This window comes from Thalassophryne amazonica, chromosome 5 (assembly GCF_902500255.1).
Source record: "Thalassophryne amazonica chromosome 5, fThaAma1.1, whole genome shotgun sequence".
In the NCBI taxonomy this organism is placed as follows: Eukaryota; Metazoa; Chordata; class Actinopteri; order Batrachoidiformes; family Batrachoididae; genus Thalassophryne; species Thalassophryne amazonica.
The window spans coordinates 33875347-34163704 of record NC_047107.1 but is presented as its reverse complement, the minus strand read 5'-3'; the positions used below and the strand labels follow the sequence as shown (position 1 = coordinate 34163704).

Here is a 288358-nt window from a genome sequence, read left to right as displayed (position 1 = left end):
GGATGACGAACAAACCACAGATACAGACAGGGGACTGGACACCAAGAGCACAAACACAGGACGCAGACATGGACACAGGACACACCACAACACTGCCCCTTATTCTACGACTGCTGGGATAGGCTCCAGCCTCCTGTGACCCTTGATGGGAGTAAGTGGGCATAGAAAATGAATCAATATAATGAGGATTATTACTTTTGCATTTGGTGAACTTTGATGCACCAGATCAACTGAAAATACTTTTTTTTTTTCCTTTGTAATATCCCATAGATGTGTCTACCACCTGTTGGATGGTTAGTGGCTGCTGGATTGATGATGGATTATAATCAACTGTGCCTGTCAGTGAGTAAGTATAGTTACTTTTTGATTGTTTAACAATAATTATAACCTGAATTCAAATAACAATGCCATACTTTTATACACTCTTGACCAAAGCATTTTGTTGGAATTTAGCCACAAAACAAATTAAAAAACTGAAGGGAATGAGTGATCGTGTAACATACAGAGTGAATGGGTGAGTAACAGCAGGGACGTCATACAAGCCAGTATTTGGGGTGCTGAATTAGAACAGAGGGAAAGGAGATCTTTCTTCTGGCTGTCCTACATTGTTCAGTGCTTGTATTGACTGGGTGTTGGGTAGTGTTGTGGAAACCAGTGGATTAGGTACTTTTATTCCTTATAGGGCACTGCAGTCTCGTTTGAACCCTGCATGATATCGCAGGATTTGACCACTTATGGGGATAGCCAGTCCCATTGTGCAATATATACACAACATAACTTCACCTGGATGTTGGCGGAAAAATAGTGTACCGTTTTGTTTTCGGCTGCAATCACCAAAGCAGTCACACCACAGTCTCACCACAACACGTCCACTTTCACACCACATCGTCACTTTTTCTTTGCATTTCCACTTTGTTTGCATGTAATGTGCCCAAAAACTCAGAGAAAATGCCATGTTTTTTTTCCTGGGAAGTAGATGAGAAATTACGACATATGCATCATTCGTATTTTACCCCTTTAGCACCCACCCTCAAACAAGACTGCGGTGCCCCATTGCATTTGTCTCTCATGATTGCTTTTGCATTTCCCGTATGTTTTGTTATTTCCCTACTGCCATCCCCCGTCCATGACTTTTACTGTTCCCTGAAGGGCCAAGACGTCAGTCAAGTGGCTTTATGCAGGGCTCCCTGTCCAGGCAGTGAAATCCATTCCTGCACACTTGAATCCCAGCATGCATTGAGTTCTGACAAAATGCTGTAAAATGGAAACAGTGATGCATCAAATGCTCTGTTGTGAGGGTAGCTGGAATTACAGGATGTACAGTGGAGGACTTCATTGTAATGCAGCTCACCAGATGTGCCTCGTCACTTGGGGAGCCTTGCCTTTTAAGGGACATCCCACAATGAAGGGACCTGAGGCCCTGCAGAGACCATCCACAATTGCCACTGTCATTTCTTGGGAGAGAGCCTAGGAACATCTGACCTGCAAGGGTTCCTCATGGGCACAGAAGAAGGCAAAGACAAATGCTGCCAGCATCCAGGTGCAGCTCTGAGCTATTCTATGTTCCTCTCTTTTAAGTGTTGATCTGTTTTGGTGGCCAGAGACACCATGTCTTCAAAATCTTCAGGAAGATCTAATAGAGCAAGTTGAGCCTTAACGTGATCTGACCGTCCATATAGGATGGTGTCACGGAGAGCAGCCATGTTCCACCGACTGCCTGCTGCTAGGGTGCGGAACTTGATGGCGTAGTCCAGGTCTCTGCTGGAACTTTGGTGCAGGGACAGAAGATCCTGCACTATGTCTTTTCGAGGATCACCAAATTCAAGCACCTTCTCCATTCCCTGTGAGAAGGATTGTACCATATAAGAGATTGAGGAATGCCGGTCCCACTCCCCCACCATCCACTCCCGAGGTCACTATTAGCCACTTTACTTGAGTAAGGTCACCTAGGAGGCATCTGTAGGAGAAGAACTGGCCTGGAGGGAAATTATGGTACTGTCACTGTGAATGCAAGATTGAACGCTAAAATGCAGACATGAGCACACTGAAATAGATTGAAACAATGTAATTTAATTAAATGGCAAAAACACAAAACTTGTTGAACAGAAAGGAAAATCAAATCAGTCCATTGTGCAAAGTCCAAAACCCAACATGGGTGGGAGTGGTTGCAGGGAAGTTGGGGATGAGGAGCAGAGAAACCAGGGCACAGAAGACCAACAACATAACATTAACTTTGAATCTGGCATGCAGTGACTGGAAAACAGGACAAATATAGTGCATCCAGAAACAATTCACAGCGCTGCACTTTTTCCACATTTCTTTATGTTACAGCCTTATTCCAAAATGGATGAAATTCATGTTTTCCTCAAAATTCTACACATAATAACAACCCATAATGACCATGTGAAAAACGTTTTATGAGATTTTTGCCATTTTAAAAAAAATAAAAAAAAACCCTAAGAAATCATGTGTGATTTCTAAGTGGCTCTACTCTACTCTTCTTTTTTTTTCTTTTTTTTTTAGATATTTAGATATAGTATACACTAGTAGAGTTCTACCTTAGAATTGGAATGTATTATAGAAGACATACCTTACTGAATTTTCATGTACGTAAGTATTCACAGCCTTTGCCATGAAGCTCAAAACTGAGCTCAGCTGCCTCCTGTTTCCACTGATCATCCTTGAGATGTTTCTACAGCTTAATTGGAGTCCACCTGGGATAAATTCAGTTGATTGGATGTGATTTGGAAAGACACAAGCCTGTATACATATAAGGTTCCACAGTTGACAGTGCATGTCAGAGCACAAACTAAGCATGAAGTCAAAGGAATTGTCTGTAGACCCCTGAGGCGGGTTTGTCTCAAAGGACAAATATGGGAAAGGGTATATTTCTACTGCTTTGAAGGTCTCAATGAGCACAGTGGCCTCCATCATCTGTAAATGGAAGACGTTTGGATTCACAAGGACTCTTCCTAGAGCTGGCCACCCGTCTAAACTCAGTGAATGGGGGAGAAGGGCCTTAGTCAGGGAGGTGACCAAGAACCTGATGGTTACTCTGTCAAAGCTCCAGCATTCCTCTGTGGTGAGAGGAGAACCTTCCAGAAGGACAGCCAGCTCTGCAGCAATCCACCAATCAGGCCTATATGGTAGAGTGACCAGACAGAAGCCACTCCTTAGTAAAAGACACATGGCAGCCTGCTTGGAGTTTGCCACAAGGCACCTGAAGGACTCTCAGACCATGAGAAACAAAATTCTCTGCTCTGATGAGACAAAGATTGAACTCTTTGCCAGGCATCATGTTTGGAGGAAACCAGGCAACGCTCATCACTTAGACAATACCATCCCTACAATGAAGCATGGTGGTGGCAGCATCATGCTGTGGGGATGTTTTTCAGCACCAGGAACTGGGAGACTAGTCAGGACTGAGGGAAAGATGAATGCAGAAACATACAGAGGCATCCTGGATGTAAACCTGCTCCAGAGCACTGTTGACCTCAGCCTGGGGTGATGGTTCATCTTTCAGCAGGACAATGACCCTAAACACACAGCCAAGATATCAAAGGAGTGGCTTCAGGACAACTCTGTGAATGTCCTTGAGTGGCCCAGCCAAAGCCCAGACCTGGAGATTGAGGTGTGCTGCAAAGAGGAATGAAGAAAACTGTCCACAGATAGGTGCACCAAGCTTGTGGCATCATATTCAAGAAGACTTGAAGCTGTAACTGCTGCAGAAGGTATATCAACAAAGTACTGAGCAAACATGTGATTTCTTAGTGTGTATATATATACGAGGTCTGTGATTAAAAAAGCAATCCTTTTTATTTTTTCAAAAAATAAATGGATTTGATTCATATGTTTATACGTCAGACAAGCTTGAACCCTCATGCGCATGCGTGAGTTTTGTCATGCCTGTCGGTGACGTCATTCGCCTGTGGGCAGGCTTTGAGTGAGGTGTGGACTCCCCCTCCCTTCAGAATCTCTTTGAGAAGCTGCAGGGAGACGGCGCGCGTTGCTTTATCAAATTTTTTCAGGACCGGTGAGGGATATCCGTGTGGACACTATTCGAGAAATTCAGCTGGTTTTCGGTGTAAAGTTTAACGCCTGATGAGAGATTGTGGAGTTTCTGTCGCTTTAAGGACAGCCCACAAAGCGGATTGGCGCGGCGCGGTCGGAGGTGGCATCCGTCTGGCTGTTTCGAGCTGAAAACATCCTAATTTAAAACTCTGTTCACCCAGGACGTCGTCAGAGAACAGAGAAGTTTCAGAAGAAGCCGGCATCAGGAGTTTACCCGGACATTCCACTGTTAAAGGAGATTTTGTAATGAAAGAACGTGCGGACGAATTTGCCGAGTCGGAACCGTGACGACGTGGCAAATCCGTCTGCGCCGCGACATGAAAAACACCTCCGTGTTGAAAACCATTTGTAAAATTCAGGCGGCTTTTGATGGCTTTCAACAAGTGAGTATCTGAGAAATTGTTTAACAGCTTGGGCATGTTCCAACTTGTCCGTTAAGGTTTCCAACTGAGGTCTTTTTCCTGTGGCGACCCCCCGCGGTCGGGTCCGGCCCGACATGCGACTCTGCCCACACGTTCTTTCATTACAAAATCTCCTTTAACAGTGGAATGTCTGGATAAACTCCTGATCCCGAATTCTTCTGAAAGTTCTCTGTTATCTCACGACGTCTTGGGTCCACAGAGCCTGAAATTAGGAAGTTTTCAGCTTGAAACAGCGAGACGACGCCACCTCGGAGCGCAGATCGCCGTCAGGCGCCGTGGGCCGTCCTTAAAGCGACAGTAAAACTCCAAAATCTCTCATCAGCCGTTAAAATTTTCACCGAAAACCAGCTGAATTTATCGAATGGTGTCCACTCAGTTGTGCCTTACAGGTTTTGAAAAAATTTTGATCAAACAAAGCAGCAGTCTCTGAGCAATTCCTAAACAATGAAAAAAACGAGAGGGTGGGCCACTCCTCACTCAAAGACTGCCCACAGGCGAATGACGTAACCGACAGGTGTGAAAAAACTCTCGCATGCCCACGAGGGTTCAAGCATGTTTGATGTAATCACACGTGATTCAAATCCATATAGTTTTTGAAAAAAATAATAAGGTCCGTTACTTTTCTCACAGACCTTGTATATATATATATATATATATATATATAAAATAAATTTGCAAAAAAAAAAAATACTCTTTGCGTGTTGTCATTGTGGGGTGTTGAGAGTAGAATTTTTAGGGGGAAAATGAATTTACTCCATTTTGGAATCAGGCTTTAACAACAAAATGTGGAAAAAATGAAGTGCTGTGAATACTTTATGGATGCACTGGAAGCGATCTTAGTCTGTCTAAGTAACCACTTGTTTGACACAAAGTTATTCCAGTGGTACACAAAGATCTTCCGAAAGAGACCTAGTACCCAAGGTGTCAAGTCGTTACTTTAGGTCACCAGGCTGATACGCTGACCTTTATGACTCACTGCATGTGGACATTTTCAAACTGGCACATAATTGAGATTTTACTGGAAGACCATTGACTGTGTATTATAATCTAAACATTTCCTCAGATGTGTTTAGCACTTGGAGCGCTGAATAAGCTCTGAATTTCCTGAAAAGCTTATCTTAGTCACAGCATAATGATGCGCTCACATACGTGCGTGATAGTTATACTGCTTTGTTTACAGCAGCATAAATAGAACCCACTGGGCTCAGTAGACATCCTGTCTTAAATTCTGTTCCCAGACAGCAGTCAGATAAGATAGACCGTCAAAACAACTACTGATGTGAAAAATCTTGAAATATTTTTGTTGTGGACTCGCTCACCTTACATTTACACATAATAACAAAGATTGGATAAGAAAATAACAGGTCTCATTGAGCCAATATCAAAGGGAGGCTGCGGCACAATGTTTCAGGAGGCTAAATTCTCCATTCCACACATAAAAACGAAGACAATGTATATAACAAATATGAAATCAACTATATGACCTTTTCTCTATTTGATACTGCTGATTCATTATATTCATTACCATTAAACTAAAATAAATTAAAGTCTATGTGTGATGGGGCAGCAGGACTCACTGTGCAGTTAAAGTCAGTAAACTTTACTCGCCAATAACAAAAGATGATCTGGTGACCAGACGCTAGAGGTCACGGGTTTTAGCCTCGTGGTTAGAGCACCTGCCTCCCATGCCGGAGATTGTGTGCCCATGCCCCGAGGGGGAAACACAATGCAGAGGTCAAATATACACACTTTTATAATATTATACATGTAAATGCCATGGATGTATTATTGCTTTTCAAACATAACCTCATACCACAAATACATAGAGACTTCTTAGTATTAAAAGTACCAAAAACAGGGTAAAGAGTTCAGCATTAGTTAAACTAATATATGTAATAGTTTTGGCAGAAGACCCCAGGGCAGAGAACCATAACAGAAGGCAGGTAAAGCTGGTTTATTGTCCCACTTAGAAAACAGGCACAGTTCTACAGCAGGCAACATGCTTGGTCATGAAACAGGCATTGTTCTGGAACATGGGTGATCACATTCAAGCAACACTCAAGCAATAGAGCAGTACACAGAGACTTTTGATCAGTCTAATAAATTATTCTTTCTGAGGGAAATGTGCAGAGTTGTCCAACACACAAGCAAGAGGTCAGTGTACAGAGTATTATGACACCAGGCAAAACAAATCCAAGACATCAGGCTTTCTTTCTTCTTCTTCTTCTTTTGGCTGATCCCCATAAGGGTCGCTACAGCAGATCAGTTGTTTCCATCTCACCCTGTCCTCGGCATCTTCCTCTGTCACACCAACCACCTACATATCCTCCATCAGCACATCCATAAACCTTCTTTTTGGTCTCCCTCTTCTCCTCCTGCCCGGTGGCTCCATCCTCAGCATCCTTCTCCCTATGTACCCTGGGTTCCTCCTCTGCACATGTCCAAACCATCTCAATCTCTCCTCTCTGACGAGCTGTCCCTCTGATATGTTCCTTCCTAATCCTGTCCAGTCTCGTCACCCCCAAATCACAACACCTCCAGCTCTGCCTCCTGTCTTTTTGTTAGTGCCACCGTCTCTAAGCCGTACAACATACCTGGTCACACTACTGTCTTGTAAACTTTCCCCTTTACTCTTGCAGGTATTCTTCAGTCACAGTTTACTCCTGCCACCTTTCTCCCCCAGCCCACCCTGACTGCACTCTCTTCTGGGGGAGATGATGGTCTAGTGGTTAAGCTGTTGGGCTTGAGACCAGAGAATCCTCGGTTCAAATCCCAGACTGACTGGAAAATTACTAAGGGCCCTTGAGCAAGGTCCCTAATCCCCGAGTTGCTCCTGGTATGTAGTGAGTGCCTTGTGTGGCAGCACCCTGACAATGGGGTGAATGTGAGGCATTATTGTAAAGCGCTTTGAGCGTCTGATGCAGATGGAAAAGCGCTATATAAATGCAGTCCATTTACCATTTTTATTTATTTCTTCTTCACCTCTCTACCACACTCTCCATTACTTTGGATAGTTGACTCCAAGTATTTAAACTCATATACTTTTAAAACCTCTTCTCCTTGTAACCGCACTATTCAACTCAGCTCCCCCTCATTCACACACATGTACTCAGTCTTGCTCCTACTGTCTTTCATTCCCTTTCTCTCCACAGCATATCTCAATATTTCCAGACTAATCAAACTGCTCTCTACTCTCATTATAGATCACGTCATCTGCAAACATCATAGTCCATGGAGACTCCTGTGTGATCTCATCTGTCAACCTGTCCAACACCATTGTGAATAAAAGCACTTAGAGCTGATCCTGATTGTGTAATCCCACCTCCACCTTGAATGAATCTGTCATTCCTACGTACGCACATCTCACTGCTGTCACACTATCCATGTACATGTCCTGCACTACCCTCACATACTTCTCTGCCACTCCAAACTTCCTCATACAATACCACAACTCTCCTCTTGGCACTCTGTCATAAGCTTTCTCTAAATCCACAAACACACAATGTAACTCCTTCTGGCCTTCTCTGTACTTTGCCATCAGCACTCTCAGAGCAGGCAAAACCCAGTAATTCATTTGGTGCAGCAAAAGGAGGAAAAAACACTGGAAAACACTGGTAATTACAATGCGAGAAAGCAGGAGGAATGTTACAATCTGGTGACAAAGAAATGTTCAACCAGCTGCCACAAAGACCAGCAAACAACCAAATGTGCAAGTGCAGAGAACTATGGATCTGGAAGGCCAGAAAGCAGAAGCCAAACCACACAAAACAAACATGTTTGAAAGTCAAAATAAAAGTGCCAGAGAATACACACTATAGAGGAGAATCAGCCAAATAACATGCGTGCAACAACACTAGAAACATAACAACACAGAGATCAAACCTAAACACCAATACATGACCGATGACAACACCATTAAAGACTAGAGAATAACTATCTCAATATAATTGACATATCAAGCCATTGCTCATCAACTACTCTTTTATAATATAAAGTTTTAGTAAGATTTTTAATGAAAAATATACATTTTGTTCCAATATGATGGTGGTCATATAAATGCTCCACTGGCATTGTGTGGCATGCTTGTGGCGGATAGTGGCAAGCGCTATGCATGTACATAGACACGCAACAAATGCGCTATCTGTATGAGATCAGGGGTATGACACCATTCCGTAAAGGTTTTCCATTCTGGTAGGGTGAATGCTTGTGTCATTTTATAACAGAAGAGCTCACTATTCTGATGAGATTTTAACATCCACAATTTAACTTGCAAACCCAGCAGCAACGTCGGTCTCCGTCAACTTCTAATGCAACTTGCACTTTAGTGAATAAAAGGCCCCTGATAAATAGTGCTGCTGATGTCACAATCCCCTTCTCAATTTCTACTGAGGTGATCGAGCAAGGGGACTGCCTGCGTGTAGATACAGGCCTGTAATAGAGTATCTGTTCCGTCTTATATAAGGCAGGCTTTGTATTTAATAAGCAGTCAGCCAGAGAACAACAGAAGTGCTGGCATCCCATCATGAGCAGTCATATTAGGTATCGCCATCCAGTTTTCAGTGCCAACCGAAGCACCGCAGGAGAGGTTTTCTTATTGTCTTCACATTACCAGTTTGATATGTGTGGGATTGGAGGTGGGAAAAAATGAGAAGAAACTGCAGCTGAAGCATTGCCTGCTTTTATACATTTTGTTTCTGAATAAAGGCACAATACTAAAATGAATAAAACCATATAAAGTTTGCTTCACTTTGTGCATTTGTCACATCTTTTTTTTACATTTGTCACATCTACATTTGATTTACAGTCTGCTGTCATCATTCTGTATATTTGGCAGCAGGTGGTGCTCTAACAGTTTAATCATTTGGCAATGGGAATGAAGTGTGGTCCAAAAAGGAAAGGTTATTCTGAATATACAGTAAATAGACTGCATTTATATAGTGCTTTTCCATCTATATCAGACATTCAAAGCACTTTACAGTAATGCCTCACATTCACCCATTCACACACCAATGTCAGGGTGCTGCCATGCAAGGTACTCACAACACACCGGGAAAAACGTGGGAATTAAAGACCTTGCCCCTAGGGCCCTTAGTGATTTTCCATCCAGATGGCGGTTTGAACAGAGGATCTCAAGCCCAACCACTAGACTATATATATATATATATATATATATATATATATTTTTTTTTTTTTTTTTTTTTCACAAGGTAAATCATTTGGCTTAGTGGTTTGTTGGTTTACACGGGTTCAAGTTGGGTTAAGAGGTTTAAGCATATAGTGTATTTTCTGCAGAGAAGCAAATGTTACTGAAGTGTACTCCAAAGTGACAAAAGCGGTGTGTGTGTGTGTGTGTGTGTGTATACGCGCACACGCACACACGCGGCCGCATGATAACAACCCTCAAATGTGATGCATAAGTGCACTTTGAATTGCGTTCACCCCACTAAACTGAAACAATACAAATAGAATTCCACTGGTGCCCATGTAAAAGGTTTTCCCAGGAAGAACACCATAATGTTATCTATGGTCCACTTTATTTAGTATTCATTTACAGTCCTACAACTGTAAAGCAATGTTCTCCATGTAATGTTGCATTAGCAAGGGCATCCGGGGTAAAACGTGTGCCAAATCAGCATGCAGACCAACCTTGGTTCTGCTGTGACGACCCCGAGTGAAAACAAGGGAGCAGCCGAAGGGTCTTACAACTGTACAGTAATGGAGGACAGTCTATGAATAAAAGAATATACCAATTATGCTTGTAAAATATGCACTTGACACCTTATTTTTAGGGCACGTTGCTACATTAGTCAGACTATGAGGTGCCATATGTACAAAAGTAATTACAACACATTTGTTAAATGTATTACAAATAAACATAATAATGTACGATTACTGACAACTGTGACAAATGTGTTGAATGAGCTCTGGTCATTTTAGATGCTGAAGTTTGAATTGGATTATATAATAATATAATACATGTAAATGAAGTGGACAAAATTAGAGGTAGAGCCGGGGAGGGGGGGCACCCTTTTCATGACCCAATACCCACTGAATGCTGTTTCTGAACACCCAATAAGTGACTCAGTCAGATAAATGTGTACCAGACCATGATTCAGCAAGGTATAGCATGATTGTTCACCTTTAAAGCCAGACATTTCAATTGTTTTCTGTTACTTGTCATCATAACTTCATAACATCACATTCAAGATTGTACAAGTTCAGATTATTATAAAATAGGTTGATAAAGTATGTGATTGCATTTTGTGGTGAAATATGCACCAAAATGCAGGAAATGGGCACCTCAAAATTCTAAATTTTCTGGGGGACATGCCCTAAGATCCCCTTAGGGAAGAGGGATGGAGACACATTAACGAATACACCCCCCACCACATTTCAGGCTCTATTGATCCAGGACGTCGTGAGAGAACAGAGAAGTTTCAGAAGAAGTCGGTTTCAGCATTTTATCCGGATATTCCACTGTTAAAGGAGATTTTTTTAATGAAAGACGTGCGGACGGATTGCAGCGTCGGCTCGCAGCCGCCGCGACGCTCCGCCACAGGAAAAACACCTCTGTTGGAAGCCTTAAGGACAAGTTGGAACATGTCCTGCTGTTAAACAATTTCTCATATACTCACTCCACTGAAAGCCATCAAAAGCCGCCTGGATTTTACAAATGGTTATCAACACGGAGGTGTTTTTCCTGTGCCGCCGCACCGCGTCGGGACGCAGCCGGTGGACCCGTCCGCACGTCTTTCATTAAAAAAATCTCCTTTAACAGTGGAATATCCGGATAAAATGCTGAAACCGACTTCTTCTGAAACTTCTCTGTTCTCTCACGACGTCCTGGATCAATAGAGCCTGAAATGTGGAGGTTTTCAGCTTGAAACAGGCTGACGACGGCGCCTGAGAGCGCTGCGCGACGTCTCGCACCGTGGGAAGTCCTTAAAGCGACAGTATCACCTCAAAATCTCTCATCAGCCGTTAAAATTTTCACTGAAAACCAGCTTAGGTTTTCGAACCGTGTCCACTTCGATGTGTCTCACAGGTTTAGAAAAAATTTTGATCAAACAAAGCACCAGTCTCTCAGCAACTTCTCAGACAAAGGAATTCCGACGAGGGGCTGGACGACTCCTCCCACAAGGAGTGCTCACAGGCGAATGACGTCACCGACAGGCGTGGAAAAACTCACGCATGCGCACAAGGGTTCAAGCATGTCTGACGTAAAAACATATGAATGAAATCTATATAGTTTTTGAAAAAAATAAAAAGGACCTATACTTTATTGACAGCCCTCGTACTTTAAGCATAGGAGAGGGATATACCAAGTACATTGATAGTATGTAGATGAGTGTACTTATACTGAAGCATACTTAATAAAATGAACTTTAAGTATACTACTTTTTGCTAAGGGATTACAGAGGTCAAACATTTCCTGTAGTTTATCACCAGGTTGGCACACACTGCAGCAGAGATTTTGGCCCATTCCTCCACACAGATCTTCTCTAGATCAGCCACGTTACTGCGCTGTCACTGAGAAACAGGGAGTTTGAGCTCCCTCCAAAGATTTTCTATTGGGTTTAGGTCTGGAGACTGGCTAGGCCACTCCAGAATCCTTGATATGCTTCTCACGGAGCCACTCCTTGGTTATCCTGGCTGTGTGCTTTGGGTCATTGTCATGTTGGAAGACCCATCCACGACCCATCTTCAATGCTCTAACTGAGGGAAGTAAGTAAGTAAGTAAGGTTTATTTATATAGCACCTTTCAAGATAGAAATCACAAAGTGCTTCACATAAGAACAGAGAAATTAAAAACAGCAGAAACATAAAACCATAAAAACTAGGTAAAAGCCAGCCTATACAAAAGGGTCTTTAGCTTCACTTTAAATGTTTCAACACCACGGAGCGTAGGTCCAAAGGCAATGCATTCCACATTTTAGGTGCCACCACCTCGAAAGCACAGTCTCCCCTGGTCTTCAGTCTTGTCCTAGGCACAACCAATAGGCCCAGGTCCGAAGACCTCAGAGACCTACTTGTCACATATGGATGTAATAGCTTGGTGATATAAGATGGCATTTGACCATTCAGAGCTCTAAAAGTCAGTACTAGAATTTTAAATTGGAGTCTGAAATGGATGGGGAGCCAGTGCAAGGAGGAGAGGATTGGGGTTATATGTGACCTCTTTGATGACCTCGTCAGCAGCCTCGCAGCCGCATTCTGAACCGTTTGTAAGCGGTCCAAAGAGGACTTGCTAAGGCTAAAAAATAGAGACTTACAGTAATCCAAACATGATGACACAAATGCATGAATGATCATCTCCATCTCCGCCCGAGACACAATGCTGCACAGACGGGCAATATTGAGCAAATGGAAAAAACAAGACTGTGCCAGGCGGGTAACATACGCGTCAAAATTGAGGGAGTGATCGAACGTAACACCCAAGTTCCTCACTGCTGAGTGAACAAAAGGGGCCAGAGAACCAAGATTCCCAACCACAGTGGGAACAAACTCGTCAGGGGCACAAACAAGGACCTCAGTCTTTGCTATATTTAAGGACAAATAGTTGGCCGCCATCCAGTCACCAATAACCTCAACACAATTCTGAAGAGCAGATACACTAGAGACCGTTTGAGGAGTGAATGAGATGTACAGCTGGATGTCATCCGCATAACAGTGGTAGGAGCAGTGGTGTCAAAAGTACACACATTTGTTACTTAAGTAGAAGTATAGATACTGCAGTTTAAAAACACTCTGGTAAAAGTTGAAGTATCAACTTGACCTCTTTACTCAAGTAAAAGTGAAAAAGTATGTGCTCCAAAACCTACTTAAAGTATAAAAGTATAAAGTATTGAAAGCTTAATTTAAAAACTGATTCATTCTACATGTGGCCCAAGACCCAAAACCCAAAATTACCCCCCAACACCACCTGCACGAAAATGTTTCAATTCTAGAAGCTCTGAAATGCAATCTGGGACTATTCCAGACAATAAACTGCAGCGAGAGCAGCATCCATTTAGTGAAGGAAAAAAAAAACAAAAAAAACACAACTTTCCTTATTCAAATTCATTCCAGTAGTATTCTGCTCTTACTAGTAGGGGTTGGTGTTAGCACAAATATTGTGAAATACCCCATTTAAAATATGGAGATGGTCATTATGAACCAGAAAATACAAACTATTGTCCAAATGATTGATTCTAACCCCCCTGTACATACCCCCTGAAATCACAAACCGCCAAATTTTACATTTTTCAATCAAAAATGCTGTCCGGCAATAATATAAGGGCCTGTAAACCAACATGAAATTTTTTTAGTAACATTTTCTTTAATAACACAAAAAATACTAATACAGCAATGCTTTGGTTCAAATAATAATCAACATTTAAGCGTGAGGCCATGGAAATTTGAAGTCCCACAGCCCACAGCTAGTCTCGGTCAGCCAGAATTGTATCCATGGCTTTACTAAAGTCATCCAAAGTCACATCTGCATTTGAGGTAATGTTTTTGAGGTACAGTTTCAGATTCACTGCATATGTGTTCATGGGCAGCTTCTTGTGGTCCTTCATGAGGCGAAAGAGGTCAAAGTCGTGATTGACAAGTCGTGTCATGCAGTCAAGAGCTTGTTCAGTGACGCTAGTTGCTGTTGTTGTTGCATTGACAAGGAAGTTCGAGTAGATCTTGTCTCTACCCAGTGTGTTCTCTATTTCAGCCCACTGCTTGGTGATGACCCGGTTGAACATCAGAGTTGGATGTACATTGCAGAAAAGGTGGTCTGGGATGTGCTTGGATTCTAGACTCTCTGCTACCAGCTCGTCCACATGGATATTGTGTGCTGTCTGATCTGTTATCACAAAGTCAATTTTCTCGAACAGACTTTTGGATGGGACACCACTTGCTGCCTCCAGAATCTCAAGGACTGCCAATTTGAGAGCTGCTAAGTTTTTCCTGGACTCCGAAGCAATGCTCATGGTGGGTAGTGCCCTGTATGTTCCATTGATCATGATTCCCTGCACAGAAAATGACCCAGCACCCTGTTTTTTTGAGCCATCATCAGAGTAGGTCACCACAACTTGTTCATCAGAGTTCATGATCTCCTTGACAATCTCATCTAGTGCCAGAACTTCAATGCTCTTGCAGGCTTCCCTGATACTCTTGGATTCTGGCAGAGTGTCTAGATCAATTACTTCTGGCTCATCATGTGGCTTCCAGTTTCGTCCAAACATCCGGTTACCGACCGTTATGACAGATGCTTCAGCCTGGGCTTCGGACATGTGATAACAGCTCTTCAGTTTATCAATAGTCTCATAAAACTCTGGCCTAACTTTTCTTATGCTCTCACGGATGTGCTGGTATTTTAGAGGCAGTCCGTCTCCTGGTTGAGTGAGAGTGACTGTGGAAGACAACCTGCGCTTCTTTGTCTGACTCTGAGTCTCCTCAGTCTCAGCTGCACTGGAGCATTCATCACAGGATGAGAAGGCCGCATCTGTGTCCATACTGTGGTCACCTTCCTCTGACTGGTCACTGTCCTCAAAATAGGCAACTGGCTGGCTCAGCTCCTTTTCTTTTTCAGCTTCTTCTCTCATTTGATCAATGCCTTGCATCTCCTTTTGCCTGCGCTCCATTGTCTTCATCCATTTGCGGTCAACAAAGTCTTCACAGTACATTTTCCTTTCAGCTCTCTGATCACTGAGAAAGTTCCACTCCATGTCACTCATCTTTACACCATGCTTCAGCTCCAGTTTCCTGCGTATTACAGGGTCCTGACAGAAGATGTCAAACACCTCCAGTGTTCGACTGTTGAATGTCTCTGCTCTTTTGGAGAAACTATCATTTTGTCGCTGTTTTCGTGTCTGAACCAGAGTCAGAAAGTCACCATACAGCTTCAAAATGTGCTTCTTTATGTGCCTGGTGTGGATGGTGTACAGGTTGCAAAACAGCCAGTGTTCCTGGACCAGTTCAGCAAGCAGCTGAGCTGCTGCATCCCTTGATCGTTGGGCCTGGCCGGCCCGCTTTGGCTGCAAAAGATACAGCATGTTCTGTATGATGTCCTTACCTGTTGAAAGCATTCCACTTGGAAACTCTGCCTTCTCTATGTAGTCCACACCACAAAGTGTCTTTTTGGCCTGTGATCTTGTAAAGGGTGTACTACTACTACTACTACTACTAGAAGCCATTTTTTCACTTGCGACAAGTTGAAATGTTCAAGATCTGAAATAGGGAAATGATATTATTGATAAACTATTATTACTGTTTATGCCTGGGTTTCAATTCTGCAAATTGTGCTGAAAATGAAAATGAATCTGTGCATACAACTTATATTTAAAGTTATAACCACACTTTTCAACAGTTTTCTGTACTGAATATATCCGCAAAAAGGATAAAAATCATATTTTTGGCATTTTTTTGAGGGTACTCACATTCACAAGGTATGTACATGGGGGTTAGGTTGGATAAATTTGTCACAACTTAATACTTTCATGTTCAGAAGATCTGTCCCCATATTTTTAAGGGGGTAATACACCACAATCTTTAATTTTGCAAAATAGTACCACCCCCTATTACTAGGATGCAGCAGTTTTCTAGTTTGGCAGATAGTTCTGGAGGAAATCACTGAAGAAATTAACACATTGAAAATATGGTTTGACCGAAACAAACTCATTAAATAAGACAGGGATGAAGTGGAGGTGTAAGAGTCACTAGGTGTTCACAGGAAACATTTATTTATTTATGTATGTATTTATTTATGTATGTTCATTGTTAGTTGCTTTTATATTTTCTGTTGTGTTTCTATTCAGGTTCTTTTTGCCTCTTTCTCTAGAATTGTATATAATAATCATTAGATTATTAATATATAAACAAAAATAAATTTAAGAAATATTACAATTTGAAAACAAATGCACCCGAACGTGATGACGGCTGCAATTGCTTAATGCTAACTTTTAACATTGAAAATGCCATAGACATGCTAATGCATTAGCGTCGCTCTTGTTTTTAAGTTATAAAATACATCCATCAACTGTTTCAGAAGACCATAACAGGTCGGTTTAACATAGAAAAGGTAAATAATACTCACAGAAGTATGCTCTTTAGGGTTTTAGCGGGGGAAAATTAAGTGAAAGAAAGAAAGAATAAACAAAGCAATGGTCGAAGCATTGCTTCAATCTGCGAACCACTGCTTCAATTGGTTCAAGGTTCAAAGCCGCGCTGCAGTAAAGTTGATTACAGGCGCACATGACGTGATATATATATATATATATATATATATATATATATATATATATATATATATATATATATATATATATATATATATATATATATATATATATATATATATATATATATATATATATATATATATAAACATTAAACTGAAGCCAAGAGTAACGAGGCTCTTTGTTTTAAAAATGTAAGGAATAGAAAGTACAGATACTTGTGTGAAAATGTAATGAGTAGAAGTAAGAAGTAGGCAGAAAAATAAGTAATGGAGTAAAGTATAGATACCTAAAAAGTGTACTTAAGTACAGTAACGAAGTATTTGTACTTCGTTACTTGACACCTCTGGGTAGGAGACATCTTTAAAACTACTCAAGACATGACCAAGTGGGAGCAAATATAGACCAAACAATATAGGTCCCAGAACAGAACCCTGAGGCACACCACAGGATAGCATGGCAGAGGAGGACATATATTTACCAGCAGCAACACCGAAAGTCCTGTGTGAAAGATAAGACAAAAACCAGTCCAGAGCAGACCCAGAAATGCCCACCCAAGTCCTTAGTCTCTCAACTAAGACTCCATGATCCACCGTGTCAAAAGCTGCAGAGAGATCCAAAAGGACAAGCACAGAATATTCACCTGCATCTCTGTGCATTAAAATATCATTTGAAACTCTGAGAAGGGCAGTTTCTGTAGAGTGCAAGTGGCGGAACCCAGACTGGAATTTTATGTTCAGCTAAAACCTCATTAAGCTGTTTGGCCACCGCTTTCTCTAAGACTTTGGAAGGAGGTTGTTCCCCAAAATCTTGCAATACATGGCCCCGGTCATCCTCTCCTTAATACACTGCAGTCGTCCTGTACCATGTGCAGAAAAACACCCCAAAGCATGATGCTTCCACCCCCATACTTCACAGTAGGGATGGTGTTTTTGGGATGGTACTCAGCATTCGTATTTTCTTCTCTACAAGAGTCAAGACAGAAGTCAGACTACCAGAGCAAGAATTTTAGCTGAGGAAGCTTCTGCGATTTGAAGCGAAACGTCCTCGCATCAAGCAACCCAGTCCAGTCGAATGTTCAAGCTTCTCTACTATGGAAACCACCTGGACAACTGAGAGCCTACACAGAAACTCAGCATTCTTCTTCTTCCAAACACGGCGAGTGGACTTAAGACCAAAAAGTTCTATTTTGGTCTCATCTGACCACAGAACTTTCTCCCATGACTCCTCTGGATCATCCAAATGGTCATGGGCAAACTTAAGATGGGCCTGGACGTGTGCTGATTTAAGCAGGGGAACCTTCCGTGCCATGCATGATTTTAACCCATGACGTCTTAGTGTATTACCCACAGTAATCTTGGAAACAGTGGTGCCAGCTCTCTTCAGGTCATTGACCAGCTCCTCCCATGCAGTTCTGGGCTGATTCCTCACCTTTCTTAGGATCACTGATAGATACGCCACAAGGTGGGGTCTTGCATGGAGCCCCAGTCCGAGGGAGATTGACGGTCATGTTTAGCTTCTTCCATTTTCTAATAATTGCTCCAACAGTGTTTGATCTTTTTTCACCACGCTGCTTGGCAATTGCCCCGTAGACCTTTCCAGCCTTGTGGAGGTCTACAATTTTGTCTCTGGTGTCTTTGGACAGCTCTTTGGTCTTAGCCATGTTAGTAGTTGGAGTCTTACTGATTGTGTGGGGTGGACAGGTGTCTTTATGCAGCTAACAACCTCAAATAAGTGCTTCTAATTTGGAATAATAAGTGAAGTGGAGGTGGACGATTTAGAGGCGAACTAACAGGTCTTTGAGGGCCAGAATTTCTTCTGATTGGCAGGTGTTGAAAGTAAGATGTTTAGAGAGAATTTAAATGTTAGAAAAATGTTAGATATAATTTAATAGTTACATTTATAAACAATGTAGGTTAGAAATTGCAAGTTTTACTGTTACAGCGCTGTCAACAGTTAAATATGAGGTCAAGAAAGAGGTCTTTATTTTACTTTTTATAAAACAAGTATTTATTTTCATTGAAGTCAAGAAAAGGTGACTATAAAGTGAGTTTTGGCAAAACAAGTATTGTAATGTTGAGGTGGCAGAGGGTTGTTGGTGACAGCTGGGGAAAGTAACTAAAAAAGTAACTAGTAATCTAACTTAGTTACTTTTACAATTGAGTAATCAGTAAAGTAACTAAGTTACTTTTTCAAGGAGTAATCAGTAATCAGTAATTGGATTACTTTTTCAAAGTAACTGTGGCAACACTACTGGTAATCTCATCCACATAAAATACTTAGAAGACTGTCTTGCATCAGTGAAAAACTGGATGTCTAGCAACTTCCTACTTTTAAACTCTAAGACTGAAATGATTCTTGGTCCAGTGAGACATCGGCATCAATTTGACCAGCTAATGCTTAGCCTAGGCTCGTGTGTCATACATCACACTGACAAAGTGAGGACCCTCGGGGTAAATTTTGATCCTACATTGTCCTTTGACCTCCACATTAGCGATATTACAAGGCCTGCTTTCTTCCACCTGTGAAATATAGCGAAGATCCATCGCATCCTGTCTATGGCTGATGCTGAGACCCTGACTCATGCGTTTGTTTCTTCTAGATTGGACTACTGCAATGTTCTATTTTCTGGTTTACCGCAGTCCAGCATTAGGGGTCTCCAATTGGTTCAAAATGCTGCTGCCAGACTCTTGACAGGAAGCAGAAAGTTTGACCACAGTACATTTTATTTTAGCATCTCTTCACTGGCTTTCTGTCCCAGTGAGTTCAGATTTTAAAGTTCTGCTACTAGTCTATATAATTGTCATGGACTGGCACCTCCCTACCTAGCTGACCTAATTAAACCTTATGTACTGGCCTGGGCTTTGTGTTCTCAGGGTGCAGGACTACTTTGTGTCCGTAGGGTGAATAAGACGTTTGCAGGTCACAGAGCTTTCTCTTATCGTGTCCCTGTTCTGTGGAATGATCTCCCTGCGTCAATAATACAGTCAGCATCTGTAGAGACTTTCAAGTCTAGACTTAAGACGCACTTATTTTCCCTTTTGTATGGCTAACATACTGGCATGTTACTATGCTTTTTACTCTTTTAAATTCATTTAACTAGGAAACGGAGTGGGCTGCGGCCTCAACTTTATCTAACTTCTGGGTCTTTTAGTGAAGCTTAGGGCTAGTGGCCGGCGATCACCTTAGTGTCTGTTTTTCTTGTTGCTTAATGCTGACAGATTGTACTGTATTTATTGTCTTTCCGATGCCTGATTGTTTTTTTTCTGTTTGAGGTGCGGCTTCATCCAGAGATGGGTGTGGTGTCTTCTTCTGCAACCCTCCCTTCCTGTGCACCTGCAAAATTTCCTGTATAATCGTTTTGTCAATTGTGTCAGCATAGCCCAAGCAGAGGGTCACCCCTTTGAGTCTGGTCTGCTTGTGATTTCTTCCTCAAATCATCAGAGGGAGTTTTTCCTTACCACTGTCACCTGTTGTGATTTGGTGCTATATAAAAAATGAAATAATAATAATAAAACATTTAAATAAAATCCTTTTCTAGGACATTATCCCTCTGTTCCCCAAAATTAAATCAACATCCTCTCACAACCTTTTGAGTTCAATGTTGCTATCCGCAAACATTCTTCCCGATCACCTCAAAAATTGTATTATTTCCTGGAAGATTAGCTATTGGCTCACCAAATTTAATTGAAATCTGTTCATTATTGTTGTCCATGTGTAACCACCTCACCCTATGATTGCTGGGATGGTCTCCAGCCCCGCGACCCCGGATTGGAGTAAGCGGGTATAGACGATGGATGGATCTGTTGTTTTTTTTGTTTTTTCCTCACACACAGGTAAGAGACAAACACAAATACCAGTGAAAACATTGTTTGAGAGCACAAACGCTCCTTTACATAGAGTGACTTTAATAAAAAATATTAACCAGTATAATATTTAATTAACAAATGATAATCTTAGCAAGCAAGACATGTTGGTCCACATGTTGAACACATAAAACATTCAAGTTACAAATGAATATTTTCAGACAAAAACAAACACTTTATGCAGTATTTATTGACAATCCAAAAAGCAGGATATCTGTTATTTCCATATTTTTTACAAGCTTACTATTTTTCAATAATCAGCTCATGGACCTTATGTTATCTTAAATATAATGGCCTTGCTCATGTCTGAGCAGTCTTATTTATTGTTTCCAAACAAATCATTATTAACTCAAATGTTGTTACAGTTCATACTTTTGACAGTTTTTTCAGGCCCACTGTAATGGAATATGGTAAAGAAATACTGCAAGAAAATGATTCCACTAAATTCCATCATGCTGAATTACTCTTATGTTAATGACATTATTGAAGCCACAAGCAACATAACAAGCACATTCAGAATATCATGAGCATGTATTTTGTTCATTATTGCAACTCTGTCCATGTTATAAACATGTGGTCAAACACGTTAATAATTAACTGGGCCTGAAATGTCATGGGAATGACGGCAAATTGATAAAATACAGAAAGAGGCCACAACACTTAGACAAGTGCAGAAAAACCCATCTGCATCAATTCAAAAACATCTTGCAAATTTAAAATAAACAGAGAAAAATATAACCTGCAGTGCACGCTACAGTTTATTTCATAATGAGTCTGTTGCACATTCTTACACCCAAAAACCCAGATGGTTTAACCAAGCTCCAAAACAGAAATACTGGCAACACAAAAGCCATTTCTGTACAAATAACTTTGATTGGAAGACTGTTCAATGCATTGCGACACTCAGGTCTTTATTTCTACCTGGTCAACACTGCCCAGTAAGCTAACTTATGTTCTTTATTGACGATATGCCTCTTACGTGAGCTGTATTTTCACATTACATTATTTTATTTGCAATGCACTCAACAGCAGAAAGACCTCGGGGCAGAAACCTGTTTTTTTGTGTTGTTAGTACTTCCACAGGATTGTGGAGCTTTGCAAAGCATTTGCACTCATGGGTGTTGTTTGAATTTGTACCAGACGTGTTATCAAATTAAATTGTTACATGTGCTGCAGATTATATTTGTATTCTCAATGTTTGTTTTTAAATTTGCAAACCTCTTTTGATACAACTACCTGTTCTTGAATTGACGCAGGTGTTCTCTGGAAGTGCTTTCTGCATTTTCCAGTGTAGTCTTAATTTGGAAATGCAGTAGCCTTTCCCGTCCACTGCCATTTAAACATTACATTCACTCAGAATGGTTTTTTGGGGGGGATTACCGGTCGATAGGCCGCTAACCCTATGCCGTGTTGCACCGTCCGTCGTAGTCATCATCCGTTTATTACGATATCGCTAAAACTGTCTGATAACTTTTTTTAAAATTTGTCATGGGCGTAATATGGGTCATTGACATTGTTGCTGTATAAAAATCATATTTGTAGATTCGTTCGTTTGGAAATGGTGGCCATTTGTATGCTGAAAATAGACATTTTGAGCACTTAAGGCAATTTTTTCAAAAGCTGCCTAACTTTTTTCTGTATTGTCAAATGCATAACATGGGTTGATAACATACTTCACATCAAAATTTTTTTGTCATAGATTCATTCATTTGGAAATAGTGGCCATTATTATGCCAATAACAACCAATTTGGGTATTTGGACCTAGTTTTCTCACAAACTGTCTGATAACTTCTCTTTTAACAAGGGTACAATTTAACAAAGGTTCCCATCCCAAAATTATTTGCGTGGGTTCGTTCGTTTGGAAATTGTGGCCATTTTTATGCCAAAAATGGCTGTTTTGCCTTGGGCTTCAGTTGAGCTGGTAACCCACAGGGCACTTGGCACTTTGTTTGTTGTTGTTACAATAAGCTATACTTCTGTTTGTCACAGAGGATGTTGGTTTATCATCACCACATCAAATCATAGGCTTTCATAATCTGTACTTTTGTCAGATTTGTCAAGTGGTTTAAGTGCTTTTAAGGATGAGAGGACCAGCATGAAGACCAACTACAGCAGCTCCCAGAGACGCTGAGCGCCGATCTGCTCTCTTCCAGCTGTCAGGACACAGGAGCCCTCTGGAGGATGCAAGCAGGTTTTCTGCATGTTGCCAGGTGGTGCAGTTATCATTGCCCTGGTATAGTGCTGCTTTATTATCACCTCCTGGGAACCACAATCTGCTCTCACTGCTGCAAAAAGGCACATTAAGATTTAGTAACTCAAAGGCCACAAAAACTGAATGAACTGATGCACATTAAGGCCCCTGAGAAGGTGGATGCTCGACTCCATAATACTAAATGTTTGTGTCTGCAAGCACCAAATATATTAAAATCTGAGCTACCTCACATTAATGTTCTATTTAAGATTGATCTACTGATCCGAGGATGCTTCACTTTGTAATCACGGCACAATTTTACTTACACTAAAACTACACTATGATTATTATTATTTTTTATTTTAAAACATTGTTAGTCAAGTCCACAAGTCTTTTTATTTTATTTTTTTTGTAAGTTTGTCTCTGACCAGCACTACAATGAAACAATGTGCTTGTCGTATGGCCTTTCAGTTTCAATTCAAGGGGTTTCACAAAAAAATATCACTTGAACTACTTAGGCATTAGTCATTTTTATACACATTCCATCTATTTTCAGCGCCCATAAGTAATTGAACAAAGACAACATAATTATTATTCATACAAATCATCACGTTTACACCCAGTTTGTCTTTACACAAGTCACGTGATGGAAACATGAACATTTCCAAGTCACTGAATACGTCTTGAACTTTACATCAGTCATTAAGAAACAATACGTTGTGCAGTAAATCTGTCTGGAGTAGGCAGTTCTCAAAAATGTAGCAAGGAGATTTAGTGAAGGAAGCCACAAAGACACCCATGGTAACCCTGGAGGGTTTATAGGCTTCTGTGGCTGTAATTGGAGAAACTGCCCACAGTGCCAGTTTTGTCTGCTGCATTGCCAGTTGGCTTGATCCAGGGGTGTGTGTGAAGATCTTTATATGGTCCACTCCACCATGAAGCTATGTGACTGGTGGTGCGACAGACAAAAGCTGAACGATAGTTTCTCCAAACCTCACCAATGTTGGAGAGGTTTACTGACCTCGACATCGTAGTTGATCTTTGTGGAATCGATGGATACCCTGAACGCAGCACCTGAGAAGCCACCTGAAGAATTGGAATGTCTGGGTTTCTGAATGTGCTGGATCAGAACTAAGATCCAGACTTTTTGGTGCTGGACTCAGCCATTGTATGTGGTTCAAGTACTGAACCTGTAGATGTTCACTTATCTTAGAGACACTCATGTGCCTGGGTCTGTGGACTCAAGCCATGCTGTTATCTTTGAAGAACAGGTCCAAGTCTTTAGGATCTTGGTACTTCCTGTCTTACAGTATGGTTGTGATTCTTGGGCGCTAACCAGTTACCTAACATGACGACTAGATATCATTGGTACCAAGTCCCTGTGGAGGATCCTTGAGTACTGCTGGAATGACTTAAGACTCCGATGAGGAGTATTACTTGTACTGTGAGGGAGGGTCAGCTTCTACATTTTTAAACACGGTGCGTTTCTCTGTGCTTGAGTGTTGAGGACCTCCAGTAGCTCCAGAAGGTCAAGGGCAAGAGTGGTTCCATTGTGTGATGGTTGAGGTGACGTAGCACCAGTGCATGTTCCCAGATCTGAACTTAAAGTCTACACTACAAGCACATCTCGACTGCTTCAACTCCACTGTGGTTGTATATGTAAGCAAAAATCACCATTTCTGGAGCTGGACTGTATTTTAGCTGTGTGATGCAGTATACTGGAGTTAAAATCAGCTATTCAATGACATTCAAATGCAGATGTTCAATTTTGAGGGCATTAACATCCAAATCAGGTGAAGTGTGTCGAGTCATTATACTTTTGTTTGCTTTTCCCCTATAATCTTAAGAGGCCAAAAGTAACTGGCAGTGGTGAGCACAGTTCCGCTCATCTGCTAACCGCTAATTATTGAAGCTAATGATTTCGTTAGCTGATTACCTTTTCAGATAACTTTGAAAACCATCAGCGGACCAATTAGCTTCTGATAAATTTAGTTCCGATAATTTTTAGACTGATAACATGTTTTTGCGGGCACAGTGAATAAAGCTTAAGAGTTAAAAATATTTGTGAACTTTGAAATGAAAGATTTTAGTGCCTACCTGTTACATGTTTGTAGCAGACAGACAGCTCTGAGTGGTACAGCTCTATCCTCTGCAGGCAGAGGAGAGCTGACTACCAGAGAGAAAGGGGGTGGGGGATAATTTCTCTTCACACCATACAGACTCCCCGGCATATCACACAAGTCATGCGAAGGCAGACAGTTTTGACTTATAGTTAAAATTTTAAACAAACTAATTCCGGACAAGTAATTGAAATTAATGTCACATCTGTCGTTTTACAAAGTGAAAATATCAGCTACCGTATTTTCCGCACCATAAGGCGCACCTAAAAGCCTTAAATTTTCACAAAAATCGGCCGTGCGCCCTATAATCCGGTGCGCCTTATGTGCACACTGAATTCCAAAATCTGTAAAAACGACCAACGTTGTCTTTGACCGTCGGAATATCGGACCATTTCCCGCTGACACAAGGACGTAATACGTCAAGTACGTACACTAGCAGCATAGAGTACGTACCCTGGCAGCGATAAACCAATCGGAGAACATTACATAATACGTAAAGTACGTACGCTGGTAGCGTAGAGTACGTACGCTGCCAGCGATAAACCAATCAGAGAAGAGTCCGTGAGTCCGTGGTACGCACACTTACCTCCGCCACTCCTCTGGTAGTTACCGTATACTACAGGTATCCTGCAAAACAACATTTGTTTGTCTAAGGACCCCTGAAAATGGCGCCAGCGAAGAGACATGCTTACGAGGCACAATTCAAACTGCAGGCTATCAGTTACGCGGTTGTTCATGGGAATAGAGCAGCTGCGAGAGGAAACAAGAAAATGAACTGCACCAAGTTAAAAAGACCAAACAGAGTTTCCGCAGAAACAAAGCGAGGTGGCCACAGCTAGAAGACCAGCTGTTCAATTCAGACACAGAAGATGAAGACTTCGATGGATTTGTGACAGAACCATAATAAAAAATAATGTGAGTACCATATTGTTAAATACCGGTAGTTCAAAGTTGTTAAAAAGTTCAAATAAACTCAACGTTTTGCTTCCGTGACCTTTTTTTTTTGTAGACTATATGTTTTAGCGTGCGCCTTTTGTAAGGGTTAAGTACCCGCTAATTGAGGGCGCGCCTTATAATCCGGTGCGCCTTATGGTGCAGAAAATACGGTATATGTTTTAGTTTTAAAGTAATGCCCTAATTTTGAAGGTTGTAGCATTTAGACACACATGCCGCAATGCATCATGGGTAAATTAATTTCCTAACATGAGTGGTTGGCTGGTCGGTATAACACACATTACTGAAACGTGTGGTGGGTTTTTTTTTACAAATAAATCTGTATTTGTAAATATGTCTTTTTTCATTTGTAAAAAAAAAAAAAAAAAAAAAAAAAAAAGGTAATTTGAAAACTGAATGGTTTGTTAAGTGGATTCAGCACTTTTAGCAAATGTGTGGCAGCAAATGCTGTTCATACTACCATGAAAACTGCCATCTACACTTCTTCATTTCATTCTTTTCTTTCCTTTCTTTATGGTCACCACGTCTCTTTTGCGGAGAGAAAGCTGATCTGAGACAGAAGCTCTGGCTCGTTGTGTCAGTAGCAGCAAGTGTACTGAAATCAATACTGAAAGTTATCGGTTTAGCTTTTATGTGTAACTTCTGCATAATTTTTTTTTTTTAGGGGTCTATTGTTTTAGCTTTATAAAAGCTAACTTTTCACTTAGCGGATTAACAGCTATCGAAGCTAACTTTTTGGTTAGCTGTGCCCACCACTGGTAACTGGACACATAACTGCTGAGCGACAGACAATTTATGTCATTATATCACAGACAAGTGCATTAAAGGTCTAAAGATCATTTCAAGTGTTATAACTGGAACTTGTTTCTGTTAACTGTCAATATGAAGTACAAAACTATGCCAGTAAAGGAAGTCAAAATGATATTCAAAATAAATACACTTTATTTCTTACACAACTGTTGTTAGTAAAAGAATAACTTAATATGCAAATATTTGACTTTATCACGAGATTTAATTCAGTCAACTGCATGCATCTATTTGTATGTCTACAGGTCATAAGTAACAACAGCATATTTATGTGTAATTTAAGTGCATATTACAAATTCAAGTAGTAGAAAAACAAACTCGGTACACTTTGCTGTCCAAGAAAGCTTTAGTTTTTTTTTTCCTTTAAAAAAGTGGGTCTACAAATGAATTGTAAACAGACTTTTGAAGGATTTTGTCATGGCAATGATGCCATTCATAAGCTACCACCAAAAGGAGTTTATGTAACAACAGTTTAATGCAACACTTAGAAAATAAAGTTGTTACTGAATTGACTAGAAACCAGCACATGCTGTTAATCTGAAGACACCATGAACACTAAATTAAAGTAAAATGTGTCCGACTCAAGTGAAACACACCTTGGGCTCATGGGTCCGAGTCAGTGCCAAAACCTCAGCAGCTTGGCCGAGTGATGCCACTCTACCCGGCTGAGCTCCTCGCAGAGTCACCGTTATAGCGGTGGGGGCTTTCTGCCCTACTGACACACAAACACAACCGCTCAGCGCCAAACATGCAAATTTAGTCAAGAGTGCTGGCCTGTGCCAGCAAAGGTGGGAAAAATGTTACGATGGAAGCTGTTTCGATGATTTGTTTCCTTATGAGGAAAAGTTAACTGAAATGAACAGCAGGATGTTAGGACAAACATATATAGAATAAAAAACTGGAGCTCCAGTTATCTGAGATTGCTGAGCACTGAAGCAAACTGTCCCGATTCACACTTGGCTGATTAAATAAAAATGGGGGAGAAAAGAAAGAAATGTAATCAGGTGTTAGACTGAAGACTTTATTTTAACAACAGCAACAAAGTTTTGGCTGTGCCATGTGCAAAAGCTCTGTCACAAACTAAAGGTGGCAGCACACTGGTACAGATGATGAGTCCTTTATCTGATGAAGAAAACAAAGACTGTTAGGATGGAGGAGAACATCCCACAGAGCTCCTCATACTCTTAGCCAGATGTGTGTGCGTATCTACTGGCTGGGCGTGCAGTGCAATCAGTTTGTGTGTGTTATTTTTATTCTGTGCTCAACTGAACGTGTGCGCCAGTAACCTCGCCCAGTGGCCTCCTGTGAGGACGAGCTGCAGCTAATGAAGTATGCTACCGCCTTCAGGGCTCAGCGAAGGTTCGATGGATGTGAAATATGTTTGCTGGAGGTGATTTAATGGATGGGTCTGGAAAATGTTACATCATGAAGAATGGGGAGGGTGCAAACAAATAAATAAATGTACACAAACATAAAATGACAGCAGACAGGTAGAGCTGACACACGAACAGTCTTAATATTTAACTTGACAATAGTTTTGTCAAACATTATTTCCTAACTTGAAAAGTCTTTAGAATGAAATGGCTTCATTCAGCTCCACATAAACATTATCATCTCTCACGTAGCTGCACTTCCAACTGAAATCATTTTAACAGCTAGTTCATGTTGACAGTACCATCTTCTAGGATGGTAATCCTGCCTGACCTAAAGGTGTCCTGAATTAGTGTTTCCAAAACAGAGAAGGAATGAGCCGTGGACATTCATCGAGGCCACCGTGTTTTCATAGTTCGGGACATACCGCCGGTCTGATTGGTGATGTGTGCCAAGCCGGGTAAGCTGCTGGCAAGTTTGGCCAGGCCACCATTGGTGAGAAGCTGGTGGATGGCTGTGGTTTTAGCCACTCCCCCTGCAGATACCACAGGCACAGCCCGGAGAAGAGTACTGCTGCTGCTTCCAACGGATGTCAGGACCTGAGCCGGAGGTTTGCTACAAACCACCTGAAGTTGAGGTGAGGTAAAATAATAATAATAAAAAAATCTTTGCCCACATGTGCTCAATAGAAGTCAAATTTACTACATCCAGTGATCCAGACCTCACATAAACACCAGTTTTATGGTTTTCAACCACTAACATAATGCTTGAAATTTTACCTGAGTGCTGCCTGCGTTTGCTGGTGTGGAGGACAAGTTAGCAGGAGGTTTGTCGACAATCTCCTGAAGACTGAAGCTTAGACCTTGTAGGAGACTGGTGCCAGGAGACGCTGCACACAAAGACAATTCACAACCCCCCAAAACACCACGTTAAAGTCATGTCCAAAGCGTAAAGTCATCAATGACTGTGACTCTTGAAGTGTGTTAATCCACCTTGACACTTGCACGAATTTGATCCTTGCACTGGCTCGCAAGATTGTGTGCCAATGTGTAAACTTGTAAACTGTGCATGGCTGCGTGCCAGTGCGCAAGTTTTTTTTGAAATGCTCAAAATTTCTGGCACGCATAAATTTTGTGCAACTTGCGTGAACTAGTTGTGAACAAACACTGTGTGTCGATGCCTGCAGAGCCTCGCACAGTTTACAAGTTTACTCAGCGCGGGGATTGAATTTGTGTCAAGGTGGCATTACTGTCACAAATTTATTATTACTGGTGTCGGAAAAAATCAATTCACGTCCGAATCATGATTCTTATTTATTATAATTCTGAATCGATCCAACATGTCCAAGAATCGATTTTTAAAAAGCATTTTTTAAAACATTTTCTTGCTTACTTGCTGTGTGTACTGTTTGTCAGGCAACGGTTTACATACTGCAGCATCCCCGCGAGGGGAGGTTCCGGCGTGCTTCAAAAATTCGTGAGCTGCAGCTTAGCATGGCGGACGAAGAGCTAATTCAGCCAGCACCGTCTTTGCTGAAGGCAAATGTATGGGCACATTTTGGATTTTATTATTTGCTGCGTAAAAAGTAGCTTGACATGACTTATGCAGTGTGCAAAATCTGCAAAATGAAAGTCAAGTATTTCGGAAACACTTCAAATCTGCAAGCCCACGTTACACCATCACCCGGAGCTAAAAGAGGGGAGCAGCGGTCTCTGCCGACTACTGACCAGCGCTTCGCTAAACTGCCAGCCAACTCTGAACGAGCAAAGCAGATAAGTAAATTTACATCTAGAATCACTTGATTAACCTTGTAAAGCTGCATTTTCTTAAACATAAATATTTTTTAAGTAATATAACTATTTCTCAGAGCTCTTTGAATCGAAAATCGATTCTGAATCGAATCGTCACCCCAAGAATCGGAATCGAATTGAATCATGAGTTGTTGTACGATTCACATCCCTAGCTATTATGCAGTATTAAAATGTTAATCTCAACTGTCTGCACAGCAAGGCGGGATGATAAAAACGCTTGAACAAAGATGAAAAATATCTTCAATATAAATCAAAGTGATTGATGACAATGCATGAAGTTAATAGCATCACAGTTCCTAACAAATCATGTCATAATCTTTTAAAAATAGCATGCACATATCCTGGTAGCAGCAGTCACTTCTATCAAAATGTTAAAATTTAACTCAGGTGACTGCATCAAAAGCAACAGTTTGGCAGCCATAACTGACAAAAGGAAGAGGATGCTGTGGATTAGAAAGATAAAGTCACCAGTGTTCTGTTAAGACTTTTGTTAATTAAATATTCAAAGTCACTTAAGTCCATCTATGAAGACAAGCAGTGACACTAGTCTTCCACCTGCAGATGACTACACAGCTGGATTGTTCCACCTTTGCACCATTCGACATAAAGCTAATAACACAAAGGCATCACACACGCTGTTCTTTATTTGATTTGAAAAAACACAATACCAATGTGCGTGAATGAAAAAGCTCCATTCAAGATGTTCCAAAATATGAACTCGCTGGTCGCAGACATTTTTACTCTTTGTCCTCTTCTCCACTGGAAGAGCTTCAACAATTCTTGAGTGACCTTCTATAGCAGTCAGTTATGTAAATAAATAGTAATGATTACAGCTACCGTGGCCATATTACATCAAATAAAGAAACGAGCTATTAGAGGTATGAGCTTGCATGTTTTGTTCACTGGTGTCATGGAATTCATTGCTCTCCAGACCTGGAATGTGTCACGGTAAACTAATGACCCCCCCCCCACCAATGCACCACGACAAACACCTGTTGCTTTGTGTAATCTACCAGAGGTTTGTGACAAAACAGCACTTTGTCTTGTTTGCTTAATGGTCACTAACAAATATCAGTCTACATATTTTTATCATAGTTGGAAATAGTGGTGTAACGGATCACAGTTGATCCGTGATCTGTACGGACCGCCCCACACAGTTCAGCATGTATGTGAGCTGTAGATAATTTTTTTTGCCATGCCAACTTGTTGTTAACCCTTTGGAGTTGACTGATGTGCCTCCGCGTCAAAAGTCACATGACCTAATTAAGCGGACGTAGCATACAATCCGCTCCACTCTGAGTCTCTGATTGAATGTGTGTTGAACGTGTGGAATTCAACCTGTACACCACTTTTTAAAAATTTTGTTAATAGGCCAAGTATGAACTGAATTATGATTAATAATTTACGCAAGTTTTTTCCTGGACAATATGGTCATATTTACTGCGTGTTTGGCATTTGACTCATTTCCTCATTCTACTGCAGGAGAAAGGGGTGGAAGAAAAAAAAAAAAGAGTACCCTTATCTGCAGCAGGAGAAAGGGATGTTTACCAATCACAAAATAAAAAATAAATAACCAATCACAATCACCAACCCCACTTGGGTTTGATGACAACCCACAGATCCCACATAGCTGTGCTTGTGTGTGTGTATGTATATATGTGTGCAATTTGCGAACGGGACTTTTCTTCTGTCTCTCTGTCTGCAACAGCAAACATGTTAAAAATTTTTTTTCTTTATCACTGGTGTAAAATATATTACCTAATAAACAATGAACCCCAATCCACATAATTTGGTTGCTGAGCGAAGGAAATTGTGGTTTAATGCGGCGCAAAAACCAGACAGCAATCACTTTTGAAAGTTGTGTGATATATACCGTGCTTGGAGTGTTTTGAGTGTGTGTGGTGAGGTGTTTTCGCGTGTGTGGTGTAATTATTTTATTTATTTATTTTGTGCGTCAAAATAATGAGGCATCTTGGACAAACACGTCAAGTTTTTCTTCTATCTTTTGACCTGCATGAAGACGATTGAAGCGCAGAGCGCATCATCAGAGTCTGATCACAGTCTGATCAGACTGATGTTGAAGTGGACTTTATTGTTCTGGTCTGGATGAACACAAGAGCAGGTGGATTCACCGACGTGCGCACAGAGCTGCACAGTAGATCGGATCATGAGCTTCTCTTTCCCTCTTCTCCAGGACTCGGTGCTGGGGCAGAGCTCTGCTCTGTGGCATCTTATTGCATGTAAATAGCCACAAAAGGTGAACTGTATATACCTGTTTATCCTATATTTGTACTTTTTTTTTAAATTTACAATTTATATTTGCATTCTAAGTTATAAAAATGGACTCCAGAGGGTTAAAGTGATAACTGTGATAATTTTGATTCTGTTGTGGTAAAATCACAGTCTTGAGTGGAAGAAATGCAGCCTCTCCACGCTAACACAGCCCATAAAAACAAAACACTGCATTACGAGACTGAAGCTCTCGCTGCAGCTACGCTCTCACACAGTCTGTTACAGCCATATTCTCCGCTACAGACAACAGGCTCAGCGCACTTCAGTGTCCAACCACAGGAAGAATCTCCATTAATGTGGAAGGAGTTGAGGACGAAGTATCAGTCATCTCTTCCCTGTGCAGTTGTGAACCCACTGAACCAAGCATCATGCTTGAAGCATATGCACAACCACAGTGACAGAAAGTCTGCAGTAATGGAAAATAATGAGCCTTTCTGACTTTTTCTGAGTGTCTGCTCGATAGGAACACTGATCTGAATGAATTTTGATTATTGTTACCTTCTCAACAGACAATGTAGACCAGTGGTCTCCAAACTATTCCAGAAAGGGCTGAGAGGGTGCAGGTTTTCTTTGCAGCCACTGACTTCAGCAGGTGATTTCACTGATTAACAGTGTTGCCACAGTTACTTTGAAAAAGTAATCCAATTACTGATTACTCCTTGAAAAAGTAACTTAGTTACTTTACTGATTACTCAATTGTAAAAGTAACTAAGTTAGATTACTAGTTACTTTTTAGTTACTTTCCCCAGCTGCCGACAACAACCCATGTCAACATGACAATGATACCTGTTTTGCCAAAACTCACTTTATAGTCACCCTTTCTTGACTTCAATGAAAACAAATACTTGTTTTATAAAAAGTAAAACAAAGACCTCTTTCTTGACCTCATATTTAACTGTTGACAGCACTGTAACAGTAAAACTTGCAATTTCAAACCTACATTGTTTATAAATGTAACTATTAAATTCTAACATTTTTCTAACATTTAAATTCTCTAAACATTTTACTTGTCAAAATTATTATTATTTTAAGCAGTATTAGTAGTTGTAGTACAAAACGGCTTCAAAACTGGACCTTTAATCTAGGGGTGTTGTGGGGGAGGGGGGCACATCCTTTCCCCACGCCCCCATTCCATCTGGATTCGCCCCTGCTTTGGCGTTTGAGCTCAAAGAATGGATAACATTTATTTATGCAGAAAACAGGACCAGATTTACAGGTAAGAAAGTTTTATTGCGTTTTCACATCATGTGGTCCTCAGAAAGAGAGTTTAGGTGCATTTGAGTGGAAAACAGTGTTAGTTGTTGACGCGTCGCGGAGGATCAGCTGTTTTTAACGAGACGATGCAGAGCGGCTCAGCTCAGAATTCTAAATAAAGGAGGGGAAAAAGTATAAAAATGTCTTTGTAAAGCTCAGTGCAGGTGTGCTGATCACCGCGCTTTAAGAGGTGAGGACGAGTCGAGCAGCTGCAAAAAAACGCGGATGAAAAGCTCACAGCTCGCTGAAAGTGGGCAGTTCAGTCGAACCCGACCTCCTGCCCACGGACCAAGTTTAATGCTGCTATCGACCCACAATGAAAAATAATAGTAACGCACAGTGACATGGAGAAATAACTTTAATCTGATTACTGATTTGGAAAGATTAACGCGTTAGATTACTCGTTACTAAAAAAAGTGGTCAGATTAGAGTAACGCGTTACCGGCATCACTGCTGATTAACATCACTTGGAGCAGGTGGGATGAGTTCATCAGTGAAATCACCTGCTGGAGTCAGTGGCTGCAAAGAAAACCTGCACCCTCTCGGCCCTTTCTGGAATAGTTTGGAGACCACTGATGTAGACATCTTCATCTCTTTGAATTTGAACTAATAAACTCAGATCAGTTTTGCTCCATTTCTTATTTAATTATTTGTTACTTTTCATGATTTTAACAATAATCATTTTTTATTCACTGTTACTGTTCATATTGCACCAACTAAGTATTTCAGTTTAAAATAATCTGTAAAACACTGGACACCTTGTTTTCATTCAGGATCACAGGCCAAAGCTCCTTATTTTCATTGCTCATTATGTTATTTTTCTACAAATGTAAAGCAAAACAGTGCCTTTTTATTTTTGCTGATCTAAAAAAATCTTTCCAACTGGCTTAAAAACCGTATCTGATCTGAACTGTGGCTTTTGTGATCCTTGACACTCCTAACTGGAAATACTGTGAACATATAACATGGGAATGAGAGGCAAGCCCACGCTGGATCATGTTTATAACAATATTAACAAGAGTTAACAATGAAATGGACTGCGTTTATACAGCGCTTTTCCATCTACATCAGACGCTCAAAGCACTTTACAATAATGCCTCACATTCACCCCGATGTCAGGGTGCTGCCATACAAGGTATTCACTACACACTGGGAGCAACTAGGGGAATAAGGACCTTTCCCAAGGGCCCTTAGTGATTTTCCAGTCAGATTGGGATTTGAACAGAGGATCCTCTGGTCTCAAGCCCAACACTTTAAACCCTAGACCATCACTTCCCATGTTTCAGAAAGCAACACAAAGCTCCTCCACCATTGTACTTCGGAGACAGGGTGGTTACTGGAGAAGGTTCCTACTTTTGAATTTCTGGGCGCATTTATGTCTTATAACCTCACATGGATGACCAAGGTCACCTCCCTCTCCGAGAAGGAATAGAAGAGACTATACTTACTGACAGAACTAAAGAAGGCTAACTTCTCTGCTCTGCAGCCGACAAAACGCTGTGTGTGGGTGTGTGTGTGTGAGAGAGTGTGTTCTAAAGTCAGCCAAGAAAACAACACAACTACATGCTACGGTTAGCATATACAGATCCTGCTGCCTTTGCCATACCATTATCAATTCCTCTCATCTCTTCAACCACCTGTTTGTAACAATGGCATATGGAAGGCAGTACAGGTCCACCAGACCTGGTACAGGTACCATCAGAACCTGCACTTCCAGAGAACAGAACAGTTTTAACCCTAGAAGTCACTATGGAACTGAAATTAGCTCTGAGAAACACGGCACTGTCACAATCCCCTTCCCCTCCACACACATTTAACAACATATTTTCAGGTACTACATATACTGCATTAGATTTGCAGTATTAGATTGGAATCGATTGCTGTTTAACCTTTATATCTGTGTATATATTTTAAAATTAAGTTATATTTGGCATGAGTTGCACCTTCAAATTAGTTGTTGTTGTGATATAACAATTGTTAAAGTGCATATCACCAGTAAATAAAATGTCAAATGAGTTAACTATTCAAATTAAATAAAGAATTATGAAAATACTGATGTTTTTCTTTTATTTTTTGGTGCCATATGCCCAGAAAAATTAAGTCATAAACATGGTGAAATTAACTTAATTTCACCTGCCTCTGATAAACACTTACAAACATCACAATATGAGGAATATGAATTTTGGTGACACCATCTCAGGCCATGCTCCAAAATGGTGAATACACCAAAAATGTTTAAAATGTGTATTTTGCGTGGATGTAGTCACATGGCTAGTGTTGCTTATTAGTTGAGCAGATTTTCCAAAGATAATATTTTGAGGAGAAAAGTGAGAGGTTTTTTTTGTTTTGTTTTGTTAGTGCGTCTCATAGAAACAGTCTTCAAAACATGGATCTAACCACAGATTTTAATCGTTTTCCTTTGGGTGGCCAGAAGAAACTTCTTGAAGTGCGTTTCCTCTCCCAAAAGTGTGGAATCGGCCATGTTTGTGGTTTGTGTCATGATATGCTAAGCTAAGATGCTATGTGCAGGACGTGGGCAAGCCTCCCTGAGAAACGTGCTTCTGTGATCATGGAGTCAGACAGAAAGGTGATGACGAGTGGCCACATTTAACAGGACAACTGGAATGTGGACCAGCTCCCAGCGCTTTGAGGTATTGGCTAAGCTGAGCTAAAGCCATAACTAAGCTAAGTGTTACTGGGAGACCCACAGCAAGTCTGTAGAACAAGGCTGATGCAGGGATGCTGTTTTTCTGTGGACAGAAGACAGTGCCACATAGTGGAACAATAATTCTACATGGTTCTGTGTGTGAACACAGCAGGAGCAAAATCATAGACACCACTTTCACATATGTAATCATGACTATTCACCTTTATTAAGACGTACGCAACGTTGCTTTGTTTAGTTTTTTCTAAATACACCGCGTGTTACAATGAGGCGAAGACGGTCATTTAATGATCACAAAATACAAGAATTTGATTTGAAAGTCAAATTAAAGCCATGTTTCATTTGTAGACAAAAAGCAGCTGAGATTGACTGTGTGTACTGGAGTAAGTCATGATGTGGACACAGGTGCAGTGACCGTCAGACAGCTAATAGTTACCATCTTAGTTATAGCCATAGAAGTTATCACTTTTATGGCTAAAAATAGCTCTGAATCTGTGTATTTTTCAGAAGCTGTATGGCTAATTTTATTTTTATGCACTACAACAGAATTTGCACAAGTTAGTTTTGGAAGGAATGATTCACAATCTTGTATACATTTTTTTTTTTAAAGATAGCACTGATTGGAGAGAGATATGCCTTTAACTGTGGAGGTTATTACACAAAGCATTTTTATTTTGAGAAGCTATGGGATATGTTTTATTTATATGATTGATAGAGACTGACCAAGGGATTGGGAGGGAGGGAGAGGAAACCAAAACTCAATTCCCTCCAATTCGCCCAGCCCTACCACACAGTAGAGTACAAACTAGCAAGCAGAGCAGGACAGGACAGAGATACCTTGAACAGTAGCAGGAGTTTGTGCCTGGACTGCAGTGGAAGATCCTGACACCATACAAGGTTGCATACCATTGAATGAGCTGGAGCAAGGGGACAGAGCTCCAGACCCCTCTGAGAGACTACCAGACCTGCAGTGACACACATAACCACCAGTCTAATCAGGTACTACCACAGTAAATACTGTCTGGCCATCACTCAGCTCCCAAACACAGTATACTTCCACTTGGCTGTTTATTTTCAGTAGGAGAAAACTGGGTGTATCTTAGAGGAGTAGTATTCTAGAGTGAGTTTTTGCTGACATGATGAGGCTCAATTAAGACAGTAGGCAAGAAAGAAGGACATGTGTATGAGGAAAGGCTACTGTTTCAAGTTTTAAATATGCGTCATGTGGTAGTTTTAACTTCTTCAGTATATTACTGTTAACTTGCCAAAAATACACATCTGCATTCTGCAACTGTTAGCTCTGGCACTAAAGTAACACTGGCAAGACAAACTAAGCCTAATACGTTACACTGCACTGACTAAAAGCCATAAAGATGGTGGCCATATTGTGAGGGACTCATTTGTGTCATACTAAGTAAAGACAACAGGTGATGTGAAATATATCCCATTTCAAAACATTCTCATTTGACTTTAACAAAATACAGCTTATTTAGAAGCTGACTGAATAACAAAATTGTCGACATGAGTGGCAGTTTGAATTTTACACAAGAATATAGCTTTTTAAAATTTGAAAACATTTCAATTAATTAAGAAATTCATTTTTTAAAAATTGCAGCATGTTTTTGCACGGTTTTAGCTAGACTGGCACTTTGGGTCAACAACTAGATGGAATTAACATATTAATTAGCAAATTAACAAAAAAAAAAAAAAAAAAAAAAAAAAAACAAAAAAAGAAATATCAGTTTTGCATTTCCATTATATTACTTTAGTTTGTAATCAAAATTGAATTGTTGGTTATTCAGACAGCAATATCAATTGCATTAAAGTCTCACAACCGTACAATAAGACTGGAGTCACTAGCGCCCTCGTGTATCAATGCTGTGTACAATTAGGAATGTGTATCAACCATGCAAATAAACATTTCTGCGGAAAGTGTGGGACTTTAAAATGTGCGTACATCTGAGCACTAATCTGACCATGCATACACACAGCACCTTGTGATGGAAAAGTTAAACATGCTAAAAACTGGAAGCACCCTTTCCAGACTTATGTCGTGCAGCACTGTGAGTGGCACCATGTCACAAAATGGAGAAAAGATTCACATACCTGAAAAAATGGACACCACGTAAATAGTATATTCATACATTTCTGTTATAGACATGTGAACAACTAAAGCAGCTTCCATGCTTGACAGAGTTTGCCATCAACCCTACGTTTGGTCTTGGGTGGTGTGGGCTCATGGTGTCTGGAAAGGGTGGTTAAACTTGTTCCAGTTTTTAACAGGTTTAATTTTTTTGGTAGCTTGGTTGGACTTGGCCTGACCTGTCCTCAGTTTGGGGCGGCCTGACGCAGTAAGCACAGGAAGCGTTAACCTGAGATACATGGTGCATCCAGAAAGTATTCACAGTGCTTCATAGTCAGTGGGATGAATCATGAATTGTACACTTTTGCTGCACCCCCCTTGTAACTTTAGTTTGATGGTTCAAGCATGTTCCTGGGTCATATGGGATAACATTTTCACTTGTTGTCGTTCACACAACCCGGCAGGTAATTTTGACAACAGCATTTTGTAATCGGGGGGTCAGTCAAAAAAGCCGATGTCATGTCTTTATGTCAAGCCAGCTAAAAAACATGTTTTGTAGTTCCAGGATCTTCAGAATGGTTGGATAGCCACAAAAAAGTGTGATACTAACCTAAGTGAGTCAGTAAAAATTTATATTTTTCCATTTGTCTGCTTAATAGTTAATTTTTTGCCAAATTATGCCTGAGTTTCAGTCCCAAAAACTGTAAAATAAATAGTAATTCATGTACTAATATTTACTTCAATACTGTTTTTGCTTTAAGTCAGTTGATTATCTGATAAGATGGTGCTTTTATTTTATCCAAAAAATAATATTATGACATGCTGATAAATAAATCTAAGATACAAGTCTAATGTATATATATTAAACAGCTTTATTCATGTAATCTTATCAAACACATACAAATATGTATAAAACAAACTCTTATTAAAGAATAATGAACATATAACTATTTCCGTAACTGTCTCTGATCTTTGTACATGTGCTACTAGTATGCATAATATCCCAAATGTGTCACATTATATATTTAATGCCATATAGCGCTGTCTCCACAAATATACATGAATTGTGGGTGGCCATCTTACTACACATATGTCTATTAGTGAATGTCCTGTAGTACAGCATTAACTCTGTTGAGAGTGTTCAATCTTCATCATCAGAGTCAGTGTCAGTCACATAAGTGTTCTGAGTATTGATGCAGTCGGTGCAGCCACAAGCATCTGTGCATGACAAGACATTTTTTTGGCATGAACACCTGCCCCCTGCACAGTGGTCTTTTCTGCAGTTGCAACAGATGAATTGCAAAAGGGCCTGTGGTGCAGGTTCCTGATCCATTCAGTGGATCAAGATGTGGCCGTCAACCACATCCCAACCATGGCCGTTTGGACTGGGTGTTTGAGCAGCCGCATCCAGAGACCGACACCAAATACATGCTTGATAACTGGCTCGTGCAACATGGTACCTTAGTGCATCTTTGGTGGGTGGCAGATGGGAGGTTTGAGCATTTTTGCTGCAGAAGAGTTTGTACCTGACGTTGTCCGTGTCCTCTCCCTTGTGCACATACAAGGAGCAGACAAACTGAGCACATCCTTTTAGGCGCTCATCATCATCACTGAATGAGTTGCCAACCATCTTCATGGCATTGCACAGATCTGTATCTGACTCCACCAGCTGGAATGCCTGTTTCTTGCCTTTGCCTACAAATGAGCTGGTGCTATCACACCCTGTCAAGGCATGCATTCCTGGTAATGCTTCACACAAGTCCTCACCAAGTGATTGTCCAATGGCACTAATGTCAATGTACCTCTGCCTCTGCTTTGTTCCTGTACAGAAGAGGATCCTGGCATCTATTTGGCTGCTGAAAGTACAGGCTAGCACAGCAACATCTGTATCTGGGGATACATATAAAATACGAAAGCTCAAACCTTAACTATGGCTCCAATACTGGTCTACACATCGTATGACAATTTCTCCATACTCCTGTTATGACTTACTGTAATCTAAAAACAAGAATCGTGCAAATTCAAAAACAGAGTTATTATGGAATGAATAATAAACCATATGGATACAAATTTTTGCTTAAACTAAAGGTGCCTGAAATCTGAAATAGTACAAAAACATAACAATGAAAATAAATAATGAAAAATAGTTATTTTAGGAATTAATGATTATTCTAGACTTTTAGCACTGAAAGAACAAAAAATTGGGCACAAAATGGCAGAAAAATTACATTTTTCAATAGATAAATGGAAAAATATATGAGTTTAATGGCTTAATTAAGTCATTACATCCTTTATGGTGGCTATCCAACCATTCTGAAAAACCTAGAACTACAAAACATGTTTTTTAGCTGGCCTGATATAAAGACATGAAATCGGCTTTTTTGACTGACCCCTCGCTTACAAAATGCTGTTGTCAAAATTTCCAGCCGGGTTTTGCGAACGACAACAAGTGAAAATGTTATCCCATATGACCCAGGAACATGCTGAAACCATCAAACTAAAGTTACGGGGGGGTGCAACCAACTCCTTAATTAGGGCCTTATTTTGATTTAGCCCACGGACTATCACTTTTTCCACATTTTATGTTACAGCCTTATTCCAAAATATTCAAACTTCTACTCACAACAAACCATAACAACATAAAAAAGAGAGTTTTTTTTGTTTCAATTAGAGCAAATTTATGAAAAATAAGAAACTAAGACATCACATGTACGTAAGTATTCACACCCTTTGCTCAATAATTTGCTGACTACCTTAGGCAGCAATTACAGCCTCAATTCTTCTCGAAAATGACGCCACAAGCTTGGGGCACCTATCTACTCATTCCTCTTTGCAGAACCTCTCAAGCTTCATCAGGTTGGGTGGGCAGTGTCAGTGCACAGCCATTTTCAGATCTTTTCAGAAATGTTCATTAAGATTCAGGTCTGGGCTCTGGCTGGGCCACTCAAGGACATTCACAGAGTCGTCCTGAAGCCACTCCTTTGATATCTTGGCTGTGTACTGAGGGTCACTGCCCTGCTGAAAGATGAACCTGCCATGTGCCTTTTTCTAAGGAGTGGCTTCCGTCTGGCCACTCTACCATACAGGCCTGACTGGTGGATTGCTGCAGAGATGGTTGTTCTTCTGGAAGGTTCTCCTCTCTCCACAGAGGAATGCTGGAGCTCTGACAGGTTCATCGTCACCTCCCTGAAAAAGGTCGTTTACCCCTATCACTCAGTTTAGACAGCGGTCGGTTTTAGGAAGAGTCCTGGTGGATCTGAACTTCTTCCATTTATGGATGATGGAGGCCACTGTGCTCATTGGAACCTTCAAAGCAGCAGAAATGTTTCTATTCCCTTCCTCAGATTTGTGTGTCGAGACAATGTTGTCTCAGAGGTCTACAGACAATTCCTTTGACTTGCTTGGTTTGTGCTGACATGCACTGTCAACTGTGGAACCTTATATGTAGACAGGTGTGTGTCTTTCCAAATCATGTCCAATCAACTGAATTAACCCCAGGTGGACTCCAATTAAGCTGTAGAAACATCTCAAGGATGATCAGTGGAAACAGCTGTGAATACTTATGCACATGAGATTTCTTATTTTTAATAAATTTACAAGAAAAAAAAACCCTTTTCACAATGTCATTATGGGGTATTGTGTGTAGAGTTTGGAGAGGAAAAAATGAATTTCATTTATTTTGGAAAAAGCTATAACATAACAAAATGTGGAAAAAGTGACACACTGTGAATACTTTCCGGATGCACTGTAAACAACTGATGAAGAAGGAGCCCAAAGTGTATGCCAAGTTTGCCTGGGGCTATACAGAGATGTGCTGGGCCTGCTCCAGGGTAACCTGCACTGAAAACCACCATGCCAGGGTGAAGACAGTTTGACTATTGTCCGGAACAAAACAACTTTTTCGACTGGTGTGTCTGCTCAGGAGGAAGCTACACTGACTATGGCCAAGCAATAGCCAGTTGGCGAAATCATATGATGTGCACAGTCGGGCTGTGCCATAATCATAGCTTCCACGATAACACAAGTGTAAATTTTTAGGTGATAATAATAATAAAAAAAGTGTATATAGCTGGGTTTGTATTACAGGTTAAAGGAACAGAAAAATGTTTGGTCTGTTTGGCAATACAAAACAAGCATCCGCTCTTTTTCTTGGTTGTTTTACTATATTTTGGGATGGTTGGGTATCTTTCTTCTCTCTTGGTTAGAACATCAAGCATCATTATCCCTGAGAGCATATTTAGTGGAGTTTTTTATTTTTATTTTGATGTCACATGATTCTGTTTCTCTCAGCTGTGTTTGAGAGAGCGAGTGGGGAAGGGGGGAGACAGCGAGTGGCAGTCAAAATAGCTTTAAGGACACAAGTGTTGCACCTGAGAGGAACATACAGATGAGGACAAATTTTTTTTGGCCCACCTATGAAATTTAATTTTCAACACAGCAGTTTTATTTTATATTATTTTACTTTGCACACAGAAGCAAAATTATTTCACAAAAATCACAAACTACTAGGGTCAAAATTATTAGCCCCCCTGATGCTAATAGTCACTTGTGTATCCTTTTTGCTGGATAACAGCCTGCAGTCATTTGTTGTGGCTCAGTCTCAAGTCTCAGACATGTCTCCTAAGAAATCTCAGCCCATTCTTCTTTGGTGAATTTCTCTTCTGGCATGGACTTTCATCTTCAGTTCACCGCACAGATTTTCAATGCGATTCAAATCAGTCAATAATGTTATTTTTGACCCCCTGTAACACATTCTGGGTACTCTTTAATATGAAAGTGCCTATATACAAAATGACAACATTGCATTGTAATTTATTTTAATTAAAAACAAGATAAAACAGCCACTGTTCTAACAATTTGTAGTTTGTTTGACTCTAATATATAAGTATGAAGTTTATAGAAAACCTTGATTCAATGATCCTGTCACTGATTTTGGCAACTAGAAAGTGTACAAGAATTTACCATGACCTGTATCAAAACAAAACCTATGATCAGCAACATGGCGGCCAAGTAACAACTATTGATACAGACTGCACCAGTTTGTTTCCCATCACTGTGAACACTGAACTATACATGGCTGGTTAGCTGCAACATCTCAGGCACTGTTGTGCTTTTTGTTTTGTCTTGTTTGTATAGCCACAGCAGATGGTTACCCCACTGAGTCAAAACTTTTTCTGATTTTCCTTATCGGTGTTGTCAACATACTTGCTCACAGGGCAGGTAAGCTCTACACCTTACTCATGCATAGTGCTTTGAGCTAATTTATGTTGTGATTTGACACTGTATAAATAAACTGAACTGTAGTAACATTGTAAAACATACCGGTGGCCTGAAAGAAATCCAGAGAGCTCCTTGGCTCCAGCTACATTTTGTCCCACTGTAACAGTTAACGGCTTCCCGCAGCCTCCCCCTGCATAAAATAACAAATACAAAGTCAGACAGTAAAAGCATGCTTGGCAGTTCTTCTAAATATCAATATACATAACTTTCATTTCAATTAGAATTTTTCTTCAGCAATAATTGCAGTGAGACATCGTCATCTCTTAAATAATACAGCAAACTGACCTTCAGTAACCATTTCTGAAATTCATCACAGAAAAAAATTACTGCTCACAGAATTACATATACAAGTGATGAGTTTTTCTACCTTCTTGATCAGCAGGACTGACAGCGCCCCCTGCTGACTCGCCTTGGGAAACAATGGTAACCTTGATCTTGGCTCTCTTGGAGGCTTTGCTTTGTGTGGGACTTGGGGTCTGTCTTTTTTTGCCATGGGATCTCAGTTCATCTCTGTCTAGACCCTCCATCTGATCACTGGACACTGGGACTGCACCACACAGACACACACAAGCAGTAGTTCTGGACACTGTCTGGACGTCTCATCATTCTGCAACCTGACCTTTTATTCATACTTTACAGCTTCATTCAATCCTGCGTTTCTTGTGAGGCACAATGTAGGCTGCTGTCCAAAGTACTACAGCATAAGCTATTTTTATTTAAAGAAATGTAAAATTTAAATGAGCACTTAGACAACAACAACAACAACAACAAAAGCTGTGCGGTGTATTATTAGTATATGCCAGCCATAAATGTGTAGGGCACTGGAATAGAAAAAGACAGAAAAGAGGTAGGTAAAGATAGAAAGGTTGGATAGACACTTACCAAAAATACAAGGAGGGGTGCCAGGAGGAAGATTTTTCCTCACAAGCATGTTTTGTTTCATAAAAGCAGCAAACTGAACTGTAATGAATGGAAAACAAAGCCGGAAAGGAAAGTTGGAGGAAGGGAAGTGAAAGGATGAGGAGAGAGTACTTCAGTCACGTTCCATCTTGCCTGATCAGATGTCGTGACGTGATAAATCTCTTCAACATTTTATTTACAAATCACACCAGCTTGCTTTCATGCATCATCCTGTCTTCTCAGGTCACAGAGCTTTGGCCAAATTCAGCACAGGCTGAGCTGAATGACTCACTGTAACAGGTTTACCAATGAAAATGTAAAAGCTGTGTGCACACGTAGGATTACAATGCACGTGGAAGCGAATGTGTGTGATGCGTTTTAATGGACACAAGAGGTAAGTGTCATAGTGAACCAACCTTGGGCCTGCTTGTGTGTGAGGACTGTCCCAGAGCGCTGCATGTGCGTCTTGAGCAGCTGTGTGGCTGTGATCAGACTGGACTTCTGTGCTGGAGAAAGACCTGAAGTCTTAGGTTTGGGACTTGAAGTAGGACTACTGCAGACACTGGACAGATCCTGAAGACACAGTCACAGATCCTCTAACTATGGCCTGAATTTGATCTTATAGACAGCATCTACAAGACTAAGAATACACAACTGAGCAGCCAGTTGAGACTCAGTAAAAGGAAAACACGTGAGCTGCCGAACAGAAGCCACTGGAGCTGCAACGATTAATCAACTGTTAAATTCATCAACAACTATCTTGATGACCAATTAATCACTTTGAGTCTAAAAATACAAATTCTTTGATTTCAGCTTCTTAAATGTGAATACTTTCTGGATTGCTGTACTACTTTTTTTTTTTTTACTCCTCTGGCAGTTAACTGAATATTTCGGAGGTGTGTACAAAACAACACATTTGGAGGTATCATCTTGGGCTCTGGAAAACAGTGAACAATATTTTATTTTTAACAATTTTCTGACATTTTATGGACAAAACAACTACAGTATTCGCATGTATGAGCGCCCTGGGCATTCCGTGCGAAATTCTGCTTGAAGTAGGGGTGGGCACTTGCACAAACTTGGCCAAATATTACATTTGTTGGACCGCCCATTTCAATAAAATTTCCTCCTGATTCTTCATAAATAAAGAATAAATCATCTGTCTGTGTCTGTGTTTCCCCCAAATCCTTTTGTCATTAAATGTGTTTCTTGTCAGCTGAAATCTGGCGCAGCAAAAAAAAAAAAAAAAAAAAAAAAAAAAAAAGGGGGGGGGGGGGGAGTGATGTGACTTGTATGGTTGGTTTTAAATTTTAACCACACTGAGAATAATTTACTTCACTGAAACATTTTGCACAGCATGTGTTGCACAGGATTTATATTAAAACAATGTTCTGGCTCTCGTGGAAGCTTAAAATTCCTGCCGGATAGAATCCAGGCAACTCTGTAGTTAAATAATCCATTTGTTGCTGTCCGTACAAAGCTAGCCATATTGCCACAGAACATTTTATCTTGCACAAGAGTCTTTCACAATAAGAGCACAGGACAAATGAATGACAACATTGTGAAAACTCAGTGTTTTTGTTTTTTACAATATGCTGGGGGACACGGAATTAATTTATTTTTAGTGGGCATTTAATATAAACTTTCTGTCTGGCACTTTTTCCATCTCTGCAGCAAAAAAGTGATGTGAGTGTGTGATGGACAGTCAGTTTTCAATATTAAAACTGATCATGTTGCTGTCTGTGTTCCACTCTCTCACACTCAAAACAGCAAACAGCCAACCAGGCAGCAGGAAAGATCTCCGTCTGAACTCCCCTTAAAGTTCTGAACATCAGCTTACAAGAAACTCAGTTTTCTGGATGGAAAAAGGACCCTTGTCAGACAAAAATGAACACACACCGACAGGGTTCTCGCCAATGCAGTTGAGCATAGGGGACCCCTACGCTGTGATTTGGAACCCCTATGCTGTGTCTTTTACAATAACAGCACAGTACAAACTGATGAAGTCATCAAAAGTCAAGCATTAAAGAAGAGAAAAACATAATGAAAACTCTTTTTTTATTTTTTACAATCAGGGGGGGTCACAGAATTAGTTTATTTTAGGTAGGTGTTTAGTAAACTTTAATTAAAAAAATTATTTCAGTTGGGTATTTACTCACCCAAAATTATTTTTAGCAGCTGTGGGTCCTCAGATGCGTGAATGTGGTAATCGATTAAATGGTTGCTTATCTTCTTGAATAATTAATTATGAAAATAATCTGTTGCAGTCCCAGAAGCCACAGTGAGTTCTTTACATACCAAAGAATTTTACCTCCATGAACCTATAGCAGATGGTGAATTTTAAGTTAATACCCAGCCCTGCAGTTTTTCTAGATCTCACATTACAAAGATGAAGATATGCTGCTGACAAGCAACAGGGGCCTTAGTGGCCACCAGGACCCTGCAATTAGCAACAAGGCTTCACAAGTCCCATGCAAACAAAAGGTCTACTTTACATGTGCCTGCCAAACAAACCCAGGCATATCCGACTGTGCCAACAATCCTATTAAAGCCAATGTATAAAAGAGTAACTGGAACTTATTGTGTTTCACTGATCCTCACCTGTGTCTATCACAACCTAAAATTTTAAAGCTCAGTATGCAGTAGTTCGTACTTAGGTATTGATGGAAATTTTGTAGCCCCACGATATGACAGACTCCATTATGCTACGCATGCCCTGCTGGTCACATGAGAAAAAAAAAAAAAAAAAAAGACAGCCAAGCCTCGGTGGATGTAAAGAGTTTGTAAATGCCCTCGGCTGTCATTAGTTGAAAGGTTTGGAAACCATAATACCCCTATTCCACAGGGCACTGTTCTATTATGATTCCCAATGATTCAGAAAAAGTGCAAAAACAAGATGAAACAGCTTACTCCGGCTTGCCTCCATTCAGGTTCTCTTATAAACTGCAGACCTGGCAACAGGCTGCCTTATAAAGTGCATACCTGGCAACTCCATGAAAAACAAGAGTAAAGCTGCACCCAGCTGGGTCCTCGGCCAGAACCGCAACAAACAACGCTTCAAATTTTTACCCCGATGGAGCACAAGCAAACACGTTTCCAGCTGTACTCACTGGGATCACCCCGTTTACAGATGTTTGAATGTAATTAAAGCTGCTCAGACTGTGAACACCCGAAAGTGACCACGTAATGACGCCGATTTGTGGAATCGGCATCATTTCAACAACTTGAAAATTTCACCGATTTCAAAACTGGTGCTGATGATGGCCGTCAAGATTGTGTATGTATACCAACTTTGTTTGACAAAAGATGGGTCAAGAAGTTAGTGTGACGCTTCAAAACGCACCACAATTTGCTATTTGGGATGAAACGGGAAGGAACGGTGTTCTGTGGAATAGCCCTGTAAGAGAAGTCACTCACATGCGACAAGTGTGTGCTTGATACATCATAATATGGCTGACATAGTATGATTCAATTTCTTGGAGAGATGTCTTAGGGTCAAGCTAGAGATGGACTAAAGTGTGGATGTTGCACATTTTTTTTCAACATTGTGACTAGTGGCCTGCCCATGTCTGCTGGGATAGCTTCCAGCCCCCCGTGACCCCCCGTGACCCATAAATGAAATAAGCGGGTTTAGAAAATGGATAAAGGGATGGATTATAAGTAGGGGTGTCACAATGCATGTTTTTGTATTGAACTGTATGGTATGCACGCAACAGTTTGGTGTGCAGAACTGCACACAGAATACATGGTACGATGCTGCACAGTATGATTAGACACGCCCGTATTTGTTTCCATAAGTCACATTTCATCTCTTGCCCACAATCTGCGTCCCTCAGTTTTATGATCTGCGCAGGAAGGCGGGGTCTTTCTCCCCCTTCAGTGCAGGACCCCCAGCCTGTAGTGTCCAAATCAAACAGTAGAAAAACAGGCAGTTGAAGCCAGTGACAGGATTGTTTAACCTAAAAACTTCGGAAGCATTAGTGAAATTGGTTAACTGCCCTTTTTCTTCAGAAAGATGAAGCTAAAAGCGATAGTGTATGCGTTTGTGTTGAGACACTATCCCTGTATGAGGTCAGTCTGCTTTGGAGATTAGACAGAAAATGCCACAAACGTACTACAAAAGTTGATGTTTTATAAGAATTAGTGTAAAATTTCAAGTATGAGAAGTTAACCATATAGTCACACTGTGTACAATGATTTAAAACCTGGACAGAGCGAGGTTTTCTGAGATGCCATCATTTGCACAAAAGTAAAACAAACTTAAATTGACTAAATTTTGAAGGCAGTCTGGCACCACACGTCCGGCAACATAAAAACAAAACAGTGCAAAGCACAATTTCTAAACATTTAATGAAAATAGAAAGTTTACATTTGCACTATGTCTCAGTATTGGTGGTTGTCGGCAGCTATCTGCTGCTCACTGATTAAAGCTACTGTATGTAAAAACTAAAATCATACTAAAGCCTGGTTCACATGGCAAGATAATTAGGCCATTATTGGACCAGATCTTCCCCTTCTGACAATCTTAAGGACAACCCGACAATCGTGATGATGCTAAAGATAATCTTATCAGATATTCCTGGCATGTGGTATGTTAAGAGCGCTCTGATCTGCTCAGAAGGACACTAGGAGCTCTCTGATCGCAAATCAGGGATATTCAACATGTTGGATTTTTTTGGCCCGATATCGCAGCGTGTGTTGTGTCCCCCGACCACAAACGAGCATGCAGCCTGCTGAATGTGACGTGTAGCCAATCAGAAAGCGAGGTGACAGACATACGGAGCAGAAAATAAAATCAAAACAGCTGTTCTGACTTACCAGAAAGTCCGGTGGTCACGCTGTCTCCACTCCTTTAAAGAACGCCTTTTCTTTTTCTTTTTGTATCTTTTTTCCCCTCTGTTTTAAATACAGTCCACAAACTATCTTCGTCTGTTTACTCTGAAGTCACGTTTAATCTCGAGACGTTTTGCGAGATTTCCTGTCTGACCTGGGAATGTTCGTGTGTGGTGTGTTGACTTCACCGTGGGGCTGAACACCACACACTGTACGCCCAAACCTGCTAGATCGATGATTTTATGCCATTTCATCACCGGGACACACGTTTGGAGAGGGGTGCATTTCATGTCAAAAGAAAGCTATAAAGTGTAAAAACAGAAGGAAATCAATTGTAAGGCATGAAAGGAGTTTCTGTAGGAAGTATTTTAGCAGTAAAGTCCAGTGAGAGGAGGAAGTGTTGCCTTTTTAAATACTTGAAAGACGGGACTCAATGAGAGGATTTAGGGTTGCTTTAACGGCCTGATACAGTAGGTGGCAGCAGTCCAACAATAAGGATGCCGGCTGCCATTAAACGCCGTAGAAGAAGAGAGGGGTGAGTTTGATTTTCTCATAGGGACACCTGGTTTGATAGGAGCGCGTTTCGTGTCGAAATAAAGCCATAAAAATTTTTTAAGTTAGCGGTTTTATAAGACGATATAAACGGAACATGGAAAAAACAAAAATTGGACGGAAATCCATAAACGGAGGTTTTGCTCACATGTTTACCTTCAGAAAGCAATGAGCGCGGTGACAGAGTCGCTGCCCAGAACACCACTGCGCACACACGACCGCTTCCTGTAATGGCGGCCTCCGTATGGAATACATTTTAAAGCAAATTACGTCCTTCTCTCCCGTTGTGTCGAAATGAAGCAATAAAATATTTTTTTCAGTTAGCGATTATAAATGACGGAATAAACGGAACCAGAAAATAAAAACCGACGGACATCCGTATACAGACAGAGATTTTGCAGCCATGCAATTATCAGAGACCATATTGATCATTTCCCATTAAAAACTTGACATTTTCTTCAACTCTGGCTGCCAAAAATATAAATAAACTTAAAACAAATACATTTAGCTGCCAATGCCACAAACAGGAATTCACAGTTGAACTTGAGAGGTAGAAAATCAGTCAATATAAATAATAAAATTAGAATCTTGAGTTTGTGTTTGCTGCTTATATTTACTTAAGGGGAAAAACCCAGGGAAGCATTTAGTTAATTCATTAAAAATTTCTCTTGATTTTCTTAGAAATGGTACTTGGTGTGGCTTCCATTTCACTTTTTTGAAATATAATATTGAAATCAAGTTTGACACTAAAATTTTAATTTCTACTGCACATGGAAATGGTTCCAATGATTATTATTGGTGACCATGTTGACTACAAATGAATAATGGTATCTCCCCTCACCCCCCAAAGATAATTTAATTAATATTAAAAAGTGATCAACTCGGGTGAATTCCGAGCCAGACATAATAATGACTGGTTATGAATACCCCAGAGGATATATTCCTCTGATTGTATGTTTAAGTTCTTCCAGATAGAATTCTTAGGTACTCTAGAGAGACATTAAAACCACTTCAGAAAAAAGCTTGTACATTATGTTACGTTATTCTGTGATAGTTGGGCATTTTTATATTAGCACACATTCATAAAGTTGTATTTTGTATTAGTACACAGTTAGAAAGTTAACTTGCAAAAATGTGTCTAAATGCATTGGTAGCAAACCGACCTCCGAGCCTGAGGGGGAAATGGAAATTCTAAGAGCAGGGGATGAAGGACGTCCTCTCTCCATGTCATAAGGAGGCTCTCGTCGAGGTCGCTTCTTCTTCTCTGTGTCCAGGTCCCTTGCTTCTCCTGAGCCATGGCCATGACCTTCTATCCGCGCGAGGACACCAGACAAGAAGTCAGCTATCTCATCCTGCAGGACATTTAAGAAGGAACACAAACATTTGGCCATTGCAACTAAACAGACCTTTTATTTCTTCTTTCAGCAGAGGGCAGAAAACAAAGCACCTTTAACGTGTTTACAGACAGTGAGGATAAAAGCAGAGATTTGCGCTTTTGATGCAAATAAAAGTGCCACCACCTGACTGTTTATTTTTTAGATTTTGAAATTAAAACTGTGATCATATTTATCGAGAACTTGTCCCTAAATGCTTCAGTGTGTCTCATCCAATACAAAAACTTTTGTTTTGGGGGTTTTTTACCTCCGCCAAGGAGGTTATGTTTTCAGTCATGTCCGTTTGTTTGTTGGTTGGTTGGATTGTTAGCAAGATTACTCAAAAAATCCTCAACGGATTTCAATGAAATTTTTTACCAGGGGTGTATCTTGGCCTAACTTAGAAGTCATTAAATTTTGGTAATGATCCGGATCCAGTAATTTTTTAAAGATTCTTTATCATTGCAGGATAGGGTCAATTTCAACATTTTTGCATCTAACTTCATGAAGACGGGTGACAAAGGCTGAACAAAAATTAAGTTACGACACAACAATAATTTAGCATTTGTTTCTCCCCATTGAATAAACTTATTAGAAAATAAAAAAAACTTGTGTAGTTCATGCAGTTTCTCTTTATAAATGCATTTGCTGAAGATCTAAGAGTTTAACCCTCTGGGGGTCGTATACGACGGCTGAGACCAAGCTTTACTAAATTATAAATAACTTTTTAAATGATATGACATAGAAACTTACTTTTTTTTGCTGAAAAGTTAACTCCGGACTTTCAAGCCACCGTCCACCATCTTTGTACTCCTCATAGAAGCTGTGTGATGACGTGAGCAATGCGAGTATCCAATCAGAACTGGTTCACCATCACGTGGCTTTCCAAAATCCAATCGTAGGGCAGATCCACCTCACGTGACACACCAAAGATTGTTTCTAGGATTGATGTGTTACTAGTTTATTATAGTTTGCTGTGTGTTTTGAATAAATGTGTGTGGAAAATAATTTTCCGCTTTACTTTTTCCTTTCTTATTTCTGATTGTAAACCTTTATTACACTTATAAAACCCAACTATTGCATATGTATTTTGAAAGTACAGGTTGTCCTGAGAAAAAAAAAGAGACATAAAACTTGATTGTGGGATGTTGGGAGAGCTGTTAACAGCAATAATAAAACATTTATGCCATTTATGCTACTAGTTTCCCTCAGTTTTCATCAGGTATGCAATGTGGAAGCTGTAGTTGACCTATATGATGTCTCCTCCAGCTTTTGATTACAATGAAGTGTATTTTATTGATCAACTCATACTTCATAAATATAAAATAGTTAGCTAGTGTTATTTGGAAGATTTTGTATTCTTCATTAATTTACTAAATTTACTAAAATACATCTTAGTATTTTTATTTTGAGAAATTTGGGACAGAGTGAATTTATCTGCGGAGACCTCAGTTTGTGATATACAAGCATGGTGCACTGTGTGACGTTTCACTGACACCCACCAACCAGTTGAAGAGGACTTGTACTTACAACACTTTTTGACAGACGGGGAGGGTGCCTCCAATACAGGAGGCAAAATTTGTTTGCAGGAGATATGAAAACAATGCCTTTGTGTTTCATGAAACAAAGACAAACCTGGATGCAGCGGTCCACCATGGTCTGTGTCAGTCCCTCTGATTTCATTTTTGCTGAGTTGATTCTGTGGAGGGACAACAGTTGCTGTTATTACATTTACTACTACTACAAACACAAGAACACACACACACACACACACACTGTTTTCGTTGAATCAATGGAATGTTGTGTTTTTATAGCACTCTACAATCTGCCTGAGAACACTCTGTGATGGAAAACGCCACTGTTTTTCCAGCTTTCCCCCAAACATAGCTATCATTTATGTAAACCACATTTGAATCAAGACATTAAATGTAGTTTCACACAACCTAATTTTATAGCTGTAATACTGAATGATTATCATGAATAAAGCAGTGAAAAAAATGTGCGCACAGGATTACAGCTGTACGCAATATGTTAAAAGATAATTGAAAAATTGATGACTTGATAGCTGTTTCAGTTCAAAGAGAGATACATACATACAAGTTCACGGATAACATCTCATCCAGACAACTTAACCAAATGATAGGTAGACAGCATTAGCTTTACTTGGAAGCTAAGCTAAAAAGAAATTGTTTCTTAAACCATTAATAGCAATCTGTGGCTGACCTGAGGTTGTCATCAGCTCCTCCCACCACCACCATGCTGTTGTCTGCCCTCAGCTTCTCCCTAAACTCTTCCATTCCTTCAATACTGCACTGCAAAGCATTCTGCCCAACAACAAATAACACTGGAGTCTTCATGTCCAGTAGCGGGTCATCCACATCCTACAAAATAGTAACACATCAGGAGCATTCAGAACCACTGACAGGAAATTAAGATGGACTTTTATTAAGTGGTTAAACTTAAACAACGGGAATTAATGAGGAAAAAGGAGTCTGACCCCTCTTGAACCATTGACTGTAAGCAGGGGGAAGCCAAGGCACACCACAGCAGTCAGATATTCCATAAGGGATACCTGCAATGCAGTGAAGCCTACGTCAAATCATGATTTAAAAAACTAAATATATATATCAACAATTACATTTCAGAGGAAAATACATGAGAAGTCTTACATGGCAAGCGATGAGAGAACCAACATTCCAGCCAACCAGGATAATTGGTTTATGCGGGAAGTGAGAGTGAACCTAGTGATTAGATAAATAAGAAAGAAAGAATCAAAACAGGTGCACAAGTGCTATGAAAAAAATGTTACAAATTATTCAGGGGACTATGATTAGTTTCTATGTTCAAGACTAAAGTCTTAAAATATTCTGGTTTTGAGTTGATAATACAGGGAAATTTAACATTTAAAATTTGACAGTGATGCAGTGTGCATGGGCTTGTAAGAATAACAACAGAATTTACTGTCGAAAACATCAAATAAGAAAACTGAAGCACTGGAACTCTGAGCAGAAACATTTTCGACATTATCTTGAGCTTAGCGGAGCAAATATGTGGATTAATGGCGACTTTTGACGATAAAAGCATGAAATTTGGTGCAGCCATTTTCCAAGATGGCTGCCATGCATTGTTGTTTTATTAGTAGCTCAGGCTCTAGACCACCAAGGGTCTTGAGCCTAATCCAACATTTTTAAGGACGGGACACAGTGGTACTATTTATATCCCCAAATGATGAGTCAGAGAGAGATATTACTGTTTTTTGTGAACTGCCGCCGTGTCCACCACTGCAGAGTTTTCACATTAGCGCGCTAACTCCAAGAGCTTTCATTAGATTCTTTTCAAATCATCTGGAAACATTCATGGTCCCCTGAGGATGAAGTCTACTGATATTGGTGACCCTAGGATCTTCCCTCTAGCGCCAACATTAGGTCAAATGTTTTTTGTTTTTGTGTTTTGTATGTTTAATGACAACAACAAAAAAAGAGGTCATACAGTTACAGTGAATGCTGAAATGCAACACTAGCTTTGAAAACACAACTGGAGTGACATAGTGACAACAAAAGAAGTCACAGTTATAGTTAAATGCAACGTTAGCTCTGAAAATACAAGCCACCACAGTTACAAGGCACAGTGCACTTAAGCTCTGCCTTGAAACATTTGCACTTTCTACTGCATCTCTTTCTTGCATCCACAGGAGAGAAGGTCACGACAGGCTCCAGTAGCTTCTGGTGATACAAGAAGTTCAGCTATGGTCTTGTATCCTGATCCATCTCTGCCACGTGTTGAATTAGCTGGATATTTCAGTATCTCATCTCTATCTTCCTTACACAGAACACATTTATTCCACTCTATGGTCAGCCACTGTATATCTGGCATTCCAGCCTCAGTAGGGTCCACTACCTTGAATAGTTTGACCATTGTCTCACAATTCACTATGCTACTTAAAGAACAGTATGCACTAGCACGCACTCTGCTGTGCACAAGAGCAAACTCGTCTGTGTAAACTGTGTGCAGCTTAGTGCAAGTGCGCAAAGACAATTTTGAAATGTTCAAAATCTCCATCACGCATTAATAATGTGAACTTCATGTGAACACTGCGCAAATAAAAAATTGTGCGAGTGATTGCATCAGCACACACAGCGCAGCTCATCTGAACGATCATAACGAGATGTTATATCTATCATAAACATAATTTTACAGATACTAATAAGAAGGAAAGAACATGCAACTGTTTTACCAAGCCATTACAATATAAATATTACAAATACCTTTTAGACAGTTCCAATACATTCTCTACCTCATGGAGCGGACAAGAGTGAGAGAGAGAAAGAAAAAGGTCCAGCTGCAACAGTTCTCTGTGATTCCGGAAGCAATTAATCCGCAAAGAAATAATTATTTTGTATAAGCAGCATACTAAAGCGCAGCGTCCAGCGGAACAAAGTGCAGTGTCCAGATGGAAACACAGTGGCTGGGATCTTCAGGATGAAGTGCATGTAAGTGCGCGGATCAAAGTCGTGCAAGTATCAGGGCATCTTTAGCTGCAACAGGCCAGTCAAGGTCAGTTGAAAGCACACAAATGTACATACAGATTAGTCCCAAAAACTGAGCTTGGCATTGGACCGAAACCAACTGAATACTGATGTTTTGACCAGTGAAATAATATTTTCAAATCAGTTTGAAATATGCTGTGTATATACTTAGAGCCCCTTCATTAATGCTTGCTACTCAGCTAGATTGCTGATGTTAGTCAAATATGTTAGCTAGCTAGCTTGTTTAATAATGAGGATTAGTAAAGGTAGTGCTCGTATAAATGCATTTAATTAAAAACTTTCACGTTCATTGTTGAGTATTGAGGAAAAACCGCTCATACATTTCTTGCAGCAATCAAATCTGTGTCAAGTCTTACTGCAGAGAATAGTGGATGACCAAAAGGTGCTGCAAGTCAGACTATTTTTAGAGCTCCCTCTACTGGGAGTTATGGGAGTTGTCTACAAGAATTATAGTGGATGCTGTCCATTCGGCTGCTCCCATTTCGTGTTTGGGGTCGCCACAGCGGATACAGCCAGATCCGCATTGGTAGTTGTCACAAGTTTTACGCCGGATGCCCGTCCTGACACAACTCCAGTTTTACCTGGAGAAACACACACAGCCGCTGGTATTCCAAAGAGGTCTCCCATCCAAGTACTAACCAGGTCCCATAAATGAAACATTGAGAAGTAGGGTACTGTGTTGTATTCTCATTAGTCACAGTTTGAAAACATGTATAATATCATCAATATTACATATTTTAATGATTTTGCAATTATTTAATTACCTGAATGCTAGCCATATGCTGTTACATAGGTGCTAGCAGGATGTAAATAGTACTACTGCATTCCTCATCCTTGAATATGTAGGATTAGCCACCGAAATAATGAGCCTTGATGGTCTAGAGCCTGAGTAACTGATATAACAACCCATAGCAGCAATCCTGGAAAATGGCCAGCGCTGCAATGCCCCTATAGCCAAAAATGATCTGGTTGGTATGCTCTAACTGAGTGCCAAATTTCATGTTTTGATCGTCAAAGTCACGATTCACCTGAAATATTGTGCATATCTGCTCCACTAGCTCACCCTGTTAAAAAAAAAAAAATACTGTGTTATTATAAGTAACAGTGAAGATATTATGGGCAGCATGGTGCCTTAGTGGTTAGCACTGCTGCCTCACAGCAAGAAGGTCATGGGTTCAATTCCTGCCTGTGGCCTTTCTGTGTTTGCATGTTCTTCCCGTGTTTGCGTGGGTTTCCTCCGGGTGCTCCGGTTTCCTCCCACATCCAAAGACATGCGGGTTAGGTGGATTGGAATCTTTAAATTGTCTGTAGGTGTGGGTGTGAATGTGTTTGTTTGTCTGTTTGTGGCCCTGTGACAGACTGGTGTCCTGTCCTGGGTGTACCCTGCCTCGTGCTCTATGACTACTGGGATAGGCTCCAGCACCTCCCGCGACCCTTGATTGGACTATGCGGTTGAAGATGAGTGTGTGTGTGTGAAGAGCTTATGACACTTTACTGCAGTTATCTGAACAATAATTTTAATTTGCCCAGTACAGCACTGTCTTTAATGCAATATGTGGATATCACATTTTCTGTGATTTTCACTCAGCATTTTAGGATATATAATAAGCTTAGAAGAGATAATATTTTCACTTTCTGAAACAACTGACAAAAAATATCCAGGTTCATGACAGTGCATTTTTTTTAGATTTGCACACAAATAAATCCTACCTCCATTACTTTGGCTCTGACAGTTCCCAGCATGTACTCAAGACACTGTGTGATGCTCACATTAGCGCCACTGTTTATGTGAGTATGCACTGGGATGACCTAACAATAAACAAACAATTAAATTAAACACTTGTTATTTCACTTTTCTGAGAAACTGTATTCTTGGCAGTATATATTCTGAGCGTGACATTAGACCTTTCCTAAGCAGGAAAGCTGAGACTGCCAGAATCTCATTCGCCGTGAGGTGTAAAGGGCAGGATTAGTTGGGCTCGATGGAGCAATTAGGATGAGTGGGGAGCCGGCAAGTTTGCTCTGAAACAAAGATGCAGGCAGGTACCTCATCATTAATCATGTCAGGCATAAAACAGTTTTTCAGATAACAACAGGAAGCTTGTACCAGTTTGTTCTGAGATAGAACTCCAACAGCAGGATCCCAAGGACGTTTCAGTAAGAGTGACAGGGCCTCTGCACTTGGAGTTCCAGTCTTAGCCGATGACGATAGCAACATCCTGTCAATTAGCGATGGCAGCTTCCCAGAAGGAAGAACAATGAGTAAGACGTCTGACAACATGAACTTTTACAAGTCATTCAAACACAAATAGCATACCTTGCTTTTGAGAGTCTGCAGCACATCCAGGTAAGCAGCAAGCATGGCAAGACTCAAAGATTCTATCAGAGTGATGTGCAACCACTGGGTCAGTTTGTTTTCCCAGTTCACACTTGCCAATGCATTCCGCACCTTTCGGGCACACTTATCCACAGCTATCCTACGCAGAATAGGTTCATTGGAGGCCTGAGAGGAAAATTAAACGTGATTATCTACAGCTAACCCTGCTACTCAAAGAACAAAAGAGCAAAATACGACAAATATTTACAAACAATTCAGCCACACAAATCAAAATTCCCCCCATACTGCTGAAATGGTTATTTTCATTACTGATGTACTCTGTCAGTTATTTTCCTTATTAATTGATTAGTTTCCATAAAGTATCAAAACTGTGAAAATATCAGTGTTTCCCAAAGCCTGAGATGATGTCTCCAAATGTCTGGTTTTGTCCATAACCCAAAGACATTTAGTTTACTGTCAGAGAAGAGTAAAGAAACCAAAACTATTCACATTTCACAAGCTGAAATCGGAGAATTTTTAAACAAACAAACAAACAAACAAACCAACAAAAACAAAAACCAAACAAGACTCAAAACGATTAATCGATTTTCAAAACTGTCGGTGGTCAATTTAATAGGGTACCGCAGTTTCATTTGAGGGTGGGCGCTAAAGGGGTAAAATATGACGCATATGACATAATTTGTCTACTTCCGGGGGATGTGATGATGCAGTGGGAAAGTGGACATGTGTTGCGGTTTATTTAGGACCCGGAGCGCAAATGTATCAAGCCGGTTTTGCAATCAAGAGAATGTAGCTACTCTGATTAGCTGTGTAGGCTAACACTTACCGACATGACATCTCCCATCTGCTTCGTCTTCACTTTTCCACTAGGAATGGAAAAAAAAAACTTTTCCCAACTGCTTCGGTGATTGCAGACGAAAACAAAACAGTACACCATTTTTTCGTGTAAACTTATGCTGTGTATATATTGAACAATGGCGCGCAGGTCCCCATAAGTGGTCAAATCCCGCGATATCACACAGGGTTCAAACGACAAACTAGACTGCAGTGCCCTATAATCAATTACTTGTTGCAGCTCTGCACTAAAATCTCTCCTTGGCAGTGTACCTGTCACAACTACGGGGATTAAAGCAATCTTCTGACTGAATTTTTTTTTTTTAAATGGCCAAATCGTAAGCTGTTCACCATCTACCTTTTTATAGAAAACCTTTTGCGATCACATCCTAGGATTTAAGGTATAACAAAGTGGAGACAGTTAGTGCCCCTTCACAAATAACACGAAAGACGCAGAAACTGGAAGACGAACCAAGAACGAAATGGGGAACCACGAAACATTCCACCTGCTGTCGGGAGGGACACACGTTTGGACAGGCGTGCAAGATACAATGCCGACGGTTCATGCATGAACACAGTGCGAGCAGCTGGAACGTGTGAAATCACATCCCACCGCTGCTGTGGAGGAAAAAAAAAAATAAAAACCACACACCATAAAAAACACTGCAATTTATTGAATCCCTCTTATCGAGTGGACAATACAAATATAAACCATCTGTTCCTCTGTATATGATCCATGGTCACAGACGTACAGTCATGAAATGACATGAATGAAGCAGTGCGCTCTCATTAGGGGTGCCGGGGGAAAAAAAAAAAAAATCGATCCACTTCCGAATCGCGATTCTTATTTATTAAGATTCTGAATTGACCCAAAATGTCCAAGAATCGATTTTTAAAAAGCAGGCAAATGTTTGGTCACATTTTGGATTTTATTATTTGCCACGTAAGGAGCTTGACATGACTTATGCAGTGGGCAAAATCTGCAAAATGAAAGTCAAGTACCTCGGGAACACTTCAAATCCTCGAGCCCACATGCTACGCCATCACCTGGAGCTAAAAGAAGCGGAGCAGCGGTCTCTGCCAACCACTGACCAGCGCACACTCCATCACTTCACTAAACTGCCAGCCAACTCTGAACGAGCAAAGCGGATAAGTAAATTTACATCTTTAGAATCACTTGATTAACCTTGTAAAGCTGCATTTTCTTAAACATAAATATTTTTTAAGTAAGATTGGGAAAGTTGATGAATCCTCAAAGAACACCTAATTGGAAACAGGTGAGTGTTATGATTGGGTATAAAAAGGAGCATCCCCAAAAGATTCAGAGAATCTGGAGATCTTTATGTATGTAAACGGCAAGGCCGAAAACCAACATTGAATGCCCGTGACCTTCGAACCCTCAGGCGGCACTGCATTAAAAACCGACATCACTGTGTAAAGGATCTTACCGCGTGGGCTCAGGAACACTTCAGAAAACCATTGTCACTTAACACACGTCGTGTCCTCCAGGCAAAAGAGGAAAAAGACCATCCAGATTGTTACCAGCTCAAAGTTCAAAAGCCAGCATCTGTGATGGTATGGGGGCGTGTTAGTGCCCACGGCATGGGCAACTTACACATCTGTGATGGCCCCATCAATGCTGAAAGGTACATCCAGGTTTTGGAGCAACACATGCTGCCATCCAAGCAACGTCTTTTTCAGGGACGTCCCTGCTCATTTCAGCAAGACAATGCCAAGCCACACTCTGCACGTGTTACAACAGCATGCCTTCGTAGTAAAAGAGTGCGGGTACTAGACTGGCCTGCCTGCAGTCCAGACCTGTTTCCCATTGAAAATGTGTAGTGTATTATGAAGTGCAAAATATGACAACGGAAACGCCGGACTGTTGAACAACTGAAGTCGTACATCAAGCGAGAATAGGAAAGAATTCCATCTACAAAGCTTCAGCAATTAGTGTCCTCAGTTCCCAAACACTTACTGAGTGTTGTTAGAAGGAAAGGTGATGTAACACAGTCGTAAAAATACCACTGTCCCAGGTTTTTTGAAACATGTTGCAGTCATCCATTTCAAAATGAGCAAATATTTGCACAAAAACAATAAAGTTTTCAGTTTGAACATTAAATATCTTGTCTTTGTGGTGTATTCAATTGAATATAGGTTGAAGAGGATTTGCAAATCATTGTATTCTGTTTTTATTTACATTTTACACAACGTCCCAACTTCATTGGAATTGGGGTTGTGTGTGTGTGTGTATATATATATATATATATATATATATATATATATTCTATTGACAGTTGCATTTTGTCTTGCTCACACTCCCTATACCCTCAGAAACTTATATTGTCATTTTTGTGAAATCTCTTAATATTAGCATTGAAAATGTGAACCCATGTACATCAATAGAGAGAAACCACAATCTGGATCTCTCTCAACAATTCTGCACATACTGTGCTGCACCATATTACATTATTAACAACAAAACATCTAAACTGAATGAACAGAAATAAGCTGTGTGGAAGGAAGTAACATTTGGCTGTGCTGTTGCTACTGCCATCTCTCGTGTCAGAGATTCACTGCGAATAGGGCTCAGACATTTCAGCCACGTCTGCACACAGAGCAACAGTGAAACAGGTGAAATGAAGATAACATGTTACTCAATGCTGGGGTGGGTGATATGATACAATTTAATATTATGGAATTTTTCACTTTTTGGACCTAATGGTATTATATCATGGTATTAACAATTTTGCAATATATGGCATCTTTAATAAGTATGTTTTTTGAGCAACCATTTCATCTGGATAGTTTTCATTCCAAATTTGCTCCTTAAAATTTGAAAAATTTCACATTTTTTATTTTTTTACAGTATATGCTTTAAAGTGTGGCTATGATACTTAAACACTGTTGAGATGCAAAAAGTCTGCTGGTTCAGTTTAACCGTATCCATCATGCACGTAATTGGTGTGAAGGTGTGCACGTGTGCTAAACACAAATGCTGCGCAGCAGAAAACACAGCGAAGCACTTCTCAGCAGGAAATTAATGACAACAGCATGTAAGAAAAGTGCTTCCGTCTACATTTTCTGCATGCGCTAAATTACTTTGAGTTTTGCCTATAACAGGGCTGTGAAGTGAAAATTATAAAATCAGAGAGAAATAACAGAATATGACATGGAAGTAGGACCTGGAATGACTTTCCTTTTAACTGTAATGCATTAAATGAGATCAATTAAACTACAAGAAATTCATGAAGAATGAAAAGACTATTAAAGCATTTCAAAAACCACAGCTAAAGCTTGTAGAATATTTTGAAAATCATGGTAAAATATCAATACCATACTTTGTAGTAAAAAAAAGTCACTTATGTTCTTATGTGAATTCCTGTAAAATCATTAAAAGCCACAATGTCTTTGTCCCAATGAAAGAAAGTCTACCTTAATAAAAAGTCACTTATATTCTTGTGTGAAATCCTGTGACTAGCCCAATGTTTATTTTCCAGTAAGAGAAAAATTCTTACCACACTCAACATCCTGATGGCACAAGATGCGCTATCTTTTGGACGTGTTCATAAAGATAGTTATTGCCTACTTTAAATTCAAGCGAATGCCAATTCCACTGATTCTTGTTATCCTTTTCCAGCTTTTAGAGACTGTTTTTCTCGCCATCCTCCCTCTGTACAATGTAGCTCTGTGACAATCATACTGCAAAATTCTTGTTTTAAAAACATGATAGCTGTAAAAGTATGTAATTCCCACGCGCTACTTTTAGCTTAAAAACAGTGTCTTTAATTAGACACAAAAAGCTGAAAAGAAACAGCAGACAGAAACGACAGAGAGATGACAGCCTCGCTGTAGCAACCAACCATGGATTTCTAGAGCGCTTTTCAACATCCACACACATTGGTGGTGGTAAGCTACTAGTGTAGCTACAGCTGCCCTGGGGCAAACTGACAGAGGTGTGGCTGCCATTCTGCATCCACCACCTCATTCATACACAGGCAAGGTGGGTTAAGTGTCTTGCCCAAGGACACAACCGCAACATTCAGATTTTTGACTGGTTGGGAGTTGGATTCGAACCATCCACCCTTCATAAGACGGCTCGCTCTACCAACTGAGCTATTGCCATCCCGCCAATTATGACCACTACTCAATGCTACCAGTTGTTTTTCTGGATGAATACATTAATTCCAAACAAAACGTTAGGAAAAATAAATCCAAATGAATTTGGTTCCAAACTCTAATGCCACAGCTGCATGAAAACATTTTGTATTTAAGCCAAATGTGTGAAAAGAGTGAATTAATGTTAACGAGTGATTAAGCTCCTTTGTTTATCCAAGTGCAATTTTTGTTACAGACTCATTTCTATTTATTTAATTTTTCCGCACATTCCCATTCCAATGTCTAAAAATATTCTGTAGAATGAAAATTTTAGTACACCTTGAAAGGGTGCATTATCAATCGCACAGAACTCTCTAAAATAAGGTTAGTATCATTTATTTGAAAAAATTATATGGGGACGATACACTGTCCCACAAAAATAGATAGTGTGACAGACCAAGCAATAAATGAACTCCCACTAAGAACAAGCTTGCATACAATAAATTAATATCAAAAGGACTCACATTCTCATTGGCCAGACGAGCTAGTCTTTCAGCTTGTAATGCTTTAAGGACTTTATTGAACAGTTTGTTCTGAGTCACTGACCACCCAGTCCTGTAACAGAAAAAGCATCAAAGCACAGGGTAACAATGGCACTGCTCTCTAACTCAAAAATTCCAAACATGCCTGACTGTATTTATCAAATATGACAGTAAGCAACAATGTTCAAAATATGTAATTACTTGTTTATATGTTCCTCCCAGTCATCGGGTGGTGGGGGACTCTCAGCAACAGTGCGTGCAAACAGAACATGTCGCTCGCACTCCATCATCACATTAAGGGCTTTCTGGTTGTCATATAGAGGAATAGGTGTGGGTGTGACCGTTTCCACGTCAATTAAAGGCTCCGAGTCTCTGCAGACAAATATTGAATTAACAAATAAGCATGGCGTTACAACAAAAATGTAATGTTCCAACTATGGAGTTTGTATATCACTGACACTTATAAAATGTCATTCAGCTACAGCCTGCACAAAAGCAGGTCATGACTCATGTGGCCTCCAGTGTGCCAATTAGTGACCCTGCTTCAGGCGGAGCATAGCGATGGACAAACATCACGCAAATTGCATTTTTTGCTTTGCAGTTTTTCTTCCATCACTTTGATTTAAAAGTGCTGATGTTTGATCTCTAAAGTCTGACACTTTCTGTTGAAGTTCAAGTTCAAGTTTTTGTTTTTTTATTAACTGTACGGGATATATGAATGCAGATTTGAGTACAACCCCAGTTCCAATTAAGCTGGGACGTTTGCAAATCCTCTTCAACCTATATTCAATTGAATACACCAAAGACAAGCTATTTAATGTTCAAACTGATAAACTTTATTGTTTTGTGAAAATATTTGGGTGATTCTTTAACTATGGGCACTATTGGCCTTGTAAATGTAATTTCCACCACACCACTGCCTTACAATATAAAGCGCCTTGGGGCAACTGTTTGTTGTGATTTGGCGCTATATACATGTGCTCTGATGTCACTGTTTATCTCCATAGAAACTACCCAAACAATCTTTCATACAAACTGTTTAGGGACATTACAGTGTTGTGGTGGAAATTACGGCAACAGTGTGGGACAACTACATTTTGTTTAAAAAAAAAAATCACAACAGTTGAATGACATTAAATACCCCAATTATGTTTTGATTATTTTACTGATATTTTATTCAGAGATATTTTAAAACATTAGAAAAAACGTTTCTTTACCATTCATTTTTATCATTGAAGATCAAAAGTCTGGGTGTGGGACAAGCACAAAATGGCAATATTTGCATATAATGATGCTGAAAAAAGGTAAAAAAGTCATCATAGACTACTAGAACAAATTTCTCAACACACTTTCATTGTAAAGATAACTATAAAAGTGTGAAATTTCCCCTTTTTTCTGTTTTTCATACAATATGATCAAAGGACATAATAAGTGCCCGTAGTCTAAGAATCACCCATTTGCTCATTTTGAAATGGATGACTGCAACACTTTTCAAAAAAGCTGGGACAGTGGTATGTTTACCACTGTGTTACATCACCTTTCCTTCTAACAACACTCAATAAGCGTTTGGGAACTGAGGACACTAATTGTTGAAGCTTTGTAGGTGGAATTCTTTCCCATTCTTGCTTGATGTACGACTTCAGTTGCTCAACAGTCCGGGGTCTCCGTTGTCATATTTTGCACTTCATAATGTGCCACACATTTTCAATGGGTGACAGGTCTGGACTGCAGGCAGGCCAGTCTAGTACCCGCACTCTTTTACTACAAAGCCACGCTGTTGTAACACGTGCAGAATGTGGCTTGGCACTGTCTTGCTGAAATAAGCAGGGACGTCCCTGAAAAAGACGTTACCTGGATGGCAGCATGTGTTGGTCTAAAACCTGGATGTATCTTTCACCATTAATGGTGACATCACAGATGTGTAAGTTGCCCATGCCGTGGGCACTAACACCCACCCCCATACCATCACAGATGCTGGCTTTTGAACTTTGCGCTGGTAACAATCTGGATGGTCTTTTTCCTCTTTTGTCCAGAAGACACGACATCCGTGATTTACAAAAACAATTTGAAATGTGGACTCATCAGACCACAGCACACTTTTCCACTTTGCGTCTGTCCATTTCAAATGAGCTTGGGTCCAGAGAAGGCGACGATGTTTCTGGATGTTGTTGATGTATGGCTTTCGCTTTGCATGGTAGAGTTTTAACTTGCACTTGTAGATGTAGCGACGAACTGTGTTAAGTGACAATGGTTTTCTGAAGTGTTCCTGAGCCCACGCGGTAAGATCCTTTACACAATGATGTCAATTTTTAATGCAGTGCCACCTGAGGGATCGTAGGTCACGGGCATTCAATGTTGGTTTTCGGCCTTGCCATTTGCATACATCAAGTTCTCCAGATTCTCTGAATCTTCTGATTATATTATGGACTGTAGATGATGGAATCCCTAAATTCCTTGCAGTTGAACATTGAGAAACATCATTCTTAAACTGTTGGACTATTTTTTCCACACAGTTGTTCACAAAGTGGTGATCCTCGCTCCATTTTTGCTTGTGAAAGGCTGAGCCTTTTGAGGATGCTCCATTACCCAATCATGACACTCACCTGTTTGCAGTTAACCTGTTCACCCGTGGAATGTTCCAAACAGGTGTTCTTTGAGCATTCATTAACCTTCTCAGTCTTTTGTTGCCACTGTCCGAGCTTTTTTGAAATGTGTTGCAGGCATCCATTTCAAAATGTGCAAATATTTGCACAAAAACAAAAAGTCTATCAGTTTGAACATTAAATATCTTGTCTTTGTGGTGTATTCAATTGAATATAGGTTGAAGAGGATTTGCAAACCATGGTATTGTTTTTATTTACATTTCACACAACGTCCCAACTTCATTGGAATTAGTGTTGTAAGTGCACATTTCCTGTCACTTTGTTTCATATGCTTGGTGCCAGTGGTGAAAGCAGACACTCAACGTGCGGTGCGCATTTTAAAAGTACATTAACATGCAACAAGCTGTGGACATAATCACGGAACTGTTGATGCTGCTTGCTTGGTTTAGGAAAGTGCAGGGAAACTGACAGGATGGGCGAAATTTGTGCAGGGTGCAGGCACAGAAGGCAGGAGACGGGAGGATGTGGACAGGTCACAGCACCCTCCAAAATCAGGCTAACAAACAGATACAGCAGGTAAAGTAAGTATTGAACACATCAGCATTTTTCTCAGGAAATATATTTCTAAAGGTGCTACTGACATGAAATTTTCACTGGATGTGGGTAACAACACAAGTAATCTATAGATGCAAAGAACCCACAACAAATAAGTACATAAGTTTCAGCTGTAGAATATCCAAAGAAAGGTGCTAATTATCCAATGGCCATTTCTCTAGTTGATTCAGTTGATGCCCTCCACTTAAATGAGAGCTAAATGCATGCACGCACAAACACACATACAAAATATAGATCCAAACTGAAGTGCGGACAATATTTAGCTCCTTTTCAGCTGGTAGTGTCTCTCTCTCTCTCGTTTTCCAGCTGTAGAAAGTCCTGTGAATGACAGAAAACGCCTGTGCATGCACTCACACAACGCCACATACAGGCCTGGCATATGTGCTCATTTTTTTTGGCGTGATTAGAGCATTTTAGTGTGGATGTACATAAATCTTGAAACACTGCCGTGTTTACGGAAGACTTTGAAAACAAAGATAATTTTGTATTGATGTGGACAAGCCCTTACTTTCATTCTCTGAAACAAACAGATTCCTTGGCGTGTGTTTGGGATCACTGTCTTGCTTAAATGTTCACCCTCGTTTCATTTTCACCATCCTGGTAGATTTTTTTTATCAAGAATGTCTCGGTACAATTTTCCATTCATCCTTCCTTCAATTCTAGAAAGTTTGCCAGTGTCATCTGCTGAAAAACAGCCCCACATGAAGTTCCCGCCTCCAACCTTCACTGTTGGTATGGCATTTTTGCGGTGATGGGCAGTGCCATTTTAACTCCAAGCGTGGTGTGTATTATGGCATCCAAAGAGTCCAGACTATATTCTCCCAGTATTTCACAGACTTGTCTAAATGTTGTGCAGCAAACTTTAAACGAGCTTCAAGATGCTTTTTTCTTCAGCAATGGTGTCTTGTGAGGTGAGCGTGCATACAAGCCATGTTGGTGGAGTGTATTACTTATTGGTTTCTTTGAAAAAATTCTTCCGTTTCTCTACACAAGTGGTAATTCGTTCTTGGACAACTCTTCTGATAATTATTTTCACTTCTCTGTCAGAAATCTTGTGAGGAGCACCTGGTCATGGCCGGTTTATGGTGAAATGGTCTTCTTATGGCCCCAACAATGCTCACTGGAACATTCAGAAGTTTAGAAACCCTTCTGTAACCAATGCCATCAGTATGTTTTGCAAAAATAAGGTTGTGAAGATCTTGAGAGAGCTCTTTTACCCATCATGAGGTGTTTCTTGCCTGACACCTTGGTAATGGGACTCCTTTCAATAGGCCATCAGTTGGGACTGAACCAGCTGATATTAATTTGTAGACAAGGGGCAGGATTGCTAATTACTGATAGATTTCAGCTGGTGTCTTGGCTTTCCATGTTGTTTTGCACCTCCCTTTCTTCATGTGTTCAATACTTTTTTCTTGTGTCATTTCACATTATTACACATAACTTCTGTACTTATTTGTTTTGGTTTCTTTATATGTGTGAATTACTGACATCAGGTGAAAATTTCACAGGAGTAGCACCTTCAGAAATATATTTACTGAGAAAAATGTTGACGTGTTGACTTATTTTATCCACTGATGTGTCAGCCCTGCGACAGACTGACGGAATGTTCAGGATGTACCCTGCCTCTCACCCAGTGATGACTAGGATACGACCCAGCCCCCCTTAATTGGAATAAGTGGATATGGAAAATTAATGAATGAAATTTGGAATAAACTGAATACGCATTCACAAGTTTTGTGTTCAAAGTAAAATGTGACAGACAGAGGGTTGGACGCATGCCACATATCCTCCATGTCAGTGTGGCTATTGAAGGATTAAAAAAGGACAAAAAAACAAACAAAAAACCCCAAAACAAAACAAACAAAAAAAAAACACATGCCTGCACATTTATGATTAGGACAGCAAACCGACTCACAACAAGGCATCAGGCTGGCGACGTGGGTTAACAAACAGGGTCCTTGTGGGCCGGGCATTGCTGGCATCTGGGTGGGCATTCCATGGCTTGGCATAGCTGTGTTCCAGAAAAATCAAATCCTGCTCTCGTTCATGAGCGGATAGCTGGAAGAGCAAAGATGGGCCCATCTTCCTTACTGCAATCTGGATGTCCTTATCTCCACCACGATACATCCCCTTTCTGGACCACAAACTGGCTAGATCAAGAGTTCCACAATTTGTAGGAATTCTGATCCAACTGACAGTGAAGAGTTGGAAACATTCATTATTGCACATTATAGTTTTATAAGTAAAATTCAAATCATGTGTTTAACTTCAATCACAGAATCTGATAAAGTTTCTAAATTATTATTACAGCTGGCCATACATTTTGCCATTCTCATATAGTCAATCATGCAGTGTTTCCGTTAATTATATCTTCTAAACAAGAAAAACACTGCTTGATTGTTTTGGAGGATCCTCATCTCATCTGTCATTATTTCCACAGAACAGATCAACATTTTTTCATGATTAAAACATTTTTCTGACATAAATATATTCTTGTAGTAGCTTGTAACAACACAACTTTAATATCAATATGTTTCTGTGGCCCTAAAAGCTGAAGCATCTTAGTGTACTGTCATTATTTTGATGTTTCGTGTTAAAGTTATCTACAATAAACATAAATGAACGGCACAAGTAGCTGCTAGCTAACGCTAATCGACGGCTGGCCTACCCTGCTAACATTAGCATATTTAAAGCTAAAAACGCCATAGCTCACCTTGTCACTGTTATTGCATGTTAATCGTGCCAAAAACGAATTTAAATCCTTCTGTATTGAACATAAAAATAGAAAATGACCTTTTGCGTCACAACAAACTAAAAATACTCAACACATGATGTAAACCCACTTCCTTTCTTTTGTTGTCTGTTTTATTACCATGTTCGTCTACTAAACCCCCTTGACTGACCACACAAATCAACGTAACTCACCGAGGCTTATTTTACCCAACCTGGCAACGCAACTTGTGGCGCGACAGTGAGTGGCGTAAAACCCGGACTGGATTACAACAGGCAGACTGGATATTCTCTCGTGTATAGACATATGTCAAAATAACACACATATTATGATATTAATTTAGAAGAAATAATTCCATATGACTTCCAAACACTATATATATATATATATATATATATATATATATATATATATATATATATATATATATATATATGTGTGTGTGTGTTAAATTGTTGTTTCTGCCAGCATATATGGAATTAGAAATAAAATTAGAAATAAAAAGAAACTAGGAGTAGGAGTATTAGTAGCAGCCTGTTATGAATATGCCTTTCTGATACTTTTAACCTCTACTTTGCTTAATAGTACTAAAGTTTTTCTAACAAGTCCACCTCCCCATTCCCTACTTTATTTTGTTCCTCCTTCTTTTCCTCTTACCGATACCAATACCAATACTTTTTCATATTTAAGCTTTATAGATCCAAAGGATCCAAAAGACCTAGGATAGAATTCCGCCAAACATTGTACGTGACACCAAAATACTTTATTATCACAATCAACATTTTTGTTTAAAAAATATCAATCAACACAACTTAAAACAAAATCTCCTGAGGTAGAGGGCTAACTCAAGGAGAGTGCTGAGTGGGTGGGCCAGGCTGAGGTTACCTGCATGGCTGTTGGCTAGTGCCGCTGAGCCACGTGACAGCGCAACAACAAAAGACCAGAGGGGGAGGGTGTGCTGCCTCGTGTTGTGTAACACAGCGCAGCGCTACTCTTACAGACAGAGTAGACTTTGATGAATCTGCATGCACAGCAGTCAGTGCGTGCAGGAGAAAAAAAAGCTTGAGTATCGATCTTTTTACACAAGGATCGTTCATTATCATATACCTATAAATGATACGCCAATATGATTGGATAAAACACTAAAGAATAAATAGCAATACACCCTTTTTGCGGACGGGTAATATTTTTCATACCACCCGAGTAATCAGCCAATCTGGTGTCACGTACAATCCTTTCCGCCTCGCTTAGAAAACAACGCTTGGAACTTGAGGGGGATGGATGATGAAAGAAGCAAAACACCTTCGCAATTCATGTCGATATTTTGATGAATTTCTTCATTTACAGCAGCTACATTAAACAAATGTACTCGAATGATTATCAGCACGACGGCAAGCTTACAGGCTAAACTCCACTAACACTAGAAGACAGACAGTTGCCAGTTATGGCTTCTGAAACAAGAGAGAAAAAAAGAAACAGCACCGTTCAGCTGAAGCATTAGTGGATGTACGTGACACTGGTGGGAAATACACACGTGGAACAAGAGGTGAAGCTCTTAACAGACAGAATATTTTTCATCCACTAATGCTTCAGCTGAACGGTGCTGTTTCTTCGGCTTTCAGCCTCAGGGTGTATGGTTTTCTTCAGGGTGTATAAAGCCATATTCATTGGTGAACAACTTGATAACTGATAATATCAATACCAGCGTTGGTATCAATATTATCGATATTAGGATCGATCTGCCCACCTCTAGTTTCTCTAATTACCCACACACCTGACAACAGTTGCCTCATCACTCACTCCGTATATAACTGCTTCATTTCACTGTTTGCTCGTTGGAAAACACTGAAAATGGTTAGTGTGCTTCAAACAGACCTGTGTGGGGGCTTTTGTTGGACTTCTGAAGGAAGCACATGCTATGAAGTGCAAATCTTAACATTTTGAATTTTTTAGGTTTTGTTTTCTAGACTTCTGATGTTGACATTAATTCAACTTTTGTTTTTACAAAATTCACTTGGTTTATTAAAGTTGTGTTGCTTTTCTTTTTGCTACTTTGTATATATATTTTCCTTAGATGACAAAGTACATTTGAAGTGAAGTTTTGAGTTATTTAAGCAAGAGAGTCTCAGAAATGATTTCCTGGACTACATAAATCCTTCTTGCACAGCCTTGTTGACGTCTTGTAACAAGTGGCTAAATCTGTTAATATTAACTTTTGAGCTGCAGTGTCATGTGTAATGGTGAATATGTACGAGTATGTGCTTTAATGTTCGGGTTCTTGTTTTACTGCTGTGCAACCTGATCTGTATCCCCAATCCAACGCTTGTTAATCTGCTGTTGTGGGTAAATTCAGAACCTGCCTATGTGCACAAAATCTAGTTCAAATTGTAGTGAAAACTGTAACCTTTACCAAAACAAACCCTTAAGGTTAATTGTGGTGTCAACCTAAAAGCACACAGCAGGCTTAGTATAAACTGAGCCAAGGACTTTGAAGGAGTGGAACAAACAAATGTAGCTCAGAATTACACTGCAATTGGTAAATGTAGGGGTGGGCAATACAACCCCTGGCAAAAATTATGGAATCACCGGCCTCGGAGGATGTTCATTCAGTTGTTTAATTTTGTAGAAAAAAGGCAGATCACAGACATGACACAAAACTAAAGTCATTTCAAATGGCAACTTTCTGGCTTTAAGAAACACTATAAGAAATCAAGAAAAAAAGATTGTGGCAGTCAGTAAGTCAGTTTTAGACCAAGCAGAGGAAAAAAATATGGAATCACTCAATTCTGAGGAAAAAATTATGGAATCACCCTGTAAATTTTCATCCCAAAACTAACACCTGCATCATATCAGATCTGCTCGTTAGTCTGCATCTAAAAAGGAGTGAACACACCTTGGAGAGCTGTTGCACCAAGTGGACTGACATGAATCATGGCTCCAACACGAGCGATGTCAATTGAAACAAAGGAGAGGATTATCAAACTCTTAAAAGAGGGTAAATCATCACGCAATGTTGCAAAAAATGTTGGTTGTTCACAGTCAGCTGTGTCTAAACTCTGGACCAAATACAAACAACATGGGAAGGTTGTTAAAGGCAAACATACTGGTAGACCAAGGAAGACAAAGCGTCAAGACAGAAAACTTAAAGCAATATGTCTCAAAAATCGAAAAATGTACAACAAAACAAATAAGGAACGAATGGGAGGAAACTGGAGTCAACGTCTGTGACCGAACTGTAAGAAACCGCCTAAATGAAATGGGATTTACATACAGAAAAGCTAAACGAAAGGCATCATTAACACCTAAACAGAAAAAAACAAGGTTACAATGGGCTAAGGAAAAGCAATTGTGGACCGTGGATGACTGGATGAAAGTCATATTCAGTGATGAATCTCGAATCTGCATTGGGCAAGGTGATGATGCTGGAACTTTTGTTTGGTGCCTTTCCAATGAGATTTATAAAGATGACTGCCTGAAGAGAACATGTAAATTTCCAGTCATTGATGATATGGGGCTGCATGTCAGGTAAAGGCACTGGGGAGATGGCTGTCATTACATCATCAATAAATGCACAAGTTTATGTTGATATTTTGGACAATTGAAAGGATATTTGGGGATGATGAAATCATTTTTCAAGATGATAATGCATCTTGCCATAGAGCAAAAACTGCAAAAACATTCCTTGCAAAAAGACACATAGGGTCAATGTCATGGCATAGGGTCAATGTCAATGAGCAGATCTGATTTGATGCAGGTGTTAATTTGTGGGATGAAAATTTACAGGGTGATTCCATAATTTTTTCCTCAGAATTGAGTGATTCCATATTTTTTTCCTCTGCTTGGTCTAAAAAAGTAACCGTTACTGACTGCCACAATCTTTTTTTCTTGATTTCTTATAGTGTTTCTTAAAGCCAGAAAGTTGCCATTTGAAATGACTTTAGTTTTGTGTCATGTCTGTGATCTGCTTTTTTTCTACAAAATTAAACAACTGAAAGAACATACTCTGAGGCCGGTGATTCCATAATTTTTGCCAGGGGTTGTAGTCACTCAAAGGTCCAAATCAGTGCTGGATCTTCTTGCTACTAATCATGTCAGCAGGTGACATCACAAATCAGGACTCTTAAGTTGAAGAGAAGAGCTCATCAATAAAACCTGGACTGTCTTGGCCCTTGCTGCCCTGTTGCTAGTGGACGTGTGACAGTAGTTTAAGTTAAACTTTACAGTTTGCTCTGATTTTTTTTTTCTTTTTGTACATTCTTGTGCAACTAGTCTTAAAATGTTTATAGCTGCAATGTGTCATGTAACGTGATTCTCAGTCCTTTTCAGCCAAAGGACCACTTAACCAATTTACAGAATCTTTACAGACTAGCTGACTTTTTCCAAATATCCAAAAATTATAGTTTATGCAAAGGTTGCGTTAATGACAAATTAATATCTGTTATTATCTGACTAGAGTTGTCTTAAACTGAACCATTTTCTCCACTTAGAACATGATTAAGTGGTTGTAAAATATACTTGCTGAACACTAGGGGTCAGTCATGGATCACTAGTGGAGTGCTAACTAGTGGGTCACAGTTCCACACAATGCCATCTGGGTAAACTAATGCTCATGAAGTTTAGATAAGAGTAACCATCTTTGTAGTCAAAAGCTATAAGACCTATAGCGGACAGTAAATGGAAATAGAAAAACTACATTTTATTGCAGGCTTTAAAAAGGGAAATCAAAGCCTAGAAATTTAAACTGTAGTTCAAACAATTGACGTCTCTTAAAAGCTGAAAACCTTTTCTGAGGAATTATATCAGTAATACCCTCCCTATATGTGAAGGTTTGCTCACGAAGTGTTGTGTGGGCCGCTGAAGAGGAGGTACTGCTGGCCCACCACCACCAGATGGCGCCCTGCTTGGAGTGAGGGCTTCAAGCACGAGAGGGCGCCGGAGCCACTGGGAGTGACAGCTGTCACTCATCCTCAGCACCAGCTGTCACTCATTCATCTCATCACCATCACCATAAAGGCCGGACTGCAACTCCACCTCCTCGCCGAGAAATTAGCTACCATTCAGGTAATTTTCTCTGCTGACTCAAAACGTTGAGTAATAATCTGAACTTCTTTTGCAGCCGTTATCCTGTGGTGTCTGCCTTATCTGTGGGATTGGCGTTTGGTGTGATCAGCGACGGCTTCGCTTCACACTCCAATCAGATAAGTGGTTAGACAGGAGCTGCACGAGTGTGTGATTGGAGGTGGAGGTTCTCCCTCCTTTACTGAACACAGGCTGTGGGATTACTGAGTGTGCGAACTCAGACTCATCAGGACTGTCTCTGTTTTCTGCCAGCAGTACCGGGTCTGACTGCTGAAGACAGCGGCCACCTGGGGCGCAGGGCTTGGCGGCTCCGGTGTTCTTCAGCTCCGTTGGTGGTGGAAGCTGTGTGGGGATCCGGCTCTTCTCTCGCCAGGCGTCTTCTATCGTCGAGCCTGCCCACACGTCACCTGGTGTATGATTGACAGTCCACCATATTGTTATTGTCTGTACGTCGTTGTGCGATTCACAACATTAAATTGTTACTTTTGGCTTATCCATTGTCCGTTCATTACCGCCCCCTGTTGTGGGTCCGTGTCACGACACTTTCACAACACGAAGTACTGTACACTTGTCTGTAGATAACACTGGATAGCTCATTGGCCAATATTTTTTAAGCAAATTGGCCGCCATATTACCACTCGTGCCGTTCCTGAACACTCTTTTCTACCGATCTTCAATCAGGCGTGCGCAACTTTATTCTTTGTGATTTTGCCAAAAATGCCTTAATGTGCAGCTATAAACTGCACAAATCGCCAGTTCAAAGACTGTGGATGAACATTTCACCTGTGAATGACTGAAATGGAAAGTAATGAATGATATCGGGAAGAGTTCTATCCCTTATTCCGACATATAGGCATAGATAAGTAGCTTGTGTGTAGCCACATGTTGAGTTTTGTGTTGGATGAACTATTTTACGACATTAAGTCTACTTGTGCATGTTTTTGGAGCTTTAGGCATTGTTGCTAGGAGTTTTATTACTAATATTAGTTTTGATTTCATAGAGGTATTACAAGGGAAATCCACCTCTTCTGTTGCTAGTTAAGTGTTATTGTTTCAAGTATTTAAAAAAAATCCACTATTGCTATACTATCGTCATTTTGTTATCCAGCCACTTTTGTTCATGATATGGTGTGTGTGTATATATATATATATATATATATATATATATATATATATATATATATATATATAGAGAGAGAGAGAGAGAGAGAGAGAGAGAGAGAGAGAGAGAGAGTAATTGAGAACAGAAGAGGAGAATATGTCAAAGTACTAAGAGGAAATAAATCAAATGGCTAATCATGGCAGACATAGAATAGGAGGGATAAAGGTTACATTAACTGGAGAACAAAAAGAAGGAAATTAGAGAATCACCTCAGTTATTACTCCAAATTGTTGATGTTTTTAATAAGCAGTCTGTGAGGTCCAATAACTTGCGAGTGGTAAGATGGCTGCTCTTTTGCAAGTGTGTGGGCCAATGAGATGTCCAGTGATACTGCAGGGAATGTTTGCCTCAACTAGTTTGTGCTGAATAGTTGAACAAGAAAGTAGTTCCCACAATGTTGCTACAAAACTCAAACTAAAGCCTTGATCTTATGAGCAAATCTCTGTTGGGTGCAAGTAGTTAATCTTGCAGATACTGATGACGCTGACATGGGATTTTTGTCTCTGCCAATATGGCAGACCAGTGGCCTGAGTTTTCTGACCAGCTGGACTGATCAGGCCATACGGTGTGTGAGGGCTTGTCATGCTGCAGAAGCCTGCAGAACACATGCAAATGGATACAACACAGGAACTGCAAATTCTCACAACGCAAAGTGCTCAAAATTGTCAAACACAACCCCTATGTCTACACTATTGCTTTTATATTTGTCTGTGCCTTAGTGATAATGCTGTAAGTTGGCAAACAAAGAATGTTGAAATGTTAACACTGATTCTAATCAAATTCTATTATTTTCCACAAATCTGATTAGTTAATCGTGTGAGATTGGGGTAATGGTGGGAAAATATGTTATGTGTCGGACGCAGCTCGGAGAACCGACCAGCGTTTGAAGGACCCAGTATGAAATAAGCAGAGCACGGTACAAAGGCTAACTGAATTTAATACATAACAGTGATGTGATACAAAAACAACAAAAGAGTGTGCGGTCTGGCGTGGTGGTGATACGGTGCGCTCCCAGCAGCGCTAACGGTCCGGAGCCAGAAGCCGTTCGGACCCAAGGACCCCGCCGACACCCCCCAGGTGGCCGCAACAAACCGAGTCTGTGAAAGAAGGAACCATTATGTGAGTCCACACTCTACACACAGAGAGACCACTCAAAGGTGTACATAAACAGCAAACACTTCCTGGCTTAATTACTAATCAGCTTCCCAACCTGCAGGCATGGAACATCCAGTTCACAAAACTCCACTGCAGTGGAAGCCGATACATGACTAACGTACAGCTCAATATAATAAGGTGTGAGGGACACCACATTTACTGACTGTATAAACGTTAGTCACAAAATCTAACGTACCTCAGGAAGTGTGCTGACGAGCGTGAGACCTCACCCCCTCCTCTTTCACAGACCGTGCATCAAACCCTGGACGTTCTCTGCATCCACTGATGATGAGATGGCTCCCGAGACGACGATCTCACCCGTCTGGTCACAAGGTCGAGTCTCTGGCAAATACACACTGTATACTCCAGTCTTAAATGCCACCATGTTCCAATCCATATAGATGCACCACAGCTGTGAGTCCTGACGAGCCGCAGGTGATCAGGGTGAGGTCCTGATAACCTCAGCAACACAGCCACTCAGTCCCAAATGCAAGCCACCTGGAAGGAAAAACAAAAGACAGAAACAAAAAGGCAGCCAGGCCCCCCCAGCCATACAACAAGATATTCAACAATTTCACATTTGGATGTATTAGGCTACTCCACGCCCTGACCGGTGTTCTGACGAGATATCATTCCTGTCCTCTGCAAGTACGCATGCGCAGTTTTTTCAGGACACAACTGTCGATTTATGCAATAAGGCACACAATTCGACAGAACACGGACCGCGTGCACTGTTAGCTCAGAGCGAGAGTCGCGTACAGACGACCCCACCAAAATGAGTGAATTTAAGCTACCATACGGAAGTATCAATGTGGATTCTGAAACAGAATTACAGTGTCACATTTGATGGATTACTCCGCGCCCTGACCGCTGTTGGAGTGATGCTTCCTTGACTGCAAGCCTCCCTGACCAAATTACCTACAGAAAAATAAACCGTGCAAACGATGGTATTGGATTAGGATGGGAATAACCCCCTTGTCTGATTTGCAGACGTTCATGTTGGTTATACAGTCACAAATTGAGCTTTGCGGAGCTGTAAAATGGCTATTTGCGACTGTATAACCAGCATGAATATCCACAAATGATCAGACACAACAGGATATTCCCTAAATGTTGGTACTACATTGACACTGAATTGTCAGACTGATTCAGATTATTTTGACAGTCTAAGTAATGCACTTTGTTAGTCAGCAGTCATTTTTCCACAATTTTGTAAAAGTAGCAGGCTTCAAATTCCAATCAGAGCTGACTGCTTCACTATCTTGTCTCTTGGAAAACTTGTTGTTGGCTGGTCTAATTTGCAGGATGTTTTTAACTTGCATGTGTTGAGAATTTGCAGTACATTTTTTTTTATTTTGGGGGGTGTATGTGCATGAATTTTCCAAGCTGCAGGATGTTGAGCTATCTGCCACTGTAAGGTCATCTGCTGGACAGTGCTCACCTTCATGTTGGCAAATGATGTAAGAAATGTAACTCGCCAAATACATAAACGATGGTACAAGGTACAACTATTTGAGCATGTTTCTCAAATAGTTCTGGAGTCTGCATGAAAAGGAACACGCCACCTGCTGGGCAGTTTAGTAATGTTGCAGACATATGTACCCATCTTCTGCACCATGTCAGATGAACTAAACTGACCGTGTTTGTGCTTCTGTAATCAGGATGTAAAGTAACGTTTCAGCAACTTTGTAAATCTCGTGTTCTGGGGTTGAATTAGCCCAACAACCGGCCGGCTATGAATTGGGCCGGATACCAGCCTCCATCTTGGAGTGAGATTTCCCACTCTTAAACAACTAATAGGAGAGCAGTGCCAGCGTCTCAGCCACTAACCAATCACAGGTTAGGAGAGAGAGGCCAGTATCTGGCCCAATTCATGGCCGGTTGACGGGCTAGGGTTTAATGGCCTTAAAACGCTCTATTTTAAAATTTGAACAATTCTTCTGGAATGCCTGGGAGCCCTGCACAATATCAGAATCCTACTGAGTTCACTGGATCAGTTCTGATAATGACTTGTCATGGACATTCATTGGTTGAACCGTGGCTCCACTTGCTTTCTGTAAAACCTATTGATTAAAGTGAATACTTTATAAATCAACTCGGGTTCAATTTGGAAGTAGTCTTCAGGCATTTCTGACTTTGTCCATTCGCATGAGTGCAATTCATATTTAGCAAATGAGTTTTTAATTTTTCTTTTTCAGCATATCTAAACTTTAGGTGTATTGACCTGAACACTTGATGCTTTAAACTTGAGTGCTGATAATCAACTTTACCCCCTCGAGGTAGCAGTCTGTCCAGTGTAGTGTGCTGCCTTCTGTGTGGGCCCACTGCTATTCCAAAAAATGTGACCCCAGGTACAAAAACACACAAAGGATCATGGTCAGATGGACAATTGTGTAAAAGTAAACTTTGCATAATCTGCCCACAGGTGCAACCAAATGTCAGGATGATGTGGATCACAGTTGGCATCCAGCAGGGTGCTGGTGGACAAATACCAAATGTATGAATTGTACACTCAACAAAAATATAAATGCAACACTTTTGGTTTTGCTCCCATTTTGTAGGAGATGAACTCAAAGATCTAAAACTTTTTCCACATACACAATATCACCATTTCCCTCAAATATTGCTCACAAACCAGTCTAAATCTGTGATAGTGAGCACTTCTCCTTTGCTGAGATAATCCATCCCACCTCACAGGTGTGCCATATCAAGATGCTGATTAGACACCATGATTAGTGCACAGGTGTGCCTTAGACTGCCCACAATAAAAGGCCACTCTGAAAGGTTCAGTTTTGTTTTATTGGGGGGGGGATACCAGTCAGTATGTGGTGTGACCACCATTTGCCTCATGCAGTGCAACACATCTCCTTCGCATAGAGTTGATCAGGTTGTCAATTGTGGCCTGTGGAATGTTGGTCCACTCCTCTTCAATGGCTGTGTGAAGTTGCTGGATATTGGCAGGAACTGGTACACGCTGTCGTATACGCCGGTCCAGAGCATCCCAAACATGCTCAATGGGTGACATGTCCGGTGAGTATGCCGGCCATGCAAGAACTGGGACATTTTCAGTTTCCAAGAATTGTGTACAGATCCTTGCAACATGGGGCCGTGCATTATCCTGCTGCAACATGAGGTGATGTTCTTGGATGTATGGCACAACAATGGGCCTCAGGATCTCGTCACGGTATCTCTATGCATTCAAAATGCCATCAATAAAATGCACCTGTGTTCTTCATCCATAACAGACGCCTGCCCATACCATAACCCCACCGCCACCATGGGCCACTCGATCCACAACATTGACATCAGAAAACCGCTCACCCACACGACGCCACACACGCTGTCTGCCATCTGCCCTGAACAGTGTGAACCGGGATTCATCCGTGAAGAGAACACCTCTCCAACGTGCCAAACGCCAGCGAATGTGAGCATTTGTCCACTCAAGTCGGTTACAACGACAAACTGGAGTCAGGTCAAGACCCCGATGAGGACGACGAGCATGCAGATGAGCTTCCCTGAGACGGTTTCTGACAGTTTGTGCAGAAATTCTTTGGTTATGGAAACCGATTGTTTCAGCAGCTGTCCGAGTGGCTGGTCTCAGACGATCTTGGATGTGAACATGCTGGATGTGGAGGTCCTGGGCTGGTGTGGTTACACATGGTCTGCGGTTGTGAGGCTGGTTGGATGTACTGCCAAATTCTCTGAAACGCCTTTGGAGACGCCTTATGGCAGAGAAATGAACATTCAATACACAAGCAACAGCTCTGGTTGACATTCCTGCTGTCAGCATGCCAATTGCACGCTCCCTCAAATCTTGTGACATCTGTGGCATTGTGCTGTGTGATAAAACTGCACCTTTCAGAGTGGCCTTTTATTGTGGGCAGTCTAAGGCACACCTGTGCATAATCATAGTGTCTAATCAGCATCTTGGTATGGCACACCTGTGAGGTGGGATGGATTATCTCAGCAAAGGAGAAGTACTCACTATCACAGATTTGGACTGGTTTGTGAACAATATTTGAGGGAAATGGTGATATTGTGTATGTGGAAAAAGTTTTAGATCTTTGAGTTCATCTCATACAAAATGGGAGCAAAACCAAAAGTGTTGCGTTTATATTTTTGTTGAGTGTACTTGTGGACAATGTGCTGTGTAAGTACACTGATACTTTAAATGGTTTACTGGAGTAACTTGTACTTTTGCTGACTCGGTACTCTGTATTTTCTGCAGCTATAGTACTCCCACAACACTTCCTGCGGGCTGTCTTGCTTTGATCAAAAAGAATGTAAATACATAGTGCACAAGAAGAATGACCCCAGCACCTTGTGCCCGATCTTTGCCGCAGTGGGATGAGGCAGCTGGTTTAGTCGTCTGAAGCTTCAGTCTGCCCTCATCTTAGGCTTTCCCTCTTGGTTTTGGAGCCATTTCTGTCAGAATGTACATCAGGAAAAAAAAAAAATGCAAATCCAATTTTTGTGACTTATTGAACTTCAGATTCCTGACCCTTTAACTGCCTCACATTTTTTGTTTATTTTTTTCTTTCTGTATCCTTAACCAAACAGTTGAGCTGACATTAGGTTCCCATTTACTTAGTTGGATTAATTATACAAGGGTTTTTTTTCTGGGAAATATCTACCACAGTCTTTGGGAGAAATTCTTTAGTCCTACACACCAGGAATTACAAATTTCAAAGGATATACACTTGCAAAACTAGGACGGAACTGGACAAAGGCTTAAGTATGAAAAGTAACACAGCAAAACTAGTTGAATTTAACTGTCTGGTATGCAGACTATTTAATGCAGTATGATGTAAAGTGGAACCAAGGTTCATGTGACTTGAGATACATCCAGGCAGTTTAGCAGTTGTACATCTTAGTCTGACAGAGACCAGTGGGTGTTGCTGTACAGTAGTGTGAGGTAAGATAAGCAGTGGGTAAGATGACCCACCCCTTGTATCTAGGTAACCATACACGTTTTGTCATGCAACCATAAATTCAGGAACCACACATCAAAGCACATGGGAGAAGGGGTCAGTATTTTTCTTTTCTTTTGTTTTCTTTTTTTTTTTACACAACAAATTGTTTTGCTTGTCAAAGTAAATTTTCTGCATATCAAGTAAAATGACTGTCAAAGCAAATTTATCCAGGTCTAAAATATACATCTTGGTAATTTGCTGAAGTATAAAATCATGTGAATCACTTCACTAAAGATTAGCCTGAATTTCTAAGATAGCCCATTTTTTTCCCCCAAAATGGTGGCTGTGAGCCATAGGCTAAGGGGAAAATTGAGCCAGTAGTTCAACTTACTCCGCCATAAGGCACTGAAATTCAGTTAAGTCTGACAAATAAAATGGTATTTCAGTTGAGTATACTCATCTTTAGTGTGTTATGTTAACCAAAAAGATTTCCCGCTGAGAACATACAAGAGGAAAATAAGCTGGAGCTCAACACCCGTTGAAAAATGGAGAGAGCAGTCAAGGGTGGAAAGTCCATATCAGTGGCAAAAAATAGAAATATTGACAGGTCAACATTGAGTTGCATGAAAAAGAGAGGCAAAGGAAACAAGAGCAATCGGATTTCTGACGTCTGCCAATCCGGACCTGGATCATCTCCAAACTTTAATGGAGTCTTCCATGCTGTAATATCTAATCTGTGGTGCAAATTTGGTGAGAATCCATGAAGTAATCCTCCAACTTGAGAATCCATGAAGTAATCCTCCAACTTGAGTCTTCCATGACCTAATATGTACATATTGCCAATTTGTGCAGTAGTCTTGACACAATCCTTCAAAGCCTATATAAATCCAATCCAATCCAGTTCATTTATAGAGCACATTTAAAAACAACAAAGTTGACCAAAGCGCTGTACAATGACATAAAATCAATCAATCAATAAATAAATAAATAAATTGGCAACAATAAAAGTTTTTAAAAACAATAAAATCAACAACCCTATAGTCAAAAGCCAAAGAAAACAAGTATGTTTTAAGACGAGATTTATAAACTAGAGGTGACTCTGCCTGCCTGATACAGAGAGGCAGGTCATTCCACAATCTGGGTCCAACAACAGAAAAAGCTCTATCACCTCTATGTTTGAGCTTTGTCTGAGGAACTACAAGCAGAGCTTAAGAGAACGTGATGAGGAATAAGACACGAGCAGGTCAGACAGATACCGTGGAGCAAGATCATTAAGACATTTAAAAACAAACAATAAAATTTTAAAATCAATACGATAGCGAACAGGCAGCCAGTGAAGGGAAAAAAGAATGGGCGAAACATGGTCATACCTCCGGGATCCAGTCAAAAGACGGGTTGCAGCATTCTGGACCAGCTGCAGCCATGCAAGTGAGGCCTGGCTAATACCAGCGTACAGTACATTACAATAATCCAGCCGGGACATAACAAAAGCATGGATTAAAATCTCCAAGTGATGCCTTGAAAGTGAGGACTTAATCTTAGCTAGCTGCCTCAGATGAAAGAAACTTGCCTTCACAACAGCACTGATTTGTTTATCAAGCTTAAAATCTTCATCCATTCTCACACCAAGGATGCAAACCGTAGATTTAATACATTGTGTCGATGGTCCAAGGTTTATTGAACCACAACTACCTGATTTACTTGGCCCTGTTGTGTGGGCCGCTGAAGAGGAGGTACTGCTGGCCCACCACCACCAGAGGGCGCCCTGCCTGGAGTGCGGGCTCCAGGCACCAGAGGGCGCTGCCGCCTTACGAGAGCAGCCAGGGTGACAGCTGTCACCCATTACTGGACACAGCTGACTCCACTCAGCACTGAGGTATATCACCAGGACGGCGTCTCCACCTCAGTGCCGAGATATCGCCTTAAGATAGAGGTAACGATTCTCTGCTGTATTATTGCCTTTCTTATTGAGCATTGCAGGACAGCTGTCTACTCAAAGCCGTTGCTTCAGATAACAGTACCGGATCCGACGAGCGGAGGCAGTGGCCACCTGGGAATTCGGGACTTGGCGGTTCCAGTACTTCCAGGGTTCGGTGGCAGAGGAAATCTGGGTGGTTCTGGTTCGACTTGGACGGACGTCTCCTACCTTCGAGCCTGCCCACACGACACCAGTGGAATTCGGCTTAACCCCAAATTGTCAATTGTTGTATTGGTTGTGCACGTTTCACAACAGTAAAACCTTGTTATTTACCTTCTCCATTGTCCGTTCATTTGCGCCCCCCTGTTGTGGGTCCGTGTTCCTACACTTTCACAACAGGATATCTCGGCCAGCGTCATGGATCCCGAGGGGCGTCAACCGGCTGTTGAACGGCCAATGGAAGAACAGGGCGCGTCGGCGTCTTCGGGAGGGGTAATCGGTGAGTTGCAGCGGATCCTCACCGCTTTCACCACTCGGATGGATTTAATGACCGAGCAGAATGTTCTCCTAAACCGCAGGGTGGAGGCTCTCGCCGCACAAGTGGAAGCGCGCCCTCCGGGCGCCGCTGCGGCTCTCCCTCCCGTGGATCCTGCGCGTGATAGTGACGTTCCACTGGTCGTTCAACGGCCCCTCCCTCCGTCCCCAGAAGCATACATAAGCCCTCCAGAACCGTACGGAGGCTGTGTGGAGACATGCGCGGATTTTTTGATGCAGTGTTCGCTCGTCTTCGCACAGCGTCCCGTGATGTACGCGACTGACGCTAGCAAAGTAGCTTATGTAATAAACCTGCTTCGTGGGGAGGCACGCGCTTGGGCTACAGCGCTCTGGGAGCAGAACTCACGAGCCGTGAGTTCTGCTCCCATACGATGGGTTTGTGCGGGAGCTCAGAACGGTGTTCGATCACCCCAATAGAGGAGAGACCGCTTCAACCGTGCTACTGTCCATGAGACAGGGGCGTCGGAGCGCAGCTGCCTATGCAGTCGCCTTCCGCATCGCGGCGGCGAGATCCGGCTGGAATAGCACTGCCCTCCGCGCCGCCTTTGTAAACGGACTGTCACTGGTCCTGAAAGAGAAGAGCACCTGGTGGCGAAGGACGAACCGCGGGACTTAGATGGGCTCATCAATCTAGTCATACGACTCGACAACCGGCTAGAAGAACGCCGTCGGGAACGAGGCGAAGGGCGTGGCCAGGCACGCGTCGTCCCTCTCCCTTCCGGTTCCGCCCAGGCTCCGCCCTCCCCACGCTCCTCTGTTCCTGCGCTCCGTGCGCCTACGGCTCCCCCTGCTGACGAAGCTATGGACACGAGCAGGGCAACATTTAGGGCACCTGGAGCACAAAGGAGGCGGGCCTACGGAGCCTGTTTTGTTTGTGGCTCGAGTGAGCATCTTGCAAGCGACTGCCCCGAGCGGTTAAACTCCAACGCCTGCCCCTAGAGACTGGGCCAGGGGTGGGCCGAAACATTCACGTGGGACACACCCACATTGCCACACGACTCCCAGTCACGATCCTGTATGAGGATTCAACCCTGAAGGCCCCAGCACTGGTGGACATGGGCTCTGAGGGGAATCTGCTAGACAGTAGATGGGCCAGGGAGATAGGGCTCCCTCTGGTGGCTCTTACCTCGCCTGTACAGGTTCGGGCACTAGATGGCTCCCTACTCCCACCGATCACGCATAAGACACCACCAGTAACTCTGGTAGTGTCAGGTAACCACCGGGAGGTGATCGAGTTCTTTGTGACTCAAGCCACCTCCCGTGTGGTTTTGGGTTTTCCCTGGATGCTACAGCACAATCCCCGGATCGACTGGCCGTCCGGGGTAGTGGTGCAGTGGAGCGAGACCTGCCATCGGGAGTGTCTAGGTTCCTCGGTTCCTCCCGGCTCCCACGCTAAGGAGGAGGTCCGAGTCCCGCCCAATCTGAAGGCGGTGCCGGAGGAGTACCATGACCTTGCAGACGTGTTCAGCAAGGATCTGGCTCTCACGCTTCCTACCCACCGCCCATATGATTGTGCCATTGATTTGGTTCCAGGCAGTGAGTTCCCGTCCAGTAGACTGTACAACCTCTCACGGCTGGAACGCAAATCAATGGAGACCTACATCCGGGACTCATTAGCTGCCGGGTTGATCCGAAATTCCACCTCCCCGATGGGTGCTGGTTTCTTTTTTGTGGGTAAAAAAGATCGCGGGCTTCGTCCATGCATTGATTACAGGGGGTTGAACGAAATCACGGTTCGCAACCGATACCCGTTGCCCTTGTTGGATTCTGTGTTCACCCCCTTGCATGGAGCCAGAATCTTCACCAAGCTTGATCTTAGGAATGCGTATCATTTGGTTCGGATCCGGAAGGGAGACGAATGGAAGACGGCATTTAACACCCCGTTAGGTCATTTTGAGTACCTGGTCATGCCGTTCGGTCTCACTAATGCTCCCGCGACTTTCCAAGCGTTGGTAAACGATGTCTTGCGGGATTTCCTGCACCGGTTCGTCTTCGTGTACCTAGACGATATACTCATCTTTTCCCCGGATCCTGAGTCTCATGTCCAGCATGTCCGTCAGGTCCTACAGCGGTTGTTGAAGAACCGGCTGTTTGTGAAGGGCGAGAAGTGTGAGTTCCACCGCACCTCTTTGTCCTTCTTGGGGTTCATCATCTCCTCTAACTCCGTCGCCCCTGATCCGGCCAAGGTTGCGGCGGTGAGAGATTGGCCCCAACCCACAAGCCGTAGGAAGCTGCAACAGTTCCTCGGCTTTGCTAATTTCTACAGGAGGTTTATTAAGGGCTACAGTCAGGTTGTTAGCCCCCTGACAGCCCTGACCTCACCAAAAGTCCCCTTCACCTGGTTGGATCGGTGCAAAGCCGCGTTCAAGGAGTTGAAACGGCGCTTCTCGTCTGCACCAGTTCTGGTGCAGCCCGACCCTAGCCGCCAGTTAGTGGTTGAAGTGGACGCCTCGGACTCAGGGATAGGAGCGGTGCTCTCCCAGAGCGGGAAGACCGATAAGGTCCTTCACCCGTGTGCCTATTTTTCCCGCAGGTTGACCCCGGCCGAACGGAACTATGACGTCGGCAATCGAGAACTCCTTGCGGTGAAAGAGGCCCTCGAAGAGTGGAGACATCTGTTGGAAGGAACAGCCGTGCCGTTCACGGTTTTCACTGACCATCGGAACCTGGAGTACATCAGGACCGCCAAGCGGCTGAACCCCAGGCAAGCCCGCTGGTCACTGTTCTTTGGCCGTTTTGACTTCCGGATTACCTACCGTCCCGGGACCAAGAATCAAAGATCGGATGCATTGTCCCGGGTACACGAAGACGAAGTCAAAACGGAACAGTCGGATCCCCCGGATCCCATCATCCCGGAGTCCGCTATCGTGGCCGCCCTCACCTGGGACGTGGAGAAGACCGTCCGGGAGGCCCTGACCCGTGACCCGGACCCCGGCATCGGACCAAAGAACAGACTCTACGTCCCACCGGAAGCCAGAGCGGCAGTGCTGGACTTCTGTCACGGGTCTAAGCTCTCCTGTCACCCTGGGGTGCAAAGGACCGTGGCAGTCGTCCGGCAGCGCTTCTGGTGGGCGTCCCTGGAGGCCGACGTCCGGGACTACGTCCAGGCCTGTACCACCTGCGCCAGGGACAAGGCCGACCACCGAAAGACCTCAGGGCTGCTACAGCCGCTGCCCGTGCCTCATCGCCCCTGGTCCCACATCGGCCTGGACTTTGTCACGGGTCTCCCGCCGTCCCAGGGAAACACCGTCGTCTTCACGATAGTGGACCGTTTCTCCAAGGCGGCCCACTTCGTGGCCCTCCCGAAGCTACCAACGGCCCAGGAGACAGCGGACCTCCTGGTCCACCACGCCGTCCGTCTGCATGGGATACCATCAGACATCGTCTCCGATCGCGGTCCCCAGTTTACCTCACACGTTTGGAGGAGCTTCTGCCGGGAACTGGGGGCCACGGTCAGCCTCTCGTCCGGGTATCACCCCCAGACCAACGGGCAAGCAGAGCGGGCCAACCAAGAACTGGAGCAGACACTACGCTGTGTGACAGCCGCGCACCCGACGGCCTGGAGTACCCACCTGGCCTGGATCGAGTACGCCCACAACAGTCAAGTGTCATCAGCCACCGGCCTCTCCCCGTTTGAGGTGTGCTTGGGGTATCAGCCCCCCTTGTTTCCGGTGGTTGAGGGAGAGGTCGGTGTGCCCTCGGTCCAGGCCCACCTACGGAAGTGCCGTCGGGTGTGGCGTGCCGCCCGCTCTGCTTTATTGAAGGCCCGGACGAGGGCGAAGAAACATGCAGACCGGCGGCGGGCCCCGGCCCCCAAGTATCGTCCTGGGCAGGACGTGTGGTTGTCCACCAAGGACATTCCCCTTCAAGTGGACTCCCCGAAACTCCAAGAACGATACATCGGTCCCTTCAAAATTCTCAAAGTCATCAATCCCGCCGCAGTGAGGCTCCGGCTTCCGGCCTCGCTGCGGATTCATCCAGTGTTTCATGTCTCCCGGATAAAACCCCATCACACCTCACCCCTCTGCACCTCGGGTCCGGCACCACCTCCTGCCCGGATCATCGACGGGGAACCGGCTTGGACCGTGCGCCGGCTCCTCGACGTCCGTCGAATGGGCCGGGGTTTTCAGTACCTGGTGGACTGGGAGGGGTACGGCCCCGAAGAACGCTCCTGGGTGAAGAAGGGCTTCATCCTGGACCCGGCCCTCCTGGCCGACTTCTACCGTCGCCATCCGGACAAGCCCGGTCGTGCGCCAGGAGGCGCCCGTTGAGGGGGGGGTCCTGTTGTGTGGGCCGCTGAAGAGGAGGTACTGCTGGCCCACCACCACCAGAGGGCGCCCTGCCTGGAGTGCGGGCTCCAGGCACCAGAGGGCGCTGCCGCCTTACGAGAGCAGCCAGGGTGACAGCTGTCACCCATTACTGGACACAGCTGACTCCACTCAGCACGGAGGTATATCACCAGGACGGCGTCTCCACCTCAGTGCCGAGATATCGCCTTAAGATAGAGGTAACGATTCTCTGCTGTATTATTGCCTTTCTTATTGAGCATTGCAGGACAGCTGTCTACTCAAAGCCGTTGCTTCAGATAACAGTACCGGATCCGACGAGCGGAGGCAGTGGCCACCTGGGAATTCGGGACTTGGCGGTTCCAGTACTTCCAGGGTTCGGTGGCAGAGGAAATCTGGGTGGTTCTGGTTCGACTTGGACGGACGTCTCCTACCTTCGAGCCTGCCCACACAACACCAGTGGAATTCGGCTTAACCCCAAATTGTCAATTGTTGTATTGGTTGTGCACGTTTCACAACAGTAAAACCTTGTTATTTACCTTCTCCATTGTCCGTTCATTTGCGCCCCCCTGTTGTGGGTCCGTGTTCCTACACTTTCACAACAGGCCCGACCAGAAGAACTTCAGTTTTCTTTTCATTAAAGAGTAGGAAGTTTGCAGACATCCAGTCTTTAATGTTCTCAATGCACTCCAGAAGATGATTGGCACCAAAAGCATTCTCACGCTTTAGGGGCACATAGATTTGACTGTCATCAGCATAAAGGTGAAATGACACCCCAAATCTACGAAAAACTGATCCCAGCAGAAGCAAATACAATAAAAAAAAGAAATAGCCCAAGAATGGACCCTTGTGGTACACCAACATGACAGAGGAGCTGTGGAGGAAACAAAATCTCCAAGTCTTACACAAAAACTCTTTTCCGTTAAGTAGGATCTGAACCATTCTAGAGCATAGCCCTGAATGCTGACCACATTCTTAAGGCAATCCAGGAGGATCTCATGATCTACTGTGTCGAACGCAGCGGTCAGATCCAACAACACCAAAACAACAGTGTGACCAGAATCAGTGGACACCAACATGTCATTAAAAACCCTCATCAAAGCTGACTCAGTACTATGAAAATTCTTAAAAACCAGATTGAAAGACCTCAGGGATGTCATGCTTATCTAAAAATGCTTTCAACTGATTAAAAACAATTTTCTCCAACACCTTTGACAAAAATGGTAATTTAGAAATAGGGCGAAAGTTGGATAGATCACTAGGATCAAGACCAGACTTCTTTATCAACGGTTGAACAACCACATGCTTCAGGCAAGCAGGCACGACCCCAGCTTCCATTGACGCAGTGTAGGACAGAGGAAGCCATTGTGGGAAACACTTCTTTAAACAGACGTGAAGGAACATGATCATTGGGTGAGCCAGAAGGCTTCATCTGACACAATACTTTTTCTAAACAGGAGAGTGTCACAGGCTCAAACTGATACAACACGGCTTTACAAGTGACAGAATCAAACACATCAACAGATGGAGGGCTAATAAGGGCCCTAGTTGACACAACCTTGTTGATGAAAAAAATCAACAATATAATATGATAGTATAATAACACAGTATAATAACAATATAAAGTGAAACTTGATCCAAAATCCGGATAAACTCAAAATTGAATGGGTTCTTCCTAACATCTATGTGGCGAAATTTCGGCAAAATCTGTGCAGTAGTTTTGATGTAATCCTGCTAACAGATAAACACAGGTGATTTTATGACCTAATGAAAACAGTAGGGTATGGTGGAACAGCAAAAGCAGAGTCTGCTAAGAGGGGCTGTATATGCTCCATTTAAGACCTATTACAACAGAGCTCTCTGGTTGGATGGGCTCTAACCCAGGCAAAACAGCCAGCATCTACTAAATCCCTGGCTCTGTGAATGCTGCTTTCATGTCAGAAATGGCACCACTGAATATCTCCCCTGGATTCAAATGTACTGGGATTTCCGCTTACAACAGAGATGTCTTCTCCAATGCAGACTCTGAGCCATCCATGGTGTCAGACAGGCCCAACCTGGAGCCATACTTGTATACTGCAGCTGCAGGCGATGCACCTGTGGTTTCTGCTGAGCTACCTTCACCAGGCCCTGCACATATGGTACATGTGATTCACCAATTGACAAACATTCACACCCCAACCATGCTGGATCCTATGTGTCTCTTACTGAGATTCTAACCTTACCCAAAAGTCAGCAGCCCAGGCAACAAACCAAAAGCGTGTGAAGACAAGAACCCTGACTGACTGATACACCTGAAAAGCATGTAATGGAACATGCCCATGAATAGAGGAAAAATGAACAGAAAGACAAAACTGAGGAGGAAACAAACTCAGATGAAAATCGCAGTGGAAAGCAGCTCTGAAGAAAATGATGTTGCATTCTGATTTGATGACACTTCTGAGCATGAGAGTTCCAGCAATGAAATAAGTGAACCAGATGTCTCAGATCTTGTAGTTGGTGACCTTGTCATTGTAAAATTTGCATCCAAATGCAGGAGCCATTATTACTTTGGCTTGGTTGACAGCCTTGCAGGCAATGAAGTGAGTGGCACATTTCTCAGAAGAATTTGAGGGATCACTGGCAGTAAGAAACCCACCTTTACATTCAAGGAAAAGGACACATCTTTCCCATAGAGTGATGTGCTGAAGATGCTACCTCAGCCTCAAAAGGCTGGAGGAACTGCAGGGAGGGAGCAACAGTTCATATTCCCCTGCAACCTTGGCGTTTGGAATATTGAATAGTTTTGATTAATGGTTTTGAAAGTAACTGGTGGTTTGTTCTCAATTTCAAAACTGTTAGCACAATATGCTCAGGTTTACATTTTAAAACTCAGATGGTCCGTTTACCCCCAGATGGCTCAATTTACTGCTAATCTGGGGCAAGTTGAGCCACGCGAGCACTTTTTTTTTATTTTATTTTTTTTTTTTTTGAGAAGTCATTATTTTGGGCAGCTTTGTCAGAGATGCATACTGATCAATTCATTTGATAGGAGACATGATCCTGAAATTAACATATGTTTTCATTCTATTTCAGTGTTATTTATTTATTTATATTATTTATTTTTACTTACGTTGTCCTGGAGGTAAGGAAAAGTGGCTCATCTTATCCCACTTTCCCCTACCCTGTAAACTTCACTCCCCAATAGCTTTAAAGGATTCTTTGGCCCGGGTTTTAGCCGACTGGTCAAAGCGTCCACCTCTCATGTCAGAAATTGAGTTTGTGTCCAGAGGGGAGCGAGTGGGAGGAGTTGAACACAAGACAGAGCAAACTGCTACATTAGCTTAGCACAACGGATGAAGCCAGTCTATCACTGTTGAGTAATACAGGGATAGAAAGTGAAGCTCCGTCCACATCAGAGTTAGTTGATCCACCCGTCTCCTTTAATCTCCTGTGACCTGCAGCAGCAATTGAGTCATCACTCATATGGAGATGATGTGCTGACATTGTACATCACTAACCCGGTATGTGAATGAAAATGCATCACCATTCATTAGAGATGTAGCCGTACACATTTACTTTCATCATTTTGTTGCTTTTTTCAGGCCACTGTACTGAACCTGCACCCGAGCTTCACAGAAACTGGGAGGGACCCGGTGAGATGGTGGACTGCTTGTCTGAAGTTGTGTACCAAGTACGGATGCCTGGCAAAGGTCATATGGTGGTGCTGCACCAGGACAGCCGCTCTCCGTACCGCCTACTTGCCGCCGATAAGGAGGGTGATTACGGCACCCCGTGCCCCAACCAATGTGACTCCAAAGACTCTGAACATGTTGTGTGGGCCGCTGAAGAGGAGGTACTGCTGGCCCACCACCACAAGATGGCGCCCTGCTTGAAGTGCGGGCTTCAAGCACGAGAGGGCGTCAGAGCAACCAGGAGTGACAGCTGTCACTCATCATCCGTACCAGCTGTCACTCATCCACTACTCATCACCACCACCATAAAGGCCGGACTGCAACTCCACCTCCCCGCCGAGAAATCAGCTACCATTCAGGTAACTTTCTCTGCTGACTCAAATCATTGAGTGATAACCTGAACTTCTTTTGCAGCCGTTATCCTGTGGTGTTCTGCCTTATCTGTGGGATTGGCGTTTGGTGTGATCAGCGACGGCATCGCCTCACACCCCAAACCAAGATAAGTGGTTAAACAGGAGCTGCACGAGTGTGTGATTGGAGGTGGAGGTTCTCCCTCCTTTACTGAACACTGACTGTGGGAGTACTGAGTGTGCGAACTCACACTCATCTGGACTGTCTCTGTTTTCTGCCAGCAGTACCGGGTCTGACTGCTGAAGACAGCGGCCACCTGGGGCGCAGGGCTTGGCGGCTCCGGTGTTCTTCAGCTCCGTTGGTGGTGGAAGCTGTGTGGGGATCCAGCTCTTCTCTCGCCAGGCGTCTTCTATCGTCGAGCCTGCCCACACGTCACCTGGTGTATGATTGACAGTCCACCATATTGTTATTGTCTGTACGTCGTTGTGCGATTCACAACATTAAATTGTTACTTTTGGCTTATCCATTGTCCGTTCATTACCGCCCCCTGTTGTGGGTCCGTGTCACGTCACTTTCACAACAGGATTTCTCGGCCAGCGTCATGGATCCCGAGGGGCGTCAACCATCGCTTGAACAGCCAATGGAAGAGCGAGGTGCACAGGCACCAGCAGGAGGCGTGTTGGGTGAGCTGCAGCACATCTTAACCACCTTTACCGCTCGGTTGGACTTAGTTACCGAGCAGAGCAGTGTTCTCAATCGTAGGATAGAGGCTCTCACCGCCCAGGTGGAAGCGCGTGCTCAGGGCGCTGCTGCAGCACCTCCTCCTGCTGACCGTGTGCCAGAAACAGACATTCCGCTGGTCGTTCAATGAACCCCCCCACCTTCCCCTGAAGCATACATAAGCCCTCCGGAGCCGTACGGAGGCTGTGTGGAGACGTGCACGGACTTCTTGATGCAGTGCTCGCTCGTCTTTTCACAGCGTCCCGTCATGTACGCATCAGATGTTAGCCGGGTGGCTTACGTTATAAATTTGCTTCGAGGAGAGGCACGCGCCTGGGCTACGGCGCTTTGGGAGCAGAATTCACGGCTCCTAACGGTTTATACTGAGTTTGTGAGGGAGTTCCGACAGGTGTTCGACCACCCTCATAGAGGCGAGACTGCTTCAAGTGTGCTGCTGTCGATACGGCAGGGGCGTCGGAGCGCAGCGAAGTATGCAGTCGACTTCCGCATCGCGGCAGTGCGAGCCGGCTGGAATGCTGTTGCGCTCCGCGCCGCCTTTGTAAACGGACTGTCTCTGGTCCTTAAGGAGCACCTGGTGGCGAAGGACGAGCCGCGGGATTTAGATGGGCTTATCGACCTGGTTATACGGTTAGACAACCGATTAACGGAACACCGACGGCAGCGTGACGAGAGGCGTGGTCAGGTACACGCCGTCCCTCTTCCTCCCGGGTCTGAAAGGGAGCCGACTTCCCCACGCTCCACTGCCAGGGCCCTCCACGTGACAACAGCTCCCCCTGCTGACGTTGCTATGGAGACGAGCAGGGCCAAAAAACGATCAGATCAGAGACAAAGGAGGCTGATCCGTGGAGAGTGTTTTCTCTGCAGCTCTACTGAGCACACACAGAGAAAATGCCACAAACGGTCAAAACAGCAGCACTCGTCTTTAGAGACTGGGCTAAGGGTGGGTCACAACACCCACGTGGGGAAACCCCGACGATCTGCACGAATCCCAGTCACGATCCTGAGTGGGGATCTAACCCTTCACGCCCCAGCACTGGTGGACACGGGGTCGGAGGGGAATCTGCTGGATAGCAGATGGGCAAAGGAGGTTGGGCTCCCTCTAGTGGCCTTACCGTCACCATTGTCGGTGCGGGCACTAGATGGCACCCTTCTTCCACTAATCACACACCAGACTCAGCCAGTGACATTGGTGGTGTCTGGGAATCACAGGGAGGAGATTGTGTTTTATGTAACACCTTCTACCTCCCGAGTGATTTTGGGTTTTCCATGGGTGTTAAAACACAATCCCCGGAATGATTGGCCGTCTGGGGTTGTGGTTCAGTGGAGAGAAACCTGCCACCGGGAGTGTTTAGGATCCTCGGTTCCACCCGGTGTGACAGCTAAGGAGGAGGTTTTAGTCCCCCCCAATCTGACGGCGGTGCCGGCTGAGTACCACGACCTTGCTGACGTCTTCAGCAAGGATCTGGCACTCACGCTGCCCCCGCACCGTCCGTATGATTGTGCCATTGATTTGATACCGGGCGCTGAGTACCCGTCCAGCAGGCTGTACAACCTCTCACGTCCGGAACGCGAATCAATGGAGACCTACATCCAGGACTCGTTAGCTGCCGGGTTGATCCGGAACGCCACCTCCCCGATGGGTGCTGGTTTCTTTTTTGTGGGCAAGAAGGACGGCAGACTCCGTCCATGCATTGATTACAGAGGGCTGAACGAGATCACGGTTCGCAACCGATACCCGTTACCTCTGTTGGATTCAGTGTTCACGCCCCTGCATGGAGCCCAAATTTTCACGAAATTGGATCTTAGGAATGCTTATCACCTGGTTCGGATCCGGGAGGGAGACGAGTGGAAGATGGCATTTAACACCCCGTTAGGTCACTTTGAGTACCTGGTCATGCTGTTCGGCCTCACCAATGCGCCCGCGACGTTCCAAGCATTGGTTAATGACGTCTTGCGGGACTTCCTGCATCGGTTTGTCTTCATATATCTAGACGATATACTCATCTTTTCTCCGGATCCTGAGACCCATGTCAAGCATGTCCGTCAGGTCCTACAGCGGTTGTTGGAGAACCGGCTGTTTGTGAAGGGCGAGAAGTGTGAGTTCCACCGCACTTCTTTGTCCTTCTTGGGGTTCATCATCTCCTCCAACTCCGTCGCCCCTGATCCAGCCAAGGTTGCGGCGGTGAGAGATTGGCCCCAACCAACGAACCGTAGGAAACTACAACAGTTCCTCGGATTTGCAAATTTCTACCAGAGGTTCATCAAGGGCTACAGTCAGATAGTTAGCCCCCTGACAGCCCTAACCTCCACAAAAGTCCCCTTCACCTGGTCGGATCGGTGCGAAGCCGCGTTTAGGGAGTTGAAACGCCGGTTCTCGACTGCACCGGTTCTGGTGCAGCCCGATCCCAAGCGCCAGTTTGTTGTTGAAGTGGGTGCCTCTGACTCAGGGATAGGAGCCGTGCTATCCCAGAGCGGGGAGTCCGATAAGGTTCTCCATCCATGTGCCTACTTTTCCCGCAGGTTGACCCCAGCTGAACGGAACTATGACGTCGGCAATCGGGAACTTCTTGTGGTGAAGGAGGCTCTTGAGGAGTGGAGACACCTGTTGGAGGGAGCATCGGTACCATTTACGGTTTTCACGGACCATCAGAACCTGGAGTACATCTGGACCGTGAAGCGTCTGAACCCCAGGCAAGCCCGCTGGTCGCTGTTCTTCGGGCGTTTTGACTTCCGGATCACCTACCGCCCCGGGACAAAGAACCAACGATCTGATGCCCTGTCCCGGGTGCATGAAGAGGAGGTCAAGACCGAGCTGTCAGACCCTCCTGAAACCATCATCCCCGAGTCCACTGTCATGGCCGCCCTTACCTGGGACATGGAGAAGACCGTCCGGGAGGCCCTGACACGGAGCCCGGACCCGGGGACTGGTCCGAAGAACAAACTGTACGTCCCACCAGAGGCCAGGGCTGCGGTCCTTGACTTCTGTCACGGTTCCAAGCTCTCCTGTCACCCAGGGGTGCGAAGGACCGTGGAAGTGGTCCGGCAGTGCTTCTGGTGGGCATCTATGGAAGCCGACGTCCGGGAGTATGTCCAGGCCTGCACCACCTGTGCCAGGGGCAAAGCCGACCACCACAAGGCCCAAGGCCTCCTCCAGCCTCTGCCTGTGCCTCATCGCCCCTGGTCTCATATCGGCCTGGACTTTGTCACGGGCCTCCCGCCGTCCCAGGGAAACACCACCATCTTAACGATAGTGGACCGGTTCTCCAAGGCGGCCCACTTCGTGGCCCTCCCGAAGCTCCCGACGGCCCAGGAGACTGCAGACCTCCTGGTCCACCACGTCATGCGTCTGCATGGGATTCCATCAGACATTGTCTCGGATCGTGGTCCTCAGTTCTCCTCCCAGGTCTGGCGGAGTTTCTGTAGGGAACTGGGGGCCACCGTCAGTCTCTCGTCTGGGTACCACCCCCAGACGAACGGGCAGGCAGAGCGGACTAACCAGGAACTGGAGCAGGCCCTCCGTTGCGTGACCTCCGCGCACCCGACGGCCTGGAGTGACCATCTGGCCTGGATCGAGTACGCTCATAACAGCCAAGTCTCGTCTGCCACCGGCCTCTCCCCATTTGAAGTGTGTTTGGGGTACCAGCCCCCATTGTTCCCGCTAGTGGAGGGAGAGGTCGGGGTGCCCTCGGTTCAGGCCCATCTGAGAAGGTGCCGTCGGGTGTGGCGTACCGCCCACTCTGCCCTGCTCAAAGCCCGGACGAGGGCCAAGAACCATGCAGACCACCGGCGTGCCCCGGCCCCTGCGTATCAGCCTGGGCAGGAGGTTTGGCTTTCCACAAAGGACATTCCCCTGCAAGTGGAATCCCAAAAGTTGAAGGACAGATACTTTGGACCTTTCCCCATCCTCAAAGTCCTCAGTCCAGCCGCAGTGAAGCTGGCAGGTTCAGCTTCACTGCGGATCCACCCGGTTTTCCATGTGTCACACATCAAACCTCACCACGATTCACCCCTCTGTACCCCCGGACCGGCGCCGCCTCCTGCCCGGATCATCGACGGGGAGCCGGCTTGGACCGTGCGCCGGCTCCTGGATGTCCGTCGGAAGGGCCGGGGGTTCCAGTATTTGGTGGACTGGGAGGGGTATGGACCCGAAGAACGCTCCTGGGTGAAGAGGAGCTTCATCCTGGACCCGGCCCTCCTGGCCGACTTCTACCGGCGGCACCCGGACAAGCCTGGTCGGGCGCCAGGAGGCGCCCGTTGAGGGGGGGGTCCTGTTGTGTGGGCCGCTGAAGAGGAGGTACTGCTGGCCCACCACCACAAGATGGCGCCCTGCTTGAAGTGCGGGCTTCAAGCACGAGAGGGCGTCGGAGCAACCAGGAGTGACAGCTGTCACTCATCATCCGTACCAGCTGTCACTCATCCACTACTCATCACCACCACCATAAAGGCCGGACTGCAGCTCCACCTCCCCGCCGAGAAATCAGCTACCATTCAGGTAACTTTCTCTGCTGACTCAAATCATTGAGTGATAACCTGAACTTCTTTTGCAGCCGTTATCCTGTGGTGTTCTGCCTTATCTGTGGGATTGGCGTTTGGTGTGATCAGCGACGGCTTCGCCTCACACCCCAAACCAAGATAAGTGGTTAAACAGGAGCTGCACGAGTGTGTGATTGGAGGTGGAGGTTCTCCCTCCTTTACTGAACACTGACTGTGGGAGTACTGAGTGTGCGAACTCACACTCATCTGGAATGTCTCTGTTTTCTGCCAGCAGTACCGGGTCTGACTGCTGAAGACAGCGGCCACCTGGGGCGCAGGGCTTGGCGGCTCCGGTGTTCTTCAGCTCCGTTGGTGGTGGAAGCTGTGTGGGGATCCAGCTCTTCTCTCACCAGGCGTCTTCTATCGTCGAGCCTGCCCACACATCACCTGGTGTATGATTGACAGTCCACCATATTGTTATTGTCTGTACGTCGTTGTGCGATTCACAACATTAAATTGTTACTTTTGGCTTATCCATTGTCCGTTCATTACCGCCCCCTGTTGTGGGTCTGTGTCACGTCACTTTCACAACAGAACAGCTCTAGCTGGCCTGCTCACCAGCGATGGTGGCCTGGACACTTGCGGGCTTTTATATTGGGTGATGGGGTCGCCAAGGACAACTGGCCCCTGAGGTGGGGGTTATGTAGCGATTGCCGGTCCGGTGGCTAAGACTATGAATTAATGTGCTGCAATGCATTATGGGAGTTCAGGGTTTGGTTTTTAAGTGTTGTTGTGGTTCATGTTGGTTTGGCAGTATTGTTAGTGTAATGGATTTGTTGTGTTTTGTAGTTCAAATAGTTTTGTCAGTGTAGTATATATATATATATATATATATATATATATATATATATATATATATATATATATATATATATATAAGCGACCACCTAGCTCGCCCATACTCGGAGCTGGCCCTGCATGAATGGATGAATATTAACAAATTAAATGAAGTTGGCCAAAACAAAACATGAAATATATCTTCTCACCTTTTTTGTGATTTGAGATGGTAATTCACGTAATCTCTTTCTTGGTGTTTAGATTTTTGGAGGATTTTTTAATTTTATTTTTATTTGTTGCCAAATTTTTACTTAATTCTTCTTTAATGCACAATGGGTAAAGAATGAGAAGGAAGGGTTTTGATTGTGGATTTACTGGGAACTTTATTTTAAGTTATGAGCAGGTTTGGAAAGTTGAATAAATTTTTATGTATTTTTACTTGCTATGGATTACTGCCTACCTCAGCTCGTTGGTGTCGTCTGAATAACGTGTGTGTATGTGAGTGGTCTGTGCACGTATGTGCAGCAGCTTGGCTGGAACCTGCTGAATTGACTGTTATTTGTGTTTATGGTATTTTGCTTATGAGTAATGTGGCTGGTGTGAATTTTGTCGTTTCATTGGTCATGACAGTGATTTGCGATATATGCAAAGTATATTTGTGATGCTGCTGTGATTCTATGTTTAATTGCAGGATATCTCTGAAGACCTAGGTGCAAAATGCTACTGTCTGCAGGTACACTATTCCCAGATTGTATCCCGATGACTGTTACTGTGTTTCATCACCGTGACTGCAAATGCAATGTGCACAAGAACGACCTGTTGGAGCAGTCAGAAAATTAAGTTCTTGCTTTTGGACTTTCTGTACTTAGGTCTGAATGAGAACTGTACCAAATAGTAGAACTTATTAAAGATTGCATGGAAATGTCTTAAAGGTTCATTTCCAGCTATTTTGTTGTCAGTAAGGTCAAAGTTCACTTGATATAGAGAATCAAAATTGTTGCTCAGCCAACATTTTACTGTCATGCATGCAGCTTTTAGCTATTTTGTCTGAAGAGGCAGTAGATCATATAATAGAATAGCCTCATTTGCAACACACTCTTTAAAAAGTCATATCTTTTGATGTGTTGGTATTGATCCTAATACATACTCCAGATGTGGGTCATGTTAAGTGACAAACGTCACCACTATGAGAGATATTTTTTACACACTCAAATTCCATGATGCCGACATTTACCAGTTAGTACATACTGGATGTACTTTCTGAGAAGTGTGTTTGTGGCCTCTGTGAATCAGTAAACAATTGCTTGCATGGATTGTGAAGTTGCGATATACAGCATATTTCATGGATGGCAGGAGTTTACCAGATCAACCAATAGGAATTGTCCCGTGAGACTGCTGCATCAGGATTCTTATGATGAAATGAGGACAAAATAACGACTATGAACTTTTTTTTATGTCAGTAATTCTCAAACTGTGGGGTGAGGGTCCTGCAGTTCATATGTCTAACACTCTTTCACCTGAATAGATCAACATGGAAAGTGCAGATAAGGGAGAAGGCACCAGGAAATCCATGTAATAAAAGGCAAGTGACCTCTGTGTGTTCGTGTTTCCGGAGCATCAATTGAAATCCAAAAAGAGCCGAGTTTCGTTCTTTGGCATACTTGTATATTTTTTCATGAGGATTCAAGTCGTGAAAACAGCAAGGTGATCAGACCAATACACACTTCAACAATAAGAGCCTGTATTTCAAAATAAAAGCCTGTGAGGTTGCTGCAGACCTGACAGAATTAATCAGTCTGTCCATCCTCTAACAACTGTTGTGTGGGCTGCCAGAAGAGGTACTGCTGGCCCACCACCAGAGGGCGCCCTGCCTGAAGTGCGGGCTTCAGGCACGAGAGGGCGCTGCCGCCACGGACTCAGCCGGGAGTGACAGCTGTTACTCATTACTTCCTGACAGCTGTCACTCATTCTTCATCATCTCACTCCATAAAACCCAGATGTCATCTCCACCTCATCGCCGAGATATCATACTTCATTGGAGGTAATATCCTCAGCCTTTTGTAAATCTGTTTATTGTGAGTGTTTGCAGGAGTACCGGTCCTTTTTGTGGAGGCTGTGCAAGACGGCACTCTTTTTCCTCTGAGGGATCGCTGCAACATATTGAGTTAGAAAAGTTATTCAATAATAGATTAGACAAATTCATAAATAAACATAAATTACTTACTGATAGTCAATATGGATTCAGAGCACATAGTTCAACATCACTTGCATTAATAGAATCAGTTGAGGAGATTACAAACGCCATAGACCACAAATTACATTCAGTTGGAATATTTATAGACCTTAAAAAGGCTTTTGATACAATCAATTATGACATATTAATCAATAAACTTGAACAGTATGGGATTAGGGGGTTGGTGTTGCACTGGGTGAGAAGCTACTTAAGTAACAGAAAACAGTTTGTGAAGTTGGGGGAATATACATCATCATGCTTGGACAATGCTTGTGGCGTCCCACAGGGGTCAGTATTGGGTCCAAAACTGTTTCTAATTTATATAAATGATATTGTCAATGTTTCCAAAATATTAAAATTAGTATTATTTGCAGATGACACAAGCATTTTTTGTTCAGGGGGGGATTTGCAGGAGTTACTGAGGAGGATCAGTATAGAAATGGGAAAATTGAAAATATGGTTTGACAGAAACAAATTATCATTAAACTTAAGTAAAACAAAATACATGTTATTTGGCTATTGTAATACAGACATACAGGTTCAGTTACAAGTCGAGGGGGTAGATATTGAAAGGGTACATGAAAATAAGTTTCTGGGGGTGATAATAGATGATAAGATAAACTGGAAGACTCATATAAAACATATACAAAGTAAACTGTCAAGAAGCATTTCAGTTCTAAACAAAGCGAAACATATTCTGGACCACAACTCACTCTGCATTCTTTACTGCTCACTGGTTTTACCATATTTACAGTACTGTGCAGAGGTATGGGGTAATACTTATAAAGGTACAACACAATCACTATCAGTAATGCAGAAAAGAGCTATAAGAATTATTCATAATACTGGCTATAGAGATCATACAAATCCACTATTTTTACAATCCAAATTCTTAAAATTCACAGACTTGGTTCATTTTCAAACAGTACAAACTGTGTATAAAGCAATAATTTACTTCCAGCAAATATTAAAAATATGTTTTTTAACAGATCAGGGGATTACAGTCTGAGGGGGAAATTTAATTTAAAGCATCAGTGGGCACGAACAACATTAAAAGGTTTCTGTATTTCTGTCTGTGGGGTGAGGATGTGGAACAGATTGGGAGTGGGGCTCAAGCAATGTCCAAGCATGAACCAGTTCAAACAGCGGTACAAAAATATGTTTTTTTCTAGGTATAGGGAGGAGGAAGGGTAATGAGGGTTAGGGTGTTTTTGTTTTTTGCTTTGGCTTGTAAATATATAGTATTTTGTATGTAAGTAGGTATGTGTAGGTGTATATTTATGTTTGTGTATATATATGTGTATATATGTGTATATATGTATATGTGTATATATATGTATATATATATATATTGATATCGGTTTAGGTGTGTAGGAATCTATGTGTATATGTGGCAAAGGGTATTACTGGTTGTGGGGAAGAAGGGGTAGGGATAAATAAGCTGATGCTTCACCCTACCCCTTTTCGGACATGTTGGGTACACAGTAGGAACTTTTTTGTTGTTGTCTTTACTGATCTATCTTGTAATTGTTGTTGTATCAAATGTTCGAAATAAACAGTTTTCATTCGTTCATTCATTCATTCATTCAGTTTTCATTCATTCATTCAGAGGTGGAGGTGGCATTCCCACCGTTATTGTTACTGGGTGTACACACACCCACACTTGACTGTCTTTGTTAATTCGCCAGCAGTACCAGATCCGACAGTCGGGGACGGTGATCACCTGGGAATTCGGGACTTGGCGGCTCCAGTATTCACCAGGTTCTGTGGCTGGCGGAAATCGTGTGGTTCCGGCTCTTCTCAGGACAGACGTCTTCTATCCTCGAGCCTGCCCACACGTCACCTTTGTGGATTGACTGTAATGATATTCTGAGATTGTCTGTATGTTCGCTGTGCACAATTCACATTAAATTGTTAGAGTTTGGCTCATCTATTGACCGTTCATTTGCGCCCCCTGTTGTGGGTCCGTGTCACTACACTTTCCCAACAGGATATCTCGGCCAGCGTCATGGACTCCGAGGGGCGTCACCCGGCTGTTGAACGACCAATGGGAGAGCAGGGAGCGCAGGCGTCTGCAGGAGGCGTGATTGGTGAGCTGCAGCACATTCTCACCGCCTTTACGGCTCGGTTAGATCAGATGACCGAGCAAAACATCCTCCTGAACCGCAGGGTGGAGGCTCTCTCCGCACAGATGGCGGCGAGCGCTCAGGGCGCTGCTGCAGCTCGTCCTCCTGCCGACCCTGTGCAGGATATGAACGTTCCAGTGGTGGTTCAACAACCCCTCCCACCATCCCCTGAAGCATACATAAGCCCTCCTGAGCCATACGGAGGTTGTGTGGAGACGTGCGCGGACTTTCTTATGCAGTGTTCGCTCGTCTTCGCACAACGTCCCGTCATGTACGCGTCAGATGCTAGTAAAATAGCTTATGTGATTGCTCTGCTTCGGGGTAAAGCACGCGCCTGGGCTACGGCGCTTTGGGAACAGAATTCACGGTTGTTATCAGCATACACTGGGTTTGTGGGGGAGTTCAGAACAGTGTTTGATCACCCTAACAGAGGAGAGACTGCTTCAACTGTGCTGCTGTCAATGAGACAGGGACGCGAGAGCGCAGCCGCTTATGCAGTCAACTTCCGCATCGCGGCTGCGAGGTCCGGCTGGAATAACGTTGCGCTCCGCGCCGCCTTCATAAACGGACTGTCGTTAGTCCTGAAAGAGCAGCTGGTAGCTAAGGAGGAACCGCGGGATTTAGATGGGCTTATCAATCTCGTTATACGGTTAGACAATCGGTTGGAGGAACGCCGTCGGGAGCGAGGCGAAGGACGTGACCAGATACGCGCCGCCCCTCTCCCTTCCGGGTTCGAAAAGGGGCCGCCCTCCCCACGCTCCACAGCCGCAGCGCTCTGTGGGGCAACAGCTCCCCCTGCTGACGTTGTTAGGGAAATGCACAGGGCCAAAATGAGGAGGCTGATCCGCGGGGAGTGTTTTCTCTGCAGCTCAAAGGAGCACATACAGAAAAATTGCCCCAAACGGCCAAAACGACAACACTCGCCCTTAGAGACTGGGCTAAGGGGGGGTCAAAACATTCAAGTGAGACACACACAGATTGCCACACGACTCCCAGTCACAATCCTGAGCGGGGATTTAACCCTTCAAGCCCCAGCACTGGTGGACACGGGGTCAGAAGGGAATCTGCTAGACAGCAGATGGGCAAGGGAGGTAGGGCTCCCTCTGGTGGCGCTTCCTTCGCCATTGCAGGTTCGGGCACTAGATGGCACCCTCCTCCCTTTAATCACACACAAGACACAACCAGTAACTCTGGTGGTGTCTGGAAACCATCAGGAGGAGATTGAGTTTTTTGTAACTCCTTCTACCTCCCGCGTGATTTTGGGCTTCCCATGGATGTTGAAGCACAATCCCCGGATTGATTGGCCGTCTGGGGTGGTGGTTCAGTGGAGCGAAACCTGCCATCGGGTGTGTTTAGGATCCTCGGTTCCTCCCGGTTTACAGGCTAAGGAGGAGGTCAAAGTCCCTCCCAATCTGACGGCAGTGCTGGTTGAGTACCACGATCTTGCTGACGTCTTCAGCAAGGATCTGGCACTCACCCTTCCCCCGCACCGTCCGTACGACTGTGCCATTGATTTGGTTCCAGGCGCTGAGTTCCCGTCCAGCAGGCTGTACAACCTCTCACGACCTGAGCGCGAATCAATGGAGACCTACATCCGGGACTCATTAGCTGCCGGGCTGATCCGGAACTCCACCTCCCCGATGGGGGCAGGTTTCTTTTTTGTGGGCAAGAAAGATGGCGGACTCCGTCCATGCATTGATTACAGGGGGCTGAATGAGATTACGGTTCGCAATCGATACCCGTTGCCATTGTTGGATTCCGTGTTCACCCCCCTGCATGGAGCCAAAATCTTTACTAAGCTGGATCTTAGAAATGCGTATCACCTGGTTCGGATCCGGAAGGGAGATGAATGGAAGACGGCATTTAACACCCTGTTAGGTCACTTTGAGTACCTGGTCATGCCGTTCGGCCTCACCAACGCCCCCGCGACGTTCCAAGCATTGGTTAACGATGTCTTGCGGGACTTCCTGCACCGATTCGTCTTCGTATATCTGGACGATATTCTCATCTTTTCTCCGGATCCTGAGACCCATGTCCAGCATGTACGTCAGGTCCTGCAGCGGTTATTAGAGAACCGACTGTTTGTGAAGGGCGAGAAGTGCGAGTTTCACCGCACGTCTTTGTCCTTCCTGGGGTTTATCATCTCCTCTAACTCCGTCGCCCCTGATCCGGCCAAGGTTGCGGCGGTAAGAGATTGGCCCCAACCAACAAGCCGTAGGAAGCTGCAACAGTTCCTCGGTTTCGCTAATTTCTATAGGAGGTTCATTAAGGGCTACAGTCAGGTAGTTAGCCCCCTGACAGCCCTGACCTCTCCAAAAGTCCCCTCACCTGGTCGGATCGGTGCGAAGCCGCGTTCAAGGAGTTGAAACGACAGTTCTCTACTGCGCCAGTTTTGGTGCAGCCCGACCCTAGCCGCCAGTTCGTGGTTGAAGTGGACACCTCTGACTCAGGGATAGGAGCCGTGCTGTCCCAGAGCAGAGAGACCGATAAGGTTCTTCACCCGTGTGCCTACTTTTCACGCAGGTTGACCCCAGCTGAATGGAACTATGACGTCGGCAATCGAGAACTCCTTGCGGTGAAAGAGGCTCTTGAGGAGTGGAGACACCTGTTGGAGGGAGCGTCTGTGCCGTTCGCGGTTTTCACTGACCATCGGAACCTGGAGTATATCAGGACCGCCAAGCAGCTGAACCCCAGGCAAGCCCGCTGGTCACTGTTCTTCGGGCGTTTTGACTTCTGGATCACCTATCGCCCCGGGACCAAGAACCAGAGGTCGGATGCCTTGTCCCGGGTACACGAAGAGGAGGTCAAAACTGCACTGTCGGATCCACCGGAGCCCATCCTGCCGGAGTCCACTATCGTGGCCACCCTCACCTGGGACGTGGAGCAGATCATCCGGGAGGCCCTGGCACGGAGCCCGGACCCAGGTACAGGTCCGAAGAACCGTTTATACGTCCCACCAGAGGCCAGAGCTGCAGTCTTGGACTTCTGTCACGGTTCCAAGCTCTCCTGTCATCCAGGGGTGCGAAGGACCATGGCAGTTGTCCGGCAGCGCTTCTGGTGGACGTCTATGGAGGCCGACGTCCGGGAGTATATCCAGGCCTGCACCACCTGTGCCAGGGGCAAGGCAGACCATAAAAGGTCCCAAGGACTTCTTCAGCCGTTACCGGTGCCTCATCGCCCCTGGTCCCACATCGGCCTGGATTTCGTCACGGGCCTCCCGCCGTTCCAGGGCAACACCACCATCTTCACGATAGTGGACCGATTCTCCAAGGCGGCCCACTTCGTGGCCCTCCCGAAGCTCCCAACAGCCCAGGAGACAGCAGACCTCCTGGTCCACCACGTCGTCCGTCTGCATGGGATACCCACCGACATCGTCTCAGATCGTGGTCCCCAGTTCTCCTCACACATCTGGAGGAGCTTCTGCAGGGAACTGGGGGCCACCGTGAGCCTCTCGTCCGGGTACCATCCACAGACGAACGGACAGGCAGAGCGGGCCAACCAGGAACTGGAACAGACCCTCCGCTGCGTAACATCCGCACACCCGACGGCCTGGAGTAACCATCTGGCCTGGATCGAGTATGCGCATAACAGCCAGGTGTCTTCTGCCACCGGCCTCTTCCCATTCGAGGTGTGTTTGGGGTACCAGCCCCCATTATTTCCCGTGGTGGAGGGAGAGGTCAGTGTGCCCTCGGTCCGGGCCCATCTTCGGAGGTGCCGTCGGATGTGGCACACCGCCCGTTCTGCCTTGTTGAAAGCCCGGACGAGGGCCAAGACCCATGCAGACCGCCGGCGGTCCCCGGCCCCTGCATACCAGCCCGGGCAGGAGGTGTGGTTGTCAACGAAGGACATCCCCTGCAAGTACAGTCTCCTAAATTGATGGACAGGTTCATCGGCCCCTTTCGTATCCTCAAAGTCCTCAGCCCTGCCGCAGTGAAGCTGGGAGCTGGAGCTTCACTGCGGATCCACCCGGTCTTCCATGTTTCCAGGATCAAGCCTCACCACACCTCACCCCTCTGTGCTCCCGGTCCGGCGCCGCCTCCTGCCCGGATCATTGACGGGGAGCCGGCTTGGACTTTGCGCCGGCTCCTGGACGTCCGTTGAATGGGCCGGGGGTTCCAATATCTGGTGGACTGGGAAGGGTATGGACCCGAAGAACGCTCCTGGGTGAAGAGGAGCTTCATCCTGGATCCGGCCCTCCTGGCCGACTTCTACCGCCGACACCCCGACAAACCTGGTCGGGCGCCAGGAGGTGCCCGTTGAGGGGGGGGTCCTGTTGTGTGGGCCGCCAGAAGAGGTACTGCTGGCCCACCACCAGAGGGCGCCCTGCCTGAAGTGCGGGCTTCAGGCACGAGAGGGCGCTGCCGCCACGGACTCAGCCGGGAGTGACAGCTGTTACTCATTACTTCCTGACAGCTGTCACTCATTCTTCATCATCTCACTCCATAAAACCCAGACGTCATCTCCACCTCATCGCCGAGATATCATACTTCATTGGAGGTAATATCCTCAGCCTTTTGTAAATCTGTTTATTGTGAGTGTTTGCAGGAGTACCGGTCCTTTTTGTGGAGGCTGTGCAAGACGGCACTCTTTTTCCTCTGAGGGATCGCTGCAACATATTGAGTGAGAGGTGGAGGTGGCATTCCCACCGCTGTTGTTACTGGGTGTACACACACCCACACTTGACTGTCTTTGTTCTTCGCCAGCAGTACCAGATCCGACAGTCGGGGACGGTGATCACCTGGGAATTCGGGACTTGGCGGCTCCAGTATTCACCAGGTTCTGTGGCTGGCGGAAATCATGTGGTTCCGGCTCTTCTCAGGACAGACGTCTTCTATCCTTGAGCCTGCCCACACGTCACCTTTGTGGATTGACTGTAATGATATTCTGAGATTGTCTGTATGTTCGTTGTGCACAATTCACAACATTAAATTGTTAGAGTTTGGCTTATCTATTGACCATTCATTTGCGCCCCCTGTTGTGGGTCCGTGTCACTACACTTTCCCAACAACAACACAGATTCAAATCTGGACATTTTCTGTATGCATGTGACCCCAAACCCATAATTAACATGTCCACACCCTGGACAAAACAGCAGAAATGTATCTCAACAGTGTCTCGCACAGACCAAAAAAATAAAATTGTTTTTCCTGTTTTTTTTTAATCTAATGTGAGCACTGTCACAGTGCAAATACAAAACTTCAGTGTAATTTCTTTACATGGAGTATATACTGGCTAATCAGCTTCAGAAAAGCTTATTGACAAAAGAAAAAGTTAGTTTTAGAAAATTGAACACAACTGAAAACAGGTTAACCCTCTGGGGCCGACGACGGCTAAGACCAAGCTTCACTAAATTATAAATAACTTTTAATGATATGAGATAGAAACTTACGTTTTTTGCTGAAAAGTTAACTCCGCGGATTTTCGAGCCAGCCATCAGCCATCTTTGTATTCCTCATAGAAGTTGTGTGATGACGTGTGCAACGTGAGCGTTCAATCGAAATTGGTTCACCGTTACATGGTTTTCCAAATTCAATCGTAGGGCAGATTTACCTCACGTAAAAAGCCAAAGATCATTTTCAGGAGTGATATGTTACTAGTTGGCCCATTTGAATAGCCCCCTGGGTGCTCCAATGAGTACACACTATTGCGCTCCAATGCGCCCTGCGCCATTACGCACAGTGATCAGTGAAAACAGACGGAGAGCCTCTGATGACAATCTCACATGCTCAAACAAAGAGTGTGTAACTATCAAGATTGCTCCACTAGTTTGCATGTGAATGTTACTGGATAACTCTGTTGCTTTCTAGGCGTAAAGCACTGTTTACCATATCAATGAAGAGAGGGGGAGGGCCGCTCCTCAGACTGGGAGGAGCGGCCAAAGTGGAGCCAAAGTGGAGCCAAAGGAGCCAAAGTGGGCCAAAGTGTAAATGAAACTCCAAAACACAGTAGAAGTAGAAGTTTGTGGTGTAACTTTTGTGTAACAGCAGACAGAAATTGCTTTGAGATGAAGACAAACAAAAATGCATAGACCATTTTTTATATACTGTTCAAAATGTGCATTTGTGTTTATTGTTTGAATCTTTTTGTTGTACAGTCTTACACAAGACCTCAAATTACCTTTATAAAGTGTCAAAACAGTTGTTTATTATAGTTTGCTGTGTGTTTTGAATAAATGTGTGTGCAAAATTATTTCAGCTTTACTTTTTCCATTGTTATTTCTGATTGTAAACCTTTATTACACTTATAAAACACAACAAAAGCATATTTATTATGAAAGCACAGGTTGTCCTGAAAAAAGAGACATAAAACTTGATTGTGGGATACAGGGAGAGCTGTTAACAGCAATAATAAAAAATTATGCCAGGCGAGTAAAAACTGTCCAAAAAATGCCCTCGGACCCCAGAGGATTAAACCTTCAATAAAGACTTTCATAAAAGCCAATAAAGTTTTCTATGTCAGTACTTAAAAAAATGTAACATATCTGGAAACAGATTTTCCCCAAATGTCAGCTGTCCTTTATATATCATACAAACGCTCACATCTAGAACCCACGGGTCAATGTCCTAGTATGGTTTGTAAATGGAATGTGGAAAATAATTGACACCGCCACCACAGCTCTTCAGGGAGCATTCAGGCAAAAAGGATTTCATACTGCCAAAACACATTTGTGGAAAAAACAGACTCCTTCCAATGACTTTTTGAAACAGCAGGGAGCTGTGACCTGAAGAGCTTAGGTGCCTCAATGGGCGGCAACCCTCGAACACTGTGGTGGACACCGGTGGTCAGGGAACCCAACTGACTAAAGGAGTCCTTCTGGAATATGCTATCTCTGAGGACTCCGGAGGCAGTTGCAAGTTACTGACAGGCCCAAAGGGTGGGAGCCCTTGCTGTGAGGGAGGCAAAGCAATGGGTGTGGGAGGAGTTTGGAGTAACCATAGAGAAGGACTTCATGCTGCTGTAGTTACAGGTCCATGCTAGAGAAAAGTGAGCTCTGTCGGACGCTGCTGCTACTTTGCCTGACATTCTGCTGGGAGGCTTCGTCCTGTGGGGGTTGCTTGGATGTGCCTGGCTTGCTGGCTGCCCAGACGCTTGCCATTGCTGTGGGAACAGCTCATCAGTTTTGTGTCGGGCGGACAGCGGCATTGGATGTTGAACTGCGTGGCACAAGGGCGCCCTTATGTGACTGTGTGCCATAATATTTTAATTTAGTTTCAATAAATTGTCATTTAAATAGTTTTATTGTTAACTGCTGTTAATAAATTTCCATTTGTATTGTGAACCACCTACTCTGTCTCTCCTTGCAATGAACCTGTGCACTTTGAGGAAATTATGCACCGTTCTAGCAAAGAGCAGTCAGATCCAGCAAAGATCATCTGAGAACTGTATGGGTCTACAGAATCTTATGTAGCATTACAAGAGGCTAGGCCTTTTTCTCTTGCCGACAACATGAGGGGAGATACTCTATTGAAGTTTTCATTGGCATTGATGGGCCTGATGTCATCTGTTAAGCAGCACAAACCCAACGGTATCCCAAATGCAGAGGTTTTGTTACATGATCAGTTTGTGGAGTATGTACTTGATGGGTCACTTCGTCTCAAGATGAAGCAGTTTGTGCACCGGTAGCCTACTGCTACCTTATTGGAAGTTAGGGGTGAGGCAATTAGGTGGGAACTAGAGGGTCTAGGTGGAGGTATGAAGGGTCGTAGTTCTTCCATCCAGTTTGTTTTTGGCACTCAGTGTGTGGTTCAGTGTAGTGGTCAAATGGAGGCTAGTTCTTTTCTGGCCTCAGAACTTCGTGAGATGAGGGAGATGCTCCAGTTGCAGCAGGAGCAGTTGAATCTGCTGACTCAGAGTGTTTCTTGTTTGCGGGATTCTCAGTGGTTTCGTCAAACAATTCCTCATCAAACAATGATTCCTCGGGGGTCTGTTATTTGAAGGCACTGTCAGCAACTAGGTCATTTTGCCAGGGAGTGTGATGGAGCATAGGTGATGGCCTGCAGTCAACCCTTTTTGTTGGCTTCTCTGTCAAATAGGTCAGCTTATTCCAATCAGGGGTCGGGAAACTAGCTGCGGAGACAGTTTGGAGGGGGGGGGGCAGGTTACTGTCTCGGGTTTGTCTAGGATGAGTGACAAGGAAGTGTCCAAGCTTGTGTCATTGTGTCCTTATTTAGCAGCTAATGGTTTAGCCACCCCTTACTTGGGCTATTTGGAGTTGGATGTGAAGCTTTGTGGTAAGCTGTTGCCAGCGTGTGGCATCTTGGTGGTTAAAGATTTGTCTGATGTGTCCCCGCAGGTTCCCAGGGTCCTGGGGATGAATGTCATCCGCAGGTGTAATGGGGAACTTTTTGGGCAGTACGGGGTTTCCCTGTTCGATTTGCCAGTGGTGTCTGAAGCCCCAGAGCACGTCACACAGGTGTTTCAGAAGAGTCACAAAGCTAGTGGTATGGTTGATCAAGGAGCAGGGAAGGTTAAGGTTCATGGGACAGAGGCTTGTCAGATCCCAGGTGGTGTGATGAAGTTTAAGGCCACATGCTTAGAGCGGTATTATGGTGGGACGGCCCTCTTTGAGCCTGTGGAGTCTGGCCTGCCTGCTGGACTGTTTGCATCTTCTGCTTTGGTGCAGGTGGAATGGGGTACAGTCTACATCTTGGCCTTTTGCATGCCTTTCGGCCTGTTTGAGTGGAACTGTATGCCCTTTGGGCTTTGCAGTGCTTCTGGTACCTTTCAGAGATTGATGCAGAGGATTTTTGGTGAACAGCAGCGTCTGTCTTTATTGTTGTATTTGGATGACATTGTGTTTTTTTCCTATACCACTGAGCAACATCTGGACAGGTTGAGGGTGGTGCTGGAGCGTTTGCAGTATGAGGGGTTAAGGGTGAAACTCAAGAAGTTTGGCTTTTTAAAGAAGTAATTGTGCTACTTGGGGCATGTCATCTCTGATAAGGGAGTCATCACCAACCCTTGTAACGTGGAGGTGGTTGTTCATTGGCTGGCTCCAGCCACGCTTTCAGAACTACACTCTTTTTGGGGCTTTGCCAGCTACTATCACCAGTTTGTAGAGGGTTCTGCAAGGTTGGCAGCACCCCTGCATAAGTTGGTAGCTGAGTTGGCCAGGGTGAAGCCAACTCAATTCGTTAAGTCATTTATCATCAGTAAAGCTTGAGGCACTGAGCAACGCCATTTGATGTTGAGATTAAGTCAGACTCAGACTCACTTTTATTGTCACTTGACCCTTACAGTCAGAATGAAACGCAGTTTCTCCAGGTCTTGGTGTAGTTAACTGGGACAATTTTTTTTAACCTAACCTATTGTATAGACTTTTGCATAAACTTTTGCAATGTACAATATGTACACCCCTTTGGCCATAGAATATATATACAAGGCACAGGGTCGGCAGCAGCCACCATACCACACAGGGAGGCAGCAGGACAGGACACTCTCCACTGCACAGCTGTAGAAGGCCCCAAGGACATCTGTGTTCAGTCCAACCCTTCCCAATTTCCTCAAAAAATAGAGACGTTGGTGGGCTTTCTTGATGACAGCCGTGGTGTTGGTGTGCCAGGTGAGAGTGTTGGAGAGGTGGACTCCAAGATACCTGATGGAGGAGACGATTTCCATCACTGCTCCGTTGATGTAGAGGGGGAGGGGATGGTTGGGGCTGACCTGCGGAAGTCAACAACTATCTCCTTGGTCTTCTGGGTGCTGAGGATGAGGTTGTTGTCTCCGCACCACCGTGTCAGGTTCTCCACTTCTCGCCTGTATGCTGTCTCATCCCCTTGGCTAATGAGCCAGATCACTGCTGTATCATCTGCAAACTTAACAAGATTATTCTTGTGTTGGGCTCTGCAGTCGAAGGTCATCAATGTGTACAGCAGTGGACTGAGCACACAACCCTGGGGTGAGCCAGTGTTCAGGATGATGGTGGAGGATGAGGTGGTGTTGATCCTGACACTCTGTGGCCTCCATGTCAGGAAGTCCAGGATCCAGTTGCACAGTGCTAAGGGGGCTCCTAGTTCAGCCAGCTTGGAAACCAGTTTCTGCGGGATGATGGTGTTGAATGCAGAAGTGAAGTCCAGGAACAGCAGCCTTGCATAGGAGTCCTTGTTCTCTGTGTGAGAGAGGGCCTGATGCACCACGGTGGAGATGGCATCAGGTGTGGACCGGTTTTGCCTGTACGTGTACTGGTGCTCATCTAGTCACATCGATGGTCTGCTTCAGGCGCCTCATCACCAGCCTCTCAAAGCACTTTGTGGTGATGGGGGTGAGTGCAACTGGCCTGTAGGCATTGAGGCAGGATGGTGCACAGGTCTTTGGCACAGGAATTATCCTTGATGTCTTGAGGCACGGCAGAACTCTGGCTTGGGACAGAGAGGTGTTGAATATATCCACCAGAACCTCAGATGGCTGGTGTGCACAGTCTTTTAGGACCCTCCCTGGTAGTCCGTCAGGGTCCAGGGCCTTTTGGGGGTTGATCCTCTGCAGCACGTTCCTCACCTCACCTGTAGTGATGTTGCTGACTGGGGGGGTCTTTGAGGGAGGAAGGGACTCGGGAGGGGGTGCTGGTATTGGACGCCTCAAAACGCGCATAAAAGGCATTCAGAATGTCTGGGAGCACTGGGTCTGCAGAGCACTGTACTACATTGTTTTTGTAGTCTGTGATGCATTTGATGCCCCTCCACATGCTCCGTGGGTCATTAGATTGGAGGTGGCCTTGAACCTTGAGAGCATATGTGGACTTAGCTCTTTTTATTCCTGCCGACAGGTTCCTTCTGGCTGCTCTGAGTGCTGTTGCATCGCTGTCTTTAAATGCAGCATCACAAATTTTCAGCAGGGAGCACACCTTTCCGGTCATCCAGGGTTTCTGGTTTGGCCAGTGATGGTCTTGGAGGTGGTCACATTGTCTATGCAGCTCCGGATGTAGCAGTGTAAAGTCGATGAGTGTTCCTCCAGGTCCACATTGCTCCCTGTTGTTGCAGCCGCTCTGAACATTTGCCAGTCGGTGGTCTCAAAGCAGTCTTGAAGCATGGACACAGCACCAGTTGGCCACACAGAGATGGTCTTTGTGATGGTGTCCCTGCTTTTCGACATTGGACTGTAAGCAGGAAGCATGAGGAGTGAGATGTGGTCTGAGGCGCCAAGATGGGGGTGGGGGGCTGCTCTGTAAGCTCCACGTATATTTGTATACACTTTGTCCAGCGTGTTTTCCACCTCGTGTGGCAATGTTTACATGCTGGTGGAACTTGGGGAGAATATCTTGCAGGTTTACGTGGTTGATGTCCTGTTACTACATACAGCGCATTTGGATGTTTATTTTGATGCAAGCTGATGGAGAACAGTTTGTGCACCAACCTTTAATGTAGATGCACAGCCCTCCTCCTCTGATTTTACTGGAGTGCTGCTGGTCTCTGTCCGCATGGAGAGTATCCGCTCGTGTAGCTGAAAGACAGAGTCTGGCATGTTGTTGCTGAGCCACGTCTCTGTCAGGACATAAACACTGCAGCTCCGCATGTCCCACTGATGTAATCTCAGTCGTAGCAAGTCCATTTTGTTATCCAGCGCATGGACGTTGGATAGAAATAGTGACGGGATAGGCAGTCAGCTTTAGCTTGTTTAGCAGACCTCTGTGTTTTCCCTGTTTTTACCCGCGTGCGCAGCGCTTCCTCTTGGGTCTGAGCTGGCTCCAGCTGCGACTTGCTCTCAGGAACGTCAATCTGCCGAGCGTTGCCTTTAGGTCCGAGTGGATTTGGACATGACGGTAGTTGTTGTGTAGCTCGAGCAAATCTTTGGAGCTGTATTTTATGCTCGTTGTGTTACTTGGAACACTAGAGCTGCTAACACCGCTAAAACTACTATTTTTTACTAACGACTACACCAGGAGCTAAAGAAGCCGCTGCGTCGATGTGCGCCACCATCTTGAAAAAAAAAAGTATCACTCAGGTCACAGCAATAAGAATGCTGATGCCCTCTCCTGTCAACACCCTCCTGGGGCACAGGACTTCCAGGTAATGGTTGGTGGTGCACGGCTTCCGGAGCCTTTGCAACAGGTTTGCCAGGGGGATAAGGTGGATGTAACACAATCTGTTGTTCAGTCTCGCCCCACCGTCCTCCATCTGACCTGAGACTCTGGCAAGGACTTGGTAAATCAGCTTGGGACGGTCGCAATCCTCCCCTCTCCTCTCCTCCTTTCTGCTCTCTATCTCTGCTCTGACCTTCAAAGTCCCAGCTTCACCAGACTGTGAATTCTTCAAATTATGATTTGGATTAACTATGGAATTGATCAGCTGGTCTCTCAACGCCACTGACACCATTTGTTTTCGACAAGGAGATCAGGGTTTGGGGACCCTGCGTGCCCTGATGGAAGCTACCCAGCGGGCTTTGCTCTCAACGCCTGAGAGAATGGAGTGTGACATGTGGCTCCACTCTCTGTGGAAGACATTGAGGATTCATTTGTATTCACTTTTATGGTGGGAGGTTTGGTGCCGATTGGTTTGTGCGCTGCCCTGACCCACAGGAATATTAGCAAGATGGCTGCTTCCAGAATTTTGTCCCCTCATCAGTCTATCATAATTAATGAGTTGGGCAATGCTGTGTAATCTCAGACTGCGTGAAGTCTTGAACTCAAATGCAAAATGGATTCAATCTCGGAGCAAATCACTGCATTGCAAAGGAATGTACTGCTGAGGACCAGAGAATATTCTTCATAAATTTTGACTCTCGACGGTCAGGGGTGCAGTAAATAGAATTCTGTATCTCTCAGCCAAACATCAACATGGCAGCCTTATCGGCTCCTGAAGGCCAAATTCCCTGCTCTTCCCCCAGAAGGCTCTACAGCCTTGGTGAAGTAATTCGGCTCCCCCTTCACATCGAGCTCCTCCTCCCCCCTCCCCCCCCAGCCTGCTGTTGCCTAGCAACATCAGACTTTACACACACACGGACAGAATCTGTCAGACTTTACACACACACAAACAGAAATTGACAGAAATATAACTCATCTGCACACGACGCATGTCTCCCTCCCTCCCCCCGTGTCTCTCCACTCCCCTCACCCTGGCTTCCTCCTTGCCACCTCGAAGGCAGCGTGGTTTTTACTACTGCAGCCTTCAACCCTCAGGCTGGGCGGCGCGGGCCCCTCCTGCTGCGGTCTTCACCCACTTTGCCTCAATTCAGAAAACAAGTTCAGTGCACATAAACAATGTCAAATGTATATGTGTTGTCTTTAATTTTGATGTGTGCCATTATTACAGTAAACAAGTAATAATTGTGGATTAATTGCTGTATCTTGTCTGAGGTAATTTGACTGTAAACGTAATTGCCCTTTTTTGGGATCAATAAAGTTGTCTGAAGTCTGGTGGTGGTTCAGCATGCTGATCCAGGTATTCAGGAGGCTTTGGCATTCTGGGAGTATGGAGTGGTTCTTGAGGTTTCGGGTTCCAGCTCGGATACATTCTGATCAAGGGAGGAAGTTCAGGGACTCCGACTGCTTCACGGTCACAGGAAGACTGTTCCACAGAGCAGGTGCACAATAAGAAAAAGCTCTTTGACCCGCTGACATAGAAAACCTGTAAAGCCTACTTTTAGTACATAAAAAATTCACAAGAGGTACCGATAAGGGAATCGATAAGGAATCGGATCAATAAGCGTAATGGATAATTATATCGACATAATCTTATCAATACCCATCCGTAGACAGGAGTCCCAGTTAGTGACTTTAATACACACAAAAGCGACTCACGATTGACATTCAGGGATGAAAGTGGTGAAAAACAAAAATGCTGTAATCCAAAATTACCCCCAAACACAACCCACATGAAAATGTTTGAATTCCAGAAGCTCTGAAATGCAATCTGGGACTATTCCAGACAATAAACTGCAGTGACTGCAGCATCCATTTTGGTGAGAAAAAACCCAACTTTCCTTATTCAAATTCATTCCAGTATTCTGCTCCTACTAGGATGCAGCAGTTTCCTAGCTTGGCAGATAGTTCTGGAGGAAATCGGTGAAGAAATAAACAAATTGAAAATATGGTTTGACCAAAACAAATTGTCATTAAACTTAAATAAAATAGGGATGAAGTGGAGGTGTAAGAGTCACTAGGTTTTCACAGGAAACATTTATTTCTGTATTTGTTTATGTTCATTGTTAGTTGGTTTTATATTTTTTCTGTTTTGTTTTTAATCAGGTTGTCGTCGCTTTCTCTAAATTTGTATTGTAGCATTATTATTTATTATTACTACTATTATTGTTGTTGCTGCTATTATTATTAATATACGAGGTATGTCAATAAAGTATAGGTCCTTTTTATTGTTTTCAAAAACTATATGGATTTCATTCATATGTTTTTACATCAGACATGCTTGAACCCTCGTGCGCATGCGTGAGTTTTTCCACGCCTGTCGGTGACGTCATTCAGATTTTGAGGTGATACTGTCGCCTTAAGGACTTCCCACGGAGCGAGACATCGCGCAGCGGTCCCAGGCGCCGTCAGCCTGTTTCAAGCTGAAAACCTCCACATTTCAGGCTCTATTGATCCAGGACGTCGTGAGAGAACAGAGAAGTTTCAGAAGAAGTCGGTTTCAGCATTTTATCTGGATATTCCACTGTTAAAGGAGATTTTTTTAATGAAAGACGTGCGCGGTGCGGCGGCACAGGAAAAACACCTCCGTGTTGATAACCATTTGTAAAATCCAGGCGGCTTTTGATGGCTTTCAGTGGAGTGAGTATATGAGAAATTGTTTAACAGCTGGACATGTTCCAACTTGTCCTTAGGGCTTCCAACAGAGGTGTTTTTCCTGTGGCGGAGCATCGCGGCGGCTGCGAGCCGACGCTGCAATCCGCCCGCACGTCTTTCATTAAAAAAATCTCCTTTAACAGTGGAATATCCAGATAAAATGCTGAAACCGACTTCTTCTGAAACTTCTCTGTTCTCTCACGACGTCCTGGATCAATAGAGCCTGAAATGTGGAGGTTTTCAGCTTGAAACAGGCTGACGACGGCACCTCGGAGCACTGCGTGACGTCCCGCTGTGTTGGAAGTCCTTAAAGCGACAGTATCACCTCAAAATCTCTCATCACCCGTTAAAATTTTCACCTAAAACCAGCTTAATTTTTCGAACCGTGTCCACTTTGATGTGTCTCACAGGTTTAGAAAAAATTTTGATCAAACAAAGCGCCAGTCTCTCAGCAACTTCTCAGACAAAGGAATTCCGACGAGGGGCTGGACGACTCCTCCCACAAGGAGTGCTCACAGGTGAATGACGTCACCGACAGGCGTGGAAAAACTCACGCATGCGCACGAGGGTTCAAGCATGTCTGACGTAAAAACATATGAATGAAATCCATATAGTTTTTGAAAAAATAAAAAGGACCTATACTTTATTGACAGACCTTGTATAAACAAAAATAAATTTAAAAATATTACAATTTGTACAGTGGGGCAAAAATTATTTAGTCAGTCCCTGATTGTGCAAGTTCTCCTACTTAGGAAGATGAGAGAAGTCTGTAATTTTCAGCATAGGTAGACTTCAACTGTGACAGACAAAATGAGAAAAATCACATTGTAGGATTTTTAAAGAATTTATTTGTAAATTATGGTGGAAAATAAGTATTTGGTCAATAACAAAAGTTCAACTCAGTACTTTGTAACATAATCTTTGTTGGCAATGCCAGAGGTCAAACGTTTCCTGTAAGCCTTCACCAGGTTTGCACACACTGTAAACGGCTCCAAAGCATGATATTTCCACCCCCATGCTTCACAGTAGGTATGGTGTTCTTGGGATGCAACTCAGCATTCTTCTTCCTCCAAACACAACAAGTTGAGTTTTTATGAAAATGTTCTATTTTGGTTTCATCTGACCACATGATATTCTCCCAATCCTCTTCTGGATCATGCATATGCTCTCTGGCAAACTTCAGACAGGCCTGGACATGTACTGTCTTAAGCAGGCGAACACACCTGGCACTGCAGGATTTGAGTCCCTCTCTGCGTATGTGGTAGCCTTTGTTACTTTGGTCCCAGCTCTCTGCAGGTCATTTATCAGGTCCCTCCGTGTAGTTCTGGGATTTTTGTTCATCGTTCTCATGATCATTTTGACCCCACAGGATGACATCTTGCGTGGAGCCCCAGATCGAGGGAGATAATCAATGGTCTTGTATGTCTTCCATTTTCTTACAATTGCTCCCACAGTTGATTTATTCACGCCAACCTGCTTGACTATTGTAGACTCACTGTTCCCAGCCTGGAGCACATCTACAATTTTCTTCCTGGTGTCCTTCGATAGCTCTTTGGTCTTGGCCATTGCTGAGTTTGGAGTCTGACTGTCTGAGGCTGCGGATAGGTGTCTTTTATACGGATAACAAGTTCCAACAAGTGTCATTATTACATGTAACAGGTGGAGGACAGAAGAGCTTCTTAAAGAAGAAGTTACAGGTCGGTGAGAGCCAGAAATCTTGCTTGTTTGTGGGTGACCAAATACTTATTTTCCACCATAATTTACAAATAAATTCTTTAAAAATCCTACAAGGTGATTTTGTGGATTTTTTTTTTCTCATTTTGTCTCCCATAATTGAAGTGTACCTATGTTGAAAATTACAGACCTCTCTCATCTTTCTAAGTCGGAGAACCTGCACAACCAGGGACTAACTAAATACTTTTTGGCCCCACTGTAATACATTTGACTCTTTATGACAACAAACGCTGAGCCATTAATTATTATACAGAACACAAATGCACACAAACACGCTGAGATGTGAACAGCTTAATGCTAACTTTAACATTGAAAATGCCATAGACATGCTAACGCGTTAGCATCAATCCCGTTTTTAAGTTACATCTATACACTGTTTCAGAAGACCATAACAGGTCAGTTTAACATAAAAAAGGTAAATATTACTGACAGACATATGCTCTTTGGGGTTTTAGTAGTGAAAAATTACGATAAAGCAAAATAAAACAAAGAATCAACAAAGCAGCAGTTCGGATCAATGCTTCAAGCTTCAAAGAAGAACCGCGCAGCAGAAACGGTTGATTACAGATTCTGCAGGGGTTCTGTAATCAACGGAGAGACATGATCATTTTCCCGACAAACACCCCCAAAACAACGGCCACTCTGAAGGACCGATAAGGGAATCATTAAGCAAAAAGGCTATTGATGTCAGTGGATCGAATCATTTCTTAACGATACCCGAAAAGAACCGGTTCTCGATACCCAACCCTACTGGGCACCAGACAGTCTGGGCCGTTTGACATTGTTATTATGTTGCAATAAGCCAGTTTTGAGTTTATCAGTGCGCACACGCGGAGAGCTAGCTAACACTTTTGGTTCACAGGTCAATGCGTACAATCGAACTGCTGACGCTGGTCAGAAAGTGCTGTTTTTGAAGCAACACAACGGCTTAAAGAACCAAAATATGTTACACTGTGGACAAAAACGGTATGTAAACAGTTCAAAAGTCAGTGTTTTTATTTATTTCGTTTTCATGTATTTGTTTTGTGTTTGTGAACGCAATGCGAGTGAGCTGTAGTGCCGTTAACAGTTTATAAATATAATATAGAGATAAACTGTGACATCTAATACTGCGATTTACTGCTTTTGATAAAGATGATGACGGTGTTTAGGGATTTTATTTTTATTTATTTTTCATGCGTTTGTTTTGTTTTTGTGATCCTGGGAATGCGCAGTTTGCATCACTTGACCTTTGAACTTACTGTTGTGTGGGCCGCTGAAGAGGAGGTACTGCTGGCCCACCACCACCAGATGGCGCCCTGCTTGGAGTGCGGGCTCCAAGCACGAGAGGGCGTCGGAGCCGCTGGAGGTGACAGCTGTCATCCATCAACACCAGCTGTCACCCATCACCACCACTATAAAGACCGGACTGCAACTCCACCTCCTCGCCGAGAAATCTTCTACCATACAGGTAATTTTCTCTGCTGACTTAAAATTCGAGTATTAGTCTGATCTCTTTTTGCAGCCATTTTCCTGGGACGGATACCCTGTCTGCGGAGTTGGCGTTTGGTGTGGACTGCGACGGCTTCGCCTCACACCCCACCCAGATAAGTGGTTATCTCAGGAGCTGCACGAGTGTGTGATTGGAGGTGGAGGTTCTCCCTCCTTAACTGAACACAGACTGTGGGATTACTGAGTGTGCGGACTCACACTCATCCAGAACTGTTTCTGTTTTCTGCCAGCAGTACCGGGTCTGACTGCTGAAGACAGTGGCCACCTGGGGCGCAGGGCTTGGCGGCTCCGGTGTTCTTCAGGTCCGTTGGTGGTGAGGCTTGTGTGGGTTCCGGCTTTTCTCTCACCGGACGTCTCCTATCTTCGAGCCTGCCACACGTCACCTTTTGTCGGATTGATATAACACATATTTGTATCTGTCTGTATTATGTTGTGCACCTTCACAACATTAAATTGTTACCTTTTGGCTATTCCATTGTCCCTTCATTAACGCCCCCTGTTGTGGGTCCGTGTCACGACACTTCCCCAACAGGATTTCTCGGCCTGCGTCATGGATCCCGTGGGGCGTCAACCATCGCTTGAACAGCCAATGGAAGAGCGAGGTGCACAGGCGCCAGCAGGAGGCGTGTTGGGTGAGCTGCAGCACATCTTAACCGCCTTTACCGCTCGGTTGGACTTAGTTACCGAGCAGAGCAGTATTCTCAATCGCAGGATGGAGGCTCTCACCGCCCAGGTGGAAGCGCGTGCTCAGGGCGCTGCTGCAGCACCTCCTCCTGCTGACCGTGTGCCAGAAACAGACATTCCGCTGGTCGTTCAACGAACCCCCCCACCTTCCCCTGAAGCATACATAAGCCCTCCGGAGCCATACGGAGGCTGTGTGGAGACGTGCGCGGACTTCTTGATGCAGTGCTCGCTCATCTTTTCACAGCGTCCCGTCATGTACGCAGCAGACGCCAGCCGGGTGGCTTATGTGATCAATTTGCTTCGAGGAGAGGCACGCGCCTGGGCTACGGCGCTTTGGGAGCAGAATTCACGGCTCCTAACGGTTTATATTGAGTTTGTGAGGGAGTTCCGACAGGTGTTCGACCACCCTCATAGAGGCGAGACCGCTTCAAGTGTGCTGCTGTCGATACGGCAGGGGCTTCGGAGCACAGCGAAGTATGCAGTCGACTTCCGCATCGCGGCAGCGCGAGCCGGCTGGAATGCTGTTGCGCTCCGCGCCGCCTTTGTAAACGGACTGTCTCTGGTCCTTAAGGAGCACCTGGTGGCAAAGGACGAGCCGCGGGATTTAGATGGGCTTATCGACCTGGTTATACGGTTAGACAACCGATTAACGGAACACCGACGGGAGCGAGACGAGGGGCGTGGTCAGATACAAGCCGTCCCTCTTCCTCCCGGGTCTGAAAGGAAGCCGACTTCCCCACGCTCCACTGCCAGGGCTCTCCATGTGACAACAGCTCCCCCTGCTGATGTTGCTATGGAAACGAGCAGGGCCAAAAAACGATCAGATCAGAGACAAAGGAGGCTGATCCGTGGAGAGTGTTTTCTCTGCAGCTCTACCGAGCACACACAGAGAGAATGCCCCAAATGGTCAAAACAGCAGCACTCGTCCTTAGAGACTGGGCTAAGGGTGGGTCACAACACCCACGTGGGGAAACCCCGACGATCTGCACGAATCCCAGTCACGATCCTGAGTAGGGATCTAACCCTTCACGCCCCAGCACTGGTGGACACGGGGTCGAGGGGAATCTGCTAGATAGCAGATGGGCAAAGGAGGTTGGGCTCCCTCTAGTGGTCTTACCGTCACCACTGTCGGTGCGGGCGCTAGATGGCACCCTTCTTCCACTAATCACACACCAGACACAGCCAGTGACGTTGGTGGTGTCTGGGAATCACAGGGAGGAGATTGTGTTTTATGTAACACCTTCTACCTCCCGAGTGATTTTGGGTTTTCCATGGGTGTTAAAACACAATCCCCGGATTGATTGGCCGTCTGGGGTTGTGGTTCAGTGGAGCGAAACCTGCCACCGGGAGTGTTTAGGATCCTCGGTTCCACCCGGTTTGACAGCTAAGGAGGAGGTTTTATTCCCCCCCAATCTGGCGGTGGTGCCGGCCGAGTACCACGACCTTGCTGACGTCTTCAGCAAGGATCTGGCACTCACGCTGCCCCCGCACCGTCCGTACAATTGTGCCATTGATTTGATACCGGGCGCTGAGTACCCGTCCAGCAGGCTGTACAACCTCTCACGTCCGGAACGCGAATCAATGGAGACCTACATCCGGGACTCGTTAGCTGCCGGGTTGATCCGGAACTCCACCTCCCCGATGGGTGCTGGTTTCTTTTTTGTGGGCAAGAAGGACGGCGGACTCCGTCCATGCATTGATTACAGAGGGCTGAACGAGATCACGGTTCGCAACCGATACCCGTTACCTCTGTTGGATTCAGTGTTCACGCCCCTGCATGGAGCCCAAATTTTCACGAAATTGGATCTTAGGAATGCTTATCACCTGGTTCGGATCCGGGAGGGAGACGAGTGGAAGACGGCATTTAACACCCCGTTAGGTCACTTTGAGTACCTGGTCATGCCGTTCGGCCTCACCAATGCGCCCGCGACGTTCCAAGCATTGGTTAATGACGTCTTGCGGGACTCCTGCATCGGTTTGTCTTCGTATATCTGGACGATATACTCATCTTTTCTCCGGATCCTGAGACCCATGTCAAGCATGTCCGTCAGGTCCTACAGCGGTTGTTGGAGAACCGGCTGTTTGTGAAGGGCGAGAAGTGTGAGTTCCACCGCACTTCTTTGTCCTTCTTGGGGTTCATAATCTCCTCCAACTCCGTCGCCCCTGATCCGGCCAAGGTTGCGGCGGTGAGAGATTGGCCCCAACCAACGAACCGTAGGAAACTACAACAGTTCCTCGGTTTTGCAAATTTCTACCGGAGGTTCATCAAGGGCTACAGTCAGGTAGTTAGCCCCCTGACAGCCCTGACCTCCACAAAAGTCCCCTTCACCTGGTCGGATCGGTGCAAAGCCGCGTTTAGGGAGTTGAAACGCCGGTTCTCGACTGCGCCAGTTCTGGTGCAGCCCAATCCTACTCGCCAGTTCACAGTGGAAGTGGATGCCTCTGACTCAGGGATAGGAGCCGTGCTGTCCCAGAGCGGGGAGTCCGATAAGGTCCTCCACCCTTGTGCCTATTTTACCCAACAGCCCGTAAACTTGAAACTGGCTTATGACGTGGTGACACGGATAAGCTCATCAGACAATTTAGAGGGGGAGGAAAGAATCCAGAAGTGGGAGTGGGTGTCTTCTTCTGCAAGCCTCCCATCCTGTACACCAACATGAACTCCCAAAATTTCCTATATATTTGTATTGTAAATTGTGTTGGTAGCATGGCCCAAGCAGAGGGTCATCCCTTGAGTCTGGTCTGCTTGAGGTTTCTTCCTCAATATCATCAGAGGGAGTTTTTCCCTTACCACTGTCACCTGTGTGCTTGCTCTGGACTACTTGTGTGAAGCACCTTGAGGCAGCTTTGTTATGATTTGGCGCTATATAAATTAAATAAATTAAACTGAATTGAAATTCCATGCAGCTTGCCACACTATTATTATCATTATTATTATTTAATAGGTTTTGCTATGTAATTAAATCAGTATGGGCTTATGATCATTCTATACTGACAAGGAAATTGTATTGTCTAGTTTGAATATAAGAACAGTGAAAGTTGACTTAATTTTTTTTTCCGTATTTGTGATGCCCCCTCCTGGATGGACGGTTCCCTTAGCAAGGGCTGGCCCTGCTCATAATTACGAGGTCAGGTGTCTTTTTTTGATATATATCGCTTCCATACTTCCGATCTCTAAGTAAAGAAGCGGGCTAAGGTTAGCTGATGATAACACAAAGTGTGCATTTTCCTCTAAGGTGCTCCTGGATTAATGTTCAGGGAGGGGCATGGGGCATCTTACCAAAATGAGACGTGGCTCACACCCCTCCAGACTTCCAGTTTTCACCACGTAGTCCGTGCCGCGTCAGCGTTACAAATTGTCCAATGTTCCATTATGACTCGGGAATTCTCACGCTTGTCTTTACTGAGGGACTGGAAATACGGAACCCCATTGTATGGCAGCTATTAAAAAACGTTGTATGAGATCTTTTCTCGTAATTACAAGATCAGCAGTCTAATTTTTTTTTATCCAGTTTTTTTTATCCTTAATGTAACCAGTCCAAATTATTAAAAATTACTGTTTACAAAGACTATTCATTAGGATCAGTTAGAGTGAGGCTTTTTTGGGGGGGGGTGAGTGGGCTTTTTTGCCATCTGTGTAATTTTTACTTAGCTCTATTTGTGTGTATGTGTCTGTGTGAGTGAGAGACAGAAACAGAAAAATAATAATTTAGTAGTAGGAATGAATCCAAAGCCGATTAACAAGTCCACAAGTCTGGAGTCTGACTATCCATCCCCACATTTCTAAAACAAGAACAATTGCAGATTTCTGACATCCTCCAATCCAGATCATCTCCAAAATTTAGTGGAGTCTTCCATGGCCTCATATGTATCCTTCGTGAAAATTTGGTGAGAATCTGTGAAGTAGTGTTGATGTAATCCTTCAAAGCCTATATAAAGTGAAACTTGGCCCAGAATCTGGATCTAGATCATCTCCAAAAGTTATTGGAGTCTTCCATTGTCTAATATCTATCTGTGGTGAAAATTTTGTCAAAATCCGTGCAGTAGTTTGGATGTAATCCTGCTAACAGACAGACAGACAAATAAATAAATGCCAGTGATTTTATGACATCCTTGGCGGATGCAGTAACCATGTATCTGCAGCAGCCGGCTGAAGCATGGGTGTCCCCTTGGCCTTTTCTGTACACTGATGTTCTCAACGCTCCGGCACGTATGTGTCGGATCATGCACAGAGAAACATGACACATGGCCAAAATGTGGACTGTGGAAGCTGAAAGGGAATGATGAAACTGACATAAGAGATAATCAGTTTGTAAAAACAGTCAACTAGGCTAACAGTGACAACAGTAAGATAACATTTAATATGTAGATTTTTGACATAGAAGTATAAAATGAATACATGAATAAAAATCCAATTAAAGTCAGTTAAAATGTATTTCTATTTCCGGTGTTATAAGTTTGCAACGTTTTAAATCTTTCTGGGTGGTATTCAGTTACAAATCTTGGTAAATATTGTAAATTCTATTTTACAGTCATAACTTGGGTTATATAATCTAAAACCATTAAAAAAGATGAGTGTTGTGTTGAGGTTGTGTCCTTGCTAATTATATGTACATTTTGGCTGTGTTACTTCTTTGAAATGGGTGGTTCTAACCCCCACCCACCCTTATTTGATTCCAAAGGTTCTTTGTCAGTAAAATATTTTTGAGCTGTTATCCTGGAATTCAGTCATATCAAACCTGACAAATCTGGCTGCAACAATGGTGAGTTATTACTTTACTTCTCGACAGGTTTGAATTTTTCTGACAAAGTAAGTATATTTGTTAACAACCTAAAAATGTATTTTATTTTGTAATATGTGATTCGCAGCATGTTGCCTCAAGATGTTTAACAACTGTGTAAATAGTACAAAGTGTGGATGAGGCTCATGGAGATGTTATTAGATCACATTATGATTATGCTCTTAATGCAGAATTACTTACTGGCTCTGGCGTTGCTGGTGTGTGCGTTGCCTTCAGTGTCAGCGCAATGCTTTCAAAAGCTTCCTACACCAGGTAACCAAAAAGTAAAATGTTCCAAACTGGTATATGCATTCAATTACATTTTTTTCCCCACATCCACAGGTATGGAACAATGTCAGGATCATGTGGATAACACCTGGCATGATATGGGTTCTACATGGATAAACAGTAAATGTATGAGATGTACCTGCAGTGACTGTTGTGCTGCGTAAGTCCTCAAATCAGCACATTTCACTTTAGAAATACGAGTCACTCATGTGACACTGCTGTAACAGTGTGTTGCTTACTGTCTGCAGGTACAGCACCCCAACATCATATCCTGAGGACTGTGAGGCTGTGTTTGACCAAAAGGCATGTAAATACAATGTGCACAAGAAGAATGACCCCTCTGTTTCATGCCCAGTGCATGGAGCAGTGGGCAAATAAAGGAATAATGCCTTGGTTGAAGTGAAATTTACGACATGTGTTTCAGCCAGTCAAATCATTGAAATATTTTCTGCTACAAATAAAACTGCAGAAATGCATTAAGTAAATGTTCATCTTTACTCTTATTAATGAATTATTTAGAGTTTCCGAATGCCACACAAATGTTGTTGGCTTGACCAAATATTGATTTCAGATATTACCGATGCTGCAGTAATACCCAAGCAATAATAATAACAACACAAATCAGCACATAGTTTAATAGATTTCTTTAAGCCAAAAAGAAAAAGCCAAAGGCAATCTGTTGAAAAAAATAGTATGCTTATGTCGCTGACATGAATGAGCGAAGCTCTTCACCATGTCATTTAGGTCCTTCAGGCTTTTTTCAGGAAAATATTTCTGGGGAGCATTAGCATGGCTAAAATGCTTTGGCTTCTGGGGTGGGGGGTGGCAAAGAAACGACTCCCCACCCTCCAACTACAGCCCTCTTAGCCCCCACCATTTAAAGTATTTTTCTTTATTTGCCTCAGAACAAGAAAAAATAATTCAATAGACAACTGATAGTGTATGTTGAAAGGGGAACTAAGTAACTTTTTTTAACCTTAATTTTACAGTTTGGGAGTAACTGTAATGATTAAATGACTTGTTTTATGGAGAATGGGGGCTCTCTCTTCCCCCAATAAGCGTCTCGTAGCAGAAAACTGCCCTTGAAACTTCAGAGACACGACCCATGTCGTGTGAACAAGAGTCTCAGGATTCTGGCCTGACCAAGCATAACCAGGGGAGGTTGCAGATTATGTAGAACAAGATCAATCGCTTTCTCCTCTCTGGACAACCCCGGAAACCACATAGGCCTGGCCGAATTTAGAATGGTCAGCATGTTGCCTGTTGAGCTCAGAGTTCAACAATTAAAATTAATTCCTATGTTTAATATATTGAATAAGCAAGCATTACTTGGTCACCTCTTCTAAATTTACAGCTGTACAGCACAATATTAATACCCGGTTGAGTACCTTGTCTCTGGTCATTCCTCAGGTGAAGGACCTGTGGGGCTTCATCCGTCAAGTACACTGGAGCAAAACTATTTAATGGTCCACCTCATCAAATGTTTTTATTCCAAGAATTGGCTCAACAACAGAACAATCAATTTATTTATTATTGAGAAAAAAAATACATTTCATTTTATTAACTTTTATGGGTTTTGTGTATGTATGAATGTATTTTTGCCTGTGAGTATTTTGTTGGACCACAATGGAAACAAGCTTTTTTTTTTTGCTTTTTTCTGTTACCCTGTATTTTATGTATTTATGTCATTAGTTAATATTTTTTTTGTGTGTTATTTTTGTTTGCATGTTTACGTTCCATGCAAGTGCTATGTTAAAGACTGGCCAGTAGATGTCTCCATATTTAATTGCTTCAAACACTGAACTATTTCAACACAACTGCTTCATATTGATTTACTGGTTCAAAACGCTTCAGTTTCTCCTTCAGTATAATTATCAATAAATACATTAGCAACCATACGTTTTCAGAGCATGTGCACGTGCATGTGACAGACTTACAATCATTAATATTGCTAACCAGGACATTAAATAACGTATCATATGTCATATCATACCTAGTTAGCAACTAGTTGAAGTCTGTAGCCGACTGTCTCAACACACAGTTAGTCTGATGAGGCTCAGTCTGTACTGGCAAAGGACCCAAAGTTAGGCTTTTGATGGGCTTACCTTGTTATCCAAAACTTTTTAATGCTGACTCAGTGGCTGACTCGATCAGAACCATAAGCTCCTAAGCTTAGCTAGGAGTCTCTAAAGTCTTCACGAGGCACCTGACGTATCAGGTGACAGGTTTTCAGCAAATCAGTGATCACAGAATACTGCAGCGAGAACGCTGGAAACGGATGTTAACAGCTGTTTCGGGTGCGTGTCTTACACTCTTCTCTTTCATTAAGAAACAATGCACTGTGGTCTGGTCTGGTCTAACTTAGTCATCAACAGAAAATAAACGGGAGATATTTTTATTCTGGCGTGACATTTCTTACTTGAGCGTGAGAGCTTGAGATTGATCACGAAAGCGTGAGTCTCACGCCAGATGCGTGGGCAACTCTGCAAAGTTCACTTAATAATTCTTGATAAAGCATAAATTAAGTTGATCATGCCAGCTTGGTGCATGGCAGTTTTGTGCTGTGAACTTCTTGAAAGAGAACAAAAGAATGGAAAGAAAGTGTATCTTACAGTGCAATTAAGCTATAGGTTGCATTATAATGAGCTCTAGCTCTATTCGCCCTATTGATGTATCCCATAATCCCTTGTGCGCCAGAGAGAACATATGTTCAGTCAAAACAGAGAATCCACATGATGACAATTGTAAATTAATATAATACAAAAATGTAATTTTTTTTATGCTTTTCATCATGTCAATAAGAGACTGCATGCATGATACCCTGAAAACTTGCTAATATACAAATAATGAATGTTTATGAGTTCAATGGTACGAATATTTAATTGGCTTTGCCTCGTTGAATGGTTCCAGCTTTCACCGAATTAAATAAATATAAAAAGAAAGACTTTGTGTCATTCCTCAGCCCAGCCAAAAATCACATCAGCGTTTCATGTGAACAGTTCTTCATGCATCCAGACGGCTTACAACGGAGTGGATTTTGTGTGTGTGTGTGTGTGTGTGTGTGTAGCAGCGTCAATTAGCTCAATCAAATCATCGAGTCCTTGTCCTCCACATGCGCACACACATGCAACCGGCTCAGTCGAATGTGTATGTCCTCAGTGCACCGTAAAAAAATAATCACGTCAGAAATGAGTCCAGGGTTTTCTTTCTTTCTTCCTCCTTACAGCCTGCAGACAGCACAGTGGATTTGTTTTGTGTGTGTGAATTAGCAGCCTCAGGTAGCGCAATCAAATTATGTCTCGGGAGAGTTGTTGTCCCCCCCGCACACACACTCGCGATCATGTGTTTTAGGCACAATATAAAAATAGTTTTATGTTGCAATGTTAATGCTGTTGTCCGTGTGCAGCGGTTAAAGTGCAGCCCGATCAGAGCGTCTCACTGCAGTTTTCAATGTTACTGAGATCTCGCAGCGCAGCGAACTCTCCGGTTTTGCAGGATTTGAAACCTTAATAGGGTGAATTGTGTATAACCCTCTGGAGTCCAGGGTATAACTGGCCATTTTTGACTACTTTTGGTTTTACCTTTATAATTTACCTTTAAAAAGTGTTTACCTGGCCTTGTTTGGTATCTTTTTTTTTCCAGGACAACCTCACCTGTGTGACTTTCAAGTTTTTCATTCATTCTGACCTAAGACAGTGAACCTAAAATCACACAAAAAAAAACATAAAATCAGAGTAGAAATTTTTTTTTTTAAAGTGAAAAACACAAACTTGTTTAATAAACCATTTCATAACTTCAAATGTAAATATAAATTGTAAATTTCAAAAACATATATATAAATGTACCAAAAAACAAACAAACAAAAAAAAACAAAAACAAAAACAAAGTTAAATAGACCTATTTACATAAATGCAGGAAATGCTTCAGGCATGTTTTTGTAGATTTTGTCAGATTTAGAATTTCAAAAACATGTACAAATATAGTGCAGGAAATACTAATGCTAATTATTTAGAAAACAATCATATGTCAAAATACGATTTAGAATGTAAATAAAGCCATCCCTTTTGTATGGCTAACATACTGGCATAGTATAGTTCTACGCTTTTTACGCTTTTAGTTCATTTTATTAGTAATTGGAGCGTGCCGCGGCCTCAACTTTACCTAAATTCTGGGTCTTTTAGTGAAACTTGGGGCTAGTGATCGGCGATCCCCTTAGTATTTCCTGTTTTTCTTGTTGTTTAATGCAGACAAATTATACTGTATTTCTTGTCTTTCTGATGCCTGATTCTGTTTTTTCTCTCTGTTTAAGGTGCAGCTCCATCCAGAGATGGGTGTGGTATTTGTGCTGGCGACCCTCCTGTCCTGTGCACCAACAGCATCTCCTATATATTTGTTTTGTGAATTGTTCTGTAATTTATGTTTGTAGCATGGCCCAAGCAGAGGGTCACCCCTTTGAGTCTGGTTTGCTTGAGGTTTCTTCCTCAGAGGGAGTTTTTCCTTACCACTGCTGCTCTACAGGTTATTAAGGTTACACCTTACTTGTGTGAAGCGCCTTGAGGCAACTCTGTTGTGATTTGGCACAATATAAGTGAAAATAAATTGAAATATAAATGGTAAATTTCAAAAAATATGTACAGTGCATTGCAGGACATGCTAAACTATTTGTGCCACTCACAAAAACAATTCCTGTCCAACACAACACGGCGGGGCATATTTCAGGCCTGACACTTCCACGGTGTGTCACTCCTCTTGTTGTCCACATGAAGGTACCGTTGGCACCGCAATCTGCCTTTTGTGGCCTTTTGGTGAGGATCTGTGCCTGTCACAATTGGCACAGGAACGTGGTTCTGGCTCCTGTTCTGTGGGACACCTGTTTTGTCTGTGTCACACAGTTGACACACCAGAGGTCCTTGTGTGTCATGGGCTGCACTTGCTTGACACTGCTGATCTCACGATGCAAGATGAATGCATTTGTGGTTGCAATGTCAGGAAGTGCAACAAACACTGTCCTGTACCAGCGTGCAGTTTTCTGATGGGTGGAGTAGTACTGGATGAGCTGGTCAGATAGGTCGACTCCATCCATGTTTTTATTATACAACAACACTGTGGTAGGACAGGGAATGTCTTTCACCGTCCAGCATCCATCCTTCACCCTTCTCTGCACTGTCTCACCCGAAAACGCGTGATGGATGGTGGAGCATACAGACACCTCCTGTGTGTCCATCCACTTTACAAACACCAGCGGCTCCTCTTATCCATCTTATACATCCTCTTTCAGATTTTTTGTGAGAGCATTTGCTGTTGTGAAGGTGTAGGAACACGGACCCACAACATGGGGCGCTAAATGAACGGACAATGGATAAGCCAAACAGTAACAATTTGTTGTGAAGTGCACAACGGAATACAGACAAATACAGTTTTGGTACCACAGACAATTAAATGTTGAGTGACGTGTGGGCAGGCTTGAGGATAGGAGACGTCCGTCTAGAACCGAGCCGGATCCCACACGGCCTTCACCGCCAACGGATCTGAAGAACACCGGAGCCACCAAGTCCTGGAGCCCCAGGTGGCCACCGTCTCCAGCTGTCAGACCGGGTACTGCTGGCAGAGAACAGAAACAGTCTTGATGAGTGTGAGTTCACACACTCAGTAATTCCACCATCTGTGTTCTTTTGGGAGGGAGCAACTCCACCTCCAATCACACACTCGTGCAGCTCCTGTCTAACCACTTATCTGGTTGGGGTGTGAAGCGAAGCCATCGCTGATCACACCAAACGCCAATCCCACAGATAAGGCAACACCACAGGAAAACGGCTGCAAAGAAGTTTAGACTATTACTCAATGTTTTAGTTCAGCAGAGAAAATTACCTCCAAGGTAGCTGATTTCTCGGCGGGGAGGTGGAGTTGCAGTCCGGCCTTTATGGTGGTGGTGATGTGATGTGGATGAGTGACAGCTGGTGCTGATGACGGGTGACAGCTGTCACTCCCGGTTGCTATGATGCCCTCTCCTGCTTGAAGCCCGCACTTCAAGCAGGGCGCCATCTGGTGGTGGTGGGCCAACAGTACCTCCTCTTCAGCGGCCCACACAACAATTTGCCTTCCCTTTGGGTCATCCTCATCTGTTCTCCCTGTATGTGCCACATGCCCCAAACTTCATGTTAGCCAGGTCCATGAACAGTTTGGGACTCGTGTTAAAATTGTCCATGTAAATGTGGTACCCAGTACCAAGCGAGGGTGGCTGGATCAGGTTCATGACCACATCGTATGACAGCCTGTGCTCACAGCCTTGCCAGTGTAAATGGTGAACCTGAGTGTGTGGTCATTACTTGAAACAGCCAACACAGACAGGCACCGAGGATGTCATCATAAAGAGGCCTGACTCTAAACAGTTTGTCATGACCTGGTGTTCCCTTTTTTCTATCATTTTCTACATCCTCATCTGGATCACTTCGGTGGATGTTCCAGAATATCGATCTAAATCTGTCTCTGGACATTAGTTTTGCTGGAAAGGGCACAGACAAAATATGATTTTGTTTCCAGTAGTCCTGGACATTTGACAGTGACACCAATGACATGTATATCAGAAGTCCAAAAAAATTTGTACAGATCTTCCATTTCAGTGTCTGTCCAGTTGTATTTTTTTTCATAATGCCTTATTTTTTGCAGCAATTTTATTGGTGTTGGTGAAAATTGTTCTAATTGTGTCAGTTGCAAAAAAAAAAAAAGAAAAAAAAAGAAAAAGGTCTTTTGGACTTCGGTGGAAAGTGTATCAACCTGGATTCCTGGTGTTCTTCGAGGCTGAAATCTGCTTATTGCTGGTCCAGTGTCTGCATCCTCCTCCGTGTTCCAACAGTCAGCGCTGGGGTGTGTCTCTGCTGCGCGTCCAAGTGGAGATCTGGATCTGGAAACAGAAGCATAAGCTCCGACCCTCTGTTCAGATCTCCGTACACACGTTGGTGGATCCACCTGCTTTGGTTGCTCCTCCAGAACAGTCAAGGGATCATCTCTTTCAGCACCAGAATCCTCACTGCCTGTTTCAGACTCTGATGATGTCCTGCATGCTCTGTCTTCCTCCAGTTCAAAAAAAATAACTGAAGTGCTTGTTCCACATTCATAAAATGCCTAATTTTTACAAAAAACCCAAACAACAACAAAACACTAACCACACACACTTCCCACCAGTAACAAAGAGAAAATGCACACACAATTAGACCCACGTGGGGTGGGTGGGGTGTAGTCAAACACACGTGGGGTTAGTGACTTCTGATTGGTGAAAAATTTCAGGAGCTAACCAATGAGGAAGAAGCTCAGAAGCTCTTGTCTCCTTGTTAGGTCATTACATCTTGTCTTTTCACCTTTATCTTGTCAAGTAGTAGACTGCCTTTGTCTATTTCCTTCAGTTTCTAGTAATGTCTGGCTATCTGCTGCCATCTAGTGTTCCCTTTTATTATCTTCAGTTTCAGGTAATATCTGTTTACTGCCATCTGGTGTTCTCTTAAATTCTTTACACATCAGTCTCTAATTAAGTGCACCTGCTTGAGTGTCCACCTGCAACAATTAAGGCTGGCTATATATTGTGACTCCTGTTTGGCCTTAGTTGTGGGTCCATTGCATGTATGCATTTTTGAATGTTGCTGGTGTTATTGCTGGGTCTCTGGAACCCATTTACTCTTGTGAGTACTCTGAATTCACCCTGCATTTTTGGAAGTCCTGCTATTTCCTAAGTGCTCTCCCCCTTCAAGGAGGAGGCTGTTTTTCCCTCAGTTTTCCAGCCTCCTTGCTATTTTTGTATTTTGCATTTATCTTTTACATAAGGAGGAAGTTGATGTTGATTTGGGACATTCTGCGTATTATGTTAAGTTTCCCTTTTTTGATTGTGGACTTTATGCTATCCTTTGATGAAGAAGATATTCCTCAGAACTGTCACTGTTTTTGAAGACTCCTGTGTTGAACTCACCTTGCATCAAAAGACTATTCTTCAGTTTTTATCTTCTGTGAATTAATAAATTGCTGTTCTTGATCTTCTGTCTTCTTGTTTGGCTGACCTGCTATTGGGGTTCAATCATGTGCCATAAAGGGCCGAGACACTGCAGGTTTTCCGTGCAACCAGTCACCTCAGCAGGTGATTTCATTAATGATCAGGTGTCTCAGCAGGTGATTTCATTGACAACCAGGTGTTTATGTTCAGAGGAGAAGCTCATCAGCAACCCACCTGCTGAGGTGAATGGTTGCATGGAAAACCTGCAGTGTCTCGGCCCTCGATGCCCACCCCTGCTACGCCCAACCGTAACACTTTGAGCCTTTGTGATTTTGGCTGTTATTGTTACTTGTATTGTGCTTTGAGCCTTCACTGCACTAATTATCTTAATTATATTGTTGTTAGTAGCCTTGAGGGCCTACAGTCACTATGCTACACCAACCACCCTCCACTGGATGTATAATGATGTGTAGTAAACTACATTTTAGAATGCCACGTCCTATTTCCACAGTTAATTTGGTGAAAGTCACTCACAAGTAATGCAGACATGTGTAGCACATTACAATTCAAAAACACTAATATGGTAATGTAACTATTACTTTAAAATAACAGTAACGAGTAATCTATGATGCATTACATTTTGGTAGTAACTTACTCAACACTGTACATTGCTACACTTGCATCAATTCAACAGCAGGTCACTACATAAACAAGTTTTTTTATTTAAAGAAAAAACTGGCAAACAGAGATTATAAATATAGCCTACAGCACATGGAACAATTTAATTTGATAAGCTTTCTGCAACAAATTCACACAACACACACATTGCAAAGCTCCACAGCTCAGTGGAAGTACAACCAACACAAAAAGAGATCTCTGCTCAGAGAGCTTTTACTGACTTCTACATTCAATGCATCACAAATAATATAATAACATGCAAAAATATAGCTTGCATAAGAGTAAAATTTATTTATTTATTTCATTCAGTTCCAACCACACAACCAAAAGTCATTCCAAAAGAAAACATAACAAACATAACAATACTCCTGAATGAAAGGGGGTAGAAAGAAGCGGACTTATATTATCTACCCCTTTTTACAGAAGATTCATTTACAAATTAAATAATAATCACATTATTAACATTACAATCAGAATGTGTAAAAAAAAAAAAAAAAAGGAAAAGAAGAAATAATAAAGTAAATAAATACACTCACCCAGCTCTGCTGACCAAGTAGAGATAAAGGTGATAGAGTGGTGTGATGCACTGAATGGTGTTGTGGTTAGAGGTCCGGACCGGTACTTGAACTGGACTCGAACACTGGGAGCAAGAGCCAGAACAGGTTCTGAACAAAAAGACCTTTATTTACAATACTAAATACCTTAAAAAGTGCTGAGCTGGAGGAAGCTTGCTGAGCCGAGACCAGGCCCACATATAGTGGTGGAGTATATGGAAGTGGAACTGCACCAGGTGGGATGCAGAGAGCTGAGGACGAGGAACTAGGAGGAGAATTCATATACAGTTCATGCTGGGCGTCTTCTGACAGAGTTCCAATTAAGCAGTACTTGACGTAAGAAATGACTTGGAAAGCTCTTAATAGTTCAGCAACAGAGTTCATACAGTCTTGGAAAACAGTTCTTGGAACTCATTCTTGGAAATAGTTCTTGGATACAGTTCTTAGTCATGCACAGTCACAAACAGGAGCAGCATGAGAATGGGATCACAGACATGCAGGAACATAACCGAAGCATTTCAGAGCCACGCGCTCTGAAGCTGAGAGCCGATGAGGTCCACAGTGATGTAGTGCTTGGTGGAGGCGTTGGAGCCAGGAGCATATGCGACACGGAAGCTGCGCAGGAAAGTGTCTGGAAACACCAGAAGATCAAGCGCTCATGAGCATCTGCTGTTAGTAGTTGATGAGCAGCAGGTGTTCCTCGGCTCAGGAGTGTGCCATCTGGGGGAAAAACAGACAAACTACACAAGGTTAAAAAGGGAAGGAGAGAGGCAGGGCAAAGGCTGACCATGACAAATGGTCCATCATTTAAAGTTCCACGGGCAGAAACCTCTTTTTAGGTTAATAGTACGTCAGCTGTGTTGTGGAGCTTTGTAAAGCATCTGCATTTTTTTGTTTCTTCTGTGAATTTGGAGTAGACGTATTGGAATAAACTGTTGCATGTGCCATAGCGAAGTTACATTTATTTGTGTCCCATCTGTTTGCAAGTTTTTTAAAATTTGAAGATACCTTTTGATGTACCTACTAGTTGTGGAATTGATGGAGTAGTTTATAGTTATTTATTTATTTATTGTATTTGTTTTTGTTTTTTTTTGCATTTGCATTTGCGAGTTTTATTTTAATTTGGATGTGCTGTGGCCTCTATTGTCCACTGTAGAGACACCCTAAAATTAAAGTTTATTAACTTGATAAATGGACTGCATTTATATAGCGCTTTTCCATCTGCATCAGACGCTCAAAGCGCTTTACAATTATCCCTCACATTCATCCCGATGTCAGGGTGCTGCCATACAAGGCGCTCACTACACACCGGGAGCAATAGGGGATTAAAGGCCCTGCCCAAGGGCCCTTAGTGATTTTCCAGTCAGGCGGGGATTTGAACCAAAGATCTTCTGGACTCAGGCCCAACACCTTAACCACTAGACCATTACCTCCCCCAATGATGATTAATTAACTTGCTGATTAATTCACAAGATCAGATTATATGACAGAATGAATTGTGAAAATTGTGCTGATCTGATGTGAACAGCTCCCATGTATCACCACTAGGAGGCAGGAGTAGACAGGAGAGTCTGGTGTTTCCATTGTTTTATTGCTTTCATCATCTCTTTCTGCAGAGAGAGACTTGAGAACAAGTAAACTCTTACAAACTGTTACATTCATTGTCTGAAGAACTATATGATTTGCACAACTCTTATGCGTGGCCTCGTGATCGCCAGAAATCAGCCTGAGTAGAAAGTTGTCTGAGCTTCGTTGGACCCACTGACCTATCAGTCAGATCTCACTCAGACCCACAGCACTCTCTCTCCTACTCCTCAGCCTCTTGGGCTGCACTGCTGTGGATTATTGCCTCTTTGGTTGATGCTGAAGACATCTGTGGTAGATTAAAGGAAGAAGCTGCAAGGGGGATTATCTGTGCAACTTTTCAAAAACTTGACGGTCGCCTTGTGCAGGATCGGATCTTCAGTGTCTTCAGCTGGAGTAATGGCACTGAGCTCGAGCAGGAGCTTCTGGTTTCCTCTGGTGGTTGGTGCTTCACTGGTTGTCATTACTGCCGGTAACACTGGACCGAACCAGGACAGAAGGCATGCTGGCTCATCTTCATGCTTCGGAGGCTTTGATCTCTACTTTGTATTGGACAAGTGAGTTGATTAGCCTCCTGCAAATCTGACCTGACACAGATATGATGGATGGCTTTACAGGATTGTAGAAAAGCATTGATTCTGTAATAGAAAAAGATTGAAAATAGACGTTGGTTGAAAATGCCTTAATCCTGTATTGTCTTCACTTCCTGTGGCTGAGTTTGAGATAAACATTCATCTCACCTGTCTCAGATTTTGTTGCATTGTGTGTCTCAGCGAAAGTGCACATGCTTTCATGATGTCATCATCATTTTAATTATTGTTACACCCTCTGGATCGCATCATGCAAAAAGGTGCATGCATGGATTGTTGATGCAACGTGCTGACCAGCACTAATCTGCAGATACAGATGGAAGTGATTTATGGGCTGTTACATCATTATTCTCAATCTTTTGCAAGATTAAAATTGGGTTTGGTCTTCATCCTCATGCATGTGTGCACAAGGAAGCAAAATTTTGTAAAATCATTGGTTTTTCAGTTTGATTATAGCTCCATCTCACTTTGAAGTTTCAATTATTTCATATGATGTGCATCCATGATTAAACACATCATGGTTCCTGCTGGGTGAAGGTCACTGAACTGTGTATTGTTGTAGTTTTGTTTATTTGTTTGTGCATTTAACCACAAAGTTAACTCAAAATACACACTATAATACACTATATTAACACAGAACCAAAGGTTGGCCAGGTCTGGGAGCATGTGCTAGTGCCTTGAATCATGGCCTCACAACAATACAGAACTGCCTTTGGACCTGGATGGCAACCATGTCCCAATATCAAAGCCTGCAACTGATCCATTGTCATCTCTTGAAAGTAGCCATCTATGTTGTAGCCAGAAGAATCACGGGATTCCCTTGTCTTTTTCCAATTACATAGGGTCCTCAACCCTGAGACACCTGCTTGTTGTATCATTCCCACAGAAGTGTGTCACATGGCCAAAATGCCATAGCTAAAATTCCCCCACATTGCAAGTGGTATAGGCATCATCTTAGTCTCCACAGATATTCCAGCAGTCCCCAAGGATCTTTAAAAAAGTGTTAGTACCAAAGACATCCAGTCATCTTAGATCACTGGCATCCAGTTCTCACAGCCAGACAGTAAGACAGGAAGCAACAGGGCCATAAAGACTTGGACCTTCCTTCTCTAGCAAAGATATCAGCATCACCAAACACCTTTGTCCAAGAACCACATGACTCCATAAGCTCTTCCCAGGCATCTCTTAATCTGAAAGACAGAGGACCCAGAGACATGAACATCACTACCAAAATACGTTTGTGGCTCTGCAAGTTCAACACTATCACCACATACATACTTCTGATGGCCACATCCAGGAAGTCATTGATTGATCTTTGTCTTGATCAAGGACAATCCCACTCCCAGACACTGTGATTGCCCACCCAGCTTCTCAAATGTTGCAATTACAGTATCCATTCCTTTCACAAAGATCACATCATAATCTGTGAACTTAAAGTCATTAAACCTTTCCTTGCTGACATACACACTGAAGCCACTGCTTTCCGCAACCTTTCCAAACACCAGGCCCATGCAAGCACTGAACAGTTTCAGAACCAGAATACATGCCTGACAAATGTCACAATTCTTTAGGTAGACGTCTCTGCCCCCATTCAGCACTCATAGTACCCATGGATAGTTTGAATATGATATTCAATAACTTGTTGGGTTTCCCATGACTTTTTAGGATGTCCCAGAGAGCAACCTGATCAGCCAAATCAAGCGCTTTGTGAAACTCAACATACAATTGTATGCAAATGTTTGGGCACCCCTGATAATTTTCATGATTTTCCTTTATAAATCATTGGTTGTCTGGATTAGAAATTTCAGTTAAATATATAGATGAATACACTGATATTTGAGAAGTCAAATTAAGTTTCTAGTATTTACAAAAAGTGTGCAATAATTATTAAACAAAATTGGGCAGGTGCATAAATTAGGGGAAGGATACAAAAAGCTATCTCAGTGATTTCAGTTGTCAGTTTCCACTGTGAGGAACATAGTGAGGAAATGGAGGACCACAGGCACAGTACTAGTGAAGCGAAGGATGGTGAAAACAGTCATAGTCAACCCACAGACCTGCTTCAAAGACCTACAACATGGTCTTGCTGCAGATAGCGTCTCTGTGCATCATTTAACTATACCGCGCACTTTGCACAAAGAGATGCTGTAATGCAGAGGAAGCCTTTTCTGTGTACACGTCACAAACAGAGTCGCTTGAGGTATGCTAAAGCAAATTTGGACAAGGCAGCTTCATTTTGGAATAAGGTGCTGTTGACTAATAAAACTAAAATTGAGTTATTTGGACATAACAAGGGATGGTATGCATGGCTGAAAAAGCACACAGCATTCCAAGAAAAACACTTGCTACCTACAATAAAATTTGGAGGTGGTTCCATCATGCTGTGTGGCTGTGTGGCCAGTGCAGGTACTGGGAATCTTGTTAAAGTTGAGGGTCACATAGATTCCAGTCAGTATCAGCAGATTCTTGAGAACAATGTTGCGCCAGGGCTGGATCTTTCAACAAGACAACAATCCTAAACACTTCTCAAAATCTACTAAGGCATTCATGCAGAGGAACAAGTACAACATTCTGGAATGGCCATCTCAGTCCCCAGACCTGAATATTATTGAGAATTGGTAGTGTGATTTTAAGTGGCCTGTCCATGCTCGTAAACCAACAAACCTGAGATGTTTTGTAAAGAAGAATGTTCCAAAATACCTTCAACTAGAATCCAGACTCTCATTGGAAGCTATAGGAAGCATTTAGAGGTTATTTCTGCAAAAGGAGAAATTACTGCACACTTTCTGTAAATCCTATAAACTTCATTTCACTTCTCAAATATCACTGTTTGTCTGCTATATGATATATTTAACTGAAATTTCTGATCCAGACAACCAATGATTTATAAAGGAAAATCATGAAAATTATCAGGGGTGCCCAAACTTTTGCATACAACTGTAGCCTGCAAAGAAGTATTGTTGATATTCATGCTTGCATTTACATATACATGGTTGATGATGGATCTCTTGGGAAATCAGATTTCTAGGGTTGCTGTTAAACCCAAAATTTAAGTTTTTATGGAAATACATTTTTGAACTTTTACCTTCCTCGACCTTCACTGTGACATTAAAACAAATGATAGGATTTGAATTTATGGCTCATAAATTGGACCTAATTAACCTAAAACACCCAAACCCAAATGATCCAGCAATATGTCATCTCCAGCATCTTCATAATCATCATCTTTCTCTACGATTGTAGATCAAGAACAATTTTTTCTTCGGAAAATAGCCATTCATCTAGACATATCTGAAACCTTTACAGTAATCAACATATAACCAAATCCATATGGTGTCTGGAGTCAGGGGTATGAAAATACGTATTTGGCATTTGAAAAGAAAACATTGGAAAATGTGAATAGATGTGGGATCATGAACTCATGTTACATCATGTGACTCTTCTGCTCTCTGGAGATATGTTTTGTCTACATTACACCTTTGAACCCCAGAACATTGTTGTTGGATTCTGAGCATTATGTCAGCATTTGGAGATGCATCACAGATGGGGTAGAAACTGGGGAAAGTCCTAATTCACTGACTGATTTGGCAGCACTGATTTGCTAGTGCGGCCTGGTTTGCTGGAATTCTGGTCTTCATCTCTTGATTGCCCTTACAACATCTATCCATTTTATATACCCGCTTACTCCAATTGAGGGTCACAGGGAAGAACACGCGGTGGGAGGAGCTGGAGCCTATCCCAGCATAGTGAGAGGCAGGTCAATTTAAAGTTTCTGATTCACCTTACTTGCATGTCTTTGGAAGTGGGAGGAAGCACATGGAGGGACCCCATGCACACATTGGAAAAAATATGCAAACTCCACACAGAAAGACACCAGATGGGAAGTGAACCCATGACCTTCTGGCTGTGAGGCAACAGCACTAACCACTAATCCAGTGTGTTGTCCATCCTTATAACATCTGAGCTACATATGGCTGCTTAGCTGCTGCGTTTTTATTGTGGCATTTTCTGACAATTCTGTGTTGTGTTTTTACATTTCTTAGTATGGCCAAAGCAGATGGTCACCCCACTGTGTTTGGTCTGCTTTGGATTAACTCATCATCAAAAAATACCCGAGGCTGTTTTTTGTTACCACTGACACTGTGCATGTTCATGGGATGTGTACACTGCAAAAAGGGCTTCAAGGATGTATAAAAAGCCTTGCTTTTGTTTCTCAAATCAATAAACGTTTTATGAAATTTAAGAATGGTTGCCTTACATTTAGTTGGACTGTTTTTGAAGGCTTGCTTGTGTGTAATGCCTTTGGACCACTTTTGTTGTGATTTGGTGCTGTATAAATAAATTTAATTGAATTGCGATGTTTAGGCCACACTACAGCCATTAAATAATTGGATTATTCATACAGGAATTAATGTGTTTAATAGTTCTTCTAAAACATTTTGTAATGACCTGCTCCTTCTTTGGTCAAAGTCAGATCAGTAAAAACACCCCAAAATCATAACTTGGCTGCTAATGAGGATTTGGCCTCTATAATATTGGCTATCCATTGTCATATTATGAAGTGCAGTTGGGTTTTGGCTCATTTCCTTTCAGGATGGCTCCATGGTGAAGCAGATGTTTCCACTTTTACCTTGTAGCAGGAAGTTCTCTGGTTGCCCGCTGCTTCTCAAGATTTGATTGTGTCAAATTTGCAGTCGTGCAGAGGACAAATCCCCTTGCTGGGATCAATAAACCATACCTGGATACACTTTCAGTGTTACTGTGCTCAAGCTGAACTTTGCATTTATTTGTCATGTCAGATAAATTGTATTACAAATTAAGGTTAGTTTAAATTCTGTGCTCAATTTGAACTACACAAGAAGAGAGTAACTAATCAGTGAAAGAAGGGAATTAAACAGAGTTTGTGTGATTATGTGGGAGAGATGTGTATGTGAATGAGTGAATTCAATGCCATGGTGAAGAACCTAGTCACATCATGCACTAATCTGAAATCAGTCAATTGTGAATGGTAATATAAAGAAGGACTGCATATAGCACTTTTCCATCTAGCAGAGGCTCAAAGTGCTTTACAGTGATGCCTCACATTTACGTCCTCAGCATAATATAAACATATTTTCTTGTTATGCTGATACAAAAGAGTGTTGTAGATGGCTGCATGCTTGTTTTTTAAGTCATGATGTACGCCGTACAATCATCCCACCCTCGCAAAAGAACAGTTCAAAGACATCATTCAAAGCTCAAAATGACCACAAGTCATGCCCAAGACGACTGTATATAATCTTCCGTCCACAACTGTACATATTGCATGCCTGTATAAACTGATTAATGATCGAATGTATGCCACTATAAAGTTAGTACATGCACTTGAGATTTCCTTTTGGCTGACATGATGGTCTGACATGAACTGGTGATGTTTGTAGCACTCAGTGGTGGGCACAGCTAACCAAAAAGTTAGATTCGATAACCGTTAATCCGCTAACTGAAAAGTTACCTTTATAAAGCTAAAACAATAAACCCCTAAAAAAATTTAGCGGAAGTTACAGCTAAACCAATAACTTTTAGTATTGACTCCAGTACACTGGAAGCTACTGATACTTCTGAGTAAATTAAAAGGCAAACAAACAACACAAACTACAATGAGCCAGCACTTTTGTCTACAATCAGCCTTCTCTCAGCAAAAGAGACCTGGTGACAACAGAGAAAGGAAGGGGAGGGAAAACAAAGATCATTTATTTTCACAGCAATACAGTCTGGCCGACGTGTAACAGGAGACATGCACAGCAAGGCAGTTTTGACTTATGGCTAAAATTTTAAACTAATTTCAGACAGGTTATCACAATTAATGTCACCTCTGTCATTTTTACAAGTTAAAATATCAGCTATATGTTTCAGTTTTAAAGTAATGCACTAATTTGGAAAGTTTGAGTGTTTACAGACACACATTCCAAAAGGCATTATGGGAAAATGAGCTTCCTGTCATCAGTGGTTGGTCGGTTATTTATATGTAAAAATCAAAACACAAGTTACTGTAACATGTGTGTTGGTTTTTACAAATAAATCTGTATTTGTAAATACGTCAATTTTTTTATTTGTAAAAAAAAGGTCATTTGAAACTCAAAATTCTGCTTGTTAAGTGTGATTCAGCATGTATAGTAAATGTGCGGCAATTAGTATTCACACTGCCATGAACACTGCCATATACTGGATGGGAGTGTGAATACCAATTGTGCAATCAACGTAAATGTATGATTTCAGGCTTTACAAATGTTTTAACTGTTTTATTCAGTATGCCTGCAAAAAGATATTAGCGGTCTAAAAGTTATCGAAAATAAATTCAGTGGAAGTTAATTGGTCTGCTGATGATTTTCAAAGTTAGCTGAAAAGCTAATCAGCTAACAAAAACTTAGCTTTGCTAATTAGCGGTTAGCAGATTAGCGGAACTATGCCCACCACTGGTAGCACTCACAGTGAGAAGGTCCCACGTTTGAGTCTGACCAGGCTCTTTTCTGTGTCCTTTCATGTGTCTCCCCATGTTTGTGTGTGTTGTCCCTAGGAACTCCCACTTCCTCCCACTTCCAAGGACATGCACGTTCAGTGAATTGGAATCCCTGAAATTGTCCCCAAGTGTGAGTGTGTGAGTTTGTCTGTTTCTATGTGTCAGCCCTGCAGTAGACTGCTGGCTTGTCCAGGCTCTGGCCCCCTTGTGACCCTTGACAGGATTAAATTGGTTCAGAAAATTAATGAATGAATAAAGCAGACTCTATACACAATTGATGTTTATCCTGGCGCGAAGCGCTACGGAGGAGTTATAATTAGGGCATAATTTGTGAATTACTGCTGTACTTTTTCAGCACTTTGAGTGAATTACAAAGAACGTTTGCTGTACAGGTAACTATGGTGTTATCTGCATTCTATCAATCTGTATTTTTCAATACAGTCTCAGGAAGGTGAGTCTCTTGATTCACCGGTCAATTTATGGCAGAAAAGAGATTCCTCTGTCAGGTATCTTAACAAATGTCTGGCAGGGACTCAGTAGCTACTTCTTTACTTGGAAAGGGCACAGTCGAGGTGTATCTGGTGTGAATGTCCTCTGGTCATCTCCTTATGGAGGTCTTCAAACCCACATAGACCTTTAGAGACCATGCAAACTCCACCCAGAAAGGACCAAGTGGGGAGCAATCCCACGACCTTCTTGCTGTGAGGCATCAGTGTTAACCACTGAGCCACCATACCTGGGGAAGACACAAGATATGATGGAGGGATTATATCTCCCAGTTGGCTTGGGAAAGCCTCAGCATCCCTCAGGAAAAGTTGGAAAACTTGGTTGAGGATAGGAAGTGTAAGATGAGCTGCTTGGTCTAATGCCACTGTCACTTGGACCAAGATAAGTGTTGTGTGGGCCGCCAGAAGAGGTACTGCTGGCCCACCACCAGAGGGCGCCCTGCCTGAAGTGCGGGCTTCAGGCACGAGAGGGCGCTGCCGCCACGGACTCAGCCGGGAGTGACAGCTGTTACTCATTACTTCCTGACAGCTGTCACTCATTCTTCATCATCTCACTCCATAAAACCCAGACGTCATCTCCACCTCATCGCCGAGATATCGTACTTCATTGGAGGTGATATCCTCAGCCTTTGTGGTATTTTCTGAATCTGTCTATTGTGAGTGTTTGCAGGAGTACCGGTCCTTCGTTTGTGGAGGCTGTGCAGGACGGCACTCTTTTTCCTCTGAGGGACCGCTGCAACACATATTGAGTGAGAGGTGGAGGTGGCATTCCCACCGTTGTTGTTACTAGGTGTGCACACACCCACACTTGACTGTCTTTGTTCTTCGCCAGCAGTACCAGATCCGACAGTCGGGGACGGTGATCACCTGGGAATTCGGGACTTGGCGGCTCCAGTATTCACCAGGTTCTGTGGCTGGCGGAAATCGTGTGGTTCCGGCTCTTCTCAGGACAGACGTCTTCTATCCTCGAGCCTGCCCACACGTCACCTTTGTGAATTGACTGTAATTATATTCTGAGATTGTCTGTATTTCGTTGTGCACATTTCACAACATTAAATTGTTACTTTTTGGCTCATCTATTGGCCGTTCATTTGCGCCCCCTGTTGTGGGTCCGTGTCACTACACTTTCCCAACAGGATATCTCGGCCAGCGTCCTGGACTCCGAGGGGCGTCACCCGGCTGTTGAACGACCAATGGGAGAGCAGGGAGCGCAGGCGTCTGCAGGAGGCGTGATTGGTGAGCTGCAGCATATTCTCACCGCCTTTACGGCTCGGTTAGATCAGATGACCGAGCAAAACATCCTCCTGAACCGCAGGGTGGAGGCTCTCTCCGCACAGATGGCGGCGAGCGCTCAGGGCGCTGCTGCAGCTCGTCCTCCTGCCCACCCTGTGCAGGATATGAACGTTCCAGTGGTGGTTCAACAACCCCTCCCACCATCCCCTGAAGCATACATAAGCCCTCCTGAGCCGTACGGAGGTTGTGTGGAGACGTGCGCGGACTTTCTTATGCAGTGTTCGCTCGTCTTCGCACAACGTCCCGTCATGTACGCGTCGGATGCTAGTAAAATAGCTTATGTGATTGCTCTGCTTCGGGGTAAAGCACGCGCCTGGGCTACGGCGCTCTGGGAACAGAATTCACGGTTGTTATCAGCATACACTGGGTTTGTGGGGGAGTTCAGAACAGTGTTTGATCACCCTAACAGAGGAGAGACCGCTTCAACTGTGCTGCTGTCAATGAGACAGGGACGCGAGAGCGCAGGTCCGGCTGGAATAACGTTGCGCTCCGCGCCGCCTTCATAAACGGACTGTCGTTAGTCCTGAAGGAGCAGCTGGTAGCTAAGGAGGAACCGCGGGATTTAGATGGGCTTATCGATCTCGTTATACGGTTAGACAATCGGTTGGAGGAACGCCCGTCGGGAGTGAGGCGAAGGACGTGACTGGATACGCGCCGTCCCTCTCCCTTCCGGGTTCGAAAAGGGGCCGCCCTCCCCACGCTCCACAGCCGCAGCGCTCTGTGGGGCAACAGCTCCCCCTGCTGACGTTGTTAGGGAAATGCACAGGGCCAAAATGAGGAGGCTGATCCGCGGGGAGTGTTTTCTCTGCAGCTCAAAGGAGCACATACAGAAAAACTGCCCCAAATGGCCAAAACGACAACACTCGCCCATAGAGACTGGGCTAAGGGGGGGTCAAAACATTCAAGTGAGACACACACAGATTGCCACACGACTCCCAGTCACAATCCTGAGCGGGGATTTAACCCTTCAAGCCCCAGCACTGGTGGACACGGGGTCAGAAGGGAATCTGCTAGACAGCAGATGGGCAAGGGAGGTAGGGCTCCCTCTGGTGGCGCTTCCTTCAGCATTGCAGGTTCGGGCACTAGATGGCACCCTCCTCCCTTTAATCACACACAAGACAACTCTGGTGGTGTCTGGAAACCATCGGGAGGAGATTGAGTTTTTTGTGACTCCTTCTACCTCCCGCGTGATTTTTGGCTTCCCATGGATGTTGAAGCACAATCCCCGGATTGATTGGCTGTCTGGGGTGGTGGTTCAGTGGAGCGAAACCTGCCATCGGGTGTGTTTAGGATCCTCGGTTCCTCCCGGTTTACAGGCTAAGGAGGACGTCAAAGTCCCTGCCAATCTGACGGCAGTGCCGGTTCAGTACCACGATCTTGCTGACGTCTTCAGCAAGGATCTGGCACTCACCCTTCCCCCGCACCGTCCGTACGATTGTGCCATTGATTTGGTTCCAGGCGCTGAGTTCCTGTCCAGCAGGCTGTACAACCTCTCACGACCTGAGCGCGAATCAATGGAGACCTACATCCGGGACTCATTAGCTGCCGGGCTGATCCGGAACTCCACCTCCCCGATGGGGGCAGGTTTCTTTTTTGTGGGCAAGAAAGATGGCGGACTCCGTCCATGCATTGATTACAGGGGGCTGAATGAGATTACGGTTCGCAATCGATACCCGTTGCCATTGTTGGATTCCGTGTTCACCCCCCTGCATGGAGCCAAAATCTTTACTAAGCTGGATCTTAGAAATGCATATCACCTGGTTCGGATCCGGAAGGGAGACGAATGGAAGACAGCATTTAACACCCCGTTAGGTCACTTTGAGTACCTGGTCATGCCGTTCGGCCTCACCAACGCCCCCGCGACGTTCCAAGCCTAGGTTAACGACGTCTTGCGGGACTTCCTGCACCGATTCATCTTCGTATATCTGGACGATATTCTCATCTTTTCTCCGGATCCTGAGACCCATGTCCAGCATGTACGTCAGGTCCTGCAGCGGTTATTAGAGAACCGACTGTTTGTGAAGGGCGAGAAGTGCGAGTTTCACCGCACGTCTTTGTCCTTCTTGGGGTTTATCATCTCCTCTAACTCCGTCGCCCCTGATCCAGCCAAGGTTGCGGCGGTGAGAGATTGGCCCCAACCAACAAGCCGTAGGAAGCTGCAACAGTTCCTCGGTTTCGCTAATTTCTATAGGAGGTTCATTAAGGGCTACAGTCAGGTAGTTAGCTCCCTGACAGCCCTGACCTCTCCAAAAGTCCCCTTCACCTGGTCGGATCGGTGCGAAGCTGCGTTCAAGGAGTTGAAACGACGGTTCTCTACTGCACCAGTTTTGGTGCAGCCCGACCCTAGCCGCCAGTTCGTGGTTGAAGTGGACGCCTCTGACTCAGGGATAGGAGCCGTGCTGTCCCAGAGCGGAGAGACCGATAAGGTTCTTCAGCTGTGTGCCTACTTTTCACGCAGGTTGACCCCGGCTGAACGGAACTATGACGTCGGCAATCGAGAACTCCTTGCGGTGAAAGAGGCTCTTGAGGAGTGGAGACACCTGTTGGAGGGAGCGTCTGTGCCGTTCACGGTTTTCACTGACCATCGGAACCTGGAGTATATCAGGACCGCCAAGCGGCTGAACCCCAGGCAAGCCCGCTGGTCACTGTTCTTCGGGCGTTTTGACTTCCGGATCACCTATCGCCCCGGGACCAAGAACCAGAGGTCGGATGCCTTGTCCCGGGTACACGAAGAGGAGGTCAAAACTACACTGTCGGATCCACCGGAGCCCATCCTGCCGGAGTCCACTATCGTGGCCACCCTCACCTGGGACGTGGAGAAGATCGTCCGGGAGGCCCTGGCACGGAGCCCGGACCCAGGTACAGGTCCGAAGAACCGTTTATACGTCCCACCAGAGGCCAGAGCTGCAGTCTTGGACTTCTGTCACGGTTCCAAGCTCTCCTGTCATCCAGGGGTGCGAAGGACTGTGGCAGTTGTCCGGCAGCTCTTCTGGTGGGCGTCTATGGAGGCCGACGTCCAGGAGTATATCCAGGCCTGCACCACCTGTGCCAGGGGCAAGGCAGACCATAAAAGGTCCCAAGGACTTCTTCAGCCGTTACCGGTGCCTCATCGCCCCTGGTCCCACATCGGCCTGGATTTCGTCACGGGCCTCCCGCCGTTCCAGGGCAACACCACCATCTTCACGATAGTGGACCGATTCTCCAAGGCGGCCCACTTCGTGGCCCTCCCGAAGCTCCCAACAGCCCAGGAGACAGCAGACCTCCTGGTCCACCACGTCGTCCGTCTGCATGGGATACCCACTGACATCGTCTCAGATCGTGGTCCCCAGTTCTCCTCACACGTCTGGAGGAGCTTCTGCAGGGAACTGGGGGCCACCGTGAGCCTCTCGTCCGGGTACCATCCACAGACGAACGGACTGGCAGAGCGGGCCAACCAGGAACTGGAACAGACCCTCCGCTGCGTAACATCCGCGCACCCGACGGCTTGGAGTAACCATCTGGCCTGGATCGAGTATGCGCATAACAGCCAGGTGTCTTCTGCCACCGGCCTCTCCCCATTTGAGGTGTGTTTGGGGTACCAGCCCCCATTATTTCCCGTGGTGGAGGGAGAGGTCGGTGTGCCCTCGGTCCGGGCCCATCTTCGGAGGTGCCGTCGGGTGTGGCGCACCGCCCGTTCTGCCTTGTTGAAAGCCCGGACGAGGGCCAAGACCCATGCAGACCGCCGGCGGTCCCCGGCCCCTGCATACCAGCCCGGGCAGGAGGCGTGGTTGTCAACGAAGGACATCCCCCTGCAAGTACAGTCTCCTAAATTGATGGACAGGTTCATCGGCCCCTTTCGTATCCTCAAAGTCCTCAGCCCTGCCGCAGTGAAGCCCCAGCTCCCAGCTTCACTGCGGATCCACCCGGTCTTCCATGTTTCCAGGATCAAGCCTCACCACACCTCACCCCTCTGTGCTCCCGGTCCGGCGCCGCCTCCTGCCCGGATCATTGACGGGGAGCCGGCTTGGACTGTGCGCCGGCTCCTGGACGTCCGTCGAATGGGCCGGGGGTTCCAATATCTGGTGGACTGGGAAGGGTATGGACCTGAAGAACGCTCCTGGGTGAAGAGGAGCTTCATCCTGGATCCGGCCCTCCTGGCCGACTTCTACCGCCGACACCCCGACAAACCTGGTCGGGCTCCAGGAGGCGTCCGTTGGGGGGGGGGGGGGTCCTGTTGTGTGGGCCGCCAGAAGAGGTACTGCTGGCCCACCACCAGAGGGCGCCCTGCCTGAAGTGCGGGCTTCAGGCACGAGAGGGTGCTGCCGCCACGGACTCAGCCGGGAGTGACAGCTGTTACTCATTACTTCCTGACAGCTGTCACTCATTCTTCATCATCTCACTCCATAAAACCCAGACGTCATCTCCACCTCATCGCCGAGATATCGTACTTCATTGGAGGTAATATTCTCAGCCTTTTTTCTCAGTATTTTCTGAATCTGTCTATTGTGTTTGCAGGAGTACCGGTCCTTCGTTTGTGGAGGCTGTGCAGGACGGCACTCTTTTTCCTCTGAGGGACCGCTGCAACACATATTGAGTGAGAGGTGGAGGTGGCATTCCCACCGTTGTTGTTACTAGGTGTGCACACACCCACACTTGACTGTCTTTGTTCTTCGCCAGCAGTACCAGATCCGACAGTCGGGGACGGTGATCACCTGGGAATTCGGGACTTGGCGGCTCCGGTATTCACCAGGTTCAGTGGCGGCGGAAATCATGTGGTTCCGGCTCTTCTCAGGACAGACGTCTTCTATCCTCGAGCCTGCCCCCACGTCACCTTTGTGAATTGATTGTAATTATATTCTGAGATTGTCTGTATTTCGTTGTGCACATTTCACAACATTAAATTGTTACTTTTTGGCTCATCTATTGGCCGTTTATTTGCGCCCCCTGTTGTGGGTCCGTGTCACTACACTTTCCCAACAATAAGTGGCAGAAAATGGATGAAGGGATGTATTTTAAGAATATATAAAAAACATATTCATTTTCATATCTGTCCAGCCAAATGTTCAATGAATGCCACCAAAACAGACAAAAACATTCTCTTTGTGGTCCATATAAAGATCAGAGGAGATGTCATATTTGGAAAAATATAAGAAATATTTACAACAGATCTATAACAGAAATATTTCTGTAAATTTTGGTGGCATGTGATTGAAGACTTGGAGAGAAATCAATGTTAATATGAGTTTTCATATTTTGGAAAAAGTAGATTAATGCACTTCAGAACAGACCATAGGTTGTATTGACCAATCTGTGTGTAATTTAAAAGCATTCATATTAACCATAAGGAAAATATTTGTGTGAAGTTTGGTGGCCTTTGATAACTTTCAGAGATATTATTTTTAAAACATTTTGAACAACATACCAAAAAATTACAGAAGACTCATGGTTCAGCTGATCTGAATGAAAGATTTGAAAGATTTGATAGATTTCATTTCTACTTCAAAGGGACTGACTGTCTCTGTAAACTTTAGTGTCATTCCATTAAAGTCTGAGAGATATTCACTTTGATTTTTCATACTTTGTAAAAAACAGAGTGATGGACTTGCAGAGAGGATGATACAATATGTACCAGTACGTCAAGGTTTTCACATAAGTCAGTAGATGTGCTGAGAAATTTTCAGCTTTGTAGAACAAATGAGTGATTTATGTATTTATTTATTGGTGAATTTTTGAAGTATTAAGGGGGAGATTTTTCAGAGACTTGTTTGCATCATTAGCCGCATTCACTTTAGTTAATTACCAGAAAAAATGTAGAATTCAACTGAGATATGCACCATGATCATGCACACTGAATTTTGTGCAATTCCTTTGGCCAGTTTTTAGATATAAACTTTTGCGGCGCTCCTTCAAGTCCAATCAGCACTCAGTTTAACAGGCTCTCTCTTAGACATCAGGTCCTAGATGCCTGCATTTTGGGACTTACTGTTGTGACAAGACAACAACACACCCTGTGTAAAGTGTTTGTAATGGGAAGTTCTTTTTTTATACCTTGGGCATTTTAACGAATACCAAACTCACTGTAATATGTTTTACGAATATCAGATTTATTTTAATACATTTTCCTTGAAGGTGAAAAGACATTTTCACCTTCAATGAATGTGTGAGGCACAACTGTAAAGCGCTTTGAGCGTCTGATTCAGATGGAAAAGCGCTATATAAATGCAGTCCATTTACATTTGTTTGGTGATGATGAGTCCTGGTCTGGGATGAGTTTGAACAAAAAATGGTTTTGCATTTTTTTTCATTTTTGCATGAAAACTATCAGGCAGAAATTGCCGTGGTCTACATTATGAGATTCAATTTAATTCCATGAACATGTGGATATAACATTTTTGAATATGAGATGTATGGTTTGTAATCATAGCCCAAAACATATTTGTTCTGCTATAGTGCCACCTGCAGATAATTATTGTAATTTTCCTGCATCGGAGAGATATGCATCATTTTCTACACAGGTAGTACCATCTAGGCTGGAGTATTTTATTTAGCACTGCTCCGAGCCCCATGGGGCTTGGACTCCTAATTGGTGCCTTCAGTGTTAAAAACAGGTACAGCAGTGAATAAAAATACACACATACAGTATAGACTCACGGACAGTGTTGCCACACTTTGAAAAGTTACTTTATTAGTTACTGTATACAGTTACATTATACAGTTACTTCATTAGCAGCTTTATGCAGTTACTTTATTAGGAGCTGTGGCCACCTTGTAAGGTAACTTGTAATCTAACTTGGTTACTCTTAAGATTGAGTAATCAGCAAAGTAACTAATTAGCAAAGTAACTAAAAGATACTTTTCTGAGTACTCATTCTTAAAATAACCAAGTTAGATGACTAGTTACTTTATGAGTTACATTCAGCAGCTGCCGACAAGTTGTCCACAGCTGCTGGTGAAGTAACTGTATAAAGTAATTGTATAAAGTAACTAATAAAATAACTCTTCAAAGTTACTTTATTAGTTACTTTTTTTTAGTTACTTTATACAGTTACATTATACAGTTACTTCATTAGCAGCTTTATGCAGTTACTTTAATAGGACCTCTGGACAACTTGTAACTATAAGGTAACTTGTAATCTAACTTGTTTACTCTTAAGATTGAGTAATCAGCAAAGTAACTAATAGATACTTTTCTGAGTACTCAGTCTTAAAAATAACCAAGTTAGATGACTAGTTACTGTCATTAGTTACATTCAGCAGCTGCCGACAATTTGTCCACAGCTGCTAATGAAGTAATTGTATAATGTAACTGTAAAAAGTAACTAATAAAGTAACTTTTCAAAGTTATTGTGGCAACACCGCTCATGGGCCACATTAATTAATATGATTTGGTCTGTGGTGGGAGCCAGATGTGGCCCTTTAGTCTTGACTTTGGCATATGTGCTGCAGGTGAACATGCAAACAGATTCCTTTGGCACTGACATTCTGTAACACAATAGTTACCTTGTGTCATTTTGCAAACCTGGCTTGAATGAATGAAAGAATTAATTTATTCAGCACACAAACAATAACAAAACTCACTACAAAACATCACAGCAACAAACCCGTGTGACCGAAAGGGCGAGGGCAGAAGCAGATCTTATAAAAACCCACCCCTTATGCCATAAAAATAAGAAATGTATACGCACTTATGCTGAATAGGACATGCCCTTGAAATGGGTGTTTCAAGGGCAATGACCCCAAGCACACTAGTAACGAGCAAAATCTTCGTTCCAAACCAACAAAATGAATGAAGAAATCATGAAAAACTGTGGTTATACAAATAAATACTAGTTTAATGATTCACAGGATTGCTAAAAAAGCAGTTTGAACATAATAGTTTTGAGTTTGTAGCATCAACAGCAGATGCTACTATTATTGTGAACACCCCCTTTTCTACTTTTTTTACTAATAGCCCAATTTCATAGTCTTAAGAGTGTGCATATCATGAATGCTTGGTCTTGTTGGATTTGTGAGAATCTACTGAATCTACTGGTACCTTGTTTCCCATGTAACAATAAGAAATATACTCAAAACCTGGATAATCTTTTTAGTCATATAGCACTACTATTATTCTGAACACTACTGTATATATATATATATATATATATATATATATATATATTATTATATATATATATATATATATATATATATATATATATATATTTGGACAACAGCAACCACAATTAGGTCAAAGCATCAGTGAGTTTGTCCAGCCCGTTGTTAGTGTTATTTGGAAGGTGGTATGGGAGTGTTTCTCTCTTGACTTTGACATGTCTCCCTCTCTTCTGCTGCACTGGTAAGTGCAGGGATGGTGATGGATTTTCCAGTTGTCCGACAGTAAATGTTGGAGCCAAGTCCAGACCCACTGCTATTTCCCAGAGGGGAAATTAGGCAATTGTGTGTAATAGAGAATAACTGTTTGTCAGCCATGTTTAAAAGGCAAAGATTTATATTACTTATGTGTGACCTGAAAGCTTTTATTCCTGGGCACAGGCTCATTTGGCAGGTTTGTTACATGAGCTGCTCCTTTTCTTTTGTCCTGTTGTAGGGTTTGTCCTGACCTAACAGCGTTGTCCTCCACCTGCCCTTACTGTCTGTCCTCTGACAGATTTCAGCTCGCCGCTTTCTCTCCCCCGGTCACCCCCATTCCTGTTTCTGCTCTGCACAACTCTTTCTCCCTTACGTCCAGATGTTCTAATGTTTCAGCTGCTTGTTGGCTGGGATTTGTGCCAGGACTGGTCATGGTAACAGTGGAAAAACTTTTTCCTTTTTTTGGAATGAGCTGTATAATTAGAATATAATGCATGAAACTTTTTAATGAGTATACAGTTTGAGGGAAATGAAAAGGAAACATACAGGCTATTCGCTAATCACCAAAAGTTGCTAATTTTGCATCAATATCTGAACACATGCAGGCAATTCAATATACTTCACTCTGTGGAGATTTTTATTCCAATTTATCTACATTTTCCCAACACTCGTAAAAACATCATGATAGGATGTGAAAAGAAAGATGACCTAGTAGGATGAATTTTGCATGTTAGATGCTCCTTTAAAGTCACAGTGTGTATGATTTAGTGTCCCCTAGTGGTGAGTGTGCATATTGCATTATGCCGTCACTGGTCATGTTTTTGCTTGTAGGTGTGACAGCTTATCTGTCTGCACAAGTAAACATCATGATGGACTAGTGATCCATTTGTGATGTGTCACACCTGTAGCCAAGTGCATGCTGGGAGAAACGACAACTGTGACTCTAAACAGCATGGGCACAGACAGATAACAAAGCAATATTATAATCCAAATTCTGATTAGTGTATTCATCTGAATAACTGGCAAAACATTTGTATGAAATGATGAGTATGTAGCACAGTACATCCATGTACTACATAGTACAGGTCATTACCCAAGGCCATCAAATATGGCCTTCGGGTATTGCAAAGGCTTTGTGTTCGTCCTTCTGTCTGTCTGTGCTCAGCATAAGTCCAGTCCTATTACTACTAGAGTCTTCAAATTCACAGGGAACATTCTTAGGACACAGATCTTGGACAAATTCAAAGATGGCTATCCTTGATGCATTTTAAGAGGTATTGTAAGAGGTTAAAAGTCATATTCTGTTTCATTCTGTTCCGTTTTGTTTTTGAATGGCGGGGGTGATAGCAATCACAGTAGAGCTGCACCGTCACATCAGTGGCTGGTCTTTCCAAAACAATTTTGTTTTGTGTGTTTATATATATGTTTCTTATATATTATGTAAAGGTTAGTGAGAAAATACTTCTAAAACTGAAAAAAAAAAAAGTTTTTGGAACCTAATAACACCTCGTTTCGTTTGGGTGTAAATATAACCTCTGTGTCATATATTATGTAAAAGCTACAGAGAAATAAACACTTCTAAAACTGAAATAAATAAATAAATAAAACGTTTTTGGAACCTAATAACACCTCTGAACTTATTTAGAAGACATTTTGCAGACATTAGCATGGCGATGTCACAGGCTGGTAGCTAGCTGCAAAACTGTTTTGTTTGTGTATAAATATAACCTCTGTGTCATATATTATGTAAAAGCAAGCAAGAAATAAACACTTCGAAAACTGAAAATGCTGTTTTTGTAATCTGATAACACCTCATTACAAGACATTTTGCGGCGCTAACTTCAGCTAACTCAAACTAACTTCCTATGGAGCTAAACTTGTTTCATTAACAACAACAAATATTCCTTGATTTGCACAACTTCCGCTCTTGTAAAAAGCTCATGTATACACACACGCAGCCTCCTGCAGACGTCGTTAAAATGTAAATATTGCTTGTGATTGATTGAGGGGATTTATTGAACATGTACAAACTGTACATGAGACAATAGGATCTTAATAATGAATTAAACAACTGCAAATTATAAAGAACACAATGTTCATACTTTATCATTGCGTTATATTGTTTATTAATATCATCAATCTTTTTATCCATTCACATGGAGACAAACAAACAAAAATAAAAACAGCATAATTTTCCTTTCTAAGGATTTAAATCTCTGAAAATAAATAGCCTCTAAGAGAAAAGTTGGCAGCGACCTCACCAGAGAAGTACAAGTTTGTTAGCAAGATATCTTAAGAACACATATTCAGAGTTGCCATGTGGACTGGGCCTGTGGATGGGAAGCAGAGATTTGATTCTGGTTGGGATCAGTCAGCAGTCATGGTCAGATGTCATAGTCAAATTGTAGGCACCACACTGAGAAGATGATGAGAGTCTATAACCTCCCTTGGTTGGGACATCAGTCCAATTCAGGTTTTTTCTACATACAAGGCCAGATACCATTTATAACTGAGTGGACGAAGACATTTGAAGAGAGAGGTTAATGAACCAATATTTAGCTCTAGGTTTGATTCCCAGTCATGCTACCTTGCACAAAACCTTTGAATCTGCATTGTCTCAGTCCACTTAGATGTAAATGGGTGCTGGCATTGGTTGGGGAAGTAACCAATGTTGGACTGGTGTCCCATCCATATGTTTCATGCTACAGAATCTGGGGATAAACAGGCTCAGAGACTACTACTTTAACCATATCAGAAGATAATTCATTTTATGAAAATGACTTCCAATATTTAATTCTTAGTGAACTTGACTGTTTAAGAGCTTGAAACATCTTTTACTGTGAATTGTGGTTGTGCTGTCGCTGTGCTCTTTGAGCACTTTTGATGTTAATATCATGGTTAAGATAAGATAAGATAAGATAAAACTTTATTGATCTCACAGAGAAGAAATTCACATGTTACATCAGCTCTTAAAAAACACACAAGATGGGTGCAAGTAGAGGAAAATGTTCATCAAGCAGCGTGTGCAAGGATAAGCAATAATAATAATACTTGTAGCAGTACAAGACATAAGAAAGTGAGGTAGAAACTGTATATACACACATACATGCATATGTACATATACACACACACACACACATACATATGTATATATATATATATATATATATATATATATATATATATATATATATATATATATATATATATATATATATATATATATACATACACGAGGTCTGTTAAAAAAGTATCGGACCTTTTTATTTTTTGCAAAAACCATATGGATTTGAATCACGTGTGATTGCATCAGCCAAGCTTGAACCTTCGTGCGCATGCGTGAGTTTTTTCACGCATGTCGGTTGCGTCATTTGCCTGTGAGCAGGCTTTGTGTGAGCGGTGGTCCGCCCCTCTCGTCGGATTTTTATTGCGAATAAAATGTGTGAACGATTTGGAGCTTTGCTGCATCAAAATTTTTCCAGAAACTGTGAGAGACCTCCAGGTGGACACCATTCGGAAAATTCAGATGGCTTTCAGCGACGATTTTATGGGGATTACACAGATTAAGGAGTGCTCCAGCCGGTTTAAAGACCGCCCACAGCGTCTGAGAGCACGGCGCACTCCAAGTGCCGATCGACAGGCTGAAACCCCGCTGAAGCAACCAGATCATTTCCAACGTGAAGCTTTGTTGATCCGGGACGTCGTCTGACTTCCAGAAAAAAGGCAGAAGGCGTGGACATAAGCACTTTTTCGGCACATTCCACTGTTACAGGAGTTTTTTTCATGGAAAGAGGAGCGGAGGAATGCGCCACCGTGCCGCTCATGGCGCGGCACAAATCCACCTCCGTGTTGGTCTCACAGGACGACTTTCAGATGGCTTTCAGACGGCTTTCGGTGGCTTTTCAGTCGTGTGACTATCCGAGAAATTGTGGATGACCTGGACATGCCAGAACATGTCCTGTGAGGCTTCATCACGGCATTGCTTTGCGCCATGCGGAAACGTCCCGACATGCGGAATTCCTCCGCACGTCTGTCTCAATGTGCCAAAAAAAGTGCTGATGTCCACGTCTTCCGCAATTCTGTGTTAGTCAGAGGACGTCCCGGATAAACACAGTGCCTAGTTTGGAAATGAACAGCACATTCCACTGTTACAGGAGTTTTTGTCATGGAAAGAGGAGCAGAGGAATTCCGCGCGTCGCGGCGGAGCCGCATGGCGCAAAGCAATGCCATGATGAAGCCTCACAGGACATGTTCTGGCATGTCCAAGTCATCCACAATTTCTCGGATAGTCACATGACTGAAAAGCCACCGAAAGCCGTCTGAAAGCCGTCCTGTGAGACCAACACAGATGTGCTTTTGTCCCGCGCCATGAGCAGCACGGTGGCGCAATCCTCTGCTTCTCTTTCCATGAAAAAAACTCCTGTAACAGTGGAATGTGCCGAAAAAGTGCTGATGTCCACGTCTTCTGCCTTTTTTGTGGAAGTCAGACGACATCCCGGATCAACAAAGCTTCACGTTGGAAATGAACTGGTTGTTTCAGCGGGGTTTCAGCCTGTCGATCGGCGCTCGGAGTGCGTCGTGCTCTCAGACGCTGTGGGCGGTCTTATACCGGCTGGAGCACTCCTTAACCTGTGTAATCCCCATAAAATCATCGCTGAAAGCCATTTGAATTTTCCGAATGGTTACCACCTGGAGGTCTCTCACAGTTTCTGGAAAAATTTGATGCAGCAAAGCTCCAAATCTTTCAGACATTTTATTCGCAAAAAAAATCCGACAAGAGGGGTGGACCACTGCTCACACAAAGCCTGCTCACAGGTGAATGACGCAACCGACAGGCATGAAAAAACTCACGCATGCGCACGAAGGTTCAAGCTTGGCTGATGCAATCACACGTGATTCAAATCCATATGGTTTTTGCAAAGAATAAAAAGGTCCGATACTTTTCTAACAGACCTCATGTGTGTATATATATATATATATATATATATATATATATATATATATATATATATATATGAGGTCTGTCAATAAAGTATAGGTCCTTTTTATTTTTTTCAAAAACTATATGGATTTCATTCGTATAATTTTACGTCAGACATGCTTGAACCCTCGTGCGCATGCGTGAGTTTTTCCACGCCTGTCGGTGACGTCATTCGCCTGTGAGCACTCCTTCTGGGAGGAGTCGTCCATCCCCTCGTCGGAATTCCTTTGTCTGAGAAGTTGCTGAGAGACTGGCGCTTTGTTTGATCAAAATTTTTTCTAAACCTGTGAGACACATCGAAGTGGACACGGTTCGAAAAATGAAGCTGGTTTTCAGTGAAAATTTTAACGGCTGATAAGAGATTTTGAGGTGATACTGTTGCTTTAAGGACTTCCCACGGTGCGAGATGTCACGCAGCGCTCTCAGGTGCCGTTGTCAGCCTGTTTCAAGTTGAAAACCTCCACATTTCAGGCTCTATTGATCCAGGACGTCGTGAGAGAACAGAGAAGTTTCAGAAGAAGTCGGTTTCAGCATTTTATCCGGATATTCCACTGTTAAAGGAGATTTTTTTTAATGAAAGACGTGCGGACGGATTGCAGCGTCAGCTCGCAGCCGCCGCGATGCTCCGCCACAGGAAAAACACCTCCGTTGGAAGCCTTAAGGACAAGTTGAAACATGTCCAGCTGTTAAACAATTTCTCATATACTCACTCCACTGAAAGCCATCAAAAGCCGCCTGGATTTTACAAATGCTTATCAACACGGAGGTGTTTTTCCTGTGCCGCCGCACCGCGCCGGCTGCGTTCCGACGCGCGGACCCGTCCGCACGTCTTTCATTAAAAAAATCTCCTTTAACAGTGGAATATCCGGATAAAATGCTGAAACCGACTTCTTCTGAAACTTCTCTGTTCTCTCACGACGTCCTGGATCAATAGAGCCTGAAATGTGGAGGTTTTCAGCTTGAAACAGGCTGACGACGGCGCCTGGGACCGCTGCGCGACGTCTCGCACCGTGGGAAGTCCTTAAAGCGACAGTATCACCTCAAAATCTCTCATCAGTCGTTAAAAGTTTCACTGAAAACCAGCTTAATTTTTCGAACCGTGTCCACTTCAATGTGTCTCACAGGTTTAGAAAAAATTTTGATCAAACAAAGCGCCAGTCTCTCAGCAACTTCTCAGACAAAGGAATTCCGACGAGGGGCTGGACGACTCCTCCCACAAGGAGTGCTCACAGGTGAATGACGTCACCGACAGGCGTGGAAAAACTCACGCATGCGCACGAGGGTTCAAGCATGTCTGACGTAAAAACATATGAATGAAATCCATATAGTTTTTGAAAAAAATAAAAAGGACCTATACAGCCCTCATATATATATATATATATATTAGGGCTGGGCAACATTAACGCACTAACGTTAATTATTGAGGTCATTATCGCTGACAATTTTGTTCCTCCCCTTAATGCTGCATTTTTTGTTTGTTTTTTTGGGGTTTTTTTTTTGGCCTTTTATGACTGTTGCTCGTTGCCTTTTATTTTGAAAGCGGCAGTCGGGGGCGAGCTTATGCTGCTGCTTCCTGCTGATAGCTGAGTTCACACAGAAAACGACACGAGGATCGAGAAAAGTACAGACTATGCAATGCACAACAAAACAAAATGCAGAAAGACGCCGAACTTTTGAATGGACATTTTCGATACAAAGTTCTACAGGATCAGGCCCGGATCTTTTACGCATCATTTGTCATTGGTAAAAAAACAAAAATCTTGAATAATCTCGAGGAACGTGTCCCCGCGGTGAACACAGCTTTTCGGTGGTTTTCATGTCAACCTATAGTCCGTAAATTATACGGATTTTTCCGAGTTTCAGAGTCATACGGACGTACAAATAAAGTCGGATATTCAGGGTTTGGTCTGTAATAAACTATTTCTGCAGCGCGGCTCCATTTTGAAACCATGAACAATTGAAGCAATGCTTCGATCCAGTAGCTCGTTGAAACGGCAAGCCGATTCTTAACCCCTCGCAAAGCCATTAAAAGATCGTCAGTCACTTTTGTGTGGATTAAAGTCACTAACTGGGACTCTTGTTGCTGTCAAGAAACGAGAATCGTCCTCCGTTCCATTCACACAGCTCGAAACGCTGCGCGGCTGAGACAGAGTCCGGTCGGAATTAATAACTTCAAAATGAATTGCCGCTTTAAATAAAATGACACCTCTTTCCAAATGTAATACAGACAAGAAACTACAATCAACTAAAACGTTTTTTTTTCCTCCCAAAATGAAACGTGCTGTATTTTCTTTTCAAATTACATCCTGAAGTGAAGCACAGCAGCTGTAAGCTCAGCTCAGATATATGGAAACACATTCATGCCAATAATGTCTGAAAGGAAATGCTTTTGACAAAAACTACAGATTTTGTTTATTCCTATTTATGTCCAGAGATCATGGATTCACCATGTAGAGTTCATTATGTACAAAGTTTAAGGATCCAGTGACCAAATTCATATTTATTTACTTTAAGACTCAATAAAATGTTCAATTTCAATTCAGTTTAATCGGCTTATAAAGTGCCAAATCACAACAAAATCTAAATATACTAAAACAAATACATCACAATTGTAAACATATCAAATTGTGGTATGTGTACAATTGTAACGCATTTGTTTTAGTACATTTAGTCATGGACATGAATATTGTTATTTTGATATGAAACAGGATAACAAATGACCTGCCAGTGGTTTTATATTTGATTTCATTAGTGTGTTTCAGTTGAAATTTACATTTTCAAATTTATGCAATGTTCATTTACATTTTCAAATAAAACTGTGCTTTTAAGCGGCTTTTGAATTCATTTTTGGGTTTCACATATACCATGCGATTAATCATGATTAATCACAGAAAGTCATTGAGTTAATGTGATTAAGATTTTTTATGTTTGCCCACCCCTAATATATATATATGTTTGTTTGTTAGGTTTGTTAAGGTCATCATATGATTCAGGGCAGAAAAAAATCCTGAGATTGATTTCAAGAAATCAAGCTACTCTCACCGCGACCAGTGTTGCCACAGTTACTTTGAAAAAGTAATTCAATTACTGATTACTGATTACTCCTTGAAAAAGTAGCTTAGTTACTTTACTGATTACTCAATTGTAAAAGTAACTAAGTTAGATTACTAGTTACTTTTTTAGTTACTTTCCCCAGCTGCCGACAACAACCCACCTCAACATGACAATGACACCTGTTTTGCTAAAACTTACTTTTTAGTCACCCTTTCTTAACTTCAATGAAAATAAATACTTGTTTTATAAAAAGTAAAATAAAGACCTCTTCCTTGACCTCATATTTAACTGTTGACAGCACTGTAACAGTAAAACTTGCAATTTCGAACCTACATTGTTTATAAATGTAACTATTAAATTCATTCTAGCATTTTTCTAACATTTAAATTCTCTCGAAATATTTTACTTGTCGAAATTAATATTATTTTAAGTAGTATTAGTAGTTGTAGTAAAAAAAAAACGCTTCAAAACTGGACCTTTAATCTAGGGGTGTTGTGGGGGGGGGGGCACATCCTTGTCCCACGCCCCCATTCCATCTGGATTCGCCCCTGCTTTGGCGTTTCAGCACAAAGAATGGATAACATTTATTTATGCAGAAAACAGGACCAGATTTACAGGTAAGAAAGTTTTATTGCGTTTTCACATCATGTGGTCCTCAGAAAGAGTTTAGGTGCATTTGAGTGGAAAATAGTGTTAGTTGTTGACGCGTCGCGGAGTATCAGCTGTTTTTAACGAGACGATACGGAGGCTCAGCTCAGAATTCTAAATAAAGGAGAAAAAAAGTATAAAAAATGTCTTTGTAAAGCTCAGTGCAGGTGTGCTGATCACCGCGCTTTAAGAGGTGAGAACGACTTGTAGCTGCTGCAGAAAACCGCGGATGAAAAGCTCACAGCTCACTTAAAGTGTGTAGTTCAGTCGAACCCCGACCTCCTGCCCACAGACCAAGTTTAATGCTGCTATCGACCCACAATGTAAAAATAATAGTAACACACAGTGACATGGATAAGTAACTTTAATCTGATTACTGATTTGGAAAGTTTAACGCGTTAGATTACGCGTTACTAAAAAAAAAGTGGTCAAATTCGGCATCACTGACCGCGACCCAGTCAAGGATACGTGGTTGTAGATGAATGAGTAAGCTACTCTCACACTTTAACTGTTTTTGGTGTTGTTTATTGCTGCAACAGGCTGATACATAACTCGGCGCACCTCAGCTGATTTACCCAAGCAGCTCTCACCTGGTTTCATTTGATGGTACATCCTCCCAAGCAGACACACCACTCAACACATCTCTGCACAAATTGGAATGAAGTAATTGACTCCCACCCACCTCTCAACCCGGGATCATTTTAAATTTCAATTTATTTAATTTCATATAGCACCGAATCAGAGCAAACCTACCTCAAGACGCTTCACACAAGCAAGGTCTAACCTTATGAACCCCTAGAGCAAACACACAGGCTACAGTAGGTGGTTCCCAAAAACAAACTTCAACTTTTTCAAGGTGTTTCTTCAGTTTTTGGTTCGTTTAGGAGTAAAAATAAATTGGGTGAAAGTTCATAATTTATATGAATGCGGAAGTCACCAACAATCAGAATGTTTTCTGCACAGTTTACCGAATTAGAGAGAAACTCACAAAACTCATCTAAGAATTCAGAATATGGGCCCAGGGGCCTATATACGGTGACATAGTAGCATGTTTGATTTTTATTCTTCTGACCTTGGCTATACGCAGTATCCTGGGCAGAGCGGGCAGTCAGATTTTCAAATGAATTACAGTGAGGCAAATAACTATTTGATCCCCTGCCGATGTTGCAAGTTTTCCCACCTATAAGGAATGGAGAGGTCTGTAATTTTTTTTTATCATAGGTACACTTCTACTATGAGAGACAATATCTAAAAAATTATATTGTATCAAGTACTTTTTTCATGTAATAAAATGCATATTAATTATTTAAAAATAATACAATGTGATTTTCTGATTTTTTTTTTTTTTTTTTTAGATTCTGTCTCTCACAGTTGAAGTGTACCTACGATAAACATAACAGCCATCTCCATTCTTTGTAGGTGGTCAAACTTGCAAAATCAACAGTGGATCAAATACTTATTTGCCTCACTGTATATTTCAGATCCCCAACAACAAGTAAGCTAAACCCAAATTTATAAATTATAACAACACTCCTGCCTTGCTTCATATCATGAGGAATGTGACTAAATGTGTATACAGGTGGGCAGGCTTCATTTAAGGGGACAACAGCAGTAGGTTTAAGCCAGGTTTCACATAAACCAATCATATCTAAGTGGTGTTCCATTGTTTATCAACAGTGATTTTGAGTACAGTGACCTTATGCTAATGAGACCCAAACTAAGGACCTCAGTGGGGTTGTCAATTGGACTGTTGGTATTTGGGGGTGATTTCAGAGTAGTATATACAACCCCAATTCCAATGAAGTTGGGACGTTGTGTAAAATGTAACTAAAAACAGAATACAATGATTTGCAAATCCTCTTCAACCTATATTCAATTGAATACACCACAAAGACAAGATATTTAATGTTTAAATTGATAAACTTTATTGTTTTTGAGCAAATATTTGCTCATTTTGAAATGGATGCCTGCAACATGTTTCAAAAAAGGTGGGATAGTGGTATGTTTACCACTGTGTTACATCACCTTTCCTTCTAACAACACTCAATAAGTGTTTGGGAACTGGGGACACTAATTGTTGAAGCTTTGTAGGTGGAATTCTTTCCCATTCTTGCTTGATGTACAACTTCAGTTGTTCAACAGTCCAGGGTCTCCGTTGTCGTATTTTGCACTTCATAATGCACCACACATTTTCGACGGGTGACAGGTCTGGACTGCAGGCAGGCCAGTCTAGTACCCACACTCTTTTACTATGAAGCCACGCTGTTGCAACACGTGCAGAATGTGGCTTGGCATTGTCTTGCTGAAATAAGCAGGGACGTCCCTGAAAAAGATGTTGCTTGGATGGCAGCATGTGTTGCTCCAAAACCTGGATGTACCTTTCACCATCGATGGTGCAGTCACAGATGTGTAAGTTGCCCATGCCATGGGTACTAACACACCCCATACCATCACAGATGCTGGCTTTTGAACTTTGCACTGCTAACAATCTGGATGGTCTTTTTCCTGTTTTGTCCAGTTTCAAAAACAATTTGAAATGTGGACTCATGAGACCACAGCACACTTTTCCACTTTGCATCTGTTCATTTCAAATGAGCTCAGGCCCAGAGAAGGCGGCGGCGTTTCTGGATGTTGTTGATGTATGGCTTTCACTTTGCATGGTAGAGTTTTAACTTACACTTCTAGATGTAGCGACAAACTGTGTTAACTGTGTTAACTGGCAAGATCCTTTACACAATGATGTCAGTTTTTAATGCAGCGCCGCCTGAAGGTTCTAAGGTTACGGGCATTCAGTGTTGGTTTTTGGTCTTGCCCTTACGTGTAGAAAGTTCTCCAGATTCTCTGAATCTTCTGATTATATTATGGACTGTAAATGATGGAATCCCTAAATTCCTTTCAATTGAACGTTGAAAAACACTGTTCTTAAACTGTTGGACTATTTTTTCACGCAGTTATTCACAAAGTGGTGATCCTTGCCCCATCTTTGCTTGTGAACGGCTGAGCTTTTTGGGGATGCTCCTTTTATACCCAATCATGACACTCACCTGTTTCCAATTAACTTGTTCACCTGTAGAATCTTCTAAACAGGTGTACTTTGAGCATTCATCAACTTTCCCAGTCTTTGTTGCCCCTGTCCCAGCTTTTTTGAAATATGTTGCAGGGCATCCATTTTAAAATGAGCAAATATTTACATAAAAACAAAAGTCTATCAGTTTGATCATTAAATATCTTGTCTTTGTGGTGTATTCAATTTAATATAGGTTGAAGAGGATTTGCAAATCATTGCATTCTGTTTTTATTTACATTTTACACAACGTCCCAACTTCGTTGGAATTGTATAAGATGCCTAAATTTAGGTTTAGGTTTAAGGAGTTCCACATGGTTTGTAGGTATCAAACCCAAAATATTTGATGTTGCAGGAACAGCCAATGGGGCATCCTAAATTCTAATGTCATCCAGTGTAATAACAGGTATTAAATTTGCAAAACATATCCCTCTATGCTCTTTATGGACATGTCTGCAGAAAAGGCCACAGTCTCAACTTGAAAAATTCCCTCCCTGCCACAAAACTGCGCTATCACATGTATTTTCTGCACTAATTTTCCCACAAAGTTAATGGCTTCCATGTCCACATTAGTCGTAAGCCCTGCAGTTCCTCTAATCACCTGCTCCATGGCCTGTAGAGTGCTAATGTTACCCTTCCTGCAGAGCCCTATCCATGTTCACAGTTAAAATGGTGGCGCCTCCTCTGGCAGGGTGAAGGCCATCCGGCATCAGCAAACCTCAGTGACCCCCAAAAGCAGGCCAGTTATTAATGAAACTAAAGCCTTGCTGTCTACAAAATTGCGCCAGCCACCTATTCAATGACGTCATCCTGCTGAATGCCTCATCATTACCCCGGGAGGGGAGGAGACCAGAGACTATTAATTAATGTGACATATTTTTCTGGTGAGGTCACAAGTCCTCTCTGTGTCCATTTTTGTGACCTCCAAGTGTCTCATCCTAATATCATTGGCACCGACATGAATAACTATGTGGCTATATTTAGGGCTCCTTCACACACAATGCGAAGTTTGGTCAAATACGGCGGTGTCCTGCCAGCCTGCACGCGTCTTGTGGACAACGCGCTGCAGGAAACTGTGTCATGTGGAACAGAGCTCACGTGGGTGATGTGACAGTCAGATCACCTGCTGCATGTTATGATCTGGTGGTCCATTTCAACTTGGGGGCAGCCTGTCCATGTGTGCATGCTCGCTCGCTGCAGCCCATCGCCATAGTGATATATGTTTTTATTTATGTCCACTTGATGACAGCAAACAGACACACAGGTATCACAGTGGTCAGTTGTTAGTACATGTCCGTCCAAACACAGTACTGTCTAGCTGGGATGTCCAGAATGACAGATCTCCACAGCTGCTTCAGTGGGCGGCCACACCTCCTGTCAGTTTTTAGTGCACACACCAAAGTCACACTTGTGGGGCACTCAGACAAATTTCACTGCCGGTACGACATTGATTATCTGCAGACTGTTGTCGTGCCAAGAATGTGAACGGCCACATATTTTCTAAGTGCCATGCGGGCGGTGTTAGACCTTTGTGTGTGTCACCTGGAATTTGGCCAACACCTGCTGCGAGAGGGTTTGATGGGCTTGCACAGCGCACACTCTGTCTGTCAGCCACTGGTGTGAGCAAATAGTTGTAGCAACAGGTGTACGAGGCGTTGGAAGCAGCTACAAAATTACACGGTTTGCATACACTTCCTGCTTCATGTGCACATGCGCAATCTGACCAAATTCACATTATGTGTGAAGGGGCCCTTAGAGTTGTGTTTCTTTGTGCAACGTCAGCACCCTAAGGTGAGAGGCAGTGTTGGGTGCTCTGGCCCCAGGAATACATTTAACGTCAGCTGGTGTCTGTAATCCAAATTTGCATGTAGTCAAGCTCGTGCAAGTAAAACAGTGAGCTAAAATTCACAGCAGTTGCACTTAAAAACTACTAAACAGAAGGGTTACACAGGTAACAGAAAATAAGAGAAATAATTACAACCTTGTATTAATTACAAGAGCGTTGTTCAAGCCAACAGTCCGTCTGGGAGATAGTTGTATCCGGGGCAAACGTGAAATCAATGTGTATCCATACTCAAGTTGAGATAGCACAGCATAACTGTTTCCATGCTCAACTGGAGCAGCATGACAACCCCCCAAGCCATTAATGCACTGTGTCAAGTCACTACTCTGGAAACCTTAGCACCAAACTCAGCCAAATGCTTAATGGCCTCTGCACTCTTTCAAGATTCACTGTAGCTGACATTCTTAGTACTTCTGCTTTCTGCATGTGGCTGTTGTCTCGACTTACATTCAGCAACACTTTATGGTTCTATGTTGCTGCTGGAGTCAGTGACACATACAGTGACAGAACATATAGGAGAAGAAGAACGGAACCTGCTAGCATAGAATGGTATGTTATTTCTTCCATGGAGATCAGGTAGGCATTAGTACTGAACTTTGTTGTATCCACCACCCTTGGCCACACATCCCAACCAGATAGTCTCTATATCCTGTCAGTATCCACCTTTCGATACTGCAGTCTTGCAATACCACAAGCAGGAATCTTCTCAGAGTCTTCAGGAACATGTGCCACATGCCACATCCTCCACCTCTTGGAACTGCCCCAAGTCCCACCTGGCAATGACTCAGATATGTAACCGGTTAATCTCTATTTCGTGTTAGTAATCCTCTGTCTGGCACAGCCAGGTGAAACCTGGGCATTCCCTAACTGTTTCCCATTTGCTTGTATCCTCAGCACTGAGACACGAGCACACTTGATCATGTTCTGGGAAAAACTATGTATGGCCATGGTGGATCTGTCATTTCAATGGTCCCAAAAAATTCTCTATACTTGGTACCAGAGACATCCATTCATCAACTTAGGTCATTAGTTGGCATCCAGGTCTCACATACATGAAGTAAGACCAGGAGCACCCAGGCACCCGAAAACATGGACTTTCGTCCTATAGAGAGAAAACAGACATTAAAACAATTACTTGCTGTGTGCACAAACCGAGTCTTTACTTCTCAGTGTTTGGTATCAAACTTTGAGCTTCTACATTTTCATTATTTTGTTGTGGTTTACATCCTTCACCAAATTCAACCAATTATTTTATCTGACATGCAACAGAGATGAAGTGCTGCTGCAAGGGTTGCTCCTGAGCACATCAAAAAACCAACTGCATAATCTTCTTATCCATCATTTTCTCGTTTCTACCTTCTACAGAAGTAAAAGCCAGCCTGATCTCTGCTTTGTGCATCAACCATGACATCATTCCAAATCAGTCATTACCACTGGGCAGCATCGTGCACACACCAGCTAATGTCAGCAAAGATTGCATTTAAAGCGCACTTAATAGTTGTTGTTTAATTGAAGTTATAATGGATAGCAGGGGCGCCACCAGGAATTTTTGGCCCCATGAAAAGAAATTTATCCCCATAGGCAGCCGCTAGGCTGGTGGAAAGTTTTGATACAGTTTTACATAAAACTATCTATTTTAATGATTTTTTTAAAAACTATTATTCCCATATTTGTGAAAGGAAAAACATGAAAGTTACTTGGTAGGGCAAGTACAGAAAATACAGTGAAATTCATTTACATTCAATTATTTGCTGCAAGAAGCAAGACTGATACTCTCTATTCCAAAACCCATCTCTTTCTTTAAATACTTGAACATAAAATTCTCTTAAGGTTAATTACCTGAAAATGCAAAACTTAAATACAAAATAACCTCTTCCATTAAAATAAAATGCAATCTGTGAAGTAACAAATAAAATCTCAGGATAAACACCAATAAAAAAAAGAAATTGTCAGTTGCCTTTTCTGATTTATTGTAATTTGAAAATTGTCATCTACAGAACAAGATGCAACAAGCAGTGGCGTCGGACTTATGAATTGGCACACATCCGAAAAGTGTCAGATTTCAGTTCGAAAACGTTCTGACAGCCATCTGCGGAAGTCGACACGGTCAAAATCGGCCGGCGGCCCCGAGTGTGATGCACATGTTCAAAACTCTCCAGGCGTGGTCGAGATGGGAGACCTATCCGACTGCGGTCAGTGTGTTATTTGACGACCATCTGACCACAATTTACATATTCTGACGGCATCAAAACAGCATCTTGAACGATCTGATCACAGTTCATTGAGCCCTGAGATCAATCGGTCACACCAAAGCCTGCTGACATGATGTGTCACGCTTGTCCACCTCCACTGGACCCCGGCCAGGGAGGGCAAAGGAAATGTTGTTATGTAATAACATGTATGTGGCACTGTGCGTGCGTCAGAGGCACGACGCAATGCCCAGCAACGCAGCTGAACGGGATGATGTGGAAATGTTTACCCAGAACATGACAACATAAATAAACATGTAACTCACCTCCGGTACCTCACGCTCCACAGTACAGACAGCTGGTCAAGTCCCTTTCACCCAGCTGCACTGTGTGCTGGCAACATCCATCGGCTCACAAATTCATAGTCCACCTCTCGCATAAATAAGTCCCATGTGAAGTGCCATCCCACAACAATAATCCAACTGCAGTTGTGTTAAGATGTGTATCAAGTAAAATGACAACAAAAAAGAGTTTAAAAAAAGAGAAAGTCCACTGGCTGAATCTGAAAATTGCGCACATGTGGGAAGTTGGCACACTGCCAGCACTTTTCAACGGCAGTTAGGGAGTCCAGCTGGACAAATAAAATCTAGCAATGCAAGTATATGCTGATCAAACACCTATTGGGATTTTTCAGTTTAGCACTGGGAATGTGAAGATGAGTGGAGATTTGATTGCGTGGGTGAGTGAGTGGGTGAGTGACAGCTCCAGTGTTGGCAGTGTCTGACAGCAATCGGTGTCATCTGACTGTTGTCTGAAACATGTTTGGGCTGCATCCTGCAGGTGTGCACGAGGCAGTCCAGATGCGTTCAGACCACAGCTGACCATGGCTCTTTTCCTCCCGACTGCATCGGATTATGGCAATATTTGACGTGTTGGAATGGTTCCTCCACATTCTTGCTATGTATGACAGGGGGCTTAAGTTAAGTAGGCTCACATATAAACAGAAAATACCAGGACTTCACATGGTTTATTGTATTGTATGAATGATGTGAAATGTTTGTTCCTATTGCAAAGTAGGGGATGAAAGTCCCAAACTACTGGGACTCAGTGATAGCTGATGCTTTTTAAACAATTACAATCATTCTGAAATAAATACAGACAATAGGCCTGTTATTTCAGAATGATTTTTTTATTCTTTAATGTTTTTTCTCCATAATAATTAATTCAACACACAGCTGATCACCTCCTTCCTCAGGGGGTATTGGGCTTGTTCAGGTGGGGAATGACAGATTTGCTGCTGCTGCCACTCTCGATGTGTCTGTTCAGAATGTGCATCATTTTTTGAGTAGAGCAGCTTGGCAAATGTTTGCCTCTATTGATCATTTAACTAAGACAACAGTGAAATGTATAAATCCAGAGTTTTCTTCAGAAATATGAGCTATTATCATATACCTATAAATGATACGCCAACGTGATTGGATAAAACACTAAAGAATAAATAGCAATACATCCTTTTCATGGATCGGTAATATTTTTCATACCACCCGAGAATAATCAGCCAATCAGGTGTCACATACAATTCTTTTTGCCTCGCTTAGAAAACAGCGCTTGGAAGTTGAGGTGGATGGATGATGAAAGAAGCAAAACACCTTTGCAATTTATGTCGACATTTTGATTAATTTCTTCATTTACAGCAGCTTCATTAAACAAATGTACTCGAATGGTTATCAGCACGATGGCGAGCTTACATGCTAACCTCCACTGACACTAGAAGACAGTTGCCAGTTATGGCATCTGAAACAAGGGAGAAAAAAAAAGAAACAGCACCGTTCAGCTGAAGCATTAGTGGATGTAAAATATTCTGTCTGTTAAGAGCTTCACCTCTTGTTCCACATGTGTATTTCCCACCGGTGTCACGTACGTCCATGATAAAATATATGATAAAGTATATGATAAAATCGGCCTTCGGCCTCAGGGTGTATGGTTTTCTTCAGGGTGTATAAAGCCATATTCATTGGTGAACAACTTGATAACTGATAATATTGGGACAAAAGTGAGCTAGCTTATAAACTATGGACAAAGTTAGGAATAGACAACAGGCTAATGTTCCAGAACTTTCCATCACATGAACCACTAACAGACCCATCTTGCCTATGAAAGAACTGGGTGACATATTTTTGCTAATTTCTCTTGTCTGAGCTTTTTTCTTTTCTTTTGCTTCCCAAGTTCTGAGGCATCCTGCCATCTCCTCTGTCACTCACCGTCTGTTAAAAGTTAGACTCTGCAGTTGTCTGACGGAGCAGGTGGACTAAACCATTTTACATAAAAAGAGAGAAGGAGGGGGTGGGGATGGAGAAATGCTTCCAAAACAAATAAACAGTGTTGCCAATACATTGTAAAGAAAATATATGTGTAAGTTTATTACTGAGTGTTATGTTATTTTGTCAGTATTCTAATTGTTTTAGGGACCTCTCTGGGCTCCTGTCAATCATGGGCCCCTATAGAATCCTTCTCCTTATTCTCCCTTTTTCATCACTCCTGGTAGATAGTCCTAGAAAAACCAGTAAGATTTAGAAAATACATTGTTAAAAAGGTCCAAGCCAAATCCTTAAGACCTCCATCCACAGCCATGCCTTCAAAGCACAAGAGCAGGCATGGCTGCTGGCTGGTACTGAGAACTGGATATGTTCTTCTCATAACTACAAAACACCAAAATAACCTACATCACCACTCATCCCATTCAAAGCTAATATAGCAACATAGTACTATTATGATTAACTGACTTGTCAAGCGGAATTAGGGCCACCATGGTGTCACATAGCAGGTCTTTTTTGCTTCACAATCCTTGGATGCAGTGAGGCTCAGGCACTGTAGAGCTGAAGAAAGATCATCATAAAGATTCCTGGCTAGCTTGAGCAGAACTGTGACTTCAGAAAAGATCATCTTCTATACATTTAAAGCTTCCTCACTTTCATTTTTTCTCTTTGTAGATCTGGGAGTGTGCAAAATCACTGGACCGAAATCTACCACTTTGTTGAACATCTGGCTCATAAGTTCATAAGGTAAGACACGTTTTAAGAAGACGTGATGATGTGAAGGACATAAAGGTAATGAGTGAGTGATATAAAGGTAGACACTTTCCCCTTTCCCTCAGTCCACAGCTGCGGATGTCCTTCATCGTGTTCTCCACTGAGGGAAGGATTTTAATGAGACTGACGGAGGACAGGTAGGTGTTGATTCTCTCCTTCTCCAGCTAAAGAGAACTGAACCAGATTCTTCGCCTTCCTTCCTGTTGTTAGTGTCATCGTTCTGGATAATTACTTCCTCAGATGTTTCTCGACACTCTGTGGGCTGTGTGGCTCTCGTGTTTCCACAGACGGCTTTCTGGTGGTTTTTTATGACTTTCCTTCTATCTCTTTGCACAAAAGGCTTATTTCATTTCGATCTGCGTGACAGTTTCTTGAGCCAGTGCACACCAGTTCTGTTTCACGTCATTCATCTGGTAAACATTGCTGGTATTTTCTTAAAATCCAGGCCTGGTGGAAATGATCAGTAAGTCACCACGCCTAACTGTCTGTTTTTAGTCAGAATTAAATTCACACAATAAAAGCTGACTAAATAAATATGTTCAATCGGTTTACAGTGATAGTCTGCATGGCCTCGTCCTCTGTGTGTCTGCATAGGGAGCTTATTCGTAGAGGTCTTGAGGAGCTCCACGGGGTTCATCCAGGAGGAGACACCTTCATGCACGAAGGCATTCTGAGGGTGAGCAGGCTGCACAGCCAAACGCCAGACTGTTCACAGCCAAAATTCCAGCTGTGTTGGTACACGGAGAAGGTCCTTTATTCACAGGTTCAGTCCAGCTTCTCTCTCTCTCTCTCTCTCTCTTTTTTCTTTTTTTGTAGGCCAGTGAGCAGATATACTACGGCAACACTGAAGGTCTGTGCTGCATGGTTTCTTAAATTTTCAGTCAGATAAGAAAAGAAAGCACATTCCTCCAACTGCAAACATTTAAGCATTAAGTGAGTTTATTTCCACAGAGATTTAGTCTTATAAGGAAATAGGATTAACCCACATTTTTCTCCCTGTCCAAAGATTGGCCAGCGGCGTACTGTACCCTCCTGCATCTTAATGCCTCTCTTCTATCCATTGATGTTACTACATTTCCCAAATGGAAATGGTTAACCTACAGCTGCAGTTGTAGGAAAGGCCCAACAACGCCTCTTCTTTCTGAGGAAACTGAAATGTGCCAAAATTCCTCAGCAGCTAATGACTAACTTCTACAACTGTGCTATCAGCAGTGTGCTAACCTACGGATTCTTAGTGTGGTTCTCCAGCTGCACTAAGGCTGACCAGCAGGCTCTCCAGCGAGTGGTGAGGACAGCGGGGAAGATCATTGGGACTACCCTCCCGGAGATCAGGACACTGTACACCAGCTGCTGCCTTAGACGAGTGTACAACATCCTTTGGGACAGTTACCATCCTGCACATGACCTATTCCACCTGTTACCTTCAGGGAGAAGATACAGGTCCACACGTGCTAGAACCTCTAGAATGGCCCGCAGTCTGTATTCCCAGGCCGTGAGGCTGCTAAACCTGCAGTCTCTCCCTCCCCTTCCTTCTCTGTCATCGCCCGCCATCACTACACGTCACATCCCACCATTACAATAACTGTGAATTGGTCCTTGCATTGCTGCAGCAGCCACTCCACACTCCCCAACATCCCTGTTTACTGGGACCCCCCCGTTACATATACGCACTTTACTCTGTTCTACTGTGCACTAAGATGCTGAACTGTCTCTCTGTGCCTTACTTAATAATGAAGGTTTACAAACATATTCATACCCACAAATAAGTTATTATGTCATGAATAAGCTACTATGCCGTTGTTTGAGGCTCCATCGAAATTTCGTGTCATTTATAACTGTTGTTATTATGGCAATGACAATAAAGTATTGAATTGAATTGAATTGAATTATGAATTAAATTTACAGAAACCAATATTCCCCATTGAGATGGAGACTGGACATTCCCTGCAGGAACTTTCTGCATCAAGGATTGTTGTTTGTTTCCACGTTTTGGACATAATCAAATCAAATTGTTGTATGGGCCGCCAGAAGAGGTGGTACTGCTGGCCCACCACCAGAGGGCGCCCTGCCTGAAGTGCGGGCTTCAGGCACGAGAGGGCGCTGCCACCACGGACACAGCCGGGAGTGACAGCTGTTACTCATTATGTCCTGACAGCTGTCACTCATTCTTCCTCATCCCACTCCATAAAACCCAGACGTCATCTCCACCTCATCGCCGAGATATCGTACTTCAATGGAGGTAATATCCTCAGCCATTTGTGGTAACTAATAATCTGTCTATTGTGAGTGTTTGCAGGAGTACCGGTCCTTAGTTTGTGGGGGCTGAGTGAGTGCAGGACGGCACTCTTTTCCCCTGAGGAATCACTGCGGTACTCATCAGCATATTGAGTGAGAGGTGGAGGTGGCATTCCCACCGTTGTTGTTACTGGGTGTACACACACCCACACTTGACTGTCTTTGTTCTTCGCCAGCAGTACCAGATCCGACAGTCGGGGACGGTGATCACCTGGGAATTCGGGACTTGGCGGCTCCAGTATTCACCAGGTTCGGTGGCGGCGGAAATCGTGTTGTTCCGGCTCTTCTCAGGACAGACGTCTTCTATCCTCGAGCCTGCCCACACGTCACCTTTGTGGATTGACTGTAATCATATTCTGAGATTGTCTGTGTATTCGTTGTGCACCATTCACAACATTAAATTGTTATTTTTTGGCTCATCTATTGACCGTTCATTTGCGCCCCCTGTTGTGGGTCCATGTCACTACACCTTCACAACAGGATATCTCGGCCAGCGTCATGGATCCCGAGGGGCGTCATCCATCTGTTGGACAGCCAATGGAAGAGCAGGGTGCACAGGCGTCTGCAGGAGGCGTGCTCGGTGAGTTGCAGCAAATCTTCACCGCCTTTACCACTCGGCTGGATTTGATGTCCGAGCAAAACATCATCCTTAATCGCAGGATGGAGGCTCTCACTGCACAGGTGGAAGCGCGCGATCAGAGCGCTGCTGCGGCTCCTCCTCCTGCCGACCCGGTGCCGGGTATTAACATTCCACTGGTCGTTCAACAAACCCCCCCTCCATCCCCTGAAGCATACATAAGTCCCCCTGAGCCGTACGGGGGTTGTGTGGAGACGTGCGCGGACATTCTGATGCAGTGTTCGCTCGTCTTTGCACAACGACCCGTGATGTATGCGTCTGACGCCAGCAAGGTGGCTTATGTTATTGCTTTGCTTCGGGGTAAGGCACGCGCCTGGGCTACGGCGCTCTGGGAACAGAAGTCACGGTTGTTATCAGCATACACTGGGTTTGTGGGGGAGTTCAGAACAGTGTTTGATCACCCTAACAGAGGAGAGACCGCTTGAACAATGCTGCTGTCAATGCGACAGGGGCGCCGGTGCGCAGCCGAATATGCAGTCGACTTCCGCATCGCGGCTGCGAGGATCCGGCTGGAATAACGTTGCGCTCTGCGCCGCCTTCATAAACGGACTGTCATTGGTCCTGAAGGAGCATATGGTAGCTAAGGAGGAACCGCGGGATTTAGATGAGCTTATCGATCTCGTTATACGGTTAGACAATCGGTTGGAGGAACGCCGTCGGGAGCGAGGCGAAGGACATGGCCGGATACGCGCCGTCCCTCTCCCTTCCGGGTTCGAAAAGGGGCCGCCCTCCCCATGCTCCACAGCCGCAGCGCTCCGTGGGGCAACAGCTCCCCCTGTTGACGTTGTTAGCGAAACGCACAGGGCCAAAATGAGGAGGCTGGTCCGCGGGGAGTGTTTTCTCTGCAGCTCAAAGGAGCACATACAGAAAAACTGCCCCAAACGGCCACAACAACAACCGCCCTCAGAGACTGGGCTAAGGGGGGTCAAAACATTCACGTGGGACACACACAGATTGCCACACAACTCCCAGTTACAATCCTGAGCTGGGATTTAACCCCTCAAGCCCCAGCACTGGTGGACATGGGGTCAGAAGGGAATTTGCTAGACAGCAGATGGGCAAGGGAGGTAGGGCTCCCTCTGGTGGCCCTTCCTTCGCCATTGCAGGTGCGGGCACTAGATGACACCCTCCTCCCTTTAATCACACACAAGACACAACCAGTAACTCTGGTGGTGTCTGGAAACCATCGGGAGGAGATTGAGTTTTTTGTAACTCCTTCTACCTCCCGCGTGATTTTGGGCTTCCCATGGATGTTGAAGCACAATCCCCGGATTGATTGGCTGTCTGGGGTGGTGGTTCAGTGGAGCGAAACCTGCCATCGGGTGTGTTTAGGATCCTCGGTTCCTCCCGGTTTACAGGCTAAGGAGGAGGTCAAAGTCCCTCCCAATCTGACGGCAGTGCCGGTTGAGTACCACGATCTTGCTGACGTCTTCAGCAAGGATCTGGCACTCACCCTTCCCCCGCACCGTCCGTACGATTGTGCCATTGATTTGGTTCCAGGCGTTGAGTTCCCGTCCAGCAGGCTGTACAACCTCTCACGACCTGAGTGCGAATCAATGGAGACCTACATCCGGGACTCATTAGCTGCCGGGCTGATCTGGAACTCCACCTCCCCGATGGGGGCAGGTTTCTTTTTTGTGGGCAAGAAAGATGGCGGACTCCGTCCATGCATTGATTACAGGGGGCTGAATGAGATTACGGTTCGCAACCGATACCCGTTGCCATTGTTGGATTCCGTGTTCACCCCCCTGCATGGAGCCAAAATCTTTACTAAGCTGGATCTTAGAAATGCGTATCACCTGGTTCGGATCCGGAAGGGAGACGAATGGAAGATGGCATTTAACACCCCGTTAGGTCACTTTGAGTACCTGGTCATGCCGTTCGGCCTCACCAATGCCCCCGCGACGTTCCAAGCCTTGGTTAACGACGTCTTGCGGGACTTCCTGCACCGATTCATCTTCGTATATCTGGACAATATTCTCATCTTTTCTCCGGATCCTGAGACCCATGTCCAGCATGTACGTCAGTTCCTGCAGCGGTTGTTAGAGAACCGACTGTTTGTGAAGGGCGAGAAGTGCGAGTTTTACCGCACGTCTTTGTCCTTCCTGGGGTTATCATCTCCTCTAACTCCGTCGCCCCTGATCCGGCCAAGGTTGCGGCGGTGAGAGATTGGCCCCAACCAACAAGCCGTAGGAAGTTGCAACAGTTCCTCGGCTTCGCTAATTTCTATAGGAGGTTCAGGTAGTTAGCCCCCTGACAGCCCTGACCTCTCCAAAAGTCCCCTTCACCTGGTCGTATCGGTGCGAAGCCGTGTTCAAGGAGTTGAAACGACAGTTCTCTACTGCGCCAGTTTTGGTGCAGCCCGACCGTAGCCGCCAGTTCGTGGTTGAAGTGGACGCCTCTGACTCAGGGATAGAAGCCGTGCTATCCCAGAGCGGAGAGACTGATAAGGTTCTTCACCCGTTTGCCTACTTTTCATGCAGGATGACCCCGGCTGAACGGAACTATGACGTCGGCAATCGAGAACTCCTTGCGGTGAAAGAGGCTTTTGAGGAGTGGAGACACCTGTTGGAGGGAGCGTCTGTGCCGTTCACGGTTTTCACTGACCATCGGAACCTGGAGTATATCAGGACCACCAAGCGGTTGAACCCCAGGCAAGCCCGCTGGTCACTGTTCTTCGGGCGTTTTGACTTCCGGATCACCTATCGCCCCGGGACCAAGAACCAGAGGTCAGTTGCCTTGTCCCAGGTACACGAAGAGGAGGTCAAAACTGCACTGTCGGATCCACCGGAGCCCATCCTGCCTGAGTCCACTATCGTGGCCACCCTCTCCTGGGACGTGGAGAAGATCGTCTGGGAGGCCCTGGCAGGAAGCCCGGACCCGGGAACTGGACCAAAAGACAAGCTATACATCCCACCAGAGGCCAGGGCTGCAGTCTTGGACTTCTGTCACGGTTCCAAGCTCTCCTGTCATCCAGGGGTGCGAAGGACCGTGGCAGTTGTCCGGCAGCGCTTCTGGTGGGCGTCTATGGAGGCCGACGTCCGGGAATACATCCAGGCCTGTAGCACCTGTGCCAGGGGCAAGGCTGACCACAGGAAGTCCCAAGGTCAGCTCCAACCGCTTCCTGTGCCTCATCGCCCCTGGTCCCACATCGGCCTGGATTTTGTCACAGGTCTCCCACCGTCCCAGGGCAACACCACCATCCTCACGATAGTGGACCGATTCTCCAAGGCGGCCCACTTCGTGGCCCTCCCGAAGCTCCCTACGGCCCAGGAGACAGCGGACCTCCTGGTCCACCACGTCGTCCATCTGCAAGGGATACCTACTGACGTAGTCTCGGATCATGGTCCCCAGTTTTCCTCTCACGTCTGGAGGAGTTTCTGCAGGGAACTGGGGGCCATTGTGAGCCTCTCGTCCGGGTACCATCCACAGACGAACGGACAGTCAGAGCGGGCCAACCAGGAGCTGGAACAGACCCTCCGCTCTGTAACATCCGTGCACCCGACGGCCTGGAGTAACCATCTGGCCTGGATCGAGTATGCACATAACAGCCAGGTGTCTTCTGCCACCGGCCTCTCCCCATTTGAGGTGTGTTTGGGGTACCAGCCCCCATTATTTCCCGTGGTGGAGGGAGAGGTCGGTGTGCCCTCGGTCCGGGCCCACCTTCGGAGGTGCCGTCGGGTGTGGCGCACCGCCCGTTCTGCCTTGTTAAAGTCCCGGACAAGGGCCAAGACCCATGCAGACCGCCGGCGGTCCCTGGCCCCTGCATACCAGCCCGTGCAGGAGGTGTGGTTGTCGACGAAGGACATCCCACTACAAGTACAGTCACCGAAACTGATGGACAGGTTCATCGGCCCATTTCGCATCCTCAAGGTCCTCAGCCCTGCCGCAGTGAAGCTCCAGCTCCCAGCTTCACTGTGGATCCACCCGGCGTTCCACGTCTCCAAACTCAAACCGTACCACACCTCACCCCTCTGTGCTCCCGGTCCAGCGCCACCTCCTGCCCGGATCATTGACAGGGAGCCGGCTTGGACAGTGCGCCGGCTCCTGGACGTCCGTCGAATGGGCCGGGGGTTCCAATATCTGGTGGACTGGGAGGGGTATGGACCCGAAGAACGCTCCTGGATGAAGAGGAGCTTCATCCTGGATCCGGCCCTCCTGGCTGATTTCTATCGCCGACACCCCGATAAACCTGGTCGGGCGCCAGCAGGCGCCCGTTGAGGGGGGGGTCCTGTTGTGTGGGCCGCCAGAAGAGGAGGTACTGCTGGCCCACCACCAGAGGGCGCCCTGCCTGAAGTGCGGGCTTCAGGCACGAGAGGGCGCTGCCGCCACGGACACAGCCGGGAGTGACAGCTGTTACTCATTATGTCCTGACAGCTGTCACTCATTCTTCATCATCCCACTCCATAAAACCCAGACGTCATCTCCACCTCATCGCCGAGATATCGTACTTCAATGGAGGTAATATCCTCAGCCATTTGTGGTAACTAATAATCTGTCTATTGTGAGTGTTTGCAGGAGTACCGGTCCTTAGTTTGTGGGGGCTGAGTGAGTGCAGGACGGCACTCTTTTCCCCTGAGGAATCACTGCGGTACTCATCAGCATATTGAGTGAGAGGTGGAGGTGGCATTCCCACCGTTGTTGTTACTGGGTGTACACACACCCACACTTGACTGTCTTTGTTCTTCGCCAGCAGTACCAGATCCGACAGTCGGGGACGGTGATCACCTGGGAATTCGGGACTTGGCGGCTCCAGTATTCACCAGGTTCGGTGGCGGCGGAAATCGTGTGGTTCCGGCTCTTCTCAGGACAGACGTCTTCTATCCTCGAGCCTGCCCACACGTCACCTTTGTGGATTGACTGTAATCATATTCTGAGATTGTCTGTGTATTCGTTGTGCACCATTCACAACATTAAATTGTTATTTTTTGGCTCATCTATTGACCGTTCATTTGCGCCCCCTGTTGTGGGTCCATGTCACTACACCTTCACAACACAAATCATGTGAAAATAAAGCAACATGAGACAGTGAATGCACATTAACATGTACGCAGATCTCCAGTGCCCTCCAAACTGTGCGATTTGAAGTAACAAATTGGAAATACTCTGAATGGAAAGTTTTCACACTCACATGAGATGTTTTTCAGGTAATTAGAATAAACACCTTATTTTTCAAAACTGCAATGGAGACACTTTTTTCCACTATTACAGGTCACATGACTTACAGAACGTGTGATATGACATTATAAAATACATGCCATTGTACGTGTGGATGGAATACTGAATTTGAAAAAACAATGAACTGGCAGTATTAAACAGGACTTAACCTTTTCATTGCCATAACCATTGGAATTACAGTTCTTACAAGAGCTTCACTGGAAAGACAGTTATAAATGGTAAATAGGCTCAAAGGGCTTCACAAATCATGCCTCACATTCACCCTGATGTCAGGGTGCTGCCATACAAGGCGCTCACTAGTAACATACTAGGCAACTAGGGGATTAAGGACCTTGCCCAAGGGCCCTTAGTGATTTTCCGGTCAGGCTGGGATTTGAACTGAGGATCCTCTGGTCTCAAGCCCAACGCTTTTACCACTAGACCATCACCATTATGAGAGGACACTGATTGATTTAATGCAACCGCTGTCCAAACAGCTGCTTGCTGTCCACACAGTCCAAACAAGTGTGTGTCACATAGTGTAACAGTTTTATGCACTTTTGTAGAGTGTTGTCTTTCAGTTTGAGAGCATGATTTCTTAAATTTACTCATTCTCAAAGACAGAAAAAATGTTTCTCATTCATAGCTTCTCCTTCTTCTTCTTCTGGTCCATAATGTGAATCACACTACCTGATTCAGTATTCACATGTGTGGACGGTGCCACATTTTTTCATATATAAGTCACTTTGGACTATAACTCACAACAAATTAGTAAAAAAACATGACTTGTAGTCCAGAAAATATGATATTTTTATAAAAGCACTGACCAGCAGGGTTGGGAGGGTTACTTTAAAAATGTATTTCGATACAGTTACTAGTTAACTGTTGAAAAATGTAATCAGTAATGTAATCCAAGTACTTCATTACAATTTCAATTACTTCTGGATTACCCCAATATCAAATATGCTAATACAGACAAAAGAAACTAAATAGAAATAGTCTTGACTACATAGTACAGTTTATTAAGCAAAAATAAAACTGTTTCTTTTACATGGCATGCTGTTTTACTTCACATTATGAATTAAGAGCGCCACAATATTGTTTTAAACACACCCAGTGTTCACCTGCAAAATTTTCAACAAAAAATGCCAAATAAATGAAGGATAATGAAAACTCAGGCGTGTGCAGATGAATTTGTAATTAAAAGTGGCTTGCAGAACAATATACAAAACAAAAAAAGTCTACTACTTGTTCAGTAAATTCGCACCATGTTTAACATATCAGTCCACTTATTGAACTTTCAAAATAAGAACAGCATCATAATGAAAACCATTAAGTAAATACTGTCAGTAAGGAGGCGTGGTCGCCATTTTAATTCCGGGCAAGTTAGTGATTTGCGTGCATAGAAGTTCAAGAAACAGGTGGAATATGCCGGAAAGCTGCGCATGTTGGCAAAGCCACAAACGGAGGAACAAGGGAGACAATATTTCCTTCCATAAGTAAGTGGTTTTGGTTCTTTTTGTCACTTTGTCCGTGATATTTGGATGATAAACAGCTGTATGTTTCCTGCCGTACCTGTGTCGCCCGATGACATGGATCATTAACTCTTCACTTATGTCTAGTTGATATTTTCCACTGCTCGACCAATGTCTAGTTAAAATACTTGTCGTTAGTGATTAAAATTGCTCGATAAGACTGGGGATTTTTTTTTAAATTTGCACCTTAAAATAATGACATTATAATGACCCGCGCTGTGCCGCTCACAGTCACACCCACACACAGAGATGTGTACACACACCACTAACTTCATGAATGAAACTCGGTCAATAAAGGATAATTGTGTAAAAATATAATATGTATATAACTGTATTGTAATGGTTTTAGGAGCTGCGTTGAACAGCAGCTGCAGGACGCCTCAACTCAGCAGCTTGAACAGCGCAGATCCGTGTAACTTTCAACACTAATATTTGGGAATGTGTGTGTCAGAGTAAGTTTAATACTTTCCTGACATAATTTAATGTAATTTAATTTTACTGGCTCAATATCCAGGTCAAAATGGCATTTTTAACACGTATTTTGCGAGCATTTTTCTGAGTGTGTCCAGTCGCGGATCCTCATTGAAAATGCATTAACATCCAGGTACTTCATCAATATTTTGCCCGGTTAGGAGACGTCATGTCACTGTTCATTAAGGGACGTTACAACAGCCCAAGTTCCTTCATCATGTCCAGAAGGCTGGGGAAGTTTGTTGAGTGGGCAATCTCATTCTGGGTTTACCAGTACATGGCCCTCACTGAGGCAGTCGGAGTCTGTGGACATTTTTAAGTCAAGACTTAAAACCTATTTTTATTCTCTTTCTTATGAGTAGTTTTTATTTTGTTATGTTTTATTCTTTTACTTCTGGTTTTAATTAGGTATTTGAATTTTTTTATTTTTATTTATTTATTTTAATTTTTTTATGTTGAACTGTTCTGTGTGAGGCACCTTGAGACGGCTTTTGTTGTAATTTGGTGCTTTATAAGCTGATTAAATTGAAATTAAACAACATTTTATTGAGTCTTAAAGTAAATAAATATGAAATTGGTTACTGGATCCTTAAACTCTGGACATAATAAACTCTACATGGTGGATCCTTGATCTCTGGACATAAACAGAAAAAAATCTGTTAGTTTTTGTCAAAAGCATTTCCTTTCAGACATTATTATTGGCATGAATGTCTTTCTATACCTATGAGCTGAGCTCTTGCAGATGTGCTGCAGGTCAGGTTTAGAAAGAATGCAACACGTCTCATTTTGGGAGGAAAAAACGTTTTAGTCGATTGTAGTTTATTGTCTGTATGGCAAAGTTTGTAAGAGGTGTCATTTTATTTAAAGCGGCGATTCGTTTTGAAGTTATTAATTCCGAGCGGAGTCAGAGAGCCGCACAGCGTTTGAAGCTGTGACAAAACGGAGGCAGATTCTCGTTTCTTGACTGCAACAAGACCAGAATCCCAGTTAGTGACTTTAATCCACACAAAAGTGACTCATGATATTTTAATGGATTTCAGAGAGGTTAAGAAGTGGACTTACCGCTTTTGAAGAGCAGCGAATCAAAGAGCCACGAGCCATTCACGCTTCAAACTTGAGTCGTGCTGCAGAAACGGTTGATTACAGACGCTGTATTGAAAATCGTAACGGTCCAAAATAAGCGTAAGGGTGCAAAATTATAGCGTAACGGGCCGTAATGCAAGTTTGCGCTAGCTAGAACCCTGGATAATATCATAAAATGCATTAAAATTGTAATCCTGCGAAGTAATCCCCATTTTTACTAAATATACCTGTAATCTGAATACGTCTTTTTTTCTGTAACTGTAGCGGAATACAGTTACCTTTTTTGCCGTTACATGTATTCCGTTACTCCCCAAGCCTGCTGACCAGCATGATTTCTAGTCATACTGTATGAGGCGCTCCAAAAACAAGAAGGCTGAATTTTTGAACAACACTACAAGCTTCCATTACCGTGTCTGTGTGTTTTCTCTGGTGTACTTAGCAGTGTCAAACACTATGAAACTCATCTAGTATGTGTTCCTACTCAAACTGGGGAAGATTTCCACAGATGATCAATCGTCAGGAGTGTGTCCAAAACTGGCACGATTTTTCCAGATCAACAACACCATCTTCCATCCTCACATAGTGTCACAATGGAAAATTGCAGGGAAAAGGAGATCCAAATATTTTGTATACTTTGAGAAAGGTGTGACTGTATATTTCTTGGACAAAAAAGAACAGCATTGATGCTGAAATGCTACTTTTTGGGGGGGAAAGGTCACAGGAACAGTATTGCTTTCTTTCAGTTTTTCCCTTTTTCACTTGGGGTTGCAAGGGCAAATCTGACATGGATCTGCATGTTGATTTGGTGCTAATTTTAAACCCTTTCTGATGCAACACAATATATATACTTGCAACAGTTTTTCTATTTTGCATCATGCATCTAGACGATGGTAGTAGTCTTTATATTACACGTCAAAATTTAACTGAAATTGTGGCCTAACTGGTGTCTGCAGGTTATCGTACTGCCAGTGTGATCATCGCGCTGACAGATGGAGAGCTGCATGATGACCTTTTCTACTACGCAGAGAGAGAGGTGAGACAGAGTGAAAAGGTTTAAATGGATGGATCTAATTCTTACCACATGAAAACATGCGACTGCGTGTGTGTGATGAGCCGTGGTGCCACGTATCACCTGTTTGATCCCTGTTCTTTAGCAAGAAAAAAAAAATGGGGGAGAGGAGGGGTCGTGGCATGTGTCAGATTTATACGTCTGAGCCCAGTTGTTCTTCGCACATCTGTGATGGGAGTGTGTTTTATTTTCTCAGATCATTCATGCAGTACATGTGTGGGATGGAGAGACTCAGTCAGTTTGGACGTGCACAGAAAAGTTGAAGTGGCTGTGACAGATCCAGTAGCTTCACATGTTTCTCATGAGGCTTTATAGGCTGTCATTCAGTGTCAACAGCACCGTCGCTTCAACAGATATTGTTACCGGGAATGTTGCAAGCATGAGGCACCTGTCTGACGTTTCTATAATGATTAATAGTGATTCAACAAAAACATGTTACCTAAGTTCTTGTAAAATCCTGGTAATGCAGTGATGAACAGATGTGTCATTAAAGTCAGCTGTTTTTTTGTTTATTTACTTTGGATCTGTGTGTACCTGCCAGGCCAACCGCTCAAGAAGTCTGGGTGCTACGGTTTACTGCGTGGGGGTGAAGGACTTCAATGAGACACAGGTGTGTGTGGGGTTTTTTTTTTCCTACCATGCTTTAACCTGTGCCGTAATACTATGTGGCATCAGGATGAAAACCGTAGTCAATTAAAGCCTTGTTTGCATTGCCAGTTCAAATCAGATTTATTGCAAATCTGATTCAAATCAGATCTCACTGATTGACTCTCCACATATTTAGCAAGTGACCACATCTGATCTGTGCACTGCAAAAACTAATATCTAAGAAAGTAAAAAAAGACTTGTTTAAAGAAAATTTGATTTAATTTTTGTCAAAATTTCAAGCATTTTTACATAAGAAAAAATGTCCCTTTTTTTTGAAAAATGCATCTGATGTTTTCTTAATAAGTTTTTTTTACAGCTAATTGTTGTTTTTTACAGCTACAGCTGCATTTAACAAGTAACAAAGAAAGGCAATGGATTCCAAATCATCCATGCAAAGTAACAAGATTATTTTCCTTATTTTAAGACAGAGGCTAAACTTAAAATAAGAATTCTGTCTAGTTTTAAGGCACATTCTGATTATTCAGTGTCTAGACATTTTGTTACTTTTGAGAATTCTAACCAAGCAAATTTTTCTTACCCCATTAGCAGACTTTTTTGCTTAATACAAGACAATTTGGATAGGTTTTGGATTATTTGGCTTATTTTGAGAGTGATAGTTTTTGCAGTGTGCACTCTCCAGCTTGGTGTATTTTTACTTTTCTGTGTTTGTTTGGCTGTTTTAGTTCATCTTGATGTGTCACATTACAGTGGATCTGAAAAGTATTCACTGGGCTTCACTTTTTCCATGTGTTTATGTTACAGCTTTATTCCAAAATTCTTTTTTTCCCCTCAAAATTCTTCACACAATAGCCTATAATGATGAAAAAAACATAATAATAGATTTTTACAAATTTATTTAAAATAATAATAATAATAATAATAATAATAATAATAAACTAAGGAATCACATGTATATAAGTATTCACAAGCTCAAAATTGAGCTCAGGTGCATCCTGTTTCCACTGATCATCCTTGAGATGTTTCTACAGCTTAATTGGAGTCCACATGGGGTAAATTCAATTGATTGTACATGATTTGGAAAGACACACACCTGTCTACATATCCCACAGTTGACAGTGCATGTCAAAGCACAAACCAAGCATGAAGTCAAAAGAATTGTCTGTAGACCTCCGAGACAGGATTGTCTCAAGGCACAAATCTGGAAAAAGGTACAGAAACATTTCTGCTGCTTTGAAGGACCATGAGGACACCAGGATCGCTGGGGATTGTGGTTTGTTCCCGCAAGCAGAAGGGATGGTCCAGGGAGAGGAAACAAAAGCAGGGCTGCTGGTCCAGCCTACTAGTTCAGCTAAGGAAACATCTGCACAAACCTCCACTTCCGAACATTCTTCTCACCAAGGTCAGGTCTGTTTTGCACAAAATGGATGAATTGGCGCTGCTTCTGGCTGCTAATCGCTTCATGCAGGACTGCTGCATGACAGTCATTACTGAATCCTGGCTGCACTCATTGATCCACAACACAGCGGTACAGTTGGTGGAACGTAGACTCCACTGCCATGACAGAAACAAAGACTGTTAACAGCAGAGGTCGAGAGCTTTGTATCTATGTATATGAGGCTTGGTGCACCAACAACAGGATTATTGACCGTCACTGTTCTCTGGATTTAGACTTACTTTCAGTTGTGTGCAGACCCTATTAACTACCACTGGAGCTAAAAATAATTACTGTATCAGCTGTGTACATTCCAGCAAATGCTAATGATAGCATAGTTCTTAGCCACCTTCTGCTTCATCAAGTCATGGGGGCAATAGTTCCATCAGGGGACCCCAGACTTCCCTTTCCTGGAAAACATTGACCACCTCCGACTGGGGGGTCCTGAGGCGTTCCCAGGCCAGTGTGGAGATATAATCTCTCCACCTAGTCCTGGGTCTTCCCCGGGGTCTCTTCCCAGATGGACGTGGCTGGAACACCTCTTTATGGAGGCGCCCAGGGGGTATCCTTACCAGATGCCCAAACCACCTCAGCTGGGTCCTTTCAACAGGAAGGAGTAGCGGCTCTACTCCGAGCTCCCCACAGATGACAGAGCTTCTCACCCTATCTCTAAGGGAGACATCAGCCACCCTCCCAAGGAAGCCCATTTTGGCCATTTTTACCTGCGATCTAGTTCTTTCAGTCATGACCCAACCCTCATGACCATAGGTGAGAGTAGGAACGAAGATTGACCAGTAGATCGAGAGCTTCGCCTTTTGGCTCAGCTCTGTTTTTGCCACAACAGTACAGTAGAGCAAATGCAACACCGCTCCTGCTGCACGAGTCATCCCCTCACTCGTGAACAAGACTCCAAGGTACTTGAACTCCTTCACTTGGAGCAAGACCTCATTCCCTACCCGGAGTAGGCAATCTATTGGTTTCTTGCTGAGAACCATGGCTTCAGATTTAGAGGTGCTGATCCTCATCCCAGCTGCTTCACACTCTGCTGCAAACCGATCCAGTGAGTGCTGGAGGTCACAGGCCAATGAGGCCAACAGGACCACATCATCTGCAAAAAGCAGTGATGAGACCCTGAGCCCACCAAACTGATGACCCTCCTCCCCCCACTATGCCTCGATATCCTGTCCATTAATATCACAAACAGGATCGGTGACAAGGCGCAGCACCCTCCAGGATCCTTGTGAGGGTGAAGAGCTGGTTGGTTGTTCCATGACCAGGACAGTCGTGGAACCTTCTGCTTATCGTAAACAAACTAAAGAGTACGCATGCCTATGCTGTCCACATATTAGCCGGCTACTTTAAAAACAGTTCTCCCCAACATTGTGCCACACGTGGATTGTGCAACTTGGGGCAATAACGCCTTGGACTGTGTTTATGCTAACATTAAGCGTGCAGAGCTGTGCCCCTGCCACACCTGGGACTCTCTAACCACCTCACACTGCTCATGCAACTAAAATACATTATCTTCGGTAGGCAAACAAAGCCTACCGGGAAACCAATGAAAATCTGGACTGAAGGTGCACTTGTCCAGTTATACAACTGTTTCGAGCACACGATACGGAAGGTGTTGTTGTGAAAGTGTCGTGACACGGACCCACAACAGGGGGCATTAATGAACGGACAATGGATAAGCCAAAAGTAACAATTTAATGTTGTGAATCACACAACAACGTACAGACAACAACAATATAGTGACTATCAATCATACACCAGGTGACGTGTGGGCAGGCTCGATGATAGAAGACGCCTGGCGAGAGAAAAGCCGGATCCACACAGCTTCCACCGCCAACGGAGCTGAAGAACACCGGAGCCGCCAAGCCCTGCACCCCAGGTGGCCGCTGTCTTCAGCAGTCAGACCCGGTACTGCTGGCAGAGAACAGAGACAGTCCAAATGAGTGTGAGGTCGCACACTCAGTAATCCCACAGTCTGTATTCAGTAAGGAGGGAGCACCTCCACCTCCAATCACACACTCGTGCAGCTCCTGTCTAACCACTTATCTGATTGGGGTGTGAAGCGAAGCCGTCGCTGATCACACCAAACGCCATTCCCACAGATAAGGACACACCACAGGAAAACGGCTGCAAAGAAGTTCAGATTATTACTCAATGTTTTTGAGTCAGCAGAGAAAATTACCTGATTGGTAGTTGATTTCTTGGCGAGGAGGTGGAGTCGCAGTCCGGCCTTTATGGAGATGGTGATGAGTTGGCTGAGTGACAGCTGGTGCTGATGAAGAGTGACAGCTGTCACTCCCAGTGGCTCCGGCGCCCTCTCGTGCTTGAAGCCCGCACTCCCAGCAGGGCGCCATCTGGTGATGGTGGGCCAGCAGTACCTCCTCTTCAGCGGCCCACACAACAGGTGTTTGAACAAAATAATCTCAATCCACACACAGAGACTGTACTCTGCTACATAAAACACTGTGGTAACAACCTCACTCTCAAAAAACACATCTGGGTGTTTTCCCAACCAGAAACCCTGGATGACAGGTGATGTACGAATTCTCCTGAGAAACTGTAACGTTGCCTTCGGACTTGGGGACAGATCTCAGTACAGCTCTAAGGAAGCCTATAAAACCAAACATGAGGAATTCCTGGGCACATTCATCTCAGATGACCTCCCCTGGGCTGCGAACACCACAGCAACAGGAAAAAGGCACAGTAGAGAGACTGCTCTTCTGGGATGACTCAGGAAGAGTAATCTCAATCAAAAACTGCTAACAACCTTTTATCAAGCTGCCATTGAGAGCATCGTAGCCTATGGCATCTCACTGTGGTACACCATGTCCTCTGCAGCAGACAGGAAGGTCCTGCAGTGGGACATTAAGACTGCACAAAAAAAATCACCGGCTGGCCTCTGCCCTCTCTGGATGATATTACAAGATCCCACTACCTTCACATAGCCACTTATTACCAAGGACTCCACAGACCCTGAACACCATATGTTCAACCTCCTACTATCAGGCAGGAGATACAGGGCTGCAAAAACACAGACTTCCACATTCAAAAACAGCTTCTTCCCCACAGCCCTAAACACATTAAACCATAAATAATTTCAGTGCAGTATAATTCCAGGTGTGATACATCCTGAAATGCACGATACATACTTTGCATCTGGAAAGTATTCACAGCACTTCATGTTTTTCACATTTTTATGTTACAGCCTTATTCCAAAATAGATTAAATTCTTTTTTCCCAGTCAACATTCTACACAATACCCCATAATGACAATGTGATTTTTTTTGTTGAGATTTTTGCAAATTTATAAAAATAACAAAAAAAAAAAAAAAAAAAAAAAAAAAGAAAAACTAAGGAATCACATGTACATAAGTATTCACAGCCTTTGCTATGAAGCTCAGAATTGAGCTCAGGTGCATCCTGTTTCCACTGATCATCCTTGAGATGTTTCTACAGCTTAATTAGAGTCCACCTGGGGTAAATTCAGTTGATTGTACATGATTTGGAAAGACACACACCTGTCTATGCATAAGGTCCCACAGTTGACAGTGCATGTTAGAGCACAAACCAAGCATGAAGTCAAAGGAATTGTCTGTAGACCTCCGTGACAGGATTGTCTCAACGCACAAATCTACTGAAACATTTCTGCTGCTTTGAAAGTCCCAAAGAGCACAGTGGTCTGCATCATCCCTAAATGGAAGACGTTCATATCCACCAGGACCCTTCCTAGAGCTGGCTTCTCATATAAACTGAGCAATCGGGAAGAAGGATCTTAGTCAGGGAGGTGACCAAGAACCTCATGGTCAATTTGTCAGACCTCCAGCATTCCTTTGTGGAGAGAGGAGAACATTCCAGAAGGACAACCATCTCGGCAGCAATCTACCAATCAGACCTGTGTGGTAGAGTGGCCAGAAGGAAGACACTTCTTAGTAAAAGGCACATAGTAGCCCACCTGGAGTTTGACAAAAGGCACCTGAAGGACTCTCAGACTACAACCCCATTTCCAATGAAGTTGGGACATTGTGTAAAATGTCATTCAAAACAGAATACAGTGATTTGCAAATCTTCTTCAATCTATATTCAATTGAATACACCACAAAGACAACATATTTAATGTTCACACTGATAAACTTTATTGTTTTTGTGCAAATATTTGCTCATTTTGAAATCGATGCCTGCAACATGTTTCAAAAAAGCTGGGACAGTGGTATGTTTACCACTGTGTTACATCACCTTTCCTTCTAACAACACTCAATAAGCATTTGGGAACTGAGGACATGAATTGTTGAAGCTTTGTAGGTGGAATTCTTTCCCATTCTTGCTTGATGTATAACTTCAGTTGTTCAACAGTCCGGGGTTTCTGTTTTCATATTTTGTGCTTCATAATGTGCCACACATTTTCATTGGGCGACAGGTCTGGACTGCAGGTAGGCCAGTCTAGTACCCGCACTCTTTTACTATGAAGCCACACTGTTGTAACACATGCAGAATGTGGCTTGGCATTGTCTTCCTGGAATAAGCAAGGACGTCCCTGAAAAAGATGTTGCTTGGATGGCAGCATGTGTTGCTTCAAAACCTGGATGTACCTTTCAGCATTGATGGTGCAATCACAGATATGTAAGTTGCCCATGCCATGGGCACTAACACACCCCATACCATCACGGAAGCTGGCTTTTGAACTTTGCGCTGGTAACAATCTGGATGGTCTTTTTCCTCTTTTGTCCGGAGGACACGACATCCATGATTTCCAATAACAATTTGAAATGTGGACTCATCAGACCACAGCACACTTTTCCACTTTGCTTCTGTCCATTTCAAATGAGCTCAGGCCCAGAGAAGGTGGAGGTGTTTCTGGACGTTGTTGATATATTGCTTTTGCTTTGCATGGTAGAGTTTTAACTTGCACTTGTAGATTTAGTGATGAACTGTGTTAACTGACAATGGTTTTCTGAGGTGTTCCTGAGCCCATGCGGTAAGATCCTTTACACAATGATGTTGGTTTGTTGGTCAGTGCCGCCTGAGGGATCGAAGGTCACGGGCATTCAGTGTTGGTTTTCGGGCTTGCCACTTACGTGTAGAAAGTTGTACAGATTCTCTGAATCTTCTGATTATATTATGGACTGTAGATGATGGAATCCCTAAATTCCTTGCAATTGAATGTTGAGAAACATTATTCTTAAACTGTTGGAATATTTTTTTTCAAGCAGTTGTCCACAAAGTGGTGATCCTCACCCCATCTTTGCTTGTGAATGGCTGAGACTTTTGGGGATGCTCCTTTTATACCCAGTCATGACACTCACAAATAGTGTCCTCAGTTCCCAAGCACTTATTGAGTGTTGTTGGAAGGAAAGGTGATGTAACACAGTGGTAAACATACCACTGTCCCAGCTTTTTTGACACGTGTTGCAGACATCCATTTCAAAATGAGCAAATATTTGCTCAAAAAGAATAAAGTTTATAAGTTTGAACATTAAATATCTTGTCTTTGTATTGTATTCAATTGAATATAGGTTGAAGAGGATTTGCAAATCACTGTATTCTGTTTTTATTTACATTTTACACAACATCCCAACTTCATTGGAATTGGGGTTGTATGAGAAACAGTATTCGCTGGTCTGATGAGACAAAGATTGAACTCTATGGTGTGAACATCAGGCACCATATTTGGAGGAAACCAGGCACCATCCTTACAGTGAAGAATGATGGTGGCAGCATCATACTGTGGGATGTTTTTCAGCAGCAAGAACTGGGAGACTAGTCAGGAGATTAGTCCTAAAATAAATTTGTAAAAATTTCTAAAAAAAACCAAAACGTTTTCATGTATGTTGTCATTATGGGGTGTTGTGAGTAGAATTTTGAGGGAAAAAATAAATTTACTCCATTTTGGAATAAGTCTGTGACATAACAAATGTGGAAAAAGTGAAGTGCTGTGAACACTTTGTGGATGCACTGTATGTGCAATATAACCCAAAGTGTGCAATATAACCTTAGTAGTGCAATAACAAGCGTAAATGCCCTTTTTTTGGGATCAATAAAGTTGTCTGAAGTCTGAAGTCTAACCAGAGCAAAATGTATGATTTTAACCTGTCTGTACTGCACTATTTATAATTTTTAAAATCCTAAATTTTAACTTAACTGTATCCATAACTGAATGCATGACTGGGGGTTGATTTTATTTTATTTTTTTGTGCACAAGTGAAGCAGCACTCCTAATTTCGTTGTATGTGGTGCTTGCAATGACAATAACGTTTCTATCTACAGTATCTATCAATCACATTGACATAGGATTATCCATATGCATTGCTATGGTAACAGGCTACACCCAGGAAAAGCATGTAGACTATGCCTCTTTCTGTTCAAGATGGTTATGTGGAGCCCGGATAGCTAACAGGCACTTTATTTTCTCATCCATCCACGGTTTATTACTCTCCTCCATACTCTGTTGTTTTTCACTGTTTTCGACTTTTTTCCGCCTATTCCAACTCCACAGGTAGGGCACCCCAACTCCACTTCCATCTGTCCAGAACTATGTCAGTATTGTTCATGTCATGCGGGGGATGCAGAGGACACTTAAAATCCTGTTTGAATGACTGAGACATTCAGACTGAAACAGATTTGCAAAAATTCATTTCAAACCACCTCCATTTGTGGTTTGAATGTGCTTTGGAAAAACTGGATCTCATGTGATATTTCACTGTCCAGACTGCCGAAAAAAAAAAAAAATCTGATTTTGAATGGAAATGTGAATAAGGCCTAACTGCTTCAGAAATGCAGTTAATCGACTCGTGCATTAATAATATCCATTTCAGTTTTGTTTAGAATGCAGGAAACACTATTTTTTCTTAAAATTTGTTTTGTTACTAGTTACTGTGTAGTTATCTTCCATTTAATGCAATATTAGCATTTATAATTTACTGTCGTGTTAACTTGTGATTTAACTTTGTTTTTTTTAGTTGGCAAAGATTGCGGATAGCAAGGACCATGTCTTCCCTGTAAATGATGGATTTGAGGCACTGCAAGGGGTCATTGATTCGGTAAGAATTTTGAATATGAGCAGTTCAGTCAGAAAACATATTGCTTCATAGTGGAGTGGAGCAGAAAAGAACTTTCAATTCAGCAAAACAGGTCAAACCTAGGCTTGCATCTCCAACGTGCATTTGGCAAATTGTAGCTAAAATTTCAAGTTTTCTTTTTTCTTCTTTTTTTTTAAATCCTCCTCTACACCACTCCATCATAAAGCTGTATAACTGGTGATGCAAAATTCAAAACTTGCACTATGCACAATTTCTCCAGTCGCAGCCACAAAAGCCTATAACTTCCTCTGGGTTGTCTGGGTGTCTTGGTGACTTTCCTCACTCATCTTCTTGCATGGTCCCTTAGTTTTTGAAACTGTCTGCTCCAGACAGATTTACCATAGAGTGCCATAACGATTGTATTTCTTCATAACTGATGTTAGGGCCCCTTCACACATAGTGTGAAGTTTGGACGAAGTGCACACTTAATGCGCATGATGCAGGAATCGTGTGCAAACCGTGTAGTGTTGTCCCTGTCACCAATGCCTCGTACACCTGTTGCTCCAACTATTTGCATACACAAGCGCCTGAAAGACAAAATTTGTGCTGTGGGAACCCATCACACCCTCTCACGGCAGGTGTCGGCCAAATTCCAGGTGACACGCACAAACACCTTACACCGCTGACATGGCACTTAGAAAATGTGTAGCCAGTCGCGCTCTTGGCACGACAGTAGATTGCAGACAATCACTGCCGTAGTGCTGTGAAATTTGTCTAAGTTCCCCACGAGTGTGACTTTGCAAACACACACACTGACACATGGGTGTGTGCGCTCCACTCACAGGAGGCGTGGCTTCCGACAGAAGCAGCTGTGGTGATCTCTCATTCTGGACATTCCAGCTACACAACACCTACTGTGTTTGGACAGTCATGGACTAACAACTGTCCACTGTGAGGTGCGTGTGTCTAATTGCTGTATTTACGTGGACATAAATAGAAATATATATCGCCGTGGTGGCGACAAGCTGCAGCAAGCAAGTGCGTACGGAATGGACACTGACAGCCCCCCAAGTTGAAATGGACCATCAGATCAGAACATGCAGTTGGCGATCTGACCATCTTGTCACCCACATGATCTCTGTTCCATATAATGTGGTGTCTGTGCTGTGGCGCATCGTCCACAAGACACGCGTGTCGGGCAGCTGACTGGTCACACCTGATTAGTAGATGTGGACATAATCAGAGCACACGGCTTCTCATTCATGTCATTTCATGACTGTATGTCTGTGACCATGGGTTACAGACAGAGGAACAGACGGATCATATTTGTATTGCTCACTTGATAAATGCAGTGTTTTTATATGGTGTGGGATTTAAATTTTTTTGTAATACTTCCATGTCCTTCCTGATATGAGGCAGCTTCCCACAGCTTTCAAAGAACAGCCCTGTAGCTCAGTGGTAAAGTTTCAAACAGGTAGAAGCTCAAAGGGTTCACAAACTTTTAAGCAACACTGTTAACTGCCATGTTATCAAATCAAACTGTTACATGTGCAGCTGCTATTGGTTATACTTTTGTTCTCTTTGTATGCAAGTCTTTGCTCAATTTGCAAGACATTTTTCCATGCAGCTACCCTTTGTTGAACTGGTGCAGGTTTTTTTTTGTTTATAATTTGGGTATGAAATGAGATATAGCCTTTAATAATTATTATTACAGTATCTTTGCACTAATGCGTGTAATTGTGAACCTGTTTTGGTCTAATTTTGCTGTATAAATAAGCACAAGTGTTCAAATAATGTTGTATTACAGACAGTCATGAAATACCATGAATTTAAAAATACTCAGTTAAGAATTATATGGCACATAATGGTGCTATGCACAGTGTGCTTAATGACCACAGTGGTCCATTGACTTTAAAAAAAAATGGTTTGACAGTATTCTCCATTTTTGATGCAGATTATCTTTGAAATAAATATGTCATGAATGCTGAATGCTTGAGCCGTATGTGGGTAATAGCGACCAAAAAACATAGGCATTGATTTGCTGCCAGGTCCACTGAACACTGGTTGTACCACAGCTGTTGGAACACTGATGAGAGCATTGACAAGTGTTTTGTCATACGTACCAGTGTTTTGATACGCAATGTTGCAAACTGTTGGATTGCAGTAGGTACTGGAGTATTATATTGCAATCTGTGCTGGTTAAGTGGCTATGGTAGCTGTTTCACAGCCAAGAAATCATTGACAACATCATAGATTTGCGAGTACTTATTGAATGGAAGCATGAATGTCAACAATGCTTCTTTGCAGGTTATACATGGGTGTGTGAGTACTATGCGAAGCGGCGGGGGGTGGGGGGTGGTTGTTGAATCTTTGACTTCTTCCCATTGAATACTGGTATTTTTCAGAGATATGTTCATTTGCATGAACTCGGCACTGGGTCGGGTTGTAGAAAACAATGGCCACCTTCGGGGCCCTAAATGATGGGTTCAGATGCAAAATCCAATAAATCCATGTTTTAAAAGGAGAAAAAGCACAATCTTAAAAATTTATCATTAGAGAATGCACAGATTCCCATAAATAAAATTAAGAGAGTGGCTATACGCCCAACCACAACCAACCAATGAGTGCGCTTGTAAGCTCTCTTCCGGTTTCAACGCGGGAGGGAAAAAAGGCGGATATTTTTTCACCGGCTGCGGGAGGGTTCACAGCCCGCGGAGGAGCTGTGATCTAAAGCAGTTCTGTTTGGCTCATCACACCCAGGGAACTGTGTCAAACTAACACAATCTTACAGCCAACAAGCAGCATTTTGTTCAAAAACTGTTTCGTTGTTGTTAACAGGCTTCCATTCAAAATGCTTATCAAGTTTGTCTGTTTTCATCCATTGCTGTGTTTTTGCAGTAATTAAAGACGCACCATTAAATATGTCAAACATACGCCACAATAGAGCCTTAAAAAGTGGTGTAAAAAACGTAGTTTAGTTGCACAAAACATGTCAAATACACAATCACGGTTGGGCGAATAAGATGAGACATTATATTTATCTGCCCAACGGTTGTGCATGTAACGTTCAATGTATGACTTATCTGCCCAACGGTTGGGCGAATAAGGTAGGACATTATATTTATTTGCCCAATGGCTGGTTGTATAGCCTTTGCCTAAAATTAAAATGGTGTGGTCAAATTCTTTAATATTTTGAGCACCGATAGTTACCTAAGCAGCCAAGTGCATGTTGGAATCATCTAAAAAATTGTGTTTTTACCATCACTGGATTTTGCATATGAACCCTTCAAATGCATTTCTTGAGTATAATGTTTAACTGCTGCACCAGGTTTGCCCTGCAATAGACTGGCATCCTGTCCAGGATGTGTTCTGCCTCTTGCTCAATGGCCACTGGGATAGGCTCCAGCTCCCCTGTGGCCTTTAACTGGAATAAGTGTGTATAGAAAATGAATGAATGAACAAATGAATGCATCACGTTTAAAGTTTAACAGCTCTGAATGTGGGGGCATTGAATGCTAAAATAAATATATTTATTTACAAATTTACACAATCAGCCATAAAAATACAACCAACCAACAAGCAAAACCCAAACACACTGAAAACTGGCCTGTTGTTTCTGAGCAATAGTCAAAGGATGTTACATAGCCTCTTTTATGGGAACACACAGTGCCCGAAAGTGCGTATCACTATTAAATAAAATGTCAAATGAGCTAAATAAATAAAGAACAATGAAAACATTAAGGTATTGCGTTTTATTTTTGGTGCCATGTGCTCTGGGAAATTAAGTCATAAACATGGGAAATTTAGCCTGATTTCACATGCTGCTGATCAACGCTCAGAAACATGAACCTGAAGGACATGTGGGTTTTGATGACATCATGTAGGGTAATGCCCCTCGAGGCCCTCTATTAAAATGAATCGAAAAAACTGAATTTTCTAGTGTCAAATCAGTGTTTTTTGTGGACATGACGAGTGACATTTACGAGGTCTGTGAGAAAACTATCCGACCTTTTTATTTTTTTCAAAAACCATATGGATTTGAATCAAGTGCGCTTGCATCAGACAAGCTTGAACCTTCGTGCGCATGCGTGAGTTTTTTCACACCTGTCGGTTGCGTCATTCGCCTGTGGGCAGGCTTTGAGTGAGCACTGGTCCACCCCCCTCGTCGGATTTTTATTGTCAGTGAAATGGCTGAGCGACTGCCGCTTTGCTCCATGAATTTTTTTCAGAAACTGTTCGAGACAGCCAGTTGGAAACCATTCGAAAGATTCAGATGGATTTCAGTGAAGATTCTTTCTGCGTCACACGGATTAAGGAGTATTAAAACCTTTTTAAAGACGGCCCACAGCGGCGGAGGGCGCGCGGTGCACCGAGCAGCCATCGACAGGCTGGAACGACCAGATCATTTCTAAACTGAACGCTGTGTTGATCTGGGACATCGTGTGACTACCACAGAAATGGCAAGAGAGCTGGACATAGCACTTTTGTGGCACATTCCACTGTTACAGGAGATTTTGTAATGAAAGACGTGCGGAGGATTTTGCGCATCGGCACGGAACCGCTCATTGCGCGCAACAAAAAAAAAAACACCTCAGTGTTGGAAACCATTCAGAAGATTTAGACGGCTTTTGATGGCTTTTCAGTCGAGTGAGTATCCGAGAAATTGTTTAACAGCTGGGCATGTACCAACTCGTCCTGTGAGACTTCCAACACGGAGTTGTTGTTTGTCCCGCCCCAACGAGCGGTGCGTCCCGATGCGCAAATCCGTCCGCACGTCTTTCATTACAAAATCTCCTTTAACAGTGGAATGTGCCGATAAAGTGCTGATCCCGACCTCTTCTGAAACTTCTCTGCTAGTCACACGACGTCCTGCATCAACAGAGCCTTAAATTTGGAAGTGATCTGCTCGTTCCAGCCTGTCCATGGCCGCTCGGGGCGCAGTGCGCCCTCCGCCGCCGTGGGCCATTTTTAATCCAGTCTTAATGGCCCTTAATCCATGTGATACCGACAGAATCTTCACCGAAATCCATCTGAATCTTTGGAATGGTTTCCAACTGGCTGTCTCTAACAGTTTCTGAAAAAAAATTCATGGAGCACAGCAGCAGTCGCTCAGCCATTTCCCTGACAATAAAAATCCGACAAGGGGGGTGGACCAGTGCTCACTCAAAGCCTGCCCACAGCCGAATGACGCAACCGACAGGCGTGAAAAAACTCACGCATGCGCACGAAGGTTCAAGCTTGTCTGATGAAAGCGCACATGATTCAAATCCATATAGTTTTTGAAAAAAATTAAAAGGTCGGATACTTTTCTCACAGACCTCGTATATATTATATTTGGACAGATTTTCCAAATATAATATTTTGAAGAGGAATGTTTATCTTGTTTGAGTACCTCTGGGACAGACTGCAGAAATGAATCACAATCATTCATCATGATTATGGATCAAAAAGGCTGTCAATCTGTTGTGCATTTTTCAGACGGACTCTGGCTAATTTTACTTTTATTAGCTTTATCAGAACTTGCACAAGTTAAAGAGTTGGAAGTAATGATCTCTAATCTGTTATACAGTAAAACTCGCCTAAACTGTCATCATATAAATTGGATATTTGCACTCACCGCACAAAAGCAAAAAGTCCCAATGTTTTTGTATGGTTTTCCATGTAATAAACACCATGTAAAATGGATTTTGTATAACAGATTTTCGCTCACGTCAGACAAAATGTTCCGCCCCATCACAATGTATTTCCATTAATAACCTCTCGCATATACCGGACAGAGCATTCTGGCCGTGGCAAGTCGCAACTGAGGTATGAAATGAAGTTCAGCACTGACACTCGCTGATCTGAGGAAAGTGGTTACCATATTACCATGATTAAAAGGCCGGACGTTAATTTTTTTTCAAACCATGCTCGGACACGGCACATAAACAAGGCAGGACTTTACTCAAAGCCACTATTAATAACAAAATGATGTTTCCTGCCTGCACTGTAATATGGTGTTAAATTTCACACATATGTCTGTGGGTGTGACAAATCAAACTGCTTTAAATCAGAGCCCTCTGCCTGGCTGCGAACCCTCCCATAGCCAGACGTGCATCTGCTAAACAACAGATACTGCAAGGACTGTGATTGGTCACTTTTCCGGTTTCACTCTTTCCTCTCCTGTCATATTTTTAAAGTTTTTGCAGTGCGCATGGCAATTACATTTCGACCATGGATCAAATCCGTTTGAAAGAAAAGTCTGCAAATATGACCAACTTTACAGCATGGAGTCTGAAAAGATGGTCAAATGACCTGCAATTCATGGAGGGAAATTACACATACCATAATGTTGGTTTGGAGGTTGATGATTGTACAAAGAAGTGGACCTTGTTGTGGAACAAATTAATCCAGAAAAACTCAGTGTTTAATGCGGCAAATTGCATAAAAACGCAATGGAGAACTTTAAAAGGATCACGCGCATGTTGATGTCATTGTTTGGCCACAGAGATACAGAGCTGAAGAAGCATAAATCAGGCTTTAGCATTTTAAGGTAGCACTCTGCAGCAGACTTACAATAAAAAGTGACTTGACTAAATGTAATCTTTTTAATGCACATAATGCCCGGCGCTTATTTAAGATAGGCTTTTTGTTTGTTTTTTTTTTTTTTGGTCAGACAAAGTTTTAACCCAATCAAATGAAGGAGGGATCAGGCATTTAATCAAGGAAATACCTAAGACTAATTTGGTGCTGGGGATTCCCCGTAGATTGTTCGGCACCTCCTGACTGTTAATGGACTGCATTTATAGCGCTTTTCCATCTGCATCAGATGCTCAAAGTGCATTACAAATGATGCCTCACATTCACCCCGAAGGTGAAGGTGCTTACATACAAGGCACTCACTACACACCGGGAGCAATAGGGGATTAAAGAGCTCGCCCAAGGGCCCTTAGTGATTTTCCTGTTAAACTGGGATTTGAACCGAGGATCTTCTGTTCTCAAGCCCAACGCCTTAACCACTAGACCATCACCTCCCCCAACTGACTGTAACAAATCCGTTACATACATATAACGGATTTTATCTGTTTTATACATATAATGGATTTTGTCCATTTTATACATTTCGCGGATTTTTATTATAACTGACAAAATTCACTGGTCCACCTGAATCCATTATATGCAAGTTTTACTGTATAATTTTTTAAAAACACTGTTAACTGGAGTGAGACATGCCCTTTAAGCACAAAACCTCAATTAACAAATCAAAGTAATCTTGATCAGCCCTGATCACGATATTAGGATCAGTTGAGTCAAATCACTCCAAGATAGCCTGGGTATGTTGAGCTCTCTGTTGAAGCTCTTCAGCACAGCACAGCTGATCTCCATTTCACCAGTTATGCAATCTCTAAAGCCCACTGGCTGGAAATGTGATGAGTTATTTTTTTAAAGGGTATAAACCCTTGTGAATGTGTGAGTATATACAGTGGGGTAAAAAAGTATTTAGTCAGTCCCTGATTGTGCAAGTTCTTCTACTTAGACAGATGAGAGAGGTCTGTAATTTTCAACATAGGAACTCACATTGTAGGATTTTTAAAGAATTTATTTGTAAATTATGGTGGAAAATAAGTATTTGGTTACACAACCAAGATTTCTGGCTCTCACAGACCTGTAACTTCTTCCTTAAAAGGCTTTTCTGTCCTCCACCTGTTACCTGTATTAATAGCACCTGTTTGAACTTGTTATCTGTATAAAAGACACCTGCCCACCCTCAAACAGTCAGACTCCAAGCTCAACCATGGCCAAGACCAAAGAGCTGTCAAAGGACACCAGGAAGAAAATTGTAGATGTGCACCAAGCTGTCCCCCTGCTTAAGCCAGGCCCATCTGAAGTTTGCCAGAGAGCATGTGGATGATCCAGAAGAGGACTGAGAGAATATCATGTGGTCAGATAAAACCAAAATAGAACTTTTTGGTAAAAACTCAACTCGTCGTGTTTGGAGGAAGAAGAATGCTGAGTTGCATCCCAAGAACACCATATCTGCTGTCAAGCACGGGGGTGGAAACATCATGCTTTGGGGCTGTTTTTCTGCAAAGGGGACAGGACGACTGATCTGTGTTAAGGGAAGAATGAACGTGGCCTTGTATTGTGAGATTTTAAGCCAAAACCTCCTTCCTTCAGTGAGAACATTGACGATGCAACATGGCTGGGTCTTCCAGCATGACAATGACCCTAAACACACCTCTCAGGCAACGAAGGAGTGGCTCCGTAAAAAGTATTTCAAGGTCCTGGAGTGCCCGAGCCAGTCTACAGACCTCAACCCCTTAGAGAATTTGTTGAGGGAGTTGAAAGTCCATGTTGCCCAGCGACAGCCCCAAAACATCACTGCTCTAGAGGAGTGATGCATGGAGGAATGGGCCAAAATACCAGCTACAGTGTGTGCAAACCTGGTGAAGACTTACAGGAAACCTCTGTCCTTACCAACAAAGATTATGTTACAAAGTAAACTTTTGTTATTGACCAAATACTTATTTTGCACCATAATTTACAAATAAATTCTTTAAAAATGCTACAATGTGATTTCCTGGATTTTTTTTTTATTTGTCTCATAGTTGATATATATATATATATATATGAAGTAAGTCCCTTCAGCTGCTCGTAGCTGATGGTAGCAGCTGATCCAAGGTGGGACTGCATGTTTATGATTTGGTTTTATGCAGAATGCCCTTCCTGAAGCAATTCCACATTACATGGAGAAATGTGGCCGAGGTGTGGTTTAAACCCAGGGACACACCCATACACACACACAGACACATACATACATTATATATATATATATATATATATATATATATATATATGTGTGTGTGTGTGTGTGTGTGTGTGTGTGTGTGTGTGTGTGTGTGTGTGTGTGTCAGTGGAGATCCTGCCATACAGAGCATCATTTTTAACTTTGTGTAAATAACGGCGTGTAAATTACCATTTGAAGTCATGCAACAATAAAAAAAGGAAAAACAAATCTTGCATTAGTGGTAATTTCCCCATCAAAATAACACTCACACACACTCATCTTCAACTGCTTAGTCCAATTAAAGGTCGTTGGGGGCTGGAGCCTATCCCAGCAGTCACAGAGTGTGAGGCGGGGTACACCCAGGACAGGACACCAGTCTGTCACAGGGCCACAAACAAACACATTCACACCCACTCGCACACCTACGGACAGTTTAAAGTTTCCATTCCACCTAACCCGCATGTCTTTGGATGTGGGAGGAAACTGGAGCACCCGGAGGAAACCCACGCAAACATGGGGAGAACATGCAAACTCCACACAGAAAGGCCACAGGCGGGAATTGAACCCATGACCTTCTTGCTGTGAGGCAACAGTGCTAATCACTAAGCCACTGTGCCGCCCCCATCAAAATAACATCTTTCTTAATTCATCAACACAGCGATCAGATTGCACAAACATACATCTTTAAAGCACGATGAGTTGTTCAATCCACAAAGTCTCAGCAGGACAGAATTCCAAGAAAACCTGCTGTGACTGAGGCTCTTCTGCTTTTGATCAGCACAGCTGAAATCAGGCCAAGCAGGATCAAAGGGTGAAAAGTATTTTGTAAGACCCTCCTCACTACACCCACATTTTTGTATCTGCTTGCTCAACAAAAGAACAGGTTTGTTGTGGTGGGCTGTTGTCACCTGTGAGGAAATGAGGTTGTTGACCGTGTCAAAGGTCAAACAGCTGAATGTCATCTGGAACTTATTAACAGCAAACTGGAAGCTGCTTAAAAAAAGCAGGGTTGCTGGTCAGAAGTTTTTTTTTTTTTTTTTTCGGCGTTGCAGTGTCAATTCTTGAGGGGGAAAATCCACATTGAACACATTCTTTGGCAGCAGTAAAGTATTTCTTCTTTATTTGTTTGGATTGTTTGATGAATTGTTAAAAGGATTTCTCAAAACGTAATGAATCAATTCCCAAATGGTCTAGTCTGGAAAAGAAATAATGTTTTTGGGGAAATCCATTCAAAACTAATAGTTTCTAAATGTAAAATATTTGAAAAAAGTAATTGGGAATTGGATTGGGGATGTTAATACAATGCATTTTCATAAACTTGATGAAGAACCTGGGTATGGCCTAAAATGTATGTGGTGGGATCTGCACAGGATACATGGGAAAATCCTGCAAGTTTAAGAACTTTGAAATTTTGGCACATTTTCCTAACACCCCCACCACCAACACACATACATTTAAAAAAATTTTTTTAAACAAAAGTCAGTAAAACACATCTGCATCTGGACTGAAATAAATGCACTTAAAGGGACTGAGGTAGAAATTAATTTTAACTACATAAGATTTTTAAACTGAATCAGTCACAATGTTCAGTGTTGTATGGAACCAAAAAAAATGTAACATGTAGCTGTATGACGTGATTGTGAAGTGAGTGGCCAGCTTAAGTGTCTGCAGTCCCAAGTGACATCGTCCTGAGTTGTTTTGTACAACAAACAGTTCAAAATGCAAACATATTTAGTTGACTATCCTCAGTAAAAGGTGTGGGGGGGAACAATTAACTTCACATTTTAATGCAAGTTAAAGGGTTTGTTGTGCCCTATATAATATTTAATATGGATGGAGTTTTATTTTGGCTTAGTGGTTAGCACTGTTGCCTCACTGTAAGAAGAAGGTCAAGGGATCGATTCCAACCCGTGGCCTTTCTGTGTGGATTTTGCATGTTCTCCCCGCATGCGGGTGTGAATGTGTTTGTTTGACTATACGAGGTCTGTGAGAAAAGTATTGGACCTTTGGCTGGGGAAAAAAACTGGCTTACCTGGAGCGTTGGAAACCTAATCACCCTCGAAGTAGTCTCCTTGGGACTCCACACACTTCTCCCAGCGGTGTCGCCACTGTTGGAAGCATTCCAAAAAAGCCTCTTTCGGGATGGAGCGCAGCGCCGCCGTCGTTGCAGCCATGATGTCCTCCCTCGACTCAAAACGCGTTCCTTTTAATGGTGTTTTGATTTTGGGGAACAGCCAGAAGTCACAAGGGGCCATGTCAGGAGAGTATGGAGCCTGTGGAACCACAGGAGTTTGGTTTTGAGACAAAAAAGTCCAAATTAAGTTGGAGGAATGAGCTGGAGCATTGTCGTGGTGGAGGCGCCAATTTCCTGTGGCCCACAACTCCCGTCTCTTGCGCCGTACAGCATCACTGAGGCAACGGAGGACATCTCTGTAATACTCCTTCATTACTGTTTGACCCTGTGGTGCATACTCGTGGTGTACCACACCACGGGAGTCAAAAAAAACAGTCAGCATTACCTTAACGTTGCTGCCCACTTGGCGCGCCTTCTTTGGTCGTGGCGACGTGGAATGCTTCCACTGTGACGACTGGAATTTGGTTTCCGGGTCGTACCCGTACACCCAGGACTCATCACCGGTTATAATGGTGTCCATAAAGCTGGGATCAGTGTGAATGGAGTCCAGCATGTCCTGTGAGACTTCAACACGGAGGTGCTTTTGGTCCGCCGTCAGCAACCTCGGCATGAACTTCGCAGCCACGCACTTCATGCCCAAATCTTCTCTAACAATGGAATGTGCCGAAAAAGTACTAATGTCCACTTCCTCTGCAATTTCTCGGATGGTCACTCGACGGTCCCGCATCACCACAGCATTCACTTTGGAAACGATCCCGTCATTTCGGCACGTCGATGGTCGGCCGGAGCACGGCTTGCTCTCCACCGTTACACGTCCATCTTTAAACCGGTTGTACCACTCCTTAATCCGTGTGGTGCTCATGGCTTCATCTGCGAAAGCCGTCTTAATTTTCCGAATGGTTTCAACTTGGCTGTCGCCAAGTTTCTGGCAGAATTTAATGCAATAGCGCTGCTGCAAGCGTTCCGCCATTTTCCGCACAAACAGAACTCCGACAAGGGGGGTGGAGCACTCCTTGCACAAGGCGTGCTCACAGGCGAATGACGTAACCGACAGGCGTGACAAAACTCACGCATGCGCACGAAGGTTCAAGCTTGTCTGATGCAATCACACGTGATTCAAATCCATATGGTTTTTGAAAAAAATAAAAAGGTACGATAGTTTTCTCACAGACCTTGTATGTGGTCCTGCAACAGACTGGCGTCCTGTCCAGGGAGTACCCCAATTCACACTCAATGACTGCTGTGATAGGCTCCTGCCCCAGCCCGTCGTCTTCAACCATTTACTTAACAGGAGTAAGCAGTTGAAGATGAGTGAGTGAGCGGGGTTTCATTTTAATCACGCTCAGAGTCCCATGATGTTATGACTGCATGTAGAAACTCTTCTTCCTGATGTAAAATTTAGGCCAGAAGCAGCTTGTTATAGACTTCTGTGACAAATCTACTGCTTATATAAGACACGCCCACTGAGTCAGTCTGTGTTCATTCATGAAAAGTCCATTGGCCATCATAATCCACATTTTGTCACATGTGGTGGAGATCTTCAGTTTCAAACTGCATGCTTAGGACCCCTTCACACATAACACGATTGAGGCCGAATGGTGGATGGAGGATTCGAATGCCACTCGTGAAAAATTGGTGCAGCCACGAATGCCTCGTACAGCATTCGCCACATCCATTCGGGCACAGCACATGCACTCTACATTTGCATATCACAGGTGCCGGAAACCCATTAGAAAAATTCGCACGGCATGTCGAACACAGGTTGGACATGTCATGCCGCGGCTGAGGGGCTGATGTACCTTCTAGCAATTTGTAGCTAAACTTTCAGGTCTTCTTTTTAAGAAAATCCTCCTCTACACCACTTCATCATGAAGATGGATAACTGGTGATACAAAATGCAAAGCTTGCACTGTGCATCATTTCTCCAGTCACAGCCACATACAGTAAGCCTATGACTTCTTCTGGGTTGTCTGGGTGTCTTGGTGGCTTTCCTCACTCTTCTACTTCTCTCACTCTCACTCAGTTTTTGAGAACTGTCTACTCCTTGTAGATTTACCATAGAGTGCCATATTGTTTGTATTTTGTATTGATGTAAATAAAGTCCAAGACATATTCAGTGGCAGCTTTACCATCAGAGAGCCTCGTCCACAACCACCACAAAAGACTCCAAGCTGTCAGTGATGTTAAAGGGGGCAACACACGGTATTAAGAAAAGGAGTAGGTAAACTTTTGATCAGGGTCATTTGAGTAGTTTGTGTGGTCATTATGATTTGAAAAGAGTAAACGTTGTTTGACAATAAATGGCTTCACCCAACCACTAACCATGAGTGAAACAAAGTTTTTGTGATATCATTCAGATTCTCTGAAAAATGGCCAAAAGACCCCCTAAACTTCTGCCAGGGTATGTAAACTTTTGAGCACAACTGTAAAAGAGACAAGGCCATGAATTAATGTCTCTGCATCTGCCATAGACACAATATGCTGCATCTTTGCAATATTATGGAGGAGATAAAAAGCATTCTTAGTGATTTCTCTAATGTGTAGGTCAACACACAAGTCCATGGTTAAGGTTAGGTAGTTCAACTGATGCCTATGTCTCACAGGACAAAAGACCATCTTCTCCGTCTTGTCAGAGTTTAAAAGTAAGAAGTTGCTTGACATCCAGGTATTCACTGAAGCCAGACAATACTCTAAAGTCCTAGTGTGTGTGGGATTATATGCATTTATTGGCATGTACAATTGAGTGTCATCAGCATACTGATGAAAAGTAATTTCAAAGTGTCGCAATATCTGACCAAGAGGTTCTATATAGAGAGAGAATAGGAGAGGACCTACGGACTTCTGCAGTACCTCATAATTTACTGGAACAAGATGCGAAGTAACGTTTTTATACAAGACACAATTAGGGCAGCAGATAACAGAATATTTGCACAGGAATTGTTCAACTCTGGTTACAAGCACCAAAATTTGACTGTGTATACCTTTTGGTGTATATATTTTAGACAACTAATGTTAGCCATTTGACTTTTCAATCGGGGGCCAAATAGGGGTCAATGAAGAATTGCACAGGGGTTAAAATTATCAAATGTTCCAATCATATTGAAAGCTATACCACATTATGTGTCTGATTGTAACTATTCCAAAAAGGTATAGTTTGGACTATGTATGACTGAATTTTATGGAGTTATGGGGTAAAAACAGCAAGAATGGTGACAAATGTCAGTTTCAGTTTGTACAGGGGTCAAAAGTTAAAGCTGCTCCAGTTTTTGTAAAATGTGATGCAAATTATTGGTTGAGTCAATAGGGGTTTAAAAAGGAATAGTTTGCACCATGTGTCATGCTTAGTTGTCATGTTACGGGGTAACATATGTCACATACCATAGAATCCAATGGACGTCAACATTGTTTGACCTTTACCTTACAGACCAAGCATTCAACACAGTCAAAACTATTCAATTTGTTAATCCTATCAACGCAACAAATGATTTGCACCACTTTTTACCAAAATTGGAGCAACTTTAACTTTTGACCCCTGCACAAACTGAAATTGACCTTTGTCACCATTCTTGCTGTTTTTACCCCATAACTCCATAATATTCAGTCATAGATAGTCCAAACTGTACCCTTTTCGAATCTTCATGATCAGACAAATAATGTGGTATAGTTTTCAACATGATTGGAGCATTTTTAAATTTTGACCCCTGTGTAATTCTTCAATTGACCCCTACCTGGCTGCCTATTGAAAATTTAGGTGGCTAATGTGCTTTTACAAAAGAGTAATGTCTAAGGTCTGCTCCACTAAATGAGAGCGACTAGATACGTAAGATGTCAATCATGAGAGAACAATGGCACCAATGGCAAAAGAATTCTCAAGCCTATCCAATAATATTCAATGATCAAACACAGCACTCAGTTCTAACAATAGCAGCACTGTGGTTGTATCTGAGTCCATCACCAGCAGAAGATCGCACGGCATTCCTGTATATTTGTTTTGAGAATTGTTCTGTAATTTATGTCTTTAGCATGGCCCAAGCAGAGGGTCACCCCTTTGAGTCTGGTCTGCTTGAGGTTTCTTCCTCAGAGGGAGTTTATCCTTACCACTCTTGCTCTGGGGCCTTACTTGTGTGAAGCGCCTTGAGGCAACTCTGTTGTGATTTGGCGTTATATAAATGAAAATAAATTGAAATTGAAGATCATTCACCAATTTCCGTGGAGTGGTGCGCTCTTCAGGTCTATCAGTAAGATAATCTACAAGCTGCTTCGAAACCACTTTTGAACCTGGATCTAAGTTAGGTTTCTTTGGATAGGTTTTATCAATGCAGACTTAAAACTTGTAGGAACAGAACCTGAGGCTTGTGACAGAATAATAATTGTCAACACAGTGCCCAACTGTGGCTCACAGATCCTTACACAGTTTAGTTAGTATTGGGTCAAAAAGACAAGTCGTGCTTTTAGCAGAGTTCACAAGTTGCTAGTTGACACCCTGAGAACATGAACAGAGCCAAATTATTTTTCTAGGAAATGACCAAAGCACAACTCCTTTCTCATCTACTCCATAGATCTTGAAGAAATCCTGCATTGAGATCCTGGCAGCCGAGCCATCCAGTATCTGTGCCGGAGGTAAGACCAGGATAGCTCACTTCCTATTAATAATGACATTTTTCATGTTGTGTGTCTTGGTTTTAGCATTACATCTGTGTGTCTGTTCTGCTCACTAAGAGTCCTTCCAGGTGGTGGTGAGAGGAAATGGTTTTCTCCACACTCGTAATGTCGATAAGGTCATGTGCAGCTTCCGGATCAACGATACCCTGACTAAGAGTGAGCACTGACGCTTGTTGCCTGTCCCCGCCCGAAGTTATTTGCTCAGTTGCAGTGCATTAACAGACAGATTTTGCACTGCCATGTCACTGTGAGCTATTTGACTTCAAGTGATGTCATTGATGTCAGAGGTTTGATATATTTGGTAGCTTCAGGTGAGCAGACATCTGAGCAAAAAAAAAAAAAAAAAAAAAAAAAAAAAAAAAACACGTTTGCCAATGTGGTCATTAATGTAATTTATTCAATGGCCTCTGATTTGACCGTTGACCTTGACATGACCTGTGTTGGAAGAGGACTGTTGATGGAGTTTATCCACTATATTGGATTGAAATTGCTCTTTGTTTTTTGAAGATATTGCTATGATAGTCTATGATGACCTCTCATTTGACCCTGACAGTTGACCTTGACATGACCTGTGTTGGAAGAGGACTGTTGATGGAGTTTATCCACTATATTGGATTGAAATTGCTCTTTGTTTTTTGAAGATATTGCTATGATAGTCTATGATGACCTCTCATTTGACCCTGACAGTTGACCTTGACATGACCTGTGTTAGAAGAGGACTGTTGACTGAGTTTATCCACCATATTGGATTAAAATTGCTCCTTGTTTTTTGAAGATATTGCTACAAACAGTATATCATGACCTCTGATTTCACCTTGACTGTTGACCTTGACATGACCTGTGTTGCAAGGGGATAATCTACTGAGTTTATGCACCATATTGGATTGAAATTGCTTTGTTTTGTTTAATAAGAAAATTGCCACAAACAATTGTCAATGACCTCTCAGTTGACCTTGACCATTGACTTATGACCTGAGTTGTGAGAGGACAGTCTATTTGATTTTATCCATTAAGTCTGATTGAAATTGCTCTTTGTGTTTTGGTGATATCTTTATGGACAGACAAACAAACACATGACGACAAACTGATTTAAAACAAACCGAAAAACAAAGATATGGCCATTACAGTAGCTTCTTTCTGCTTCGTGGCATGAGACAGCAGGACACTGTAAAATTAATAAGAAAATTACACTTTCCCAAAATTCACAGGCTAAGTCACCCACACAGTTGGAGCTGTTTGTGATCAAATGAACACCTAAATGTTGGCGGCGTTGTGTTTTAGAGTACGCATTGTGTAATTTACAGCCCGGAAAAATGCCAGAGGCACAAGTTAAAGTGGAGGGGGGAAAAAACCCGCACACGAGGCACAAAGGCTTTTGAAAAGGCTTTAAGGGCACACGCAGTTTCCACACAGACTTCATTAACAGCTACTGTTGGCCAAACCCATTTCCTGCCACACGCCACACTAACTGCAGGAGGTGCAGGTCTAATTACAAAGCAAGTAAGAAACTACAGGCCTGCTCCTCTGTGGAAGAAACAAGATCTTGTAAGCTAAAGTTCAATGTTATTTCTCACGTTGTGACACAATTCACTGAACACACCAAGCAGTTGAACTCAGTACATGTTAATTCATCAGTTTTCAACACTCATTCCAGTTTTAAAAATTACTTTTGCTGTTGCTGGTCTGATTCTGTACCTCTGGATGTGCTACTACACCAGGCACACTGCTATAAGGAAAACCCTAACCGCAGTTATGCTAACTATGGATATCACCACGGTTGTCAAGCTTGGTTAGCATTATCTCCAGCCAACACCATGCATAGCTAACATCATCCACGGTATTAGTGTTTGTGTTAGGATTGCCCAGAAATAAAAGATAACACATTGATTAAACACTATTGAGTATAAATAGTGGTCTGTTCTACATACCTAAATTACGGAGCCCTGGAAGTGTCATCGCAAAATGTTTTGCATGTGGAGAGAATGTGCGCACGTTTTATTATATTGTCGCACGTTTTGTTGTATTGTGCGCTCATTTTATTATATTGTGTGCATGTTTTATTATATTGTGCTCACGTTTTGTTATATTGTGTGCACATTTTGTTATATTGTGCGCTCATTTTATTATATTGTGTGCATGTTTTATTATATTGTGCTCACGTTTTATTATATTGTGTGCACATTTTGTTATATTGTGCGCTCATTTTATTATATTGTGTGCATGTTTTATTATATTGTGCTCACGTTTTGTTATAGTGTGCACATTTTGTTATATTGTGCGCTCATTTCATTATATTGTGTGCACGTTTTATTATATTGTGTGCACATTTTATTATATTGTGTGCACGTTTTGTTATATTGTGCGCTCATTTTATTATATTGTGTGCATGTTTTATTATATTGTGCGTACGTTTTAGGCATCGTTTGAGTAAAACAAAGGCACAATCTACTTAAACGTGGCCACAATTTGTAAAACATGCATTCAATATTGTCGTGACACACAAACTTTGGCTATTAGTCAACAAACCAGCAGACAGTGTAATGCATTTCATTTCCCCCATTAGAAATGGATGTGGTCAGGGTATATCATCATGGTTTGGGCGCACAAGAGAATACTGGTTACCCAGCATGGCATCATCTGGAGTTTAAGCACATTAAAAAGGATGCTGAGGGCGAAGCGTCTCCCCGTCGTGAGGATGACAATTTAGCTCATATTTTGGAGTTCATTTTGAATGAAAGGAAAACGTGCACACGTTTTATTAATTCGAGGGCTTGATTAAAGGAAAACGTGCACATGAATTATCACGGCCATTAAAATGTAAACTTTTGAGCACAACTTTAGAGCAAACGTGCTCTCAAATTAATAAAACGTGCACGTTTTATTAATTTGTGGGCTCAATTAAAGGAAAACGTGCACACAAATTATCATGGCCAGAAAAAAAATATCACTTTAAGTGACCTCTCCTGGGTTCCGTACTAAATCTTGTTCTTTCTGGAAAGATTTTTATCTCTGTTTATAAATTACATTTTGTGATATTTCACAGGTTGTTTAAACATATATAATTACCATATCTATATGTGCGAATCACTGTTAGGATATGTGGTTGACTTATGCATTTGTTGTTGTTTTGGACTGTGTGTGCTGAATAAATTAATTCATTTGTGCTAAAAATGGTTAATACCAACTGTTCGCATCAAACTTGGTAGCATCATTCATGGGTTCAGCGTCACCCACAGTTAACAGGACCTCATATGTTAATGCTAACCACATTCGGGCTGTGTCCCAGGTCAGTGACGCCTATCACCGAGTGGTGCCTATCATGTTGATGCGTCACCTCTGACACACCTTGGACCTTAACATTCCACTAAATAATGTGTGTGTATGTTTGAGGAAGTTAAGAGGTGATTTTTTTTTTTAAAGGCTGCAAACATCAGTCCCTTATATCAAAAGTGGCGTGAGGAGGCTGCCCCCATTTGAAGACTACTTGAAATGTGACTAGCGTGTAGCCTTCATTCCCCCAACAATGAACGATACTGCAACAGGTGTACCCTTTATAGCCCAAGCAATGAATGATTTGTCTTTAGTCTGTGTACAAGGAGGCAGCGGTGTCTTTGCTGCTGGAACAGCAGTTTATTAAGCGCAGTAAATTAAGGCCAAAGTTTCAAAGTTGCAAAATAAAGATGCATTCAACGAACTGCTAAATTTTCTTTCGACCTGGATAAATCATGTTGCATGTGTCAGTGCAACTAATTTGAATGTTCCCTCCTGGACAAACTCCAAATTGCATATTCATAAAGGTAAATAGACTATTTTGCACATTTGACAAATGCAGTTCTCATTGCACAATGTTACACAATCAGCATGCAGATGCATTTGTGAGTGTTTGTGCAACCTGCATTGCTTGGTCCCACTCCGGGGTCAAACTCACAGTCCCCAGGATTGGAGGCAGGCATTGTAACCATGAGGCTAAACCCATGGCCTTTAGCATCTTCTGCTGGAGTGTCTTTTGGCATTCTTCACAGCACCACCTGCTGGCCTCCGTTACATTTGTGCACATTTTTACACACTCAGATCTTTAGTAAATATGATAAATATGGTTGAAAGTGTTCTTCAGAGTGCCTTTCTATTGTGATTGGAGAGCCATGAGACTGGAAAGCAGAGCGATGGCATGCGACAAACATCTCTAGTCCTATTGAAACATTGACATTGCAGTTTCACTGTGTGTCACAGACCACCAGAAGACCAAAGAATCATGTACTTTAAATCAAATTATTGTGCCATAGGGAATGCTGGGAAATCCTCCAGCTTCATGTGACTGAGCACTGGATAAGAACGTATGGATTATCACTGGATGGAAGCCTGTATTAATACTCAGCCAGTTAAATGCTAAAATCATAATTGTTTCTGAATAAACAACATGTGAATTCCTGAAAATCAAAAGAAGACATGGAAACAATTTGACTACAATGATCTAATTGTGTCAGTGTACTTCAGATATATTGTCTTAGCATGTTTACACACAAGGCTCTGGAACTTGTTTACTTTCCATCAGGGCCAAACGTGAACTGAAAATAATTTGGAAATAGTTAGCTCGCCTCGAGGTGATGATGTTTCTATAAGGGCAACCATTTAATTTACAAAAGATCCTTTCTTTCTCTCTCAGCCCACTGCATGTGGAGAAGTGACAAAAAGGAAGGCACTAATGTGTAACTACATGTGTCGAGCAGATGAGTAGATGTCTAAACGAATGTCTCCAGGAAAAAGTAGCAGCAGATATAGTCGAACACACCAGGATTTGGCAGAGGGAAGCGTTCTGAGCATCATTATGGTGACTGATATGACAGCTGTGCAGCAGCAGCGCTGTTGAATTATACAAAGGACAGGAGATAAAATTTTAATTATGTCTTCTAATATGTTTCTTTTGATGAAACATGGACAGAGGTTTACATACACCTTGGCTACAAACTCAATTTTCAATTAATTTTGTTGAAAATCGACTTTATTTCCATATAACCCAACTTAAAAATAACTTGTGCATTGCTTGTAAGGATCCACGGGCTCTAGATTGGGTAGTGTTTATAAAATAGGTAGCTGACATTTTTCAAGGGTGGTAATAAATTATGTTTCTATAATGAGTTGGAATGATGTGTGAGTCCAGAATGTTTTTAGAACCTTTGACCTTAGACTTCAACAGTGCATCCTGTTCATTACACAATTTTTAATGTTAATTTACTATTTTAATGTATTTATAAATTGTTTAGGTTTTGATATCATATACACACTATTAGCAGTATTATTATTATTATTATTTCATTTTATTTTTACTTCTTTTTTGTCATTTGATTTTTAAATGTACCACAATGGAAATAAGTATTTTCACTTTCTTGTGTCATTCATGTATTTCTTACGTATTTACAATTATATTATGTACTTGCATTGAATTTACTAAATAAAATCACACACGCATGCACACATGTAAGTACACAGATGCCATTGGCTTTTAATATATAGATGATTTACTGTACCCCCTGCTGGAATGGCATGTGTGTCCAGAATGTAATTATCAACATCCATTGTTCAGTGTTGTTAGCTAATATCCATAGTTTCTCCAAAAATATTAGTCCTGTCAACGTTATGTTTTGGTGGCATTCATCCTTGACCCAAAATACATAAGCATACCAGATGGCAAATGTCACCTCTCCACAGTTTGTCTCTGATTAGTTATATATATGCATGCATACATACATATACACAAACGCCACTTTGCTTTTAATATATTGTGCAAGTTACATGAAAGAATGAGGCCCGAGGCAGAGCTTTTTGTCTCTTCTGCATTCTGCCGCAAGCAGGTGCTTTAATTTTTACATGCCCACAAACAGAGACAGTGGCTGAAGACATCAAACGCACCACACTTCCCACTCATGGAAATGGCAACAAGACACTTAACTAAACTAACTAAACCAATTGAACTACAAAACACAATAAATCAATAACACTAACAAGACTGTTAAATTAACATGGACCACAGTAACAACATTTAAAACCCCCAAACCACAAACTCCCATGGTGCATCGCAGTCCAATGTTCATTGTTCACTGTTGTTAGCTAATATCCCTATCAACTTTCTGTTTCCACAGTATTTATCCTTGACCCAAAATACATCAGCATACTAAATGGCAAATGTCAGCTGTCCCCAGTTTCTCCATGATCAAAACCTTACACATGCATGCATACACGCACACAGAGGCCACTTGGCCGAAAGACAAAGAAGAAGATTATAGATAGTTACAAGATAAATTTATTTAATGTTTTATTCAGTATGTCAGCTGTTCAGTGGCTCACCAGTTTTCATACATCAATATTAACATCTCTTTAAATATAGACGATTCCAGGAATGTATGTAATTACTTGTAAAAGCTTCTGAATGACTAATTGGCATAGTTAGGAGTTAATTTGGGGAAATTGGCTGTATATAGGGGCCAACCTGTAGAAATGTAGAATCACCTCTTTCTTGCATTCAAGAGCAGGGGAAAAAAAAAAGAAAGAATAAAGCCAACGCCTCTAGGGCACAGTTTGCAGTAATTACAAATAACAGTGCACACAGTCTGATCTCATCCCTGGTAGCCCACATGGTAACACTTTGACATTTCATTGTCATTATATGCCAGTGGCACCGTTATAGATTGCATACTAACAAAGGACGTTTTCTTTAAGGGAAACACACAAATGAAACACAAGGAACATATCACTGTAGGATCAGTTTAGGCTTTGTTCACACGGCCAGTTCAAATTGGATTTAGTTGATTCAAATCTAATCTCACTGATTGACATTATATACAGCAAGTGACCAGATTTGTTCTATGTGTCCGTGTTGCAGTTCCCATCTGCCGTCTTATCCACATTGGTTACTATAGTAATGAAATTCAAATAATGTTGGAATGCTGAAACTAAACCCACAAAGAGTTCTTTGGCTCAGAAGATATGGCTTGTAAAAATCAATCAAAGCTGGTGAGTTTACATGTATATGTATATTCATTTTTTAAAGTTTAATATATAAAGTCTAATATATAAAACATATACAAGACTAATATATAAAACGTGTGTGTGTGTGTGTGTGTGTGTGTGTTTGCAGGACAAATAAAACCCAAACAGCCATAAGCTCAGCTAATAGTCTTATTATTATACCAGATTTATTATATCATACTTTTCATATGCTGAGCAATGGTTCTCATAACGTTTTTACTTTGGTGTGGCCATTAAAAATTAAGACCAACTTCAGTAATCCTGGATTAATTTGACCTAACATCTTCAAGCTATGATAACTGCTGCAAATGCCAAGGCCATTAGCATGTTACAAACTATCTCAGCTAACAGTCTAACCTCAGTTTGAGTGTTTATTCAATAATACTTTGGGGGGCTGAGTAGTGGTTCTCATAACTGTTTTGCTTTGGTGTGACCCTTAAAAATTTGTGGCCACTTATTTCTTCAGTAATCATGGGTTACCAACCTAAAATCATGAAGCTGCTGCTACAAATGCTAACACTAGTACCATCCAAAACATGCATGCTGTTGGGTGACAGTTGGATCTGCGAAACAAGCTGTGAAAAAAAAAAAGTGTGCGCCCACATGGGACCGGAGAGTATGTTCCAGGTATACAGGAATCAGACTTCTCAGCCTCCCTCGAAAAGCTCATGCCAGTGTAGTGTACTACAGAGGAGACTTAGATCATTTGTCAAACCTTAGATTCATCCAGATCGTGGAACGGTGGACCAGTTCTTTACCTTCTTAAGGATATTAGAAGGGTGTTGGGACTATGAACAACCACTCTACATGTGTTTTGTGGACTTGTAAAAGTCATACAACTGGGCCTCTCAAGGTGTCCTGTGGGTGGTGCTGCAGGAGTATGATGTACCAGAACCACTGTAATGTGCAATCCGGTCTCTATATGACCTAAGTAGGAGTGGTGTCCACATTCTTGGCATTGCATTGGACCTGTTCCTGGTAGGTGTTGGACTTTGCCAGGGCTGCCCTGTGTCACCAATCCTGTTTACGATGTTCACTGATGGATTTCAAGGCACAGTCAGGAAACACAGAATGTCCAGTTTGGTGACCTCAGAGTTGCATCTCTGCCTTTTGTGGATGATGTGATTCTGTTGGCTTCATCAGGCAGTGACCTCCAATGTGCACAGAGCACATTAGAGGTCACTTGAGGCAGAGTGTGAAGCAATTGGGATGAGAATCAGCACCAGCACTGTCAGAAAAGGGTGGCTTGTCCTCTCTGGGTCAAAGGACAGTTATTGTTCCAGGTGGAGGAGTTTAAGTACCTCAGGGTCTTGTTCATGAGTAGGAGTAAACTGGAGTGTGAGATCAATAGACTGCTTGGGGCAGTGTCTGATGTTTTAAGAACACTGTGCCGGACAGTCATGGTGAAGAAGGAGTTGAAACAGAAGGCTTCAATTTACCAGTTGATTTATGTTCCCATCCTCACCTATGCTAATAAACTTTGGATAATGACCGAAAAATAAGATACAAGGGGCGTAAATTAGATTCCTCCATCGGATATCTGGGCTTACACTTCTGGACAGGGTGAGAAGGTTGACTATCCAGGAGGAACTTTGAGCTGAGGTGGTTTTTCTTCTATAGAAGTCAGCTGAGGTAGTTCAAGCCCCGTGGTCAACTCCCTAGGGAGGTCTTTCAGGTACGCCCAACTGAGAGGAGGTCCCGGGGAACACCAAGGACACGCTGGAGGGATTATATTTCCCAGCTAGCTTGGGAACACCTTGGGATCCCACAGGAAGAATTACAGGACTTGATTGAGGATAGGGAAGTGTGGGTTAAGCTGCTTGGCCTACTGCCACCACAACCTGGACCCAGATATGCGTCAGAAAATGAATGAATGAATGCACGTGCACACACACAATCACACAAATTCCAAAAAGTAGTGTCCAAAAACAGTCACAGAAAATGCAGATCGTGTGAATTAAACACGCTTTTTAACAAAGATAAACGATGTAGAAATATTGAGCAGCAGCTGAAATGCTGCAGAATGTAAATACACAGATGTGTGAGACACCTATGTATGTGATGTGCTTGACCAACAGGAGGTGCAGTGTGTTTCTTGGCATGAGGTATATTATATTACACACATAATAGACCATTCCTTCCTGTAGAGGAATGGTCTATTTGAAGAGTTTCAGTCAGGTTTTAGAATTCATCATAGTACAGAAACAGCATTAGTGAAGGTTACAAATGATCTTCTTATGGCTTTGGACAGTGGACTTATCTCTGTGCTTGTTCTGTTGGACCTCAGTGCTGCTTTTGATACTGTTGACCATAAAATTTTATTACAGAGATTAGAGCATGTCATAGGTATTAAAGGCATTGCGCTGCGGTGGTTTGAATCATATTTGTCTAATAGATTACAGTTTGTTCATGTAAATGGGGAATCTTCTTCACAGACTAAAGTTAATTATGGAGTTCCACAAGGTTCTGTGCTAGGACCAATTTTATTCACTTTATACATGCTTCCCTTGGGCAGTATTATTAGACGGTATTGCTTAAATTTTCATTGTTACGCAGATGATACCCAGCTTTATCTATCCATGAAGCCAGAGGATACGCACCAATTAGCTAAACTGCAGGATTGTCTTACAGACATAAAGACATGGATGACCTCTAATTTCCTGCTTTTAAACTCAGATAAAACTGAAGTTATTGTACTTGGCCCCACAAATCTTAGAAGCATGGTGTCTAACCAGATCGTTACTCTGGATGGCATTTCCCTGATCTCTAGTAATACTGTGAGAAATCTTGGAGTTATTTTTGATCAGGATATGTCATTCAAAGCGCATATTAAACAAATATGTAGGACTGCCTTTTTGCATTTACGCAATATCTCTAAAATCAGAAAGGTCTTGTCTCAGAGTGATGCTGAAAAACTAATTCATGCATTTGTTTCCTCTAGGCTGGACTATTGTAATTCATTATTATCAGGTTGTCCTAAAAGTTCCCTAAAAAGCCTTCAGTTGGTTCAGAATGCTGCAGCTAGAGTACTGACGGGGACTAGCAGGAGAGAGCATATCTCACCCGTGTTGGCCTCCCTTCATTGGCTTCCTGTTAATGCTAGAATAGAATTTAAAATTCTTCTTCTTACTTATAAGGTTTTGAATAATCAGGTCCCATCTTATCTTAGGGACCTCATAGTACCATATTACCCCATTAGAGCGCTTCGCTCTCAGACTGCGGGCTTACTTGTAGTTCCTAGGGTTTGTAAGAGTAGAATGGGAGGCAGAGCCTTCAGCTTTCAGGCTCCTCTCCTGTGGAACCAGCTCCCAATTCAGATCAGGGAGACAGATACCCTCTCTACTTTTAAGATTAGGCTTAAAACTTTCCTTTTCGCTAAGGCTTATAGTTAGGGCTGGATCGGGTGACCCTGGACCATCCCTTGGTTATGTTGCTTTAGACGTAGACTGTGTTTCATAATTATTGTATGGCCTTGCCTTGCAATGTGGAGCGCCTTGGGGCAACTGTTTGTTGTGATTTGGCGCTATACAAGAAAAAAGTTGATTGAAGTTGATTGATTGACATAACAAAACAGTGTTCAGACAAAAACGGATTTGCAAAAATGCGATTTGAATTGCATTTCAAACCACCTATGAATGAGGCTTGAAACAAATTTGGAAAAACAGACTTTACATTAGACTTTTGACTGTTCAGTGTGGAATCCGATTCAAGTTGGATATGCACATAAATCACATTTTGACTGGCAGCCTGAACAAAGCCTTAGTAGATGACTAGAATCACGGTATGTGAGCCTCTCTGATTTTTTGCCCTCACAAGGATTAGTTGCTGAGATTGAAAACTGGAAAGCTGTTCTGAGTGCAGCAAGGTGTGTGCAGAGGTCAGCTCTATCTGGCCCAGTTTATCTTGGCCCTGCTCCCTCCTGCTTGCTGTTTCTATAGCAGAGCAGCATTCACCCACGTGCAGCTGCTGCTCTACTTTTTGGCTCCGTGCTTTTTGGAGCCGTTTGCCTGAAAGACAGCTGGATGAGACCAAGAGACTAGAACGGCCTTAAATGCTGAAGTCGTAAGGAATTGACTGGAGGCCAACAGACGCCTCCAGACACTAGACAACAAAGCATTCCAGACAGTTTGCTAATCAAGTCGCCGTCAAGGATCTTACATCATTCGATTTCTGTCAACATGTGCATCATGTGGTGTAAATCAATCAATATACGGTGGGGTTTACGAGGCCATTTGCTCGTGATTTGTTGGTGTCTAAATTCTAAAACCTCCTGGTTTGTGTGACAGTGGATGGGTGATTCTTAGACTACGGGCACTTTTATGTCCCTTGATCATATTTTATGAAAAAAAGAAAAAAGGGGAAATTTCACACTTTTATAGTTATCTTTACAATGAAAGTGTTTGAAGAAATTTGTCCTAGTAGTCTATGATGACGTTTTCACCTTTTTTCAGCATCATTATATGCAAATATTGCAGTTTTGTGCTTGTCCCACACCCAGACTTTTGATCTTCAATGATAAAAATGAATAGTAAACAAATGTTTTTTTCTAATGTTTTAAAATATCTCTGAATAAAATCTCAGTAAAATAATCAAAACATAATTGGGGTATTCAATGTCATACAACTGTTGTGATTTTTTTAAACAAAATGTAGTTGTCCCACACTATTGCCGTAATTTCCACCACAACAATAATGTCCCTTTAAAAGGTTTGTATGAAAGATTATGTGGGTAGTTTCTATGGAGATAAACAGTAACATCAGAGCACATGTATATAGCGCCAAATCACAACAAACAGTTGCCCCAAGGCGCTTTATATTGTAAGGCAATGGTGTGGTGGAAATTACATTTACAAGGCCAATAGTGCCCGTAGTTAAAGAATGACCCGGATATAAAGACTGGAATGTTTGGCTGGTGCTTCCATTTTTTTTTTTTTACTTCTTTTCTAGTGATGAAGCCTTTGATTGTTGAAGACACATATCTTCTCTGCCCTGCACCAGTGCTTCAAGATGAAGGAATGTAAGTAATAAGACTGATTTACATAAATGCTGGCTAAATTCCATGTGACCCATATGGCAGCGGAGGCATTTTTCTCTGTTTTTCAGGGAAGCAACCCTTTATGTGAGCATGAACGAAGGCCTGAGTTTCATATCCAGCTCAGTCACCATTTCCACTGTGGGCTGTGTGAGTAGAAACACCCTGAGTGCAGAACATGGGCGGCTCTCGGGTTCACCTGCAGACTCTGACAGCTTAATTATCCTCACAATAACCCCCACACAGATAATTAAATGCTTGTTATTTGGAATACTTTATGTCCAGTGTTATTTATTGATTTATTAGCTCACATTTATTAACTAATCCCACCCCACACCGCACCGTTTTCACTCAGTTTTGTCTTTGCACTGATATTTGTCAGGCAACACACAGCCATATAAACAATAACATATAATAGTGGAGCAGATAAGTATGACTTTTGGCCAGAATTGTTCACTTGGTCATACAAGCATCAGATGTGGCATGAATATTCTTCATAAATCAGTGTTTAGCATGAAAATCCAATATGGTGGCCAGGTAGGGGTCAATGAAGAATTACACAGGGGTCAAAATTTAAAAATGCTCCACTCATATTGAAAAGTATAACACATTATTTGTCTGATCATAACTATTCCAAAAAGGTATAGTTTGGAATATCTATGATTGAATGTTATGTAGTTATGAGGAAAAAACACCAAAAATGATGACAAAGGTCAGTTTCAGTTTGTATAGGGGTCAAAAGTTAAAGCTGCTCCAATTTTTGTAAAATGTGATGCAAATTATTGGTTGAGTCAATAGGGGTTTAAAAAGGAATAGTTTGCACCATGTGTCATGCTCAGTTGTCACGTTACAAGGTAACATATGTCATATGCCATAGAATCCAATGGACGTCAACATTGTTTGATATTTACTCTGCAAACCAAGCATTCAACACAGTCAAAACTATTCCATTTATTAATCCTATTAGTTCAACCAATATTTTGCACCACTTTCTACCAAAATTGGAGCAACTTTAACTTTTGACTCCTGTGCAAACTGAAACTGACCTTTCTTATCATTCTTGCTGTTTTTACCCCATAACTCCAGAACATTCAGTCATAGATAGACCAAACTATACCTTTTTGGAATCTTTGTGATCAGACACATAATTTGGTATAGCTTTCAATATGATTGGAGCATTTTTAAATTTTGACCCTGTGTCATTCTTCATTGACCCCTGCCTGGCTGTCATATTGGATTTTCATGTTGCCAGCACTTTTTTCTCAAACACTGATTTGTGAAGAACCTTCATGCCAAATCTGGTGCTTGCATTGCCATGTGAAGGATTGTTTCAGTTATCTGCTGCACTATAAACAATAACTTGCTGCACGAAATCCACAATAGAATGACCTAAACCTATGCATAATGTGTTCATGCTGCCACAAAACATTTCTGATCCACTGTGCCCCGGTTTCCCCTACCTATTCACCACATGTAAAAATTTAAAACTGAATGGAAACATATTTCTGAAGGGAAAAACAAGTAAAAAAAATACCCAGATTTATAAAAAATGAAACATCAGCAGTCAAGACTTAATGTTGTACCCAATGTGGCAGGAGAACCATGCTGTGGTGACATTTCACCCTAAATGTAAAATTTTCCAGTCGATAACAACAAAAGCTTTTAGATGAGACGGTCACTAAGACACACAGGACTGCTCTCTTCAGGATTTTCCTGCCCTTCACACTGTTTGTGGCCATGACAGTGATTAAAATCATATAAAAAAGACAAAACAAAACACAGCAACAATGATTAACAAAGCCATAAAACCAGTCCAAACAATGGAACACAAACCAAACTAGATGTCTAAATGATTAAAGTTCAGCTCAGCAGAAAGTGTTGGGTTCCTGTGTCGTCCTTGGGTCTAATTTGTCTTTGTGTCTTTGTTACAGTCTGATGGGACAATCCTGGCCATCGCTCTGCTCATCCTGATTCTGCTTCTGGTCTTAGCCCTCCTCTGGTGGTTCTGGCCTCTCTGCTGTACTGTGGTGAGTCTTTAGAAACCAGTCATTAGAGCTCATACATCTGCCAAATGGTAAATGGACTACATTTTGTATGTCGCTTTTCCATCTGCATCAGAAGGTCAAAACACTTTACAGTTGCGCCTCACATTCACCCATTCACACAGACACACTCACACATCGATTGTCACGATGCTGCCATGCAAACCTCTCACTCCACACCGAGAGCAACTAGGGGATTACGGATCTTGCCCAAGGGTCCTTTTCCAGTCATGCTGACTGGGAGGTGATGGTCTAGTGGTTAAGGTATTGGGCTTGAGTCCAGGAGATCATGGGGTCAAATCCCCACCTGACTGGAAAATCACTAAGGGCCCTTGGGCAAGGTCTTTAATCCCCCATTGCTCCCGGTGTGTAGTGAGCGCCTTGTATGGCAGCAGCCTGACATCGAGGTGAATGTGAGGCATAATTGTAAAGCGCTTTGAGCATCTGATGCAGATGGAAAAGCGCTATATAAATGCAGTCCATTTACCATTTATGCTGGGTTTTGAACCGCGGATCCTCTGGTCTAAAGCCCAACACTTAACCACTAGACCATCACCTCCCCAAAGATCAACAACACACCAGATCTGGGTCACTACCAAGATCTGGGACCAGAATGCATTTGAGTTAATCAGTCATGTAGCACTGTACAGTTCCTGTAGTTCTGTGAAAACGCAACCCATCGCAACATCAAGCTCATCAAGTCGAGTCTGGGTGCATGCACTGGTGCATCCACGACATCACAGAACTGACTTGGCCCCTGATGACAATCACCCAGGCAGACAACCGGTTCATCCCCACATCTCTGAAATAACCTATCTGCTGCAGGCAGGTAAAGCGTGGGCGTCCTCAACACTCATGCACCTACACACTGGATCATGCCCAGAGAAACACACCACATGTCCAGAATGTTCTAGCTGACGCTCCCTCAAGCAACACTCCTCAACTCAGCCCCCCTAAGTAACCGCTAGGCTGATTCAAAGTCATTCCAGGGGTAGCCAAGGATCCTCCGAAGAGACTTGGTACGAAAGACAGACTGGTTAGCACCCAATTCTCACAACAAGACAGTAAGACAGGCCACAATGACCCTAAAGACTTTACATTTTAAGTGGTTCTTTAGATATTGAAGCATTGCTGGTGGAAATGCAACTTAAGTACTACAGTATTTTCAAACTTCTGAATCTATCTGAGCCCCTTCAAATAATTCTTCGTGTTGATCTACACATCTTTTTAACCTTTATTTAACCAGGAAAATCCTCTTTTGCAAAAGAGTCCTGGCTAAGAGGCAACAAACAACAATTAGAATTAAATTTGCACAATTAAAATAACATGTGACTAAGAAAAACAGTTACAGTGTAAAGAAGTCATCTCAAGTGCCCTCAGTCTGGACTTAAAAGTGCTCAATGAAATAAGTTCAGTTCATCTGTGTTAAATGTTGCAGAGGCTCTGCAACAGTTAAAAAATGTGAGCGTCTTTTTCCAGTGTTGTCTTCAATTCTTCAATTGCTGTTGTTGGCCGAGTCCAGAATATTTATCAGATATGAGGCCAGCTGAGGAGGTTATAAAATATTTGGTTCTTTGACACCTCCTTTCCAAATTACAGAGACGTCACGCTGAATTCACAGTGACAGACACCTACACACGCCCTTTTGGGGTCTGCAAATAAATGGAAAAAACCTGCAGGGGGATGAAAAAGGCACATGTGAGAACACTTGTACCTCTGCCTGAGAAATGACACCCAGCTGTTATTACACCAGGATTCTGACTTTTATCCCCAGCAGATCTTTATGACATCAAAGAATGTTACTTAAAGAATTCAAGGGAATATGTTCCAAAAATTTTAAAAACTTGTAAGTAGTATCGCTGTAAGTAGTACCTATGGCTGACATACTGAAAGTTCAGCTTTATCATCAATATTTTTTCAAAATGCAAAATTAAAAAAAATATATATATCATACTGAAAGTGTTGGGAAAGTGTAAGTACACGGACCCACAACAGGGGGTGCAAATGAACGGACAATGGAATAGGTCAAATAACAACACTTTACTGTTGTGAATGTGCACAACAAATACAACAGATTACAATAATGGACAAAAGTCAATTCACAAAGGTGTCGTGTGGGCAGGCTCGAAGATAGGAGACGCCTCTCCAAAGTAGAACCGGAACCACATGGTTTCCTCCGCCACCAGACCCCGGGAATACTGGAGCCGCCAAGTCCCGAACTCCCAGGTGGCCGCTGCCTCCGCGTGTCGGACCTGGTACTGCTGGCGAGGAACAAAGAACAATTAAAGGAGGGCGCGTTTGCACCCAGGAATCCGAACGGTACCTCCAGGAATACCTCCACCTCTCGTTGGAAAAGTAATCTCCAGAACAACGCACAAAATCCAAAAGGATACAATCCGTCAGCTGAGATACGTTACCTTCTAGGTAGAAACGATATCTCGGCAAAGAGGTGGAGACGTCGTCCTGCTGATATACTCCTGCCGATCAGATGATTGGTAACAGCTGTTGCAGGTGATGCGTGACAGCTGTTACCCTGGCTGCTCCTGTGAGGCGGCTGCGCCCTCTGGTGCCTGGAGCCCGCACTCCAGACAGGGCGCCCTCTGGTGGTGGGCCAGCAGTACCTCCTCTTCTGGCGGCCCACACAACAGGACCCCCCCCTCAACGGGCACCTCCTGGCGCCCGACCAGGCTTGTCCGGGTGGCGGCGGTAGAAATCGGCCAGGAGGGCCGGGTCCAGGATGAAGCTCCTCTTCACCCAGGAGCGTTCTTCAGGTCCGTACCCCTCCCAGTCCACCAAATACTGGAAGCCCCGGCCCATCCTACGGACATCTAAGAGCCGGCGCACAGTCCAAGCCGGCTCGCCATCGATGATCCGGGCAGGAGGTGGTGCCGGACCGGGAGTACAGAGGGGTGAGGTGTGATGGGGCTTGATCCGGGACACGTGGAAAACGGGATGGATCCACAGTGAGGCCGGAAGCTGAAGCCTCACTGCGGCTGGACTGATGACCTTGATGATCTTGAACGGACCGATATACCGGTCCTGCAGTTTAGGGGAGTCCACTTGAAGGGGTATGTCCTTAGTAGACAACCACACTGCCTGCCCTGGCCGGTACGTAGGGGCCGGGGTCCGCCGACGGTCTGCATGGGCCTTCGTCCTCATCCGGGCCTTCAGCAAGGCAGAACGGGCGGCACGCCACACCCGACGGCACTTCCGTAGGTGGGCCTGGACCGAGGGCACACCGACCTCTCCCTCAACCACCGGAAACAAAGGAGGTTGGTACCCCAGACACACCTCGAAAGGGGAGAGGCTGGTGGCTGCCGACACCTGGCTGTTATGGGCATACTCGATCCAGGCCAGATGGGTACTCCAGGCCACCGGGTGCACGGCTGTCACGCAACGCAGGGCCTGCTCCACCTCCTGATTGGCCCGTTCTGCTTGCCCGTTGGTCTGGGGATGATACCCGGATGAGAGACTCACCGTGGCCCCCAGTTCCCGGCAGAAGCTCCTCCAGACTTGCGAGGAGAACTGGGGACCGCGATCGGAGACGATGTCTGTTGGGATCCCATGCAGCCGGACGACGTGGTGGACCAGGAGGTCCGCTGTCTCCTGGGCCGTCGGGAGCTTCGGGAGGGCCACGAAGTGGGCCGCCTTGGAGAATCGGTCCACTATTGTGAGGATGGTGGTGTTGCCCTGGGACGGCGGGAGGCCCGTGACAAAATCCAGGCCGATGTGGGACCAGGGGCGATGGGGCACGGGCAGCGGCTGGAGCAGTCCCGAAGCCCTGCGATGGTCAGCCTTGCCCCTGGCGCAGGTGGTGCAGGCCTGGATATAATCCCGGATGTCGGCCTCTAGGGACGCCCACCAGAAGCGCTGCCGGACAACTGCCACGGTTCTTCGCACCCCTGGATGACAGGAGAGCTTAGAGCCGTGACAGAAGTCCAAGACTGCAGCCCTAGCTTCTGGTGGGACGTAGAGTCTGTTCTTCGGCCCAGTTCCGGGGTCCGGGCTTCGTGCCAGGGCCTCCCGGACGGTTCTCTCTACGTCCCAGGTGAGGGTGGCCACGATAGTGGACTCCGGGATGATGGGTTCCGGTGGATCCGACAACTCCGTTTTGACTTCATCTTCATGTACCCGGGACAAGGCATCCAATTTCTGGTTCTTGGTCCCGGGACAGTAGGTGATCCGGAAGTCAAAACGGCCGAAGAACAGTGACCAGCGGGCTTGCCTGGGGTTCAGCCGCTTGGCGGTCCTGATATACTCCAGGTTCCGGTGGTCAGTGAAAACCGTGAATGGCACGGACGTTCCCTCCAACAGATGTCTCCACTCTTCAAGAGCCTCTTTCACCGCAAGGAGTTCTCGATTGCCGACGTCATAGTTCCGTTCGGCCGGGGTCAACCTGCGGGAAAAATAGGCACACGGGTGAAGGACCTTATCGGTCTTCCCGCTCTGGGAAAGCACAGCTCCTATCCCTGAGTCCGAAGCGTCCACTTCAACCACTAACTGGCGACTAGGATCGGGCTGCACCAGAACAGGTGCAGACGAGAAACGCCGTTTCAACTCCTTGAACGCGGCATCGCAACGATCCGACCAGGTGAAGGGGACTTTTGGTGAGGTCAGGGCTGTCAGGGGGCTAACTACCTGACTGTAGCCCTTAATGAACCTCCTGTAGAAATTTGCAAAGCCGAGGAACTGTTGCAGCTTCCTACGGCTAGTGGGTTGGGGCCAGTCTCTCACAGCCGCAACCTTGGCCGGATCAGGAGCGACGGAGTTGGGGGAGATGATAAACCCCAGGAAGGACAAAGAAGTGCGGTGAAACTCGCACTTCTCGCCCTTCACAAACAGCCGGTTCTCCAACAACCGCTGCAGGACCTGACGTACATGCCGGACATGAGTCTCAGGATCCGGAGAAAAGATGAGTATATCGTCTAGATATACGAAGACGAATCGGTGCAGGAAATCCCGCAAGACATCATTAACCAATGCTTGGAACGTCGCGGGGGCGTTTGTGAGGCCGAACGGCATGACCAGGTACTCAAAGTGACCTAACGGGGTGTTGAATGCCGTCTTCCACTCGTCTCCCTTCCGGATCCGAACCAGGTGATACGCATTTCTAAGATCTAGCTTCGTGAATATTTGGGCTCCATGCAGGGACGTGAACACTGAATCCAACAAGGGCAATGGGTATCGGTTACGAACCGTGATTTTGTTCAGCCCCCTGTAATCAATGCATGGACGTAGTCCGCCATCTTTTTTCCCACAAAAGAGAAACCTGCACCCATGGGGGAAGTGGAATTCCGGATCAACCCGGCAGCTAAAGAGTCCCGGATGTAGGTCTCCATTGATTCGCGCGCAGGTCGTGAGAGGTTGTACAGCCTGCTGGACGGGAACTCAACGCCTGGAACCAAATTAATGGCACAATCGTACGGACGGTGGGGGGGGAGGGTTGAGCGCCAGATCCTTACTGAACACATCTACAAGGTCATGGTACTCCACCGGCACCGTCCCTAGATTGGGCGGGACTCTGACCTCCTCCTTAGCCTGGGAACTGGGAGGAACCGAGGAACCTAAACATACCCGATGGCAGGTCTCGCTCCACTGAACCACTACCCCGGACGGCCAATCGATCCGGGGATTGTGTTTTAGCATCCAGGGGAACCCTAAAATCACACGGGAGGTAGCAGGAGTCACAAAAAACTCGATCTCCTCCCGGTGATTTCCTGACACCACCAGAGTTACAGGTGGTGTCTTATGTGTGATTGGAGGGAGTAGGGAGCCATCTAGTGCCCGCACCTGCACAGGCGAGGTAAGCGCCACCAGAGGGAGCCCTATCTCCCGGGCCCATCTGCTGTCTAACAGATTCCCTTCAGAGCCCGTGTCCACCAGTGCTGGGGCCTTCAGGGTTAAATCCTCATAAAGGATTGTAACTGTGAGTCGTGTGGCAATGTGGGTGTGTCCCACGTGAATGTCTCGGCCCACCCCTAGCCCAGTCTCTAGGGGCGGGCGTTGGTGTTTAACCGCTCGGGGCAGTCTCTTACCTGATGCTCTATCGAGCCACAAACAAAACACGCTCCGTGGGCCAGCCTCCTCTGGCCCTGCTCGTGTCCATAGCTTCGTCAGCAGGGGGAGCTGTAACCACACGGAGCGTAGGGGCCGTGGAGCGTGGGGAGGGCGGGACGCGGTCGGAACCGGAAGGGAGAGGGACGGCGCGTGCCCGGCCACGCCCTTCGTCTCGTTCCTGACGGCGTTCTTCTAACCAATTGTCTAATCGTATAACTAGATCAATAAGCCCATCTAAATCCCGCGGTTCGTCCTTAGCCACCAGGTGCTCCTTTAGGACCAACGACAGTCCATTTACAAAGGCGGCGCGGAGAGCAGTGCTATTCCAGCCGGACCTCGCAGCCGCGATGCGGAAGTCGACTGCATAGGCAGCTGCGCTCCGGCGCCCCTGTCTCATTGACAGCAGCACGGCTGAAGCGGTCTCTCCTCTATTTGGGTGATCGAACACTGTTCTGAACTCCCTCACAAACCCATCATATGTCTGAAGGAGCCGTGAATTCTGCTCCCAGAGCGCTGTAGCCCAAGCGCGTGCCTCACCGCGAAGCAGGTTTATTACATAAGCTATCTTGCTAGTATCAGTCGCGTACATGACAGGACGTTGTGCGAAGACGAGCGAACACTGCATAAGGAAGTCCGCGCACGTCTCCACACAACCTCCGTACGGCTCTGGAGGGCTTATGTATGCTTCCGGGGAAGGTGGGAGGGGTCGTTGAACGACCTGTGGAACGTCACTGTTACGCACAGGGTCGACAGGAGGGAGAGCCGCAGCAGCGCCCTGAGGGCGCGCTTCCACCTGCGCGGCGAGAGCCTCCACCCTGCGGTTAAGGAGGACGTTCTGCTCGGTTATTAAATCCAACCGAGCCGTGAAAGCGGTGAGGATCCGCTGCAACTCACCGATCATTCCTCCTGCGGACGCCTGTGCGCCCTGTTCTTCCATTGGCCGTTCAACAGCCGGTTGACGCCCCTCGGGATCCATGACGCTGGCCGAGATATCCTGTTGGGAAAGTGTAAGTACACGGACCCACAACAGGGGGCGCAAATGAACGGACAATGGAATAGGTCAAATAACAACACTTTACTGTTATGAATGTGCACAACAAATACAACAGATTACAATAATGGACAAAAGTCAATTCACAAAGGTGTCGTGTGGGCAGGCTCGAAGATAGGAGACGCCTCTCCAAAGTAGAACCGGAACCACACGGTTTCCTCCGCCACCAGACCCCGGGAATACTGGAGCCGCCAAGTCCCGAACTCCCAGGTGGCCACTGCCTCCGCGTGTCGGACCTGGTACTGCTGGCGAGGAACAAAGAACAATTAAAGGAGGGCGCGTTTGCACCCAGGAATCCGAACGGTAGGAAAGCTACCTCCACCTCTCGTTGGAAAAGTAATCTCCAGAACAATGCACAAAATCCAAAAGGATACAATCCGTCAGCTGAGATACGTTACCTTCTAGGTAGAAACGATATCTCGGCAAAGAGGTGGAGACGTCGTCCTGCTGATATACTCCTGCCGATCAGATGATTGGTAACAGCTGTTGCAGGTGATGCGTGACAGCTGTCACCCTGGCTGCTCCTGTGAGGCGGCTGCGCCCTCTGGTGCCTGGAGCCCGCACTCCAGACAGGGCGCCCTCTGGTGGTGGGCCAGCAGTACCTCCTCTTCTGGCGGCCCACACAACAGAAAGTTTGACTTTATTCTTGACATTTCCACTTTTTCTCGAAATCAAAAGTGTTGTGTATCTTTCAGCTGCCCCCACTTTTTCTGAGTCACTTCAGCAGATCCAGTACAGATCTGGGATTTGGCACAAGATTTGAACTGGATGCCCTTCCTGACACAGTTCCACTTCCACATGGAGAAACACATACAGCCCTAGGTCTTCCCAAGCCAAGGACTAATCAGGACGTACTCTGCGTCACTCCTGATGTCTGTAGGATCAGATGAGTGCAAAGTAGTATGGCTGTTTTCTCAAACTGAAAAATAATTCATCAAAATCTCACTTTTGTTTTGACTTAATGTGGTCATAATACTCCATCACATAACATACAGATGGCCTCTAGTTCACAATATTTTTATTTCTGAAATAACTAAACTGGCAAGACCTGCCTAATACAGTGGAAAGAAGTGCTAACGTAGACAGAATACTGTTGATGGTATTTTCACTTTGAAACTCATAGCAAAAAATAACTCCAGTGTATTTTTACAGCAACTGTTTGTTCTGATGCAACAGAAAGAGGGGAAAAACGTCAGCATGATGACTCACAAAGTCTCTCCTTTCCATTGGCTTTCTGTCAAAATATGTAGATATTTGACTTTTCAAATGGAGAGCGTGACCTCTTCAGAATCCACTCCAATGTTTCCATAACTGGAAATAGGAAATTTGATCATCAAAAAGAGAGAAAGATGTCACCTTTAACAACGTGACCGTCCGTCCATCTTGTCCGTTTACATTCAGTTTAATTCTGTGCAGCTCTGTTTAGGAAACCGATCCTAGGTTACCATGGAGAATCATTCAGAGTTCCAGGACTGGGAGAAGCATGGAAGAAAAGCACAAAAGGGAAAAAGAATCACTTAATTTGCCAAGGGTGTTTGATGTGGACGACACAGTGTCTAGTAGAACCAAACTGACGGCTAATGTGAGTCATGCCTATGGGCAAAGACGGAGAAAGAAGAAACACAGACTAAACATATACTGCTCAAAACATATATTGCAAGAAGTAACGGCCCAACAATGTGAACAAATTGGTACCATTGGCTCAAAGGTTAATATCAGATAAACACGTAGAACTACTTCAAGTGCATCCTTCCACCAAGGCCCAACAGTCAACACAACTTGCACCTGAATCCCCATTTTGGTATTTGAGGCACATATTAGTGTTGGGCAGGACCCAACGCCAATGATCAAGCATGCACACCTTGGAATGAAAATGCAGATGGATCCTGATCAACGCCAAAATGTAATGGGTTCATAAGATTGGCCAATTATTTAACAGATGGGCTGATTTTATTTGTGATGTGTCGGTGTGTGTGTGTGGGGGGGGGGGGGGGGGGGGGGCATAGAAACATTGAAAAAAAATACACATATAGCACAACTAAATATTACTGTTAAACTGTTGTTACCGTATTCTTGTGATTGAATGTCACAGTTTTACTCCACCAAACATACCCCTGGTCATTGTGACCAACCAAATCCATCTTTGTCACAAGTTATGACCATAAAACTTCCCTCTGGAAGGTTTTCTCTCTCTCTCTCTCTCTCTCTCTCTCTCTCTCTCTCTCTCTCTCTCTCTCTCTCTCTCTCTCTCTCTCTCTCTCTCTCTCTCTCTCTCTCTCTCAGCTGCAAACTTTATTCAAGCTTGAAGGTGTTGATTTTGAAGCTGGGACTTCATTCTTGGATAGAAGCCTCTCTCTCGTCTTGAGTGTCAACGGAGACACTGGTCTTCCAGTAGATTCCACTTCAGGGCAGGTCTGAGTTGCTCCTGATCATCTGACCCAAGAATGATCATTTAAGTCTTCTTCCAGACCATAGCAAAGTGGCTACAATTCCCCAACAGTATTTGTTTATGGCTACAATCATGACTTGTGTAAATCTATGATCTTTTTTCTCAGACCTGCATTGAGGTTTGCAGAAAAAAAAAAAGTGCTGTGATGTATCTGTATGCAGGTTAAGGATTACGAGACCACAGTTACAGAGACACCTGCTGAGATTCCTTGGGTCTACTCTCAGGGTCATCACAGACTGCTTTCTTAGTTCACTCTACAGCCTAAAATTTAGATCGGTCCTATCACAGTGACTCCTCTGAATGGTATTCAGATTGCCCTCAGTTATGAAACATATCTACTACTGTGGACGCTGACTCCAATACAGTCCCCAGCAACTTTCAAGGTCTGGTTGTGGAAAAAACTCCCACAATCCATTCAGATCAGCAGTTGTGTCCATGTATGCAAGTCCTCCAGCCAGATTGCATGCAGATTCCTGAGAAACAGTCTAATCTTGGAGTATTCATTCATTTTCCATGCCCAAATAAAAGGTTAGTTAAAGGTCATGGGAGGGCTGAAGCCTGTTCCAGCCGTCATAGGGCAAGAGGTGGATACACCCTGGAGAGGTCGCCAGCTTATTGCAGGGCCACACTTATAGACAGACAAACACATTCACAGCTAGGATCAATTTAAAGAGAACAGAGAGCGATAATAATAATGAAATCCTTGGCAGAAGTAGCAAGTAGTGTAAATACTAAAAACCCTCATGAGTACCAGAGATCGCAAGAGGAAAGAATGCAGCATTTATGAGCCCGTTACTCTTCTCCTGAGCAACAAACGCATGCCAAACAATCTGCATGTCAGATTTGTAGGTCAGTGCTTCACTTTTGCAATAATTAGACAGAGAAAAACACGATTTCTCAGCCGTGTTTTTGTTGTGTATCCACATCGTTACACATGAAACCATCCTACTGTGACAAGACGGTTCTGACAGTCATGGTCAAAACGTGTTTCTGACTTTTGGCATTTTCTCCTTTGTTTTCAGATCATTCATGAACCTCCGCCGTCGCCTGTGGAGGAGACATCGGTAGGAGCCTCATCGTCTCTGCTTTTTAAGATTCAAACAGCTGCTGGTGTTTGTCTGACGTTAATGTCTCAATGGCAGTGTGGCATCTTTTACATGAAACTCTAAATTAACGCCCTGAAGTTGTCAAGTGAAAGTTTTGTTTTTTCTCCCAGGTTTTCAGGGGGACAAGATTTCTTTTCTTTTTCTTTTTAATCACATCATTTGCAGATTGCGCATTTTATCTTCAGCGTTAGTGTTTTCAATCCGCAGTCACTGTCCAAAAATTTTCACACAGTGAGAACTCTTTGTGTAACATTAAGCACTACCCCGTGACCTGGGGGGGGGGGGGTAAACTCCCACACACAACTTGACTCTATATCTTTCTGAAGCCCTTCCATTGCTTTCATAGAGTGCAACATCATAAATTACAACCAAGTAAATTGTGAATAGCTAGAGCACACAGATAAACACACATCTGTTGATAACACACAGATAGGTTGGGTACCCGCATCTGTGGGTTATCAACATTCAGATGCAGGTACTCTTGATTTTGCCGATTTGGGATCGCAGGACCCATTCAATCAAACTCCCTCACTCCTTCCCTGTTGCAGATAATATGGCGGTTGTTGTGAAGGTGTAGTAACACAGACCCACAACAGGGGGCGTAAATGAACGGACAATAGATGAGCCAAAAGACAACAATTTAATGTTGTGAATATGCACAACGGAATACAGACAATAGCAGATTTAGAATCAAGTCAAATATACAAAGGTGACGTGTGGGCAGGCTCGAGGATAGAAGACGTCTGTCCAGAGAAGAGCCGGGTCCCACACGATTTCCACTGCCCACGGATCCGAAGCACACCGGAGCCGCCAAGTCCTGAGTCCCCAGGTGGCCACCGTCTCCAGCTGTCAGATCTGGTACTGCTGGCAGGAAGCAGAAGCAGTTTAATGGTGGGTGTGTGCACACCCAGCAAACAGTCAGCAAACACAGTTCCTCTTCTGGTGGGACAAACACCTCCACCTCAAATCCAGAAACTAGGCACGTGCAGAAACCTGTGAGTACTTATCAAAGTTTGGAGTGGGGAGCAAAGCCGTCAGCCCTCCACGTACCACAAACCCAGCCTCCAGCTGCAAGCACTCACCAGCTGCAAAAGTACCGATGCAAAAAACTGTCGCAATACGGCTGAGTAGTTTACCTGAGAGGTAGAACGATATCTCGGCAGGGAGGTGGAGTTGCTGCCCGGCTTTTATGGAGATGGTGACGAGGTGATGATGAGTGACAGCTGTCAGGTGGTGATGAGAGACAGCTGTCATTCCCGGCTGCTCCCGTGAGGCGGCTGCGCCCTCTCGTGCCTGAAGCCTGCACTTCAGGCAGGGTGCCCTCTGGTGGTGGGCCAGCAGTACCTCCTCTTCAGCGGCCCACACAACAGGACCCCCCCCCAACGGGTGCCTCCTGGCGCCCGACCAGGCTTGTCCGGGTGACGGGTGTAGAAGTCGGCCAGGTCCAGGATGAAGCTCCTCTTCACCCAGGAGCGTTCTTCGGGTCCATACCCCTCCCAGTCCATCAGATACTGGAATCCCTGGCCCTTTCGACGGACGTCCAGGAGCCTGCGAACCGTCCAAGCAGGCTCCCCATCGATGATCCGGGCAGGAGGCGGCACCGGTCCGGGGGTGCGGAGGGGTGAGGTGTGGCGTGGCTTGATACGTGAAATATGAAAAACCGGGTGGATCCGCAGTGAAGCTGGGAGCTGTAGCTTCACTGCGGCTGGGCTGAGGATCTTGAGGATCTTGAATGGTCCAATGTATCGGTCCTTCAACTTAGGGGAGTCCACTTGGAGGGGGATGTCCTTAGTTGAAAGCCACACCTCCTGCCCGGGCTGGTATGCAGGGGCCAGGGAACGCCGGCGGTCTGCATGGGCCGTGGCCCTCGTCCGGGCCTTCAACAGGGCAGAGCGGGCGGTGCGCCACACCCGACGGCATTTTCGTAGGTGGGCCTGGATCGAGGGGGCACCGACCTCTCCCTCCACCATCGGAAACAATGGGGGCTGGTACCCCAAACACACCTCAAATGGGGAGAGGCCGGTGGCAGAGGACACTTGGCTGTTATGAGCGTACTCGATCCAGGCCAGATGGTCACTCCAGGCCGCCGGGTGCACGGAAGTCACGCAGCGGCGGGCCTGTTCAAGTTCCTGGTTTGCCCGCTCTGCCTGTCCGTTCATCTGTGGATGATACCCGGACGAGAGGCTCATGGTGGCCCCCAGTTCCCTGCAGAAACTCCTCCTCATGTCAGTTGGTATCCCATGCAGACGTACAACGTGGTGGACCAGGAGGTCTGCGGTCTCCTGGGCTGTTGGGAGCTTCGGGAGGGCCACGAAGTGGGCCGCCTTGGAGAATCGGTCCACTACCGTGAGGATGGTCATCATGCCCTGGGACGGCGGGAGGCCCATGACAAAGTCCAGGCCGATGTGCGACCAGGGGCGATGAGGCACCGGAAGCGGCTGGAGGAGTCTTTGAGTCTTCTTGTGGTCCACCTTGCCCCTGGCACAGGTGGTACAGGCCTGGATGTATTCCCGGACGTTGGCCTCCATGGACGCCCACCAGAAGCACTGCCGGACCACTACCACGGTTCTTCGCACCCCTGGGTGACAGGAGAGCTTGGAACCGTGACAGAAGTCCAGGACTGCAGCTCTGGCCTCTGGTGGGACATACAGTCGGTTCTTCGGGTCCGGGCTCCGTGCCAGGGCCTCCTGGACGGTCTTCTCCACGTCCCAGGTGAGGGTGGCCACGATAGTGGACTCGGGGATGATTGGTTCCGGAGGATCTGACAGCTCCATTTTGACCTCCTCTTCATGTACCTGGGACAAGGCGTCGGATCTCTGGTTCTTGGTCCCGGGGCGGTAGGTGATCTGGAAGTCAAAACACCCGAAGAACAGTGACCAGCGGGCTTGCCTGGGGTTCAGACGCTTGGCGGTCCGGATGTACTCCAGGTTCCGATGGTCCGTGAAAACCGTGAATGGCACTGCAGCTCCCTTCAACAGGTGTCTCCACTCCTCAAGAGCCTCCTTCACTGCAAGGAGTTCCCGATTGCCCACATCATAGTTCCGTTCTGCCGGGGTCAATCTGCGGGAAAAATAGGCACAAGGGCGGAGGACCTTATCGGACTCCCTGCTCTGGGACAGCACGGCTCCTATCCCTGAGTCAGAGGCATCCACTTCAACGACGAACTAGCGGCTAGGATCGGGCTGCACCAGAACTGGTGCAGTTGAGAACCGGCGTTTCAACTCCCTAAACGCGGCTTCGCACCGATCCGACCAGGTGAAGGGGACTTTTGGGGAGGTCAGGGCTGTCAGGGGACTAACCACCTGACTGTAGCCCTTAATGAACCTCCTGTAGAAATTTGCAAAGCCGAGGAACTGTTGCAGCTTCCTACGGCTTGTCGGTTGTGGCCAATCTCTCACCGCCGCAACCTTAGCCGGATCGGGCGACAGAGTTGGAGGAGATTATGAACCCCAGGAAGGACAAAGAAGTGCGGTGGAACTCGCACTTCTCGCCCTTCACAAACAGCCGGTTCTCCAACAACCGCTGCAGGACCTGACGTATATGCTTAACATGAGTCTCAGGATCCGGGGAAAAGATGAGTATATCGTCCAGGTATACGAAGACGAAACGGTGCAGGAAGTCCCACAAAACGTAGTTTACCAAGGCTTGGAACGTCGCAGGGGCATTGGTGAGGCCGAACGGCATGACCAGGTACTCAAAGTGACCTAATGGGGTGTTAAATGCCGTCTTCCACTCGTCTCCCTTCCGGATCCGAACCAGGTGGTACGCATTCCTAAGATCCAGTTTAGTGAAAATTTTGGCTCCATGCATGGGCGTGAACACTGAATCTAACAGGGGAAATGGGTATCGATTGCGAACCGTAATCTTGTTCAGCCCTCTGTAATCAATGCATGGACAGAGCCCACCGTCTTTCTTGCCCACAAAAAAGAAACCAGCACCCATCGGGGAGGTGGAGTTCCGGATCAACCCGGCAGCTAACGAGTCCCGGATGTAGGTCTCCATTGATTCGCGCTCCGGACGTGAGAGGTTGTACAGTCTACTGGACGGGTACTCAATGCCCGGGATCAGATCAATGGCGCAATCGTACGGCCGGTGCGGGGGAAGAGTGAGTTCCAGATCTTTGCTGAAGATGTCAGCAAGATCGTGGTACTCCTCAGGCACCGCCGTCAGATTGGGGGGGACTTTTACCTCCTCGTTAGCAGTCAAACCGGGGGGAACCGAGGATCCTAAACACTCCCGGTGGCAGGTTTCGCTCCACTGAGCCACAACCCAGACAGCCAATCAATCCAGGGATTGTGTTTAATCATCCATGGGAAACCCAAAATTATGTAGGAGGTAGAAGGAGTTATATAAAACTCAATCTCCTCCCGATGATTCCCAGACACCACCAGAGTTACTAGTTGTGTCTTGTGTGTGATTAATGGAAAAAGGGTGCCATCTAGCGCCCGCACCTTCAATGGTGAAGGGAGAGCCACTAGAGGGAGCCCTACTTCCCTTGCCCATCTGCTGTCCAGCAGATTCCCTTCTGACCCCGTGTCCACCAGTGCTGGGGCTTGATGGGTTAGATCCCCACTCAGGATCTTGACTGGGAGGCATGCAGATATGCGTGTGTGTCTCACGTGAATGTTATGACCCACCCTTAGCCCAGTCTCCAAAGGCGAGTGTTGTCGTTTTGGCCGTTTGTGGCAGTTTTTCTGTATGTGCTCTTTTGAGCTGCAGAGAAAACACTCCCCGTGGGCCAGCCTCCTCAATCTGTCATCTGATCTTATTTTGGCCCTGCTCGTTTCCCTAGCAACGTCAGCAGGGGGAGCTGTTACCACACGGAGCGCTGAGGCTGTGGAGCGTGGGGACGGCGGCACCTTTTCGGACCCGGAAGGGAGAGGGACGGCTCGTGCCCGGCCACGTCCTTCATCTCGCTCCCGACGACGTTCTTCTAATCGATTGTCTAATCGTATGACCAGGTCGATAAGCCCGTCTAAATCCCGTGGCTCGTCCTTAGCCACCAGATGCTCCTTTAGGACCAAAGACAGTCCATTTACAAAGGCGGTGCGGAGTGCAACAGTATTCCAGCCGGACCTCGCAGCCACGATGCGGAAGTCGACTGCATACTCGGCTGCACTCCGACGCCCCTGTCTCATCGACAGTAGCACTGTTGAAGCGGTTTCGCCTCTATTTGGGTGATCGAACACCAGTCTGAACTCCCTCACAAACTCAGTATATATTGATAGAAGCTGTGAATTCTGCTCCCAGAGCGCCGTAGCCCAGGAGCGTGCCTCACCTCGAAGCAAATTAATAACATAAGCCACCCGGCTAAAGTCCGACGCGTACACGATAGGACGCTGTGCAAAGACGAGCAAACACTGCATCAAGAAGTCTGCGCATGTCTCTACACAACCTCCGTACGGTTCCAGGGAACTTATGTATGCTTCAGGGGACGGTGGGGGGTTCGTTGAATGACCACTGGAATCTCTGTATTCGGCACCAGGACAGCAGGAGGAGGAGCTGCAGCTGTGCCCCGTGTGGGCGCTTCCACCTGTGCGATGAAAGCCTCCATCCTGCGATCAAGTATTGCGCTCTGCTCGGTCACTAAGTCCAACCGAGCAGTGAAGGCGGTTAAGATGTGCTGCCACTCACCTAACACGCCTCCTGCTGGCGCCTGTGCACCCTGCTCTTCTATTGGTTGTTCAAACGTTGGTTGACGCCCCTCGGAGTCCATGACGTTGGCCGAGATATCCTGTTGTGAAGGTGTAGTAACACGGACCCACAACAGGGGACGTAAATGAACGGACAATAGATGAGCCAAAAGACAACAATTTAATGTTGTGAATGTGCACAACGGAATACAGACAATAGCAGATATAGAATCAAGTCAAATATACAAAGGTGACGTGTGGGCAGGCTCGAGGATAGAAGACGTCTGTCCAGAGCTGGGTCCCACACGATTTCCACTGCCCACGGATCTGGAGCACACCAGAGCCGCCAACTCCTGAGTCCCCAGGTGGCCACTGTCTCCAGCTGTCAGATCTGGTACTGCTGGCAGGAAGCAGAAGTAGTTTAATGGTGGGTGTGTGCACACCCAGCAAACAGTCAGCAAACACAGTTCCTCTTCTGGTGGGACAAACACCTCCACCTCAAATCCAGAAACTAGGCACGTGCAGAAACCTGTGAGTACTTACCAAAGTTTGGCATGGGGAGCGAAGCCGTCAGCCCTCCACATACCACAAACCCAGCCTCCAGCTGCAAGCACCGATGCAAAAAACTGTCGCAATACGGCTGAGTAGTTTACCTGAAAGGTAGAACGATATCTCGGCAGGGAGGTGGAGTTGCTGCCCGGCTTTTATGGAGATGGTGACGAGGTGGTGATGAGTGACAGCTATCAGGTGGTGATGAGAGACAGCTGTCATTCCCGGCTGCTCCCGTGAGGCGGCTGCTCCCTCTCGTGCCTGAAGCCCGCACTTCAGGCAGGGCGCCCTCTGGTGGTGGGCCAGCACTACCTCCTCTTCAGCGGCCCACACAACAACGGTTTTGGTATCAAATTAAAGCTCATCACCTCACCTTTCCATAGATATAACACATGTGTAGGTATACATCTGATAGGTTGATAATTAACATCCATTTTCATACCCACCCACTTTGAACTTATTTTTTCCATGGAAATTTGCTGAATCATGCATAATAATGTATTTCCATAAATAAAATGATGAACAAATCATGGATTCTTTGTATTGACAGATGAATTCTCATGTGTGGAATGCATGAATCATAAATTAACACCAAATAAACCAGAATGCACTTGTGGCAATGGGGTTCAAATGCAAGCACCCTTCCATTGATTTTGGAGCTTTACATTGGCCTTATGGCAACATATCAGCACATTATGTTCTTCACCAATGCCACTGCCCCATAAAGACAATATGGCATATGTGGTATGAAAATGAAACTCATTATCTCTTCTTTTTATGAGAGTAAAACATGAATTAAAGATGTATAAATCCATCATATCTGGCCACTTCAAACTTATTTCCATCCAGAAAGTTGTATTTTGCATGATAGTGTATCATCGTAATGAAGTAAGTGAGAACAGCTTGACTTCATGGTATCTTTCTGAAGCCTGGGAAGTGCTGTGTTTGGTCAGATTTTGCTGATTTAGGTTCACGGCGCAGTGACATTATTGTCCATTCAGTCAAACTCTCTCACTCCTTCCCTGATGCAGATAATGACATACTGTATGTGGCATCGAATCAAAGCTTAAAATCCATTTTCATACCCACCCACTTTGAACTGATGATTGTCATGGTAACCCTCCCTCTCCTTTAACAACCCATATACCAACTTTCGTTGTTTGTGCCAAGCGGCTGATAAGGTATGAGCATATGATCAGTATATGATCAGAATCAATTACTAGCTCAAGACAACAGGGAGGGTCAAGATTGTTGCACTTCAAAGATCTGTCACTGGTTACTCTGAAAACCTTTGACATTATATCGCTGCTACTTGGCTGCAAAGCTAAAACCTTTAGCATTCCAAGAGTTGTCACAGTCACAGGGAGTCACATGAAAATGATTAAGACTTAGTTTTATTTTGGGGGGATGTGCCAATGAGCACAGAATCAGTTTCGGCCAAAGCAGGTACAGCTGATGCTTTTGCAGGCCACTATGTTGAAACAACCCAGACAGCTGCTGAAGTAATGATCAGTGACTGCACAGAGAAGGGGAAGAAGAGGCAGCGGGTGTGACTTATATTCATCACACAAAACATCTGTATTTCTGTTCCTGTTAATGAAAATTAAAAGAAAAAATAAGTCCTATATACAGTGAGGAAAATAAGTATTTGAACACCTACCAACCAGCAAGAATTCTGTCTCTCTGTTAATTGTTCTTTAAGAAGCCCTCTTATTCTGCACTCTTTACCTGTATTAACTGCACCTGTTTGAACTTGTTACCTAAAGACACACACAATCAATCACACTCCAAGCTGTCCACCATAGCCAAGACCAAAGAGCTGTCTAAGGACACCAGGGACAAAACTGTAGACCTGCACAAGGTTGGGATGGACTACAGGACAACAGGCAAGCAGCTTGGTAGAAGACAGCAACTGTTATGATTATTTATTAGAAAGTGGAAGAAACATAAGATGACTGTCAGTCTCCCTCGGTCTGGTATTCCATGCAAGATCTCACTTTGTGGGGTCAGGATGATTCTGAGAAAGCTCAGAACTACACAGGAGGACCTGGTCAATGACCTGAAGAGAGCTGGGACCACAGTCACAAAGATTGCATTAGTAACACATGATGCTGCCATGGTTTAAAATCCTGCAGGGCAGCAAGGTCCCCCTGCTCAAGCCAGCACATGTCCAGGCCCATTTGAAGTTCACCAGTGACCATCTGGATGATCCAGAGGAGGCATGAGAGAAGGTCAGATGAGACCAGAATAGAGCTTTTTTGGAATCAACTCCACTTACCATCTTTAGAGGATGAGAACAACCCCACGAAAACCCCTGCCCCGCCTACCTTAGTGAACTCCTCACGCCACACACCGCCCCAAGAATCCTCTGCTCCACCACGTCCACCTACCGCTTGCACCAGCCAAGATCCAAGCTCTCCACCATGGGAGACAGGGCCTTCCAGGCAGTCGCCCCACGGCTCTGGAATGCCCTTCCAGAGACCCTGAGGGCCCTACAGAGTGTGGGGGCATTTAAAAAAGGCCTCAAGACATTTTTATTTAAAAAGGCCTTTTAAAATGTTAAAAATGTTAAAATGTTTAAAATGTTATGATTTTATCTGTATGGTTATGTTTTATGAATATATTTTATTGTTCTTGACCCTGTATATTGTTTGTTTTCAGTCTCTGTTCTGTAGCACTTTGAGATTCCATGGAATGTAAAGTGCGTTACAAATAAAATGTATTATTATTATTATTATTATTACGAAAACCGTCCCAACCATGAAGCATGGGGGTGGAAACATCATACTCTGGGGGTGCTCTTCTACAAAGGGGACAGGACGAATGCACCATATTGAAGGGAGGATGGATGGGGTCATGTTTTGCGAGATTTTGGCAAACAACCTCCTTCCCTCAGTAAGAGCATTGAAGATGGGTCATGGCTGGGTCTTCCAGCATGACAATGACCCCAAACACACAGCCAGGGCAACTAAGGAGGGGCTCCGTAAGAAGCATTTCAAGGTCCTGGAGTGGCCTGGCCAGTCTCTAGACCTAATCTCAATAGAAAATCTTTGGAGGGAGCTGAAACTCCAAACCTGAAGGATCTAGAGAAGATCTGTATGGAGGAGTGGACCAAAATCCCTGCTGCAGTGTGTGAAAACCTGGTGAAAAACTACAGGAAACGTTTGACCTCTGTAATTGCAAACAAAGGCTACTGTACCAAATATTAACATTGATTTTCACAGGTGTTCCAATACTTACGTAGACCCATTGGTGCTGGTGTTTCTCTTCAGATTCTGTAGCGTTAAGCGGATGAGAGACTACGACTCCCATTAATAGTGAAGCAGGCGCGATCGGCTCCAAAAAACAAATGACTTCGGGTGCGAGTTAAAGAAAAAACTGTCAGTATAATGTGAAGAAATGCAGTCTCAAGCTTCTTGTCATAAATATTTTACTATTTTACTATATTATATCTTTACTCGACCATGTCACCTGCACAAACGCGTTTTGGCCCTAAAACATCATCAGTGTGTTGATGACTTCCCCAGCCGAGGCCAGTACCCATTTACAGCTGGTTGAACTGAGACAATGTGTCCTGAGGACACAAACAGCAGGAGTGGGATTCAAACCCAGGTCTACAGGTTGGCAGACCGGCCCCTTATCTACTCCACTACCTGCTCTGCAATGAAAATTGATAAATAATAATAGAAATACAAACCTTTTTGATGAGTGACTAGGAAAGCAGTTGAAAAGCACAGAAGTTTCTCCTTATGTTGTTGTGGCTTCAGGACAGTTTTGCAACACAGTGCCACCAAAGGTTCTGGAGTGCAGTCTACATGCATCGTAAGACCACAAAAGAATTGTGGGCATGTAGGCAGATCCATGTTGTAACCAAATGCATCAGCATTATGGAAACTGGCGCCTTATAATCACACAGAGTCTGAACAGATTTAAAAATGGAAGCTACAGATGAGAAGTTGTAGTTTCAGGAAGTGGTCAAACATGATGAAAAGTTGATCTGGATGCACCGGCACACACATGGACCCCAGAGTGTAAAAATATACATTTATGCGACTTTAACAACTAATATATAACTGAACTAGCTTTTTAATATTCCCCCTACAGGATGATGAGGACTTTGAAATGCCGAAGAAGAAATGGCCGACTGTCGATGCCTCGTATTATGGAGGCAGAGGAGTGGGCGGGATCAAAAGAATGGAGGTGAGCTGTTGTAAATGTCCTTGTTGTCCACTAATAGTACTCTACACCGGAACGCCGTAAGAAATTGTTGTCCTTCACTTCCCCAATCAATTCCCCCCTTCACAGCATCACAACAGACTGAACAATAAGTACTATGTGTATTCATGCCTCTCAGACTCAGACAAATCACCATAAATTGCTTGTGAAATGGATCAAAACTGAGTAGAACCTAGGCATATCAAAAATGGAATCAGCACCAAGACCAGTGTTGCCAGATAAAACACACATTGGTCATCCCAGTGAGGTTGTCAGCTCACCTTATTTAAAAAAATAAATCTGGAAATCTGTGGAAAAAAAAAATTGTCAGCATGAGACATCCTCATACTGACAAATGACAGTCATGAAATGAGTCAAATTTTAGTGACGGGGGGTTTTGTTTTTAACTCGCTATTCCTAACCCTACTCCTTCCCCCAATCCTAACCATAACCACCCCCGACCCCCCGCTTCACTTTTAATTTCGTGCAGCCATCACGGAATGAATTCGAATGAATTTGTGCTGCCGTGACGAAAATGAGGCAGTTTTCATCACAATATCACAAACCAATAGATTCATGTATATTTCGTGCTGCTGAATAACGACTTGCCATGAGACCAGGTTGTAGCATGACACCTTGAGTGAACTCCCCACCACCACCACCACCACCACTCACACATACACCTCCCCCTCCCCATGGAAAACAGAAAAACAAAACCAATGCTAACTGTAAATATCCCTTCACATATCGCACAAATTGAGCAGAACCTGGTTGAATAGGAAAAAATGCCAAAGATTGAAACACAGTCGGGAGGAACAGATATTCGGACAGGCGTGTACAACTGCCGTACGACCACTCAGAATGTGGACGAATCCCACATCGATTGAGTCATGCACAATTGTGTGCACATCCATGAGTGCTGGACAAATGAGGTTCAATCACTGTCTGATGTCTAAAATTGTGGAAGGCAAACATAATAAGACCTGCCGACAATGGATGTTAAAATATATTGGACTGGAAACATCATATGTGTAAAATATGTGTTCCTTTTTCTTCCCTTAGTTATAATTTGTGTTTTTAATATCTGTAGGTTTTTTTTGTGAGTTTTTTGGGGGAGCTGTGGTCTGTGCCACATAAATTAATTCATTCATTTACCCATTCATTCACTCAAATATGTCAATTGCTGGGACCCCACCCACGCACATACTCACTGCCCCCCACTCGCGCGCGCTCTGACCACTCCGTGCCTTTTCAGTGTGATTGCACAATGTCCCCGTGTAGTTCACAGGATGTAACTTACTTGGTTTTTTTTTTTCGGACTGTGTGGACCCTCTCTTTTTTCTTATTTTGCTCTCAGATCATGTGGACTTTCTCTCCTTTTTTTGGACTGTATGAACCTTCTTTCTTTTGTTTTTTGTTGGACTGTGTAGATTTTCTTTTTCCTCTTTTTTTTTTAAACTGTGTGGACTTAGTGATGGTGTGCTACATGCCGTGACACACACCTTGAGCCGTTCTAAAGTTGAGTTTTTATTTTTATTTATGTCATGAAGGCCTGCTGCAACTGTTGCCACGTCAGTCCGCCTTCAGCGGTACATCTTGTGGATGTCATGATAGGTGTTTACAGCTGTCACATCCCATTCAGCTGCGCTGCTGTGCGCCACACAGAATCACTGGACTGACTGGCCGCGGGGCCGACAGCACGGTGCCGCGCGGCTCCACGTGGTGTTCCAGCATGATGTTCATGACAATCTACGATCATTATCCAACCGATGAGAGGTCATGACACTGGGTCTGTGATCTGTTTATTATGAATAGAACAGCCACTTCAGATGTGTGCGCTGTGCTCCGAAGCTGTGGAATGCATTGACCCATAGGGTCACACCGTGCCGTTTCGGCTTGGTTGCGCAATGTCCATGTATAGTTCACAGGATGTATGTGTGCCACAGACATTGCACATAGAAATACCTCTTTTGCGAACTAAAAAGGAATCCAGTGGGGGTTAGGGTTGGGTATCGGTTTGGTTTTATCCGATACCGGTGCCTACTCGGTATTTTTTAAACGATACCGGTGCTTAAACGGTTCTCGAACCGGTACTTTTAAAAAATACATAGCCAGGCGTTAGACACACGCTGTTAAAATGCAACAGTACTTGCTAATGCTAACCTAAGACACTTAATAATCAAGATTTGTGGTTGGCATTAAACTAAACTTACCTGAAGAGGAACGGCTGCTGTCATCGTCATCATCGGTGATGTGCAACGCCACACCAGTAGGGCTGGGAGTGGGACTTTCTTCAATTTGCCCTGCAGCTCCTGCTGCCGAAGTGCTGGGCCGTGAAACGTCGCGCAGTTTATCAAACACCGTGCATTGTTCAGCTTTCAAATAAACTCCGTGACTAGCCAGATGCTTCATCAAATTTGATGTGTTACCTCCCTTACATGCAATTGTTTTATGACATCTGTGGCCCATCGCAGAGTCGTTGCCCTTGGTTGTGAAATGAAGCCAAACTTTGGAGCATTTCGCCTTCTGCATTTTTATTGATCCTCTCGCTATCAGTTCTCATCAGCTAATGCGGCGCTGACGTCACGCAGGTTGACGCCGGAACACAGTGGTCGGTCGCCCCCTTTCGGCTCATGAATAAAAAACGTCAGGCACCGAAATGAGGCACCGAAATTTTCATTCTTATTCGGTCTTGTTACTACCATTTACGTCGGAACCAGTGCTCTATTGGCACCGCGTTTCGATACCCAACCCTAGTGGGGGTACACGTACAGCATAAGCTGGATATGTTGGCAGGATTTGACATGCCTGACCATGGCGAATATACCTCAAACACAGTCTGACCAGCCGTCACACTGCACCTCGACCACCGTATGAGCTTTCACCACTTTGAGTGCACCTCGACTGTGGTGGCATGTGCTCTGCATTCGGGCTGGCCACACGATTGGGCTTGGCTGTTGTTGCACTACAACTGCTGTTGGAGGTTTTTGGATTGCACTTCAACTTTGGCCAAGTGAGGGTCCAGTACCCATTCGGGTGCCATTCAGTCTCATTCGGCCTGTAGTGTGAAGGCTGGCTCCACTGGGACAATCGTCCAGGAATTGAAGTGCCCGAACGTTTTGTACATCCCCTTGAATGCAGTCCGAATGGTTCATCTTACGAATATTGTGACTGCAGTCAGATTACGGTATGACTGCATCTCGACCACCATTCATTTGGATTTCTAACGCGAGTGCGACATGAATGTGGAGTGCATGTGCTCTGGCTGAACAGATGTGCTGACTGCTGTGAGGCACATCTGTTCATTTGAATGCAGCTCGACTTTTCACAACTGTCGTTTGAATGCTCCTTCGTGTGCCATTCAGCCTCATTCGTGTTTTGTGTGAACGGGCCTTAACTTTTGTGTAAAGCAAACAACACAGCAAGAGATTAGCAAACATAAGGCTTGTACTGATTAATGTTAGCCCTGTAGTTACTCACATATGTTAGGTTGGGAACCTCTAGGCACCTCATAATTCAATTAAATTATGATTCAAAGGGCTGCGATTCAATTATAAAATGATTATCAATGCATCTTGATGCATGATTTTTTTTATACGGGATTTCTTTTTCCCCCACTGTGTGATTACTTGCTACTTTTTAAAACAAAGTATGATCCATAATGAATGTACGAGGGCTGTCCGTAAAGTATAGGTCCTTTTTATTTTTTTCAAAAACTATATGGATTTAATTCATATGTTTTTACGTCAGACATGCTTGAACCCTCGTGCGCATGCGTGAGTTTTTCCACGCCTGTCGGTGACGTCATTCGCCTGTGAGCACTCCTTGTGGGAGGAGTCGTCCAGCCCCTCGTCGGAATTCCTTTGTCTGAGAAGTTGCTGAGAGACTGGCGCTTTGTTTGATCAAAATTTTTTCTAAACCTGTGAGACACATCGAAGTGGACATGGTTCGAAAAATTAAGCTGGTCTTCAGTGAAAATTTTAACAGCTGATGAGAGATTTTGAGGTGATTCTGTCGCTTTAAGGACTTTTCACGGTGCGAGACGTCGCTCAGCGCTCTCAGGCAGCGTCATCAGCCTGTTTCAAGCTTAAAACCTCCACATTTCAGGCTCTATTGATCCAGGACGTCGTGAGAGAACAGAGAAGTTTCAGAAGAAGTCGGTTTCAGCATTTTATCCGGATATTCCACTGTTAAAGGAGATTTTTTTTAATGAAAGACGTGCGGACGGGTCCGCGCGTCGGGACGCAGCCGACGCGGCGCGGCGGCACAGGAAAAACACCTCCGTGTTGATAACCATTTGTAAAATCCAGGCGGCTTTTGATGGCTTTCAGTGAAGTGAGTATATGAGAAATTGTTTATCAGCTGGAGATGTTCCAACTTGTCCTCAAGGCTTCCAACAGAGGTGTTTTTCCTGTGGCGGAGCGTCGCGGCGGCTGCGAGCCGACGCTGCAATCCGCCTGCACGTCTTTCATTAAAAAAATCTCCTTTAACAGTGGAATATCCGGATAAAATGCTGAAACCGACTTCTTCTGAAACTTCTCTGTTCTCTCACGATGTCCTGGATCAATAAAGCCTGAAATGTGGAGGTTTTAAGCTTGAAACAGGCTGATGACGCCGCCTGAGAGCGCTGCGCGACGTCTCGCACCGTGAAAAGTCCTTAAAGCGACAGAATCACCTCAAAATCTCTCATCAGCTGTTAAAATTTTCACTGAAGACCAGCTTAATTTTTCGAACCATGTCCACTTCGATGTGTCTCACAGGTTTAGAAAAAATTTTGATCAAACAAAGCACCAGTCTCTCAGCAACTTCTCAGACAAAGGAATTCCAACGAGGGGCTGGACGACTCCTCCCACAAGGAGTGCTCACAGGCGAATGACGTCACCGACAGGCGTGGAAAAACTCACGCATGCGCACGAGGGTTCAAGCATGTCTGACGTAAAAACATATGAATGAAATCCATATAGTTTTAGAAAAAAATAAAAAGGACCTATACTTTACGGACAGCCCTCGTATTTCCAATACATTCTTAAACAGCTCAGCCATTTTTCACCTGTCTGGTTCTCCTTTACTGATTCTAAACTTTAAAACCCAGGTGGGGCCGTTGCCCCCTTCTCCCGGGCTTACACTGTCTATGTGTGGGTTCACATGCCTGACTCCATTTACCAGATTTGAGCATTGGAAAGTTGACATTTTGAAAGAATTTTGCACAAAATGGGGCTACAAAATGGAAAAAATAACTTGTGACCTTATGTTATGCACTCACACGGCAAAATGCGTCTGTAGTATTAATGAAAGAAGATGAATGGGAGTGTGTTAAGAAAGAATATGTCTTTACTGATGGTTGTCAGTAAACAGTTCCCAATCCATTACAACTGTCAGATGGTTGATAAACGAGACATTAGCAACAAGCAAATGGCCCCCTGAATGCATGTAGATTAATGAGTACCTCATATGGAAAGATGACCAAAACCTGCATGTCCATGAAACTCACAGGGTATACAGACTGAGACATGTCCATCTCCAGATTTTTTTAAAACATTTATTTATCTTCCTTTATTATTAAACAAGAAACAAAACACCAGCACATCATCTTCAAAAGTACAAACGCAACTAAAGCAAACTCAAATATGTGCAACAACTCGAACATCCAATCCTAACATACCAACCACAGACCCCATAAAACAATAAATATAATAAAAAAAAAACACACAACACACCCATGACAGTCAGCTTAATCGGGTCCAAAAGATTTTAATGATCCAAGATAATTGATACAAGGTTGCCACCCCCCCGAGTCTAAACTTGATTTTTTTTGTAGTTTTTAAAAAAACATGAGAACTTTAAACCACAAAGAAATAGATGGAGGATGTGGAGCTTTCCAGGATAATATTATTCTGTGTTGTGCTAGCAATGAGGTAAGGGCAATTACATCTGCTTGCGAGTTAGTAAGGGACACAGTGGGGACTCCAGGAACTCCAAAAACAGCGATCAGCAGACAAGATTCAAACCTGACGCCAAGAACATGAGAGATACATCAAAATACAAAATACAATATGACTGAAGTTTGGGGCAAAAAAAAAAAAGAAAAAAAGACTTAAATCACAGGGAGAGGAGTTACATCTATCACACAGATCAGAGACCTTGGGATAAATTTTGGATAATTTGGATTTTAACAAATGCAGCCTATGTATTACTTTACATTGAATTAGGGAAAGTCTTGACAAGATGATGATGTACGAATTCTGTCAACTGCTTTACCCCAGAAACCTTCCCTGAACTCCAGACCGAACTCTTGCTCCCAATTACAGGTTTGATTGACTCGATGATTGTCCATTGAGAGAACAAGATTATATATCTGCAATATAAAAGCATATAAGAGCTTTCTTATGGTGCATATAAGTTCAAAGAGGTCCTCCCAAGGACCTGTTTAGGGGGCTGAGAGGAGAACTCCGTAAAAACAGTAGATGCACAATGTCTAATTTGAAAATAAATAAATGAGATGAGAGCAAGCCATATAAGGAAGACATATGGTGCCATAGGTGTTAAAGGCACTGCGCTGCGGTGGTTTGAATCATATTTGTCTAATAGATTACAATTTGTTCATGTAAATGGGGAATCTTCTTCACAGACTAAAGTTAATTATGGAGTTCCACAAGGTTCTGTGCTAGGACCAATTTTATTCACTTTATACATGCTTCCCTTAGGCAGTATTATTAGACGGTATTGCTTAAATTTTCATTGTTACGCAGATGATACCCAGCTTTATCTATCCATGAAGCCAGAGGACACACACCAATTAGCTAAACTGCAGGATTGTCTTACAGACATAAAGACATGGATGACCTCTAATTTCCTGCTTTTAAACTCAGATAAAACTGAAGTTATTGTACTTGGCCCCACAAATCTTAGAAACATGGTGTCTAACCAGATCCTTACTCTGGATGGCATTACCCTGACCTCTAGTAATACTGTGAGAAATCTTGGAGTCATTTTTGATCAGGATATGTCATTCAAAGCACATATTAAACAAATATGTAGGACTGCTTTTTTGCATTTACGCAATATCTCTAAAATCAGAAAGGTCTTGTCTCAGAGTGATGCTGAAAAACTAATTCATGCATTTTTTTCCTCTAGGCTGGACTATTGTAATTCATTATTATCAGGTTGTCCTAAAAGTTCCCTAAAAAGCCTTCAGTTAATTCAAAATGCTGCAGCTAGAGTACTGACGGGGACTAGAAGGAGAGAGCATATCTCACCCATATTGGCCTCTCTTCATTGGCTTCCTGTTAATTCTAGAATAGAATTTAAAATTCTTCTTCTTACTTATAAGGTTTTGAATAATCAGGTCCCATCTTATCTTAGGGACCTCGTAGTACCATATCACCCCAATAGAGCGCTTCACTCTCAGACTGCAGGCTTACTTGTAGTTCCTAGGGTTTGTAAGAGTAGAATGGGAGGCAGAGCCTTCAGCTTTCAGGCTCCTCTCCTGTGGAACCAGCTCCCAATTCAGATCAGGGAGACAGACACCCTCTCTACTTTTAAGATTAGGCTTAAAACTTTCCTTTTTGCTAAAGCTTATAGTTAGGGCTGGATCAGGTGACCCTGAACCATCCCTTAGTTATGCTGCTATAGACGTAGACTGCTGGGGGGTTCCCATGATGCACTGTTTCTTTCTCTTTTTGCTCTGTATGCACCACTCTGCATTTAATCATTAGTGATCGATCTCTGCTCCCCTCCACAGCATGTCTTTTTCCTGGTTCTCTCCCTCAGCCCCAACCAGTCCCAGCAGAAGACTGCCCCTCCCTGAGCCTGGTTCTGCTGGAGGTTTCTTCCTGTTAAAAGGGAGTTTTTCCTTCCCACTGTAGCCAAGTGCTTGCTCACAGGGGGTCGTTTTGACCGTTGGGGTTTTACATAATTATTGTATGGCCTTGCAATATAAAGCGCCTTGGGGCAACTGTTTTTTGTGATTTGGCGCTATATAAAAAAAAAATTGATTGATTGAATTGATATCGGTAAAATTAAGAAAAGTATGATTCTTAAAAGATCACAGAAACATTTAATGCCCTTCTTACCCCATGGATGAAATGCAGTGTCTAAGACCAAAGGATTAAAGAGGCCATTATTACATAAAGGGCCAAGAGCAGAATCAGAAACACATTTGAACTGAAGTCGAAATCGATACCATATTTTAAGAGAGGCAAGTAAAACAGGATTATCTGTGTACCGTGACAGGGACACAGGGAGAGATGAAAAAATAATAAGGCAGGTAGACAGGAAAGGTAGACAAACACACCTGAGATTCTAACTGACACTAAGTTGTATGAGGATCTTTTAGCCAGTAAATGTATTTTTGAATGTTAGCTGCCCAATAATAATACATCAAATTAAGTAAAGACAGAACTTCACTAAGCCAACATTTTTGTAATATGATTTACTTACTCTTGCAGTTTTACCTCCCCATATAAATGAGGAAATCATTTGCTCGATAGAGTTAAGGTTTTTGGTAAGAACAAAGGAATGCCCTGAAATAGGTCTAAAAACTTGGATAAACCATTCATTTTCACTATATTAGTCCTACCTAAAAGAGATAATGGCAAATTAGCACATCTTTGAAAAGCTGACCTTATAAATTTACATATGATAAACATAATAAAAAAACAGCCTTTTTTTTAGTCGTAAACCTGCCAAATCCGGCAACACTGATGGAGTTGCCTAACAAGAATGCACCTATTCACTGTACCATCAAGCTTTTTGACATTCTGGCTAAAATCTAAAACAAAATTGTCACATCCAGAACACTCACAAAACTCCAATTTTTTTATTTTCTTTTTTCTCTCTTTTAGGTTCGATGGGGTGAGAAAGGCTCCACTGAAGAAGGAGCAAAGCTGGAAAAAGCCAAAAATGCCAAAGTGAAGATGCCTGAGCAGGAGTTTGTGACGCCCCCCATGCGGGTTCTCAACAATGGCATGCACAGGCCCATGGGGCCACACAAGTGGTACTCACCCATCAAGGTACCCCAGAAAGAGCCAAGAAGAAGCCACCCAGGGAGTTTATTTGGATGAACTCAAGTCTGTCTTCAGATGTTCAAGTCTCTTTACTGACAAGAATTTAAAACAGCAAACACTCCAGGCTAATAGTTTCCAACTCGTCAGCATAAAATATAACAAAATAGATCAGTTATCTTTCATTTTTTTCAAGAATTATGTGAATATGGCTCAGTTTGCATTCAGTTTACATTAGCAGTGGTTGTTTTGTTGTGCTGCTGAGATCAGCAGTTCTACCACTGATGTGTCCAACATCTGGTCCAAATGACTCCATGTTAATGTGGCTGTGGTTCTGCAGGTAACAGCTTTATCACAATGTCATAGCAAACATGACATGAGATGTGTTGAGTAATAATGCTAAGGCAATTTCTGGGACAAAGTCCCATCCTCTGTGGTCAACATGGGGTTAAAGCCTTGCTTGGCAGGAGGATTGGAAATAGAAAGCAGCAGAGTCCTGTTGGACTGACGTCCAGCTGCATAGCCAGCAATATTTGTGAGGAAAAACAGCTGCATTTTCTGCCATTTTTCTCAAAAGTATTTACTGTGTTTAAAGCTACGAGGAGGCAGCACGGTGGATTAGTGGGTAGCACTGCTGCCACACAGCAACAGGGTCATGGGTTTGATTCCCACCTGGGGTTGTTCTGTGTGGAGGTTGCATGTTCTCCCCGTGTTTGTGTGGGTTCTCTCCGGGGGCCTCCGGCTTCCTCTCACATCCAAAAACATGCAGGTTAGGTGGATTGAAAACTTTAAATTAGCCGTGATGTGTTTGTTTGTCTATATGTAGACCTACAATAGACTGGTGTCCTGTCCAGGGTGTACCCTGCCTCACGCCCCATGACCCTTAACTGAAATAAGTGTGTATAGAAAATGGATGGATGGATGGAAGCTACAAGGAGCCGATTTGCAATAAACTGACCAATTGTGGTTTGATGCTTTTAAACAGTACTGCTCTGTAGGTTTTAAATAAAGTATGATCAGTGATCTCAGTTTGTCTGTTTCCTCAGAGCAAGCTGGATGCCCTGTGGGTGCTGCTAAGAAAAGGCTACGACCGTGTTTCTGTTATGAGACCTCATCCAGGCGACAAGGTAAGAGTCTCTGCAGAAAATGCATGGGCATTACTCACTGATGCAAGGCCTTCTTATCAGTTTATTAAAACACAAGAGGGTGATTCTTAGACTACGGGCACTTATTATGTCTTTTGATCATATTGTATGAAAAACAGAAAAAAGGGGAAATTTCACACTTTTATAGTTATCTTTACAATGAAAGTGTGTTAAGAAATTTGTTCTAGTAGTCTATGATGACTTTTTCACCTTTTTTCAGCATCATTATATGCAAATATTGCCATTTTGTGCTTGTCTCACACCCAGACTTTTGATCTTCAATGATAAAAATGAATGGTAAAGAAGCGTTTTTTCTAATGTTTTAAAATATCTCTGAATAAAATATCAGTAAAATAATCAAAACATAATTGGGGTATTCAATGTCATACAACTGTTGTGATTTTTTTTAAACAAAATGTAGTTGTCCCACACTATTGCCGTAATTTCCACCACAACACTGTAATGTCCCTTTAAACAGTTTGTATGAAAGATTGTTTGGGTAGTTTCTATGGAGATGAACAGTGACATCAGAGCACATGTATATAGCGCCAAATCACAACAAACAGTTGCCCCAAGGCGCTTTATATTGTAAGGCAATGGTGTGGTGGAAATTACATTTACAAGGCCAATAGTGCCCGTAGTTAAAGAATCACCCAAGAACGTCAACTGAGTGAAAACACTGAGAAATCGGACCAGCTGTGTGAACAGCTTCTGCACAGAGAAACATAGATCCATGGGAAAACTTTTGGCGAGCTCGGATTCAGACGGCATTGTCTGGCTGCAGTACAGTGCAGAGTAACGACGTCTGGCAGAGTCATTATAAAGAGGCAAATGTAATTCCTCAAAGCCAGCTGGGCTGCAGGCAACAATAACAGAGCACTGACCTCTGGTTTTGACAGATCACATGTCGTCTGACAGTGAAAAATGTAGAGAAGTTGACAACATACAATCATCATTCACCAACTATGTGCCATGTAAGACAAAAAAGGAAACTAGAAGCACTCAGAGAGTGCAAACCTCCGCCAAGGCCATGGGGTCACTGACGCCATAACATCTACACGCCGTGGAATCATTGAACCTAAAAAAGTCCAACAATGATGTTTGCTCAGTAGTAAAAAAAATTTCATCTGCTGTGACTGGATAGCGCTTGGCATCAGAGTTTATTGCAACTTGCACCTTTCCCAGAAGCTACTGTCATCTGAGCACTGATATTTCTTCTTATGATATTGGAACAGAGGTGACATCATCAACATGAGACGCGTGTAGCAAACTTTGGTTCAGATCGACCAACAATAGTATGGTTTATTAATAAACCTTGGGCTATTTTTTTTGCCTCTGCTGTGTCCCAAGAGAGAATATATTGTTGACTCTACTATTCGCCCGCTGTATAGCTAATTTGGATTTACCGTTCGGCCAGGACATTTTATCTTCCTAATGGAGCGGCGTGGCAGTGGATCGTCAAACAAACATAAGATGCAACAGGACAAAAGTAAAGGAAAACATGACCCAGTGGTAGGATTACAACCACTGGACCCTGGCGATGCCATAAATGATATGGTAGGCAAACAAATCGACGCATTATTTCAGGATTGCGGGTTTATCCGTAAAATTAGTCAACTTTTGGTTGACTCTCTGATTGAGCCCCTAAAGCGTGCTATCACAGATTCCATAGCGGAATCTGTTAGAGACTCATTGAAACATGAATGGAAAGACACGGTTGACAAAGTAAACGAACTTCAAAACAAGTATAATGTCATTGAGGACATGTTAGATGAACAAGAGCAGTATTCTAGACGAAACTGCCTTGTCGTCTACGGTGTTCTAGAGAATGACCGTGAAAACACAAATCATGTAGTGATGGGCATTATTAAAAACAATCTCAACATCGATGTGAGGCTAGAGGACATCGATAGGAGCCATCACCTTGGACCCAAATCTAACAGATGGGACAAACCTCGAGGAATTATCATCAAATTCGCTCATTATAACATCAGGGATTTGGTTTATAAGGTGAAAAAAAGGCTCATAACACCTAAGATATACATCTTGGAAAGCCTAACAGCAAAGCGAGGAAAAGTATTGGATGAGCTACGCAGGAAATATAAAGACAAGTTGACAGCCAGCTGGACTCAGGATGGGCGACTTTATCTGCTCACCAGAGGAAACCAGCGGCATGTTATTACTAAACTGTCTGATGCTAAAAAGTTGTCTCTACACTAATTAGTACTTGAGATCTGTGCTGTATGTGAGTACTGAATTTTGTTGGTTAGATCTAATATTGAACCAAAACTTCAACTTTGCTTAACGTTCTTTTGTGTTGGTGTGAGCTTTGAGTGTTTTGTCGGTGCGTCAGTAGTGGTGTGAGTGTGAGTGTGTGTTTGTGTGTGTTTGCGTGTATAATAAATTGAAGAAGCCTTAATTTAGATTAGGGATTAGGTTGTGTTATTTTAGAGCAGTATTAGGGTGGTTTAAATCGTATAACTCTGATTACTGTTTAGGTTAGTATGTTTATTTTATTGCTAGTTTTAGAAGTACTGTATTTTGGTGTATTACTGATATTTTCCCTTTTTATTTTTATTGCACTTGGCCAGATGAATTTTGCATATGTATCAAATGAATGTACACATTGGATATCATAATATATATATATATATATATTGCATTTAATGGGGTATGATGATATGACAACTGAATCAAATGAAGTGCTTGAACAGCATTGCTTTGAAAATATAAATTGCAAGAGGGCTTCACCTGAAAATTTACAAGTGTTTAATAAATCTTCTTTCTCAATACTACATCTTAATACTAGAAGCTTAGTTAAACATCACAATGACTTACTTACTTTGTTAGCCAGCCTTAATCATAAATTTAATATTATAGGTTGCAGTGAAACATGGTTAAATGAAAGAACATATCTGGATACACTTAAACTTGATGGTTATGTATTATACAATAGAAACAGAATAAATAGACAGGGTGGGGGTGTCTGTGTATATGTTAATGTACATGACTCTGTAATAGTCAGAGAAGACTTAACTATAGATGATGGATTTTCGGATTCCCTGTTTATTGAGCTAGATATAAAAAACAATAAAAATATTATTGTTGGAGTAATATATCGCCCTCCAGATTCAGATTTAAATCTATTCTTAAATAGCTTGGCAGAACTCCTCAATCCATTAAATAATTGTAATAAAAATTGCTTTCTTCTAGGAGATTATAACATCAATCTTGCCATAGAAAATGTGGCAAAAATAGATTTTTTTAAATTGTATCTATGCTTCATCATTTTTTCCTACAATTAATCTGTATACAAGGGAAACCGAATCCAGTAAATCAATCATTGATAATGTCATTACAAATATACAGAACAATCGCTTTGACTCGGGTGTTATACTGTCGGATATCTCTGATCATTTTCCTATTGTACTTTTTGTTGATATTACAAGACACCTAAATGAACCACTTCAAAAGACAAAAGCTAAAGTATTATCTGAAAAAAATTTAAGCTCACTCAAAAATCATCTTAAAGCAAAAGTATGGAATTCTGTTTACCATTATAATACTCCAGATGTGTTGTGTGGGCCGCCAGAAGAGGAGGTACTGCTGGCCCACCACCAGAGTGCGCCCTGCCTGAAGTGCGGGCTTCAGGCACGAGAGGGCGCTGCCGCCACGGACACAACCGGGAGTGACAGCTGTCACACATCAACTCATGACAGCTGTCACCCATCATTTCATCACTCCATAAAAGCCGGATGTCATCGCCACCTCGCTGCCGAGATATCATCTACCTGTGAAGGTAATATTCTCTGCTGTATCTGAACTTAACACTGACTTTATAGTCTGAACTTCTTTGCAGCCATTTTCCTGTGGGTGTTGCCTTATCTGTGGGATTGGCGTTTTGGTGTGATCAGCGACGGCTTCGCTTCACACCCCAACCAGATAAGTGGTTAACAGGAGCTGCATGAGTGTGTGATTAGAGGTGGAGGTGACTTTCCACCTTCTGACTGTTTTTGTTACTGGGTGTGCACACACCCACATCTCACTGTTTGTGCTCCTCGCCAGCAGTACCATATCCGACAGTTGGGGACGGTGATCACCTGGGAATTTGGGACTTGGCGGCTCCAGTATTCACCAGGTTCGGTGGCGGCGGAAATCGTGTGGTTCCAGCTCTTCTCAGGACAGACGTCTTCTATCCTCGAGCCTGCCCACACGTCACCTTTGTGTATTGACTGCTATCAGATTCTGAGATTGTCTGTATATTCGTTGTGCACATTCACAACATTAAATTGTTACCTTTTGGCTCATCTATTGATCGTTCATTTGCGCCCCCTGTTGTGGGTCCGTGTCACTACACTTTCCCCAACAGGATATCTCGGCCAACGTCATGGATCCTGAGGGGCGTCAACCATCTGTTGGACAGCCAATGGAAGAGCAGGGTGCGCAGGCGTCGGCTGGAGGCGTGATTGGTGAGTTGCAGCACATCCTCACCGCCTTTACCGCTCGGCTGGACCTGATAACTGAGCAAAACGTCATCCTTAATCGCAGGATGGAGGCTCTCACCGCGCAGGTGGAAGCGCGCGCTCAGGGCGCTGCTGCAGCTCCTCCTCCTACCGACCCGGTGCAGACAATCCACTGGTCATTCAACGACCCCCCCCCCACCATCCCCTGAAGCATACATAAGCCCCCCAGAGCCGTACGGAGGTTGTGTGGAGACGTGCGCAGACTTTCTTATGCAGTGTTCGCTCGTCTTTGCACAACGTCCCGTGATGTACGCGTCTGACGCTAGCAAGGTGGCTTACGTGATTAATTTGCTTCGAGGCGAGGCACGCGCTTGGGCTACAGCGCTTTGGGAACAGAGTTCACGGCTCCTCGCCTCTTATACTGGGTTTGTGAGGGAGCTCTTTGATCACCCTAACAGAGGCAAAACCGCGTCTACCGTGCTGCTGTCAATGAGACAGGTGCGCCGCAGTGCAGCCGAATATGCAGTCGACTTCCGCATCACGGCTGCGAGATCCAGCTGGAATATGACTGCGCTCCGCGCCGCCTTCATAAACGGACTGTCGTCGGTCCTGAAGGAGCACCTGGTGGCTAAGGAGGAACCGCGGGATTTGGCTGAGCTTATCGATTTGGTTATACGATTGGACAATCGGTTAGAAGAACGCCGACGGGAGCGAGGCGAAGGGCGTGGTCAGGCACAAGCCGTCCCTCTTCCTCCCGGGTCCGAAAGAGAGCCGTCTTCCCCACGCTCCACAGCCACAGCGCTCCGTGTGGCTACAGCTCCCCCTGCTGATGGTGCTAGGGACACGAGCAGGGCCACATTCAGACAGAGGAGGCTGGTCCGCGGGGAGTGTTTTGTCTGCGGCTCGAGTGAGCATCAGCAGAGAGACTGCCTCAAACGGTCAAAACACAAACGCCCGCCCTTAGAGACTGGGCTGAGGGGGGGTCAAAATATTCACGTGGGTCATACACATCTGTCAACAGGACTCCCAGTTAAAATCCTGAGTGGGGATTTAACCCTTCAAGCCCCAGCACTGGTGGACACGGGGTCAGAAGGGAATCTGCTGGATAGCAGATGGGCAAGGGAGGTAGGGCTCCCTCTGGTGGCGTTTTCTTTGCCAGTGAAGGTGCGAGCACTAGATGGCACTCTTCTCCCTTTTATCACACACAAGACACTACCTGTAACCCTGGTAGTGTCTGGGAATCACCGGGAGGAGATTGAGTTTTTTGTAACTCCTTCTACCTCCCGCGTGATTTTGGGCTTCCCATGGATGATTAAACACAATCCCCGGATTGATTGGCCGTCTGGGGTTATGACTCAGTGGAGCGAAACCTGCCACCGGAAGTGTTTAGGATCCTCGGTTCCTCCCGGTGTAAATGCTAATGAGGAGGTTAAAGTCCCTCCCAATCTGACGGCGGTGCCGGTTGAGTACCACGACCTTGCTGACGTCTTCAGCAAGGATCTGGCGCCCACCCTTCCCCCGCACCGTCCGTACGATTGTGCCATTGATTTGGTCCCGGGCGCTGAGTACCCGTCCAGCAGGCTGTACAACCTCTCACGTCCTGAGCGCGAATCAATGGAGACCTACATCCGGGACTCATTAGCTGCCGGGCTGATCCAGAATTCCACCTCCCCGATGGGTGCAGGTTTCTTTTTTGTGGGCAAGAAAGATGGCGGACTCCGTCCATGCATTGATTACAGGGGGCTGAACGACATAACGGTTCGTAATCGATACCCTTTACCCCTTTTGGATTCAGTGTTCACGCCCCTGCATGGAGCCCAAATTTTCACCAAACTGGACCTTAGGAATGCGTATCTATAAAATTCGACATTATCTCCCTCTTAAAGCTCTTATAACACTTTATCAAACTTTATTTGAACCACATTTGAATTACTGTAATATTATATGGTGTAATACGTATCCTAGTTATCTCAATAAATTGATTGCTCTGCAAAAGAAAGTGATTCGTGTTATAACCTGGTCTGAACATAATGCTCCTGTTGTGTGGGCCGCTGAAGAGGAGGTACTGCTGGCCCACAACCACCAGAGGGCACCCTGCCTGGAGTGCGGGCTCCAGGCACAAGAGGGCGCCGCCGCCTCACAGGGGCAGCCGGGGTGACAGCTGTCACTTATTACCTGTGACAGCTGTCACCAATCATCTGATCTTCAATCGTATATCAGCAGGACGACATCTCCACTTCTTTGCCGAGATATCGCTATGCTTAGGAGGTAACGAGCTCAGCCAATCAAGTTGTCTTTTCGACAGAAGAATATTGTTGCTTTGTGTTTTTTGACAGCAGACTTTCCGAAGAGAGGTGGAGGTGGATTTCCCACCATACGTGTTGCTGGGTATAAACACACCTACATCTAACTGTTTTTGTTCCTCACCAGCAGTACCAGATCCGACAAGCGGAGGCAGTGGCCACCTGGGAGTTCGGGACTTGGCGGCTCCAGTATTCCCGGGGTTCGGTGGTGGAGGAAATCGTGTGGTTCCGGTTCTGCTTTGGACAGACGTCTCTTATCTTCGAGCCTGCCCACATGACACGTTCTGTAAATTGACTTCATTGCATACTATTGTGACCTGCCGTGTTTGTTGTGCTCATTCACAACAGTAAAGTGTTGTTATTTGACTTCCTCCATTGTCCGTTCATTTGCGCCCCCTGTTGTGGGTCCGTGTTCCTACACTCTCACAACAGGATATCTCGGCCAACGTCATGGACCCCGAGGGGCGTCAACCGGCTGTTGAACGGCCAATGGAAGAGCAGGGCGCACAGGTGTCTGCAGGAGGCATGATCGGTGAGTTGCAGCGAATCCTCACCGCTTTTACGGCTCGGTTGGATCTAATGACCAAGCAGAACGTTCTCCTTAACCGCAGGGTGGGGGCTCTCGCCGCGCAGGTGGAAGCGCGCCCTCAGGGCGCTGCTGCGGCTCCCCCTCCTGCCGATCCTGTGCGCAACAGTGACGTTCCACAGGTCGTTCAACGACCCCTCCCACCTTCCCCTGAAGCATACATAAGCCCTCCAGAGCTGTACGGGGGTTGTGTGGAGAAGTGCGCGGACTTTCTTATGCAGTGTTCGCTCGTCTTCGCACAACGTCCCGTCATGTACACGTCAGATGCTAGTAAAATAGCTTATGTGATTGCTCTGCTTCGGGGTAAAGCACGCGCCTGGGCTACGGCGCTCTGGGAACAGAACCCACGGTTGTTATCAGCATACACTGGGTTTGTGGGGGAGTTCAGAACAGTGTTTGATCACCCTAACAGAGGAGAGACCGCTTCAACAGTGCTGCTGTCAATGAGACAGGGACGCAAGAGCACAGCCGCTTATGCAGTCGACTTCCGCATCGCGGCTGCGAGGTCCGGCTGGAATAACGTTGCGCTCCGCGCCGCCTTCATAAACGGACTGTCGTTGGTTCTGAAGGCAGCAGCTGGTAGCTAAGGAGGAAACCGCGGGATTTAGATGGGCTTATCGATCTCGTTATACGGTTAGACAATCGGTTGGAGGAACGTCCGTCGGGAGCGAGGCGAAGGACGTGACCAGATACGCGCCACCCCTCTCCCTTCCGGGTTCGAAAAGGGGCCGCCTTCCCCACGCTCCACAGCCGCAGCGCTTTGTGGGGCAACAGCTCCCCCTGCTGCCGTTGTTAGGGAAATGCACAGGGCCAAAATGGGGAGGCTGATCCGTGGAGAGTGTTTTCTCTGCAGCTCAACTGAGCACACACAGAGGAAACTGCCCCAAACGGCCCAAAACGACAACACTCGCCCTTAGAGACTGGGCTAAGGGGGGGTCAAAACATTCAAGTAAGACACACACAGATTGCCACACGACTCCCAGTCACAATCCTGAGCGGGGATTTAACCCTTCAAGCCCGAGCACTGGTGGACACGGGGTCAGAAGGGAATCTGCTAGACAGCAGATGGGCAAGGGAGGTAGGGCTCCCTCTGGTGGCGCTTCCTTCGCCATTGCAGGTGCGCGCACTAGATGGCACCCTCCTCCCTTTACTCACACACAAGACACAACCAGTAACTCTGGTGGTGTCTGGAAACCATCGGGAGGAGATTGAGTTTTTTGTAACTCCTTCTACCTCCCGCGTGATTTTGGGCATCCCATGGATGTTGAAGCACAATCCCCGGATTGATTGGGCCGTCTGGGTGGTGGTTCAGTGGAGCGAAACCTGCCATCGGGGGTGTTTAGGATCCTCGGTTCCTCCCGGTTCACAGGCTAAGGAGGAGGTCAAAGTCCCTCCCAATCTGACGGCAGTGCCGGTTGAGTACCACGATCTTGCTGACGTCTTCAGTAAGGATCTGGCACTCACCCTTCCCCCGCACCGTCCGTACGATTGTGCCATTGATTTGGTTCCAGGGCGCTGAGTTCCCGTCCAGCAGGCTGTACAACTCTCACGACCTGAGCGCGAATCAATGGAGACCTACATCCGGGACTCATTAGCTGCCGGGCTGATCCGGAACTCCACCTCCCCGATGGGGCAGGTTTCTTTTTGTGGGCAAGAAAGATGGCGGACTCCGTCCATGCATTGATTACAGGGGGCTGAATGAGATTACGTTTCGCAACCGATACCCGTTGCCATTGTTAGATTCCGTGTTCACCCCCCTGCATGGAGCCAAAATCTTTACTAAGCTGGATCTTAGAAATGCGTATCACCTGGTTTCGGATCCGGAAGGGAGACGAATGGAAGATGGCATTTAATACCCCGTTAGGTCACTTTGAGTACCTGGTCATGCCGTTCGGCCTCACCAACGCCCCCACGACGTTCCAAGCCTTGGTTAACGACGTCTTGCGGGACTTCCTGCACCGATTCGTCTTCGTATATCTGGACGATATTCTCATCTTTTCTCCGGATCCTGAGACCCATGTCCAGCATGTACGTCAGGTCCTGCAGCGGTTGTTAGAGAACCGACTGTTTGTGAAGGGCGAGAAGTGTGAGTTTCACCGCACGTCTTTGTCCTTCCTGGGGTTTATAATCTCCTCCAACTCCGTCGCCCCTGATCCGGCCAAGGTTGCGGCGGTGAGAGATTGGCCCCAACCAACAAGCCGTAGGAAGCTGCAACAGTTCCTCGGCTTCGCTAATTTCTATAGGAGGTTCATTAAGGGCTACAGTCAGGTAGTTAGCCCCCTGACAGCCCTGACCTCTCCAAAAGTCCCCTTCACCTGGTCGGATCGGTGCGAAGCCGCGTTCAAGGAGTTGAAACGACGGTTCTCTACTGCGCCTGTTTTGGTGCAGCCCGACCCTAGCCGCCAGTTCATGGTTGAAGTGGACGCCTCTGACTCAGGGATAGGAGCCGTGCTGTCCCAGAGCGGAGGAGACCGATAAGGCCTTCACCCGTGAGCCTATTTTTCCCGCAGGTGACCCCGGCCTGAACGTAACTATGACGTCGGCAATCGAGAACTCCTTGCGGTGAAAGAGGCTCTTGAAGAGGGGAGACATCTGTTGGAGGGAACGTCCGTGCCATTCACGGTTTTCACTGCCCACCGGAACCTGGAGTATATCAGGACCGCCAAGCGGCTGAACCCCAGGCAAGCCCGCTGGTCACTGTTCTTCGGCCGTTTTGACTTCCGGATCACCTACCGCCCCGGGACCAAGAACCAGAGATCGGATGCCTTGTCCTGGGTGCATGAAGACGAAGTCAAAACTGAGTTGTCGGATCCACCGGAACCTATCATCCCGGAGTCCGCTATCATGGGCCATCCTCACCTGGACATGGAGAAGACCGTCCGGGAGGCCCTGGCACAGAGCCCGGACCCCGGAACCGGGCCGAAGAACAAACTTTACGTCCCACCAGAGGCCAGGGCTGCAGTCTTGGACTTCTGTCACGGTACCAAGTTCTCCTGTCATCCGGGGGTGCGAAGAACCGTGGCAGTTGTCCGGCAGCGCTTCTGGTGGGCGTCCCTGGAGGCCGACGTCCGGGATTATATCCAGGCCTGCACCACCTGCGCCAGGGGCAAGGCTGACCACCGCAGGGCACCGGGACTGCTCCAGCCGCTGCCTGTGCCTCATCGCCCCTGGTCCCACATCGGCCTGGATTTTGTCACGGGCCTCCCGCCGTCCCAGGGCAACACCACCATCCTCACGATAGTGGACCGATTCTCCAAGGCGGCCCACTTCGTGGCCCTCCCGAAGCTCCCGACTGCCCAGGAGACAGCAGACCTCCTGGTCCACCACGTCGTCCGGCTGCATGGGATTCCAACAGACATCGTCTCCGATCGCGGTCCCCAGTTCTCCTCGCAAGTCTGGAGGAGCTTCTGCCGGGAACTGGGGGCCACGGTGAGTCTCTCGTCCGGGTATCATCCTCAGACCAACGGGCAGGCAGAACGGGCCAATCAGGAGGTGGAACAGGCCCTGCGCTGCGTGACGGCCGCGCACCCGGCAGCCTGGAGTACCCATTTGGCCTGGATCGAGTATGCCCATAACAGCCAGGTGTCTTCTGCCACCGGCCTCTCCCCTTTTGAGGTGTGTCTGGGGTACCAGCCCCCGTTGTTTCCGGTGGTCGAGGGAGAGGTCGGTGTGCCCTCGGTCCAGGCCCACCTGCAGAAGTGCCGTCGGGTGTGGCGCGCCACCCGTTCTGCTTTGCTGAAGGCCCGGACGAGGGCTAAAGCCCATGCAGACCACCGGCGGACCCCGGTCCCTGCATATCGGCCAGGGCAGGAGGTGTGGTTGTCGACAAAAGACATTCCTCTCGAAGTGGACTCCCCTAAACTGCAGGACCATTACATCGGTCCCTTCAAGATACTCAAGGTCATCAGTCCAGCCGCAGTGCGGCTTCAGCTTCCGGCCTCACTGCGGATCCATCCTGTTTTCCATGTGTCCCGGATAAAACCGCATCACACCTCACCCCTCTGTGCTCCGGGTCCGGCACCGCCCGGGTCATCGATGGTGGGCCGGCTTGGTCTGTGCGCCGGCTCCTGGATGTCCGTAGGATGGGCCGGGGCTTCCAGTATTTGGTGGACTGGGAGGGGTACGGACCCGAAGAACGCTCCTGGGTGAAGAGGAGCTTCATCCTAGACCCGGCCCTCCTGGCCGATTTCTACCGCCGCCACCCGGACAAGCCTGGTCGGGCGCCGGGAGGCGCCCGTTGAGGGGGGGGTCCTGTTGTGTGGGCCGCTGAAGAGGAGGTACTGCTGGCCCACAACCACCAGAGGGCACCCTGCCTGGAGTGCGGGCTCCAGGCACAAGAGGGCACCGCCGCCTCACAGGAGCAGCCGGGGTGACAGCTGTCACTTATTACCTGTGACAGCTGTCACCAATCATCTGATCTTCAATCGTATATCAGCAGGACGACATCTCCACTTCTTTGCCGAGATATCGCTATGCTTAGGAAGTAACGAGCTCAGCCAATCAAGTTGTCTTTTCGACAGAAGAATATTGTTGCTTTGTGTTTTTTGACAGCAGACTTTCCGACGAGAGGTGGAGGTGGATTTCCCACCATAAGTGTTGCTGGGTATAAACACACCTACATCTAACTGTTTTTGTTCCTCGCCAGCAGTACCAGATCCGACAAGCGGAGGCAGTGGCCACCTGGGAGTTCGGGACTTGGCGGCTCCAGTATTCCCGGGGTTCGGTGGCGGAGGAAATCGTGTGGTTCCGGTTCTGCTTTGGACAGACGTCTCTTATCTTCGAGCCTGCCCACATGACACGTTCTGTAAATTGACTTCATTGCATACTATTGTGACCTGCCATGTTTGTTGTGCTCATTCACAACAGTAAAGTGTTGTTATTTGACTTCCTCCATTGTCCGTTCATTTGCGCCCCCTGTTGTGGGTCCGTGTTCCTACACTCTCACAACAGCTCCCTCTGATCCTCTCTTTTATAGGCTTAGGCTTCTGAAGCTAACTGAGAGCAACATATTTCAGAACGCATGTATGATGTATAATGTAGTATATAAGCGAAATGAAAGACTTTGTCAAATAATCCCAATTACTTATCCATCTCATGAATATAACACAAGAAGGAAAAATCAGGTGAAGGGCAAAAAGTGTAAATTGAAATGTACTAATTTCGGCATTACATGCAAAGGTCCACAGATCTGGAATGCAATTGACGATACAATACAAAACTCTGTATCGTTAAATATATTTAAGAAACTTTTGAAAAATGACTTGTTGCTACATTATACTCAGGCTAGATCCTAATAGTAAATAATACAAAACAATGTATATATAATGTACATAACAATGAAATAAATAAATAAATGTATTATAATTAAACGTCTTTGTACCTTGTTTTTTTTTTTTTTTTAATGCCTCTGACACAACTGTAAATGTAAGAAAAATTGCTGCCGCAAATAATCTAATGTGTTTGACGTACTTTTGTGAATATGACTGCAAAAATCAGTATGAGATTAGTTGATGGGATAAGTGCAATATTATTTCTAGATTATTTCTAGATAATGTGGGACTGTATGAATGTGTGTGTGTGGGAGTGCTTAATGCATCCATAGGGGGTGGGGTGATGGGTGATTTTTTTTTTACTGTTGTAATTGTATTGTAATAAATTTTGTGTTTAGGACTCCTTTTATAAGCTAAGGTAGCTTCTTGGGAGATCCTTTTTACAAGTTTCAAGAAAGCTTCCTCAAATGCATACTTCTTGAAATGTAAATGAAATGTCTTTTTTTTTTTTTTTTTGAAATATTTGTAAATAATTTTTTTTTGAAATTTGAATTGATATTGCATGTGCTTATAGACAAAAACAGATAAGAGACAAAATTCAATTTATTATTCAACTAAACTGCAAATATATGAATTTTTTAACATTTATGAAACACTTCTCTAAATAAATAACAGTAAATTCTGAACTAGAAATATTTTTTAAGTGTTGCATGTGCTACATAATGAAGTGCACTGAAGCAGAATATATGCGACAGTAAGGTGCTGATGTCAGCTTCTGGGTTTTCTGGATCCTAGGCGTGATTCATCAACACCTGGGAGTGGGTTTTGCACCTTGTGTACTTTGTTCAGTGATGTGCACTGAACCAGAACATAACCACTGCTGAGTATACTGCTGACTCATCACTTTGCTTTTGCTAAGTGAAGTAATCTGGATAGTGATATTCATTGCCACTAAAATATAATAATGCCAAATGATAGTCCATCTAATAAATTCATTGTGCTCCCCAGTTTACTAACAAGGCCATAGGGTCACTGACCCTAAAGAGTTTCCCTCCTTGGCACAGTGATCAACAATTCAGTGTTACAACCAAAACTATGATACATACACTTTTCTTTCCTTTATATTTGACATCCTTGACCATGAAAACGTACCAGTAGAACTTGGAATCACTTTTATGTCTTTATTAGTTCAAACGTTATTGTATAAAACAATTTTTCAGTAATGGCGGTTTTCTTCTGGATTTAGCTCCATAACATTTGAAGCTACATCAAATCTGATGACACCTTACTGAATCAGTACAGATTCAGCTACAATTTGGTGTTAGTTGTGCATCTCTAGCTTCATTTGTCACCTCACTGACACATTTTCTATTTTCCCTATATTTTTGCATATTCTGGATCACCAGATCCGGAATCCGGATCCGATCATCACCAAACTTTGTTGTTTGATAGAACATTTGACTATGTTACACCCTAATTTTTTTCAAGCCTTTCTGCCTTGTTTTGTGGAGTTAGAAACTAGAATGTCAAAATTCCCCCTATCCCGCAATGGTGAAGAATCCTTTAAAAAATTCCTGGATCCGGATCGTGATCCGGAGCACCACTAAAATTTAATCACTTGTTCCTCTTGTCATTTTCAACCACTCCACAAAATTTCATCAAAATCTGTTCAAAACTATTTGAGTTATCCTGCTGACAATCAGACAGACAAACAAACAAACTCGACTGAAAACATAACCTCCTTGGCGGAGGTAACAAATCGTAATTGATGAGATAAAGATTCATTCATTCCATGTAAAATCATGAAATGTTTGAAAAAGTAGATTTTTCAATTTTTCTGAAAATTGACCAAAAATACTTTGTGTTGAAATCTTGTTATTATGAAGTACCATCATTTCTGTAGTACATCACAAAATTACACCTAATTTTATTGGTGGTGATAGTATTTATTTGGGGGAAATCCATGTCAGAAAAGGGTAGAAAAGCTTGAATCTTCGACTGGACTGGACAAAAGCTGGAGTTTTAAACCTAACTCCAGCTTTTGTGGCTTCTTCTCTACAAGAGTCAAGACAGAAGTCAGACTACCAGAGCAAGAATTTTAGCCGAGGAAGCTTCTGCGATTTGAAGCGAAACATCCTCGCGTCAAGCAACCCAGTCCAGTCGAAGATTCAAGCTTCTCTACTATGGAAACCACCTGGACAACTGAGAGCCTACACAGAAACATGTCAGAAAAGGGCACATGGTCTGTGAGATTCAACAGGCAAAATGAAGGGCCCCTTCATGCATTGTACGACTAAGTACAACTCAGAGTGAATCACGGTGGAACAGCTTGAGCTGTACGGGCAGGCATGCGCGATGATGTGAAAAAAATAAAATAAATACATGCAACCCATGGGATTCAAACCTGCACTTTACAAAAGCTCTGATTGCCAGCCAGAAACTTTACCACTGAGCTACCATCGCTGTCCTATCAAAGGTGCGGGAAAATGCCTCAAGAAGGACATCTCAAGAAGGACATGGACGTATTTAAGAAAAAAATAAAACCACACACCATATAAAAACACAGTATTTTATTGAATCCCTCTTATCAAGCGGAAAATACAAGTATGAACCATCTGTTCCTCTGTAGATGACCCATGGTCACAGACATACAGTCATGAAATGACAGGAATGAGAAGCAGGGCACCCTTATCATGTCCACATCTGGTGGCGGCGTGTCCAGCCGGCCTCACGCGCGTGTCCTGCCTGACATGCATGTCTTGTGGACGACACGCTGCAGGACAGATGCCGCAACATGTGGAACAGAGTTCACGTGGATGACATGACATTCAGATCGCCCGCTGTGTGTTATGATCTGGTGGTCCGGATCACCTGGGGTAGTCTGTCAATGTGCGTTCTCTGGGCGCGCTCGCTGCAGCCCATTGCAACAGCGATATATGTTTTTATGTATGTTCACGTGAGGACAGCGAGCAGACACATGCACATCACAGTGGACAGTTGTTAGTTCACGAACGTCCAAACACACTACGTGTTCTCCAGCTGTGATGTCCAGAACCACAGATCTCCACAGCCGTTCCTATGGGCAGACACACCCCCTGTCAGTTCAGCGCACACACCAATGTGTCACCGTGTCTGTTTGCAAAGCCACACTCATGGGGCACTTAGACAAATTTCACATCCAGCTCGACAGTGATTGTCTACTGACTGTTGTCGCGCTAACAGTGCAAATGGCCACACATTTTCTAAGTGCCAATCGAGCGGTGTTAGATGTAAGCCCGGCGCCAGAAAAAAAAATATTAAGGGGGCGATGAGTTTATCACAGGGGGCGGGGTCGCCCACTCCCCCCAAAAAAGTGCACACCAGAGGAGATGTGCCTCTGAGCGTGCGTAATGAATTGGGTGCGCTCCTGGAAAGCTTGTGTATTTAGGCTACACTGTTGTAAGAGACTGACTGAGTAAGAGTAAAGTGATGACAGTATTTTTACCTCCGCCAAGGAGGTTATGTTTTTGGTCGAGTTTGTTTGTTTGTTTGTTTGTCTGTCTGTTTGTCAGCAGGACAACTCAAAAGGTTTTGAACGGATTTTGATGAAATTTTGTGGAGTGGTTGGAAATGACAAGAGGAACAAGGGATTAAATTGTAGTGGTGATCCGGATCACGATCCGGATCCAGGAATTTTTTAAAGGATTCTTCACCATTACGGGATAGGGGGAATTTTGACATTCTAGTTTCTAATTCCACAAAAACAAGGCAGAAAGGCTTGAAAAAAATAAGGGTGTAACATAGTCAAATGTTCTATCAAACAACAAAGTTTGGTGATGATCGGATCTGGATTCCCGATCTGGTGATCCAGAATATGCAAAAATATAGGGAAAATAGAAAATGTGTCAGTGTGAGGTGACAAATGAAGCTAGAGATGCACAACTAACACCAAATTGTAGCTGAATCTGTACTGATTCAGTAAGGTGTCATCAGATTTGATGTAGCTTCAAATGTTATGGAGCTAGATCCAGAAGAAAACCGCCATTACCGAAAAATCTTTTTTATACAATAACTTTTGAACTAATAAAGACATAAAAGTGATTCCAAGTTCTACTGGTATGTTTTCATGGTCAAGGATGTCAAATATAAAGGAAAGAAAAGTGTATGTATCATAGTTTTGGTTGTAACACTGAATTGTTGAATAGATCACTGTGCCAAGGAGGGAATCTCTTTAGGGTCAGTGACCCTATGGCCTTGTTAGTAAACTATGTCAAATACAACACACTGCAAAGAGGAAATCCCTCATGACAAACTATACAGGGCTGGGGAGCACAATGAATTTATTAGATGAAGGACTATCATTTGGCATTATTATATTTTAGTGGCAATGAATATCACTATCCAGATTAGCAAAAGCAAAGTGATGAGTCAGCAGTATACTCAGCTGTGGTTAAGTTCTGGTTCAGTGCACATCACTGAACAAACTACACAAGGTGCAAAACCCACTCCCAGGTGTTGATGAATCACGCCTAGGATCCAGAAAACCCAGAGGCTGACATCAGCACCTTACTGTCGCATATATTCTGCTTCGGTGCACTTCACTGAATATATAGAAGGTGCACTTCATTATGTAGCACATGCAAAACTTACAAAATAGTTCTATTTCAGAATTTACTGTTATTTATTTAGAGATGTGTTTCATAAATGTTAAAAAAAATTCATATATTTGCAGTTTAGTTGAATAATAAATTGAATTTTGTCTCATTTGTTTTTGTCTATAAGCACATGCAATATCAATATCAGTGCTCAGATGACAGTAGTTTCTGGGAAAAGTGCAAGTTGCAACAACTGTGATGCCAAGCGCTAAGGATACATGCTATCCAGTCACAGCAGATGAAACTTTTTTACTACTGAGCAAACATCATTGTTAGACCTTTTTAGGTTCAATGATTCCACGGCGTGTAGATGTTATGGCGTCAGTGACCCCATGGCCTTGGCAGAGGTTTGCACTCTCTGAGTGCTTCTAGTTTTAATTATTATTTGAATGTATAGACCCCCAGTCAAGTGATCTCCTGCATACCACAAAACCAAACCAACAAATGATCTGAGAAATGACACGAGACAGCAGATTAACCCCACATACAGCCCGCTATCACAAGCGCAAACACAGCGTAATTGGGCATGTGCGCCACTCCATGGCACAGAACCCAACTACGCATGCAATCACAAAGTTCTTCTGAAAAACTGGAGCGATCTGAATTCGGTTGGATGAATATGGGTGTGTGAGTGGAGACAATTCACCTAGTTCACAACGTGACAGAACTTAATGATGTGCTGTTACACGCAATAACGACAACACGGAACACTATTCTTGACCGTGCGTAATGGTTCCTGATAATTCTCCAGCAACACGTGCCATTAATCGTAACGTGTGGTAACAGGTCGCAGCAGTTCCTGAGGACACCTGACGCCTCTGCCCCAAATCATCACATTCGTGATCTGCGGCCAAGAATGTGTACTTCGTGGCATTCGTGACTTGTCGTCATTATGTGTAAACGCAGCATTAACACCCTCCCCAAGTGAGTCGTGCTGCATGATCTGCCTTTTGCTTGGTGGACTTGACGAATCCCAGGAACTCCAGCTCTGATACTGCTCGAATAAATCGAGCATGCTTTAATTCGTCCACCTTGCCATAATCGCTGGACTCAGGATCTTTGCCCTCTGCCGCACTGACAAGTGCAACCCTCAACCTATCAAATCGCTTGAACGCAGACACACGCCATATCTGTTTGTTTTAAAATTAATTACTTTAGTTAATTAATTTGGTTTATTTGTTAAATACATGATATTATTGAATAACTAATATTTTGCTATATTTTCCAGTATTTCTTTCTTTTTTCTTTTTATTTTTTGATAACGTTCACATCTGAGGGGGTGGGGTTGATGACGTGAGGGCGCGTCGCCCCCAAACACCCCCTCGTGGCGCCGGGTCTGGTTAGATGTTTGTGTGTGTCAGCTGGAATTTGGCCAACACCTGCCGCAAGAGGGTTCGATGGGCTCTCACAGCACACACTCTGTCTTTCAGCCGCTGGTGTGCACAAATACGAGGTCTGTCAATAAAGTAACGGTCCTTTTTATTGTTTTTTTAAACTATATGGATTTCATTCATATGTTTTTACGTCAGACAAGCTTGAACCCTCGTGCGCATGCGTGAGTTTTTCCACGCCTGTCGGTGACGTCATTCGCCTGTGAGCACGCCTTGTGGAAGGAGTGGTCCCGCCCCCTCGTCGGATTTTTATTGTCTGGAAATGGCGGAATGATTTGGACTTTTTTTCCACCAGGATTTTTTCAGAAGCTGTTCGAGACTGTCACCTGGAAACCATTTGAAAAATTTATCTGGCTTTCGGTGAAAATTTTACGGGCTTCACAGAGAATAAGGACTGTTACTACAGATTTAAGGATGGCTTTAAGGACGCTCGGCGCGCTGCGCTCCGAGCTGTGACGACGAGGCAGAAAATGCCAGATCATTTCTAAGCTGATGGCTCTGTGGATACGAGACCGTCGTGTGCACTTTCTCTGGTTATCACAAGAGCTGGACATCAGTCATTTTCCGGCAGATTTCACTTTTAACAAGAGATTTTGTCATGGAAAGCCGCGAGGAGGCTTCGCGCGTAACGACCGATTCGCTGTTTGAGCGAGACAAAGAGCACCTCCGTTTCGGCGTGTCATGGGACAAGTTGGGACATGCCTATCTCGGCTTTCAATGCTTACCAGTCCAGTAAGTATCAGAGAAATTGTGGAGAGCTGGACACGAAAACTCACGCATGCGCACGAGGGTTCAAGCTTGTCTGACGTAAAAACATATGAATCAAATCCATGTAGTTTTTTAAAAAAATAAAAAGGGCCGTTACTTTATTGACAGACCTCGTAGTTGTAGCAGCAGGTGTACGAGGCGTTGAAGGCAGCTACGATTTTACACGTACTGCATACAATTCATGCTTCATGCGCACTTCATGCGTAATTTGACAACATTCGTACTATGTATGAATGGGCCCTAAGGAAGTGCATGTACAAAGTTCAAAGTTCTGCATTCAAAGGAAACAAGGGATTTTTGACTTACCAGTAAAAATGCATTGAATAAAGCTATTAAAGAGTCCCCAAACCCCTGACTCATTATGGCAAAACAAGTAAAAACAATATAACTGTAACTAGCAGTCATAGTGATAACTTACACAGCAGTCCTGAGTGAGTGTTGATTTACCTGTCCAGAAGATATCCAGCAAAACCTTGTGAAATTTGTCCAGATTTTATCCGGAGTTCTGACCACTGGAATTTCTGACAGCCTATGTTTATAGGCTGTTTCTGTTTCCATTTTGGTTTCTTTTTTCTTTTTTGAAGCCCCCGTCACACAGACGGTGTGTGCATGGGATTTAGAGGCACATGTAACACTCACCACTCAACTTCAATCATTACACAGTCTCCCCTTATATGCCACTGATTCACCATGTACGCACTGCCTCTGTGACAGGCTGGAATGCACCAGGTTATTCAAAAACTTCAAATCCATGATAAAATGGCCAAAAACAGAAATAAAGGTGATAAACCACTGGACAGGTATCAGCAAAAGGATATGTTACATTAAACACCATTGAACGCTATGCACGCATAGTGGTCACACGCCATGCACATAGCAGAAGCCACCGGTATTGGCAGCGAGTGAAGATGTGTGTGAGATGAGTATAGCACACAAATGGTTGCCAATAACACACTACGCACACAACTTCTGTGTGACAGGGGTTTACGTTGTCCGATGTGTCACGGTATACAACCCCTGGCAAAAATTATGGAATCACCAGCCTCTGAGGATGTTCATTCAGTTGTTTAATTTTGTAGAAAAAAAGCAGATCACAGACATGACACAAAACTAAATTTTCAAATGGCAACTTTCTGGCTTTAAGAAACACTATAAGAAATCAAGAAATAAAGATTGTGGCAGTCAGTAACGGTTACTTTTTTAGACCAAGCAGAGGAAAAAAATATGGAATCACTCAATTCTGAGGAAAAAATTATGGAATCACCCTGTAAATTTTCATCCCCCAAACTAACACCTGCATCAAATCAGATCTACTCGTTGACACTGACCCTATGCCATGACATTGACCCTATGTGTCTTTTTACAAGGAATGTTTTCGCAGTTTTTGCTCTATGGCAAGATGCATTATCATCTTGAAACATCCCCAAACATCCTTTCAATTGTCCAAAATATCAACGTAAACTTGTGCATTTATTGATGATGTAATGACAGCCATCTCCCCAGTGCCTTTACCTGACAGGCAGCCCCATATCATCAATGACTGTGGAAATTTACATGTTCTCTTCAGGCAGTCATCATTATAAATCTCATTGGAACGGCACCAAACAAAAGTTCCAGCATCATCACCTTGCCCAATGCAGATTCGAGATTCATCACTGAATATGACTTTCATCCAGTCATCCACAGTCCACGAATGCTTTTCCTTAGCCCATTGTAACCTTGTTTTTTTTCTGTTTAGGTGTTAATGATGGCTTTCGTTTAGCTTTTCTGTATGTAAATCCCATTTCCTTTAGGCGGTTTCTTACAGTTCGGTCACAGACGTTGACTCCAGTTTCCTCCCATTCATTCCTCATTTGTTTTGTTGTGCATTTTTCGATTTTTGAGACATACTGTTTTAAGTTTTCTGTCTTGACGCTTTGATGTCTTCCTTGGTCTACCAGTATGTTTGCCTTTAACAACCTTCCCATGTTGTTTGTATTTGGTCCAGAGTTTAGACACAGCTGACTGTGAATAACCAACATCTTTTGCAACATTGCATGATGATTTACTCTCTTTTAAGAGTTTGATAATCCTCTCCTTTGTTTCAATTGACATCTCTCGTGTTGGAGCCATGATTCATGTCAGTCCACTTGGTGCAACAGCTCTCCAAGGTGTGTTCACTCCTTTTTAGATGCAGACTAACGAGCAGATCTGATATGATACAGGTGTTAGTTTTGGGGATGAAAATTTACAGGGTGATTCCATAATTTTTTCCTCAGAATTGAGTGATTCCATATTTTTTTCCTCTGCTTGGTCTAAAAAAGTAACCATTACTGACTGCCACAATCTTTTTTTATTGATTTCTTATAGTGTTTCTTAAAGCCAGAAAGTTGCCATTTGAAATGACTTTAGTTTTGTGTCATGTCTGTGATCTGCTTTTTTTCCTACAAAATTAAACAACTGAATGAACATCCTCAGAGGCTGGTGATTCCATAGTTTTTGCCAGCGGTTGTAGAGTGTTTTAAACCATGGTGCTATCAAGCACAGCAATAGCACCAAAAAGTCACACAGGATTTAGCTAAATGGGTGTGTTTTTGAGAGATAGCTAGAAAGGTGTTTGCTGGAGCCAATAACTTTGTAGGAGAAGGAAGGTCCTAGTCATTTAGGTTGTGGTGCTTCCTGTCTTATTGTATAGCTGTGAGACATGAACGCTATTTAGTGACCTAAAGCAATGACTGGATATCTTTGGCACATGCTCACTTTTCTCAGACGATACTTGTGCACCACTGGAATTACTTTGTTAGGCAAACAGTTAAGAAACGGAATGATTTTATCAGGTAGTGTTAAGAAATTGAATGACTTTGACAGGCAAAGAGTTAAGAAACGGAATGACTGTCAGGCAAAGAGTTAAAAACTGAATGACTGTCAGGCAAAGAGTTAAGAAATGGAATGACTGTCAGGCAAAGAGTTAAAAAACTGATCGACTGTCAGGCAAAGAGTTAAGAAATGGAATGACTGTCAGGCAAAGACAGAAAAAATAGAATGACTGTCAGGCAAAGAGTTAAGAAATGGAATGATTTTGTCAGGCAAAGAGTTAAGAAATGGAATGACTCTGTCAGGCAAAGAGTTAAAAAAATGGAATGACTGTCAGGGAAAGAGTTAAGAAATGGAATGACTGCCAGGGAAAGAGTTAAAAAAATGGAATGACTGTCAGGCAAAGAGTTAAGAAATGGAATGATTTTGACAGGCAAAGAGTTAAGAAATGGAATGACTTTTGTCAGGCAAAGAGTTAAAAACTGACTGTCAGGCAAAGAGTTAAGAAATGGAATGACTGTCAGGCAAAGAGTTAAGAAACAGTAAACTGCATTGTGAGGGAATGTATGCTATTACATAATGACCGTGATGCACATGTCTCTGTCTCTCATGTCTTTCAAGAGATGGGCATGGACCAGTTGTCTGTCTGGGTTGTTGCTATCCAAGACCCAAGATGGTTCCGTAATATGGTGGATGCAGCAATGTGCAACACAAGAGCACACTCCCAGGCCTGACCTGACCTGACCTGAACAAAGATCAGGAACTTAGGTCAACCTTCAGGATCTAACACTGGTAGAGAAGAGATTAAAAGGATCCTTCTAGTTCAGTTTAGGTTCATGATTAACCACAACCAATATGAACTCAGGTCACAAAACTGAGTTCACTAAACCACCAATTACAGCAATCAAACAAACATGGCAGACATAAGAAATTCTGTGAAGCCGTCTTTGTCACCATAGCAATACTAAGGCTATTAGGGAAAATAAAGTAATCTCTCCCCTACTAGTCTTCCAAGCAGTGGCAGCCAGCTCTGGAACTGCATTGTGAGGGTGAAAATCCTTGCTTTTTTTCCCCAGTAGATTAAGTCAAGCTAACAGGCTTCTCCATAATTAGAAGTGTAGGAGTGACTCCTCCTGACTATAAAGTTTGACATTAGTGCACTGGTAAAATGTTGGATTGCAGTGTCCTTTAAGATGTGTAGTAAACAAACTTGTTCTGTTTGCAGTTTGAATGTCTTGTCCAAGTCTTGGTTTTATAACTTCCCTTAAATGAAGTCAGCAGTGAGAGGGAGGCAGTCAGCCGATTGCTGCCTTAAGAAAATGCAGTTCAGGTTCCTTTAGAACGCTGTCCACTTCGACTAATTGCCATTACATTCCAATTTTGGATTCCAACACTGTTGGCTATGTGATATTTGTGTCCTCCAGACAGAATGTGATTTAATTGTAGGAGGGGGTTTTTATGTCTTAGAGGTCATTTGGCCTGCAGAGTATCACCGTCAAGCCTTATCATCCCAAAGCACGGGTTGCAGCTGCTCCGAGGGTGTAGCTTGTTTCTGGAATGTGATCATCTATCGTAGCATGACCTCAGTGTTATGTGCAGATTACCTAAGATGAAAAACTATGTATGCCATAGAATTTTTTAGAAATGCAATTGTCTTCGTGCCATCTGCTGTAGCCACCAGATCGTCTGATATGCAGCTGAAAGGAGCAGTAGGAATTTTTGGACTAATTCAGATGTCAGAAACCATAAAGTCATGTTGGGTCAAAGCAGCAAAGTAATGTTCGACAGCGGGGAGACAGTTTCCAAACAGCAGCATTTTGAAATGCGGAACATTATAAAGAACAAACAGACATTCAAACAAATATATGCACACTGAATGTAATCACTGGAGCATGAATCTCAAATTAAATATCTACACAGCACTGAATGAAATATTTGCCTGCAAATACACCTTTTACACCTGCCACTCTCCTACCTCGTGGAGACATTCACTTATCTTGGCAGTGACATACATGTCTGTGGGTCCTCAGCATTTGAAATCAAGAGGTGCCTGGGAAGAGCTTATGGCGACCTGAGGTCACTGGACAGAGGTGTTTGGTGAAGCTGATATGCATCTTTGCAGACAAATGAAGGTCCAAGCCCTTAGGGTCCTGGTGCTTCCTGTCTTGCTGTATGGTTGTGAGACTTGGATGCTAACCAGTGACCTAAGGTGACGACTGGATGTCTCCATTTCTAGGTGTTTTTGAAGGATCCTTGGGTACTGCTGGAATGACTTTGTATTAAATGAGGTCTCCATGGTTGGAAAAAAGATCCCTCTTGGTCACCATCACTCTCCATCCGTCTCCAACAGGCGTGCTAGTGTACTGAACTGTTTAAAACACTCACACAAGTTGTGCGACCAGTTAAGAGAAACATGGGTATCATAATCAATCTTGATTAACTCTCACATGTCTCAACTCACTCTCAACTTGATCCTATGGGTCGTAATAGACTCACAATTGATTCTACATGGGGTTGCATAAGTGATCACAGATATTGACATATTTTTCACTCGCACAATTCAGTCGCAATGTGCGCTTGGTGTAAATGCAAATAACAGATCACAATGGAGGCCAAGACTTGTGAGAATTGACAAATGTGCCTGATCCAGCATGCAGGTGCCTGATGGTTATTTTAGAGATGTGGGAATGGACCAGTTTTCTGTCTGGGTGGTTGGCATACAGGATTCAAGGTGGTTCCATGGTGTTGTGAATGAGACAAAGCGCAGCTCCAGCGCATCCTTCCAGATTTGACTTGACTTGAAAAACACCTTATAGAAGATGCTTTGATTTCATATGCTGTGGGTGCATTTAAACCTGGTTCTGTTTTTATATTTTTTATATTTCAGGGCAGATGTATGAACTTTACCCGCATTAAGTCAAATCACCCACCTCCTGACCTGCACCTCAACCAGCACTCCTCTCCCATCTATAGCCCTCCCAGCAGGAGTCCACCTCCTCCCCAGTGTACACTTCCACCAACTCCCAGCAGCCCTCTGTCCTTCTCCTCCACCCTTCCACCCTTGTCCTCAACACCACCACCCTTCTCCAGTACTCCTTCCCCACCTGCCACGCCCCCACCTTACACCATGCCTCCAAACCGGGCTCTTCCTCCAACCACACCAACCACGGTTCCAACAACTCCACCATTCTCTGCATTCCCTACCGGATCCCTGCCTCCTCCCCCGCAGGCACCTCCTCCAGGACGAGCCCCACCCCCTGCCCGCCCTCCCCCGCGCCCCGGCCTGTAGAGCTCTGGCAGAGGTCGGGGGAGAGTTGCAGAGGATTTACAAAAGACCACGCAAAGTCCCACAGCTGAGGACTATCTTTGATTGTACCTGTATGTGAGGACAAGTGCGTCTTGCTCAGCGGCCTGTGGCCTTTCTGAAGTGGAGCAGTAATGACTTGTTTTCAGCTATTTGTCTACACTGACTTTTGTACACATCTAGCCCAGCAGTGCAGTTGCTCTGATGCTTGAATTTAAAGCTATTTCAGTGTTTGTGAGGCCAGACAGGAACAGTTGTCTCACTGTGGTTTTTAGAGCTTCTTCAGGTCCCGCTGCCCCCTCCATGACCCCATAGACAGGAAATCCAGTGCAGGATGAGAACATGTACTGAAGCCTGTTTAACAAGGACATCCATCACAAATGATGACACAGCGAGAATGCACGCGCTTCCTGATAAAGAGACTCTACAAGTTATGATGATGTAGAGGCAAATGACAACCACGGTTTTACACTTTGAAAGTATAAATGTTGAGCAGTTGCATGTAATATTCGAGTCACCATTTTTTATAGCTTTTTTTTTTTTCCTTTCTTTTTTTTTATACATTGCCAATATGTGTACTATTATTGCCTTCTGTTTCCTGAGCAGTGAACCACATTTGAGGTTTAACCTTCAGGTTCCAAATCCAGTCATTCCTGACAATCACATGTAGACTATGTGTTGAAACAAAACATTGTTCACTTTTTTCTTGTACTGTTTGAGTCCGCGTGTGCTATAAACCAGGTTAACATACGTCACTTTGTGTAAAGATTAATGTACAATGTTTTTTGTTATTTACACATTTGAATAATTGTACGTTACAATTATTGACAAGACCGTGATGACTGCAATCCCTGCAACAATTGTGTATGGTTTGCTTAGCATAGCAAGATTTGAGAAAAAAATTGTCACAATCCCGGAAAAATATTGCACATTTTCATGTGCATCTGCTCATGCTCCTTAATAGGAGTTTGGTTTTTATGTGAATATTTTTTAAAACACTAAATCTGATATAACTGTGTTCATGTACATGTTTTGGCAAGAGAGAAACGAGTCCACTGTATGTACTTTTGAACATGCACCAGCTGTGGCCAATAACAATACATTGATATTTTACAGCTAACCGGTCCATCTTGAATCAGTCACATGTGCCTTAATATTGAATTGTTAGCTTATCTGTAGGTCTCTTAGACAAAAAAGCTTGAAGCTTGTCTTGTGAAGTTTGCTTTCATTTTCATTAAATACACTTTAGTAAAATTGTGTGCTCCTTTTTCCTCAGTAAACTCTCTACCACACATTAGTATGGGGACAATGTAACAATAAATTCTCACTTGTACTTTGGCCTGAAGCCATTGCAACCTTAAACATCTTAGTGAGGGTTTTAAATGGGGTATTCTTAATTGCAATATTCTCCCAAACAATAGATGGCAGTAGAGAGAAAATGCTGCAGAAACAGAAGCCAGACAAGAATGATTATGTGTGAAGATTAAGTAAATGTAAGCACTAGTAAATGCACTACTGTATGCTTAATTGTAAAATGCACTAGAACTGTAGACCCACTTTGTAAATTTACATTAAAATCAGAAAACCTGGTCAGGTAATGTGTAGAAGAATGCACTGGTGGTATCCACTCGAGTCCCTTTATACAGAGAGTAGCAACAATTGATACCATGGCGCCATTTTGGGGCCAACTGTGCTGAACTACTGAATGATACTTTTATGTTTTCAACGTTTTTGAATCATTTAACCACAAACAGCAACACATCCAGGTACAGGTGCTATCAAAATAAATCTAAAAATAGTTAAGCTATCAAATTTACAATTTATGATGATTTAATTAATTAATTTAAAGCCTGATTTGTGCTTCTGCAACTCTGCCATGCAACGATGTCTGTGACAGTTTTATAAGTTCTCAGTCACTGGATTATGCTTTATTCTGGATTCATCTGACCCTCAACAAGCTTTTCTTTCTACAATCATCACCTCCAATTCAAAGGTAAGATGTACAGTTTCCTCTTTTTCCAACTCTGTTGTAAATTTGTGGACATTTCTGCCAAATGTACGTGATCCCAAAATGTAATCAGCATGCACACTGCAAGAACTATTAAAATATGAGAGGAAAGAGTGAAAGCAGAGAAGTGTCAAATTACACTCATTTGCTGTGTCTGATCAGCCCAGTCTCATGCTTTATTCGTGCTCCCAGCACAAAATTAGTCAAATTTTTGTGACGGGGCTTTTTTTAACTAAATATTTAACCTAATCGTACACCCCCCCCCCCCCCCCCCCCGCTTCACTTTACGTTCATGCAGCCATCACGGAATGAATGAGAATGAATTCGTGCTGCCGTGACGAAAATGAGGCACTTTTTGTCACAATATCACGAATCAATAGATTAATGTATTTCGTGCTCATGAATCACGACTTGCCGTGAGATCAGGTTGGTCTGATTTAACAGGTGCACGTCAGGCTGCGGGTCCGTGTTTGAGCACGGTTTAAAAAATAAACGGTCAGTCTTTTAATCAGGGAAATGACTCCGGTCCCACATGCGAGGGGTTTTTAGTGGAAATACACTGTGATCGAACAGGACATTTTATCCAATGTGAGTGAAAAATCCGTTATACAAAATCAATTATATCACTCATCTTCGACTGCTTTTCCAGGTTCGGTTTGCGGGGGCAACAGCTCCAGCAGGGGACCCCAGACTTCCCTTTCCCATGCCACATTGACCATCACTGACTGGGGGATCCGGAGGCTTTCCCAGGCCAGTGTGGTGATATAATCTCCCCACCTAGTACTGGGTATTCCCCGGGATCACCTCTCAGATGGATGTGCCTGGAACACCTCCCTAGGGAGGCGCCCAGGAGGCATCCTTACCAGATGCACGAACTACCTCAGCTGGCTCCTTTCAATGCGAGCTCCCCATGGATGACCAAACTTCTCACCCTATCTCTAAAGGAGACACCAGCCACCCTCCTGAGGAAGCCCATTATGACTGCTTGTACCCGCGATCTAGTTCTTTTGGTCATGACCCAACACTCATGACCATAGGTGAGAGTAGAAACAAAGATTGACCAGTAGATCGAGAGCTTCGCCTTTTGGCTCAGCTCCCTTTTTGTCACAACAGTATGGTAGAGCGAATGCAATACTGCCCCTGCTGCACCGACTCTCTGGCCAATCTCACGCTACATTGTCCCCTCACTCGTGAGCAAGACCCCGAGGTACTTGAACTCCTTCACTTGGAGCAAGACCATATTCCCTGCCTGAAGTAGGCAATCCGCCTCAGATTTAGAGGTGCTGATCCTCATCCCAACCCTTCACACTCAGCTGCGAACCAATTCAATTAGTGTTGGAGGTCACTGGCCGATGAAGCCAACCGGACCACATCATCTGCAAAAAGCAGTGATGACACCCTGAGCCCACCAAACCGGAAACCCTCCTCCCCCGACTACACCTCGATATCCTGTCCATGAATATCACAAACAGGATTGGTGACAAGGACCAGTCCTGTCAGAGGCCACCCTCCACCGGAAATGAGTCCAACTTACTGCCGAGCACCCGAACACAGCTCTCGCTTTTGCGAGTACAGAGATTGGATGGCCCTGAGAAAGTACCCCCTCACTCCATACTCCCGCAGCACCTCCCACAGTATCTCCAGGGCTACCCAATCATACGCCTTCTCCAAGTCCACAAAACACATGTAGACTGGATGGGCATACTCCCAGGCACCCTCCAGGATCCTTGTGAGAGTAAAGAGCTGGTCGGTTGTTCCACGACCAGGACGGAACCCGCATTGTTCCTCTTCAATCAGAGATTCGACTATTGGCTGAACCCTCCTTTCCAGCACCCTGGAGTAGACTTTACCAGGGAGGCTGAGTAGTGTGATGCCCCTGTAGTTGGCACACACTCTCTGCCACCCCTTGAGGCACCTAAGACCTTCAGGCCACAGCTCCCAGCTGCAGCTTCAGTAATGGAAGCTTTGAACATTGCCCATTCTGATTTAATATGGTGTTTATTACATGGAATACAATACAAAAACATTGAGACTTTTTTGTCCGGTGACTGTGAATATCCGGTTTATACAAAGACGGTTTAGGTGAGTTTTACTGTACATGTGACTGAACAATAAATTTACCCCTTAAAGCTTTGACAATGAAGTCGCTTCCATCCCACATGGCTGACATTATTTTCCCAAAATTTTCTTTTGTTCTGTGCTGTGCCCACCACTGGTTACTGCTTAAAATTGCACTCCAGTCATCCTCTATCTCATATCTGAAGCTTTTGTACAACAATCCTTTCCACATAAATTCAGCATTACTTCATTATGGAGGAGCATGACAGCAGCACATCTGAGTCTGATGTACTGCTGCACACACGTCATTTCGGAGTGTCAGCAGCAATTCACTGATTATTGCCTTGTTTCTGCTTAAAACCGCCTTGTTTCTGCTTAAAACTGATTTCAGAATGATTTAAGAGATTTTACCTTGCCATCTGATGGTTAATAATCACATTATTCCCTTTGATCACTTTGGGTGTAGAGACTCCGAGTCAGACTCAGACGTGCTGCTGTGGGGCTCCCCTGTCTTTTTTTTTGTACAAAAGCTTCAAATATCTATTGCTGAGATGATGACTGGAGTGCAGTTTTAATCAGAAACCAGGTGATAATCGGTGAATTGCTACTGATACTCTGAAATGATGCATGCGCAGTGAAGGCAGGGGGGACCGATTTTTAGGGGGGGCCGTTCAGTCGCTCTTGTGTGTTTGTCTGTTTTCTCTCCAGATGGCGCGCTGCAGAGCCAAGGAACACCTGCGGCTCATCATCTACTCTCACCTGATGCTCATGAGCGGCTCATCAGGAGTGATTACTTAAACCCCAGCTTTGAGCTCAGTCACTGCCAGATTCTACATTAATTCTCCATGATTGTTACATCGTCATTCCTGCTGCTTCCATGGGCTCTGACGTCTGAGCTTCCGACAGCTCATCTCAAGGTAACCTGGCCGCCTCTACTTTTCGTATTAGAGCTCGTTGATCTTTTGGTGTTTCCAGACGCCTTCCTGCGCAGCTTCCATGCTGCACTACTCCTGACTCTCATGCCACTACCAAGCACTACGTTACTTTGGAAGTCATCTGCTCTCACCCTCAGAACACACAGCTCTGCCACATTCAGCTAAGTTCCTACATGACTCTGTGTTTGTGAGATCTCGCTCTCACCCTGCTCCTGTTTGTGACTGTGCATTACCAAGAACTATTTCCAAGAATTGTTCCATGAACTGTATGAACTCATATGCAGAACTGCTAAGACCTTTCCAAGTCAAGTCCTGCTTAACTGAAGCTGTGTCATAAGACACGCAGCATCTGATCTCTGACCTCTGAAGATAATTCATAAACTGTGAACAATTCCTGAACAGTGAACGTTATTTCCTCAACAGTAATCTTTATTTCCTGAACTGTGAATGTGCCTACAGTGAACTGTTTTATTATTAACGGCTTCCAGTGTTACGATTGCAGTCCCTCACCTCTGCTCTCCTCGTCCTCCTAGTTCCTCATCCTCTGCTCTCTGCATCCCACCTAGCTCCGGTTCCAGCTCACTCCAGGACTCCAACTCGCTATCTAACTTTCAAGTCTGGCTCAGGTTCACCTGTGTTTCCCTAATTTCCACCGCTACAAGTGGGCCATCTCTTTACTCTGCAGGCATCCCCAGTGCAGAGCCTTTTGTTAATTTATTTATTGTAAATAAATCTGTTTGTTCACAACCAGTTCTCTTCCTTGCTCCCACCGTTTGAGTCCATCGCCTGAAATGGTTCAGTCCTATCCGGACCTCTAACCACAACAGGAAGTGAGAGTCGGGACTTTGAATGTTGGCAGTATGACTGGTAAAGGGAGAGAGCTGGCTGACATAATGGAAAAGAGAAAGGTAGACATATTGTGTGTACAAGAAACCAAGTGGAAGGGAAGTAAGAGCAGGAACATAGGTGGTGGGTTCAAGTTGTTGTATCATGGTGTGGATAGGAAAAGACATGGTATTGGGGTCATTTTAAAGGAAGAGTATGTTAAGAGTATGTTGGAGGTTAAGGGAGTGTGTGACACAATGATGTGTGAATTTGGTAATTGAAGGGGTGATGATGAATATCATCAGTGCATATGCCCCACAGGTAGGTTGTGACATGAAGCAGAAAGAAGATTTCTGGAGTGAGTTAGATGAGGTGGTAGAGAGTGAACCCAAGCATGAAAGAGTAGTGATAGGAGTGGACTTCAATAGGCATGTTGGCAAAGGTGACAGAGGTGATGAGGAAGTAATGGGCATATATAGTATCAAGGACAGTAATGTGGAAGGACAGATAATTTTGCAAAAAGGATGGAAATGGCTGTGGTAAATACCTACTTTAGGAAAAGGGAGGAGCACAGGGTGACATATAAGAGTGGAGGAAAGTACACACAGGTGGACTACATTCTTTGTAGGAGATGCAAGTGAAAAGAAATTGGAGGCTGTAAGGTGGTGGCAGGGGGAAGTGTAGCCAGACAGCATAGGATGGTGGTTTGTAGGGTGACTTTAGAGGTAAAGAAGAAGAAGAGAATTAGAGCTCAACAAAGGATCAGATGGTGTAAGCTGTAGGAGGGAGACTGTTGTGTAAAATTAATTGAGCATGTGAGAGAGGCATTGGATAGAGAGGAAGCAATTTTGGACAGCTGGACAAGTACTGCAGATGTGGTGAGGGACACAGATAGGAAGGTACTAGGTGTGACATCTTGACAGCAGAAGGAAGACAAGGAGACTTGGTGGTGGAATGAAGATGTTCAGAAATGCATAAGGAGAAAGAGGTTGGCAAAAAAAAAAAATCTGGATAGTGGGAAAGATGAAGAAGGTAGACAGGAGTACAAGGAAATGTGGCATAAGGTGAAAAGAGAAGTGGCAAAACTAAAGAAAAGGCATATAGGGACCTGTACAAGAACAGGAAGGAAGGAGAAAAGGACTTGTACCGATTGGCCAGACAAAGGAACAGACATGGAAAGGATCTGCAGCAGGTTAGGGTGGTAAAAGATGCAGATGGTAAAGTGATGAGATTGTGTTTAGAAGGTAGAGAGAATATTTTGAGGAGCTGATGAATGAAGAAAATGAGAGAGTAAAAAGAGTAGATGATGTGGTGAGAGTAAATCAGGAAGTGCGAAGGATATGAAGAGGATGAAGACTGGAAAGGCAGTTAGTACAGGTGACATTCCAGTG

The 288358-nt window shown here is 43.8% G+C and overlaps 4 protein-coding genes across 12 annotated transcripts; 2 read left to right on the top strand and 2 right to left on the bottom strand.

Annotated features, from left to right (window-relative positions):
* Window positions 1–13912: 13912 nt before the first annotated feature.
* On the bottom strand, window positions 13913–15865 carry LOC117509939. Its single transcript, XM_034169551.1, has one exon. The coding sequence runs from the start codon at window positions 15659–15661 to the stop codon at window positions 13913–13915; it is 1749 nt and encodes a 582-aa protein (XP_034025442.1). The 5' UTR covers window positions 15662–15865.
* A 4923-nt stretch (window positions 15866–20788) lies between these two features.
* Window positions 20789–69531, bottom strand: kansl3 (KAT8 regulatory NSL complex subunit 3). 8 transcript variants are annotated; one of them, XM_034169957.1, is made up of 22 exons: window positions 69346–69531; window positions 68548–68823; window positions 63616–63786; window positions 63397–63487; window positions 57920–58105; window positions 57710–57841; window positions 57508–57624; window positions 57313–57411; window positions 53725–53796; window positions 53553–53627; window positions 53279–53436; window positions 52691–52754; window positions 50846–51034; window positions 44714–44870; window positions 44280–44357; window positions 43765–43944; window positions 43440–43527; window positions 36872–36999; window positions 28792–28901; window positions 28440–28638; window positions 27238–27356; window positions 20789–22854 (listed from the first exon to the last, which is right to left on the bottom strand). In XM_034169957.1, exons 2-22 carry the CDS (start codon window positions 68757–68759, stop codon window positions 22849–22851), a joined length of 2631 nt encoding a protein of 876 aa, XP_034025848.1. In that variant the 5' UTR covers window positions 68760–68823; window positions 69346–69531; the 3' UTR covers window positions 20789–22848. The 8 variants fall into 8 exon arrangements, with proteins under 8 accessions (XP_034025848.1, XP_034025851.1, XP_034025850.1 ...); XM_034169960.1 differs by having other exon boundaries at window positions 20789–22851; XM_034169959.1 differs by having other exon boundaries at window positions 27238–27353.
* Window positions 69532–125796: 56265 nt separating this feature from the next.
* Window positions 125797–127025, top strand: LOC117509761 (beta-microseminoprotein). Of its 2 annotated transcripts, XM_034169453.1 has the most exons (4): window positions 125797–126266; window positions 126476–126557; window positions 126627–126732; window positions 126821–127025. In XM_034169453.1, the coding sequence occupies exons 1-4, from the start codon at window positions 126264–126266 to the stop codon at window positions 126948–126950; spliced, it is 321 nt and encodes a 106-aa protein (XP_034025344.1). In that variant the 5' UTR covers window positions 125797–126263; the 3' UTR covers window positions 126951–127025. The 2 variants fall into 2 exon arrangements, with proteins under 2 accessions (XP_034025344.1, XP_034025343.1); XM_034169452.1 differs by lacking the exon at window positions 125797–126266 and having other exon boundaries at window positions 126470–126557.
* Window positions 127026–137550: 10525 nt separating this feature from the next.
* On the top strand, window positions 137551–282337 carry LOC117510300 (anthrax toxin receptor 1-like). The gene is made up of 18 exons (XM_034169955.1): window positions 137551–137923; window positions 173352–173423; window positions 173516–173587; window positions 174045–174126; window positions 174267–174300; window positions 185582–185661; window positions 186239–186307; window positions 194704–194784; window positions 210224–210284; window positions 210384–210482; window positions 222296–222365; window positions 222452–222530; window positions 224312–224407; window positions 235002–235043; window positions 245372–245467; window positions 254326–254493; window positions 255531–255611; window positions 280725–282337. The coding sequence occupies exons 1-18, from the start codon at window positions 137766–137768 to the stop codon at window positions 281124–281126; spliced, it is 1842 nt and encodes a 613-aa protein (XP_034025846.1). The 5' UTR covers window positions 137551–137765; the 3' UTR covers window positions 281127–282337.
* The last annotated feature ends 6021 nt before the right edge of the window (window positions 282338–288358 follow it).

Coding starts and splice junctions, on each gene's coding strand:
- LOC117509939 (XM_034169551.1), bottom strand. CDS start 15,661: ATGGCTTCTAGTAGTAGTAGTAGTAGTAGTACACCCTTTACAAGATCA.
- kansl3 (XM_034169957.1), bottom strand. CDS start 68,759: ATGTATCGTGGTGGAGATAAGGACATCCAGATTGCAGTAAGGAAGATG. Junction 37,000..43,439: donor GGATTTCTTTCAGGCCACCG/GTATGTTTTACA, acceptor GTGTCACTGCAG/GTCTGGTAGTCTCTCAGAGG. Junction 28,902..36,871: donor AACTCCTGCTACTGTTCAAG/GTATCTCTGTCC, acceptor CTTTGTGTGCAG/CGTCTCCTGGCACCAGTCTC.
- LOC117509761 (XM_034169452.1), top strand. CDS start 126,470: ATGCAGAATTACTTACTGGCTCTGGCGTTGCTGGTGTGTGCGTTGCCT. Junction 126,558..126,626: donor TCAAAAGCTTCCTACACCAG/GTAACCAAAAAG, acceptor CCACATCCACAG/GTATGGAACAATGTCAGGAT. Junction 126,733..126,820: donor TGCAGTGACTGTTGTGCTGC/GTAAGTCCTCAA, acceptor TACTGTCTGCAG/GTACAGCACCCCAACATCAT.
- LOC117510300 (XM_034169955.1), top strand. CDS start 137,766: ATGGCACTGAGCTCGAGCAGGAGCTTCTGGTTTCCTCTGGTGGTTGGT. Junction 185,662..186,238: donor TCTACTACGCAGAGAGAGAG/GTGAGACAGAGT, acceptor TGTACCTGCCAG/GCCAACCGCTCAAGAAGTCT. Junction 255,612..280,724: donor GACCTCATCCAGGCGACAAG/GTAAGAGTCTCT, acceptor TTTATATTTCAG/GGCAGATGTATGAACTTTAC.